The 288,358-nt window shown below is 43.8% G+C and overlaps 6 protein-coding genes and 1 long non-coding RNA gene across 23 annotated transcripts; 4 read left to right on the top strand and 3 right to left on the bottom strand.

Moving 5' to 3' along the window:
* Nucleotides 1-1,401: 1,401 nt before the first annotated feature.
* LOC118383491 (ras GTPase-activating protein 2-like) lies at nucleotides 1,402-45,540 on the bottom strand. 2 transcript variants are annotated; one of them, XM_035770026.2, is made up of 24 exons: nucleotides 45,094-45,507; nucleotides 41,740-41,863; nucleotides 37,849-37,952; nucleotides 37,622-37,716; nucleotides 34,315-34,391; nucleotides 24,714-24,797; nucleotides 24,500-24,572; nucleotides 24,163-24,239; nucleotides 23,321-23,422; nucleotides 21,350-21,500; nucleotides 20,749-20,897; nucleotides 20,529-20,643; nucleotides 20,273-20,347; nucleotides 20,015-20,138; nucleotides 19,138-19,244; nucleotides 16,984-17,070; nucleotides 16,462-16,539; nucleotides 16,206-16,279; nucleotides 12,982-13,085; nucleotides 8,830-8,912; nucleotides 8,235-8,443; nucleotides 6,765-6,868; nucleotides 6,205-6,382; nucleotides 1,402-6,080 (listed from the first exon to the last, which is right to left on the bottom strand). In XM_035770026.2, the coding sequence occupies exons 1-24, from the start codon at nucleotides 45,149-45,151 to the stop codon at nucleotides 6,050-6,052; spliced, it is 2,463 nt and encodes an 820-aa protein (XP_035625919.1). In that variant the 5' UTR covers nucleotides 45,152-45,507; the 3' UTR covers nucleotides 1,402-6,049. The 2 variants fall into 2 exon arrangements, with proteins under 2 accessions (XP_035625919.1, XP_035625967.2); XM_035770074.2 differs by lacking the exons at nucleotides 1,402-6,080; nucleotides 6,205-6,382; nucleotides 6,765-6,868; nucleotides 8,235-8,443; nucleotides 8,830-8,912 and adding an exon at nucleotides 8,967-12,765 and having other exon boundaries at nucleotides 45,094-45,540.
* A 9,145-nt stretch (nucleotides 45,541-54,685) lies between these two features.
* LOC118383274 (zinc finger and BTB domain-containing protein 38-like) lies at nucleotides 54,686-65,384 on the bottom strand. 2 transcript variants are annotated; one of them, XM_035769879.2, is made up of 2 exons: nucleotides 65,061-65,384; nucleotides 54,686-59,046 (listed from the first exon to the last, which is right to left on the bottom strand). In XM_035769879.2, exons 1-2 carry the CDS (start codon nucleotides 65,079-65,081, stop codon nucleotides 55,135-55,137), a joined length of 3,933 nt encoding a protein of 1,310 aa, XP_035625772.1. In that variant the 5' UTR covers nucleotides 65,082-65,384; the 3' UTR covers nucleotides 54,686-55,134. The 2 variants fall into 2 exon arrangements, with proteins under 2 accessions (XP_035625772.1, XP_035625822.1); XM_035769929.2 differs by lacking the exon at nucleotides 65,061-65,384 and adding an exon at nucleotides 62,863-63,094.
* Nucleotides 59,054-65,076, top strand: LOC118383896 (uncharacterized). Its single transcript, XR_004825766.2, has 2 exons — nucleotides 59,054-61,815; nucleotides 62,024-65,076. It is a non-coding gene; the product is annotated as an uncharacterized LOC118383896 (long non-coding RNA).
* Nucleotides 65,385-67,175: 1,791 nt separating the features above from the next.
* fbxo36a (F-box protein 36a) lies at nucleotides 67,176-68,856 on the bottom strand. Its single transcript, XM_035770161.1, has 4 exons — nucleotides 68,746-68,856; nucleotides 68,301-68,409; nucleotides 67,985-68,157; nucleotides 67,176-67,615 (listed from the first exon to the last, which is right to left on the bottom strand). The coding sequence occupies exons 1-4, from the start codon at nucleotides 68,839-68,841 to the stop codon at nucleotides 67,454-67,456; spliced, it is 540 nt and encodes a 179-aa protein (XP_035626054.1). The 5' UTR covers nucleotides 68,842-68,856; the 3' UTR covers nucleotides 67,176-67,453.
* Nucleotides 68,857-69,168: 312 nt separating this feature from the next.
* On the top strand, nucleotides 69,169-121,679 carry LOC118383788 (E3 ubiquitin-protein ligase TRIP12). 15 transcript variants are annotated; one of them, XM_052523434.1, is made up of 44 exons: nucleotides 69,202-69,326; nucleotides 72,656-72,715; nucleotides 72,849-72,943; nucleotides 76,533-76,679; nucleotides 77,140-77,265; nucleotides 77,512-78,308; nucleotides 80,322-80,427; nucleotides 90,888-91,039; nucleotides 91,842-91,925; nucleotides 92,535-92,630; nucleotides 92,975-93,126; nucleotides 93,221-93,256; nucleotides 93,499-93,594; nucleotides 93,872-93,964; nucleotides 98,618-98,779; nucleotides 98,894-98,962; nucleotides 99,084-99,249; nucleotides 99,456-99,573; nucleotides 99,742-99,898; nucleotides 100,119-100,272; nucleotides 101,677-101,905; nucleotides 102,038-102,156; nucleotides 102,469-102,673; nucleotides 102,793-102,893; nucleotides 105,369-105,543; nucleotides 106,273-106,414; nucleotides 106,675-106,866; nucleotides 108,979-109,130; nucleotides 109,340-109,497; nucleotides 110,617-110,690; nucleotides 110,809-111,008; nucleotides 111,251-111,378; nucleotides 113,789-113,940; nucleotides 114,402-114,544; nucleotides 117,103-117,259; nucleotides 117,474-117,572; nucleotides 117,809-117,923; nucleotides 118,209-118,363; nucleotides 118,652-118,816; nucleotides 119,196-119,360; nucleotides 119,446-119,559; nucleotides 119,670-119,764; nucleotides 119,850-119,953; nucleotides 120,272-121,679. In XM_052523434.1, the coding sequence occupies exons 4-44, from the start codon at nucleotides 76,582-76,584 to the stop codon at nucleotides 120,466-120,468; spliced, it is 6,198 nt and encodes a 2,065-aa protein (XP_052379394.1). In that variant the 5' UTR covers nucleotides 69,202-69,326; nucleotides 72,656-72,715; nucleotides 72,849-72,943; nucleotides 76,533-76,581; the 3' UTR covers nucleotides 120,469-121,679. The 15 variants fall into 15 exon arrangements, with proteins under 15 accessions (XP_052379437.1, XP_052379418.1, XP_052379403.1 ...); XM_052523439.1 differs by lacking the exon at nucleotides 72,849-72,943; XM_052523477.1 differs by lacking the exons at nucleotides 72,656-72,715; nucleotides 72,849-72,943 and having other exon boundaries at nucleotides 69,169-69,326; nucleotides 77,515-78,308; nucleotides 90,897-91,033.
* Nucleotides 121,680-126,999: 5,320 nt separating this feature from the next.
* LOC118383166 (delta and Notch-like epidermal growth factor-related receptor) lies at nucleotides 127,000-207,934 on the top strand. The gene is made up of 13 exons (XM_035769793.2): nucleotides 127,000-127,509; nucleotides 171,385-171,687; nucleotides 171,935-172,032; nucleotides 182,667-182,830; nucleotides 186,073-186,221; nucleotides 186,971-187,124; nucleotides 187,926-188,039; nucleotides 199,747-199,977; nucleotides 204,701-204,823; nucleotides 205,301-205,414; nucleotides 205,636-205,767; nucleotides 205,878-206,124; nucleotides 206,611-207,934. Exons 1-13 carry the CDS (start codon nucleotides 127,210-127,212, stop codon nucleotides 206,720-206,722), a joined length of 2,241 nt encoding a protein of 746 aa, XP_035625686.2. The 5' UTR covers nucleotides 127,000-127,209; the 3' UTR covers nucleotides 206,723-207,934.
* Nucleotides 207,935-211,202: 3,268 nt separating this feature from the next.
* Nucleotides 211,203-250,546, top strand: LOC118383052 (PTB-containing, cubilin and LRP1-interacting protein-like). Its single transcript, XM_035769709.1, has 3 exons — nucleotides 211,203-211,360; nucleotides 223,681-223,827; nucleotides 248,293-250,546. Exons 1-3 carry the CDS (start codon nucleotides 211,331-211,333, stop codon nucleotides 248,788-248,790), a joined length of 675 nt encoding a protein of 224 aa, XP_035625602.1. The 5' UTR covers nucleotides 211,203-211,330; the 3' UTR covers nucleotides 248,791-250,546.
* The last annotated feature ends 37,812 nt before the right edge of the window (nucleotides 250,547-288,358 follow it).

Raw genomic sequence — 288,358 nt, 5'->3', positions numbered from 1 at the left:
CGGTTGACAGAAAAAAGATGGCGTAGTAGAAATTCAAGTAACTTCCAAATCCACCTTAAGCCATGCTGTGGCATCTTAAAGAGATTTGTTTGACATCTTTTTGATATTACATGCTTCCTTTCATTTGAAAAGACTGGTATCAATCTGCAGGAGCAGGGTAGACTGTGTTAAGTGCAGATGGAAATTGAGAAGTCTCACGCTAGGTGCTCGACATCGAAGTAGCACATCAAAGCAATGTCAGACGATAGAGACAAAACAAATGAAGAATCTTAGCCAGCAAATGTTCTGAGTTAAATGACGACTTAATTTCAATCACAACATTGTTGTGTAAAGAGAATGGTCTGATGAAAGAATGGTATTTTGTCTTTACACTGACGAATGTATTAAGATGTACTTTTTGATCATGGATGTTATCAAAAGTTAGAGTCCAATATGTGCCTTCAGGAGAATGCAGCTGGTGCTCGAACATGGTAGCAGGGCTAAACAATAACATATAATATTGTGCACAGGTGCAGTCCTCGGATAGGACAGGGGAGGCGGGTTGTAACACTAATCCTCCTCTCTCGCACTTCTTTATGATCTCCAGCAGGGCTGTCCAAAGTGGGGCCTGCGGGCCAAACATGGCCCCGGACTAAATTAGATTTGGCTTGGGAGAGGATTGTTTGTTTTTGTCCCCCCCTCCACCCCCCAAGCCCAAACATTTGGGCACTGATTTATGCAAAGAAATTCTTGGGGAAGAGAGTTAAATCCAAGATGCCACAGATGTTCAAGTCCTTTGTATTGAGTAGATTCCACTGAAGTGGCATCAGAGGCAATTACTGGGAAGTAAAAAAAATAGTTTTATTGGTTTGTGGCTGATTAGTTGTTCCATGTGAAGTGCTGCCAATAGTAAAACCCTTTCCCAAACTGAATAAAACTGTTTATACATCTCAGAGTTGGCTGGGTGACTCCCCAGCTTTCAAACAATCTAATGAAAAGGATAGCAGGTTAGGATTTTTCATCATGAATCTTGTTCTGCAGTGGTCAGTAGCTGTCACAGTCAAATACATACAATCTGAACCCAAACCATAAACTACAACCAAAAAGCTCATTTTTTTCATGAATTTTGACAATATAGAATATTTTGACTTTGCAGCTGGCCCATCTAGCAGAAATCGCTCAGTTCTGCCTCCAGGACAATACTCATCCCATTAAACAGCAACCTGCTAAATAATATAGCCCCTTCTTGTGTACTCCCTCAAAGTCTTTATAGCTTGGTTCCAGATCTGTTTGTGCCATCTTACCAACTCCAAGTACCATAGGAAATGGTAAGGCGGCACAAAGAGATCTGGGACAAGGCTAATGTTTCTACTCTCCTCCGCCTTCCCTAGAGTTGACATTTAGTAGACCACACACCTGAAGTGAAAGGGTTGGCAACATTTTTATTGTAAATTATTTCAAACAAAAGACAAGAGATAAGATTTGAATTTCTGGTTGTGAAAAATAATCAAAAAATGTTTAAATAACAAAAGCAACAACAAAAATATGTACTCCAGTCCTGTATGCAATGATACGTTTACGGGTTTGAAATATGAAAACAACCGATTCTCTTTGCAGTGATTGATTTTAACATTCGAAAGATTGCTGATGTCATGGCGATTACTTCACAGATACTGTTCACATGAAGGCCTGTCGAGGGATCGACTGCTAACCATAACTCTTGACTTCCCATGTTATGTTAAATTATCCAACTTTTAAAATGACAGGGCCCTGTTGACTGGTAACAGTGTCACTTGTACCTATACTGTGATCAAAGCAACAAAACCCCTAGAACGTACAGTACCATTCCCATTTGACCAAGCCAACCTGTACATTGTACAATTGTCACCCCAAGTTCTCTTTGCGTGTGGGTGGGTTAGTAAGGCCACTGCACGTTTGGATTCACGGGTCTGAAAAAAGGTTCTGACAAAGTTAAAGACACATTATGATAAAACATCTGACTGTCAGAGGTGAGGTGAAGAGAAGATGCAGTGATTGAAAATTCCCTCATGATTGAAAAACGTTTTGAGATTAGTGAAAGAAAATCAATGAACCAACTCATGATGACATCTTTCCCTACACATTAGAATGACTAAGGACAAGAACCATGAGGCCTGAGAGCCTTTAGCAAAACCACTGACAAACAAAGTCAGGTGGGACCTAACCTGGGTCGCGTTCATTAGGCACCAAACGCAAGAAAACTGACTAAACAGGTAGAGGCTCCTTTTTTTCCCGTTGCAAAAAGTTTCCAATGCGTGCTCTAATGAACATGACCCTGGTGCTCCAGACAAAGTTAAACTCCGTAACGTTGCATAAGCTATAGACAGACTCCGCAGCACGCTACCATACATTAGACTCTGTGACATGAAGAAAAGCAGCAAGCTTCCTAGTACCACTGAAGACAAATAACAAGGTACCGTAACGCACCAACACAGATATGTTTTGCTGTGTTAAACATACATACAAAAAGGTACTCTAAAAAAAATATACTGTTAAATATACAGGACATGCATGATAGAAATGTACATATACAGGACATGCATGATAGAAATGTACATATACAGAACATGCATGATAGAAATGTACATATACAGAACATGCATGATAGAAATGTACATATACAGGACATGCATGATAGAAATGTACATATACAGGACATGCATGATAGAAATGTACATATACAGGACATGCATGATAGAAATGTACATATACAGGACATGCATGATAGAAATGTACATATACAGGACATGCATGATAGAAATGTACATATACAGAACATGCATGATAGAAATGTACATATACAGAACATGCATGATAGAAATGTACATATACAGGACATGCATGATAGAAATGTACATATACAGAACATGCATGATAGAAATTTACGACGGACCAAAGACAACTTCTGACAGGAAATATTTCCATAAGCCAAACAAAAATATCTGAAACATGGTTAACCCTGTACTAACTGTGTTACACGTTCCCTTCTTGTTGTTGATCCAAGCTCAAGTTTCTAGGCATCTGTTTTAACAAACGGTTGTTCCTACGAGTTAACAGATACCAATATAAAGAACGGTGCGACTGTGGACTAATGCTGCGTTCATAACTGTCGTTCATACGGGTTGACTGATAAAAATATAAAGAACGGAGCGACTAAGTGGACTAATGCTGCGTTCATAACTGTCGTTCATACGGGTTGACTGATAAAATATAAAGAACGGAGCGACTAAGTGGACTAATGCTGTGTTCATTACAAAATTCAACCTCCCTGATAAAAACGTTGATATTTACCACATATACGACTGGGAAGAAAATCCACTTTAAAAAACCAACTCGTATTTACACTGAAAAAAATAATTTAATGTGTTGGTCCCATGTTTCATGTGCTGAAATAAAATATCCCAGATATTTTTCTCAAATTTTCTACACGAATGTGTTTACATTCCTGTTAGTGGGCATTTCTTCTTTGCCAAGATAATCCATCCACCTGACATGTGTGGCATATCAACAAGCTGTTTAAAACAGCATGATCATTACACAGGTGCACCTTGTGCCGGGGACAATAAAAGGCCACTCTAAAATGTGCAGTTTTGTCACACAACACAATGCCATGGAGTGTGCAGTTGGCATGCTGACTGCAGGAATGTCCACTAGAGCTGTTGCTAGATAATTTAATGTTAATTTCTCTACCAAAACGTTGTTTTAGAGAATTTGGCAGTAAATCCAACCGGCCTCATAACCCCAAACCACGTGTAACCACGCCAGCCCAGGACCTCCACATCACGAGCCACACGGACAGCTGATGAAACTCTGTTTGCACAACCAAATCCTTTCTGCACAAACGGTCAGAAACCATCTCAAGGAAGCTCATCTGCGTGCTCGTCATCCTCACCAGGGTCTTGACCTGACTGCAGTGGGCAAATGCTTACCTTCGATGGCCACTGGCACACTGGAGAAGTGTGCTCTTCATGGCTGAATCCCGGTTTAACTGTACTGGGCAGACGGCAGACAGTGTGTATGAAATTATGTGAGCGGTTTACAGATGTCAACGTGTGACACATGGTAGCAGTGGGGTTATGGTTCCACAGGCAACAATCAACAGCCTGAACAACTATGCGAAGGAGATGTGTCACACTGCACAATGCAAATGTTGGTCACACCAGACACTGATTGGTTCTGATCAACACACCATTTTTTTTAAGGTATCTGTGACCAACAGATGCATATCTGTATTCCCAGTCATGTGAAATCCATAGATTAGGGCCTAATGAATTTATTTCAATTGACTGATTTCCTCATATGAACTGTAACTCAGTAGAATCTTTGAAAGTGTTGCATTTATGTTTTTGTTCAGTATACTATTGGGAAGCTCATCTATCATCCCTGAGCTCAGACTTCTCCCACATGCTGACCTGTCACCTACTAAGGAAATGACCTTGATAACAGCATTTTTGGCAGTTAAATGTAATAAAACATTATTTATAAAAATAAATCAATTTCTATGTTTTTTTGAACACTATCATTTGTTTACAAGCATGACAGCTGTACTTTTATTTTAAGGTTGACGCAACTTGTTGCACATTAGCCAATCAACGTTTCTCAACTAGTTCAAAGCACGTGAATGCATCCAACCGGTATTTACGACTTCAAAACGGGAAATTACCATCTTGGCTATGAACACAGCAATTGTCCTCAGTCTAAAAAACACACAAAACAATGAATGGGGTCTAACTAATATATGTGCGTTTGCCTGATTGTAGATCTATCCAATCACATTTGACTACCAGTTAATGTGGGCCAGTGATGAGGATCTAAGGGGCTAGATTGGCAAGTGAAGGGGGATTGTCTAGCTTGTTGTGATTGATTTGCAGTGACATCACTACATGGTTGACAGACATTTCTAGACTACCGACCACGGTCCCTCTGCATTTCCAGAGAACATTAGAACGTTACTCAATCAAATCGTCTAAATCGTTAAAAAGAGGAACAATGCAGTTACCAAAATGTACATGAACGAAATATATACTGTATTTCTCTCCATTTAAAAAAAGTCTATTCAAAATACATTTATACCCTTTTTTTCCAAGTCGACCTTACGATATTGTCGTCTTTGGTGTAAGAAAATTAGCTATTAAAATCTGCAGGCTATAAATGTTATTGTACAGGAATGGAAAGGAGAAGGTACTCGAGATCATTGAACTGATCGATATGGGGGTATACTGATACCACGTATCTAAAATGATGCCATCTGGAATATTCCAAATATGTAAAGTGCGTCGGCATTAGTCCCTAACTCGAGGATGCGAGAGATTGTTACACATACATCCATTAATAAAAATAAGGCAGATCGGTTTCATCCACTTAACTGTACTCTGAAACACCTACATTTGTTCAAAGCACAGAGGTGGATAGAGGAGGAAGAAAAGAGTAAAGTTAAGTGGACCCTTTGATAGAAAATGATAAACAAAGTCAGCTTGCTGTTTAGTCGTAAACGGACGTCAAACAGTGAAGCCCCAAGAGATTGTGAGAGCATCATCTTGATTGTTGATGATCAAGATTGAAAACATTTGAGTGAATAAAATGGAGTATTTTAGCAGCCTATTCACACACACAAACACACCAACTAATGATGTTGTATGGTCTTTGTGCAAATCAAGTAGAAGACGAGAGCAAGCACATATTCCTCTGATTAGAACAGTGGTGTGTGAGAAAGAGAAAAGGATGGAGACAGACGGGGAGAGCTAGAGAATAAAACTCAACCAAGGTTCTCCTCTTCTGAACCAATGAGAGCTTCTGACCAGGTTCAGTTGACACTTCGCTCTACTGGACCGTCCGTCCAGTCACACGTGGTGGAGGGGGAAGCGGGGGCAGAGCGCGACCATGGGGGTGTGGGTTCTTGGTCCTCGGGCACCGTTCTCAGTGCCAATCCCGACTGTGTCACTCTGGGGCTCCAGTGTAGAACTGATGTCAGGTGGCATACTGCCATTTGCTGGAATGACTGTCTCAGGCCAGACAGACCCACCTAGACTCGTTAGGATGTCTTCCCAACTATCGGATTCTCTCTAGAAAGACAAAGAGAAATATTTACGTGGCTGTCTATTCGTGTGTGTGTGTGGAAGTATAGACATATCCATGTATGTGTACAAGTGTGTGTGAGTATAGACATAGGCATGTGTGTATACTTACTGGCTGCCGTACTGCGCGGTGCCGCTGCGGGTGTCGTGCTCTCTCTGCAGCTCCTTCAGGATGTGTGAGATCTGCCGCACTGTGTGGAATGTCTCCTTGGAGTCCTGGATGGTGAACAGGGAGTAGTCGTCCTGCTCCCTCAGAGGACCCTGGTACACAGCGATGCTGGCACACGCATCTGACCACAGGAGACAATTACATAAGGTCATCATCACAGGCTATCACAGCAAACTACTGTTGCCAGATTCACACTAAAAAAGGGCCAAACAGAGCCAAGCCAATCAGAGCTGTACTGGGCTGGCCTCATTAGTCATACACAATAGTTGCTGGAACCGAGCTGGAAAGGACAATGTGAATAGAAAATATCCAAGCCAGCAGGGTACGGTTCAGGTGTGAATCAAGTATCAAAGTGTCATGCATGCTGCACAAGCACACATCGATGCAGAGAAAATGCACCATGCAATAAGCCACTATAGAAACAAACAATCTACTGTGATAAGAATACTTTTTATATTAATTAGTGTGAAAGTTGGGCGATAGACAGGTAGAATCACTCTTGCCTTCCATCTTCTGTAGTTTGGAGTAGCTGGAGGTGAAGAGGGAGAAGATTCTCTCCGTCTCGCGGTCACAGTCGATATCCAGCTGTAGGTTAGCCAGCAAGGTACTGGGAGGGGAGACAGGGTCATGTTTATTAAGCACCAATTAGAAAGAAACAGAAAACCGGGAATTATCCAATAACGCTACAGTGCTCCCTACTAAATAAGACTGATATAAGACTCTGGTGTCTGATACAAGTAGGCAGTGATTACGGTATGGTCAATTTCTTTGTTGAAGCAGCTGCTATCTCTTAGGAACTTGTGTTGATCTGAGAGGGAAGGATTAGCACCAGTACAAGAAATATGGCGAAAATGCCACCTGGTCGATCAGAGTGCAAGATAGAACTATGAACCATCTAAAAAGGTTCTATGCTCAACTCTTACTAAGTTCTATAAATTTGTCTTTGGGTGCTGTAGCCAAGGAGTAAATTTGACTTGACACACAAATAACATTATTCATAATTCACTCAGGATGATCTTAGTTTTTAGAAACATATTCCATTTTATTTATAAGAAAAGTGACTCCAAAATGACACACTACATTATTTACCATTCATTTCTATTGGGCATAACCAAAACAAAACAGCAAATGCTGTACAGTCAAACTTAATGTAGTCATTGCATGCTATGAATATGGGACCAAATACTTAAACCTTTTACTACACATAAGTGAATTTGTCCCAATACCTTTGGTCCTGTAAAATTGGGAGACTTTGTACACAAAGAGCTGTAATAGTGTCACGCCCTGACCTGAGTATTCTTTGTTCTCTTTATATATTTTGGTTAGGTCAGGGTGTGACATGGGTGATGTATGCGTTTTTGTACTGTCTAGGGTTTTTTATAGGTTTATGGGGTTGTTTACCATCTAGGTGTTTATGTTTGTCCATGGTTGCCTAGATTTGTTCTCAATTAAGAGGCAGCTGTTTATCGTTGTCTCTGATTGGGAACCATATTTAGGCAGCCATCTTCTTTAGGTATTTCGTGGGTTATTGTCTGCGATGTTGCATGTTTGCACTCAGTTTTGATAGCGGTCACGTTAGTCTTGTTATTTTGTTTGTTTGTTTGTTTAGTGTACTTCGTGTTTTTCGTCTTTCATTAAAAAGATGTATTCACGATCGTGACAAATACCCTCAAATTAAATCTGACAGTCTGCACTTTAACCTCATAGTTATTGTATCATTTCAAATCCAAAGTGCTGGAGTACAGAGCCAAAACAAGAAAAAACATGTCACTGTCCCAATACTTTTGGAGCTCAATGTATGCCTCTCTATTTATGCGTGGTGATACTTGGGAACAGATTTCCTCAATTAAAATCAATGAGGTCATTTCCTGGTGATTATACAACGTGTAATAAAATGTTATTGGGGAAGAGCTATTGGGGCGCCTTGATCTAGGGACTAGAGGTTGGTTTGAGATTCAGAGTTGAGTACTCACGGTGTGCAGGGTTTGCATCCCGGCTGGCTGTCGCTCAGGCTCCTGCAGCAGAGCCAGGCTCCGGCCAAGAAGGCCGAGGGGTGAAAGGTGCCCAGGCGGTCCGGGTTACAGCGGCTCACTTGGCTCAGCACCTCCACCCACTCACTGGCCTCCACGCAGTTCCCCGCCTGCACGTACAGCGGCTTCTCACTGTGGAGCACCTGGAACATCTAAAAAGGGAGAGGAGAGAGGAGCCGTCTAACACACATTACCTACATTATCTGACAGGCTGGGAATATGGTGTAAAATTAATTGCCCTTTGCACACAATTAAGATGTTATTTTATTTAGTAACATACACTCATAGGCCACATGTGTATCTGTTCAAATTCAATGCGTAAACTCAAAGAACTTCCCTCATAACTTACATAGGACCACAGGAGTTTCCTGATCTGTTGACCTGACCAGGAAAACCTCTGAGCCTTTGCATTAGCTTATAGTATAACTGTGCTTGACCGTTTACTGGTCAGGTAGGTGGCCAGGGAAAACTCCTGGCTCTAAACAGACCTCATGACTGTCTATTGTGACAGGCTGAGGGGGTCCCAAGTCCTGCTTACATTTTTGCGGTTAAAGGCACTTTCGTCCAGTTTCTCCACAGCCTGGATATTCTTCACAGGCATAATGCAGAGTGCCTCTTTCCCTTGGAAAACAAAAAGAAACGTAAATATATGCACACACACAAAATGTCTACATTGGGCTCTCTTACCCTTATATAAAAACAGGCTACTGTAACAAGTAACAAGGATAGTAGCTAGTCTCAACAACAGAAAGAATCCAGTCTCTGGATAAATGATATGGTAATATTCTTCAACTGTTAAAGAATAATCTGGAACCCACCCATGTCGTCTTGGTCAAGCTACATCACTAGGAGGAACATTGAGTTCTTACACCATGTGACCCGTACTACTAGAAGACGTGCAGCATTACACTTCGCACATACTCGTCCAACAAAAATACAAATCGAGAACATTCTTTTTACAGTCGATAGACCATTTCCAGCACCGTGTCTGACAAAAGCCCGGGCCAAAACACACAAATCATGCACAGTCATAAAAGCAGTCTCAGTATCAGCTCCTGCTATTGGTGTCTCTTCAGTCTCCACCTATCAGCTCACACTCCTTCCCTTCATCTAGCTGATAGAGTGAAGTGTCTGATCCACTGATGATACTTATCTGCACATATAACCCCCCCCCTTTTCTTTCACTCTCTCTTACATATGTGAATCAAGGTGCATTGGGTGTGTGTGATGAATTTTGCCATATCAATCTCTCATTTAAGAGGGAGTGCTTTTCTCTGCCTGCCACCTTCCTCTTCCTCCGCATTGCCAGTCCGACGGACCCCCCCGACGCATACCTCCAGCACCATCAGGTTCTCTGCATATCTCCTGCCTTCCAGTTCAGTGCTCACACACACACACACACTTCAGTTCATCTCCGGACAGCAGGCTACAAATCACTGAAGTTGTAAACAGAGATCTTCACTACTCTGGCTACGTTACTGCATTCTGGTACATTATTTATGTTGTTCCTCTCTGAGTCGTTCCAATATCCAACAGGAGTCCCAAATCTAGAGCAGAGCTAGACTCAATGAATTATCTAAATCCCAATTAGAAATGCACTTTATTACAATGTGATGTTCAATGTGCTGCATTGTTTCCAGTAGCATTATGTCTAGGCAATCAGATGCACATCTGAACATTCTGATCCATGGTTCTCTTCACAATTTTACTGAAATCTCCTGCCAATATGAAAAAATTAAATCATGCACACAAACTATTCTGAAAGTGAACCCAGACACACTTCAGCCGAGGGCAACACAACTAGGTTGCGTCCCAAATGTCCTTCTCCCTTCTATTACAAATTGAAACCCATATATATATATATTTTTTTTTTAAGTTATGAGACAGCACACACTCACCGCAACATGAGACTTAGTTCAAAACCTCCCAAATGCCTTTCAAACTTTTTTAGCACAGACTATTACTAACCCCCAAAACAGCACTACCAGAGCCCATGGTGCTTCAGCTGCACTGCCCAAACACAGTTGTCACTGTCAATTTAGAGTGACACCAATCTAGAGGCCCCATCTGTCTGCCTGTTCTGCTGTAACAGAGCCAGCATTGCGGTGGCAGGGCACAGCTCCAGAAACCACTCAAACACACACAGATGAACGTGCATGGGTAACAACATCTATGCTTATCTAAGGCATGTGGTTGTGGAGGAATGAGCAAATGTTGTGAGAGTATAGAATACAACCTACAATCTCCCAAACCTACACCCCCAATACCAAAACTTGATGAATTAACAGCAGGAAGTTGGATCCTTCACCAAACATGTATTTTCTGATTATCAAATAAATATAGTTTAAATTGCAGCTGTTTGCATGCCCTACATTTCTTTTCAAACCATGTTCTGAAGTGCATCCTCGGTCAATAAAATAATGGAGTTAAACCAAGCTAACTCCCTATGGAATTCAATATTGATGCATACGCTGACAGCAGGTTTTCCACATTCCAACAAAAACAAAATAAATGGATAATGAAATGTGGCAAGACTGACCGTTGACATGGCGGTAAAGGGGGGGCCTCCGGAGACCAATGGATCTAGACTGGATTCTTTCTTCAAAGAGTTCATGTGAGTTTACTTTGCTCCAAAGACTTGAGAAGGACTAGGAGAAGGAGTGGCTGGAGCTGTAGGGCCTGTTGCCCTGAGTCGAGGCCAGGATTTACATGAAACAAACTTTCAAAGATAAGAGTAGAACGACAGACACACAAACTAACATTCACAAACTGACACACATACAGCTGCAAGCAGATACGCACGTGTAGGCAGGCCCAACCCTCGACCTCACTTTTATCAACACTCAACAGCCTCCTGTGTGTTGCTCTCCACATCCTCCATTCTGTTAGCCTGCATACTAACACTAAATTCTGTCATTGAAGTAATTTGTGGTGACTAGGGGAATGAGGGGCATGGTACAAAAAGTAATAAGCAATTGGATCGTGTATGACCAAATCAGAGTACCAAAGTCAACGAAGAATGATCAAGCCTCTGCTTTACCCACATGTGTTCTGTGGGTAAAACATACTCAGATCCAGATTCATTGTGGAGAAAAAAAACTAACATCCGTGGGTGTGGCGTAGCATTTGGCCAAAGCAAGGAGTCTGGGTAGCCAGGCAACCATTCTATCACACCCCTGTTGTGGTAACATCATTTAGGTCTGATGATGTGATTGGAAGTTAACTGAACAGTAATGCTATTGGTCAACAGTCTCTATTTGAAGAATCTCAAATATATCTTGATTTGTTTAACTTTTTTGGTTACTACATGATTCCATGTGTTATTTCATAGTTTTGATGTCTTCGCTATTATTCTAAAATGTAGAAAATAGTCCAAATAAAGAAAAACTCTTGAATGAGTAGGTGTGTCCAAACTTGACTGGTACATATGATGAATATTACCTTCCACATACCTCCCTAGCCCCTTGACACGCACCAAAACTGACACAACAGAGTGGATGAGGAAATGAGCCTTGGTAATTGTTGAGAAGAGTGCTGAGGGAACATTCTTGGTGGAGCGTGCCATGGACCTGGGAGCAGCAGTAAATGAACGGAAGGTTGGATTTGGCTGGGGCCTGTTCCAAACAATTTACGTAACTGATTGAAAAACATTTCAACAATAATTAGAGTGGAGGGAAAAACAAAAACAGTGTTACACAAGACCGTCGGCTCCTTTATGCAAAGTCCAGGCTATCACACCATGTACAATATGGCTGGAAGCGTCTGGCTGCTATTGGCTTTCATAGGACTTAGAGATCAGAGAGGTCTGACAAAGTCTAAGCAGATCAGAAGACTTGACTTGGAATATGAAACAAATGAACCAGGCCTATATGAGCTTATTGCAGATCTCTGGCCATCAAGTTAGGTCTGATTACTAGGCTTGATTTCAACATGCCTTGTTGTCATTGGGGACAAAGCAGAGAGCTAGAGATGAAGTCCTCGGATTTGCTCAGCTTCAACTTCTGACAGTCAAGCCAAAAACCACAAAATGTGCCAACTAGAAGCCTATTTTCTGTGTAATTGTAGGGTCGTTTTTCATACCAGCATACTTTGACCTCAAATTTCGTGCATGGTACACAAAGTGCGAGCAGGTTGGCAGGTCTGGTGTATGCGCGATACTGCTATGGCAGCAGCCCCCAGCGTCTCATAGCCACCCTCTCTTCAAGAATTACAGGAGCCTGGCAGAGAAACCAGGAGCCTGGCTTGTGTGTGTGTGTGTGTGTGTGTGTGTGTGTGTGTGTGGCTGTGCTCCACTGAGGTGAGCTGAGGAGTAGAGTACAGGACACGCGCCAGGTACGCTCCACTATAATGACCAGGGTTCTCACTCTCCCTCCTCTTCTGCCGCTCTCTGGCTGGCTGTCATTATAATGAACAGAGCTTACTTCCTGCATTCCTCCCCCTCTCTGTGGGAGACCAGTGGCCCGTGGATATATACCTGTGGATAGAGCTCCATATATTCACCATCTCCCCTGGGAGATAAAAGCTAAGAGCCTTGTTCCAAACAGTGTTGCATGTCTAGAAAATCCACAATTTCAAAACAACTGGCTAACCTGGCCCATGGAGGGACCTGGTCCAACACTGCCCCCTATGGGCCACTCTGTGGTGGTGGCATGTGTGGTTGTGAATCTGTGTGAGTGTGTGCATGTCTCACCTCTGTGCTTGTGGTAGGAGAGCTCCCTGTTGGTCACTCTAAGCCACCTCTTCTTAAAGTTCTTGCCGATGCGTTTCCTTCCCTGGGACCGCTTCTGTACCTCCCTGTAGTAAAATAAATATAGACTTGACATTGACACAGTAAGTTTAACTTTACAGTAACACAACCCATTTTTATGTGTAGCTTTCTTTATGAATCAGAATTATATATCAAAGTCAATGATCCCTCTTAGTGACAAACCCCTCTGGTCAGCTCAAACTCAAGTCACCTAACTTTTTACATTAAAGATTTAGTCCTGGACTAAAATGCACTTTCAGTCCAGGAAACAGGCACAAAATCTTTACCCCACTAGCCAAAACCCTAATTAAATTGTATTTGTCACATGAGCCGAATACAACAGGTATAATACAACCTTACCATGAAGTGCTTACAAGCCATTAACCAGCAATGCAGTTAAGAAAATAGTTATGAAAATATTTACAAAAGTAACACAAATAACAATGAGGCTATATACAGGGGTCAAGGTTGCAGCAGTGTAAAAACAGGGGGGGGGGACCAAAAAAGCCGATACCGATTATAATCGGCCGATTTTTTTGCTATTTTTTATTTGTAATAATGACAGTTACAACAATACTGAATGAACACTTATTTTAACTTAATATAATATATCAATAAATCAATTTAGCCTCAAATAAATAATGAAACATGTTCAATTTGGTTTAAATAATGCAAAAACAAAGTGTTTGCGAAGAAAGTAAAAGTGCAATATGTGCCATGTAAGAAAGCTAACGTTTAAGTTTCTTGCTCAGAACATAAGAAAGCTGGTGGTTCCTTTTAACATGAGTCTTCAATATTCCCAGGTAAGAAGTTTTAGGTTGTAGTTATTATAGGACTATTTCTCTCTATACAATTTGTATTTCATATACCTTTGACTATTGGATGTTCTTATAGGCACTTTAGTATTGCCAGTGTAACAGTATAGCTTCTATCCCTCTCCTCGCCACTACCTAGGCTCGAACCAGGAACACATCGACAACAGCCACACTCAAAGCAGCGTTACCCATGTTGAGCAAGGGAAACAACTACTCCAAGTCTCAGAGCGAGTGACATTTGAAACGCTATTAGTGCGCACCCCGCTAACTAGCTAGCCATTTCACATCGGTTACACTAGCCTAATCTCGGGAGTTGATAGGCTTGAAGTCATAAACAGCGCAATGCTTGAAGCATTGCGAAGAGCTGCTGGCAAAAAAAACGCATGAGTGCGCTGTTTGAATGAATGCTTACGAGCCTGCTGGTGCCTACCATCGCTCAGACTGTTCAATCAAATCATAGACTTAATTATAACATAATAACACACATAAATACGAGCCTTAGGTCATTAATATGGTTGAATCCGGAAACGATCATCTCGAAAACAAAACACTTATTCTTTCAGTGAAATACGGATCCGTTCCGTATTTTATCTAACGGGTGGCATCCATAAGTCTAAATATTGCTGTTACATTGCACAACCTTCAACGTTAAGTCATAATTACGTAAAATTCTGGCAAATTAGTTCGCAATGAGCCAGGCGGCCCAAACTGTTGCATATACCCTGACTCTGCATGCAATGAACGCAAGGTAAGTGACAATTTCACCTGGTTAAAATTGCCTGTTAACCTTTCTTTTAGCTAAATATGCAGGTTTAAAAATATATACTTCTGTGTATTGATTTGAAGAAAGGCATTGATATTTATGGTTAGGTACACGTTGGAGCAACGACAGTCCTTTTTCGTGAATGCACACCGCATCGATTATATGCAACGCAGGACACGCTAGATAAACTTGTAATATCATCAACCATGTATAGATAACTAGTGATTATGATTGATTGATTGTTTTTTACAAGATAAGTTTAATGCTAGCTAGCAACTTACCTTGGCTTCTTACTGCATTTGCGTAACAGGCAGGCTCCTCGTGAGGCAGGTGGTTAGAGCATTGGACTAGATAACCATAAGGTTGGAAGATTGAATCCCCGAGCTGACATGGTAAAAATCTGTCATTCTGCCCCTGAACAAGGCAGTTAACCCACCGTTCCTAGGCAGTCATTGAAATTAAGAATGTGTTCTTAATTGACTTGCCTCGTTATATAAAGTTGTAAAAAAATAATTATATAATAAAATTTAAAAAAAGGCAAAATCGGAGTCCAAAATGACTGATTTCTGATTGTTATGAAAACTTGAAATCGGCCCTAATTAAATCGGTCGACCTCTAGTGTAGACCCTTGCCAGTTGGTCCACGCATGCTCCGAGTGCACATTCTGGTAATCCGTCTGGCCCCACGGCCTTGTGAATGTTGACCTGTTTAAAAAGTCTTGCTCACATCGGCTACGGAGAGCGTGATCACACAGTCGCCCGGAACAGCTGGTGCTCTCATGCATGCTTCAGTGTTGCTTGCCTCGAAGCAAGCATAAAAAAGGCATTTAGCTCGTCTGGTAGGCTCGTGCCACTGGGGAGCTCGCGGCTGGGTTTCCCTTTTTTAGTCTAATGGTTTACAAGCCCTGCCACATCAGACAAGTGTCAGAGCCGGTGTAGTAGGATTCAATCTTAGTCCTCTATTAATGCTTTGGCTGTTTGAGAGCTGTGCGGAATTTCTTATAAGCGACCAGATTAGTGTTCCACTCCTTGAAAGCGGCAGCTCTAACCTTTAGCTCGGTTCGGATGTTGCCTGTAATCCACAGCTTCTGGTTGGGATATGTACGTACGGTCGCTGTGGGGACGACATCGTCGATGCACTTATTGATGAAGCCGGTGACTGAGGTGGTATACTCCTCAATGTCATTGGATGAAACCCAGTCTGTGCGAGCAAAACAGTCCTGTAACGTAGCATCCATGTCATCTGAGAACGTCCGTATTGACCGAGTCACTGGTACATCCTGATTCCTGCTTACAAGCAAAAACTTTAGCAGGAGGACAGAATTATGGTCAGATTTGCCAAATGGAGGATGAGGGAGAGCACATCTCTGTGTGTGGAGTAAAGGTGGTCTGGAGTTTTTTTTTTTTTTCTTCCTCTGGTTGCACATGTGACATGCTGGTAGAAATGAGGTAAAAACAGATCTAAGTTCGCCTCCATTAAAGTCCCCGGCCACTAGGAGTGCCACTTCTGGATGAACATTCTTGCTTGCTTATGGCCTTATAGAGCTCGTTGAGTGTGGTCTTAGTGTCAGCTGGATGTGAGCCACTCACCCCTCTTTGAGAACCACAGAATCCTCCACTCCGCTGGACTCCTTGCTGACGTTGGAGGAGATCTCGTCTAGGAACTACACAAACACACAATGTTAGAGGGAAACACCATGCAAAATCAGCAATGCAAAAAAAAGCTAACATGGAAAACTGATTTACTAACATGTGGTTGGTAAAACCCTGAGTTTTGACACATGGTCTACAAAATCTAAATCTACAAAATATAATGTAATAGGAAGGTTCACAACCAACAACTCACCTTTTTTACTTTTCCAATACATTTGTCTTCTTGGAATGATTTGAAGAAATCGTACATGTAGGATTCTTTAAAACTAGACTAAAGACAAAAACACAGACAAAAAGTGTTACTTTTGTTCAGAGCAGACCTACAGACAACCCACGGGGCAAAAACTGGTTAAATCAACATTGAAATGATGTGGAAACAACACCCAAAAATCTATATGATGATGTTGAATCAACATGGAAAACGAATTGGATTTGCAAAAAGTCATCAATAAGGGCATTGTCTTTTTTGTTGTTGTCGACTTTTAACATAAATCCAATGACATGGTGAAATGTTTTGTTGATTTGACGTTGAATTCACATTAGTTGACAACTCAACCAAATGTTTATCCAAAATAGACCTTCAACTGATGTGCCCAGTGGGAATGAATGATATGATAGACATGTTGACTGACTGATAGACACACAAGGGAAGATTGATAAATTGATTGGTGGGCATGTTGACAGGCTGATAAGACAGACAAACATGAATACATACCAGTTTGTTTTTGGACAGGCTACCCCAGCTCCCCAGAGTCTGGATGGTCTTGGAGATTAGAGTGAGTGTTCGGGAGACCTCTAGGTCCTGACAGATGAGTGTACAAAAGACGTCAAATACCAGGGTCATGTTTTAAGGCACCGAACGGAATATTTTTTTATTTTTTTTAACGGGGTGGGACTAGCTGTGCTTGTCCAATAACTTATTGTCAATTACAAACACTCGTTCTCATTGCCATTTCAGAATGATTTTTGTCGTTGTGTTTATAAATCTATCTTTTGCGTGGCCTAATGAATATGACCGTTTATATCACAAAAATGTGTTTCCCAATGATGATTGATCTTGTTCAGCCTTTGTCATCTCTTATTATGGAACAGTTATTTTACTAACATAAATCATTTGACAAACATATCAAATTTGGGTAGCCTACACACCATTCTGCCATTTTGGAAATAAGTGAAATTCCAATGTACATGCATGTAATTACATCATTGCATGCAACATGTGCAGTATGTGTGTTGTATGATGTAGGCCTACAGTGAATGTACATTTCACATTTAAAGCCACTGCTACTTAGTTCTGCTGTGCTAAATGTCTTCTTTGCATGCTTTTTAGTCAGTCAGCCCTGGTTTCAAAGGAGTTTCAGTTTGCCACAGAATTCTCCCCGTTACGAAAGGGTCCAACTGCTCCCTTCAGCTCAATCTGAAGATGACCTTCTGGGAATGATAGAAGGTAAACCTCCATCTCCTCAGAGATCTAATAGTCTTCAGCAGCAACAACACTTCATACGCAACCACTGGCCAGCGGATTAGAGGAGGAGAGTAGTACCACACACACACACACCTCTGGTCCCTCACCGCACCATCCTAAATCGATTACAGATTCTCTAAACATCCTTTTTAAGGACCAATGAGCATGTACTTCTGGAGTAAATATCATTCACAGACTCTTACTGTATTTAAAATGGTCTGAAATGCTTTTAGCGATGCTCATGTTCAACCACAGATCCCTTAAGAGAACTTGGGTATGGGCTTACTGCAGTAATCTAAGTGAAAGGATAGTCCTGGGATTTTGCACAAAAAAAAATAGGCCTATCACCTGTAGGAACAAATTCTAACATTTAGGCTACAGGTACATTTACTAATAAATGACATGGTAAAATGCTAATCAGGCCAACACAGTAATATCATAGGCTACATGGGATTCATTAGAATAACTTGGCTAAAAATTCAGGAGAAGGCTAGACCTATTGCAACTTTATTATAAAACAGTTGACTGATCTTGATTTAGCCATTGTCGGTAACCTAGCCTACTTTTTATTTTACCTTTTACTTAACGACGCAAGTCAGTTAAGAACAAATTCTTACTTTCAATGACAGCCTAGGAACAACTGTCTGTTAACTGCCTGTTCAGGGTCAGAACGACAGAGTTGTACCTTGTCAGCTCGGGGATTTGAACTTGCAACCTTCCGGTTACTAGTCCAACGCTCTAACCACTTTACAAAGGTTTTCCCGGAATTCAATGTTTGTTTTTCTTTGTTGCTGCCGTGGTCACTGCTGGAGCGATTTGTTCATGGAAGAGTGTGATATTTAGGATGTTCTTTTGGGATGTTCAATTCTTTTTTTGTTGTAGAATGACTGAGGTCGTCACCTGTGATTTTTATTTTTAAAAGAACATCTTACTCAAATGCATGAAAAGGGATAGTGCAAGATTTTGGCAATGAAGCCCTTTTGCTACTTACCTAGAGTCAGATGAACTCATGGATACCATTTTTGTCTCTGTGTGCAGTTTGAAGGACGTTTAAGGTAGTTTCGCAAGCCATTGCTAACTAGCCATTGCTGCTAGCTGTTCCTATACCTAGCTGCTTCCAAAGACTTCAAGTCACTGTGCTAATGCTAGTTAGCAATTCAGTCACTGTGCTAATGCTAGTTAGCAAATGCTAACTTCAAACTACATGCAGACATAAAAATGGTATCCATGAAAATCTTGCACTAACTCTGGGTAAGTAGAAGAAATGCGAGGCGTCACTGCTAAATTAATATAGGGGAAGCACTTCACGTTTAAGTAGCTATACCATATCACTCCAGCGTAAACAAGGGATACCTCCGATGTGAAACAAGAGTAAAAAAAATATAGGCATATGGGCGTACTCACAGGATGGTGTGGGCGGAGCTGGAAGGTGTGTGGCGAGAGAACGGCGACGGCAAAGAAGCGCAGGAACACGAAGCTGCTGACCGCCGAATACTGGACATGAGGATCATCTGCAGGGGAGAGGAGGAAGGGAGAGAAGGAGACAGGTGAAGGAAAAAGAAAACCAAAGCTCGGCTTGCTCCCTGTCCTTATCCATTGACTGCTCAATGGTAAGAAAACAAGGATGTCGTTTATTGTTTTGGGTGAGCTATCCCTTTAAAAAGGTGCCAATTCGTATAAGCATGGTGGTTAATGAGAACATGACTTACACCAAGCTCCAACACTAGCTTTTACTTGAAGGGCCTCTGTCATACATACTACGGGACAACCTCCTGCACTTTAGTCAGGCTTCTGGCTCCACCTCATGGCGGACATGGTCTCTACAACATGCTGCTTACTGATGGACGATACTTAAAATCAGAGTCTTTTTTTTATATGAAGTAACTAGATAATACTTGGGAAAGACTGGCATAATATTTCTGTATCTAATCTATCATATTTTCTTTTGGATAGAGACCTGGACCAGTATACACAAATGCTTATAACAGGATCTACACGAGATCAACTCGATATTTGCGGTATGAAAACATCTCAGAAACATTTTTGTGGTTAGTGGACGTTCTCTCTAATGTGATGAGGCACAGTAAGTATCGATGAGAGAGCTGTGGCTGAGGAATAGGGTTACAAAACTCCAGAAACTTTCCCGGAAAGTTCGGCAAACCACCAAACAGTTTTTTTTAAACCCGGGAACTTTGGAAAGTTTTCTGGAATTTTGAAATCATGCTGAGGAGGTAGGATGAAGGTGAGTAGAGGATAAAGATGCGCGTGATGCCCTGCTCACCTGGGAACCGCTTGGAGGCCAGTTGACGCAGCGAGCGGAACACGTCACACATGAGCGGGGGACAGCTGGAGCTGGATTGGGTGATGGACGAGAACACCTTCTGAACGTACCCCTGCAGGTTCTCCTGGAGAGAGGACGGACACACACGTTGTGAACACACACACGTCGCTTATTAACACTTCATTCTGTATACCACCCCACCACTACACAATATACTGTTAGACAGCTTGCGATGCACTGGACAAATGTATACTGTACCTTGTTGACCTCAACGTTATCTCCCTCTTTCAGTTTGATCGGGTCAATCTCACAGGTTTTGTTTGATTCACAAATCTACAAAAGAAATTGAAGATGTTATGCTGAGTTTTGAATGCATTTTCAAACATGTTGTTCCTAGGTTAATGAGCTTTTATGATTTGGTTCATAGCACGGCTTACTTCTTAGGATCTGTGTTAATCTATGATATAATCAATTTGCTCACATCATTACCTAGGTAACATATGATGTACATTACCTCATCCAATACAGGCTTCAGGGTGACCGTCAAGTAGCTCCGCCCTACAATCTTCATCATGTCGTCGATGCAGCGTGTTGCCAGGGAGTTGCCACGGAAAATGGTGTTGGCCTCCCTAGACAGACAAGACCGGGTTCAGAGGTCAGCATACCTATTCACTTTATTGAGCACTACTTTTGTCCAGAACTCATAGGGCTGAGGAGAAGTGTGTACTACTCACTGAGTGTTCTCCAGCTCCAGGGCAGCGATGGCGGAGACGAAGGACACCAGGCGGCTGTGGTGGAGCAGCAGGCGGACCACGGGTAGCACCGCCTCATACCTCTCCCTGCAGATGTCCCCCAGAATGTGGGCCGCTGACGCCGAGATGGGCTGAGACGGAGAAGAGCGATAAATAGAGACAGAGATAAAGGCACCATACCGTGAGCGATGATTGGTCAGCCACTAATGGTTATTGTTTGACTGCAATTCCACATGTATACAGCCACCACAAATTACTGGCAACGGTGTGGAATACAATGTGGGGGCTGTGGGCGATGTTTGACCGATTGTCGGTCCTACGCGTCCTCTATTGTACACTCACAACTTTCTTCCTTTAAGGGAGACTGGAGATTTTGGCAATGATGCCCTTTATCTACTTCCCATTTTTATGTCCAGTATGACGGAAGTTAGAGGTAGTTTCGCGAGCCAAAGCTAACTAGCGTTAGTGCAATGCCTGGAAGTATCAACTAGCAATTCCTTTAAGTTCCTTAATGAGCATAATGTACCATTCAGACAGACAGACGGGAGCAGGTATGTGAATTAGACAGGTCTGAGGTTAGCACCTTGATGTCTGGGGACTTGAGCAGCAGCGTGCGGAGTGGTGTGTAGCAGGCGGATGGCAGCACATTGTCCTCGGTGTAGGTTACGTTGAGCCTCAGAGAGCCCAGGTCGTCTGTCTTGGACTTCCCGTTCCCTTTGGGCTGGAGGAGATACCTGTGGACCAGGGGTAAGACACCCAACAAAAACACACCCAGTCAGCTATACAGAGTGATGGCCAAATGACACATTTGTTTTTGACAGTGGTGAGTTGGGTTGCACATTTACCAGAATTTCACAACCCTAGTTGTGAGACGCAAATGATGCTCATTTCATATGTATAAACTGTATTCTAGTCAATGCCACTCCGACATTACTTATCCTAATATTTATACATTTCTTAATTCCATTATTTTACTTTTAGATGTGTGTATATTTTTGTGAATTGTTAGATACTACTGCACTGTTGGAGCTAGGAACACAAGCATTTCACTACACCCAGAATAACATCTGCTAAATATTTGTATAGTTGTGGGTCTGTATGTTACAGTGTGCATGTAACGATCATCTCTCCCTCTCTCTATACACTAGTCTCAAGGCCCTCATGGCAAACGCATAGATCAGTATCTGCATAATCCCTTATCACCTAGATGCGCGCACACACACTGTTTACAGAACGCCACCATCGTAGTGTTCAAAGCAGTCTGAGGACACAAAGGAAGGAACCGGTCAAAAGTTAACACAGATATAGAGTTGCTAGACTGGGGGACAGGATCTGGCACAGGTTAATCTCCAGGTGCTACACAGAATTGTTTATCATTTTGAAAACAGCTGTTTGAAACCATTGTTTAAAGCTGGTGGACCAAAACCGAAAGCAACTTTCGGTTTTGGTCTACCAGCTACAAAACAGCTGTAAAAACTATTTGTTGTGTTACAATTTAGACGGTACAATGATTCCCTACACTATTCAGTGCTTGTTTTCTCAGATAAACTGAAATTGAGCTAACAGTATCGAATTTTAGCAATCAGGAAATGACAGAGCGATTTCCACTAGATAAAAGTCAGAACAGTTTCCCCAGTTCGACAACAGATGCCGCTCCAGCAGGAGAAATCAATAGGCGCATTTTACAGCCAATCAGTGCTGAGGAGTATTTCTGTCTGTAATAAAGCGCTTTAATGCGGGAAAACTCGTTCTGATTGGCTGGGCCTATGTCCTCCAAGGCCCCCCCAGTCATGTGAAAGCCGTAGATTAGGGCCTAATGAATTTATTTCAATACGAATTTCCTTATATGAACTGTAACTAAGTCAAAGCTTTGAAATTGTTGCATTTATATTTTTGTTCAGATGAATAATGAATAAGACTATATGGGGGGGGGGACCTGATCCTAGATCAGAAATAATCTGGGTAGGAGTACTGCTGAGTATTGGCCCAGCTCTTGAACAGCCACCCTACAATGTGCAGATCTGATCTAGCATCCATGGATCTACGCGGAAAGAAACTCAGCACTGTGAGGGGTGTGACGTAGGAGCGTCGGATTCTGGTGGCTGATAAAACGAGGCGAGCAGCAGCGGAGTACGTAAGAGCCTCTGTGTTACGTCCCCGTATCTGTCCTTGTCATCTGCTAATCAGCCCATTCATGTCATATAGCTAGCTAGCGCTGCAGTCAGATTACATTCTTCAGGCTGGGATTAGAAGCAGCAACAGGCGTGTGGCTGCGTGCAGTGAGTGCACAACGTGTCCATGTGAGAGAAGCGTGTAAAAGTCACCCAATTAAGTGCGTATAAGGAATAGGGTGCCATTTAGGATGCAATCAGTGCGTTTGAGTGTGTCGTTAGAAGTGAGAGCTGTGGGCTCCTATGGGCACGCGAATGCTACATTCACCTTTGCATATTGGTGTGTCAGTACGTGAAATCTCCCAAGTTAGTGTGAGAAACCTGGCTCGGAAGCATCAGGAAGACAAATGTGCGAGGTGAACCTGCGATGCCACCGTTCTTACCAGGCCCTGTGAATGTGGTCATTTCGCAGAATCTTGACAGATACCCGCGTCTCCCCAAGGAAAACATCCTGCGCCAAATTCCCATTGTTCCACAAGTCAACTCTGCAGAGGAGCACAGAGAGAGATATTCCAATCACACATACTAATTGAATGTGATATTTGCAAATACACGTTAACTTTCATTTTATCTACAAATAAGGGACCAATGCCCCTTCCCTTTCCAAACATACCACTTCACCATTGGCTGACTGACACACACAGAAAACACAACCACAAAATACACTGAAGTGTTGGTCTTTACCTGTGTGAAGTATACAAATTGCAGTACACTTGAAAAATACACATGCGATTAAAATCACCTCAAATCCAAACCTGAAAGTCATGCATGCGTGTTTACCTCTCTGCCCAGCCTAGTCTTACCCCACTGTAAACCCAGTGAGCTGTGTCAGTCCGCTGTAAGTGATGCAAACAGAGACAACCCCCACAGATCCTTAACCACCATTTTTGCATTACACACTACACCTGTTGTGACAAACACAATTACAATCAAATCTGATTTAATTCAAAACACCCTGAAAACCCTCTCCCGACTACAGATGACAAGTCACTCCAGAGAGATGGAGGTATGGTGGTCTGTTTGCCAGTGTGGGGAAAAACCAACCCACAGATGTTCTGTCAAAGGTCAGAAGGAAAATGGAGGGAAAAAGAGAAGTAAAAGAAAGAAGAGAAGAGCGAACATAGCAGAAAGATGAGGGAAAAATAAGAGAAAATTGAAGGAAGAAAGAGGAAAGAAAACAAGAGGAATGAAAAGAAGAGGAAACAAGAAGAGCTGGCACACTCACTTGATCTCCAGCTTTTCAATGTCTTCCTCCTCTACTTGGAAATGAGACTTTTTTGTGTAACTGTTGGGCCTTGTGACCTGGGGACATCAACAAGACGGAATTTACATCAGTCTTCTCCAGCAAATAACTCATGAATTGTCAAAAAATCAGACAGACACCTAAGTCGCATTCATTAAGGAATGCAACGGAAAACAGTTGAAATGTTTTTGGAATGGAAAACTAATGTGAGCATTTCTTAATGGACAAGTCCTGGCTGTCCCTTCCTGTTTTAGTCAGTTTTCTTCAATTTGGAAGAAAACTGAGATGACATGAGCTGCCAGATGTAAATTACATTTACCTCAAAGTAAAAAGTTTCCTCAAACTGAGGGTCACTGGTCTTCTTTTTCACCTTCGTTTTCTTCTGGTCAAACCTAAGGAGACAGAAGAGTCAGAAATATACTCAAACCTTTCTCATGGGGGTCTATATGAAAGAATAAAAAATTAAATAATGCCTAAAATTGAAGTGAGCCTGTAATTATGTTCCACTGCAGAGGACGGTAGTCGAGTCTTACCTGGCAGGCCCAACGAGCGAGACCGTGGCATACGGGTCACAGTTCTGTCCACTGATCAGAGGCAAGCCCTGGCATTCTATTATCCTAGGGGAGACAAAAGCAACAGGAGATTGACATTAGTGTTTCTCAGATCAATTTAATGTGTTCTGACTATCTGACCTACCACTCACAATGTGCCACATAGATGACATATTCATGCTGCAAAAACTGTAAAACATGCACATGACATTTTTGTAGATTCATTAAAAAGGGAAATGTAACAATTTTTTACTTCCTATTCATCACCTCCAGCACCACCCCTAACCAACATGTGAAAATGGCACATTTCTATGTTATGAAGTAAAAAAAAAGATAGAGGAAGATACATTTCCCTTGCATTGTGTGATTTTAACCAATTATGAATAGTCATTACCTACTAATGATCTAATAAAAATCAGTTGAGGATGGCATTGGAAACACTTATCTTCCTCAATCTTTTTAACTACAAAACATAAACTTGCCATTTTCACTTAGAAATACATGACCAAAAGTATGTGGGCACCTGCTCATCCCAAAATCTGCTCATTCCAAAATCATGGGCATTAATATGGAGTTGGTCCACCCTTTGGTGCTATAACAGTCTCCACTCTTCTGGGAAGGCTTTCCTCCAGATGTTAGAACATTGCTGCAGGGACTTCCATTCAGCCCCACAAGAGCATTAGTGAGGTCGGGCACTGATTTTGGGCGATTAGGCCTGGCTCGCAGGCGCTGTTCCAATTCATCAAAAACGTGTTTGATGGGGTTGAGGTCAGGGCTCTGTGCAGGACAGTCAAGTTCTTCCACACCGATCGAGACAAATCATTTCTGTATGGACCTCGCTTTGTGCATGGGGGCATTGTCATGCTGAAACAGGAAAGGGCCTTCCCCAAACTGTTGCCACAAAGTTGGAAGCACAGAATATTGTATGCTGTAGCGTTAAGATTTCCCTTTACTGGAACTAAGGGGCCTAGCCCGGATCATGAAAGACAGCCCCAGACCATTATTCTTCCTCCACCAAACTTTACCGTTGGCACTATGCAGTCGGGCAGGTAGCGTTCTCCTTGCATTCGTCAAACCCAGATTGGTCCGTCGGACTGCCAGATGGTGAAGCGTGACTCATCACTCCAGAGAACGTGTTAAAACTGCTCCAGAGTTCAATGGCAGCGAGCTTTACACCACTTCAGCAAATGCTTGGCATTGAACATTAGGCTTGTGTGCGGCTGCTCGGTCATGGAAACCCATTTCATGATGCTCCCGACGACCAGTTCTTGTGCTGACGTTGCTTCCAGAGGCAGTTTGGAACTCGGTTGTGAGTGTTGCTACCGAGGACAGATTTTTACACGCTTCAGCACTCAGGGGTCCTGTTCTGTGAGCTTGTGTCGCCTACCACTTTGCAGCTGAGCCATTGTTGCTCCAAGACGTTTCCACTTCACAATAATAGCACTTACAGTTGACCATGGTAGCTCTAGCAGGGCAGAAATTTGACGAACTGACTTGTTGACAAGGTGGCATCCTATGACGGTGCCACGTTGAAAGTCACTGAGCTCTTCAGTACAGGTCACTCCACTGCCAATGTATGGAGATTGCATGGCTGTGTGCTCCATTATATACACCTGTCAGCAACATGTGTTGCTGAAATAGCCAAATCCACTAATTTGAAGGCGAGAGGACAAGTACATTAGTGTCTCTAGTTTGAGAAACAGGCACCTCACAAGTCCTCAACTGGCAGCTTCATTAAATAGTAACCGCAAAACACCAGTCAACATCAACAGTAAGTCCCTCTGTGTTCCTTTGCGCATCTTAATCTTTTCTTTTTATTGACCAGTCTGAAATATGGCTTCTTCTTTGGTACTCTGCCATGAAGGCCAGCATCCCAGAGTCACCTCTTCACTGTTGACGTTGAGACTGGTGTTTTGCGGGTACTATTTAATTAAGCTGCCAGTTGGGGACTTGAGGCATCTGTTTCTCAAACTAGACACTAATGAATTTGTCCTCTTGCTCAGTTGTGCCGCACTCTTTTTTTCTATTCTGGTTAGAGACAGTTTGCGCTGTTCTGTGAAGGGAGTAGTACACAGCGTTGTACAAGATCTTCAGTTTCTTGGCAACTTCTCACATGGAACAGCCTTCGTTTCTCAGAACAAGAATAGACTGAAGAGTTTCAGATGAAAGTGCATGGTTTCTGGTCACTTTGACCCTGTAACCGATCCCACAAATGCTGATGCTCCTGATGCTCTAAAGTTGTATTGCTTCTTTAAAAATCAGAACAGTTTTCAGCTGTGCTAACATAATTGCAAAAGGGTTTTCTAATGATCAATTAGCCTTTTAAAATTATAAACTTGGATTAGCTAACACAACGTGCCATTGGAACACAGGAGTGATGGTTGCTGATAATGGGTCTCTGTGCATCTATGTAGATATTCCATTAAAAATCAGCCATTTCCAGCTACATTAGTCATTTACAACATCTACACTGTATTTCGGATCAATTTGATGTTATTTTCATGGGGGAAAAAAAGGGCTTTTCTTTCAAAAACAAGGACATTCTAAATGACCTCGACCTTTGAACGGTGGTGTAAATATTCAGACCCTCTGCTTTGAGACTAGAAATCAGTGATGTAAAGTACCTAAGTGAAAATACTAAGTACTACTTAAATAGTTGTTTTGGGTCTGTACCTTACCATTTATTTTTGACTACTTTGACTTTACTACATTCCTAAAGAAAATAAATGTACTTTTTACCCCTTACATTTTACCCTCACACCCAAAAGTACTCCTGACATTTTTAATACTTGCAAGGACAGAAATAGTCTAATTCACTTATCAAGAGAACACCCCTGGTCTTCCCTATGGATCTGGCAGACTCACTAAACACAAATTATTTGTTTGTGAAATTTGTCTGAGTGTTGAACTGTGCCCCTGGCTCTCAAAAAAGTGTTGTCTGGTTTGCTTAATATAAGACATTTTAAATTATTTATACTTTTACTTTGATACTTAAGTATATTTCAAACCAAATACTTTTAGACTTTTACTCCAGTAGTATTTTACTGGATGAGTTTCACTTGAGGCATTAAAAAAAAAGAAAGTATGTTTACTTTTACTCAAGTATGAGTTTTGCAATCCCAGTTGACAGTGCATGTCAGAGCTAAAACCAAGCCATGAGTTCGAAGGAATTGTCCGTAGATGTCAGAGGTCCAAGACAGGATTGGGTCAAGGCACAGATCTGGGGAAGGGTACCATAAAATGTCTGCAGTATTGAAGGTCCCCCAAAACACAGTGGCTTACATTCTTAAATGGAAGTAGTTTGGAACCACCAAGACTCTTCCTAGAGCTGGCCGACCGGCCAAACTGAGCAATCGGGGGAGAAGGGCCTTGTTCAGAGAGGTGACCAAGAACCCGATGGTCACTCTGACAGAGCTCTAGAGTTCCTCTGTGGAGATGGGAGAACCTTCCAGAAGGACAACCATCTCTGCAACACTCCATCAATCAGGCCTTTATGGTAAAATGGCCAGGCAGAAGCCACACCACAGTAAAAAGACAATACAGCCCACTTGGAGTTTGCCAAAAGGCACCTCAAGACTCTCAGACCATGAGAAACAAAGTTCTGGTCTGATGAAACTAAGAACTCTGAATGCAAGTGTCACGTCCGGTGGAAACCTGGCACCATCCCTAGGGTGAAGCATGGTGGTGGCAGCATCATACTGTGGGGATGTTTTTCAGCAGCAGGGACTGGGAGACTAGTCAGGAGGATACGATGAACGGACCAAAGTAGAGAGATCCTGGATGATAACCTGCTCCAGAGCACTCAGGACCTCAGACTGGGGTGAAGGTTCACCTTCCAACATGACAACGTCCCTAAGCACACAGCCAGGACAACGCAGGAGTGGCTTCGGGACAAGTCTCTGAATGTCCTTGAGTGGCCCAGCCAGAGCCCGGACTTGAACCTGATCGAACATCTCTGAAGAGACTTGAAAAATAGCTGTGCAGCAATGCTCCCCATCCAACCTGACAGAGCTTGAGAGGATCCGCAGAGAAGAATGGGAGAAACTCCCCAAATACAGGTGTGCCAAGCTTGTAGCATCATACCCAAGAAGACTCAAGGCTGTTATAGCTGCCAAATGTGCTTCAACAAAGTCCAGAGTAAAAGGTCTGAATACTTATGTAAACGTGGTCAATTTATTTTTGATATTTTTTGTAAAAATGTCTAAAAACGTGTTTCTGCTTTACCGTTATGGGGTATTGTGAGTTATATTTATTTTTGTTACCTTTATTTATACAGGTTTTTTTTCTCATTGAGATAACATCTCTTTTCCAAGAGAGACCTGGTCCTGGACCTGTGTAGATTGATGGGGTAAACAAACCATTTAATTCATTTTAGAATAAGGCTGTAACGTAGCAAAATGTGGAAAGGGTCAAGGGGTCTAAATGCACTGTATATAGTGCATGTTGATGTTCTGGTGGTGCTGGAAATGTTAAGTTGTCAAGTAATTTTTTTATTTTAGTTTTAAAGTAAGGCTAGTACACTTTTACAACAAGTATCCAACTGACAAAACAAATCTCGATTGAGGGTAGCAGCACATCCTGACAAGGCAGGTCATATTTCCAGAATAAGGGCTAGGTAAACACTAGACAGGATGCAATGTAAATTAGTAGCACAGGACGCAACCAAAAGTGTGAATGAATGAACAAATGAATAACAAATTAGCCAACTGTCAGAGAAGAGACAGGCGGAAAGACAGGAAGTGTAGGCATGGTTTGTCTTGGGCATAGGGTGTCATGACAATATTCCCAAACCACTCACTCAGCCATGGGACTAATAAACAGCTTTCTATGATGCTGTAAGAATGACATCCCCATAGCCAAGTCAGTGCGTGTAGCAGTGACAGACAACAACAGTGCACAAAGTGACGCAAGTGTGTGTGCCTGTGTGTGTCCTCCCTAGGGTTGCAAAGGGAGGGTATATTACTGTAAACCCCGCCCCCAGACGCTCTTCGGAAGCTTGCAAACTATAAAAGGGAAGCACAGCCGCGAGCTTCCCAGTGACACAAGCTAAATTACTTCTATGCTCGCTTCTAGGCAAGTAACACTGAAGCATGCATGAGAGCATCAGCTGTTCGGGACAACTGTGTAATCACGCTCTCCGAAGCCGATGTGAGTAAGACCTTTAAACAGGTCAACATTCACAAGGCCGCAGGGCCACAGGAATTACCAGGACATGTACTCCGAACATGCGCTGACCAACTGGCAAATGTCTTCACTGACATTTTCAACCTTTCCCTCACAGAGTCTGTAATTCCAACATGCTTCAAGCAGACCACCATAGTGGTCTGTAGTTGTGGTTCTGTAGCTCAGTTGGTAGAGCATGGCGCTTGTAACGCCAGGGTAGTGGGTTCGATTCCCGGGACCACCCATACGTAGAATGTATGCACACATGACTGTAAGTCGCTTTGGATAAAAGCGTCTGCTAAATGGCATATATTATATTATTATTATAGTCCCTGTGCCCAAGAACATTAAGGTAACCTGCCTAAATGACTACCGACCCGTAGCACTCACGTCTGACCCATAGCACTCACGTCTGTAGCCATGAAATGCTTTGAAAGGCTGGTCATGGCTCACATTAACACTATCACAGAAACCCTAGACCCAATCTAATTTGCATACCGCCCCAACAGAGCCACATATGATGCAATCTCTATTGCACTCCACACTGCCCTTTCCCACATAGACAAAAGGAACACCTATGTGAGAATGCTATTCATTGAATACAGCTCAGCGTTCACCATAGTGCCCTCAAAGGTCATCACTAAGCTAAGGACCTTGGGACTAAATACCTCACTCTGCAACTGGATCCTGGACTTCCTGATGGGTCCTCAACACAGGGGCCCCTCAGAGGTGCGTGCTCAGTCCCCTCCTGTACTCCCTGTTCACCCATGACTGCATGGCCAGGCATGACTCCAACACCATCAAGTTTGCCGATGACAACAGTGGTAGGCCTGATCACCGACAACGATGAAACAGCCTATAGGGAGGTCAGAGACCTGACCGTATGGTGCCAGGACAACAACCTCTCCCTCAACGTGATCAAGACAAAGGAGATGATTGTGGACTACAGGAAAAGGAGGACCGAGCATTCCTCCATTCTCATCGACGGGGCTGTAGTGGAGCAGGTTGAGAGCTTCAAGTTCCTTGGTGTCCACATCAACAACAAACTATCATGGTCCAAACACACGAAGACAGTCGTGAAGAGTGCATGACAAAGACTATTCCCCCTCAGGTGACTGAAAAGATTTGGTATGGGTCCCCAGATCCTCAAATAGTTCTACTGCTGCATCATCGAGAGCATCCTGACCAGTTGCATCCCCGCCTGGTATGGCAACTCCTCAGCATCCGACCAGAAGGCGCTACAGAGGGTAGTGCGTACGTCCGAGTACGTCACTGGGGCCAAGCGTCCTGCCATCCAGGGCCTCTATACCAGTCGGTGTCAGATGAAGGCCCTAAAAATTATCAAAGACTGAAGCCACCCAAGTCATTGTATGTTCTCTCTGCTACCAGCAACTACCCCCAAGCCATAAGACTCCTGAACAGCTAATCAAAATGGCTACCCAAACCACATTTCAGGCTTCAAACAAAGATATAAAACTGTATTTTTTGTGAAGAATCAACAAGTGGGACACAATCATGAAGTGGAACGACATTTATTGGATATTTCAAACTTTTTTAACAAATCAAAAACTGAAAAATTGGGCGTGCAAAATTATTCAGCCCCCTTAAGTTAATACTTTGTAGCGCCACCTTTTTCTGCGATTACAGCTGTAAGTCGCTTGGGGTATGTCTCTATCAGTTTTGCACATCGAGAGACTGACATTTTTTCCCATTCCTCCTTGCAAAACAGCTCGAGCTCAGTGAGGTTGGATGGAGAGCATTTGTGAACAGCAGTTTTCAGTTCTTTCCACAGATTCTCGATTGGATTCAGGTCTGGACTTTGACTTGGTCATTCTAACACCTGGATATGTTTATTTTTTAACCATTTCATTGTAGATTTTGCTTTATGTTTTGGATCATTGTCTTGTTGGAAGACAAATCTCTGTCCTAGTCTCAGGTCTTTTGCAGACTCCATCAGGTTCTCTTCCAGAATGGTCCTGTATTTGGCTCCATCCATCTTCCCATCAATTTTAACCATCTTCCCTGTCTCTGCAGAAGAAAAGCAGGCCCAAACCATGATGCTGCCACCACCATGTTTGACAGTGGGTTCAGGGTGTTGCTTTTACGCCAAACATAACGTTTTGCATTGTTGCCAAAAAGTTCAATTTTGGTTTCATCTGACCAGAGCACCTTCTTCCACATGTTTGGTGTGTCTCCCAGGTGGCTTGTGGCAAACTTTAAACAACACTTTATATGGATATCTTTAAGAAATGGCTTTCTTCTTGCCACTCTTCCATATAGGCCAGATTTGTGCAATATACGACTGATTGTTGTCCTATGGACAGAGTCTCCCACCTCAACTGTAGATCTCTGCAGTTCATCCAGAGTGATCATGGGCTTCTTGGCTGCATCTCTGATCAGTCTTCTCCTTGTATGAGCTGAAAGTTTAGTTCTTGGTAGATTTGCAGTGGTCTGATACTCCTTCCATTTCAATATTATCGCTTGCACAGTGCTCCTTGGGATGTTTAAAGCTTGGGAAATATTTTTGTATCCAAATCCGGCTTTAAACTTCTTCACAACAGTATCTCGGACCTGCCTGGTGTGTTCCTTGTTCTTCATGATGCTCTCTGCGCTTTTAACGGACCTCTGAGACTATCACAGGTGCATTCATACGGAGACTTGATTACACACAGATGGATTGTATTTATCATCATTAGTAATTTAGGTCAACATTGGATCATTCAGAGATCCTCACTGAACTTCTGGAGAGAGTTTGCTGCACTGAAAGTAAAGGGGCTGAATAATTTTGCACACCCAATTTTTCAGTTTTTGATTTGTTAAAAAAAGTGTGAAATATCAAATAAATGTCGTTCCACTTCATGATTGTGTCCCACTTGTTGATTCTTCACAAAAATATACAGTTTTATATCTTTATGTTTGAAGCCTGAAATGTGGCATAAGGTCGCAAAGTTCAAGGGGGCCGAATACTTTCGCAAGGCACTGTACATATTACCCCGACTGGACCATGATAGCCCCTGCACATGGACTCTGTACCAGTACCCCCTGTATATAGCCTTGCTATTATTATTTTACTGCTGCTGTTTAATTAAATGTTACTATTATTTTAAATTTTAAGTTAACCAACAATGTTTTTTTTAACAAAGTGTTTAGGGCTTGTAAGTAAGCATTTCACTGTAATGTCTACACCGGTTGTATTCGGCGCATGTGACAAATAGAATTTGATTTGATCATTATGAGCTGTCCTCCCCTTCAACCTCCCCTGATTCAAAGGCACTTAAATGTTTAGTCTTGCCCATTCACCCTATGAATGGCACACATACACAATCCATGTCCCAATTGTCTCAAGGCTTAAAAAGCCTTCTTTAACTTGTCTCCTCCCCTTCATCTACACTGACTGAAGTGGATTTAACAAGTCACATCAATAAGGGACCATAGCTTTTACCTGGATTCACCTGGTCAGTCTGTCATGGAAAGAGCAGGTATTCTGAATGTTTTGTACACTCAGTGTACTTAACAGTGAATACTTAAAAATAAAAAGTTATTCAAGTATAAATTGCCCAAGTCACCATAGATTAACAGAAAATATGACAATTACCAAAGATACTGGTAACTTTGGTAAATGAGCGTTAGCTTTGCCACCCTAATCCTCCCACAGTGACAGGGCAGGGTAGAGGGCCATTAACAGTGAAGAGGTATCGATGACACACCGTGGTTTTGAGAAACCAGCGGCCACAGAGGTGGGAGCAGTGCTAGATCAGTTTCCTGTCGAGATGCCATCACTTCCTCCTCATTAACCTGCTCGCCGCGGTTTGAATGAGTGCCGACGAGCAACAACATCATCCACTGACTAACACTCACGAGATGACGATCTCTTGGAAATGCACAAACATACACGCAATGCCAAAGGAAGTGCTCAGGGACAGCACTACAGTAGGATGCACTGTCAAACTCCAACAGAGGAGACACAGGTTGTTTGTGAGAGCTGTGTGTGTGTGTGTGTGTGTGTGTGTGTGTGTGTGTGTGTGTGTGTCGACTGGAGGATGTTGAAAATGAACACAGCAGAGGTGAATTCCAGAGTAGGAGAAAACAGCTGCGGTAAGGGAACGGAAGAGAGGGTAAACCATGGTTGGGTCTCTGGGCTCTGGCTCCTTAGAGACTGTTGGTGCCTGACTAGGAGGCTTTATGGCGTTGGGTGATCTAGCCCAGACAAAGCCAGAAACAAAAGGCTGTATTGACAGCAAATAAGACTGCATAGAGAAAGTCCACATATGTTAATGTACTTGTGTTAAAGTCCTCCAATGCTTCTTGAGGTAGTAGGTGCCCCTAACCACAGATCTAGGATCAGATAATATTATCCCCCCATCCTAACCTTACCCACTAGGGAGAAGAAAACAATCTGACCTAGGATCAGTATACTCACCGGACCAGTAGTTGCTGGCACATGGAGCCGTTCTCTATGATCAGTTCATTCAGACGCATCTCCAGGTGGACCTTTCCCTAGGAGAAGAGACGTCACAATATCAGAGCATACTGAAAGTCAACAGGATTTTGTCAGTGTTTCTCTTATCAACATTGGTGATAAATGCCAGATCCTATGCAAATGAGTACTGTATGAAAACAAAAGGGGAAAAAAGTTGAGTAGGAGTGTCCCATTCCTTCATTCACTCTCAGAGGGAGAGGTACAGGTAGAGCACAGTATTTTGCAAATCAAAGTTACCAAATGAGTAAAATTCATCTATTATATGAATCTATTCACAAGACATTCTAAATAAGCCATGGCTGCTGTAACAAGGGGTATTACAAAAGAGAGGCCTGGTTCAAAGGTGTCCTCTCTGAACATACGTTTATAATTGACTTTCAGAGGTTAGGTTACATTCATAGTGCAGCCTACTCTATGAATGAGTTAAACATTCATTCTAAAGTGGTGGATATGAGTAAGGTCTTTGGCTGACTCCTAACCTCCCCAGTCTTTCTCTATGGTGGCTTCAGGTTAGTAGTGGTTGTGTGTGCATCAGGGTGTGTGATAAGCCACGGCTTGCTGTCATGTGAACCAACGCTCAGTCTTTATCAGGTCGGATGTGGTGAAGGCTGCTGCCTCGCCTTCGGAAGTGTCAGAAAGAGGCAGAAAGAACAAAAACAAGCAAAAAAATACCAGCGAGCACTCACTCTCCCCTCCGCAGTACATTACGAGTTGAGCTCAGATAGTGATTGTTGTCCCTTACGTGGTCGCTAATGGAAGATAAGCCTTGGCCAACATGGTGAGAATTACCCTGGCATGCCTGCTGGGCTGAGCTAATGTCACCAGGGTCATGTTTATCAGACACCAAACAAAGGAACTGTAACAGGGAAGAACTACCTGGACAAAGGTTTTGACACATGCCCTAATGAAAGCAACCGAAATCACTGCCACGCACCTTCAAAACATGTCTTGGCCTGTATTGTACTGTAATATCAGGTCCACGTACAAGTAGCCACTTGGCTCAGATCTAGGAACAGATTACCCTCCCCAAGCCCTAAACTTAAGCATTCGGCCAGGAAACCCAGAAACGGGGGACTTCTAAGAGGGCAACTTCAACATACTCCAATCTGTACCAACAACCGCACAGGAGATACCACCTCTAACTCACCGACTGCACTCAGTTGCTACATCAATTTCAACCCCTTTCTCCGAGAGAGAGAACACAAGCACACTGCAGTCCATCACTGATGTAACAAGACTTAGAACACCTACTTCGGAGTGAGTCACTGTAGCAAACACTCCTCATGATAGCCTAGACTAGGGCCACTCCGCTACAATTGTTTTCACATATGACAACTTTGTACAACGTGACAGTGGCAGGAGGTAACAACCTTGGGATTCTGCAGAGGGAGAAAGACCAGTTAGAGAGAGAGAGAGAGAGCGTAGAGAGAGAGAGGGAGAAAGACCAGTTAGAGAGAGAGAGAGAGAGAGAGAGAGAGAGAGAGAGAAAGACTAGTTAGAGAGAGAGAGAGTAGAGAGAGAGAGAGGGAGAAAGACCAGTGAGAGAGAGAGAGAGAGAGAGAGAGAGAGAAAGACCAGTTAGAGTAGAGAGAGAGAAAGACCAGTTAGAGAGAGAGAGAGAAAGACCAGTTAGAGTAGAGAGAGGGAGAAAGACCAGTTAGAGTAGAGAGAGAGAAAGACCAGTTAGAGTAGAGAGAGAGAAAGACCAGTTAGAGTAGAGAGAGAGAAAGACCAGTTAGAGAGAGAGAGAGAAAGACCAGTTAGAGAGAGAGAGTAGAGAGAGCTCAAGAGAAAAGTAAAGGAAGGGGTAGAGAGCAAATGAGAGAGAGTGAAAGAATGAGAGACAGGGGAGAGTGTGGGAGGATACACTTCCTTAGACACTGTAAAAGGAGCCCTTTGAACGGCGGGTTTGCAACAGTAAATTAAAAAAATAAAATGCTGTGCATTGTGAAATACCTAGAGAAGACGAGCACCGTGTTTACAGCGAGAAGAGCGAGACTGGAACCAGAAACATTAGGTTCTACCCGTGTCCATCTCCCCCACACATCTCTCTGAATGGGGAGCTTGTAAGCAGCATAGTTCATTTCAAATCAAATATCCTCTTTGTAGAGGATTTAGCCTAGCTAATATTGTCCTCGTCTGGTGTTGCCCAACTGACACTACGCCCACAGACACACACACAGCCAACTCGGCTCAGTGTCCTTCCGTTCTTCCTGGACTCAAGCGGTGTCTCTTGTTGGGGAGGCAGCCCTGGTCATCTTCAGAGTGAGTTACTGTAGAAAAACACTCCTCAGAATAGCCCAGACTAGGGCACCCGCTAGACATGAAATGCTACAACTGGAGTGAAATCGGGTTACATGGAACTGTCCTACACAGCCTAGTGATTGGGTAACATGTCTGCTGGCTTAGGTATGTTCAGGATGCTGTGGCAGTAGGACACAGGGTTATTTCAGCCAGTTCTCAGACAGATTTCAGTGTCCTAAAATCTTCTCATCACTCAAGATTTTTTTTTTTTATAAAAAAATAAAATCACCCCCGGGTTAATGACACGATTATGTAACCGTAGCTTTTCAGCCAGGGCAGACGCTTAAAGAGAGCATCAAATCAAGTCAATTTGAGTGTAAGACCAGCAAATGGATACACCTCAGACAGCGGAAGTAAGACCAGCAAAGTTACCAAGCCTCTCAGCCCAGTTACCAAGCCTCTCAGCCCAGTTACCAAGCCTCTCAGCCCAGTTACCAAGCCTCTCAGCCCAGTTACCAAGCCTCTCAGCCCAGTTACCAAGCCTCTCAGCCCAGTTACCAAGCCAGCCCAGTTACCAAGCCTCTCAGCCCAGTTACCAAGCCTCTCAGCCCAGTTACCAAGCCTCTCAGCCCAGTTACCAAGCCTCTCAGCCCAGTTACCAAGCCTCTCAGCCCAGTTACCAAGCCTCTCAGCCCAGTTACCAAGCCTCTCAGCCCAGTTACCAAGCCTCTCAGCCCAGTTACCAAGCCTCTCAGCCCAGTTACCAAGCCTCTCAGCATAGAGAGAATACAACAACAGGATGTGAGGAGGTGGTGTCTGCTACAGAGACAGTTGGACCAAGCCAAATGTCTGACTGGTGACTAACTACAATCAATAGCATTGGACACCCTTATGGCGGCTGAATGACCGCATACAAGAAGTAGCACAATGACTAGAAGATGAGCTTTTCTCCCCAAACCAACTGGGTACATAGAAAGATGTCTGAACACTGACTGACACCCACCTGGACTTCAGAGTTCGGGTCCACGGGCTGCAGGCCAAACCAGTGCTCCTTCCCACTGAATTTACACAGTTCCTCCTTCCGGATGGACACTTTCCCTGAAAACACACATGGACAGACAGAAGTCAACATACTTGGAAATCATCCAGCTGAAAGCATAGGGTAGCTGTGTGTGTGTGTGTGTATACATATACATATATACATATGAGTGTGTGTCAGTTCCTACTCACCGACAGGCAGGTCCCTTTGAAAAACACCCTTGGCGAATACGTAGAAGGACAAACACTGAAATGGTCGTGGGATCTCAAAGTAGAAGTCCTCGCCATAGAAAGGGCTGAAAAACAACCACACAGGAAGTCGTATTTGTGAAGAGCAAAACGCCATCTTTAGGCTACGTTCAGAGAACAGGCTGACCTCTGTGGAAAGGGAACATTTACTGAAAACTTTGTTGGCTTTTGATTGGAAAAGGTTTGACTGATTAGCCTGATCCTAGAACAATTTTTGCCAAACAACTTGTGACAAGGAGCTGGCAAGACAAACAGATCTGGGACCAGGCTACTTTTTGAAGGGACAGAAGACAACACACCGATGACAACACAAACCAAGGCCTTATGCATAGACTGTCCTCCATCAGCAATCATTAAACAGCAGGTGCTAAATATAGCCTAGCGCTGTGATGGCCAGGTCTCCTAGGACAGACTGACCAGCATACAAGTGGCTTGGAAGAGCAGGCCGAGGAAGAGTGTGCCAAGCAGCTGTACCATCCAGCTCTGACCGGGGTCATTTGTGTTCAGTAAAAGGCATGGGCCGACAGGAGAGAATGTTTTGAAAAGGAGCTGTTGCAACCTAACCTTGTCCAATTAGATTTATTTTTTAGATTGGGTCTCGCTATCAGTCCTGAGCCCAATCTCAACTGCTTAAATCCATTCTCTCCTCCCCATCAATTTCACAGATGGGAAAAGAGTTGCTAGGTGAAAACAATATGGTGGACAGAGTTACACAGTTACATACTTGCCAGTTATATTTTCCAAGACAATACATTTATGGTAATGTACCATAACTGCATAGTTACTAGCCTGTTACATAGTTATTATGCTACATTGTTACCTTGGTATGAGGCCTATTTTATGTAAAGAGAAGCCAGAATGGCTGTTAGCTGCACCATTATGCAGCCTTCTCAAAACAGTAGAAGCTAAGCAGGTTTAAGCGTGGCTAGCAGGTATATGACAGACTAGTATGAAAACAGGACAACTGACAGACATTTGTTCCATTATCTTAAAATCAAACAGTGCTAATAACACTTTGATCTGTTCATAAAAGCAGTGTTCAAGTAAGGCTACCCTCTATGCAGTATTGCATGGTTGGTGAAATGTTTTGCCTGTCATTTCCACAGTGAGGGTTTGGCAACACTTCCAGGCTGCAGACACCCACGCATCCTCCAGTTTGTGCACATAATCACATGGAATTACGCACTTGTAGCCTCCACACACTGGCTCACACACATACACAATACCTCCTCTTTCGATCACTCACACACTCCTCTTTCGATCTCCCATTCCCTCCCTCTCAGACAGAACACGGGTGTAAGCATTAGTCCAAACAGTTGGGTTTTTCAAAGAAAACAAGTTTCTATTGGACAAATTCAGGTAGGTAGGTCACTCCCAATTTCGCTTAGTTCAATTCCATTTAAGAAACGTTTGGCAACAGAATCGGCATAATGGATAAACCCTAGATTCAACAGAACACATCCTAACCTTAAAGAAAAATTCCACTCAAAATATTTTGGTATTTGCTTCATTAGTCCACTTTTGATACAGTTCCAAATGTTTTGCTTTTCAGCAATCAAGATATAGAACTTCCAAAATGCAGAAAGTATCGTTGTACAGTGCCTCTTGCTGTATTTTGAAAAGTTTTCTATAGTTTGAGTGGTATTTTCCTTTAACATCCCCATAAATAGAGTAATGTGGTATAGCCACAACACTACAATTGTTTTCACATGACAACTTTGTGCAACATGACAGTGGCAGGAGGAAACATCCTTGGGATTCTGCAGAGAGAGAGATTCTACAAGTCTTAAAGCCATATGAGAGGCCATGCATCGAGAGAGAGAGAGACAGACAGAGACAGAGACAGAGAGAGAGAGAGAGAATACACTTCCTTAGACACAGTAAAAGGAGCCCTTTGAACGGCGGGTTCGCAACAGTAGAGTAAAAAAAAAAAAAACTATCCGTTGTGAAATACCTAGAGAAGACGAGCAGCGTGTATTTACAGTGAGATGAACGAGGTTCTACCCATGTCCATCTCCCCCACACATCTCTCTGAATGGGGAGCTTGTAAGCAGCATAGTTAATTTCAAATCAAATATGGCTGCTCTCTTCGTAGACGACATAGCCTTGCTAATATTGTCCTCGTCTGGTGTTGCCCAACTGACACTACGCCCACACAAACAACTCAGTCCTTCTGTTCTTCCTGGACTCAAGCTGTGTCTCTAGTTGGGGAGGCAGTCCTGGTCATCTCCAGGTTACAATAAACATATAAGCTAAAGTGTTAAGTTTTCAATGGTGTTATAATGACACCACATCGATCGTGAAAAACATTTCAACATTAGGAGAGATGGTAAGGAAAGGATCCTGTTATTGGCCTGCATGATGACATCTGACACAAAATGATCAATGCAAAAAGATCTGGGCCCTGCAGGAAGAGGATGTTACACGTCAAATGATATCACCTCATGCCAGCAACCATGACAGTAGTGCAACATAGGCTAACATGACAAGAGCAACATCTTCACTGCCCTGTTCTTGCAGGGTGTGCTGGAAAGTATTCAGACCCTTTGACTTTTTCCACATTTTGTTACATTACAGCCTTATTCTAAAATTGATTCAATTCATTGTTTCTCATCAATCTACACACAGTACCCCATAATGACAAAACAAAAACAGTTTTTTAGAAATCTTTGCAAATGTATTAACATGTAAAAAACAGAAATACCTTATTTACATAAGTATTCAGACCATTTGCTATGAGACTCGAAATTGAGCTCTGTGTACCCTGTTTTCATTGAGATGTTTCTACAACTTGATTGGAGTCAACCTGTGGTAAATTCAATTGATTGGACATGATTTGGTAAGGCACACACACACACACACACACACACACACATACACCAGTCTATATAAGATCCCGGTTGACAGTGCATTGTCAGAGCAAAAACCAAGCAATGAAGTCGAAGGAATTGTCTGTAGAGCTCCGAGAAAGGATTATGTCGAGGCACAGATCTGGGAAAGGGTACCAAAACATTTCTGGGGCATTGAAGGTCCAAGAACAAAGTGGCCTCCATCATTCTTAAATGGCAGAAGTTTGGGACCACCAAGGCTCTTCCTTGAGCTGGCTGCCTGTCCAAACAGAGCAAACAAGGGAGAAGGGCCTTGGTCAGGGAGGTGACCAAAAGCCCGATGGTCACTCTGACAGAGCTCCAGAGGTCCTCTGTGGAGATGGGAGAACCTTCCAGAAGGACAACCATCTCTGCAGCACTTCACCAATCAAGCCTTTATGGTAGTCGCCAAGCGGAAGCCACTCCGCAGTGAAAGGCACATGACAGCCCGCTTGGAGTCTGCCAAAAAGCACCTAAAGGACTCAGACCATGACAAACAACATTCTCTGGTCTGATGAAACCAAGATTGAACTCTTTGGCCTGAATGCCAAGTGTCACATCTGGAAGAAACCTGGCCATCATGCTGTGGGGATGTTTTTCAGAGGCAGGGACTGGGAGACTAGTCAGGATCAAAGGAAAGATGAATGGAGCAAAGTACAGAGAGATTCTTGATGAAAACCTGCTCCAGAGCACTCAGGACCTCAGACTGGGGCGAAGGTTCACCTTCCAACAGGACAACATCCCTAAGCACACAGCGAAGACAACGCAGGAGTGGCTTCGGGACAAGTCTCTGATGATGGAGGGAGATTGTGGCCCAGTTGGTAGAGCATTGCCATAGCAACGCCAGGGTTGTGGGTTTGATCCCTGGGCGACCCATACGTAAAATGTATGCACACAGCTGTGTCGCTTTGGATAAAAGAATCTGCTAAATGGCATAGGCTATATAATACTACTAAATGGTTGTTACCTGAGGCTCTTGTCAAACACCTTGGTCCGGAACACCTCCTCCTGGTCCAGGCTGATGGTGCAGAAGGTGCAGAGGTCACGCTGTCGGTTGGGCCCCGAACAGGGACCCAGGTTCTTGCCTTCACCTGCAGGATATGGAGGAGAGGGTCAGAGGCAGGTGGGGCTAATGTGGAAAACAGACTTAAGACACCTTGGCAATTATGTCTATTTCTATCGACCTGCTGTTAATATGGTTGAGAATACTAAATGTGAACATTTAAAATCAGAGCTGTTCAATTCCGGTCCTGGAAGGCCTAAACACTTCTGGATTCTGTTTTTCTACCTGGTAGTTCATTGCACTCACCTGGTGTTCCAGGTCTGAAATAGTCCTTTATTAGGAGAGGATGAAAGTGGTTTTTATGTCTCTCCAGGACTGACATTGAACAGCCCTGATTTAAATAATAAAAAACACCCTAATGTTTCAACTGAAGTGTGTTCAGTTAGGACTTCTTTGAAGATTAATTTTTTTGATTTCGACAACTTCATGATGTGGCATGTAGAGGCCTAGTAATTGAATTTATGTATTCAGCCTGGATAAATGAGGATAGGGAACTCAGGACTCCCTGAGTGGACTAAAATGGATTGTGTGAGTGACAGTAAGCCTGGTTGGGGTGGCAAGGTGTGGGGCTCACAGGGTGGATGTGGCCTAAATTGAGAGTTGAGCATCACGTAAGATGTGGTCAAAGACACAGCACATCAACTTCCTCCCGGCTCTGACAGTGGAGTGCTGATTCACAAATGTGAAACAGCTCGGAAATCTCCAGCCAGGTAAACTGCTTGCACCTGGATCAACAGCACAGCAGCAAATGCCCTCTAAAATGGATATACTACAGCACCATAAGGACTGCACACTACCAGTAACAGAGCTCTGTGTTTACATCTGCTCTATAGAGCGCTACCAGGTTCCTGTTTGCATGAATTTACAATAAACACTGTACTTTCATTCAATTTCAAAAAGACTATGACATACAGTAATAAATAGTTTCACACATGACTAAATCAAAACAATATTAGCATGTCTCTCACAACTTTCACTGAGTCCAATGTGTGAAGCTGTGAACCACAAGATTATTCCGTGTGAAGTGGTTGACAGCAGTCTAAATTGGTCTGAGAGGTCGGGAGGGATATATAAGGGTGAGCAGACTTTAATGGGGAAAAGCCAGAGTCAGGGATCAGGCTCTTTAACAGGCTGTTAATATGTCTGATCCCAGAAAAGGGCTGTGAAAACCTATAGCAGAGCCCTGAGCTACCACTAAGCCCCGGTGAGCCCGACATGCAGGGGAGTTCAAGCCCTCGCTAACCTCAACGCCATCCTCACTAAAAAAAAAGCACTGGTCGCCGTGGAAATGGAGGCAAGAGGTCAAAGAGCAAACGCCACACTACTACAAACTTCTCTGTTTGTACTGAATAGACTACAACTTCCATTGACACTTTTTAGTTTAAGACAAACAGAAACCCCAAGAGGAAGAAGAAAGGTTTCGTAAGATGGCAAACAGTTTCTTACCAAGGGTAGTTCCTCAATTTTTTAAATCTTGCTTCCTGGGTGCTCATCAATGCATGGTAGTGAAACTTTCATTTGTTTTGCAGCAGTTGTCTGTGCACACGCGAGTGCATAATGCATTCATTTATGTTGCTTATATGCACACCTATGATGACTTTGTGCTGGTGTGCATGTCAACGTGTGTGCTTGTTTGTACATGCATGATAGCATCTGCAGAAGTGAGCATCAGAGCCAGAGAGAGGGGGAGGGGGGAGTAGTGGTACTGGTACAGTAGTCTATAACCAAGGGCTTGTCATGATACAGGTACTACGATTAGTCCTTTTTAAAATTGTCCAAGTGAAAACACTGATCAAATGAGGAGTCACATCTATCAGACCATTGAGATAACCTCAGATATGTTTGCAAAATTCGTACTTTACTAGACTTCCTGAAATCAAGACAGGTTTATGTACGCAATGCTAATTATGTTGTTTTCTCATTTTGCAGTAGATGGACAGTGTGAATGGTCTTGTTCTCTCTCACAGCCACCCTTACAAAGCTGACAGTATTGTATGTGTGCCAGTAACATTCCATCAAAAGATCCTGTTGCGGTACTGTGCTCATTCAAAACTAACAAACTGCCTGCATATAAAAGCCAGGTGCGTGTTTAGGAACTCAAGCAAATTCTTTTCAAATGGTCTTTGACAAAGTTACTTAAATATCTGCCTATAGGCTAGCTGTTAATCACAGATGCAAGTCATGAAATGACATCCTTTATAGAGGTTAATGATGGATGACCATTTGGAATTAAGTTTAGGACCTCAAGAAGTCTCTTAATTGCAACAAAAATGCATGCATCCGACATTCAAGTGAAACAATTTCAGTAATCCATCTGTCTTTATGATTTACTTTTTGCACAGAACTCAACGAAATTACCAAGGAACTTTTATTAATTCCATTGAAATGAATGTTATTTTCCTACTAAAAGAATAATGGACAAGGTTATTTGTGACCAAATATATCCTGAAAGTGTTTAAATTCCACTCGAAGTAATTTCTTAAAATTCTGGGTAAATTCATGTTTTTTTTCTTAGAAATATGAAAGCAACACAAACCAGCAATTAGCTAGTTAGCTAACCCTGCTGGAGAATAGTATAGTTTAAAATTCTAAAATGATTTATCAAGTGATGACTAATCTGGAATAAGTGTAATTTCGAAACTAGTTAGCTATTTCAACACAATTAACTTCAGCAGCTAACAAACACACGGAGACAACTTCCTGCCACGAGCGTTTCGCAAAATGAGAACAGAGACGCGAGGTAACTAACGTCAACTAGCTATGAATTACACATTCTGTTTCGATAGCTATCTAGGTAGGATACAAAACATGGAAACAAGTTATCTGTATAGGGAGTGGCAGTTTCACTGAAAGCACTGTACGTTTGCTAGTAATATAGACAGCTAGCGTAGCTACGTAGCTAACACTTATCTAGCCAGTTTATGTGTTTTGATGCGTGTGTATGGAGAGCTAGCCACTGACTGTACTAGCTAGCCCGTCTTTGCCTATGCTTTTGTCAGGAGCTGGCCTAGCTCTATTAAGGGTGACGTCGGATGAGGAACTGATTAAAATAAATAGCTACATTGCGATAGTGTTTTCTGCAAATATAAAACACGTTTGATAGAGGCCCGGGCAACATTCATTCACAACAATGTCTCATATCTTCATGAAGTGCCTGTGTTGATTGTACCGCGCCCCTTTTTTCCCCCACGTCGTTCACTTTGTTAGCCCCCCTCAATTGAAGAATGCTGATACAATAAGGACATTGTTCGCACTTACATATCTTTCCCCGCAGGCTTTGTAAAATCCGAATTCTCGTGTCGTCTTCTTCCGCCATGGTCCGACTTGACTGTGTATATGTCGCTACAGTAGTACATTCAACGCTTAGCTATCATATCCGTTTATGAATGCAAGCGAAGGGCCAACCTACTGCAGCGTCACTACGAGCGCTATTGGCCGTATGCTGACATTAGACGAGACTGGAGAGACTTGTGTGGAGAGACTTGTGTGAATAACCTTCACTGCACAGGCTCTCACAGTTGGTAAAACAAACGGAAGCTCTGTGCAGGATTTACAAAAAAATATATAAAAGATGAGAGGATGCTCCTCTTTCTCTCCTGTCTCTGATGCTAATATTTTGGTACCTGACCTTCAGACAGACAGCTTGCACAGACAATTTTAATTTCTATGCTCGCACTAGGAGCATTTCTTGATATTTTGTTATTTGAAAGTTTAAAATGTTCAGGCCTGCTGCTGATATAGTTTTGTATAATTGGATTGTTTTTTTCTCTCTCAGTAATACAGGGAACTGGCTATGTTCACTTCTCTCATCTCTTTCTTATTTCAAGGTAGTCACAGTTTGGATGGTGGATTGCTTATCCAAGACTATTCAGGACATTCACAGGGACAGAGGGAATACAGGTATGCACATCTGCCTGTCCAAGGCAAGCATAAATTAAGGTGCCTTGTGCCTGTCTATTCGGGTGCCAATCTTCTTTACACCACAGGAACAGCACCCTAGACCCAACCTTATACTAACTTTAGAAAACCATAGCCCCAGCCTTATCTTCACCCATTTTTTAAAAACTGTAACCCATGTCCTTATAACCCCTAACCCTAGCCCCAGTCCATCTTGACCTCAAAACCGAACCCTTGTGCCCACTTTATTGCAAGCCCATTTGAAAACCTTAATCCTGACCTTATTTCGATATGAGTGATTCCTCATGTAATTTGAACAAAAATACCATGATTTGAGGGATTTTCACGAAATGTAATCCATAGAAGCGTCCTTTTGGAGGAAGGATATTTGACATTTGTGTCCCTCTTAGAAGTGAAGTCCCCTGTTTAGAGGACCTCCGTGGTTCTGGTACTGGTTCCAACACATTTTTGCTTCTAAATCGATCTGTGGACACGGTATATTGAAATGGCTTGTATTGAGCGATAGTCCTGGTTTCCACAGACACAGTAGTATATTTTGTCTGCCTGTGTAACATAGGATTTTAAATCTGAAACAACTTGAAGCTGGGATGTCCCTTCTACCATTTAATTCGCTCTCCCGACTGTCCATCAACTCCTGGCTGAACCCTACATCAGATCCACTGACAAAGTGCACACCTGCAATCCTTACATCATAACGCAGCAGGAGAGAGGGGTTTCATCACAATAGCACATTCAAAGATAGATTTATAGCGATTAATCTAAAATAATTCATAGATTTTAAACAAATCTATTTCTGTTTGTCATAGATGGACAAATTTAATATGATATTAATAGAGCTCTATTTGACATTCACAGCGCTGGGGGCAAATGTTTTGATCAAGACTGACCTTTAGAAAATAAGCACATTCTCTAACCATAGAGATATGCATTTTACAGTTATAAGGAAGGTGACATATTATAGTAAGTGATTTTATCATTTGATTATAAAGCACATGTCATTTCAAGCTTTATTCATACAGTTTTGTTGAATAGGAAATATACATCAAATAAAATATTTCGTATCTTCCTCATATTTGTACTGTGTACTTGCACTTGTGTCCTCAAATGTGACTACACCTGAGCAATTTACAATACTTTTTACCAGAAAGGTGAGATTTGAACCTTTCTTGGATTATGACATATTACTAGTTATTGTTTATGGTCCTCTTATGATTAATAATTACATGTAGTTACTGTACATTTAAGAGGCTATTAGAGCGACTGAATGCACCGATTCCGCATGTGTTAATCTCTTGCTCATTAAGGAAAATTAGATTTCAGTCTTTTTTGGGGGTGTGGTTCGATGTGGTAGTTGCTGATGTTTGTCCCCCATGAGACCATAGCAACAAAACCAGTATCACTTCCTCAAAATAGTCCGAATGAATCTAAGATAACTCAAGACGTCTGTAATTTATTCTAAAGTTTTTATCTGGGAGGTTTTAATCGTGCAATTTTAGGTGTTTGGTGCTGTATTTATCAAGTAAAAAAATGGGCAACGTGTTGTCTTAATGTAAACAAAGTCCGATCCGTGGTCCTGCTGGGAAGTCTCTCACTGTCTGTGAGTTTTGCGGTAGGATTGGATAGAGTGCAATCCCGGCAAATGTGTATCCTGTGTTAGTGGGCAAGTGAGCATTGTCGAAATCAAAACCCTACGCTCAATTAAGTCATGACGAACTTACTTACAAGACTGACTACGCTGACTGATTACACTCAACGGAACGACTTGATTAGTGTAGTGTCAACAACACAGCCACTGCCAGCTAGCCTACTTCAGCAGTACTGTATCATTTTAATCATTTTAGTCAATAAGATTCTTGCTACGTAAGCTTAACTTTCTGAACATTCGAGACGTGTAGTCCACTTGTCTTTCCAATCTCCTTGCATTAGCGTAGCCTCTTCTGTAGCCTGTCAACTATGTGTCTGTCTATCCCTGTTCTCTCCTCTCTGCACAGACCATACAAACGCTCCACACCGCATGGCCGCGGCCACCCTAATCTGGTGGTCCCAGCGCGCACGACCCACGTGGAGTTCCAGGTCTCCGGTAGCCTCTGGAACTGCCGATCTGCGGCGAACAAGGCAGAGTTAATCTCAGCCTATGCCTCCCTCCAGTCCCTCGACTTCTTGGCACTGACGGAAACATGGATCACCACAGATAACACTGCTACTCCTACTGCTCTCTCCTCGTCCGCCCACGTGTTCTCGCACACCCCGAGAGCTTCTGGTCAGCGGGGTGGTGGCACCGGGATCCTCATCTCTCCCAAGTGGTCATTCTCTCTTTCTCCCTTACCCATCTGTCTATCGCCTCCTTTGAATTCCATGCTGTCACAGTTACCAGCCCTTTCAAGCTTAACATCCTTATCATTTATCGCCCTCCAGGTTCCCTCGGAGAGTTCATCAATGAGCTTGATGCCTTGATAAGCTCCTTTCCTGAGGACGGCTCACCTCTCACAGTTCTGGGCGACTTTAACCTCCCCACGTCTACCTTTGACTCATTCCTCTCTGCCTCCTTCTTTCCACTCCTCTCCTCTTTTGACCTCACCCTCTCACCTATCCCCCCTACTCACAAGGCAGGCAATACGCCGACCTCATCTTTACTAGATGCTGTTCTTCCACTAACCTCATTGCAACTCCTCCAAGTCTCCGACCACTACCTTGTATCCTTTTCCCTCTCGCTCTCATCCAACACTTCCCACACTGCCCCTACTGGATGGTATCGCGCCGTCCCAACCTTCGCTCTCTCCCCCGCTACTCTCTCCTCTTCCATCCTATCATCTCTTCCCTCTGCTCAAACCTTCTCCAACCTATCTCCTGATTCTGCCTCCTCAACCCTCCTCTCCTCCCTTTCTGCATCCTTTGACTCTCTATGTCCCCTATCCTCCAGGCCGGCTCGGTCCTCCCCTCCCGCTCCGTGGCTCGACGACTCATTGCGAGCTCACAGAACAGGGCTCCGGGCAGCCGAGCGGAAATGGAGGAAAACTCGCCTCCCTGCGGACCTGGCATCCTTTCACTCCCTCCTCTCCACATTTTCCTCCTCTGTCTCTGCTGCTAAAGCCACTTTCTACCACTCTAAATTCCAAGCATCTGCCTCTAACCCTAGGAAGCTCTTTGCCACCTTCTCCTCCCTCCTGAATCCTCCTCCCCTCCCCCTCCTCCCTCTCTGCAGATGACTTCGTCAACCATTTTGAAAAGAAGGTCGACGACATCCGATCCTCGTTTGCTAAGTCAAACGACACCGCTGGTTCTGCTCACACTGCCCTACCCTGTGCTCTGACCTCTTTCTCCCCTCTCTCTCCAGATGAAATCTCGTGTCTTGTGACGGCCGGCCGCCCAACAACCTGCCCGCTTGACCCTGTCCTCTCTTCTCCAGACCATTTCCGGAGACCTTCTCCCTTACCTCACCTCGCTCATCAACTCATCCCTGACCGCTGGCTACGTCCCTTCCGTCTTCAAGAGAGCGAGAGTTGCACCCCTTCTGAAAAAACCTACACTCGATCCCTCCGATGTCAACAACTACAGACCAGTATCCCTTCTTTCTTTTCTCTCCAAAACTCTTGAACGTGCCGTCCTTGGCCAGCTCTACCGCTATCTCTCTCAGAATGACCTTCTTGATCCAAATCAGTCAGGTTTCAAGACTAGTCATTCAACTGAGACTGCTCTTCTCTGCATCACGGAGGCGCTCCGCACTGCTAAAGCTAACTCTCTCCCTCTGCTCTCATCCTTCTAGACCTATCGGCTGCCTTCGATACTCCATCAGATCCTCCTCTCCACCCTCTCCGAGTTGGGCATCTCCGGCGCGGCCCTCGCTGGGTTGCGTCCTACCTGACAGGTCGCTCCTACCAGGTGGCGTGGCGAGAATCTGTCTCCTCACCACGCGCTCTCACCACTGGTGTCCCCCAGGGCTCTGTTCTAGGCCTTCTCCTATTCTCGCTATACAGCAAGTCACTTGGCTCTGTCATAACTTCACATGGTCTCTCTTATCATTGCTATGCAGACGACACACAATTAATCTTCTCCTTTCCCCTTCTGATGACCAGGTGGCGAATCGCATCTCTGCATGTCTGGCAGACATATCAGTGTGGATGACGGATCACCACCTCAAGCTGAACCTCGGCAAGACGGAGCTGCTCTTCCTCCCGGGAAGGACTGCCCGTTCCATGATCTCGCCATCACGGTTGACAACTCCATTGTGTCCTCCTCCCAGAGCGCTAAGAACCTTGGCGTGATCCTGGACAACACCCTGTCGTTCTCAACTAACATCAAGGCGGTGGCCCGTTCCTGTAGGTTCATGCTCTACAACATCCGCAGAGTACGACCCTGCCTCACACAGGAAGCGGCGCAGGTCCTAATCCAGGCACTTGTCATCTCCCGTCTGGATTACTGCAACTCGCTGTTGGCTGGGCTCCCTGCCTGTGCCATTAAACCCCTACAACTCATCCAGAACGCCGCAGCCCGTCTGGTGTTCAACCTTCCCAAGTTCTCTCACGTCACCCCGCTCCTCCGCTCTCTCCACTGGCTTCCAGTTGAAGCTCGCATCCGCTACAAGACCATGGTGCTTGCCTACGGAGCTGTGAGGGGAACGGCACCTCAGTACCTCCAGGCTCTGATCAGGCCCTACACCCAAACAAGGGCACTGCGTTCATCCACCTCTGGCCTGCTCGCCTCCCTACCACTGAGGAAGTACAGTTCCCGCTCAGCCCAGTCAAAACTGTTCGCTGCTCTGGCCCCCAATGGTGGAACAAACTCCCTCACGACGCCAGGACAGCGGAGTCAATCACCACCTTCCAGAGACACCTGAAACCCCACCTCTTTAAGGAATACCTAGGATAGGATAAGTAATCCTTCTCACCCCCCTAAAAGATTTAGATGCACTATTGTAAAGTGGCTGTTCCACTGGATGCCTTAAGGTGAATGCACCAATTTGTAAGTCGCTCTGGATAAGAGCGTCTGCTAAATGACTTAAATGTAAATGTAAATGACTATTACCAAGATTATCCTATTTACACCTTGTAGTCAATTTCGACACTGCAATACATTTTTTGGGACTAATGTTGATGCCACAGGCCTGTTTTCTATCAGAGAAGATTGCCTTCAGTTTTACTTCAAAGCATAATTGAGAAATAATTAAAGTTGGAACATTTGTGACATTTTGGCCTCACCCAGGCCTCCTTTAAGACTCCATAATGTTTCATCTGTAGGTGCTACAAAGCAAACATTTGTCATTTGAAGCTTTACCGCTTGCTCTGTAATATTAGTATTTTGATTTCAATAATAATTGTCTTCTATTACAGAGCAAGCGGTTTCATATGACAGCAATTTCTGCTTTGTAGCACCCACATATTAAACATTATGGAGTCTTAAAGGAGGCCTGGGTAAATGTCACATTCCAGGTTCAATGAATTATTTCTCAATTATGCTTTAAGATACAAATGTCAAGTATGTCAACAATCCTTCCACCAAAGGAACCTTATATAGACAACATTTTGTGGAAATCCCTCAAATCTGATCATCTTTTTGTTCTAGTTTTGTGAGGAATCACCCATATGGATGTTTTATCTGTGACCACTTACCTCATTGAAGGAAGTAGATTAGACGACCAGATGCTTGTCAGGAGAGGAGACCAGTGCGATTCAATTTGCCGTTTCTATAAACCAGATAAGTTGAATTGTCAAATATGTGTTATTCATCAATAACTATTTAGACTGTGTAGCTAGTTGTAAATAGTCAAACTCTCATGGCCTGTGACTCACAGCCACCTCAATGGTTTATCTTCATTAACACAGTCAACTTACTAATTGAAGGAGCAGAGAGTAGTAGTTAACGTTTATCCAGAAACTGGTAGCATTAGGTAACAAGGGGGTTGTGGAGGATTAAGGAAAGTACCGTAGTACCTAATAAACCTGTTACCAGATCAGAGCCAGTCCCAACTCCAGGGGCATGGAGAGAGGGGAACATCTGGATATTGTGTCATGTGGGCCAGACTCTAAAATGTTGAGGGATGATGGGAAAGGAATTAACTTCTCAGATTGGCTGACCCCGAGGCCACCAAGTGACTGTCCAACAGAGCACCAGAGTAAACAGACAGTCAGATTTACTAAGCATTTGCACTTTTGCAAAGTCTACACACTCTTCATTTACCAAAGGAAATACAACTGAGAAGTAAAGAGAGGTAAGAGGTAAAACATTTAACACAAAGGTAAAAAGAAGCATTCAGTAAAGAAAACGGTAAAAATATTTTATGACTTAGATTTGTTTTTATTTCTAATTGCCTTATGAAAGTAAGAGCTGCAGTGCAAGGACTTACCAATTATGGCCTCCTGTTATGGAGCCAGATAGCTGCCAAAAGGTTGAATGTATGTATAATTAAGATCGTAAGAAAATCCATAAGTAAATTGTTAGGATCAAAAGAAAAGCCATGTGTGAAACATGAAACCTAACCCTTAATAAATTAGATCTGTAAATGTACAAATTCTGTTACAACTATAAATTAACATTTATACGTTCAATTCTTACTTTAAGTCCCCCTTTACTCGGTTACAGATGTGTGTTATACGTACAAACATTTGTCAGGAATGTGGCATCTGCAAAGGACATGAACCGAACGTAGCTAGTCGAAGTTAGCTAGTCAATCAAGCAACTGTAGCCCAGACGTAGAGTTGCTTTGCAGCATCCGGTTTAATTTCCAAAATAAAAGTCTAAAGCTTGTTTAGAACGGCATTCGATAACGACGTTATACCAGTAGATGGCGTAGTATAGGCTTGGGCCTTCAGCAAATGACTTGTGTGAGAATGATACCACAAAGACACAGAAGAGCCTTGTCTAGAATAACCACCTGAGCTGCAAAATAGAAAGTAAATATGATTTGGGCTAAGCCTATTCCGCTATCTAAATATGCTGTGTTATTTAATGGCCTTATAATTGCATAATACATGTTTATAGCCATGTGGGGCTACTGTGGTGATCATTAACCTAATGAATCACACCTTTTCCACTATTTGGGGGCACAGACTGGAGGCCTTGTGCGAATTCCACTCTATGTAGGCTTGTTATAGCCATTTACGTTGCACAGTCCCATCACGCAGAGGCTATATCCATACAACAATAAATGAGACAAAACAAAATATTGATTAAGTCTTCGCCTATAACCTGTCCTGCGCGAAATAGCCAAGGCGTGCCAAATAGCCTATTTTTATTCCCAGATCTTTTTTCCCTATCAGCCACTGCATGTGCTTCTTCAACTATTTTGTTTAACATTTATTTAGAGGCCTGTGAGTTAGGGTCTCTTCTTAAAGGGAGGCCTATAATTAAAAACCGTTATAAAATTCAAATAGTTCTACAATTATTCCACAAGACACCAGTACCTAAAATTACATGGATGACATACTGACTGAATTAAGGTGAATGAAGTACGACTTAAATGTTCAAATATGTTGGAATTGAACATATGCTCTGGCTACTAGGCAAATAGGCCTATATTAGCGTATAATGACTATGGCTGCATGCCTCCAGAAGGGCATCTCCTGAGATTGAGGGGTGCTTTTCTGAAGGTGTATGATGCTGTGGTGCTGCATGGAGATAAACTGGGCAGCAGTGTTGTTATGGAGGGAAAAGCCTATAAGGAGACTATCTAAGACCACTGCAACAGAGTTATTGTAAAGTGTGGGAATAAGCTTATGCCAGACTCCGCCTACGTTTAACCTCTCCCTTGTTCATTTCAACGTCCATATGTCCATGACCAAATTCATATAAATCATGTCAAATTATAAACCCTTCCTACAGAATATGCTTTGGCAAGATTTTAAGTGATGAAATACATTTCATAACACCACTCCAGTGATCATAATTAATTAATAGATTCACCAAACAGCTATTATTATTCTGTGTTTCATTACTCCTGGTATATACTACTGGTTATGATTGCAGATGGAGCCCAGAGAATTGCATGGTGCAATATTGTATTAGTCATATGTTGATAAGGTGAATGCATGGGGATGTCCACGTCACCCAGAGATATGCCCATGCTGTAGAGATACACCGAGCGGACTGAAACTTCACTGTTGTAGGCTTAATACAGCTAGTGCTATCTAGACTTGCCCTGGCAAACAGATCCATTACATGAGCTACCTAAATGTGAACTCAACTGAGGAGTAATAGAGAATGGAGACTTTTAACTTGAAAACGTGCAGGATACCTCTTTCCTGTTTCCCCGACTTACTTACTTACTTTTTTTTTTATATACTGTGTTATACTTGTTCGTGTAGCACTTCTTACAATCCGTTGGGTGTAAAATAACATTTTTTTGGTGAGATGAAACTTCCAGAACTCTGAAAGATATTATTGTATGTCAGAATTACAACACGAGATTTGTTGAAGCCTAAAATGTTAGTCCATAATTAACATGGTATTTGTATGTTCACAGATGAAGTTTCACGCTTACGTTTCACGCATGGCTTTTCTTACGATCTGAACAATTTACGTCTGGATTTTGTCACGATACGTACATTCAACCTTTTGGTAGCTATCTGGCTCCATATTCTGTGTACTTATTTAATCCAACAATAGGAGGGTGTGTGTGTGCCATGCAATAATTAGTCCTCTTAATTCCAGAATGTCGCATAACAGCTCTTCTTGGCAATTCCAGACCGGTTGATTGTTTATTTATCTAAATAACCCAAGACACGTGAATATCAAAACAGGCATGTGTGCTCTCCTCTTGTCATGATCTACTTGTTCATGAATGAGTTATTCCCTCTGACACACAAACTGCATTTTGTCAACTTGTCAGTTTGTCAACTTTGTAACATGTCATGTATATTATTTTGAAAGACACACATGGGGATTCTCATTCATTTTGATGGTGCATGTGGTGCTGTCAGTGGTAATGACACTACCAAAGTGGTGGACAGACTTTATATGAATGGTAGCCTATAAAGTCAAACATTTGAATTATTATAAAGTGCAAATAACTATGCACAGTTAGCATATGTATAGAATATGGGCTGCACAATCATTATGAAATAGTCTCAAAAAGCAAGGAAAAAAGTACAAAAATAAATCCCCTTTTTTTAAAAAGATTTGTGTTATAAGAATGAAGAAAATGCAATTTACATAGATGTCAGTTAGGTCCTCATATTCAATATCTGCTGTTCATTGGCAACTTATTATATCTGTTTTCCAGACCCGGGTCAAAAACATAACAATCCAATTATGTTTTCAAAGTACTTGAGGTGCGCTTGATTTAGTTTGGGTCCATTATTTTGGGCAAACTAACCTATATCAAGCACAGCATATTGACATATGTATTTTACTGTTGGTCTGCAACTTACTGCATAGGCATATAGTCACTTAAAAGTATTTCCCTCCTGAATGATAAGTATTATCTTTGTTAAAAGGACTCCTCTTTACACTGTATGTACACTTCTCTGACTTGGGCAAGGAGCGAGTGGTTCCCCTAGTGACAGAATCTCTTTTCAGATGTGTAGAAGAAGACTGCCCATAGCTAGAAGAAGACTGCCCATAGCTAAAATGACTGTCTTCTCCTGGTGTGGTCAGAGGGGCCTTTTGACTGGGTGTCTCTCTGCCCATAAAGTCTACTTGCTTCTGCCTTTTGGAAGTGAGGCTTTTCTGATGTTGCCGTTTGTGTTCAAAGTGCTTTTTAGACTTTCTATACTGCTTTTCTGAAGGGGAAAGAGAAAAGGTGTCAGTGCAGGGGGGTGACATTGTAGTTTTCATGTTGGAGTTTCTCTCTTTCTGATAGTGTCCATCACTGTTTATTCTAAATGGATGTTCTTTTTTGGGCGCCACTGACATGTAGTCACCTGTGTCCTCCCATTCCTCATACTTAGGCTCTATCTTCTCTGTTGAGAACCTGCCTAGTGATCCCGCTGCCACTTTGCTCTCCTTGTCGATGCTATATTGATCCTCCCCTTCCTCTGTTTTGATGACAAGCTTTTTCAGATTTAGGCCTAAGTCCAAAGTTGCTGGCCGTTTTGGGACTGTGGGGTAGTCGTCGTTGCTGTACCCCTTTCCTGCTGTCTCCTTGTGTTTTTTTTCATGGCTCTTCTTGGTTGCAAGGTAGAGGAAGCGCTGGGGGCAGAAGGAGCAGCGATACCGCTTCTCTGTGCTGGAGCTGCGAGCACAGTTGTCAAAGCAGGAGCCATTTTCCATACAGCTCTTGCATATGTAATCCCTGTTGTCCTCAGTGGCCTCGCAGCTGGCACTGGAGGTTTCCCTGGGGGGACACTGCTTTGCGCAGGTCCGACAGAAAGTTGGGTGGCAGCCAATGACATGTGCTCTCAGACCCGATCCCGTTATGAAGGTGCTTGCACAGATGTCACAGGTGTACGTCGTCTTTGGGCTGGTGTTTCTGAGACGTTGTTTCAGCTCTGTACCCTCGCTGGAGATGCTCTCTTCAGCGCTTCTGCATCCTTTATCCACGTAGTCTTTTCTGGTCCTGGGCACTATTGAGGATGTCATGGAATAGCGTAGACAACGTATCTCTTTTCTGTGTTTGGATCTCAGTTTCTTACTCTTCTTCTTGGGTTTGTAAGAGTAATAGGGACGCCAGAGCTTGTCAGCTGTGTCACGGTCAGTGTGGTCATCGCATGGCTCTGGCTCTATGACAGAAGTGACCTCTGTCCTGAAGCGGAGGCTGGAGCTCTCCATGCTGCCCTCTGCAGGTCGGCCCTGGTCCCGACACCTCTCCTCTACCTGGCTCCCGCTGCTTATTTTCCTCTTCCTGGGGAACAGCTTGGAGCCCTTGATCCTCCGGCGAATGATGGCCTCGTTGCCAATTTTCACTGTGATCTGGCAGAGTGGCAGAACATGACCATCCACGGAGGGACCTGGACACGCAGGCGTGGCAATGTATGTTTCAGTTTCCCCCCCTGCAGTCTTGCTAGGTGCCAGGCTCTCAGCCCCTGGCATAAAAAGCTGACTGGTCATGGCTTCAATTTTCTGTGCTGCAGCTGAGAGCTCACATAGCCTGTTCAGAGAGCTGGGTGGGTTGATTTTTAGGAACGGTAGATTATGACTGTTGCCCTCCGGGTTCTTAAACCCTTGGAATGCGGCACCATCTCCATAGTCCAGTGCAGGGGACTCCCCACCTGCCTGCATTATGGCCAAGGGGGTAGTATAGCTATATGGAGGCCCATTATGTTCGGAGTGAGAGGCCTGTTTTCCTGGGTCTGCATCTTGGTCCACATCTTGGTCACAGGGCTGATCAAAACTGATGCGTGGCATTACTGATGCTACCACCTTTGGAGTGGCCATGAATGTCACAGGCATTGAGAATAAAGCAAAATCTTGCTTACCCATAGCGCCAACATCTTCAAATGGAAGGATGGGAGAGCTGCATCCCAGTGGGGCCTGCTCGCTGCCCTGCAGCTCATCTGAATAGGTCTGACTGTAAGTCTTGTACCGTCTCTTTCTAAACTTCATAGGCAGAAGCCTGTAGAGTTTGACGGGGTAAACGCTGCCCTTAAATCCACCATTTGCTGACTTCTTATTCACAGACAATCTGGGATGGATTCCGTGGAAGGCCTTCTGGTGGTTCTTTAGGATGTAGTAGGTCATGAAGGTCTCTAAGCAGAAGATGCACTGGTAGCGACGCTCACCTGTGTGCCAGATCTCGTGTTTGGTGCGATACTCGGCTAGGGCAAACACTTTATTGCAGTAGTGACAGGGGTACGCCCTCTGCCAGGAGTGCACATTCTCGTGGCGCTTCAGGCTGGAGATAGTCACATATGCCCGTTTACACACACTGCAGTTATAGACCCTCTGGCCTCCACTAGGTTTCACTAACCTATCTACAGCCTGCAGTGTTTTTGAGGTGGGGTTCATTTGGAGGCTGGTTGGAGGGAAAGGGTCAGGGAGTTCAGGAAGAGATAACTGGACATTAGTTACTGTATTGTCCATGCTCGGCATGCTGTCTGAATAATGGTCTGCTCCGTCCTCTTTGCCTTGGGGCTCGTGTTCAGGCGAGCCACTCTGTGCTTTCGGGCACACCGTCTCGTGGTTCCGCAACCGCTTCAAATGCATGAACTTCCTGCGACAAAACTTGCAAAACAAATGACTGACAAACCTTTTTTTGTGCATTTCTGTGTGTACTGTGAGAAGTGCTTTATTGGTGAATATCTCTGGACAGTGCTCACAGCCATAGATTGATATGCTATCTTCTGTGTGGGGTGAAAGTGGAGGTGGGTCCAGTTCCCTGTAGCCATTATCCATGGCTAGAGGCAGCTCATTGGCCCTGCTTGTATGCACATCTGTCTGTGGGTATAATGACGGGGGTGACGTTCCCACAGGTTGTACAGTGGGCTTAGTTAATGCCCGGCTGCTTCCAGTAGGATGCACAGGTTCAAGTGCTACAGCCAGTGTTGGAGGTGTGCTTTTATTCAAAGCGACTCGTAGTCTGTGTCGCTTTTTGAGTGGGCCACTATTCCTGTTGGTCAGTTGCCTTGATTGGGACTGTGTGGGTTTGGTGCCCTTCTTGTTGTCCTCCTGGTCGCCAGCCCTGTACTCAGGGTCCCTGGGTCCCTGGCTGATGACTGCGTAGGAATGCTCCGACAGCGCCTGCATGGGCTCATTGTCCACCGCGAGGGGGAAGGGGGCAGGGCAGCCCGCTGGGGTCTGTCCAAGGTCAGGTGACTGCCTCTTACCACTGTGCAGGTCTAGTGGGGTGAAGAGGTTATTCCCGGGACCCACCTCAGTGATAGAGAAAGCATTGGTGATCCGCGGGCCTCTTGCACTGTCTGGCTGATCTGGCCTGGAGGTCTTCTCCTTCGCTTTACGGGGCCCACGGGCCTTACTACGGCCTGTGGTCTTAACAGGGTTGGTTGAGGTCTGGATCTTTGGCCCACCTGAGTCCTGCCTGTCTTGTTCCACTAGTTTCTCTAAGAAGGGAATCCCCAGTCTTTTTCCAGCTGCCATCAGGCATCTAGTGTCCTCTGTGCTAGGTGATGATGTCACCTTTGAACAGTAGATGAGGTTGAGGATGCTGGCAAACACGTCAGACCTCAGGTCCATGAGCTCCAGCATCTGGCTGGAAGTCCACACCTCAGGGGAGGTGAAGGCGCTGCGGAAGTATCCGCTGCAGGCAGCCAGGATGTTCCGGTGGGCCCGGAACTTTACATCCTCCACCACGATGGTGACATCACAGAAGAGGCCCTGGGAGCGCTGCTCGTTGAGCCTGCTGAGGAGCGCCTGGGAATGGGAGCTGTCCACCAGGCCCTGGGTGCAGGGAGACGCCACCGTCATCTGCAGAGAGGACATAAAGGAAACAGGCATTCTAATTGGCTTGAAAACATTGATAGCCAATTGCTTATGCACATTGCTTATATTCACAATATGAACACATTCATTACATTTGTACCAACTGAGTCCAGTTGGTAGAGGATGGCGCTTGCAACGTCAGGGTTGTGGGCTCGATTCCCACAGGCGACAAGTATGCACTTACAGTAATACTGTAAGTCTCTCTGGATAAGAGTGTCTGCTAAATAACTAAAATGTAAAAAATATGAAATGACTTTCTGGAATATTAAAAGAAAAAACATGAAAGGGATGCACACATTTTCTTATGTGGAATTGGAAATCGTGTTATTTATTCTGCATTTTGATTCTTTCCATACAGAGATAGTCTAAGGAATATGATTTAAGTTACTTTGATGAAGCATGGGCTGGATTTGGCAGTAATGGCCGTATGGAAATCAAGTGGAATGTGTGTCAGTTTTATAGGAAAGCAATCCAGCTGTTCTTACTTTGTCACACTAGATGGCAGCAATGTTTAAGGAGATGATGCTGGCATGCTATACCTTGAAGAACTGTAGGCCATATGTTACTTGCCACAAGCCTATTCAAATAGATTAACCATAACACTATCTAGTTCTCATGAGAATATACTAATGTAATACTTCTGTAAAAAGTTACAACGGCACAAAGATGTCCTCTTGACATTACCCTTAGAAAATGTTCAGTGCTTTGAATAACCATTTGTACATGAAGAATTTAGAATGATTCTATTTTTAAAAAACGCCTGGAAATACACCTGGAAATAAGAGCACTCATCATTGTTTGAAAACCAATTGAATTCAACTCCTTGCTTACAGACACTATTATATTTTACATTTTGAATAATTGCCTCGATTGTGATAGATATTTCTATTTGTAACCTATTCCTGAAGACTTATTGCTTCCTGGAGACTTTTGTTGTTGACCAAGCTGATGAGGCACATTAGGCTACTTAATGCAGAATGACTACAGTCTGTAGGCTTAATAAACCCTGACTAAGCATGCACTAGTGAAGTGCCTGAAGCAAAATGACTTCCACCCAGTGATACAGCTGGTGGAGTGGAAACTACAGTGAGGGCAAACATGTTGTGATTCAGCCAGGATGTGGACTCGTTTAATCTACTTCAGTCAGTCGTTTAATGCCGTTCCAGGTGACCAGCCATGCCAGAGTCATCGCCCTTACTGGCTGGCAGGTACATCAGCATATTTCATACTGAGAAGCACACTGGGTTCAGGTTGATGGCAGTATATGAGATGGGGAAGATTGTCTCCCCTGACTCATTCGTCCTTTCTGCCCCTAGCATTAGTTAATTATCCGTAAGCACTGGAGGAATGTTTTGACCCACACACAGCTTAGTCACACAGGGATACTTAACCAACACTTTATAATCGAGACTGGGCAGCTGCACTGGGCTATAGAGCCACTGTAGAGGAACGACCACCATGTTGACTCCTGCTGAGACGATTTAGCTCTTTTTAGAGCAGAATTCAGTTGCTAATCCAGTCACTAATGCAGCTTACACAAAACGCCATCTGTTTCACTACATGCATCTATAGACATCTGTAGAGCATTCCCACTGGGCACACGCTCGTTGCTTCCACGTTGCTTCCACGTCATTTCAATGAACTTACATTGAACTAAATGTGGAATAGATGTTGAATTGACACCTGTGCACAGGGTGTTGTTTTATGTTTGTGTGTAATGGCAATAATATGCTGAGTCTTCCGATGCTGTTGCATGTGGGTCAATGGGATTTTCATGTCTCTTATCTTTCTGTCTAACCTAAGAGAAAATGTAAAGAGCACAGCACTTCCTGTGTGTTTCACCCAGGGGTGTGCCTATGTCACTGTGTGAACTGGTCTGAGGCAACGCAACACCTCTGTCAGACTCTCACACAGGATGATGCTTAGGTTACACGCAAAGGCAAATAGCTTCAAATAGCTTCTGCAGTTAACCTAAATGTAGCCTACTGGTATGAGCATTCTTTTTTACTTTCTGTTTGCATGACTTATTAACATGATTCTGCCTATATGCTGCTGATGCCTAGGCTATATAGTTCTATTTTTATGAGCATCCTGTGATTTTTGTCCCTGACTTCTATCCAAAGAGGTCTCTGGACACTTCTTTATTTTAAGATCAGCGTCACAACATACTTCCTAATACAAAATGTATTCTTTCCCTGTCAGACATCAACGATGTAACCCTGATGTCCGGCAGAGGTGCTTCGGACAGCATCACAGCTTTGCTTACAGAGAGAACAAGGCTATCTGATGGTATAGTTCGGCTCTGCAATTGTGGCATTGTTGTTATGCATATAGTACGACCGGTTATACATATGCGCTACAGAATGCTGTTACTGGAATTTTCCATGGCATGGTGGCCATTTTCTATTTTTTTTTTATCCTTGTTGTTGGTGAGCTGTTGGGGTAGGTTAAAATGGCTGCCCGTTTATGGGGTACCGTTTGTCCCTGCTCCAGATTGCCATTAGACCATGATGTTGAGATGAGACCCCTTCTTCTTAACAAAAAGATCACTTTCCATATACCCTCGGTTGAATACTTCCCGAGGGGCATTCCTATTGCACCCAGTTGCTTGTTCACCTACATTACACCTACGTGTGTTTTAATATCATTGAAAATGTTCTCATTTTCAGGTCTGTTTCAACTGACTGTCCTAAGCATTACGTGCTACATATTACTCAGAAGAGGCAGGGAAGAATGAATAACCTAACGACAGAGGTTAGGTTTACATAATTGCACAGCAAAAAAACATACATTCAGCCCCAGGCCATAAACACTTTAATTTGACTTAACATGTCTGTATTGAAACATAAAAATATGTAGTTTTTTTTGTAACTTAACTTATTAAAGTGATCACGCATCCTTGTTTGAAAAAAATATATAATCATCTTAATAAAATACAGATTTTTGCTAATGTTTTCTCTAGGTGCCATGATTACAATATGGCTGGCAGCAGACCGAGAGAAGAGAAGCCTGCCGTATCGCTGGGAAACAGCCTCCTGCCTCCCCGTCTGACAGGCCTCTGTTGTCACGGCAACATGCTGTGGCGCAGCGCATATTAGGATTCAGATTCAGATGGATGGCGGGGCAGGCGGGCGACTGCATTAGCTGTCTGGGGATTTGGTTTGGTCCTTCCTCACAGAGAGCCCTGCCTGTCTGCGAGCCCCAGCACTGCAGATCTCTCATGCTCCAACGCCACCGCAATGGAGGCTTTCCGCCCTTTGTTTCCACTCTGGATATGTGTCGGTCGGTGTGTGTGAGAGTCTGCAGCAGAAATGCAGCAGTCCGAAGGACTTTCTCTCTCTTCCGCTTACGGCAAGCGATGTGCTTCAGCCTTGATGCTGATTTCCCCTGGTTTGTGCCGCTTTCCATGCATTTTCATCTGGAAATTGCCTGCATGTCTGCCGGTTTCAGTTGATTATTTTCAATAAGGGCTGATATGACCAATTCTCTCATCTTGATGTGGTTTACTCTGTTCACATATTGAGCGGAAATGTTGAATTAGTCAAAGGATGTCTCTTTGCCACACCCTAGTTCACTGTGCCTTAGAATATCATTCGATGTGCATTTCAAAACCTGAAAAATGTAAATCCCCTAATTGCTGTGAACCACAAGGCGAGAAAAAAACAGTCTCGAATGCAAGCTAGTCTAGTCAAACAAAGAGCGAAAATGTCATAGCAGAACCCACACTCAAGCCACCCCGTGCAATATGTGTATTTCTGTTAAAAAGCAGTTGTAGATTGGGTGGAAACGTGCAGAACATACCTTTGCGAATCAGAGAAAATGACACAGAAGGCGAACAGCTGACACAGAAAAATAACAGCCAAAAACATTACAGTGTCCCCTCTACTGTACAGAAGAATTTAAAAAAAACTTTGAAAGGAAGGCGAAAGTATACACTTTTTTTCTAGACTTGTCGCTGCCCAGTGGTGCCGTTAGAGGCAGAGCTTTCGCTGTTGTCTTTCTTGCCTCTCCCTCTCACTCCCTCCCTCTCTCTTTCTACGCTGCTCACTCCAGCTCCAACGTCCACGTCCTTTGCCTCTCCCTAGGTCCTGGTCGAGTACGCCGCTCTCTCCTCTTCCACCCAGTCCTGTCCTGGCTTGCCCCAGCTCTCAGACCATTGACCACAGGATTCCCACATGAACGTTTAAAAATAGCTAGATTGGACTATGGGTCTGTCTGCTGCCTCTCTGCTGCCTGGGCAACTTGAGTCCAGCGGCATCTACTCTGCAGTCGCCAAGCAGGAAACGGCAACTTTATTAAGCATGGCTGAGGACGGTAAGACAGAGCGGCTCAGTGCTACATCACACACCCCTACGCCGTGCTGCACAGATCAGAGAAAACACCTAGGCTGCACGCCTGCTAGCGCGGTTACAGCGATACAACTTCAACCATACTACAAAGCGCACCCACAATCACATTTCTGCTCGACCTCCACACTGACACCATTCATACTGTATCTTACAGGGAAGCTGGATCTGTAGCTCACTTTCAAACACGACACATCACACTCGCCATCTGTCTCATGCCTATGCACACAGGCGCTTTCTCTTTGTGCTACCGTGCACACTCAAACCCTCTCTCGCTCTTTGTCAGCACGTCTGTGTACATTGCAGTGCATTGCCTCATGAACACAATTAGCCTGCTATGCTCTTGTTTGTATATAGCAGCATGATCAATGAGATATCGGTGACTACATATAGCTTATTTATCTCGCCTGCATCTGTGCACTTTCAAAGTTAGAAAAAAGGATTGAGGAGAGAGCTGGAGGAGAGGAGGACAGTGGGTTTGTCTTTGTAGAGGCTGCTGATGGATGGGAACACAGAGGGATGCCTCAGCACTGCAGAGTGCAGGGGGGAGGGGCTAAACCAGGCAGGCAGGGCACTGCTATCCCCGCCAGCTGCTGTAGACGCAGACAGCCGTTTTACACGTATGAAGACTGAGGTTTTATCACAAGTGTTTTTGAATTTGCATAACGTGTCTCCGCTTTCTTTCTGGGCTTAGGGATACAGCTTGTGCACCCGAATGTGAAAACCATGCACATTTTATATTTGACTTAGGTGTCAGAACAGATTGGCCTCATGAAACAAATGGGAGACATTCGCTGTGCACATCCTACCAGTGTTAGTTCAGTTTATCATGACAATCCCCGTGCCTCTGTCCCCTTCTGCTCTCTGTGCTTTCTCTGTCTGCTCAGCCGTCTGCCAGCTATTTCTGGTGCAGGCCTACCCGGCTTAATTGTTGTCGTTACCTGAGTGCAATCAAGGCCCCTGTCTGCTTGCGTTGGCCTGGGGAAGCAGTTCACCAGCCTGGTACCACGCCAGCCCTCACACTTCTGTAAGCCGCTACACTTTGGCATGACCTTGTTGCTATGGCAACCGTCTAAGAAAACAGTGCTACCTTAAAAACACGGTGTTATGGAGCATTAAAGGTTGCAAACCTTACAGGGCCTGGGAGGGAGCCTCGTAAAACCAGAGGAAATATGATTTGCCATGTTTGGGTGGCCATTATCATGTCTCCATATTGCAATTTCTATTTATCTCAGTTTTTTCCCTCTGGTGTCTTTCCGTTCTCTTCCTCCATGCCTGCTATGTATGGTTAATGGTCTTGCCTGCTTCCTCACCCTTTTCCTGTATTCGTAGTCTTGCCTGCACAAATCGATTTCCACTGGTACACTGCAGACGAACACGACATCCCAAAACAAATAAGCCTAGCTCTCCTTTACCCTCCATGCTCTTTGTTCTTTACAGTTTTGAGAACTGCAAATGAAGTGTCTGCAGTACCTACCGTTTGTCTTGCTCACCACAACCCCTATCCCACATTATTTTAGTACTTCAAATGTTTTGCAAACTAAGAGTACAGAAAGAGCAGTTGAAATTTGAACAAATCATTTGGACAAATTATATTGCTATGAACACAGATGTATTATTTGTGGAAGTTGGAGAAATAAAAAAGGATCTAACCTGCTGATTCATTGTTGCCATTTTCTGTGACGAATTCTTCTTCCACTCTTGAATAATTGCTTGGAGACTTCCCTGTCAGACAGATCACATATCAACAATGTTTGATGTGACTTTACCGTTTACTTTTCACATTTCATCTAGTTTTAATAGAAATTGTGTAGATGTTTTCCTTTATTCTGACATCCTCGATTTGTTTGGCACACCAATCCATTAAATGCATTACAGCTGGGATATTTTCAAAACCACAACAAAAGAAGGCATGCCTTTACTGCCTCAGTCAGTCTGTAGCCACTTGCTGGGGCGTAGACTAGAGGAACATTGATCGTCAGGGAAACCGAGCCCAGCTGGGGCCTAGACTAGAGGAACATTGATCGGCAGGGTAACAGAGCCCATAGCGCAAGCCTGACTAGGCCTTGTTCTCTCTCTCAAAACACACACACCATGCGTACATAAACACTGATCCTCATTACTGTTGCGCTGGCACATCCAACTCACACTTGCTCAGTAGCCGACCAACATTTTTCCTCCCGGATGGTCCTACATGCCCGTTCGCTGTCGCTATGGAAGTGAGCAGTCCTTCTGTGGAGTGTGTGTGTGTGTGTGTGTGTGTGTGTGTGTGTGTGTGTGTGTGTGTGTGTGTGTGTGTGTGTGGGAAGGAGAGCTCTAGCTAGCCAGCTCCAGACCCGCTCTCTCTGGGCCTAGTCATGGAATTTACCTTCAAACTTCTCTGTTAACTGGTGGCTGGCTGCCGGTGTGTGTCTGGGCCCAGCCTGGGCACACAGATTCTGTCTCCAGTCCTCTCCTGAGACGCTGCCCGTCTGGAGGCCGATGAGGCCCTGATACTGCTGCGTCACTCCTGCTGCATCACTGACCCACAAAGAAGAGGGGTTGGGTGGTGGGAATGTGTTGCAAGGGATAAACGAAAGAGGGTGAGCTCTGCCTGAACACTCAAATAGAGAGTGAGGCTTCCGGGCTGGTTGGCTGTCGCAGGCCTAGCCACTGGTATTCAGGAAGTAGAGCCGGAGACCGATCTCTTATTGTTACGTAATGAATATTTTTTCCCCCCAGACCCAGCTGAGGAGGCGGTGTTTAGCGACTGACTCAGGCTAATAATAGAGCTCAGTACCATTCAGGGCTGTGTGTGTGTGTGTGTGTGTGTGTGTGTGTGTGTGTGAGGTTGACTGATCCATTTCTCTCCCCGAGGTGAGGTATTTGGACAGTTGGTTGATTGAATGATTGAGTGGTCCATTTTTACAACTTAGACAGTTTTTTTTAATGCATGTATTGTTTCAAAACTTGTCTCCTTTGTGATGTTGCAATGTAGAGATGTATTTTTATCAATAAACATGTTCTCTGTTTTACATTACTCTCCCCTTATAATGTGAAGGGTGAGAATTAGTTATTTTATTTAAATAAATTAAGTGGGGTTAATGGCACATCTTACTGACTTATACTACTAAAAAATAATTACAAATCCCCAGACAATCTTACCTTGCAGTCAGAGGGTTCACACCTTTTTCTGTGACACATGCTAAGTAGGCCTACCTTCGATGACATTCAAACTCATGCCAGTGTGGTTACAGTTCAACAGTAACGATTACATTTGTCTGACTGGTAGCAGTTGTTTTGCACACGTGACCTTTGTTTTATTCAATCCACCTCCTGACGTAAGGATCTGCACATCTCTGCCACTTTGCTCCCTCTGCTGGCTATAGGGTTTTTATCAGACACCCCTCCTCACACAGCTCCTTCAGTACAGCTGGTTTTCAGCAGAGGGTGGTAAGAATGCCAAATTGTTTCTCTCAAACAGGAAATTCATCTCCAGCATTATCTCTGACCCATGATCTCATAAGTAGCTGAATCTGTTTTAGGCCTACTCTTTATTATAACAGGCATGCATGTAACAATATGTTTAATACAATTGAAAACACCATACCAATTTGTGTTCTTACTGTTATTGAGCGTGATCATGATTGGACACTACCAAGTATAATTTCAACTGAAGAACATCATCCACAGTCACACCCAAAGAGTAGCATACTGATATAACTTGTGTTTGGCAAATAAACTCTCATTTAATAAACACATCAACAATTCCTTTGCAACATGCATTAATTCAGTAATATTATGGCTTTATTTGTAAATAGTGCATACAACATACTGGATTAGAAATCAAATGCAATAAAAGAAACCAACTTTTGGCACTTATTGTTTTTGCAGAGAGAATTTAAAAAGTCCTGAAATACACATTCACGTAACATAGATCAATCGATTAGTGCATTTTAAACACAGAGACAACACACTATACAAATAAATAACTCTTGTGCTACTGGCAGAAAAAGTAACATTTCCTCAAATCTTTATTATGAGAGGAGTAACACTGTGTTAAGTGTCTAGCTACCTCCCTGTGCATACTCCTGGTGCTCTTTGGTGTTGAAGAAGGCAAAGAATATCTTCCTCCAGCCCATGGCGTTGGCTAAGGCCTCCATGTCAGGTGTGAGCTCATCACAGCGACCCCTCACAGTCTGTTCCCAGAACTCTGGCGAGTTGCAGAGCTGGGATAACCCATTCCGTATTGAAATACAACACACACACACAGACAGACAGAGAAACACTAGCTCACTAACTAAACCTAGATTATATTTTCCTGACCGTGTTGTAGCCTAACTAGGGCCCTGAGGTTTTCCTTGTCCGTTCAAAAAACTCAGGGCCCTTAATGAAATAATGTGCATATGAAAGACGTGCTTTTGCAAATTATTTGGCTACACACTATGCACTGGTTTCCTGGACACATATTACACCTAGTCCTGGATTTAAAAGCAATTTCAATGGAAATTCTCCTTAGATTACACTTTTTAGTCCAGGAGTAGATTACATTTGTATCTGGGAAACTGGCCCTTTGGGTTTTTAAAGCCCAGGCTCACCTTGTGGAACCTCTTTGTGGTCTGTGCCAGCTGTGCTACGTCTTTCAGTTCCAGGAAGGCCAGGATTTGGAGCAGTAGGTCATTGGGCAGGCGCTCCAGGTAGTCAAAGTTCCCTTGGCACAGTGCTTGGGTGTACTGTAGGATCTGCTGGCCAAACACCACACCTACCTGTTCTAGAGATGGGTAGTACACACCTACTCAGGGCAGTGCACTTTTCAAGACCCCCAACAGAACCATGTGCATCTACACCAAAACAAATAGAGTAGGTGATGTAGGCTTAATATTTTATGGCAGAGACTTGTAATGGAAACCTTACGCTGCATGCGGGCATCATGCAAAAAGTCATCGTGGGTCATCTTATTTTCTCCAGGTGCAGCTCCCTTGAATTCAATCCGCAAAGAAATCTTCCACGATCTCCATATCACCTGAAGATAAATTAAAAAATACATAGGCCTGTTATACAACTCAGTTCTCTCAAATCATCAGAGCCTTGTATTTACGCTATATTCAAAGCATGTTGAAACAGAAAAGTTACTTGCAGAAACTGATGTCTGATACATGAGATTGATATGTAGCACTTTAAAGTACAATCATGTCAATGGAGAGCAACACTACCAAATCCAGTGCTGTCTACCATGCCTGCTGTGCTAATGTGTAGCCTTTATCCACAGCCACAGTCCAGCATTGTGCACTTTAACTGTTTTTAACTCCCTGCAATCCGAAGATACATATCAGATGGATGATCAAATATAATAATTTACCTCAGTTTTAGTGACAGTGAGCTGAAAAAAATCTTTTGTCGGAGGGGGACCCTGACCATTTATTTCAAACACTTTCTTCCCAAGTAGAGACGCCATTTTAGACGCCAAATAGTTACCATGACAACAGAGATAACTGCAAAATATTTTGTGATAATGAGAGCGATTATGTTCGCAATTGTATACATTGAGGGATTGCTAATAATTTAAGTATATAAATAAAATAATGATCAACCCACAATGTCATGTATATTTTCGAGAAACAGTTGTTGGATTAGGGGGTCACGACCCAGCGGATTAATATTTCGCAGCTTTCCTACTGTGGGATATATAATTTTAAATTCTCTAAACACAACTGTAGACAATATTACATACGTGCGCTAAATTGTTATTGGATACATGCATTTATTTGGATCAGGTTCTGTTCAGTGTCGACTTTAACAACTCGAAAGTAGTTCCTAGCGGAAGAATGGGGCACTTTAGAGCGGAGGTATATTGCAGTTGCAGGTCCCTCAGCTGATGTGAAGGCTGAGAGAGTGAAGCTGGTGCACTGTCTGTTACAACTACAACACTGGAACAAATAGGTAATAACATAATATATATAACGTTCAGTGGCATCTTATTCAATAGTTTGAGGGGCTCATTGAGCGTTTAAGACTGAAATACTTGTGAGGAATGGAGAATCCGTCTCGCGAAAAAAATATGGTTTCCAATTGTCATCTCGAATCCTGTTCCTGCTTTCCTGTTTTTTTGTGTCTGTGTGTGATGCAAGCAGCAAAGAAGGTTCAGAGGCCATTTCGTTTTGCAACTTGTTTTGCCATAAATATACATTAGGTAGCTAGCGATACAAAATAAGCTCGCTAACCAAACAACAACTATTGAATTGGAAATAGCATAAGGTTAGCCTGTCGGCGAAACAAACATTTTAGCTAGTTAGTTGACTACCAGCTAGCTAGCGTTAGCTAGCTCGCTATCTAGCTAACGTTAGCAATTATCTTAGCGAAATGCTTTCAGTTAGCGACATTTGTTAGCCGGTTAACACTCACTTTAGCTACATAACCCGAATCATATCGGGGTAAGGTCAACATGTAACGTTAGCTACCTAGCTAATATAAAAAGCGGCTAATTAACGTTAGCTGCCTACCACCTCTTAAAGCTTACGTGTAATTTAATATTGCGTTCCCCGTTAATAAATATAACGGTAACTATGTTTGTTTGCCAACACTGTTAGCCAGTCAGCCAGCTAACGTTTATATAGCTAGGTAACATCAAGTCTGGCTAAAGAGAACTAAGCAACCAACTAAACTTAACAATGCTAAGTAGCAGTAAGAAACGTTAGCTATCCTAGCCAAATGGGAAGCTAATTAAGTAAACGTTTGTCTAGCTAGCTATCTCAGGTAGCTAACGTTACTTTGTTAAATCTTGCGTTTATTACACGTCGACAGCTGTTATATTACTGAGGCGATACAATAATTATCAACTAGCCAGCGAACTATCGTTAACTATTTAGCTAGATTATGGAAACGTTAGTTTTGTATTTAGTTACTGTTTGCTAGTTAACGATAACATATTGGATAATGCCGTGTGAATGTCGTTGGATGAAGTTCCGACATTCCCTTTGAATACACTATTGCATTAGCGTAGCTATCCTGTCCTAACAAGAAAGCTAGCTAGCTAAAGGTTAGCAAGCTTGTTAGCTAGTACAGCTGAATCCTCTGGTGCGAAGTTAATAATAGTCCGACCGATGCTGTCATTTTCGATGGAAAGCTCGGGTAATTGTTATTTAGAGGACATTTGCCATTCCATTTGAGGTGGTTTCCATGAAAAAGGTTTTATTTAGCTACACACTATTGTGCTGTTGTCTTGATAACGTTCGTTGAACGTTTTTACCACAACAGACCACCGACTACGCATTTTCATGCCACATAGCTAACGTTACATTCATACATAGCTAGCTAATATGTTATTTGCGGACTAGTCCGCATTTTTATATGAATAACCAGACATCTTAGCTAAGTGTAACGCGATAACGTTTGAATCTGAAAGGTACCATACTAGGCTCTTTGTCTATTGCTAGCTAGCTAACGTTACTGTCAAATTGAAATTCTGGGGCCCGGTTTGCTAACCACCTAGCTGGTGCTAACTACGTCAGATGAAGGCCTCTTTGTAAAACGAGATATAAATAAATTATTGTAGGCTAATAAAAGCTGGTTATAATGAAAGCTATTATAGTAACCCAAGTAGTGAAATGTAGATTGTACAGGACGACAGTGGAACATGGTAAAACATCAATTGTCAGAGTCGGGACGAATAAATAAACAAAGACTAGGATGTACAGTCAGAGAAGGCCTGGCTAAAATGGCCTTGCAAGCTTGCCAATTGTTCTTATTTTGTTATCAATATCGCAGTTCATTGGGTCTTAACATGAGTGATGGCATGAAGAATATGTAGCTAGTTTATCAGATTTTAAATGTTTTAACACGTGCATCATAATGAACTCCCTAAATAAATGTTCAAATTACACCTTTGAGTCCATTCGACTCTTAACATGAGCGTTTTTGCAATGGGTAATTAAAGATAATACATTTTCATCATGATAATCTGATCATACATATCGGACTAATATTGACTTAAACTCGCGTGTTTATTATAGCGTAGTTACTGTAACGTTACAAGGTGAAGGCCCTTTACTGTTATGTAGCATTGGATTTTGACTTGCTGTATTTTGAGTGCTAGGCCTGAAATATTCATTTGTCTTTGTGCCATATTTCACTGGATATTACTGAAGTGGATTTGCACAGGGACTTGAGTGATTCATTGATGGTGATATATTGCTCAAAGAAATGCATAGCAAATTAATGGAAGAAATTTAGATTTCTTTACAAATCAGCTTGTTTGTTTACCTACCAATTTACTGTGTTGACTCTAGGGCTGGGAATTGCCACGGACCTCACAATATGATATTATCACGATACTTAGGCACTGATATGATATGTATTTCGACTAACAATTATATCTGTTGTGATTCGATACTGAGCTTTTATTGCGATTTGATCTTCCCAAAAAATTGGTCACTATGTCTTCTGCAGACTGACAAGAGATGCACGAGAACGGGTTTTGGTCACTGATGGAAATAAGTGTTGGTGTGGGTTTTTGGTGTGGGTACAGCAAACAAGCACTAAAATAATGCAATATATAATTTGTCCTGCATATTTTTTTTGTACATCAATTAAACAAGTCAGCTTTTAAATTATTTCACTACAGCCTATTTGTTTGATAAAATATAAATGCAACATCCAACAATTTAAAATATTCTACTAAGTTACAGTTCATTTAAGGAAATCTGTCAATAGAAATAAATTCACCAGGCCCTAATCTACGGATTTCACGTGAAGGGTCTTTACCTTTTAGAAAAATGTATAGGTGTGGATCAGAAAACCAGTCCGAATGTGGTGTGACCACCACTTGCCTCATGCAGCGCGACACATCTCCTTGGCATAGAATTGATCAGACTGTTGATTGCGGAATGTTGTCCCACTCCTCTTCAATGGCTGTGCAAAGTTGCTGCATATTGGCAGGAACTGGTTTGGTATATGTTGATCCAGAGCATCCCAAACGTGCTCAGTGGGTGAAATGTCTGAGTATGCAGGCCATGGAAGAACTGGGACATTTTCAGTATACAGGAATTGTGTACAGATCCTTGCGACATGAATGGCACGACAATGGGCCTCGGGATCTCGTCACGGTATCTCTGTGCATTGAAATTGCCATTGATAAAATGCAGTTTGTTGTCCTTATCTTATGCCTGCCCATACCATAATCCCACCACTACAATGGGGCAATCTGTTCACAATGTTGACATCAGCAAACCGCTCACCCACACGATGACACGTCTGCCATCTGCCTTGTACAGTTGAAACCGGGATTAATCCATGAAGAGCACCCATCTCCAGCATGCCAGGGGCCATCAAAGGTGAGCATTTGACCACTGAAGTCAGTTACAATGCCGAACCACTGTCATGTCAATACCCCGGTGAGGATGACGAGCACACCGATCTTCCCTAAGACAGTTTGTGCAGAAATTCTTCTGTTGTGCAAACCCACAGTTTCATCAGCTGTCCGCTGGACTCCGACGTACCCACAGGTGAAGAAGTCGGATGTGGCGGTCCTGGGCTGGCGTGGTTACATGTCGTCTGCAGTTGTGAGGCCAATTGAACTTACTGCCAAATTCTCTGAAACTGCATTGGAGGTGGTTTATTGGTGGCCAATTGTGCTCTCCCTCAACTTGAGACATCTGTGGCATTGTGTTGTCTGTCAACTGAATATTTTTGTGACTTTATATATATATATATATTATTTGCAAAGGAGAAATGCTCACTAACAGGGATGTAAACTAATTTGTGCACTGAGACACTTTTTGTGCATATGGAACATTTCTGGGATCTTTTGATTTCAGCTCATGAAACATGGGATTAACACTTAGATGTTGCCTTTATATTTCTGTTCACTATAAGAATATGGAATCTCGAAGTTGCCAGTTGCAGAAACAAAGGGTATTTTTTTTGTGTGTGTGTGCACATAATCATCATAGACCATATCATCTTCATTTGGAAGTGCATTATTGAATGTCAGCCATAATATAAGACATTGTCTTGTGCCCTGATTTTTACTTGACATAGACCCTATTTCCAATGTGATTGTCTCCCTTTCCTTCCAATTAGGACTTTTACTCAAGGCTGTTAAATTCCTCTGTAATATGTTTCGGTAGCAGTAGGCCTACATTGCATTGTCAAAATAAAGGTTAAATAAATTCATCTGGGAACTCCGCTAACCTGTTACTTTCAGCCTCTTTGGCATTCTCACTTCAATTATGTCTGTTAGAAGACAAATGGGAATATCTAGTTATCCAAATATATCATTTGGTGAATTTCTTAATTTCAAACTGCAACATTTATCTTATGAAATCTAGCGTTTTTTAAAAATGCTATTCCGGAATTGAGTCTTGCGCAACGAAGAACACGCCATTGGTACAATAATATCAAGGTTGGAGAGAACTGTCAGTTATCCTACCCATGATTTGAATTCGTGGCCTGTACGATATCACAATCATTCTCCAATATAACTTGGCTGTAGATGCGCATGCATCGATTTTGTTACTGAACAACCCACGCATCTTCGGGGCACACAAAAGTCAACTCCAAAGGATTATTGATGTGAAATGTATATTTATATATTTTTTATTTAACCTTTATTTAACTAGGCAAGTCCAGCTAAGGACATTCTTATTTACAATGACTGCCTAGTCTCAATGTTTATTTGAAAACATAAATACATCTTTATTATTATTATTTTTTAGCTATCTAGTGAATTTTAGCCATATTATCATAGAGGTCAAATAAGTCCAAATAATACATGCTATCAAGTAGAGGTCGACCAATATTAATTAGGGCCGATTTCAAGTTTTCATAACAATCGATAATCGGCATTTTTGGATGCCGATTTACATTGCAATCCACAAGGAGACTGCGTGGCAAGCTGACCACCTTGTTACGTGAGTGAAGCAAGGAGCAAAGGTAAGTTGCTAGCTAGCATTAAACTTACCTTATTTAAAAAAAATCAATCTTCACATAACTAGTGATTAACTACACATGGTTGATATTTACTAGTTTAACTAGCTTGTCCTGTGTTGCATATAATCAATGCGGTGTCTGTTAATTTATCATCGAATCACAGCCTACTTCGCCAAACGGGTGACGATTTAACAAAAGCACATTTGCGAAAAAAGCACAATCGTAGCACCATGTACTTAACCATAAACACCAATGCCTTTATTAAAATCAATGCACAGGTATATATTTTTAAACCTGCATATTTAGTTAAAATAGATTAATGTTAGCAGGCATTATTAGCTGAAAGAATACACTTTTCGTTTTCGAAATGATTGTTTCCGGATTTGACCATATTAATGACCCAAGGCTCGTATTTCTGTGTGTTTTATTATATTATAATTACGTCTATGATTTGATATTTGATAGAGTAGTCTGACTGAGCGGTGGTAGGCAGCACCAGGCTCGTAATCATTAATTCAAACTGCACTTGCCTGCATTTGCCAGCAGCTCTTCGCAATGCTTGAAGCACAGCGCTGTTTATGACTTCAGGGATAGAAGCTATACTGTTACACTGGCAATACTAAAGTGCCTATAAGAACATCCAATCGTCAAAGGCATGTGAAATACAAATGGTATAGAGAGAGAGAGAGTCCTATAATAACTACAACCTTAAACTTCTTAGCCCGGAATGTAAAAGGAACAACCCGCTTTCGTATGTTCTTAGTAAGGAACTTAAACGTGGGCTTTTTTTACATGGCACATATTGCACTTTTACTTCAGTTTTTTTGCATTATTTAAACCAAATTGAACATGTTTCATTATTTATTTGAGACTAAATTAATTTTATGTATTATATTTTAAAATAAGTGTTCATTGTTCATTCACCATTGTTGTAATTGTCATTATTACAAATATATACAAATTGGCCAATTTTTATTTATTTTTAAATCGATATCGTGTTTTTGTTTGCTCCTCCAATATTCGGTATCAGCATAATTGGTTGACCTCTACTATTAAGACACTACTATCTGACACAACTAGCTGAAACAAACCACCTACATTTCCCAACATGGCACATTCTTGCTATTGAAAGATCAGATAGCTAGAGACAATTGTAAAACACAGCCTTTGCCCCATAGATGCACAATTTCATGACCCTGTCAGGCAACAAGTCCTCAGCTGGTTTAGCTGGTCATATTCATCACTGCAGCGGGGGAGGGCGAAAGTATGCTTATTTTGTGTAATGGTATATGCACCCACTCCATTGTGTATTGTTATCCCTGTATTTCATGACCCTACTCCCCAACACACCAACCCCACTTTAGTTGAGAATGCAAATGGTGGCAGTAGGTGCATGGAACACCCTCGAAGTTGGTTCTCCGAAGACTCTGTATGCTTTCTTCAGTGATTGGCTATGACACGCAGACTCTTAGTAATGGGTTACCCCCGGTGACCTGGAGACGATGTAGACGAAGGACAATTAGTGGCTGTTCTCTCTGTTGTAATTTATACTGAACAAAACTATAAATGCACAAGCTTGTTGGGCATTATTTCAGCTCATGAAACCTGAGACCAGCACTTTACATGTTGTTTTATATTTTTGTTCAGTGTAGGTCTCTTCATGTTCCTAGGATAATACTTAGCCTAGATGTGTTGGCTTATGTGATCTTGTGATTTTTAACGCTATCTGTGTAGTTTAGTTTTTTGTGGACAGTCATTTTGGGCCTGTCGTCATTGTCTCTGTTTGGATCAATCCGCCCTCTATATTTGGGCTGATTAGATTTCAGAGCTGTATGAAGCCGTGTGATGCGTTTTGGCTTGAGGCTCATTGATCTCGCGGGCTGCCCTGTGCTGCCTCCAAACAAATGGTCATGTGTAACATGAGTAATATGATTTTCCACTAATTGGTCTTTTGACCAATCACATTAAATATTTTTCTGATCTGATTGATTGAAAAAAAGTTGGGCTGCCTGTAAACGCAGCCAATGTAGTTTTGAGAGTGATAATGTGGGGTTGAGGGGCAATTATTTTTATTTTTTTCAAACTGCAGCATTGATTGCATCAACAGCCACCACCAACACATGTTAATTGTTTTTTTTACTTGGTTTTGGAACATGTCACTCACATCCTGATGTCTCACCCATGATCTGATGTTTTTCTTTTCTCTCCTCCTCGGTCTAGTGAATGGTAGTGTCTAGAAAGGGTATGTCCCTTCAGGAGAGAGGTGCCAATGTCCAACCGGCCTAATTCCAATCCAGGGGGGTCACTGCGCCGTTCACAGAGGAACACTGCTGCGGCCCAGCCACAAGACCATACAGTCACGGGAAGGTAAGCCACCCAGCACATTTTAATATCTTTCTCGTTTGTGTTATGTATTGAGGTCTGCTTGTACATGTGAGGGAATGCTTGAAGCTGTTCTCTACTGTATAGTCTTCTCTACTTTTCTCAAAATGGCTGCCATTATTCCTGTTCACCATTGATATTAGAACTTTAATACGGGTCTAAACCTTATCAGAGCTGGCGCTGATAACGTTCATTCTGTTTCAAAATATTTCTTAAGCTTTTCCAATGTGTTTAAGTGAAAGGAAAAGCTTTGTGGGGTATTTTATATTAATCTACCAGTACACCTGCATTTAGGTTGTTTTTGCACAGTGTTGTACAGAGGCATTCCTTGGAGCAGTACAGGATGGGTGAACAATGATAGGGGAATAACTAAGTATTTTATTCATGGTATGGAGTGATCACGCAAAACCCACACTCACTTGCTCTTTAATTCCCAACCTTACAGGTTGCAGTCAGAGCAGGTAAAACATAAAACAAATTCCCCTCCTGAAAGTAGAAGACCTAAATCTAAGGCTTCCAAAGCCGCACCCAGCTCAGCCTCTGGCCAGTCCAGGGGGCACAGCTCAAGAAGGTACCCCTCCTCTCTCCTTAGCACTCACTGTGTGTTTGTGGGGTCTGCTTTTGACAATTAAGACTATTGCGCTTAAATAAAAATGTGTTTTCAATATGGTTTGTTTTATATCTATTTCGCCCTTGGCTATTCACTCTAGGCCTAAATTAATTGAATGGAAGCATTGTACTTGATCGCTTTGTCTTTCCAGTTTAGAAACTGTGCTAAAAGGTTCTCTCTTTTTCCTCTCCTCCATCGTCCTGGCAGTAGCAGTCTGTCACTGTCTGTGGCTTCATTTGTGCTGCAAGACGACCCAGACGCCGCAGGGACATCCGAGCGAGAGCCAACAGGCCACCAATCCAAGAGTGAAGGCACCACCCGAGGGTTGAAGAGAAGTTCTGCACCTGATCTCAACAACTCCTACACCCCCACCCCAGCCAAGAAGTCCAAATCCCACCCTCCACCCAGAGACCATACCACTGAGTCCAAGAAAGGCCCTGCCAAGTCCTCCAAGAAGAGACCCCTGGCTCCAGAGCTGCCCACGCCCACAAGCCGCGGCCAGAGCAGCAAGAGCGGGGCCTCTGGGGCCTCACCAACCCAGAAACGGAAGAAGGCTGACTCCCTCCCCGGTCTGAGCAGCACTGCTGGGTCCCTCCCCAACCGTACCGACGGCAGATCTGCAAAACCCACCAAGCTGGCGTCGAAATCGGCCGCCTCAGCCAAAGCTGGGTGTAGCACCGTGACTGACTCCTCCTCTTCTGCCTCCACCTCTTCCTCCTCCTCCACCGGCCCAAACAGTGCCACCTCCACGCAGGGCGCCAGGCTCAAGCAGGGCAAAGACCAGAACAAGGCACGTCGCTCCCGCTCCGCCTCCAGCCCTTCCCCGCGCCGAAGCACCCGCGACAGGGAGCAGGCCAAAGCTGCAGTCTCGTCCAAGTTTGAGTGGGCCTCCCGCTTCAGTCCCAAAGTCAACCTGCCAAAGCCCAAATTGTCCCTACCTGGCTCCTCCAAGCCCGAGACCTCCTCCAAACCTGGGCCCTCAGGACTACAAGCCAAACTAGCAAGTGAGTCTGTCCCTCCCTCTCCTCATACCTGTGCACCGTTTCAACTTCAACCAAAGGGGGAGTTGGGTTTGGGGTGCTCATATTTGTAATGGTCAGCCAGCCAGGGTCAAAGCATTGCTGCCTTAGGAGGGTTTGGCATGGTGCTCTGTAGGGGCTCTGGTAGAGGTTACTTTTCGGGATTAAATGTCACAGGGACAGGACCCCTGTTGCGGCGTCAGTTACAGAAACTCACTCTGCACTGGGACCTGCTGCTGCTGCCGGGGTGACTGCTTCTCACGCCAGGCACAATCCACTCCACCACACACATACACTCCAAGCGGGGATTAACCCTGCTCAGACAGTCAGTGCTCATAAACATGCACGGACATAACCTTGCGGATAAACTCCCACAGACACAAGTGTAACTGATATAGGCAGTCCCAATTGTCGTCTTTGTTCCCTTTTGGCCCTAACCCTTCAATGTTTAGTGTCTGGATTAGCATCACAGGGTAGTGACTCGGCTGGTGGCTCAACTGTAGCCTGTTGGACTGTGGCACAAATTGATATTTTGTAAAGGAAGGACACTGATTAACTACAGCACCTCAAGTGTTGGGTGGGTGGTAAGGGCTAGCTATTGTGCTCGGAGGCATTTAAAATACTTTTGCTTTCAGATCAGACACAATCAGCCCTGAGGTTACGGAGGTCACACCACAGCGACGCGCTGTGGGAGTTTTAGTGTAGGATGGTCAGACCGCTGCTGTGGTGTGTTTTGAAGTGAATGACTGCATGGCTCCAAATGTCCAAAGTCTCATACAGTTTGAGTTTAAAGCTCATAGGTGGGTTAGGGGGGAGGTGTCACGAATGTAGTGCATGCGGGCGAGTGGAAGATGATCAGTGATTCAGCGGTGGGTCAATGTGTTCTGGGTTGGGAATCTAAGATGGTAACCGAGGCTAGGCACGCTGCCACAGGGCCCAGCTCCAAACATGTGCCTGCTCTGAGAGGCCCTGACCAGACTGCCCTGCCTGCCTGCCGGTTGACTAGCAAGCGTCAGGTTCTCACTGGGGAGGGGAGCAGAGAGTGATTCACACACTTTTATTAAGTAGGGAGGGGCACAGATTGTCACTTCTAGTGCACGCTGTCACACACACACTCAACATCTATTCTCAGTCTCTGTGGAGTCTGCTGCTATGATGGTGAGTAAGCCAGAATACATGGTGGAGTACGAGATGTAGCTGTGATGGCGCGCAACAGGCTTTCTGCTGTAGCAACAATATAGTGCCATTTGGATTCTTCTGTTGGGGAACTGGTGGTGTTACTTGGGTTAATTAGTGAGGGGTGTGTGTGGTTGCGTTTGTGACTACTTGTCTGCTGACAGCCCCTGTATTGTATGTGTGTTAGGAAAAGGTCAGTCATATCTTTGCACTCTGTGTTGGGACCCTCAGGTTTAGCATGAAGGTTGTTCTGTTCTAGGTCTGTACTAGTGAGAGAGAGGCTATTTATACTCTCCCAGCGTCTGTGGCACTGGGCTCTCGACTGAGAAACACCAGAGCTGTCAGTGTATGACTGTGCTCCCTGGGTGGCTCTTACTGTTATTAGTGACTGGTGCCGACCCCCTCTGAACCAGACCTTGCTTTTGACCGTTATGTCACGTGTCAACCACTAACTACTACTGTATTTAGCCAAGGTGGCTGGCTTCAGTTAACCAGTTTTGGGGTAAAAAACAACTGTAGGTATTAAACTGAAATTCCAGTTTATCTACTGGGGAAAACACTGGTTATTAATGTCCAAACCGTTCAGGTTGGTTGGAATATCTAAGCCACCAGTTGGTTAGTAATGGTTGTAGACAAACCTAACATTATAGAAAGGTGCGTCTGCGTAGCTTAATCATTTGCAAACAAATAATTCCTTTTAACTGATGGATAAACTGGTTAACCTGATAGCGCAATCGAACACCTCTAGTGGCCCACTATCACTGTGAGTTATCCTCTTTTGCCTTGGCTGTTTAGTCATTGGCTCCTTGTTTCTCTCATCAGGTTTGAGGAAGTCCACTAAGAAGCGCAGCGAGTCTCCTCCAGCAGAGCTCCCCAGCTTTCGGCGGAGCACACGGCAGAAGACCACGGGCTCCTGCGCCAGCACCAGGTACTACAACCTCACACTGCTCTCAATGTCATCTCTCAAATTCTTCAGTCTAAAGACCCAAGTCAATTGTAGTCGGTTGTATTTCGGTGTCCACAAAAAGTATTTAACAATACATCCAATATTTTATGGAAGTAGGTGGCTTCCTTGGCAATACCTAATGAAATTGTCCCTGAGATGTCAATGTTTCAGTGCATTACGGAAGTGTGTTGTCAGTCATAACATGTTTAAAAGGGAAAATCCACTCAGGACATGAAACACCTGTCAATTTGGCTATAGTCTATGTTCTATGAGTGGGTAAAATAACTAATTTCACCATGTCAAGTTTGATTTAACTTCTGTCTGTGAAATCATGTTGTAATGCATTATCATAAGGTTCTCATCAGTGCAAATGTGAAATGCGTTATTCCCCAACGCTTTTAAAACAATTACCTGCGCTCCAGATCGCACAATGCATGTTTCTCCGCTCCCTCCCCGCCTTTGCCCATGTCGTTGGGAAAGCGTAGATTCGGTAAGGAATCTATGGAATTCGACCAAACCATAGAAATTCTATGTAAACACCACACGCGCGTACTTCCCTGGGGGAAAGATTCAGAATCTCCTTATTGCTGCCCTTTAGAATTAGCCTACTTTTAGGCTTCTTTTGTATTTTACACTGTTGGGGTAAAAATTGGAGTATAATACTTGAGTGGATGTCAACACAAATACATGTTAATGTCATCACCAATCAACTGCATCACAATTAAAACGTCTTCAACTACCACCACCAATTGTATATGGCTAGCTATGCTACCAACTTATACAAATGGGAGTTAGCATTTAGCAGACATTTTTCCAAATCTGAAAATTCGGACTGTGTTGTGAGCCAAATCACAATTCCTGACATTTAATCCTAGTAAAAATTCCCTGTTTTTAGGTCAGTTAGGGTCACCACTTTATTTTAAGAATGTGAAATGTCAGAATAATAGTGATTTCTTTCTTTCAGCACATTCCCAGTGGGTCAGAAGTTTACGTACACTCAATTAGTATTTGGTAGCATTGCCAACTTCTTATGGCTTGCGGAACCCCTCGACAACATTTCGCTGAAAGGGCAGCACGTGAAATTCCAAAATATTTTTTAGAAATATATAACTTTCATACATTCACAAGTGCAATACACCAAATTATAGAAACTTCTTGTTAATCTACCCATCGTGTCCGATTTCAAAAAGGCTTTACAGCGAAAGCACAAATGATTGTAAGGTCAGAGCCTAGTCACAAACACACACAGCCAGTTTCCAGCCAAAGAGAGTCACAAAAAGCATAAATAGAGGAAATTAATCACTAACCTTTGATCTTCATCAGATGACACTCATAGGACTTCATGTTACACAATACATGTATGTTTTGTTCGATGAAGTGCATATTTATATTCAAAAATCTGTTTACATTGCCGCGTTGCGTTACGTTCCGTAATGTTTTGCTTCCAAAAACATCCGGTGATTTTGCAGAGAGCAACATCAATTTACAGTAATAGTCATCATAAACTTTAATATAAGATACAAGTGTAATACACAGAATTAGAGATATACTTCTCAATGCAACCAATGTGTTAGATTTAAAAAAATAAAAAAAAAATCTTCGGAAAAAGCAAACCATGCAATGATCTGAGTACGGCGCTCCGACAACAAACCAAGCTATACAGATATCCACCATGTTGGAGTCAACAGAAGTCAGAAATAGCATTATAAATATTCACTTACCTTTGATCTTCATCAGAATGCACTCCCAGGAATCCCTGTTCCACAAATGTTTGTTTTGTTCGATAAAGTCCATTTATGTCCAAATACCTCCTTTTGTTAGCATATTCAGGTCACAAATCCAAACTCTCTATGCGTGGGCAGGTCCAGAAGAAAAGGCATATTACAGTTCGTAGAAACATGTCAAACGATGTATAGAATCAATCTTTAGGATGTTTTTATCATACATCTTCAATAATGTTCCAACCGGAGAATTCCTTTGTCTTCAGAAATGCAATGGAACGCAAGCTAACTCTCACGTGAACGCGTTACCAGCTCATGCCACTCGGACAGACCACTGACTTATTCAGCTCCCATTCCCCCCTCCTTCACAGTAGAAGCATCAAAAAAGGTTCTAAACTTGACACCTAGTGGAAGCCTTACGAAGTGCAATTTGACCCCATAGACACTGTATATTCGATAGGCAAAGAGTTGAAAAACTACAAACCTCAGATTTCCCACTTCCTGGTTGGATTTTTCTCAGGTTTTCGCCTGCCATATGAGTTCTGTTATACTCAGACATTCACAATACTACTAATAATATGCATATATTAGCATCTGGGACAGCAGGCAGTTTCCGCTGGGCATGCTTTTCATCCAAATGTGAAAATGCTGCCCCCTATCCCAAACAGTTAAATTGTTTAACTTGGGTCAAATGTTTCAGGTGACCCTCCACCAGCTTCCCTCAATAAGGGTTTTGTGATGGCCACTCCAATACCTTGACTTTGTTGTCCTTAAGACATTTTGCGACAACTTTAAGTATGTTTGGGGTCATTGTCCATTTGGAAGACCCATTTGCGACCAAGCTTTAACTTCCTGACTGAGGTCTTGAGATGTTGCTTCAATATATCCACATAATTGTCCTTCCCCATGATGCCTTCTGTTTTGTGAAGTGCACCAACCCCTCCTGCAGCAAAACACCCCGACATGATGCTGCAGTTGCATACCATAGTCTTGCTTTTTTATGGTGTTTTTGGAGCAGTGGCTTCTTCCTTGCTGAGTGGCCTTTCAGGTTATGTCGATATAGGACTCGTTTTACCTGTGGATATAGTTACTTTTGTATCCGTTTCCTCCAGCATCTTCACATGGTCCTTTGCCGTTGTTCTGGGATTAATTTGTACTTTTTGCACCAAAGTACATTCATCTCTTCCTGAGTGTTATGATGGCTACATGGCCCCATGGTGTTTATACTTGCATACCATTGATTGTACAGATGAACGTGGTACCTTCAGGCATTTGGAAATTGCTCCCAAGGATGAACCAAACTTGTGGAGGTCCACAATTATTTGGGGGGGGGTCTTGGCTGATTTCTTTAGATTGTCCCATGATGTCAAGCAAGAGGCACTGAGTTTGAAGGTAGGCCTTGAAATACATCCACAGGTACACCTCCAATTGACTCAAATTATGTCGATTAGCTTATCAGAAGCTTCTTAAGCCATGACATTACCTGGAATTTTCCAAGCTGTTTAACTTCTTGGTGACTGGACAGTATTTTCACGTCCGGATGAAATGCATGCCCAAATTCAACTGCCTGCTACTCATCCCCAGAATATAAGATATGCATATTATAGATTATATAACTTTGGATAGAAAACACTGAAGTTTCTAAAACTGTTTGAATCATATCTGTGAGTATAACTGAACTTATGAAGCAGGCGAAACCCTGTTCCTACTGCTTCCACTGGATGTCACCAGTCTTTAGAAATTATAATATATAATAATATAATAATAATAATATTGGTTTTTGAAATTGGTTGAGGTTTTTCCTTTGTGTAATGAAGAATTAACCCTGTCCAAAACGAGGTTCACTTCAAGTGTACTGTTAGAGGCGCGTGTCCAGAAAGGTAGCGTCAGTTTGTTTTCTTCCTGTATTGAACACAGATCATCCCGTCTTCAATGTTATCGATTATTTACTTTAAAAAATACCTAAAGTTGTATTACAAAAGTAGTTTGAAATGTTTTGGCAACGTTTACAGGTAACCTTTGAGATATTTTGTCGTTGCGCAAGTTGAAACCGTTTTTTTTTGTTGATCAAACGTGCCAAATAAATTGGCATTTTGGATATATATGGATGGAATTAATCGAACAAAAGGACCATTTGGGATGTTTATGGGACATATTGGCGTGCCAACAGAAGAAGCTCGTCAAAGGGAAGGCATGATTTATATTTTTTATTTCTGCGTTTCGTTTCGCGCCTGTAGGGTTGAAATGTTTTCTCTTTTGTTTAATATGGTGCTATCCTCAGATGACAGCATCGTTTGCTTTCACGGAAAAGCCTTTTTGAAATCTGACATGTTGGCTGGATTCCAACATGTGTCGCTTTAATTTGGTATCTTACATGTATGATTTCAGGAAAGTTAGATTTTTATAGGAATTTATTTGAATTTGGCACTTTGCATTTTCTCTGGCTTTTGGCCAAGTGAGACTCTACCGTCCCACATATCCCAGAGAAGTTGTCATTGAGGTCTGGGCGTTGACCAGGCCATTTTAAGACATTTAAATGTTTCCCCTTAAACCCCCCTGAATTTTGCTTTAGCAATATGCAACCAGATTCCTTTTCCTATGGCTTCCCCATGGTGTGAACGTGAACAGTTATGCATGTTAAAGTTTTTTTTTTTTTTTTTTTTTGGGGGGGGGGGTCTTATTTCTTGTTTCACAATATTATTTTGCATCTTCAGTGGTAGCCCCCCCCAAAAAATCAATTTATTTTCCAGGTTGTAAGGCAACAAAATAAAGAAAATGTCAAGGGGGTGAATACTTTCGCAAGCAACTGTATATGGGTATGTGCTGTTGCATAGCAACTTCAACCCCCCCTCAAGGCAGACGATCTGCAGGTTGAACATGGTAAGAGTGCCGTTTGTTAAATTTACAGCTGGCTAGCTACTTCACATGATAATATTAGCTTTGGTATTATCGTGTGTAGCTACATTTGCTAGCTAGCTACATAGCCAGCCAAGAGAGAGCGTTGCATTGTTGATTTTGTAGTCGACTTGCGCTGCAACAAATTTCGACAACATTTTTCACATGTTGCTACCAACCTTAATGACAAAATGAAAAATGTAATCGCCGAAAACAGAATTCTCACATTATTCGTGCTATTTAACACTAACTCATAGGAACTTGTGGTTTTGGGTGGATTATTCCTTCAAATTAAATGTCCAGTGTTTCCAGATTTCTAACAAATATTTCAAAAAAATACACATTGGTAGTTTTCCTTCCAAAACCCCACCTTTTGGAATGAAGTTTATTTTTTTTCACAATTTCTGTGGTCACATAAGATGAGTCGACAACATTGTTTTGGTATGCGTTAACAGAATATATCACTTTTTAATGTATAAAAATGTATATTTTCCCCTGGACTGTTACGCAATTCAGGAACGTAAACATGTTTGTTGTGGTTACCTACATGTCTGCTCGCGTGTATTTGAACATTAGGGCTGCATGTTTTGGGGAATATTCAGTGGTGGAAGCTTTCCATGGGAATTAATGGAAATATATGCACATGAATATTAATTCCATTTAAATGTGTTTTTTTTTTTATTGGACATTGACCATATCACATGGAGACAAACATAAGGTAAAAAGTTCATCATAAGTAGACATAATTGCAAATTATGAAATCCCTCCAATTGAAATGTAAAAAACAATTTAGTTACAAATTTAACTTTAACCTGTCTGGCACCAGTGGGACGGTAGCGTCCCACCTCGACAACAGCAAGTGAAATTGCAGGGTGCCAAATTCAAAACAACAGAAATCCCATAATTAAAATTCCTCAAACATAAAAGTATTATACACCATTTTAAAGATAAACTTATTGTAAATACAACCACATCTTGATTTCGAAAAGGGTTGTTTGGTCATGGCCTAGTCACGGAAACCCATACAGCCATTTTCCAGCCAAGGAGATGGCTCACAAAAGTCAGAAATAACAGTTTAAATTAATCACTTACCTTTGATCTTCATCAGATGGCACTCACAGGACTTCATGTTACACAATAAATGTGTGTTTTGTTCGATAAAGTTCATCTTTGTCCAAAAACCTAATTTGAAATTGGTGCGTTATGTTCAGAAATGCATTGTCTAAAACAAACATCCGGTGAAAGTGCAGAGAGCCACATCAAATTACAGAAATACTCATCATAAACATTGATTAAAGATACAAGTGTTAATCGTTTGATTTAAAGAAACTTCTCCTTAACCTCTAGCGTCGAGCAATCCCGTATCCAGGAGCGTAATCATAGCCTCAAGCTCATTACCATAACGCAACGTTTCCTATTCATGAAATGAAATAAATATATTGAAACACAAGCTTAGCCTTTTGTTAACAACACTGTCATCTCAGATTTTCAAAATATAATATAATAATAATAATATATGCCATTTAGCAGACGCTTTTATCCAAAGCGACTTACATATGCTTTAACCAAAGCTACACAAGCATTTGTGTAAGAGTATTGATAGCCTAGCATTAAGCCTAGCATTCAGCAGGCAACATTTTTACAAAAACAAGAAAAGCATTCAAATAAAATCATTTACCTTTGAAGAACTTCGGATGTTTTCAATGACGAGATTCTCAGATGGCAAATGTTAATTTTTTCCAAAAAGATTATTTGTGGAAGAGAAATAGCTCCGTTTTGTTCACGTTTGGCTAAGAAAAATAAATGTAAAATGCAGTCACTTACAACGCCAAACTTTTTTCCAAATTAGCTCCATAATATAGCTCCATAATATAGACAGAAACGTTGTTTAGAATCAATCATCAATGTGTTTTTCACATATCTATTCAATAATCTATCAGTGGTGGCAGCTGGCTTATCAGAAGAAAACGGAAAAATAATGCAGTTGGAGATTACACAATAATTGCGATGGAGGACACCAAGGGACCACCTCTTAAATGTAGTCAATCTTCCAATGATATGCCTACAAATGCGTCACAATGCTGCGGACACCTTGGGGAAAACGTGGAAAAGGTAAGCTGACTCCTAGCTCCTCCACAGCCATATAAGGAGTCATTGCCATGAGGCGTCTTCAAAAAATGCGGCACTTCCTGATTGTATTTTTATCTGGGTTTTTTCTGTAATATCAGTTCTGTGGCACTCACAGACAATATCTTTGCAGTTTTGGGAACGTCAGTTTTATTTCCAAAGCTGTCAATTATATGCATAGTCGAGCATCTTTTTGTGACAAAATATCTTGTTTAAAACTGGAACGTTTTTCATCCAAAAATTAAAAGAGCGCCCCCTATATCGAAGAAGTTAATGCAACCGCTGTCAGATTTCAAAAAGACTTTACGGCGAAAGCGCACTTTGCGATTATGTTAGGTCAGCGCCTAGCCACAGAACCATACAGCCATTTTCCAACCAAGGAGAGGTCACAAAAGTCAGAAATAGCATTAAAATTAATCAGTAATCCAAAGGCACAATGTGTGCTCACAACATCCAGACGAACAGTTTTAAAATGTACAATAAAAGTTTGTAGAAACATGTCAAACAGGTTGTTTTTGTTATAAATGATCAACATTTCAATCGGACAAAAGCTTCGTCGATAGAAAAGGAGAAACGAGAAAGGCGTGCTCCCGATCACGCACTTGGCTCATGTCTGGAAATTTCCACTGTCCACTCATCGAACAAGTTTTTCAGAGTAAAAGCCTGAAACAATGCCTAAAGACTGGCCACATGTAGAGGAAGCCATAGTGAACTGGGTCCTAAGTCTTTGTAAGGGTAGACAGCCTTTCAAAATAATAGTACTTCCTGGTTGGATTTTCCTCAGGTTTTCGCAGGTTTTTGCCATATCAGTTCTGTTATACTCAGACATTATTTTAACAGTTTTGAAAACTTGAGTGGTTTCTATCCAAATCTACTAATTATATGCATATCCCCTCCTTATGGGCCTGACTAACAAACAGGCAGTTTAATTTGGGCAGGCTTTTCATCCGGAGCTGAAAATACTGCCCCTACCCAAGAGAGGTTTATTAAGAGTTGACTCTTCAAGTGGGATGATTTCAAAGAATAACAACAGGGGAATATTGAGTGATCCCCAATGATCCATCGCATCTCCCAAAAATCTTTTCAACATATCTGTGGAATGGTAGTCTAGAAACTAAAGCTTTGGTTGTCTTCCTCTCAGGCTTCCATGTCTTCTCCCTGGACCTCAATGTCCACTTCTTAAACATCAGACTCTGAGGACTCTTCTTCACTGTCACTTTCCAACCTGGTTGAGGATGGCTTGTTGTCAGGCTCATAAAGTCTTAAATTTCCCCGGATGGCCACCAATTTTTCAACCCTTGTATTGGTCAGCCTGGTGTGTGTGTGTGTGTGTGTGTGTTGTGTGTTCCTAGACAAGGACCAGTTGCGCTCTGAAGTGGCTGATGTTGGTTGGATTTGGAGGTTGATGGAGGCAACGGGGGAAGAGCCTCAGATCCACAAAGTTCCTTCCATCAGGTGGCTGAGATGTTGGCACGACTGCCATATTGCATCTCCATCCCAAAGCCCTTGCTTGGATGTGTACTTCGCCAGACTGTCAAAAAACCTTGACCTCATCTAGGCCAAGGTGGCGAGACATGGTAGTGATGACACCATAGGTCTTGTTGATCTTTGCACCAGACAGGATGCTCTTGCCAGCATACTTGGGGTCCAACATGTATGTTGAGGTGTGTATGGGCTTCGGGCAGAAGTCTTCACGCTTTTTGATGCATTTCAGAACTGCAGTTTCCTCTGCCTGGAGCAACCGTGAAGTGGGCAGGACAGTACGGATTTCTTCTCTTACATCTACAAGCAGAGTCTGAACATCAGACAGGATGGCATTATCTCCCTCAATCTGTGCAATGGCTACTGCTATAGGTTTCAGGAGTTTTGGGCTGCTTACCACTCTCTCCCAAAATACATAATCCAGGAGGATCCTCTTGATGGGGCTGTCCATATCGGCAGACTGTGTATATACAGCCATTTCTGGGAGAGACTCCTTCCCCTCCAGGAGACTGACAAACATGACAACACCACCCCAATGCGTGTGGCTGGGCCAGCTTCAATGTAGTGTTCTTATTCTTCTCACTTTGCTTGGTGAGGTAGATTGCTGCTTTAACTTGATGACCCTTCACATACCTAACCATTTCCTTGACTCTCTTGTAGTCTATCCATTGTTTTCAGCGCAATGATGTCCTTGAGGAGCAGATTCAATGCATGAGCAGCAGAGCCAATCGGTGTGATGTGAGGGTAGGACTCCTCCACTTTAGACCAAGCAGCCTTCATGTTTGCAGCATTGTCTGTCACCAGTGCAAATACATTCTGTGGTCCAAGGTCATAGATGACTGCCTTCAGCTCATCTGCAATGTAGAGACCTGTGTGTCTGTTGTCCCTTGTGTCTAGGCTCTTGTATAATACTGGTTGAGGGGTGGCGATTATGTAGTTTTTGTCCTGGCCCAACAACATTCGATCACCCGTCAGAGATGATTGCAATAGTCTGCTTTCTCTATGGTTTTCTTGAACTCTGTTGAACTCTGCATCCAGCAAATGAGTAGATGCTGGGTGAAGAGCATTCAGAAATCTCTTCCAATACACATTGCCTGCGAGCATCAGAGGCTAACCAGTTGCAAACACAGCTTGAGCAAGACATTCATCAGCATTTCTCGGACTACGTTCCCGCATTCAGTCAAAAACCAAATTCTGATTCCAGGATGGCCATGAGCTGTTGCTATCTATAAGGTGTCTGATTCATCATTTTCACCTCAAATAGAAGTAGAGGACAGAGTGAGCATTGAGGGAACTTTATGCACTTGGCCAAATAATTCTGCATCTTTGTTGCATTCTTCACATATGATTTGGCACAGTATTTGCAAATGTACACACATTTTCCTTCTACATTAGCTGCAGTGAAATGTCTCCACACATCAGATAGCATTTTCCTTGTAAAGATGAGAAAAAAATGAGAGAAATACAATTCTATGTACAGATAAAAAGTTTAGCAGTTATATTAAACAACTTCTTTGTAAGGTGTTTTAAAATGAAACATTTGTTAGCAGGCTCACGCAAGCTAAAACCCACATGGTAGCAAAAACTAACTAGCAGAAATTGTTAAGTTAGAAATAATTTAAGCACACTTTGCTGTAGGTTACTATTTACTAGCTAACAAAAAATCATGTCATATAAAATATATTGACCCCACACCCAGTATTGTAATCAAAACTTACCAGAAAGCATGTCATTGGCTCAGACAGTGTAGTAGTGTGGCTCAATAGCATCTCATTGGTGTGCAAGATCTTGAGAATCAGCTGTACATGTGATGGAAGAATGCACTGTGCATGCAGAGGGTTGCAATTCCATTGAATTGGGGGATAGTTTAACCAAAATATGCCACACAACCTAGAATTGCCTTGTGTATCCCACATAGAAGGTTCACTGTTGTAAGCTAACTATTATTCTTTTTTAAATGAATTTAAGCAAAATTCCCGGGCTTAACTTCCCATTGGAATTTTTCCGGGGAAATTTTCCAGAATTTATTGGAAAATTTCCAACCCTTTGCAACTCTAGTAAACTTATGTTCACATTGTGAAAGAGCAAGTGTGAGTCAGTGGTTCCTTATGACCAGGAATGTCATTTGTGTGCTGTTTTGTTTGACCGTGGGCTCTGTGATCTAGTTGTTTGCTGCGCCGTCACTCACTGTCCCCCTCTGCCTTTTTCTCCCCCCTGTCTGTGCAGTCGGCGAGGCTCAGGCCTGGGCAAGCGCGGGGCAGCCGACGCTCGCCGACAAGAGAAGATGGCCGACTCGGACAACAACCAGGACGGGGCCAACTCCTCGGCCGCCCGCACTGACGAGGCCCCGCAGGGGGCTTCAGGTACAGGTACCTACTGCTGCTAGGGCACAGAGTTTTTTTTCCTTCTCAGCTCGTATGGTCAGGCAAAACTCAGTGGTACACGACCTGCTTGTGGTAGCAGAGATTCTCTCCCCATGGCCCTTTCGTGGCTCAAAACATTTGGACTATCCAAAGAATTTCTGGTATGTGTTTGGTTTAAACGCATAGGAGCCAGCCAAAGCTTGGTGTAGCCTCTGCTTGGTTTGTGTGCATCTATAGATCATTGCCTATTACTAGCCCTGCCTGGGTTTGTATAACCCTTTAAATCAAATCAATTTTTATTGGTCACATACACATGGTTAGCAGATTGCGAGTGTAGCGAAATGCTTGTGCTTATGTTTTTGACAGTGCAGCAATATCTAGTAGTCTAACAATTCCACAGCTACCTATTACACACATCTAAGTAAAGGAATGGAATAATAATATATAAATATATGGATGAGGATTGAGCAGCGTAGACAAGATGCAATAATGGTATAATTTACAGTATATGCATATGAGATGAGTAATGTAAGATATGTAAACATTATCAAAGTAGCATTTTAAGTGACTAGTGATCCATTTGTTAAAGTGGCCAGTGATTTCAAGTCTGTGGGCAGCAGCGCCTCTGTTAGTGATGGCTGTTTAACACTATGATGGCCTTGATATAGAAGCTGTTATTCTGTCTCTCGGTCCCAGCATTGAGGCACCTGTACTGACCTGGCCTACCTTATGAGAGAAATCGGTTGTCATTCTGATAATGAAAATAGTGGTGTAACAGTTCTTTTTTTTTCTCTCTCTCTCTCTCCAGCTTCTAGTTCAGTGGCCGGAGCTGTAGGGATGACCACATCCGGTGAGAGTGAGTCCGATGACTCTGAAATGGGCAGACTCCAAGGTATGATGATCACAGCTTTCCTTAGATACAGGTTCCAGGGGCCTCCTGAGTGGCGCAGTATTTTAAGGTACTGCATCGCAGTTGCTAGCTGTGCCACTAGAGCCTGTTTCAAGTTCAGGCTCTGTCGCAGCTGGCCGCGACCGGGAGACCCATGGGGCGGGGCACAATTGGCCCAGCGTCTTCCGGGTTAGGGGAGGGTTTGGACAGCAGGGATAGCCTTGTCCAATCGCGCTCTAGCACCTCCTGTGGCGGGCCGGACACATGCACGCTCACCAGGTGTACAGTGTTTCTTCCGACACATTGGTGTGGCTGATTTCCCGGGTTAAGCAGGCATTGTGTCAACAAGCAGTGTAGCTTGGTTGGGTCGTGTTTCGGAGGACGCATGGCTCTCGACCTTCACCTCTCCCAAGTCCGTACGGGAGTTAGTCTTGTCTCCCTGCAACTACCATGAATTTTGGGAGAAAAGGGGGTGGAAGTTTAAAAAAACATACATGCACACATACACAAATTGATACAGGTTCCAATGTTCCTGTCTAAGTTCCCTGTCAGGCCCTGTTGGTGTTGCTGGGTCTTTGGTTGTTGTCTAACCTGGCTGTTTTCTCCTCACAGCCCTGTTGGAGGCCAGGGGTCTACCCCCACACCTCTTTGGGCCCCTGGGACCCCGTATGTCCCAGCTGTTTCACAGAACCATAGGCAGTGGAGCCAGTAAGTACTACACTTTGTCTGTGTCCAGAATGCATTTAATTACCACTTAACTGTGAGCAAGATGTTTATATTCTCAGGGGAGGTGTTGAGTTCACTTATGTCTCTTTATTCTTCTAACCTGCTATTGACTCAACTGTAATCCAAGTGTATGCTCACTGCAATCCTGGCAGGTCCCATGTTAAAACAGTTTCTCAGAGGAGTGCTGATCTAGGTTCTGATCCCCTCTCCATATAATCTTATTCAGTTTGATCTTAAAGGCTAAACTGATCCTATATCAGCACGTGAATACTGGCCCTGCTGTTCAGTCTCTACTCTGACCTGCTTTATCCCTCTTCTCCTCCCAGGCTCCAAAGCTCAGCAGCTGCTGCAGGGCCTGCAGGCCACCGGTGACGAGTCCCAGCAGCTCCAGGCCGCCATCGAGATGTGCCAGCTGCTGGTGATGGGCAACGAGGAGACGCTAGGAGGCTTCCCTGTGAAGAGCGTGGTGCCCGCTCTGGTGAGTCACTCAATTATTTGTCCACCTTTTTGTCTTAAGTCATTTTACACGGTCTTGATTTGATTGGAGTCTCTTATTCCCCTCTTCCTCACAGATCACATTGTTGCAGATGGAGCATAATTTTGACATTGTGAGTATCCTGAGCTTCTATCTTTGGGGGGGCAGTGATATTTGGTTTTCACCATGGCATTAGGCCTACATTGCAGGTGCTGAAATGTTTTGCAAAGAATGTGCAAACACTGCACCCTGTCTCCTAGTTATATTTGATTGCAAAAAACTATACCTGAGCAGTGTTAACTGTGGTTCCAGCCAACATGGTTGCTTTGTGGTTATTCTTGTGAAAACTGTATCTTAACCCGTGACTCTGCTCAGATGAACCACGCCTCCCGTGCTCTCACTTACATGATGGAGGCGCTGCCTCGGTCCTCTGCTGTGGTCGTGGACGCCATCCCTGTCTTCCTGGAAAAGGTAGGATGAGCCCCTCTGCTCAGGTTCAGTAGGCACTAAACACACGCTTTGAAACTGAAACATTCTCATTAAATTTGAAGTACTACCTAGTCCTTTGAAAACATGTCCCACCAATTCATGCCTTCTGAATGCACCCCAAGTATTTCTAACCCACACGTTGTTCTTCTCTTGTCTTCCATTTCTGTCATTCTCTCATGTCCTTGTTCCGTCTTCATTCAAATGCGGTCATAAACCGGTGGTGGCTATGCTAATGGATCTCTCTCCTCTTTGCCTGCAGCTTCAGGTGATCCAATTCATTGATGTGGCGGAGCAGGCCCTGACTGCCTTGGAGATGTTGTCAAGGCGTCACAGCAAAGCCATCCTGCAGGCTGTAAGTGTTTCTCCCTCTGTCTCCCACCTGTGGCTCAGCTCTGCCTCTCTCATGTCATCTCTGCTCCCTACCCGGGTCTCATTGGCTCACCTTAAAATAAGTTAACGGTGGTGGCTGTAAGATAGCTGTGCAACATGTTTTCCGTTAGCCGGAAATAGACAGTTTTTGTGGGGGGGGGTCGATAAATCAAACTGTTGCCGGTCAAAAAGACCTGGAGTAAAGAAATCCCCTTGCAAAATAATGCTTTTTATTTATTAATTGAAATATCAGTCGATTGAAATACAGTTGACTGTTATGCTTTTCAGTCTAAAGGTTAATTAAATATTTGTTATTGTTAAATTGGCCTGGTCTATTAGTCATGCATCTTGTTTATCCAACACAACTATCACCGCGTACAGTCTATTTTGAGCAGGATTTCACCTGCAGCTCCTCAGCTGGTTGCTGCTGGAATAAAACAAGCTTTTATAAACCCTATTTGCAACAATTCTAAATGCAATCGCGTGTTAACAGTTTTGGTGCACGATTTTAAAACGAGCTGTTTTTATTAACTTGTAATTGAAGCGCACCTCCCATTCACCATTCAAGTGCAGGCAACAGACTATCAGCTCTTCACATACAGTGGGGCAAAAAAGTATTTAGTCAGCCACCAATTGTGCAAGTTCTCCCACTTAAAAAGATGAGAGAGGCCTGTAATTTTCATCATAGGTACACTTCAACTATGACAGACAAAATGAGAAAAAAAAACCAGAAAATGACATTGTAGGATTTTTAATGAATTTATATGCAAATTATGGTGGAAAATAAGTATTTGGTCAATAACAAAAGTTTCTCAATACTTTGTTAGATACCCTTTGTTGGCAATGACAGAGGTGAAGACTTACAGAAAACGTTTGACAAGGTTTTCACACACTGTTGCTGGTATTTTGGCCCATTCCTCCATGCAGATCTCCTCTAGAGCAGTGATGTTTTGGGGCTGTTGCTGGGCAACACGGACTTTCAACTCCCTCCAAAGATTTTCTATGGGGTTGAGATCTGGACACTTGCTAGGCCACTCCAGGACCTTGAAAGGCTTCTTACGAAGCCACTCCTTCGTTGCCCGGGCGGTATGTTTGGGATCATTGTCATGCTGAAAGACCCAGCCACGTTTCATCTTCAATGCCCTTGCTGATGGAAGGAGGTTTTCACTCAAAATCTCACGATACATGGCCCCATTCTTTCTTTCCTTTACACGGATCAGTTGTCCTGGTCCCTTTGCAGAAAAACAGCCCCAAAGCATGATGTTTCCACACCATGCTTCACAGTAGGTATGGTGTTCTTTGGATGCAACTCAGCATTCTTTGTCCTCCAAACACGACGAGTTGAGTTTTTACCAAAAAGTTATATTTTGGTTTCATCTGACCATATGACATTCTTCCGATCTTCTTCTGGATCATCCAAATGCTCTCTAGCAAACTTCAGATGGTCCTGGACATGTACTGGCTTAAGCAGGGATACACGTCTGGCACTGCAGGATTTGAGTCCCTGGCGGCGTAGTGTGTTACTGATGGTAGGCTTTGTTACTTTGGTCCCAGCTCTCTGCAGGTCATTCACTAGGTCCCCCCCATGTGGTTCTGGGATTTTTTGCTCACCGTTCTTGTGATCATTTTGACCCCACGGGGTGAGATCTTGCGTAGAGCCCCGGTTCGAGGGAGATTATCAGTGGTCTTGTATGTCTTCCATTTCCTAATAATTGCTCCCACAGTTTATTTCTTCACACCAAGCTGCTTACCTATTGCAGATTCAGTCTTCCCAGCCTGGTGCAGGTCTACAATTTTGTTTCTGGTGTCCTTTGACAGCTCTTTGGTCTTGGCCATAGTGGAGTTTGGAGTGTGACTGTTTGAGGTGCTCAACCAACGTAAGTAGAGGTGCAACCTAAAAATCATTGGACAGGAAAGGGCACAATGCTCGCTCACCATAAAAATAAAAACATTTTTTAAGAGAAGGTTAAAAGATTGATGTTTCGGCCTTCAATGGCATGCATTAACAGGAATGTATGTAACCAAATGACAGGGATTGACGGTACATTTACCATCTCATTCCAAAATCATGGCATTAATATGGTGTTGATTTCCCCCTTTGCTCCATCTTTGGATTACCCCTCTAAGATTTTCATCTGTCCCATATGGAACTGCTATCAACGGTGCTGGTTAGAATGGTGTTTTCCCGTGAATTGTATTTTGGCAAATGTTTGAAAACCTATTGGCTGCTTTATTACATGAGTTGCATGTTCTGTTAATATGTATTACCATAATGTAAATTAGATATGTCATTCTGCCCTGATGGGTTATCCACCCAATGCATAGGGGTTTAGTAAATTCTCAAATGGACGTTTAATTAAAATCATCCCGGTCACATTGTCCGGTGCCAGATCTTAATTTAACAGAAACCCTGTTGTGCAGTGATGCATAAATGTAGTAATTTAAATGTTCTGTATAGGGATGGAAAGATTAACGGAAGCCATTTTGATTTCAACAATTTGGTCAGAGATCCCTCAGTGTTGAAGGCCAACTCAGTACACAGTACTGAGACAGTACCTCCAGGCTCTGATCAGGCCCTACACCCAAACAAGGGCACTGCGTTCATCCACCTCTGGCCTGCTCGCCTCCCTACCACTGAGGAAGTACAGTTCCCGCTCAGCCCAGTCAAAACTGTTCGCTGCTCTGGCCCCCCAATGGTGGAACAAACTCCCTCACGACGCCAGGACAGCGGAGTCAATCACCACCTTCCGGAGACACCTGAAACCCCACCTCTTTAAGGAATACCTAGGATAGGATAAAGTAATCCTTCTCACCCCCCCCCCCCCTAAAAGATTTAGATGCACTATTGTAAAGTGGCTGTTCCACTGGATGTCATAAGGTGAATGCACCAATTTGTAAGTCGCTCTGGATAAGAGTGTCTGCTAAATGACTTAAATGTAATGTAAATGTAACTCTGTGTCTGTATGAATAAGAATATCGCTTTACCCTAGGGTAGGGGGCAGCATTCGGAATTTTGGATGAAAAGCGTGCCCAAATTAAATTGCCTGCTACTCAAACCCAGAAGCTAGGATATGCATATAATTTGGATGGAAAAGCCAGTGAAAGTGCAGGGTGCCAAATTCAAACGGCAATCTCAATTAAAATTCCTCAAACATACATGTATTATACACCATTTTAAAGAAACTTCTTGTAAATCCAACCACAGTGTCCGCTTTCGAAAAGGCTTTACGACGAAAGCATACCATGCGATTATGTTAGGTCAGCACCTAGTCACAGAAAAACGCAGCCATTTTTCCAGGCAAAGAGAGGAGTCACAAAAAGCAGAAATAGATCAAATGAATCACTAACCTTTGATCTTCATCAGATGACTCATAGGACTTCATGTTACACAATACATGTATGTTTTGTTCAATAGAGTTCATATTTATAGCCAAAAATCTGTTTACATTGGCGCGTTATGTTCAGTAATGTTTTGCTTCCAAAACATCCGGTGATTTTGCATTAGAGCCTCAATTTACAGAAATATTCATCATACATGTTAATGGAAATACCAGTGTTATACATGGAATCTCCTTAATGCAACTGCTGTCAGATCTCAAAAAAGCTTTACTGAAAAAGCACACCATGCAATAATCTGAGTATAGCGCTCAGACACCAAAACAAGTCCTACAGATACCTGCCATGTCGTGGAGTCAACAGAAGTCAGAAATGGCATTAGAAATATTCACTTACCTTTGATCTTTATCAGAATGCACTCCCAAGAATCACAGTTCCACAATAAATGTTTGTTTTGTTCGATAAAGTCCATCATTTATGTCCAAATAACCAAATAGCTCCTTTTGTTAGCGCATTTAGTTCACAAATCCAAATTCATGAGGCGCAGGCATACTTAGTCCAGACAAAGTCCAAAAAGTTGTATTACAGTTCGTAGAAACATGTCAAACGATGTATAGAATCAATCTTTAGGATGTTTTTAACAAATCTTCAATAATATTCCAACTGGACAATTCCTTTGTCTTTAGAAATTAAAAGGAATGCAGCTAGCTCTCACTGCTGCGCGCATGACTTAGCTCATGGCATTCTGCTAGACACCTGACTTAAACAGCTCTTATTCTCCCCCCTTCACAGTAGAAGCCTGAAACAAGGTTGTAAAGATTGTTGACATCTAGTGGAAGCCTTTTGAAGTGCAATCGGACCAAATTTCCACTGTATATTGGATAGGCAAAGACTTAACCTACAAACCTGAGATTTCCCACTTCCTGGTTGGATTTTCTCAGGTTTTTGCCTGCCATATGATTTCTGTTATACTCAGACATAATTCAAACAGTTTTAGAAACTTCAGTGTTTTCTATCCAAATACACATATTATTAGTATTATTATATCTTAGCTTCTGGGCCTGAGTAGCAGGCAGTTTACTCTGGGCACCTTATTCATCCAAAATATACTCAATACTGCCCCCCATCCATAAGAAATTAAACGGAGTAGAATGAAAGCCATTTTTGTATTCACACATTTTGTGGGACCCCCTTCCTCCCTCCTGTCTCACTTTATTTTGTAAGATCTAAATCTGTCCCCATATGTGCCATCTTTCCCTATCATTGTGTATAACTGTGGTGTGTTTCTTGTGTCATGCAGGGTGGCCTGGCTGACTGTCTGCTGTACCTGGAGTTCTTTAGCATCAACGCCCAGAGGAACGCCCTGGCCATTGCCGCCAACTGCTGCCAGAGCATCACCCCTGACGAGTTCCACTTTGTCTCTGACTCTCTGCCACTGCTGACCCAGAGACTCACACACCAGGTACACACACGTTCACCTTTTACATGCTCTATGTTGCAGGTGAGGTTGGTGTTGTCTGTGGCATGTTACCAACTTACGCGTCAGTTGTCTAATGTGGTTACCCCCCACGTACAGGATAAGAAATCTGTCGAAAGCACTTGTCTCTGTTTTGCCAGACTGGTGGATAACTTTCAACACGAGGAGGTGAGTGAGGCGGTTCTACTTGACACATTTCTATGGCTCTAACATTTCTCACCCTCCCGAGCAGACCCATGATGTCATCACAATGACTGACCCTTGACCTCTGTATGGCCATTGTCCACAGAACCTGCTGCAGCAGGTGGCTTCACGTGACCTGCTGACCAACATCCAACAGCTGCTGGTGGTCACCCCGCCTGTGCTCAGCTCGGGCATGTTCATCATGGTGGTGCGCATGTTCTCCCTCATGTGCTCCAACTGCCCCTGTCTGGCCGTGCAGCTCATGAAGCAGAGTGAGTGGCTCACAGACCGACACACACGCTTTCTATCTGTGCGTATTTACCCTTCTCACTTGAATAAAGCCTAACAATGCAGCTTACAAAATCTTGGAAGTGAAATGTATAATGGCAGTCTAAATGCCTCCACGGCTAAAGTCCTTGACTGTGTCTAAGCTAGTTGCCTGTGGAAAGAGTGAACTAAGGACGTTGTCTTTGTTCAGATATTGCAGAGACTCTGCGCTTCCTTCTTTGCGGCGCGGCCAACGGTAGCTGTCAGGAGCAGATTGACCTGGTGCCCCGGAGCCCACAGGAGCTCTATGAACTCACCTCACTCATCTGGTAAGGGAAACCCCTCTGCTGCTGCTTTCAGCGTTACAACAACCTTTTCTGCCCCAATGGTGGACGTACATAAAGATGGCGGCCTCCATGCACTCACCACATGCCTTGTTTGCGATGTTTACTGATGCACTTTGCTAACTGTCTTTTTGTTATCTCCCCCACCACCAGCGAGCTGATGCCCTGCCTTCCTAGAGAGGGCATCTTTGCTGTGGACCTCATGCTGAAGAAGGGCAGTGCCCAGGCCACAGAGGGGGCCATCTGGCAGTGGAGGGACGACCGGGGCCTGTGGCACCCCTACAACCGTATCGACAGTCGCATCATTGAGGTAAAGAACAGACACGCTGCTCCGCTCCATTATTAGGGACTTTCTTTTCGTCCAGACTTGGGGCCCAGAGTTTCTCTTCAGGTTGTCTGGGAAAACTCTTGGCCCTACCTATACTACAACAAAGTAGACCTTCTTCATATGTTGTGAGCTGTGTGAATCCCCTGTGTAGCCCAGTGTTACACTAACGTCTGGGGGTGTCTGGTTCTCTCTTCCTCTCCAGACGGCCCACCAGAACGGAGAGGACGAGATCAGCCTGTCCACCCTGGGCCGCGTCTACACTATTGACTTCAACTCTATGCAGCAGATAAACGAGGACACTGGCACTGCACGGGGTATCCAGAGGAAACCCAACCCCTTAGCCAACCCCACTACTGGTGAGAGACACTCCACCCTTCTTTCTAGTGACAGACTATCCCCAAACTGGTGTCAGTTGTATGCGTCTCGTGTCAGTTGATGTAGTATAATGCCCTGATTGGTTCTGAGACTAGCTCTATTCACCTAAATGTATAGCTTGGTCCCTGCCCCAAGTTATTGGTTCTTTGAACAAAGTAGTCCCATTGAGGAAAGATGACCTCTTTCCCAATGGAGAAATGCTCATGAGAGGCAGCTCTTAACTTCTTGACGCACCCATCCCGTTAGCGGGATCATTTTCATCAACACCCGCTGAATTGCAGCGCGCCAAATTCAAATTAAATTACTAAACATATTTCATTTTCATGAAATCACAAGTGCAATATAGCAAAACACAGCTTACACCCGGCGTGTCAGATTTCAGTACCGCTTTTCGGCGAAAGCATAACAAGCATTTATTTAAGAACATCTCTCTCAGTAGACAAAATATTACAAACACCTAGCGGCCAAGTAGATTGGTCACGAATGTCAGAAAAGCAATAGATTAAATCGCTTACCTTTGATTATCTTCAGATGTCTTCCCTCACGAGACTCCCAGTTACACAATAAATGTTCCTTTTGTTATTTTTTTTATATCCAAAATACCTCCATTTGTTTGGCGCGTTATGTTCAGAAATCCACAGGCTCGAGCGGTCACGACATCGCAGATGAAAATTGCAAATGGTATACGTAATGTCCACAGAAACCTGTCAAACTTTTTTTATAATCAATCCTCAGGTTGTTTTTAAAATATATAATCGATAATATATCAACCGGGACTGTCGTTTTTTCAATAGGAGAGGGATAGACAATGGCTGCCCCACTCTGTTGCGCAAGCAAAACTCATGTGAAAACCCAGCTATCCACTGACACGATGTCATCTTTCTCGCTCATTTTCAAAATAAAAGCCTGAAACTATGTCTTAAGACTGTTGACACCTTGAGGAAGCGATAGGAAAAGGAATCTGGTTGATATCCCTTTAAATGGAGGGAAGGCAGGCTATGGACCATGGAGCTTTCAAAATAGAAGCCACTTCCTGGTTTGATATTCATCAGGTTTTTGCCTGCAATATCAGTTCTGTTATACTCACAGACAATATTTTGACAGTTTTGGAAACTTTAGTGTTTTCTATCCTAATCTGACAATTATATGCATATTCTAGTTTCTGGGCCTGAGAAATAGGCAGTTTCAAATGGGTACGTTTTTTAGCCAAAAATGAAAATCCTGCCCCCTACACTCAAGAAGTTAAAGCATCTCTTTGTAAACTTTTGTGAAATTGAACAGGCTACTTTGTTTTTATTCTGCACTAGCTGATGGAATCCAATTTCTCCTTTTGAGTCAAAAAAACTATAAAATCTTACCTGAGTGTTCTTCTGCCTGTCCCCCAGGGGGTCACCAGGAGGTGAGACGGGAGGATGCACGGGCCCAGCTGATGAAGGAGGACCCTGAGCTGGCCAAGTGCTTCATCAAGACCCTGTTCGGGGTGCTGTACGAGGTGTACAGCTCGTCGGCCGGCCCAGCCGTCAGACATAAGTGCCTCCGAGCCATCCTCAGGATCATCTTCTTCGCCGATGCCGAGCTCCTCAAGGATGTGCTGAGAAACCACGCTGTGTCCAGGTGAACTTTTGCTCTCAACCTTGGGGTGCTCTTGAGTCAAGATGTCTGCCTCCATGGACAGAAAGCAATAGCCAATACAGCATGTGTCTTTACACTACACCTGAACCTCAGTATTTATCTTTTTTCTCCCAGTCACATTGCCTCCATGCTGTCCAGCCAAGACCTGAAGATTGTAGTTGGCTCTCTGCAGATGGCCGAGATCCTCATGCAGAAGCTGCCCGACGTATTCAGTGTCTTCTTCAGAAGAGAAGGTAATGGATCCTGTCTGTGTCTCCTCCCCAGAGGAGCTGACCTGTAATGATCTAAAACACCCAGCTGAAACACAGCTCTTTTCTAGCACCAGGAGAGGACCTGTTATGATGGATCCTCAACTGCTATTTGAGCTTCAATGTATTTTAGAAAAGTCAGAAAATTGATGTCACACTGTAATGTACCTTGTCATGGACCACAGAAAGCTGTTTATCCAGCTAAATGTCAGATTTCCCCTGATTTATTGAATCACAATTCAGAGAATCGGGGTAAAGAGGATTTTCAATGTATACCATCTGCCCTCCCCTCTCCAGGTGTTATGCACCAGGTGAAGAACCTGGCTGAGTCAGAGGCCTTCCTTACCAGTCCCCCAAAGGCATGCACCAGCGGCACAGCTAGCCTGTGTACCACCACCATCAGCACTGCGACCACTACGGCGGCCTCCAACGCCACCCCAGACCTGGGCTCGCCTAGCTTCCAGCATAGCATGGACGACTCACTAGACCTCAGTCCACAGGGGTGAGAGCACGAGTACTAAATACATGTGAATGTGCACGTATGATGGGCCAGATATATCACAAAGAAGTAAACTCTCATTCTTCTTCATAGAACAACATTAATCTGCCCCTCTCTCCTAGGCGGTTAAGTGATGTGCTGAAGAGAAAACGTCTGCCTAAGAGAGGGCCCAGAAGGCCCAAGTACTCTCCTCCCAGGGATGACGACAAAGTAGACAATCAGGGTAATTGTTGTTATTGGAACTCTCCTACAGTCTTTAAGACCGGCTGCAAATGGTTCTCACAGGTGACACTAAAGCTAAGTGTCAATTATACATTTGTAGCACTAAAGGTAAAAGTATGTGGACACCTGAATCTCTCATTCTACAATCATGGGGATTAATGTGGAGATGGTCCCCCCCTTTGCTCCTATAACAGCCTCCGCTCTTTTAGGAAGGCGTCCCGCTAGATGTTGGAACATAGCTGGGGGGACTAGCTTCCATTCAGCAACGAGCATTGGTGAGGTCGAGCGCTGATGTTGGCCGATTAGGCCTGGCTCACATTAAGCGTTCCAATTCATCCCAAAGGTGTTTGATGGGGTAGAGGTCAGGGCTCTGTGCAGGCCGGTCAAGTATTAACCTGTATGGACCTCGCTTTGTGCATGGGGGCATTTTCATGCTGGAACAGGAAAGGGCCTTCCACAAAGTTGGAGGAACAGAATCGTCAAGAATGTCATTGTATGCCGTAGCGTTAAGTTTTCTATTTACTGAAACTAAGGGGCCTAGCCCGTACCAGGAAAAACAAGCCCCAGACCATTTCCTCCTCCACCAAGCTTTACAATTGGCACTAGGCATTGGGGCAGGTAGTGTTCTCCTTGCATCCGCCAAACCCAGATTGGTCCGTCGCCCTGCCAGATGCTAAAGTGGGATTCATCACTCCAGAGAACGCATTTCCACTACTCCTGAGTCCAATGGCGGCGAGCTTTACGCCACTCCAGCCGACGCTTGGCATAGGGCATTGTGATCTTAGGCTTCTGTGCGGCTGCTCGGCCATGGAAACCCATTTCATGAAGCTCCCGACGAACACTTCTTGTGCTGACATTGCTTCCAAAAACCGTTTGCAACTGAGGACAGACTATTTTTACGCGCTTCAGCACTCGACGGGCCATTTTGTGAGCTTGCGTGGCCTACCACTTCGCAGCTGAGCTGTTGTTACTCCTAGACATTTACACTTTACAATAATAGCACTTACAGTTGACTGGGGCAGCTCTAGCAGGGCAGAAGTTTGACGAGTTAACGGTGCCACGTTGAAAGTTTCTGAGCTCTTCATTAAGGACAATCTACTGCCAATGTTTGTCTATGGAGATTGCAAGGCTCTGTGCTCAATTTTATACACCTGTTAGCAACGGCTATGGCTGAAATGGCCAAATCCACTAATTTGAAGGGGTGTCCACATACTTTCTTTTGTAATATATAGTGTTTGTACTGAACCCAAATATAAACACAACATGTAAAGTGTTGATCCCGTGTTTCATGAGTTGAAATAAAAGATCACAGAAAAAATAAAAAGCTTATTTCTCTCAAATTGAGCACAAATTTGTTTACATCCCTGTTCGTGAACATTTGTCCTTTGCCAAGATAATTCATCCACCTGACAAGTGTGGCATATCAAGGAGCTGATTAAACAGCATGATCATTACACAGGTGGACCTTGTGCTGGGGACAATAAACGGCCACTCTAAAATGTGCAGTTGTCACAACATAATACCACAGCTGTTTTGAGGGAGTGTGCAATTAGCATGCTGACTACAGGAATGTCCACCAGAGCTGTGTCTAGAGAATTTCGTATTCATTTCTCTACCATAAGCCACCTCGTTTTAGAGACTGGCAGTACATCCAACCAGCCTTGCAACTGCAGACCACGTGTAACCACACCAGCCCATGACTTCCACATCCGGCTTCTTCACCTGCAGAATCGTCTGAGGGGCTGCTGAGGAGTATTTCAGTCTGTAATAAAGCCCTTTTGTGGGGAGCAACGCATTCTGATTGGCTGTCTGTGGCCCTATGCCCTCCTAAGCCCACCCATTGCTGCACCCTTGCCCAGCATGTGAAATTCAAAGATTATGGCCCAATGAATTTATTTCAATTGACTCATTTCCTTTATATGAACTGTAACTTGGTGAAATAGTTGCACTTTGTGTTAATTTTTGTTTAGTAATATAAACGTGTAGGCTTTTTACTATGACATTGTTTTGCGTTCATTCAAATCAACATACAGTGGTGAATTTTGTTATCTGCAGCCAGTCGCTACTCTGGCGTGACTGTTCATTACTAAGTGCAAGAGCAACTCGACATGTGGCATCTTTGGTCTCCATGCTTCTTTGTGCCTGGACTCCTGGTATATCTGTCGAGACAGACATTTATGCAGAATGCAAACTGACTCCTTGTGATTTTCTTCACCCAAAATAAATAAATGCATCGTGACTAGACTCTGTCTATTTCTAACTACTGTAGCAGCATTTCACAAACTTGGTCCTGGCCACCCCAAGGGGTGCATGTTTTGTTTTTTGCGCTACACAGCGGATTCATATAATCAACTATTCATCAAGCTTTAATTATTTGAATCAGCTGTCTAGTGCTAGGGCAAATACCAGGACCCAGTTTGGGAAACGCTGAACTATAGGGTATCATCCTGTGACTAACCTTTTCCTGTTTCTACAGCCAAGAGTCCTACCACTACTCAGTCCCCCAAATCCTCCTTCTTGGCCAGTCTGAACCCCAAGACCTGGGGCAAGCTGGGCGCCCAGACCAACAGCACCAACTCTGAGCCCTCTCGCACGGCCGGGGTGAGCGGCATGGCACGCGCCCCTCCCAAGGACTCAGTCTCCAACAACAGGTAAGACGAAGACTAATGTTGTGGTGGTGATGACAAGTGTTGCTTTTATAGCAGTTTTGGTAGTACTGATGATATAGTTGGTAATTGTGGCGATTATAATAGTTGTGTTGGTGATTATTATTAGCTCACTCAGAATGTTATTAGGGCTGCGTTCATTCTGAAAAATTCTGTGACACGTTCATTTAAACGGATACGGTGTTCTGAAAGATCAGTTGAAAATCGTGGAGGGGTTGGGTTGTGCAAATATGAGGATTCAAAATGCACCGCTGCCCTTTTAAATTAGTCACTCATTGCTTCAAGCTACACCCCACCACACAGAGCAAACGTACTTCAGTCTGTTCAAAAACATTGAACATTTTGGGGAAGGTGTCTTTCAGTAAAAACTGTCACACAATGTAGCTAGGCAAGTGTTCAATCCAGGGGTGTCAAACCAATTTTGCCCTGCATTCGGCATTCCCCGAGGTCCTGAGAGCCGCACTTAAAATTGCATGGGTTCGCGGGCCGGATTTGGCACTTGGCCGTATGTTTGGCACCCCTGGTTTAATTGATCGTGCTTTCAATTCCTCCTGGATCCAAGCTCTCTCCCCTCGGACAACCTCCTCCAATGGTTTTTGAGAGGGACTTACGAAATTAAGGACTGGAGGAAACGATGATTTGACAGCTAGTAATATCTTCAGACAACCTTGGTGGTGGTGATGATAATGATAGGCCCCCCCTCCCCCCACACAGGGACAAGATCAAGGCTTGGATCAAAGAGCAGGCCTGTAAGTTTGTGGCCCGCTACTTCAACACTGAAAAAATTGATGGCAGCAACCCTGCACTGAATGTACTCCAGAGACTCTGCACCGCCACGGAACAGCTCAGCCTGCAGGTACTGTACTCCACAATAGTCTCCTGTGTTGTAGTTTTGCGCACTTTGACAGTAAATACATACTCATTAGTTGACATTTTGGAGTCTGCTTTGCCGACCCTGTTCGCTAATACTAATTTGCAAAAACAGTTTGTTTTGCTGTGCAGTTTTGATAGTACCCTGTACCATCTACACTGCTAGCTAATGACAAGGTAATTAAGGTACGGTAGTGAGTGACTTGGGATATGAAGATAACATTCTTGACTGTTGTCACCCCCCAGATGGACGGTGGTGTGGAGTGCCTCGTGGAGATCTGCAGCATCGTGTCAGAGTCGGACGTGTCGTCGTTCGAGATCCAGCATAGCGGCCTGGTCAAGCAGCTGCTGCTCTACCTGACCTCCAGCAGTGACCGTGACCTGGTCAGCCGTGACATTCGCCTCAAGAGGTTCCTGCACGTCTTCTACGGCTGCCCGGTAAGTCTGTGTTCGGCTGGGCAGATGCACAGAACTTGAATAAGATTCTATTTCTCTGGTCAGAAGTTCGTCTTTCGCCAGATGAAGACTTTCATCCTTTCTCAGTATCCAGTGACTGACAAGGGAGCCAACTCCAGTCTTTTAGTCCATGTAGACAGACACTGGAGCTCAAGGCCCTAGTTATTGGCTATATAACTCATGGCTCTAAATACAGTATTAAGGCAGTATAAGGGTTTGCGCTCAGGCTAGAATGAATGGCGGCTGGTGTGTAGGAGTAAATATAACTAGACTTCAAAAGGTACTCACTCAACAACGCCCCGCCCTCTTGAGTTTTGTGACCTACTTGAGTATTGCATCTATTGCTTATTATATTGTTATGTAGCCTAGACCAGTGTTTCCCAGCTCGGGTCCTCAAGTACCCACAACCGCACACATTTTTGTTGTAGCCCCGGACAAAAACACCTGATTCAACTCATTAATGGCTTGATTATTAGTTGACAAGTTGAGTCGGGTGTTTTTCTCCGAGGCTACAACAATCATGTTGGAGGGACTGGAGTTGGGGAAACACTGGCCTAGACGTTGTCTTTTCTTTATTTTATTGTGAGACGTTTAAATTGTCCCCAAAAGATATATTTGTCTTCTACATATTCCCTGTTATTATACATTGACTTCCTATTCACCATTATCAAAATTAACTATAGCTGCTTGCTCCAGTTACTCACAGCAGGTGTCTTAAGTACATGTCTCCTTCATTTGTTTGTACAGCACAGATGAAGGCTGAAGCGTATGCTCCTTTTTTATTTATACCCAACAAAAATATAAAGGCAACATGCTATAATTTCAAAGATTTTACTGAGTTACAGTTCATATAAGGAAATCATTCAATTGAAATCCATTCATAAGGCATTATCTATGGATTTCACATGACCGGGAATACAGATATGCGTCTGTTGGTCACAGATACCTTAAAAAAAAAAAGTAGTGGAGTGGATCACAACCCAGTGACCACCGTTTTCCTCACGCAGCGCAACACATCTCCTTCGCATATAGGTGATCAGGCTGTGGAATGCTGTCCCACTCCTCTTCACTGGCTGTCTGAAGTTGCTGGATATTGTCGGGAACTGGAACATATTGTCGTACACTTCGATCCAGGGCATCCCCAAACATGCTCAGTGGGTGACATGTCTGAGTTTGCAGGCCGTGGGAGAACTGGGACATTTTCAGCTTACAGGAATTGTGTACAGATCCTTCCGACATGGGGCTGTGCATTATCAGGCTGAAACATAAGGTGATGGCGGCGGATGAGTGGCACAATAATGGGCCTCAGTATCTCGTCACGGTAACCGCTCGCCCACACAACGCCATACACGTGGTCTGCGGTTATGAGACCGGTTGGACATACTGCCAAATTCTCTAAAACAATGTTGGAGGTGGCTTATGGTAGAGAAATGAAGGTTCATTTCTCAGACAATAGCTCTGGTGGACGTTCCTGCAGTCAGAATGCCAATTGCACTCCCTTAACTTCAGTGGCATTGTGTTGTGATAAAACGGCACATTTATTTTGTGGCCTTTTAGTTTCCCCAGCACAAGGTGCACCTGTGTATTGGCTGTGCTGTTTAATTGGCTCCTTGATATGCCATACCTGTCAGGTGGATGGATTATCTTGGCAAAGGAGAAATTGTCTCAACAGGGATGTAAACAAATTTGTGCTCAAAAATTAGATCTTTATGTATGGATTTTAAAGAATTTGAATTTCTTTCAAGCATGGATCACATTAAATTATTAGTTATTTTTGTGTCTCGGCCTCCTTGGGTTTTTCCTTTTCATGGTTTAGTACCAGAAACATGTGAACTCTAAACACAGCCAACACAATTGACTGCTAAACCATGCTTTTGTCAGCTGTTTTTTTGTTGTTGTTTTTTACAACGGTGGAGTTCAACAATGGTTATAGCTGCTAGGAAACAAATGGAATAGAACTGAGGAACTACCTAAACTTAAACCAATAATAAATGCTTATTTTCATTTTCTATTGCAAAATATGTTTATACGGTGTGCCGTAATGAATGCGACGCATGTTTTGAAGCGTGTCCCTGCTGCGTTTTGCCCTTCCAGATCCCGGGGATGGAACCGGCAGGCCGCCTGGAGCCGTCTGAGAACGGACCCCTGCTGTCACTGGTGCACAAGATGAACAACTGCCTAAGCCAGATGGAGCAGTTTCCTGTCAAGGTGCACGACTTCCCCAGTGGCAACGGCAATGGGAGCAGGTTAGTTTATTTACCTTGTCCCAGCTCTTCCTTCAATTTCTTCCTTTTGTTCCACAAACATTCTATTTTTAATGTCAGTCATTCACTTGTCCATTTATTGTGTGATGCCAATTGGCCCTATTGAAGTCTATATGGGTATAGGTGAAGGGGACTTGCCAGTATTCACCTCTGTATCATTGTGATTATGTGTGTGTGTGTGTCTCCTTCAGAGGGTCTCAGGCCCTGAAGTTCTTCAACACACACCAACTCAAGTGTCAGCTGCAGAGGCACCCGGACTGTACCAATGTGAAGCAGTGGAAGGGGGGCCCGGTGAAGATTGATCCCCTGGCCTTGGTACAGGCAATTGAACGTTACCTGGTTGTCCGAGGTAAGCACTGGGAACTCTCACTTTTGCATTGAGTTACTGACTCAACTTCTTATGGTATAGGGGACGCTTGCGTCCCACTTGGCCAAAAGCCAGGGAAAATGCAGCGCGGCAAATTCAAATAAAATTATAAAATCAGACTTTCATTAAATCACACATGTAAGATACTAAATTAAAGCTACAAATTGTGAGTGTAGCTCGTTGTGAGTCCAGCCAACATGTCAGATTTTAAAAAGATTTTTAGGCGAAAGCATAAGAAGCTATTATCTGATGATAGCACAACAGTAAACAAAGAGTAGCATATTTCAACCCTGCAGACGCTACACAAAACGCATAAATAAACCAGAAAAAAACAGCTTCCCAATTGCGCAACGTCACTACAAAATATCTGAAAAGTTGCCTGTAAACTTTGCCAAAACATTTCAAACTGCTTTTGTAATACAACTAGGTATTTTTAAACGTTAATAATCGATCAAATTGAAGACGGTTCTATCTGTTTTCAATAGAGGACGAGAGGAAACTAACGCTACTTTTTAAGTCTTGCGCAACTCTCAACAGTGTTACCCATTTCCTAGATGGCTGTACTTCTTCATTGCACAAAGGAATAACCTCAACCAAATTCCAAAGACTGGTGACATCCAGTGGAAGCGGTAAGAACTGAAAACAAGTGCCTAAGAAATATCATTTCCCAATGAGACTGAACAGACAGACCTAAAAAAAAAAAACTGAATGGTTAGTCGTCAGGGTTTTGCCTGCTACATAAGTTCTGTTATACTCACAGACGTAATTCAAACAGTTTTAGAAACTTCAGTGTTTTCTATCCAAATCTGCTAATAATATGCATATCTTATATTCTTGGCATGAGTAGCAGGAAGTTGAAATTGGGCATGCTATTTATCCAAAAGTGAAAATGCTGCCCCCTATACCTTAAGTTAAGCCCTTTCACTCCGTGAGGACAGGTCACCCACAAATGATCTTCACCCAGCTGGTCCGCTTTCTCAAGTTCCTTCCCAGAGTATTTCTGTTCTTCCTTTTCTGTTGGCAGAATAGAATGTTTCCTTACATTGCTGACATTAATGGGTAACATGCTGACGTGCTCAATGGGACTTTTTATCTCTAAAGGTTACGGACGAATCAGAGAGGAGGATGAAGACAGTGACGATGATGGTTCAGACGATGAAATTGACGAATCGCTGGTACGTGGCTACAATGTCCTTGCAAAATACTCTCAATATTGGATGATAACTCTCCCCCACCCACCCATAACTTATTCTGTTACCTCCAACCCTAACTTGACCGTCTATCCTGGTATAGGCGGCCCAGTTCCTGAACTCTGGCAGCGTGCGCCACCGGCTACAATTCTACATCGGCGACCACCTGCTGCCCTACAACATGACGGTGTACCAGGCAGTGCGGCAGTTCAGCCTGCAGTCCGAGGAGGAGAGAGAGTCCACGGACGACGAGGCCAACCCGCTCGGGCGGGCTGGCATCTGGACCAAAACCCACACCATATGGTATCCCCTTTTATGCTGGATGGCCACTCACACCAGTCTCTATAGGCTGGACTGGTTAACAAACATAAAGGACTGATTTTTGTATTGGGTGGCTGTTAGACTTGTGCAGTGTAGCCACCTTCCCGGTGATGCGTCACACACACAGGTCTATAGGCGGCTGAGTTGGTGAACGAATGCAACTAACTGACATGGTGATGTAGTCACTTTCCCCGTGATGATTTACACACTCTCTATCCCATCAGGTATAAGCCAGTGAGGGATGATGAGGATGGTACTAAGGATGCGGTGGGAGGTAAGAGGGGCCGGGCACAGACCGCCCCCACCAAGACCTCACCCCGCAACGCTAAGAAACAGGACGAACTGTGGCACGGTAGGAACCACCACCCCTTCTGGGCCTAGACTGGTGGGGTGGGTGTCTGTTGTCTACTGGCCTGGAGACTGAGAAGGACCAGTTCTGCTTGTTTATTTTGTAGTGGAACTCTAAAGTACTATTTACCCTGGGGAAGAAGTAATTTTTTTAAACTGCATTGTTGGTTAGGGACTCGCAAGTAAGAATTTCACTGTAAGGTCTGTTATATTCAGCATTTCACTAAGGTCTACTACACCTGTTGTATTCAGCACATGTGACTAATAAGATTTGATCTGACCTGCTTCTCCTGCTTGAAACAAGTTAATGGACCTTTCGCAAAGCCCTGCCCCACCTTGGTACTGTTGCAACCTTGGTCAACGTTTTCACGAGAAGCCCAATTCCCCTTTCAAACCACTGGAGAAAACCCCTCACAATCATCTCACTGTTTTTAATCCTTAAGTCTCTATTGACGCACCCATGCGTGAATCTAAGTAACATCATTTAAAAATCTGTCAGTTTTTAAGCTAGATGTTTTTTGCCATGGGCCGCGTCTCAATCCACCACGTCTGTCTATGTCGACCTTCTGGATCTGCGGTGGCCGATCTACAGCGGTGCTTGTCAGACCATGAGATATCCCAAAAATTGGTCTTCTCACAAAAAACATCTGTAGAGGAAAGATGTTCTCCGTTTCCACAAGTGTCATGGTAACCCATACAAATGTATGGAGGTATTTTTATGGCAAATAAAGTAAGGGGTTAAATGTCCCAATAACCACATTTTCCTGAGCGTTCTTATCTCCTAGATATAGGAGAGACACTTCAAAACGTCTTGACAACTTTTTTTGGGGGGGGGCAATTTGTGAATGTTATTCAATGCGTTTCTATGGTCTCTAGTAGTAAAGGCCAGATTCAATATTATATATATATATATATATATATATATATATATATATTACATTTTTTTATACTTCAAGTGTTACCAAAATTGAATATCTAAATGTGATCCTTGCTATAACCATTCCATATGTTAGCATAGTAGAACCCACCCACCCCCAACGGCTTAGACTTTTAGAGGTTAATGCACAATGAAATGAGAGTCTACTCCTTGCTAATGGGGAGACTCTTTGCAATGTTGTGGTCATTACACGGAACCTGTCAAATTAGGTTTGTAGTATGGCTAGCCACCGGATGGCTCTGAATGCACTGTCCGTGTTGTACAATTTGGTAAACACTTTTGGTGCTATCAAATCGTTTGCTAATAACTACAGCAGATGAGCACTATATTTCTAATATAGCCAATTTATGTAGCTAACATGCATAACCATTTATATTAACCCTATACGTAACATTGTCTTTAAACACCTGGTAGAGTGTCTGTGCGCAATGAAAATATTAAAGGAAAACACTATATTCAAGAAGAGATCCCCCATAAACACTTTTGGTCCTATATAGTTTTGATCTGCGCAATTACACTGTCAGAGATGGGTGCAAAAAAGATGATTCACTTCTGCTCTTTCGAATGGTCTCGTACGTTTCTAACAATACAACCACAGTATAATTTTGGATTTGAGAAACACTTCCAACAAGCTCTAGTTCATGTATCATAGTTGAATGTGCCCTGGTGCACAATTATTTAGGCAATATTTGTATTTTTTTATTTAACCAGGCAAGTCAGTTAAGAACAATTTCTTATTTACAATGACAGCCTTCTCCGGCCAAACCCGGACGACGCTGGGTCAATTGTGAGCCGCCCTATGGGACTCCCAAACATGGCTGTATGTGATACAGCCCGGGTTCGAACCAGGCACTAAAGTGACGCCTCTTGCACTGAGATACAGTGGCTTAGACTGCTGCGCCACTCGGGAGCCCAATTACATTTTTTTTTTTATATATACTCTTTTTGCCATAGCCATCCATGGCTTCTAAGTGTTTGAAACGTGAGCTTGTCCGAGGTGTCTGTCTACGCTTGCTATCCATCAGCATGCCCAAAATTCTGGGGCAAGGCTTATTGAATGATTAATTGACTTTTTTTTTACCATCAATGAATGTGACCTGAGATGACCTGTTAACACAAACCCACAGATATTGGCTGTTTAATCAATTAATCAAATTTATTTTTTACATCAGCAGTTGTCCCAAAGTGCTTTTGCGCCAACCCCAGGGCCAAAGGGCTTTCAGTCTCAAATGTCAGCCTTTTCTCTACACCGTATTACTTTGAAAGTAGTGCACGCCATAGATCTGACCATTCTATCACCTACACCAAATCTGACCATTCATGTCCTTATCTCATACTGAACATTTTACCATGTCAGTTTAGTTAATACATATCTGGGCGTCATTACATTCATTGGGCACAAAACGTAAGAAAATGACTGAAACAGGAAGGGTGCACTAATGAATATGAACCCGACCTGCTGTCTTTCCCCTCCCAGACGGCGTGTGTCCCAGCGTGGCCAGCCCCTTGGAGATGTACCTCATGTCGGAGCCCCCGGAGAGCATCACCTTCGACGACCCGTCTCTGGATGTCAACCTGCTGCTGAGGGTGCTGCACTCCATTAGTAGTTACTGGTTCTACCTGTACGACGTGAGTAGCCTGTCCTATCCTCCCTCCACCCCGCAGATACTGGCTCAAACTTCACTAACTGACAAACATACTGGTCGAATCCCACATAGCACCCTGTAACCTTTTGTAGTGCGCTACTTTTGACCAGGTCCAAGAGTAGTCCACCATGTAGGGAACAAATTGCCATTTGGGACACAATCCTGTAGGTCTGCCTCCAACAGATTCCACTGTCTATCATACATGATCTACTTAATGCTAAATATGTCTTTGTTGTCTTTGTGGGCTTATAGGGGGTCAAACACAAGTGTACCATCACTATAACTGTCTGCTAGCTAGACAGCCCTCTTAGTGCACACAGTTGCCCCAAAATAACTGTCTCTTCAAACAATACCTAGCAGCCTGTGTCTGTCTCCCTTTGCATCAGAGGGGCAGAGGCACTGCGTTGTTGTAGTTCCAGTCGGCTGAGGGTGTTGTTTTTTCAGAATGCTGTGTCTAAGGAGATCATCCCCACCAGTGAGTTCATCAACAGTAAGCTGACAGCCAAGGCCAACCGACAGCTGCAGGACCCTCTGGTCATCATGACCGGCAACATCCCCACCTGGCTCACAGAGCTTGGGAAGACCTGGTAACTCATCAGACTACTTTCCAGCTCATAACACCTACTGAGTCAGAACACAAAGAAAGCTGCCTAGCTTTTGAATACTAGGCATTACTGGCCTAGTATTCAGTCATGCAATGTCCTCAAACTGCATGTCTAGACCAGGCTTGGGGACAATTTCAAATCAGGAAGTAAATTCCAATTTTCTCTTATAGGCACAAGATTAACCCCCACATAAGGGTGTGTGTGTGTGTGTGTGTGTGTGTGTGTGTGTGTGTGTGTGTGTGTGTACACGCACTCACTAGTTTATTAGGTATTACACACCTTCCCTGACTTTTACGATTGAAAGATGGCATTGAGTCACATGGCTACTAATGGAGATAATCCAGACCCCTGGCACCCTCTGTGGCAATGCATTCAGCTAAATGTTTATTATTATTATTATTATTATTCAGACCCCTTGACTTTTTACACATTTTAAGTTTTCAGACCCTTTGCTATTAGACTCGAAATTGAGCTCCAGTGTGTCCTGTTTACAATCTTCCTTGATATTTGTACAACTTGATTTGGAGTGCTAAATTCAATTGATTGGACATGATTTGGAAAGGCACACACCTGTCTATATAAGGTCCCACATTTGACAGTGCACGTCTGAGCAAAAACCAAGCCATGAGATCGAAGGAATTGTCTGTAGAGCTCCGAGACAGGATTATGTCTAGGCTTACATCTGGGAAGGGTTCCAAAAGATTTCTACAACATTGAAGGGCCCCGAGAACACAGTGCCCTCCTTCCATTTAAGAATGATGAAGTTTGGAACCACCAAGTCTATTCCTAGAGCTGGCCGGCCGGCCAAACTGAGCAATCAGGGGAGAATGGCCTAAGTCAGGGAGGTGACCAAGAACCCAGTGGTCACTGACAGCACTTCAGAGTTTCTCTGTGAGGATGGGAGAACCTTCCAGAAGGATAACATCTCTGAAGTACTCCACCAGTCAGGCCTTTATGGTAGAGTGGCCAGATGGAAGCCACTCCTCAGTAAAATGCACATGACAGCCTGGAACCAAAAGGCACCTGAAAGACTGTCAGACCATGAGAATCAAAATTCTCTTTTTTTATGAAACCAAGATTCAACTCTTTGACCTGAATGTCTGGAGGAAATCTGGCAACATCCCTACAATGAAGCATGATGGTGGCAGCATCGTGTGGATGTTTTTCAGCAACAGGGACTGGGAGACTAGTCAGGATCGAGGGAAAGATGAACGGAGCAAAGTACAGAGATCCTTGATGAAAACCTGCTCCAGAGTGCTCAGACTGGGGTGAAAGTTCACCTTCCTACAGGACATCGACAAGTCTCTGAATGTTCTTGAGTGGCCCAGCCAGAGCCCGGACTTGAACCCGATTGAACATCCCTGGAGATGTAATATTTCAGTTCGTAATTTTTAATACATTTGCTAAAATTGTTAAGCCTGTTTTTGCTTTGTCATTATGGGGTATTGTGTGAAGATTGAAGGGAAAAAATGATTTAATCAATTTTAGAATAAGGCTGTAACATAACAAATGTGGGAAAAGTCAAGGGGTCTGAGTACTTTCCGCGTGCACTGTATGTAAAGAAGGCATCGAGGCTTTCAGTTACGTTTCGGTTGAACGTTATAATGGTCAAAACGAGTGACCTAAGCGACTGACCTGTGCCGATCTAATATCTCAAACTCCCGCACTCCTCTGCTTTTCACACACACGTCAGTGTCTAGGGTTTACTGAGAATGGTGCGACAAAAAAAAAACATTGTCAGTGGCATTCCTGTGGGCGAAAACCTGTTGCGAGACGTAGAAGGAGGAGGGAAAGAATCTTGCAAACAGGCGGGCCACGAACAGACCAATAACGGCGCAGAACTGCATCTCACAATGCACAACTCGTAGATCCTTGTCACGGATGGGCTATTGCAGCAGACGACCACACCAGGATCCACTCCTATCTGCAAAAAATGAGAAGCGGCTCCAGTGGCCATGCGATCATCAACACTGGACAATTGAGGAGTGGAATAACATGTAACATGACAGCAAGTTCAGTTTTCTTGAGTGGCCTGTGCAGTCCCCTGACCTCAATCCAATTTAGGATGAGATGGAACGGGCTGAGCGCAGCATGAATGTATCGCCATCCAATCTGCTGTAACTGCATGATGCTATCACATCAGCATGGACCAACATCTCTGTAGAACGTTTCACCTTGTAGAATGCCCCACAGAATTCAGGCAGTTTTGCAGGCTATGGGTGGTCCGACCCAGTACTACACTGAATAAAAAATATAACGGCAACATGCAGTAATTTCAAAGAGTTATAATTCATATAAGGAAATCGGTCAACTGAGAAATGCATTAGTCCCTAATCTATTGATTTCACATGACTGGGAATACAGATGCAACCGTTTTTGTTTTAAAAATGTATTTTCAGTTTATGAACATGAGACCAACACTGTTGCGTTGTTTATTTTTGTTCAGTATAGATGGGTGTACCTAATAAACTGTGTGTGTATGTGTATATATATGCCATGTATTTTGACCAACTATTTAATTCACTCTCCCTCCTCCCCAGTCCCTTCTTCTTCCCGTTCGACACACGGCAGATGCTCTTCTATGTAACAGCGTTTGACCGTGACCGGGCCATGCAGCGCCTCCTCGACACCAACCCCGAGATCAACCAATCAGATTCTCAGGACAGCCGCGTGGCGCCCCGCCTCGACAGGAAAAAGGTGTTGAAAATGTTAGAATGATGTTGGTGTAATGTCACAATCGGCTCAATGCATGCATTTCAAATGCCTTTCTGGAATAGGTTCAAGTATAGCCAAGAAGAGTGGATGTCCCAATTACAATTATCCAGCCAGTTCATCTGCTTTTTGTATCCTGCCGACTCCTGTTGGTCTTGTCACTAACTCTTCCTTTCTGCTCGTCCCCCTCGGTCTCCAGCGAACGATAAACCGTGAGGAGCTGCTGAAGCAGGCGGAGTCAGTGATGCAGGACCTCGGAAGCTCCAGAGCCATGCTGGAGATCCAGTATGAGAACGAGGTACAGTATACGCATTCACACCCTCATTACAGAGCACTTCAATCACCTTCATTTTTAGTTTGTCCCTCTCATAAAAAGTAAGATACCGCGTCGTTTGGGGCATTACATTTTGAACATGACCCTGGACTTATTGGATAGAAGCTCATCTCTTTCTTTCTCTCCCTCCCTCTTTTCCTTTTCTCTCTCCTCTTACTCGGCCTCGCTCTCTCCCTTCTTCCCCCCTATCCTTCTGTCAGGTGGGCACAGGGCTGGGTCCCACCCTGGAGTTCTACGCCCTGGTCTCCCAGGAGCTGCAGAGGGCTGACCTTGGGCTGTGGAGGGGTGAGGAGGTCACCCTGTCCAACCCCAAAGGTAACTTTCTACTCCAACCCTGTGGGGAATAGATTTGTCTCTAAATAAGAGCTCCTAAAAATGTTTTAGTAGTGATTTCTGTAACAAATAAACTACTGTACAGAAATGTGATTTATTTTAGATATAAAGGCTCTCCTACAATTTTCCAAAATGCGCCTAGGTGGCAACTGTTTAGTCACATCTTGCTGAGATATGGGCTCCTGAAGAGGGCACCCACATTGGAACATCTCTTCCTCTCCCTAAATCTCCTCTCTTCTCCACCATCTTGATTTTTCTGTCTCCCAGGAAGCCAAGAAGGGACCAAGTACATGTTCAGCTCCCGAGGGCTGTTTGCCGTTCCCTTCGGCAGGACAACCAAACCGGCGCACATCGCCAAAATCAAGATGAAGTTCCGCTTCCTGGGCAAGCTGATGGCCAAGGCCATAATGGACTTCAGACTGGTAAACCGTACTACTTTGTTGTACCTTGGACCAGTCTCTGTAGTCTCCAATGCCAATGCTTCTAGACCTTCTATTTAGTCCTTTTGGAGTGGTTTTTACACTTGCATTACTTGACTTAAGCCCCGTTTGCTGGGTTTGCAGGAATAAAGTTGGGTGATGTATCTCTCCTCTTCTACAGCCCTCATACATGCTTTCACCTTTCAAGCAGAGTTTTACGTTCACCAGAACCTCTCAGTGGGGAGCCCTCTGCTGAACTAACACCTCTGTCTCCTCTCCACTCCCTCCCAGCTGGACCTGCCCCTGGGGCTGCCCTTCTACAAGTGGATGCTGCGGCACGAGACATCCATCAGCTCCCACGACCTGGTCAACATCGACCCGGGTGTGGCAAAGTCCATCCAGCACCTGGAGGATATAATCCGCCAGAAGAAGAGGCTGGAGCAGGACCTCTCCCAGGTCAGTTCCCGATATACACAATCTCCCCAGCTAACCTCAGTCATTACAATTTGTCTTTGAAAATGAGAACTTGGACGGTTTAACAGAGGTCTTTCTCAGAGATGGCGTTCATAGTGGTAGCTATAGTATGGCTAGATTTACACTTCACTAGACATCCCCTCTGTGACTCCTCACCACGCACTGAGCAAAGGGCTTCGCAGTCCGCACATAAGTTCATGCGTGTCAGAATTTGCAGCTTTGCTCAAGTGTCAGTGATGTTTTGCTAGCCTAACTTCTGAGTTCAACCAGCATGGCCCCTCCCTATCAGATTGCCGAAGCTCCTCCATGTTACGTTCCCCATATTAATAAAAGGCCTGTTTCCTCCATGTGTATCTCCTAGACAAGGGAGACCCTGCAGCAAGCTCTGGAGAGTCTCAACATGAACGGCTGCTCTGTGGAGGACCTGGGCCTGGACTTCACCCTGCCTGGTTTCCCCAACATTGAGCTGAAGAAGGGGGGCAAGGATGTCCCTGTCACCATCTACAACCTGGAGGAGTACCTCAGGGTGGGTAGCTCGGTACACACACACAGGGCTCCTACATATAGACTCTCCACACACCACCTGACCGTTGGTCCTCTTCTCTCTACAGCTGGTGGTCTACTGGACGATGAACGAAGGCGTGTCCCGGCAGTTTGAGTCTTTCAGGGAAGGGTTCGAGTCGGTCTTCCCCCTGCATCACTTGCAGTATTTCTACCCTGAAGAGGTGAGTCCCGCTTATCGCTAATCTCAAGAAACAATGATTTATTTCACTGTTCTGTTTGTCTTCAGGGTGTCACGTTGCTAACCCCTCTATGCTCTCCCATCCACCTGTAGTTGGATCAGCTGCTTTGTGGCAGCAAGTCCGAGACCTGGGACGTCAAGACCCTGATGGAGTGCTGTCGTCCCGACCACGGCTACACGCATGACAGGTCAGCGACCAGACCTACATTGAGTGTAATGTTTAGGACTTGCCAGAGTGCAGTGGTTTGATGTGTTGTCTGTTTCTCTCCACAGTCGTGCTGTTGGGTTCCTGTTTGATGTGCTCAGTAGTTTTGACGCAGAGCAGCAGAGACTCTTCCTGCAGTTTGTCACAGGAAGCCCCAGGCTGCCTGTTGGAGGTGAGTGGTCAGGGATACCTACACACACTCACTCACCATACACACTTGAAGAATTGTTGTGCCTCGAAGATGCGTGGGTCCCGTTCTCTGACTTTGTGGCTTGAACAAGCCCATACTTTGGGTGACATGTTTTCTGACTGCGGAGCATTTTAACTTAAACTGCAGTCATGTCGTGCCCTCGTGCACTTAGTAAAGAAATAGGCACCATAGACCTCAAGAACAGAGAATGGGACGAGGCAAAAGGCATATTAAGTATGTCGAAATCCAACCATGGCTCTGTTTTGATCTGATTCTGAGCATGCAACCTCTCTCCTCCAGGTTTCCGTAGTCTGAACCCGCCGCTGACCATTGTGCGGAAGACTTTTGAGTCAACGGAGAACCCGGACGACTTCCTGCCCTCGGTAATGACCTGCGTCAACTACCTGAAGCTGCCCGACTACTCCAGCATCGAGATCATGCGCAAGAAACTGTTGATTGCGGCCCGAGAGGGCCAGCAGTCCTTCCACCTGTCCTGATCTCGCGGTCTCTCCCATTCAAAATGCCTTCTACAGCAAACCGACCTAATCATGACTTCCTTCTAGTTTTTCTTTTTGTAATCACCTACATCAAGGCAAAATGTGTACAGCCTTCTTGTTAGAGAACGCAGCTTGCAGAAATTAAAAAAGGACTTGATATATATTTGCTGCCCCTGTCTCTCCTACAAAGGCGTTACATGACTCGCAGAACAAAAAATAAATAAAACTGCGAAAAAATTATATCAGTAGTTGAGTAATGTTTAAAAAGAAAAAAATGTGGGTGACATTTTAAATGCATTGCTGTGTGATATTTAAAGGGATGTTTCTTCTCCAGAGTGGTGAATGACATCACTGTGGTGGGGAGGGGAGGTCCATTGAGCAAGCTAGGTTCACTTTAGCTCCAAAGATAATTTGTACAGAAAAATTTGCAGACTTTGCTCATTCTACACATTTGATAGAATAGCTCTTTGTTCTCGTGTCTCCTTTCCCCTTCAGTTTGTCTGTTTGCATTCTGTTCTCGTGTATTATACGGCCCCAATTTGTTGCAATTTGGTTCTGCTTTTCCCCCTCTGTGTGTTTTTGCTTATACATTTTTTTGGAAACGAGAGTTGCAGTTGGTTGACTGCGGGGTAGTGATAAGAGCGTAGTACCTACTCTTTATTTTTTTTTCCTAAATTGAAATTGTTTTTCTGGCCTACAATTACAGAGCTTCAGCTCAAACGTTATAAGAGTTATCCAATGTGTTGGACTTTCATTTTTGCCCTCACTTTGATGGAGTAGTAGTGTGTCTCAGCTGGACCCTGAGGGAGTGCCCTCTGGGAAGACTGATTGGCTGGGCCTTGCGCCGAACCGCCACCCCCAATCCCTGTTGTAGCTGAGAGCACACATTTGGCTGGACTCATTTCATGGCCAGATAGCATTTCAAGTTCATTTATGGAATAAGAGTTTATATGCAGTTTGACGCCCGGTTTGAGGTGGATGTCTGCTTTACCTTTTTTTAATTTTCTAATTTTTTTTCTTGCTGTAGTTTATTTTTTGGCTGCTGGCTTGGAACAAACCGTGGTGTGCACCTGCAGTCTGTGGCCAGGGGAGGGCCCCACTCTGCTCTCCTGGCCTAATCGTTCATGTGCTGGTTTCTAAGATCTGCAATAATTTACTGCATCAGGTTCATGTTTTTACCTGAACATAAAATAAAGTAACTGTTTGACTCATCTGTGTTGTCTTTATTTAATCCATCCTCCTGTTTGTTTTTATCCTCCATCCTGTGGTTTTGACTGATGGGTATAATCCTAGAGGTGATCAATGGGAGTAGGAGTTGCTTGATTCATAACATATCTGATTATATGAGCAGGTGAATACCACAGACCCTACCAATTTAGATGCCATGGTTTATTAAGAGTAGTACTAGAAGGATTGATGTTTCTGTGACTGGTGGACAAAGCCCTTATGTATCAACTGCGTGGATGAAGTAAACACCACAATTTACATTGAAAGGACCGAGTCATTCTAAAGAACTCATCCCCCCTTTTTTTTTAAATTTTTTTTTAGAACCATTGTTAATGTTCTGAGAGGGATATGGATTTGGTCATGACAATTGAGATATACAGTATAGTTTGGTGGCACTTATATTTGTCCTATTTATATATGTAAAATGTTATACTAATAGTGTGAAATGGAAATGCGTTTTTTGTTATCTCAACTTTCCCTGAGACACCCTCAGAGTAGGGTCACGGCCAGGGAGATGCTAGGGGACAGGCAGAGAGGTGGTCTTGAATGTCACCTCTGGAGGAATTTATTTTCCTTTCCTACCCAAGGAGGCTGTTTAACATCTTCCCTTATAAAAAAGGATTGCAGTCAGCGTGCAGAACACTGTTGCATAACTGGGGCGGCAGGTAGACTAGTGGTCAGAGCGTTGGGACAGTAACCGAAAGGCTGCTGGATCGTTCTGCCCCTGAACAAGGCCGTTAACCCACTGTTCCCCGGTAGGCCCTCATTGTCTAGGAATTTGTTCTTAACTGAAAGGTAACAAATAAAATAACTAGGTAGAGCGCAGTATGCTGCAAATATTGCATCCAACCTTGGTTAGCGCGCACTGCCCCGGCCCGCCACGTGAGTCGCTGGTGCGCGATGAGACAAGGACATCCCCACCGGCCAAGCCCTCCCTAACCCGGACGACGCTAGGCTAATTGTGCGTCGCCCCACGGTCCTCCCAGTCGGTTACTGCAGTACAGCGCCCTTAACCACTGCGCCACCCGGGAGGCCTACATTGTAGGATTTTTAATGAATTTATTTGCAAATTATGGTGTTGGCAATGACAGAGGTCAAATGTTTTCTGTAAGTCTTCACAAGGTTTTCACACACTGTTGCTGGTATTTTGGCCTATTCCTCCATGCAGATCTCCTCTAGAGCAGTGATGCTTTGGGGCTGTTGCTGGGCAACACGGACTTTCAACTCCCTCCAAAGATTTTCTATGGGGTTGATATCTGGACACTTGCTAGGCCACTCCAGGACCTTGAAATGCTGTTTACGAAGCCACTACCTCGTTGCCCGGGCAGTGTTTTTGGGATCATTGTCATGCTGAAAGACCCAACTACGTTTCATCTTCAATGCCCTTGCTGATGGAAGGAGGTTTTCACTCAAAATCTCACGATACATGGCCCCATTCACTCTTTCCTTGACAAAGATCAAGTCGTCCTGGTCCCTTTGCAGAAAAACAGCCCCAAAGCATGATGTTTCCACCCCCATGCTTCACAGTAGGTATGGTGTTCTTTGGATGCAACTCAGCATTCTTTGTCCTCCAAACACGACAAGTTGAGTTTTTACCAAAATGTTCTATTTTGGTTTCATCTGACCATATGACATTCTTTCAATCTTCTTCTGGATCATCCAAATGCTCTCTAGCAAACTTCAGACGGCCCTGGACATGTACTGGCTTAAGCAGGGGGACACGTCTGGCACTGCAGGATTTGAGTCCCTGGCGGTGTAGTGTGTTACTGATGGTAGGCTTTGTTACTTTGGTCCCAGCTCTCTGCAGGTCATTCACTAGGTCCCCCCTTGTGGTTCTGGGATTTTTGCTCACCGTTCTTGTGATCATTTTGACCCCACGTGGTGAGATCTTGCGTGGAGCCCCAGATCGAGGGAGGTTATCAGTGGTCTTGTATGTCTTCCATTTCCTGATAATTGCTCCCACAGTTGATTTCTTCAAACCAAGCTGCTTACCTATTGCAGATTCAGTCTTCCCAGCCTGGTGCAGGTCTACAATTTTGTTTCTGGTGTCCTTTGACAGCTCTTTGGTCTTGGCCATAGTGGAGTTTGGAGTGTGACTGTTTGAGGTTGTGGACAGGTGTCTTTTATACTGATAACAAGTTCAAACAGGTGCCATTAATACAGGTAACGAGTGGAGGACAGAGGAGCCTCTTAAAGAAGAAGTTACAGCTCTGTGAGAGCCAGAAACCTTGCTTGTTTGTAGGTGACCAAATACTTATTTTCCACCATAATATGCTAATTCGTTAAAAATCCTACAATGTGATTTTCTGGATTTTTTTTCTCATTTTGTCTGTCATAGTTGAAGTGTACCTATGATGTAAATTACAGGCCTCTCATCTTTTTAAGTGGGAGAACTTGCACAATTGGTGGCTGACTAAATACTTTTTTGCCCCACTGTATATACAGGGGGGTTACCTGTTCAGAGTCGATGTGCGGGGGCACCGGTTAATTGAGGTAAAATGTACTTGCAGATAGTTATGGGTAACCATTTGATTAGATGTTCAGGAGTCTTATGGCTTGGGGGTAGAAGCTGTTTAGACCTAGAATTGGCACTCCAGTACTACTTGCCGTACGGTAGCAGAGAGAACAGTCTATGACTAGGTCGGCTGGAGTCTGACAATTTTTAGGGCCTTCCTCTGACACCGCCTGGTATAGAGGTCCTGGAGGGCACGAAGCTTGGCCCCAGTGATGTACTGGACCGTACGCACTACCCTCTGTAGTGCCTTGCGGTCGGGGTTGAGCAGTTGCCATACCAGTCAGTGATGTAACCAGACAGGATGCTCTCGATGGTGCACCTTTTGAGGATCTGAGGACCCATGCCAAATCTTTTCAGTCTCCTGAGGGGTAATAGGTTTTGTTGTGCCCTCTTCACAACTGTCTTGGTGTGCTTGGACCATGTTAGTTTGTTGGTGATATGGACACCAAGGAACTTGAAGCTCTCAACCTGCTCCACTGCAGCCCCGTCGATTAGAATGGGGACATGCTCGGTCCTCCTTTTCCTGTAGTCCACAATCAACTCCTTAGTCTTGGTTATGTTGAGGGATAGGTTGTTATTCTGGCACCACCCGGCCAGGTCTCTGAACTCCTCCCTATAGGCTGTTTCGTCGTTGTCGGTGATCAGGCCTACCACTGTTGTGTCATCGGCACTTAATGATGGTGTTGGAGTCATGCCTGGCCATGCAGGCATGAGTGAACAGAGAGTACAGGAGGAGACTGAGCACGCACCACTGAGGGTCCCCCGTGTTGAGGATCACCATGGTGAATGTGTTGTTACCTACCCTTACCACCTGGGGGTAGCCCGTCAGGAAATCCAGGATCCAGTTGCAGAGGGAGGTGTTTAGTCCCAGGGTCCTTAGCTTATGCCAAATGATGTCACTGAATTGCCAAAGCATGCTTTAAAAAAGAACCAAACTCTTTCAGATTTTGTAAATGTGTATCCTTGTACTCCCGCCTGTAATTTCACTGATTTCATGCACATGCATATTGCACACCCCATCTACATCCTACTTAGGCCCAGTGGATATGTATTGTGTGTGAGGGGCCGAGTCCAGTCAGCTAGCAGATAAGTTGGCTTCAGCACAGTACCTGGCTCTCTGTGAGATGAGTAAAGTGGTTGAGCTGACAGATTTACTGGCCTGTGTAAAGACTCATTATGGAAATGGGAGAGTTGGGACTCGGGTGGGCTGACGGTCTATTAACGACCACCGTACTTTATATCGACCACACTGCATGGTCACATGACATGGCGACGGAGTCACTTTCTGAGGTAGCTGCCTGCAAAGGCTTTTTACTTACCGAAATTAAGGTCATGAATCATACCAACCTTATGAGATTCAATTCAGGTAGATTAAATTCAGGTAGAGGGAATATTTATTGTACTTCCTAAATGGCACCCTATTCCCTACATAGCGCACAACTTTTGACCAGAGCCCATAGGCCACTATAAGTAGTAGGAGGGTGCCATTTGGGACACAATCTTAGTCTTTGGGGAACGGTTCAGTTAGGCTTCTAAAACTCCCGAAAACTCCTGATTGAGAAAATTCTCATAACCTGTCTGTTATATTTATTATGCAAATGTATTTATTTAGATTCTTGTCACTTGCTAAGGTTTTATTACTCCATGAAGAGTAGAGCCATTCATAGGCAGAGTTTGGTGGATGAGCATGGTGAGAGGTACAGTAGTTCATGAACTGACCTCTGGGCTCATCTTTGAAGGTGATGGAGAGACAAGAGTCACAGACATTACAGCTATAATGACTGTCAAGTGTTCAGGTACCTAGGGATCGCCATGGGAACGAACTGGTTGCTGAGTAATTGAGAGTATTTGAAGAGAGGGGGTATTGTTTGGATTTTTGCTCTGATTACTTTTTTCAGTACACATTTTTTATTTTCCTTTTTCATACAATACAAAACGGAAACATTCAAAAGACAACATACAGACGAACACAAACATCAACGACATCACACCTGCTCAGACCCACCTGTTCTCACCCCTATCTCCAGTGCCTGCACTACTCTCCGCCACACGTCCTCAAATTGAGTTCCTCTTTGTCGCCCACGCTCTTTCAATATTTAGATAATGAAGCATATGATTTTTCCATTGTCTTAACGATGGAGGATTGGTTGATTCCCAGTTTTTAAGTATCAGATTTTTCAGGATAATTGACAAGAGTATCGTTCAACCCGACGGATATCTCACTGCACCCTCATGTGATGTCTTGAAATATGCAGACAGACAGATTAAAAGCACATTTACATTGTAATACTTCTGACCAGCCAACTTTCTAACTCCGCCCATAACTTTTGGACTTTATAGCATTAGCAGAATGCATGGATTATTGAGTCATTGTTAGTTTTACTTTTAAAACACGACTGTTGCTGTGCTGTAGAGTTTGTGAATTGTCTCTTGTATAATACTGGATTAAGGGAACATTTTCATTAAGTGTCATTTCGTTTTTTAGTGCTTTGAAAAGCACATACTTTGCAACATTCCAAATGTGAATTGTGACCAGATTTATTTAGCTGAAACTTTGGGGTCAAACTAGTAGAAATGGGCATGCCAGGTCCAAGGAGAGGGTATGAATGATGACACTGTGTGTGTGCGTGCTTCCATGTGCATGTGTGCTCGCAGCTGTGTGTTTGTACGTGTGCGGCTATGTGTGCGTGCAGGAGATAGGGCGAGAGAGAGACTGTCGTCATCTGTCGTCACAATGAATCAGAGCGATGGCGGGAGCTTGCCCCCTCCTCAGTCTCCTCGCCAGCCAGTCAGCTCGCTTGCTCAGTCGCAGTGCACACAGCCAGTCTACAGCATCCCTACCAGCCTGCCTCTCACACTCACACACTCTCCATTCAGCTCCCTCATCCACAAACACAGATAGCAGAGCGACCAGCAGCTTACTCACTGAGCCAGAGCTAAGAGGAACAGAGAGCGCAGAGAGGGAGTGACAAATAAGGTTTATACGTACATAAGAGAAGATGAGGATGCCTGTGGCCGCGCAGCGCCCCCTCTACCTCCTCCTGCTTCTGCTGAGTGCTGGGGGTGGGGGTTTCTCCTCCCCCCTTGATCTGGAGCCCCCTGTTCCGGAGGCGGCTGCCCCGGCTGAGGCTGACCCCACCCAGGCCACTCCCCTGCCTGACCCCTGTGAGGGACGGCCCTGTCTCAACGGAGGTGCCTGCTCGGCCCAACCCTCCGACCCAGAGAAAGAGGACACTCTGCCCAATACCTGGGCTTACAGCTGCACCTGCACCTCCGGCTTCTCCGGACGCAACTGTGAGGTGAGCCTGACCCACCTGCCTGTGTCTGTCTGTCTCTGTCTGATATTATCCTGCTTGGTTCTATTATATTTGGACTGTTGATATCGATACAACATAATCTGCACTTCTCTTTCTGTCTTCTCCCTTGACGATGGTTTTTAATGGCAGCATGTGCTGTGAGCGAGATGTGAAGAGGAGTGTTGCGTTGCTGTGGCAACAGGAGTAGAGAAGAGTAGCGGAGTAGGAGACAACCAAGCGTCACAGGCTGAGCAGGATTATCATTGAGTTGTTCATAGTTAGAGGCATGTCGTTCATCAGCCTGAAAACTGACGGTGTCAATGAAATACATTGAAATACAATATTCTGTGTATTTGTGTGTGTGTGTTTGGTTCACAAAGATAGTAAAACAAGGAAAGTTCTGACATTTGACTGTTCGACACAAGGAGAAAGTCAATTTTAGGCTTAAGGGTTAAGTTTAGGGTTAGGCTTAGGGGTTTGGGGTTAAGGTTAGGGTTATGTTAAGGGTTAGGTTTAGCGTTAGGTTTAGCGTTAGGTTTAAGGTTAGGGGTTAAGGAAAATAGGATTTTGAATGAGAATCAATTCTTTGGTCCCCACAAGGATAGTAAAACAAACATGTGTGTCTTAGGGTGTGTGTGTGTGTGTGTGTGTGTGTGTGTGTGTGTGTGTGTGTGTGTGTGTGTGCGTGCGTGCGTGCGTGCGTGCGTGCGTGCGTGCGTGCGTGCGTGCGTGCGTGCGTGCGTGCGTGCGTGCGTGCGTGCGTGCGTGCGTGTATGGCCTACAACTACTGGCATTGATTGGGCCATTTATTCTATTATAGAGAACTGTTATCAATAAATGTGATCTCCTACGATTGGTATAGTTGTCATTCAATAACCATTGAATTTTGTGACGATTCCTCACATCAGCGAGAAAATAACTTGACCAGTTATTCAAACAACTTTACCATCTTTGCCAGTGGTAGAGGTGATGCGCTTGAATAAATGACACGTGTGACGACACGTCTGAGTGGATGCCCTGAATGGTTGGGCTTTTTTCCTATGGAAAAGTCCAATGTCCTTGCTTCACATACCACTTGTCAGAATGACCTAAATAGCAGAATGTGTTTAGCATTTCAATCCTACCTAACCCAGTTCTGTGTAGTATTCCTCAAGGAAACTTAGCCTCAGAGTTGACTCAACTATTCACTGCATGTAGTGAATACTGCGGGAGTTACAGTAGCAATAGGACTCATTCTCGTGTAAGAGAGTGCATCCACAAACGACAAACAGCAGCCAGCATCATTGTATCTCATAACCAAACTACCAAGGTGACTCAGGGACCTTATTACTGCCTCCTTGGCTGTCCTTGTTTCCTACTCCTGGAATAGAAATGGAGAGGGCATCAGCTGCCGTTTGTTACTGTCACAACCACTCCGCTCCTCCACGCCACAGGCCCGCCACTGCCTGCCTATGAGAGCAACTCTTTGGGGAGTAATTGATTTTTCTTTTCCTGTCCCATTCATCCCCTCTTTCTCCATGGCAACTTGAGTAGCAGTCAATAGGGATTCGGTAAGCGACGGGACACACTGGCTTTGCATCCTTCCTCCGTGCATCAGACTCGCACCACAGATGGAACTGGGGAGCGAGAGAGAGAGAGAGAGAGAGAGAGAGAGAGAGAGAAGAGAAAGAGATGATTGACAATAAGAAACTGTGAGGGAATCAGTCAAACATCCCACCCTAAAGGAATCGTTTGTCAAGAGCTCAAGAGTTTAGGAGACTAAATCCGTGCTGGAGAGTAGGAGAAGAAGGTGAGATTTGATCTCGGAGGATGTGCCATTGATCGATAGTGTCAGAGTCAGTTATGGGCTTCCGAGTGGCGCAGTGGTCTAAGGCACTGCATCTCAGTGCAAGAGGCGTCACTACAGTCTCTGGTTTGAATCCAGGCTGTATCACATCCGGCTGTGATTGGGTGTCCCATAGGGCGGCCACAATTGGCCCAGCATCATCCGGGTTTGGCTGGGCTTGGCAGTCATTGTAAATAAGAATTTGTTCTTAACTGACTTGCCTAGTTAAATATATATATATATTTAAACCATCATGTCTCATCCTGAACTGGTTCAGATGGGAGTTATGGAAAGACTGGGTATCTAATCTAATCTAGATAAACCATTCCATTTTCACAAATCAAGCACAGAGAAGCTGTGCTGGGCTGGCCAGGATATGCATACACCATAGTTGCTGGGGAATCGTACTGGAAAGGACAATGTTTTAAATAAGAGCCAGCCCAGTATAGTTCAGGTCGGCCATATAGTGTGAATCAAGTGTTCAGTAGTTGTTTGTTTACCTGAACCTCTACCCACTCTAGTCTGTACTTATAGCTATAACCTGGTCCAATAGGGTTTGCTCCTTGTTGCCAGGTGAGATTTCTCCTGCTTGTGTATCCGTAAGTTATTTGCCCATGAGTCTCCAGGGCCATGGCTTATTCATTAATGAAAGACTGGTTGTGCTCTGATAGATGTGCTAAGATCCTCTACAATCAGGTTGTGTGTCAGTATCAGGGACTCTGTAGAGTGTATCACTCCCTAAAGACGAGCACACAAGCAGCTCTTATTGGATTGTTCAGCCTTTCAGCATTATGAGACACTGAATAGTGTATTGTTGAGCTGGGTACACTTAATCTCATTGCCCCAGCATTTCGTGTTTACCATTACAAAGTATACCTCTCTATGAGTATTTTTGTGTTTACCATTACAAAGTATACCTCTCTATGAGGTCACTCACTTCCAATGATTCCTAGCGAGGATTTTCTTTGAGCTCTGCACTTTTCTGAAGATTGTGTGGAGGCTTATCATTAATGGAAGCTGTTTGAGCTGGTTCCAGTGGCAGGTGGCTCTATTTACCCACAACCACTAGTTAAGGGTGTTGTGTATCACAGCTCTGAATGTTTTCTGAATCTCGAAGTTGAGAGGAGTTTGTGCACCCTACATTCTTAGAAAAAAGGGTTCCAAAAACAGTTCTTTGGCTGTCCACAAAGGATAACCTTTTTTTTGGTTCCAGGTTGAACCCTTTTGTGTTCCATGTAGAACCCTCTGTGGAAAGGGTTTCATATCGAACCCAAAAGGGTTCTACCTGGAACCAAAAACCATTCTTCAATTGATTCTCCTATGGGGACAGCCGAATAACCCTTTAGGTTATAGATAGCACCCTCCCAGCACCCATAACGGCTCCCTGCTGCTCCTCAGTCCCCCTCACTACCGGGGGGTCACTCAGTCCCCCTCAGTCCCCTCTCCTATGCACAGGGTCCTGCAGAATACTAACATGTGGGATACTAGGAGAAGGGACTGTCCATAGTGAGTGGTGGTTGTGATCTGCTTGTACAGAGTCTCTGGGCTGCTGCAGATACAGAGCTACGGCATATTTTCTAGCGTTTCAGCGCCATCCGGTTAAGGAGAGCTCAAGATGCATCGCCACACAGCCCTTTGGTCTCGGTCTGAGCTGCTTTGATATCCCCTGCTTGTTAGGGAAGCAGAAAGATAGAAGCCACAAGGAATATGGTAATACCCACACAGCTTTTTATCCCAAAACTGCAGAGGGAGTACTCATGACAGCATTTACAGGATCATTGCAGTATCGTCGAGAGACTGTGGCACAGGGAATGTATGGTGTTGTGTTTTGGGAGACGGCGTCATCTTTATCATCAGATCATAATGTTTTGATTGGAATTGATGTTGTTTTATTCCAGTGCTGACAAGCCAGATAAGACTGCTTGCGGTCTGAGAGTTAATCAGCAGGTTGAACAGGAGATGGTCATGCTCACTCTCTCCCCCTGCTAGTCAACTGTGGTCTGTGTGCGTGCTTGTGTGTAAAGGTTGGATGTGTGGAGAGTCAGTGCTAAAGGAGTCAGTATGCTTCAGCTTGGCTGGCACCTAGCCGAAGTCGGCTTGGTGAACCGAACAAGAGTGATCGCACACTCCCTTAAAATACCTTTGCTTGGAAAACCAGAGACGCCGTAGCCAGTATACACTAGTCAGAATTAATCTAAGATAACTCAAGAAATCTGTCATTCATTTTGACGTTTTTGCCGAGTATATCTTAGTCGCGCAATTTTACATCTAACGAATATGTTTGGTGCAGTATTACTCAATGAAGAAATGTTCATGAAAACAAGCCGTCTCTCTTTGAATGACATTGAAGAATCCCTACTGTAGACCAATCACTGACGAAGGGGCGAAGACTTCGTATACCGACTTCGTATACCGACTTTGGCTATCGACTTGGTAACCAACTTCGTATACCGACTTCTGCTTGCCTCTAGAATAAATGTTGTGTGCCCGAACAGCCCAAAGAAAACTTACCAAAGTCCAAAACGAACAGAAACGTCACAAAATGTCACCATAATATTTGCACAAACTCTTCCAACCTGCTTCAGCTGGGAAGCATGTGGACACCTTAGGGGGCTGAGCACGCATCTATGGGGGGACCCCGTGTTGAGGGTCAGCGTGGTGGAAATGTTGTTACCTACCCTCACCACCTGGGGTCTGCCCGTCAGGAAGTATAGGATCCAGTTGCAGAGGGAGATTTCAGACCCAGGGCCCTGAGCTTAATGACAGTATTCCTCTTATCCAGGTGGGATGGGGCAGAGTGCTGCGCAATGGCGATTGCATCACCCATGGATCTCTTTGGGTGGTATGCAAATTGTAGTGGGTCCACGGTGTCAGGTAAGGTTGATCTATACAGTCCTAGTATCCCCCTGAACATTAGCAGCAGGGAGTATGAGTCCTACTGTCTGCAAGGCAGACAGCTGCAGACTGACAGTTCTGGACTGAAACACCTCATTCTGCAGCCCTGCAGCTCTGCAGACGGTCTCCTCCTGTCACTCACCCATTTGTCCTACAAGAAATAGAACAGCAGCATGGAACATTCTAGACTACAGCACCCCTTGGGTATTCTACTCTCCTTGTCTCGCTCTCTACATTTTCTTCCTTTCATTTCCTCTCTCCCTCTTGCCCTCTTTATCTGAGTTTTATCTCACTCTGAAGTATCTTATCCCCTCTTTTTTTCTCTCAGCCTTTGTTTGTTCGGTTTGGCATATAGAAGCTCGTATTTTAGTGAGTCATTTCTCTATACATCCTGGTAGCGAATGTGCAGATCAGAAAGAAATATGTTGTTAATGCTAATTTTGAAAAACTCCCGAAATATACATACCAACAATGCAGTATCGGTCACCGAATACAATGAATGACCTTTTTTTAGCCATCATCAATCATCAATAAATTCATATTCAGTGTGATGTCCTCTCAATCTGATGTTGCCCATATTTCTCTGAAGAGAGCGCTCACTCTGCCAATTGCCTTGCTCATTTCCACATCACACATCACCTGCCCTTTTGATCTTGAGGAAACGTTGTGGCTGAGAGAGGTCTATGCATATAGATATGGCCAATATGGCCTTCATTGCCAACCTTAATAGGCTCTGTGATGTTGTGCTACAATAAACCAAATCTAACCTGGCAACCTCACAACCCATCCCAATATGACCTGGTTGCCAGACTATTATTCAATGACAAACGTTAGGGAATTTGGCTAAAAGCTCCAGCTGATCTGGAACTCAGACACCACCCTTTCTGATCTCATCCTATATTGGTGCTGTTGTCAGGTCAATGTCAGTCCGGGTGCGGGATGGAGGAGGACTGAAGAGAAGATGACTCTTTTTGTCTGTTGTCACAGGACACAGAGATGTGTCTTTTTGCTCTGTCCTAGATAGAGAAAGGCTCTTTTGCCTGGTGTGTTTAGGTTTCTGCTCTGTCTGTCCTAAGCGCTATTTATATCCTCTACGGCCCTAAGCTTTGCGTCACAAGGCTGGGGGTAAAACGCATGCTGCTCTTACTTAGCAAGTACTCACCCTTTACCCTCTGTCCATCATGGTCATTAGTATACATGCCTCCTAATAATCATCAGTCATATTGTGTTTACCTGTGTGTGTGTGTGTGTGTGTGTGCGTGCGTGCGTGCGTGCGTGCGGGCGTGCGGGCGTGCATGCGGAGACTGATACCACCAGCGAGTGTGTGTCATCCTCACCTGTACTTTTGCCCTTCGTTCATCCCGGGGAGGGTGTCTCTTAGCAACAGTGCAGCCAAATCTGCCTGCCGTCTCCACTGAGTTATAGCTTACACACACAGAAACATAGACAGGCATGCAGACACACACACACACACAGATCTGAGCTGATGACAGTTTATCAGTCAACATAACAGCATTTAATGAGGCGGTGTGGGATGATACCCAGTCTGTTCTGTGTATTGGAGTACGTCCTGAACAGCTTTGCTGAGTCCCTGAGACACTAAATGGGGGCTTAATCTAAAGGAGGCCTGTTGTTTTACCTCAAATACCAAACACTCCATCTGCGGTGTCGATGGCAGACGATGAAAGAGGCCCCGTGAGGAGACCGACACTAATATATATGCCATGTAGCAGACGTTTCTATCCAAAATGGCTTACAGTCGTACGTGCCTACATTTTACAGGCCCTGGGAATTGAACTCACAACCCTGACGTTGCTAATGCCATGCGCTACCAACTGAGCCATACAGGATCACAAGGACAAGCAGGCCGACATATACACAACAAAAATTGGAACGGCACTGTTGTTCATCTGAAGTTCTTTATCTGATTGGTGTATCCTCCAAAATGACACGTTCATCCAACCTATTCTATTGAATTAGTCTGAAATGAAATAATGAACTTGACAGATCAATGTGATCTCTCTCAGAAGAGTTGGAGAAGTGGCCTGTTGGCGGTGTGGCCTTCAGTTTGTTCTTTTTGGCCACCAGTATGTGGTGGCAGAATTTGCGTTGAGCCATTGTAGCTTCTCAAGGGACATGTTCTGCGTTGGACTGTGATGTCATGCCTTTCATAGACTCCTGGTATGTCTGCACCCTAACACAAGGCCATTGTGTCCCGGAACTGTTGCTCGTATAAAATAACCGTTGTGTAAACAATATGATTGTATTATTACCTCCAACTACATAAGTGTCACCATTTATTCTTTGCGTTCTTCCCTGTGAAGTCAGAGATAGATCTCCCCTGCAGCTGCTTGAGTCAATATCTTACTATTATATCATTATATAGTCTCTGCCTTCATCTTTGGATCGAGTTTTCAACAAGAGACAGTGAATGTCATTCCAGGTAATGTGATCTGTTTTGGTATTCTTTTTCATGATTATATGTTCCCTGCCAGCACTGAATCTTAAATGATATCTGCATAAATACTGTGATCCTGAAGAGCCTGGGAAGGTTTCAACTGATGAGCTGGTCAACATTTGGCTACAATGTTGTAACCAGTTAATATGAAAGTCTTGTGTAAAGAAGGTGTTTGGAGTCATTATTTCATGTTATGGAACAAACTTAATATCTTGATTAACAGGAAATGGATTTCTATATGGAACTCTATGAACTCAAATACCTCATGTAGAAAGTGTTCAATACTTGGAATACTATTGGAGGTATTGTATCGAATCTTTTCCATATGTATTACATTCCCTAAATCCCATAGCCACATTTCAAAGGTAGGTACAGTCTCCAATACTCCTAAATTGCTAAATTAGCCTTTTGGCTAATAGAGTACAAAGAGAGACAACCTTCCCCTCCTGGTTATTCCCATCAACTGTACCAAACAGAGCGATCAATGGGTCTGGGGCTAGAACTCCATTGAAGGCATTAGATACGTTTAAAAAAATGAGAGCGCAGTAAGCATGGAACTTAGGACATGTCCAGAATAAGTGGGTCAACGTCCCCTCATCCTGCTTGCACCTCTCACACAGTGGTGAGGTGTCCGGGAATATTTTATTCAGTTTTACTTTTGAGTAATGTAACCTGTGTATCACCTTAAACTGTACAGGGTTGTGTCTGGCATTCACTGAACTGTGATTTATATTCATGATAGCTTGTTCCCAGTCCTCATCTGAGATTTCTGAACCAAGTTATTGTTCTCAAGCCCTTTTAATCATGTCTGTGGATACCTCTATGTGGGCCTGTCGAACATCATACAGTCTAGAGACCGACCCTTTTGAATGGGGTTTGACAAGGATCAAGATATCTAATGTAGGATTATTTGGCTTAATGCCACACTGTGGGATATGTGTCCTTAAGAAATTCCTGATTTGGAGGTATCTGAAAAAAATGTGTTGTTGACATGTTAAACTTACCCTGTAATTGTTGAAATGAAGCTAACTGACCATCAATGTATAAATGACCAATTGTTGTGAGCCCCTTCTCCCTCCACTGTGAAAACACCACATCATCCAATGCAGGGTTGAAAGCATTATTCAGGCATGTTGGGCTGTCATGTATACAGTGGGTATGTTAAGAAAATACCTAATCTGTTTCCAGATCCTAAGAGTGTGACAAATGACTGGATTAGCGTCATAAGTGGCTTTTTTCCCACACATGATGGACTATTAACAAGTGCAGGGAGTGAGGAACGTTGACAGGAGACCTGCTCAATCAAAAGCCATGCAGGCATATCCTTCTGTCTCATCGCAGGTAAGCTTTCCCTCCAGAAAGACACAATGTTCAGATTAGCAGCCCAATAATACAGTTTAAAGTGAGGAAGGCCAAAGCCCCCCTCTATCTTGTACTTGCATAAATGCTTCTTTGAAATTCTGGCTGCCTTGTTACCCCATAAAAATGGAATTACTATTGAATCCAGTATCTTAAAATAGCTTTGTGGTATGAAATTGCATAGACATTGGAAGAGGTAAAGAAACCTGGGTAGGACAACCGTTTTAATAGTGTTTATACAACCAACCAGAGAGAGAGGCAGTTTTCCAAAAATCTATATTTTGTTTAAGCTGATAAATGTTCATGTCCCAATTCGCTTTCAATAGCTGATCAAGGTCTCGTGTCACTACAATTCCAAGGCTTGTGAACTTGTTCATCACTGTTCTAAATGGAGTAGATTGCAGAAATTGCATATCCACAGGCCATGATATCGGCATCAATTCGCTTTTTTGACAGTTTATCTTGTAGCCAGAGAAGGAGCAGAATGTATTTATCAAGTTAAGCATTTTTTAATATCCTGCGGATCCTGCGGATCTGTTACTATTTTACCCTTCTTGACTTTTATTTTGTGAATAGCTCCAGATGCCTGTACATGCCATAGCTGTCTTGTTAATAATTTATATGGTATGTCACCCAGTTAAAAATAACTTTGTTGCGTTCTAGAAAGTAAAGAGCCCACCCGTTTGGAGAGGATGGTATTGTATTCATATTTCAACGTTGTGATCTTCTCAAGGACTGCAATCGAGGAATTCGTCCCAAAAACTTTCTCTTGTTCCCCTAACTCTCTTTCAATTTCTATCAGCCTAGTATTGGCGCGTTTCTTCCTCTCCGATGTGTAAGAAGTAACGTAACCTCTAATCACAGTCTTTAGAAATTCCCAAGGAAAAGGGCTTCTTCAAATACTGACAAAAGTCTCAGGTATGGTCTAAGTCGCCGACCTGTAGACATCTTGTGGAGTTTCAGCACCATGGACAGGAGAGTGGTCCGTAATTAGAATAGGGTGATAGGTAACCGATGCAGCTGCTGAAATTACTTTGGAGTCCAACAGAAAATAGTCAATTCTGGAATATGATTTATGAACTGACGAAAATAAAGAATAATCCCTATCTGTTGGGTGTGTCAGTCTCCAAATATCGGCAATGTTAATTAAGGTTTGTCATCAATGTATTTAGACAGACACTGGGCATTTGATTGTTGAAGTGACCTTGATAGCTGTTTATCTAAAAGAGGATCTAACGTACAGTTAATGTCCCCTCCAACAATAACACTTGCATCCGAGATATTTGGTATGGCCTTAAATACCCTTTCAAAAAATAATGGATCATCGAAGTTGGGTCCATATAAATTGACCAAGGTTACTGGTTTCGAATTCAGTGTACCAGCCACAATAATATACCGACCATTAGGATCTGAAATCGAGGATGAGTAAACAAAATGAATATTTTTCCTTGCTACCCCTCTCGCTTTTGCATCATAGTTAGACTGGTATATCTGACCAATCCAGCCGACTCGTAGCTTGGCTTGAGCGAAGCGTTTAATATGAGTTTCTTGAAGAAGCACTATGTCAGCGCCCAGTGATTTAAGATGAGAAAAAAACCTTAGCTCGTTTCACGATATGCCCTAAACCATTACAGTTCCAGCTGACTATCTTTATTCTACCAGGTCTACTCTGTGCTCTGTCACTATGTGGCATTTCTTATTTTAGAGCAAATTGTTGCTGTCATACAAAGCCCCAAAGACAAACGTCCCGCAGTGCCAGAGCTTGTCATGCCACCTGTATTAATAAACGTCAACATAAAATACAGACCCCCTCCCCCTCCCGTCCCTCCTCCCGTCCCTTTACTGAGTGACTTCCCCAAACAAAGCACTCCTTGACTAACACACAAACCGTAGGGTGTCTAGACCTACAGCTTCAACTAACTCGTCATCTATAGATGCTCCGCATATAAACAAATATTAAATAACACTTAACTCTCACGTTAGGGGGTGAAGTGGCGCTAAAACATGATAGGCTAAACAATGCTATATAAGCCATAACATCTCACCCATCATATAAGTCTCAATTTCTGATCTTCTGATCGAAAAGACATAGGCAGGAAATTCAAACACATTCCTGGCCTGTATTTGGTCATTTAGCCGGTTGACACGGCCGTTCGGTATCCTCAGCCAGGGAGCCGTTCGGTATCCTCAGCCAGGGAGCCGTTCGGTATCCTCAGCCAGGGAGCCGTTCGGTATCCTCAGCCAGGGAGCTTTTGCTTGACAAGAACAGATTAGCCTCATTTAGCCTCCCTGGTCTGGGGATAGTGCAGCCGTACAATGAATGGCATTGGTGGCGCGCCCCTGTCCGGCTTCGTTGCCTGTGATCTGTGTGCGCGGTCGATCAGGATGGCCGTTGTGAAGTGTTCACTCCCCTGCAATGACTGTATCAGCCCCCGAGACAAATGTGAAAAAATTCAAGGGGTCTGAATACTTTCCGAAGGCACTGTATAAACACTGAGTGTTCAAAACACCATGAACACCTGCTCTTTCCATGCTCTTTCCATGTAGATAAAGGGGAGAGACAGGTAAAATAAGGATTTTTAAGCCTTGAGACAATTGAGACATGGATTGTGTATGTGTGCCATTTGTGCCATTTGGGATATAGTAAAAAAAACTATTACGCATTCCTGCACCTGTCTCCTGAATCATTGTTACCAACATGACACAAGCTAAGGCTTAACAGGGCTCTTTTGTGGTATTTTTACTGTCTGTCTGTCAGGCAGCAGGGAGGAGTAGGTATATAGGTCAGAGTGAACAGGCATCTCATATATCAATCATTATGGTGTATGAAATAGATCTTCACCCAGGCCAGCTGTGATGGGCTCTCCTCCATTTAGCAGAGGAGCTCTGGGAGCGAGTGACTGGGCATAACCGTGTGTCGACTGTGTGTGGATGTTACATACTGATTAACTGTAGCAAACAGAAACGAGCAAGACATAAAAAGTAATTGTCTGCTCGTCTGCTCAAATGCGCACACACACACACACACACGCGCGCACGCACACACACACACACACACACACACACACACACACACACACACACACACACACACACACACACACACACACACACACACACACACACACACACACACACACACACACACACACACACACACACACACACACACACACACACACACACACACACACACACACACACACACACACACACACACTTCATCCCAGTCAAAATAGGTTTATTCCAGCTTTTGCTATTCAGCTATCCCCAGTACAGTGTGCCTAAAGAGACAGCCAGGTAATGATCTGTGAGGTCACCACACTATGCCCAGAGAGACACGTCAGACTCTGGTATAAATAGACCACTGCTGACAGCCCACCCCTAAACTCCTCATCTCCTAATTCTCTTCCTCTGTTCTCTCTTCCTCGCCCCCTCTTCTCCCTCTGCCTCTCTCTTACTCTGTTATCTCTCTCTTTTGTTCTCTCTCTCGTTCTCTCTCTGTACTCTCAATTATTGCTCTTGCTGTCTACCTCTTTCATCCTCTCCCATCTCTCTTTCTCTCTTTCTTTCTTGCACAACCTTGCTCCCTTTCTCTCTCCTTCCCCATAAGTATACCTCTTGATCCCCTCTTTTGGCTGGTAATATACATGTGGGTTGATTGGGTGGGATTGTGACCTCATTTGTGGTGATCTATTGGAGGAGTAAGGGATCTTTACATAAGAATGTCTTACAGTATACGTGTTATTTCTAACGAGGGTTGATTTATCATGCACATGATGTCTTTTTAGTCGTGGTGATGAAACTCTAGAGCACGACAATTGAGGAAAGAGGGGAAGAGATCAAGTGAGATTGGAAACGAGGAGGGAAGAAGGGAGACAGGACATTACAGTTTTTTCCAATTGCTAATATGCATTGGTCAAAACTGAAGTCACATTGTCGAAACTCTTCACACAGTCAGTGAAACAGTGTATGTGGACCAAACTGTGAATTATTTTTCATTACTTTCACACAAAATGCATTCAATGACCACATCCTCTGAAATCCATGAACTATTTTCTCATCCATACTCCACCACCTGCAAAAACTATATATTTGCAGCACGTTTTCAAATGCAACACACTGTTTCCAAAACTGTTAAAAACACATTCAAAACAGAATGATGGCAAATGTCGTGCATTTCTGCAGTAACTAGTTTGAAACATTTTCCAGATTTTGTTGCCTTACAACCTGGAATTAAAATGGATTTTTGGGGGGTTTGTATCATTTGATTTACACAACATGCCTACCACTTTGAAGATGCAAAATATTTTTTCTTGTGAAACAAACAAGAAATAAGACAAAAAAAAACTAAACATTTGAGTGTGCATAACTATTCACCCCCCAAAGTCAATACTTTGTAGAGCCACCTTTGCAGCAATTACAGCTGCAAGTCTCTTGGGGTATGTCTTTATAAGCTTGGTACATCTAGCCACTTGGGTTTTTGCCTATTCTTCAAGACAAAACTGCTCCAACATCTTCAAGTTGGATGTGTTCTGCTGGTGTACAGCAATCATTAAGTCATACCACATATTCTCAATTGGATTGAGGTTTGTGCTTTGACTAGGCCATTCCAAGACATTTAAATGTTTCCTCTTAAACCACTCAAGTGTTGCTTTAGCAGTATGCTTAGGGTCATTGTCCTGCTGGAAGGTGAACCTCCATCCCAGTCTCACATCTCCTGAAGGCTGAAACAGGTTTCCCTCAAGAATTTCCCTGTATTTAGCCCTATCCATCATTCCTTCAATTCTGACCAGTTTCCCAGTCCCTGCCGATGAAAAACATACCCACAGCATGATGCTGCCACCCCCATGCTTCACTGTGGGGATGATATTCTTGGGGTGATGAGAAGTGTTGGATTTGTGTCAGACATAGCGTTTTCCTTAATGGCCAAAAAGCTAAATTTTTGTCTCATCTGACTATAGTACCTTCTTCCATATGTTTGGGGAGTCTACCACATGCCTTATGGCGAACACCAAACGTGTTTGCTTATTTTTTCTTTAAGCAAGGGCTTTTTTTCTGGCCACTCCTCCGTAAAGCCCAGCTTTGTGGAGTATAAGGCTTAAAGTGGTACAGATACTCCAATCTCCGCTGTGGAGCTTTGCAGATCCTTCAGGGTTATCTTTGGTCTCTTTGTTGCCTCTCTGATTAATGCCCTCCTTGCCTGGTCTATGAGTTTTGGCGGGCCGCCCTCTCTTGGCAGGTTTGTTGTGGTGCCATATTCTTTTCATTTTTGAATAATGGATTTATTGGTGCTCTGTGGGATGTTCAAAGTTTCACATATTTCTTTATAACTCAACCCTGTACTTCTCCACAACTTTGTCCCTGACCTGTTTGGAGAGCTCCTTGGTCTTCATGGTGCCGCTTGCTTGGTGGTTCCCTTTGCTTAGTGGTGTTGCAGACTCTGGGGCCTTTCAGATCAGGTGTATATATACTAAGACCATGTGACACTTAGATTGTACACAGGTGGACTTTATTTAACTAATTATGTGACTTCTGAAGGTAATTGGTCACACCAGATCTTATTTAGGGGCTTCATAGCAAAGGGGGTGAATACATACGCTCACACCACTTTTCATTTCACTTCACCAATTTGTACTATTTTCTGTATGTCCATTCCATGAAATCCAAATAAAAATCAATTTAAAGTAGTAATGCAACAAAATAGGAAAAACACCAAGTTGGATGAATACTTTTGCAAGGCACTGTATAGAACATCTCAGCAGAATATTTAATCATTCTTTTTAGTCTTGTTACCAAACAGACAAAAGAGGACGGCTTCGGAATGATTTAGTTTGGAAACATGGACCAAGGAAGAAAGGTTGGTGAGGAAAGAAGAGTGAGAACGCATGGAGGACAAAGGAGAGGAAGACCAAGAGCAGTGGTCTCTGATGAGATAAGGGCCACAATTATTGACCCTGTTGTAAACCATGGGCTCTCTTTGAGAGAGGCCGGTTTAAGGGTGCAACCAAATCTGCAGCGTTCAACAGTTGTATCAATAGTACGAATCTTCTGGCAAAACAACAGGTGAGATGTGCATCCTTCAATGATAATTTAACTACATAATACAGTACAATACAGTATGTTCACATTTTTACATGTACTGACATTTTGAAATATATTGACTGTTTTGTGTATTTCAGTAGGATCCAAAGGTTGCCTCCCACTGGAGGGAGAAGCAGAATATTATCAGATGTGTGTCACGTTCTGACCATAGTTCTGTTATTTTAATATTTGTTTTAGTATGGTCAGGGCGTGAGTTGGGGTGGGCAGTCTATGTTTGTTTTTCTATGTTGGTTTTTGTGTTCGGCCTAGTATGGTTCTCAATCAGAGGCAGGTGTCGTTAGTTGTCTCTGATTGAGAATCATACTTAGGTAGCCTGGGTTTCACTTTTGGTTTGTGGGTGTTTGTCTTTCTATGTCAGTGTTTGTCACCACACTGGACTGTTTAGTTCATTTCACGTTTATTGTTTTGTATTTCGTAGTGTTCAGTTTATGTTTTAAAATAAACATTATGGACACTTACCACGCTGCGTTTTGGGCCTCTGATGCTTCTCCTCCTCAGAAGAGGAAGACGATATTCTTTACAATACGCAGGAAATTGCCATTGTTGACATGGTAATTGGCAACGATGCAATAAAACTGCTGGAAATCCGGGACAGAGTGCTGGCAGACATCACTTTTGGGAATGTGAATACGGTTAGAACAACGACAGTTACCAGATTCCTAGAGAAACATTAAATAAGGATGAAGCAGTTGTACACTGCACCCATTGAGAGAAACGGTGAACGTGTGAAAGAACTCCGGTATCAATATGTCTGTTCAATAACCAAACAGGTACATACACAGCTATGCATAATGTAAAGTACTGTAAAACTGTGGATTTACTGTATTTTAGAGAGTAATGGAGATGGAAGCCAGGCAAACTGCACGTACATTCATCTTTGAGGATGAAGCTGGATTCAACCTGGCAAAAACACGCCGCAGGGAAGGAAATGTGATTGGACAGAGAAGAACCGTGGATGCCCTAGGCCAGAGAGGAGCTAACATCACAATGTGTGCAGCACTGTTCAATGATGGTTTGCTGTTACACAAACCACTCACCTACAATACAGAGAAGCTCATTTTTATCTGGATGACCTGCATAATCAACTTCTGCCAGAGGAGGAGAGAGGGGCAAGAAACTCCCCTACCTTCGTTGTTGTGTGGGATAATGTGGCATTCCACCACTCTGCTGCAGTCAGACTGGTTTGCTGCACATCCCAGGATGTCAGTCCTATTCCTGCCTCCATACTCCCCCTTCCTAAACCACATAGAGTAGTTTTTCTCTGCGTGGAGGTGGAAGGTTTATGACCACCATCCACATGACCAGATGTCCTTACTGGATTCCATGAATGCGGAGTGTGGAGACACTTCTCCTGAAGACTGCCAGGGTGTGGAGACACTTCTCTTGAAGACTGGCAGGTTGTGGAGACACTTCTCCTGAAGACTGCCAGGGTGTGGAGACACTTCTCCTGAAGACTGCCAGGGTGTGGAGACACTTCTCCTGAAGACTGCCAGGGTGTGGAGACACTTCTCTTGAAGACTGGCAGGTTGTGGAGACATTTCTCCTGAAGACTGCCAGGGTGTGGAGACACTTCTCCTGAAGACTGCCAGGGTTGGATTAGACATTCCAGAAGATACTTTCCAAGATGCATCGCCAGAGAAGATGTAAGATGTGATGTTGATGAGAACTTGTGGCCAAATGCAGGAGAGAGAGAGAACTAGAACCCTCACAGTACTGTACAGTATGAGTGATTATACTATACATGTTGATGAGAACTAGAACCCTCACAGTACTGCACAGTACGAGTGATTATACTCTACATGTTGATGAGAACTAGAACCCTCACAGTACTGCACAGTATTAGTGATTATACTCTACATGTTAATGAGAACTAGAACCCTCACAGTACTGTACAGTATGAGTGATTATACTATACATGTTGATGAGAACTAGAACCCTCACATTACTGTACAGTATGAGTGATTATACTCTACATGTTGATGAGAACTAGAACCCTCACAGTACTGCACAGTATTAGTGATTATACTATACATGTTGATGAGAACTAGAACCCTCACATTACTGTACAGTATGAGTGATTATACTCTACATGTTGATGAGAACTAGAACCCTCACAGTACTGCACAGTATTAGTGATTATACTCTACATGTTGATGAGAACTAGAACCCTCACAGTACTGTACAGTATGAGTGATTATACTCTACATGTTGATGAGAACTAGAACCCTCACAGTACTGCACAGTATTAGTGATTATACTCTACATGTTAATGAGAACTAGAACCCTCACAGTACTGTACAGTATTAGTGATTATACTCTACATGTTGATGAGAACTAGAACCCTCACAGTACTGCACAGTATTAGTGATTATACTCTACATGTTAATGAGAACTAGAATCCTCACAGTACTGTACAGTATTAGTGATTATACTCTACATGTTGATGAGAACTAGAACCCTCACATTACCGTACAGTATGAGTGATTATACTATACATGTTGATGAGAACTAGAACCCTCACAGTACTGTACAGTATGAGTGATTATACTCTACATGTTGATGAGAACTAGAATCCTCACAGTACTGTACAGTATGAGTGATTATACTCTACATGTTGATGAGAACTAGAACCCTCACAGTACTGTACAGTATGAGTGATTATACTCTACATGTTGATGAGAACTAGAATCCTCACAGTACTGTACAGTATGAGTGATTATACTCTACATGTTGATGAGAACTAGAACCCTCACAGTACTGTACAGTATGAGTGATTATACTCTACATGTTGATGAGAACTAGAATCCTCACAGTACTGTACAGTATGAGTGATTATACTCTACATGTTGATGAGAACTAGAACCCTCACAGTACTGTACAGTATGAGTGATTATACTCTACATGTTGATGAGAACTAGAATCCTCACAGTACTGTACAGTATGAGTGATTATACTCTACATGTTGATGAGAACTAGAACCCTCACAGTACTGTACAGTATGAGTGATTATACTCTACATGTTGATGAGAACTAGAATCCTCACAGTACTGTACAGTATGAGTGATTATACTCTACATGTTGATGAGAACTAGAACCCTCACAGTACTGTACAGTATGAGTGATTATACTCTACATGTTGATGAGAACTAGAATCCTCACAGTACTGTACAGTATGAGTGATTATACTCTACATGTTGATGAGAACTAGAATCCTCACAGTACTGTACCCTAATGGTGATTATACTATACATGTTGATGAGAACTAGAATCCTCACAGTACTGTACCCTAATGGTGATTATACTCTACATGTTGATGATGTTTTTATGTAATTATTATTGCAGCCCTGGAATTTCCGGAATTCGTTTTTTCTTTGAACTTTGAACTACTATAGATATACAAAGATATAGAACAAAGAAAAGGCTATTGAAGGAAATTGCTGAATTTCTCATTCATTCTTGTTACATATACCTTAGTACAGTCAATAAAGTGAAAAGGTGTTGTTCTTTTTCTATAATGAAATACTGATTTATGTGAAATCATTCAAACTTCAAAGAGAAGAGTTCCTCATTTATGTAACGCTCCATGTTAGTGTTTTTTAGATCAGTGTGGTATGAGTGACAATGTATGCTTTCTGAGTGAGAATTGTTAACAGTGTTCTGGTCGAACAAGCTTATTTTGAGACATGAAGTGTTTTGGTGGTTTGAGTGAGTTTTGGAGGTGAGATGAACTGTTTGGCCAAGATGCATGTTGGTAATGCAGACCGTGTGAAGAGTTTTGAAGAAGTGGCTTCAGTATTGACCGATGCTTGCTAGCAATTGAAAAAAACTGTAATGCAACAAGACTGATGTTTACCCCAGTGTTTGAAGGTGTTTCTGTGATTTCCATGGATCCGATTTTTAAGTGCGTCCTTTGATGCCACAGACCAGATCATGTGCAGAAATAGAGAACATTAAAAACTAGTTTGTGTCCGCACGCTTTCCAGCTGTTCAGGGAGCCTGATAGGCTGCCCCATAGGGCTCTGGTCAAAGGTAGTGCACAATATAGGGTATAGTTTGCCATTTGGTACACACCCTATGTCTTCCATGATTGTAAGTTGTTAGTCCTTGGCCAGCTCTCCCGCTATCTCTCTCAGAATGACCTTCTTGATCCAAATCAGTCAGGTTTCAAGACTAGTCATTCAACTGAGACTGCTCTTCTCTGTATCACGGAGGCGCTCCGCACTGCTAAAGCTAACTCTCTCTCCTCTGCTCTCATCCTTCTAGACCTATCGGCTGCCTTCGATACTGTGAACCATCAGATCCTCCTCTCCACCCTCTCCGAGTTGGGCATCTCCGGCGCGGCCCACGCTTGGATTGCATCCTACCTGACAGGTCGCTCCTACCAGGTGGCGTGGCGAGAATCTGTCTCCTCACCACGCGCTCTCACCACTGGTGTCCCCCAGGGCTCTGTTCTAGGCCCTCTCCTATTCTCGCTATACACCAAGTCACTTGGCTCTGTCATAACCTCACATGGTCTCTCCTATCATTGCTATGCAGACGACACACAATTAATCTTCTCCTTTCCCCCTTCTGATGACCAGGTGGCGAATCGCATCTCTGCATGTCTGGCAGACATATCAGTGTGGATGACGGATCACCACCTCAAGCTGAACCTCGGCAAGACGGAGCTGCTCTTCCTCCCGGGGAAGGACTGCCCGTTCCATGATCTCGCCATCACGGTTGACAACTCCACTGTGTCCTCCTCCCAGAGCGCTAAGAACCTTGGCGTGATCCTGGACAACACCCTGTCGTTCTCAACTAACATCAAGGCGGTGGCCCGTTCCTGTAGGTTCATGCTCTACAACATCCGCAGAGTACGACCCTGCCTCACACAGGAAGCGGCGCAGGTCCTAATCCAGGCACGTGTCATCTCCCGTCTGGATTACTGCAACTCGCTGTTGGCTGGGCTCCCTGCCTGTGCCATTAAACCCCTACAACTCATCCAGAACGCCGCAGCCCGTCTGGTGTTCAACCTTCCCAAATTCTCTCACGTCACCCCGCTCCTCCGCTCTCTCCACTGGCTTCCAGTTGAAGCTCGCATCCGCTACAAGACCATGGTGCTTGCCTACGGAGCTGTGAGGGGAAAGGCACCTCAGTACCTCCAGGCTCTGATCAGGCCCTACACCCAAACAAGGGCACTGCGTTCATCCACCTCTGGCCTGCTCGCCTCCCTACCACTGAGGAAGTACAGTTCCCGCTCAGCCCAGTCAAAACTGTTCGCTGCTCTGGCCCCCCAGTGGTGGAACAAACTCCCTCACGACGCCAGGACAGCGGAGTCAATCACCACCTTCCGGAGACACCTGAAACCCCACCTCTTTAAGGAATACCTAGGATAGGATAAAGTAATCCTTCTCACCCCCCCCCCCCTTAAAATATTTAGATGCACTATTGTAAAGTGGCTGTTCCACTGGATGTCATAAGGTGAATGCACCAATTTGTAAGTCGCTCTGGATAAGAGCGTCTGCTAAATGACTTAAATGTCATGTAAATGTAAGTTCTGTTGTGGTAACCAGGTTATAACAAGGTGAGAGAGATGTCTCTACTCGCACAATAGAAGCAAACAATTAAATTGATAGAACCTACAATATGTCTTCAATATTAAAGCTGATCCACTCCCTCCTGGTCTACACATTTTTTCTAATCGGGTCATGTGGCTGGGACAAACTCCTGGCCCTATGAGTATTCACTATCCCTCCACCCAGATTGGGTCTGATGTAGCAGCCTTACAGCATGGTCGTTGGTAGTGTAGTTGTCATCTCTCTGGGTGGGTTCTCCTCAGGATTTGAGATTCTATTTCGGGAATGTACTTTTCTACTTGTTCTCATAGATCATAGACTCTGACAGGTGTCAGTCTCTGTCAATCACCCGGACAAAGACAGACTCTGATGGAGTCTGAAATGATCATGATCGCAGATCGCAGACTCACGAAGGTTGACAGGAATCTTTGCCAAAAAGACTTGTTTCTCTGTTCATTTGAACTATGTCTATGTAAAGTGGAATGGCTGTCCATTACTATGATGATTGCTTTCACTAGAGAATGTATGTCTGAGATTCAGATGGGACACGATGTTGGCTGTGTCAATGCAATGTCCGAAAGACATAATAAAGGAACTTGAGTTTCGGTCAGTTGATCTTTGGTCTAGACCTTCATGACCCAAAAAGCACCAATGTTCAGGCTTTGTCACGTTCTTTCAAAATCGAACCCAGAAGCAGACCAGGACAAGGAGAGTAGGAAGAAGGTGAGTATTTATTTACAAGTGAATGTGAATGGGCAGATATATCCAGGTGGCGTAGCGGGCAGCGGTGGTGAGTTGACGGGAGTAAATAGGTGGATCCAATGGGGTAGCGGAATCCTCCGACGACCAGGCGGGAATGGGGTAAATGATCCGGGTGAGTAACTGAAGACAGAACAAACGGAGGTAAGTTTAAGGCAAGCAATACGTACAAAACAACAAAACAAATTCTATCCAACTTGAGGCTGATACTATGGCACAACATACTGTTCATGGCTAACGATCCGGCAGGGAATGGATGTCAGGTCCGGGCTTATGCAGAGGAGAGATGATGATCAGGACCAGGTGTGCAGATAGCTGATGGGATACAGGTGCAGGTAATCAGAACTCCCAACTGGCCACATTGCCCGGCAACCAGACAGGGTGCGTTCCAGGACACCGGAAAAAACACTCCAGGACAGAACACAGGCAAAAAACAGACTCAGGAAACGGGATTCGTGACAGGCTTATTGTGTGTGTGTGTGTGTATATGTGTGTGTGTGTGTGTGTGTGTGCCTGCGTGCATCATTAGTGGTATATTGACCTGCCTTATTTCACATCGCTCTACTCCCTAAGTCTATCGGAGACAAGATCCAGGTTTGTCGCTAATGAGTAGTTTAACACTCCCTCCTCTGCGTTCCACCTGAAGTCTCTAATAAATCACATCTCCAGTCCGGTCTGGTCTGGATTCTGGAACACTGGCTCTAATAGAAGCAGCTGCTGGACCTCCACCTGGAACGTTTTGGAACGTTCTCTCAATATTCCCTTCCAAAGTCTTCTCACATTTGAGAACATGTGACTGATGCGGTTAGAATCCAGGACTCCTGCACACCCACAATAATGTTTTACCCTGCTAAACCAAAGCTTATGACATGCTCTCTAAAAAAACATGCTACAGAGGAGAGTATGATGAACTGCATGATGGGAAACACTGAGTCTAACATACACTATGACGAAGGACATGTTGTTCTTCTGGTGCCATACACGTACTGTAGCTGTTGTGTACTGTAATGTAGCCTCTACCGTAGCCTGTACTGTAGCCTCTAACCTGTATTGTAGCCGGTTCAGTTTTTTTTAAACCTGCTTCATGAGATGACATCATCCAGAAAGTATCTTTGTCCCCGGTTTGCTAATCCTCCATCCCTGACAGTCTATTATTGAGTCCTTTCCCCCCTCTTTATTTAAGGGAATCCTGTTCATTCTCTGGGTCACTATCCCAATTACACTTATCTGACAGAACAGCTTCATTATTGTGTGTTTGTTTATTTGTGTGAGCAAGATTGTGCCGTGTGACTGACTGACGAGCGAATTTGAGCTGCCTCCATTTCCTAATTATGCTCCATCCCAAAGCAGCCAAAAGGAGAGAATCAACAGATTGGTGTGAAGGGAGTTATCAGATTCCACCATGTTTTGCGGGGGAAGACAGGGAGGAGGAGGAGGAGGGGGAGGAAGGGATGGCGAGTGAGAGCTCTAATGAAGATGGGATAAAATAGCAGTAGTGTGAAGGTGGCAGGGGAGTGCTAGCAGCTCCCGTGTTGTACTGAATAAAGGATACATTCATTGGAGAGCATGCTGTGTGATTACTGGCCATATGGGACCAGTGTTGATGACCGAAAAAATAAAATCACATTTTATTGGTAACATACACATATTTAGCAGATGTTATTGCGGGTGTATCGAAATGCTTGTGTTCCCAGCTCCAACAGTGCAGAAGTATCTAACCATTTACAACAATACACACATCAGCCTCCTGGATAACAGAAGTGAGTGCTACAGTGCATGATTGTAACTCCTAGAGCTCTGTGATGAATGGTGTATCAGCTCTGTCAATATGAACAGTGAACGCTGGAAGAAGAGTAGATTGGTTCTATCGAGTTGGGTTGTTGTGATGAGAGGCTGTGAAGGGGGTGCCTAACTGGAGACTCTCTCCAGCGTGGACTGTTACTCATTTGTCCATGGCACACCATCACTAGGAGTTACAGTGCAATCGGAAAGTATTCAGACCCCTTTACTTTTTTTTACAGCCTTATTTAAAAATGTATTAAATCAATGTTTTTCCTCATAATTCTACACATAATACCCTATAATGAAAAAGCAAAAACAGGTTTTAGAAATGTTTGCAAATGTATAAATCTTTTTAAAATGAAATACCTTATTTACATAAGTATTCAGACCCTTTACTACGAGCCTCGAAATTGCATTGATGTTTCTACAACTTGATTGGAGTCCACCTGTGGTAAATTTAATTGATTGGACATGATTTAGAAAGGCACAAACCTGTCTATATAAGGTCCCACAGTTGACAGTGCATGTTAGAGCAAATAACAAGCCATGAGGTCGAAGGAATTGTCAGTAGAGCTCCAATACAGGATTGTGTCGAGGCACAGATCTGGGCAAGGGTACCACAACATTTCTGCAGCATTAAGGTCCCCAAGAACACAGTGGCCTCCATCATTCTTAAATCAAAGAAGTTTGAACCACCCAGACTCTATTTAGAGCTGGCCACCCGGCCAAACTGAGCAATCGGGGGAGAAGGGCCTTGGTGACGGAGGTGACCAAGAACCCGATGGTCACTCTGACAGAGCTCCAGAGTTCCTCTGTGGAGATGGGAGAACCTTCCAGAAGGACAACCATCTCTGCAGCACTGCACAAATCAGGCCTTTATGGTAGAGTGGCCAGACGGAAGACACTCCTCAATAAAAGGCATATGACAGCCTGCTTGGTTTGCCAAAATGCACCTAAATGAGAAAAGATTCTCTGGTCTGATGAAACCAAGATTGAACTTTTTGTCCTGAATTCCAGGCATCACGTCTGGAGGAAACCTGGCACCATCCCTAGGGTGAAGCATGGTGGTGGCAGCATCATGCTGTGGGGATGTTTTTCAGCATCATGGACTAGGTGACTAGTCAGGTTCGAAAGAAAGATGAACGGAGCAAAGTACAGAGAGATCCTTGATAAAAACCTGCTCCAGAGCGCCCAGGACATCAGACTGGGGCGAAGGTTCACCTTCCAACAGGAAAACAACCCTAAGCACACAGCCAAGACAACACAGGAGTGGTTTCAGGGACTTTGAATGTCCTTGAGTGGCCCAGCCAGAGCACGGAATTGATGCTCCCCATCCAACCTGACAGAGCTCAAGAGGATATTGTAGAGGAGGAAGAAAGAGAGGGAAATTATTGGCATTACTTTAAGCTATCGTATAAGTATGAGTTTTGAAGGAGTACGATACCAACTTTCAGAAGCAGTGATTGAGCATGTTTCAAAGTGGAACCAGGAGATTTATTTGGGGGAGAATAGCTCACATTCTCAACAGCTGTCGCTTTACGGCTGATAGAACTATCAGAGAGACAGCCAACTAACTCTCGCTGTCAGTGCCTGGGCAGGCACACACAAACAATAACATCCTCTCTGGCGTGGACAATGCGTCTGTGTCCCTGAGGCCCTGTCTGGTGAAACTTTTATATGACAGTTTCATGTCTTTCTGAGTTATGCTAATAGATGCTAATGTCCTGGGCTCCTCCTCAACAGGAGGATTGTCAGCAGCACCAGGAGACATTCAGGAAAAACATCTATTAGCGGTGCCTCAGAGATCAGACAATTTGTCTGGGATTTGAAGAGTAATTTCAGTGTGACGTGATGGAGCTGGCTGTCTATCAAGGGTTGTCGTTCTTTGTGGAAAACGACCCTCGGATACGTGTGTGTACTCTTACTACTTTACTGTGCTCTCTCTCTCTGTCTAGGATACGTGTGTGTACTCTTACTACTTTACTGTGCTCTCTCTCTGTCTAGGATACGTGTGTGTACTCTTACTACTTCACTGTGCTCTCTCTCTCTGTCTAGGATACGTGTGTGTACTCTTACTACTTTACTGTGCTCTCTCTCTGTCTAGGATACGTGTGTGTACTCTTACTACTTTAATGTGCTCTCTCTCTGTCTGGGATACGTGTGTGTACTCTTACTACTTTACTGTGCTCTCTCTCTCTGTCTAGGATACGTGTGTGTACTCTTACTACTTTACTGTGCTCTCTCTCTCTGTCTGGGATACGTGTGTGTACTCTTACTACTTTACTGTGCTCTCTCTCTCTGTCTAGGATACGTGTGTGTACTCTTACTACTTTACTGTGCACTCTCTCTCTCTGTCTAGGATCTGTCTCTTACTACTTTACTGTGCTCTCTCTCTGTCTGGGATACGTGTGTGTACTCTTACTGTGCTCTCTCTCTCTGTCTAGGATACGTGTGTGTACTCTTACTACTTTACTGTGCTCTCTCTCTCTGTCTGGGATACGTGTGTGTACTCTTACTACTTTACTGTGCTCTCTCTCTCTGTCTAGGATACGTGTGTGTACTCTTACTACTTTACTGTGCACTCTCTCTCTCTGTCTATCTGTCTCTGTCTGTCTCTCTATCTGTCTCTGTCTGTCTCTCTGTCTCTGTCTGTCTATCTGTCTCTGCATCTGTCTCTGTCTGTATCTGTCTATCTGTCTGTCCCTATCTCTGTCTATCTGTCTATCTGTCTGTATCTATCTATGTCTATCTATCTGTCTGTCTGTCTGTCTTTCTCTGTCTGTCTCTTGCTCGCTCTGTCTCATGTACACACACACACACACACACACACACACACACACACACACACACACACACACACACACACACACACACACACACACACAATGGTTTTTGCACCAAGGCTAATTTCTTTCAAGTTACGTAGCTACTGTAGCTATGGCAACACGGATATGTCGTTATAAAATGGTTTCAAAATCATTTCAGACATCATGTTGAACGACCATATTGGCTTCACAGATTATCAGATAATAATCATGTTCAAGACAGAATGCTCTTTGTTTGAAAAAAATATTCTTCCAGTATTGCCAGAACTTTACAAGCCTATGGTTGGGGCATTGAGTTGTGTTTGCGTGCTTGCAAGTATGTTTTCATATTTGTCACTAAGGCATAGGCTTGCCTTACATCTTCCTAAACATCTTCCATCTTCCTTAGTGTGGTGAACTAGTTTGCCACTAAACCGCCCCCGCCGGCTGCCCCTGCAGCCTCACCCACGTCACATATGACTCAGCCATAAACATTGACAGGCTGATAAACTGGATAAATGGGCCAGGCCCAATTATCAACCTTTACAGGCCTGCTGATCTCACTGGCCATGCTCCAGGCCCACTGTTACACCTCTGTCCAATGTGGTGGCCCCGTGTGGTGCTAGTCTCAGACCTGAATAAACTTGGCCAGGTGTTGTAGCACCAGGACTAACTGAGAGTTCCTCCAGGTCTTGCTATAATGGTGCCAGAGGAGATGGCTGCCGTTTTACGATCCCCTAACCAATTGTGCAATTTTATGTCTTTATATACCGCCCCAACAGATCCAGAGATGATGCAATATCTATTGCACTCCACACTGCCCTTACAGTGGTAGGCCTGATCACAGGCAGCGATGAGACAGCCTATAGGGAGGTCAGAGACCTGGCCGTGTGGTGCCAGGACAACAACCTCTCCCTCAACGTGACCAAGATAAAGGAGATGATTGTGGACTACAGTTGCACCATCGAGAGCATCCTGACTGGTTGCATCACTGCCTGGTATGGCAACTGGTCAGCCTCTAACCACAAGGCACTACAGAAGGTAGTGCGTACGATCCAGTATATCACTGGGATCAAGCTTCCTGCCATCCAGGACTTCTATACCAGGTGGTATCAGAGGAAGGTCCTAAAAATTGTCAAAGACTCCAGCCACCCCAGTCATGGACTGTTCTCACTGCTAACGCACGGCAAGCAGTGCCGCAGTGCCAAGTCTAGGTCGAAAATACTTTTTGACAGCTTTCACCCCCAAGCCATAAGACTCCTGAACAGCTAATCAAAGGGCTACCCAGACCCCACTTTTACGCTGCTGCTACTCTCTGTTTATTATCTATGCATAGTCACTTTAACTCTACCTACATATTACCTCAATTACTTCGACTAACCAGTGCCCCCGCACATTGACTCTGAACCGGTACCCGCTGATGTAGCCTCGCTATTGTTATCTTACTGCTGCTCTCTAATTACTTGTAACTTTTATTTTGTATTTTTTTACTTATCTATTTTTTAGTTAACACTTATTTTTCCTAAAACTGCATTGTTGGTTAGGGGCTTGTAAGTAAGCATTTCACTGTAAAGTCTACACTGGTCGTAATCAGCGCATGTGACAAATAACATTTTATTTGATTATCAAATTAGACCAATCCTGACTCCATATATTGTACATTAAAACTTTATTACCGTTATACCCTACACACGTTCACTTTCATTTATCTCTATGCCATCTATAATTCAGTATGTTTTACTGCATGAATAAATCACCCAGTAAGAGTGAGCGTGCTCATTCTGTTTGCCGTGGTAGTTCTGCTTGGAGACAGCTCTGTCGCTTCTACTCCGGAGCAATGCCATTATAAATTGTGTGTGTGTGTATGTGTGTGAGGGGCTGGAGAATGGCCAGTATCTCATCCCACTTCTTCCACCACCTCAAATTGATGATGCCAGTTGCTTAATGGAGCACTATCTTCTTTCAATAGTATTGATCCTTATTCGCTTCAATGAGCAAGTTGATCATTTCTACTTGTGAAGCAATACATTTTTGCTCCACAATATCTTTAGATCTTTGTTGTTCGTGGCCCATGTACAGTTGATGTCGGAAGTTAACATACACTTAGGTTTTTTTATTTATTAAAAAAAAATGTATTTCACCTTTATTTAACCAGGTAGGCAAGTTGAGAACAAGTTCTCATTTGCAACTGCGACCTGGCCAAGATAAAGCATAGCAGTGTGAGCAGACAACACAGAGTTACACATGGAGTAAACAATTAACAAGTCAATAACACAATAGTCTACAGTGCCTTGCGAAAGTATTCGGCCCCCTTGAACTTTGCGACCTTTTGCCACATTTCAGGCTTCAAACATAAAGATATAAAACTGTATTTTTTTGTGAAGAATCAACAACAAGTGGGACACAATCATGAAGTGGAACGACATTTATTGGATATTTCAAACTTTTTTAACAAATCAAAAACGGAAAAATTGGGCGTGCAAAATTATTCAGCCCTTTTACTTTCAGTGCAGCAAACTCTCTCCAGAAGTTCAGTGAGGATCTCTGAATGATCCAATGTTGACCTAAATGACTAATGATGATAAATATAATCCACCTGTGTGTAATCAAGTCTCCGTATAAATGCACCTGCACTGTGATAGTCTCCGTTAAAAGCGCAAAGAGCATCATGAAGAACAAGGAACACACCAGGCAGGTCCGAGATACTGTTGTGAAGAAGTTTAAAGCCGGATTTGGATACAAAAAGATTTCCCAAGCTTTAAACATCCCAAGGAGCACTGTACAAGCGATAATATTGAAATGGAAGGAGTATCAGACCACTGCAAATCTACCAAGACCTGTCCGTCCCTCTAAACTTTCAGCTCATACAAGGAGAAGACTGATCAGAGATGCAGCCAAGAGGCCCATGATCACTCTGGATGAACTGCAGAGATCTACAGCTGAGGTGGGAGACTCTGTCCATAGGACAACAATCAGTCGTATATTGCACAAATCTGGCCTATATGGAAGAGTGGCAAGAAGAAAGCCATTTCTTAAAGATATTCATAAAAAGTGTTGTTTAAAGTTTGCCACAAGCCACCTGGGAGACACACCAAACATGTGGAAGAAGGTGCTCTGGTTAGATGAAACCAAAATTGAACTTTTTGGCAACAATGCAAAACGTTATGTTTGGTGTAAAAGCAACACAGCTCATCACCCTGAACACACCATTCCCACTGTCAAACATGATAGTGGCAGCATCATGGTTTGGGCCTGCTTTTCTTCAGCAGGGACAGGGAAGATGGTTAAAATTGATGGGAAGATGGATGGAGCCAAATACAGGACCATTCTGGAAGAATACCTGATGGAGTCTGCAAAAGAGCTGAGACTGGGACGGAGATTTGTCTTCCAACAAGACAATGATCCAAAACATAAAGCAAAATCTACAATGGAATGGTTAAAAAATAAACATATCCAGGTGTTAGAATGGCCAAGTCAAAGTCCAGACCTGAATCCAATCGAGAATCTGTGGAAAGAACTGAAAACTGCTGTCAGTCATTAAAACCCGTTTTTCAACCACTCCACAAATTTCTTTTTAAGAAACTATAGCTTTGGCAAGTCAGTTAGGACATTTTTTCAAACTATTGTTTACATACAGATTATTTCATTTATAATTCAGAAGTTTACATACACTAAGTTGACTGTGCCTTTAAACAGCTTGGAAAATTCCAGAAAATGATGTCATGGCTTTAGAAGCTTCTGATAGGCTAATTGACATAATTTGAGTCAATTGGAGGTCTACCTGTGGATGTATTTCAAGGCCTACCTTGAAACAATAGTACGCAAGTATAAAAGTGCAAATCTCAGAACAATAGCAAAGGACCCTGTGAAGATGCTGGAAACAGGTACAAAGGTATCTATATCCACAGTAAAACGAGTCCTATATCAATATAACCTGAAAGGCCGCTCAGCAAGGAAGAAGCCACTGCTCTAAAACCGCCATAAAAAAGCCAGACTACGGTTTGCAACTGAACATGGGGACAAAATGTTTACTTTTTGGAGAAATGTCCTCTGTTCTGATGAAACAAAAATAGAACTGTTTGGCCATAATGGCCATCGTTATGTTTGGAGGAAAAAGGGGGATGCTTGCAAGCCAAAGACCACCATCCCAACCTTGAAGCACGGGCTGCTAGCAACATGTTGTGGGGTGCTTTGCTGCAGGAGGGACTGGTGTACTTCACAAAACAGATGGCATCATGAGGAGGACAATTATGTGGATATATGGAAGCAACATCAAGACATCAGTCAGGAAGTTAAAGCTTGGTCACAAATGGGTCTTCCAAATGGACAATGACCCCAAGCATACTTCCAGAGTTGTGGCAAAATGGCTTAAGTACAACACAATCAAGGTATTAGAGTGGCCATCACAAAACCCTGACCTCAATCCTATAGAATATTTGTGGGCAGATCTGAAAAAGCGTGTGCGAGCAAGGAGGCCTACAAACTTGACTCAGTTACATCAGCTCTGTCAGGAGGAATGGGCCAAAATTCACCCAACTTATTGTGGGAAGCTTGTGGAAGGATACCCGAAACGTTTGACCCAAGTTAAATTATTTAAAGGTAATGCTACCAAATACTAATTGAGTGTATATAAACTTCTGACCTACTGGGAATGTGATGAAAGAAATAAAAGCTGAAATAAATCATTCTCGCTCCTATTATTCTGACATTTCACATTCTTAAAATAAAGTGGTGATCCTAACTGACCTAAGACAGTGAATTTTTACTAGGATTAAATGTCAGGAATTGTGAAAAACTGAGTTTAAATGTATTTCACTAAGGTGTATGTAAACTTCCGACTTCAACTGTAGTTCCAGTGCTTGTTGCGTATGTTGGTTGTTATTGTTCTGTGCCTCTGTGAGCTATTAGATGTGATATTTCACACTGTTAACCCTGTCCCTGTATAGGCAGTAGTTGCTTATCAAGAGAAGTAGGCGAGCCAATTGCACCAACAGCTTTACCATTCATACATCCAGAGAAACTGATGCTAGTAGGTTTGGTGTTTGATATATGATGGTTCCGTAGGCAACAGTTTTTGTGACACGTTTCTATGCTATGTTGATACTGTGTTGTGTGTGGTGCCCTTAGTAATGTTAGCCTGCATACTGTATCTAGAGGGAGTGTGGTGCTTGCCATCAGAGAGACAGTTTTCCTAGTGTGTCTTGGATGCGGTGGCTAGGTCTGTGGGCTGTGCTACAGCTGTGTGATCAGATCAGCAGTCCCTCTGAGGGGTTGTGGAGTGGGCTGTTGGGCCACTGTGCTCTTCCTCTGTAGTGCTGTAAGTGTGTTTGATAGAGCCTCATGAGAAAACACTTGAGAGAGTTTAGTGCTAATGAGCTGTGAGTCAGTCATAGGGAGAGCAGGGCTGTTAATGACGCTCACACACACACACACACACACACACACACACACACACACACACACACACACACACACACACACACACACACACACACACACACACACACACACACACACACACACACACACACACACACACACACACACACACACACACACACACACACACACACACAAACACACAGAAACTTGGGGATTCTACATGAGTATCATCAGCATGCTGTTCACACACACTCTTTCCTTTGCTAATAGGAACGGAGTGACACACACATTTGAACTGTGTGGCTGCCTGGGGTGGCAGATATATGGTGGTTTTAAGATTATGTGGTGGGAAGCAAGATTATTGACTCATGTAAGAACCGTCTGTCACACTAAACAAAGGCAAGGGTCGTATTCATTAAGGTCACACTGTGACAAAACTTTTTGCCACGGAAACCTTGTTTCTCCTTGTTTCAGTCTGTTTTCCATTAGGTGCCTAATGAACAGGGTTGGGTAGGTTAATTTGTCAATGTAATCTGTTACAGTTGCTAGTTACCTGTCCAAAATTGTAATCAGTAACTTAACTTTTGGACAACCCAAACTCAGTAACGTAATAACACTATTTTTAGATTACTTTTCCCTTAAAATACTTTGGGATCGGTGTCCCGACCACGGGACGGTTGAGCTAACGTAGGCTAATGCGATTAGCATGAGGTTGTAAGTAACAAGAAAATTTACATAGACATATGTGATATTGGCAGAAAGATTAACAATAATTTAAGATAACTGCATTGTCCAATTTACAGTTTAGGCTATTACAGTGAAACAATACCATGTTATTGTTTTCATCCACCTCTGGCCTGCTCGCCTCCCTACCACTGAGGAGAGTTCCCGCAGCCCAGTCAAAACTTTTGAACATGAAAAGTTATTAATAAACAAATTAGGCCTTCTCACATTTGGCACTATTGTAAAGTGGCTGTTCCAGTCTTGATACAACATTTTGAACAGAAATGCAATGGTTCATTGGATCAGTTAAAAAATGTGCACATACACTGCTGCCATCTAGTTGCTAAAATCTAACTTGCACTTGGGTTGGAATAGTACATTATGGCCTTTCTCATACATTTAACCAGATTGAAACGTATAGAAAATATCTGCAGAATATGTAATCATTCCAATTTCATCTGAAAGCCAACCCAAGTGTCCTGTTTTTAGTCTCGTTACCAAACAGACAAAAGAGGACGACTTCGGCATGATTTAGTTTGGAAACATGAACCAAGGAAGAAAGGTTGGTGAGGAAAGAAGAGTGGCAGGGAGAGGGAGAACGCATGGAGGACAAAGGAGAGGAAGACCAAGAGCGGTGGTCTCTGATGAGATAAGGGCCACAATTATTGACCCTGTTGTAAACCATGGTCTCTCTTTGAGAGAGGCCGGTTTAAGGGTGCAACCAAATCTGCAGCGTTCAACAGTTGTATCAATAGTACGAATTGGCAAAACAACAGGTGAGATGTGCATCCTTCAATGATAATTTAACTACATAATACAGTACAATACAGTATGTTCACATTTTTACATGTACTGACATTTTGAAATATATTGACTGTTTTGTGTATTTCAGTAGGATCCAAAGGTTGCCTCCCACTGGAGGGAGAAGCAGAATATTATCAGATGCGCAGGAAATTGCCATTGTTGACATGGTAATTGGTAAAACTGCGGGAAATTCAGGACAGAGTGCTGGCAGACATTATCACTTTTGGGAATGTGAATACGGTTAGAACAACGACAGTTACCAGATTCCTAGAGAAACATTAAATAAGGATGAAGCAGTTGTACACTGCACCCTTTGAGAGAAACGGTGAACGTGTGAAAGAACTCCGGTATCAATATGTCTGTTCAATAACCAAACAGGTACATACACAGCTATGCATAATGTAAAGTACTGTAAAACTGTGGATTTACTGTATTTTAGAGAGTAATGGAGATGGAAGCCAGGCAAACTGCACGTACATTCATTTTTGAGGATGAAGCTGGATTCAACCTGGCAAAAACACGCCGCAGGGAAAGAAATGTGATTGGACAGAGAGGAACCGTGGATGTCCTAGGCCAGAGAGGAGCTAACATCACAATGTGTGCAGCACTGTTCAATGAATGAAATGCAGGAGAGTGAGAACAAGAACCCTCAATGTACTATACAGTAATGATGATTATACTGTACATGTTGATGAGAACAAGAACTCTCACAGTACTGTACAGTAATGATGATTATACTATACATGTTGATGAGAACTAGAACCCTCACAGTACTGTACAGTATGAGTGATTATACTATACATGTTGATGAGAACTAGAACCCTCACAGTACTGTACAGTAATGATGATTATACTATACATGTTGATGAGAACTAGAACCCTCACAGTACTGTACAGTATGAGTGATTATACTCTACATTTTACATTTACATTTAAGTCATTTAGAGAACTAGAACGCTCTTATCCAGAGCGACTTACAAATTGGTGCATTACCTTATGACATCCAGTGGAACAGCCACTTTACAATAGTGCATCTAAATCTTTTAGGGGGGAGAAGGATTACTTATCCTATCCTAGGTATTCCTTAAAGAGAACTAGAACCCTGGGGTTTCAGGTGTCTCCGGAAGGTGGTGATTGATACGCTGTCCTGGCGTCGTGAGGATTATACTATACATGTTTGTTCCACCATTGGGGGCCAGAGTACAGTAATGATGAACAGTTTTGACTGGGCTGAGCGGGAACTGTACTTCCTCAGTGGTAGGGATGCAGTAGGCCAGAGGTGGATGAAACGAACCCTCAGTGCCCTTGTTTGGGTGTAGGGCCTGATCAGAGCCTGGAGGTACTGAGGTGAACCGTTCCCCTCACAGCTCCGTAGGCAAGCACCATGGTCTTGTAGCGGATTGAGAGAACTGGAAGCCAGTGGAGTAGAGTAATGGAGGATTATACTATACATGTTGTGAGAACTAGAACCCTGGGAAGGTAACACCAGACGGGCTGATTGGATGAGTTGTAGGGGTTTAATGGCACAGGCAGGGAGCCCAGCCAACAGCAGTACAGTAATCAGACGGGAGATGACAAGTGCCTGGATTAGGACCTGCGCATGTTCCTGTGTGAGAGGGTCGTACTAGATGTTGTAGAGCATGAACCTACAGGAACGGGCCACCGCCTTGATGTTAGTTGAGAACGACAGGGTGTTGTCCAGGATCACGCCAAGGTTCTTAGCGCTCTGGGAGGAGGACACAATGGAGTTGTCAGAACGTGATGGCGAGATCATGGAACGGGCAGTCCTTCCCCGGGAGGAAGAGCAGCTCCGTCTTGCCGAGGTTCAGCTTGAGGTGGTGATCCGTCATCCACACTGATATGTCTGCCAGACATGCAGAGATGCCCTCACAGTACCTGGTCATCAGAAGGGGGAAAGGAGAAGATTAATTGTGTGTGTCTGCATAGCAATGATAGGAGAGACCATGTGAGGTTATGACAGAGCCAAGTGACTTGGTGTATAGCGAGAATAGGAGAGGGCCTAGAACAGAGCCCTGGGGGACACCAGTGGTGATTATACGCATGGTGATGAGACAGATTCTCGCCAGCCACCTGGTACAGAGCGACCTGTCAGGTAGGACGCAATCTATGGGCCGCGCCGGAGATGCCCAACTCGGAGAGGGTGGAGAGGAGGATGATCTGATGGTTCACAGTATCGAAGGCAGCCGATAGGTCTAGAAGGATGAGAGCAGAGGAGAGAGTTAGATTTAGCAGTGCGGAGCACCTCCGTGATGCAGAGAAGAGCAGTCTCAGTTGAATGACTAGTCTTGAAACCTGACTGATTTGGATCAAGAAGGTCATTCTGAGAGAGATAGCGGTAGAGCTGCCCAAGGACTAGCACGTTCAAGAGTTTTGGAGAGAAAAGAAAGAAGGGATACTGGTCTGTGTTGATGACAACGGAGGGACCCTACAGGTTTTTACAGAAGGGGTGCAATACTATCTCTTGAGGACGGAAGGGACGTAGCCAGTACTGTCAGGGATGAGTTGATGAGCATGTGAGGTAAGGGAGGACCCTCCGGAAATGGTCTGGAGAAGAGAGGAGGATAGGGTCATACAGGTTGTTGGGCGAACCGGCCGTCACGAGACGTACGAGATTTCATCTGGAGAGAGAGGGAGAAAGAGGTCAGAGCACAGGGTAGGGCAGTGTGAGCAGAACCAGCGGTGTCGTTTGACTTAGCAAACGAGGATCGGATGTCGTGACCTTCTTTTCAAAATGGTTGATGAAGTCATCTGCAGAGAGGGAGGAGGGGGGAGGGGGAGGAGGATTCAGGAGGGAGGAGAAGGTGGCAAAGAGCTTCCTAGGGTTAGAGGCAGATGCTTGGAATTTAGAACCCTAGAAAGTGGCTTTAGCAGCAGAGACAGAGGAGGAAAATGTAGAGAGGAGGGAGTGAAAGGATGCCAGGTCCGCAGGGAATGGCGATTTTACTCCATTTCCGATGGCTGCCCGGAGCCCTGTTCTGTGAGCTCGCAATGAGTCGTCGAGCCACGGAGCGGGAGGGGACCGATGGCCTGGAGGATAGGGGACATAGAGAGTCAAAGGATGCAGAAAGGGAGGAGAGGAGGGTTGAGGAGGCAGAATCAGGAGATAGGTTGGAGAAGGTTTGAGCAGAGGGAAGAGATGATAGGATGGAAGAGGAGAGAGTAGCGGGGGAGATGAGCGAAGGTTGGGACGGCGCGATACCATCCGAGTAGGGGCAGTGTGGGAAGTGTTGGATGAGAGCAGAGGAGAACTAGGATACAAGGTAGTGGTCGGAGACTTGGAGGGGAGTTGCAATGGGGTTGAGTGGAAGAACAGCATCTAGTAAAGATGAGGTCGAGCGTATTGCCTGCCTTGTGAGTAGGGGGAAGGTGAGAGGGTGAGGTCAAAAGAGGAGAGGAGTGGAAAGAAGGAGGGAGAGAGGAATGAGTCAAAGGTAGACGTGGGGAGGTTAAAGTCGCCCAGAACTGTGAGAGGTGAGTGATCCTCAGGAAAGGAGCTTATCAAGGCATCAAGCTCATTGATGAACTCTCCGAGGGAACCTGGAGGGCGATAAATGATAAGGATGTTAAGTTGAAAGGGCTGGTAACTGTGACAGCATGGAATTCAAGGGAGGCGATAGACAGATGGGTAAGGGGAGAAAGAGAGAATGACCACTTGGGAGAGATGAGGATCCCGGTGCCACCACCCCGCTGACCAGAAGCTCTCGGGGTGTGCGAGAACACGTGGGCGGACGAGGAGAGAGCAGTAGGAGTAGCAGTGTTATCTGTATCCATGTTGATGAGTGCCAGAACCCTCGAGGGACTGGAGGGAGGCATAGGCTGAGATGAACTCTGCATGTTGATGAGAACTAGAACCCTCACAGTACTGTACAGTAATGATGATTATACTACACATGTTGATGAGAACTAGAACCCTCACAGTACTGTACACTAATGATGATTATACTATACATGTTGATGAGAACTAGAACCCTCACAGTACTGTGCACTAATGATGATTATACTATACATGTTGATGAGAACTAGAACCCTCACAGTACTGGACAGTATGAGTGATTATACTATACATGTTGATGAGAACTAGAACCTTCACAGTACTGTACAGTATGAGTGATTATACTATACATGTTGATGAGAACTAGAACCTTCACAGTACTGTACCTCACAGTACTGTACACTAATGATGATTATACTATACATGTTGATGAGAACTAGAACCCTCACAGTACTGTACAGTATGAGTGATTATACTCTACATGTTGATGAGAACTAGAACCCTCACAGTACTGTACAGTAATGATGATTATACTATACATGTTGATGAGAACTTGAACCCTCACAGTACTGTACACTAATGATGATTATACTATACATGTTGATGAGAACTAGAACCCTCACAGTACTGGGCAGTATGAGTGATTATACTCTACATGTTGATGAGAACTAGAACCCTCACAGTACTGTACTGTAATGATGATTATACTATACATGTTGATGAGAACTAGAACCCTCACAGTACTGTACAGTATGAGTGATTATACTCTACATGTTGATGAGAACTAGAACCCTCACAGTACTGTACAGTATGAGTGATTATACTATACATGTTGATGAGAACTTGAACCCTCACAGTACTGTACAGTATGAGTGATTATACTGTACATGTTGATGAGAACTAGAACCCTCACAGTACTGTACAGTAATGATGATTATACTATACATGTTGATGAGAACTCGAACCCTCACAGTACTGTACTGTAATGATGATTATACTATACATGTTGATGAGAACTAGAACCCTCACAGTACTGTACAGTAATGATGATTATACTATACATGTTGATGAGAACTAGAACCCTCACAGTACTGTACAGTAATTATGATTATACTACACATGTTGATGAGAACTAGAACCCTCACAGTACTGTACAGTATGAGTGATTATACTCTACATGGTGATGAGAACTAGAATCCTTACAGTACTGTACAGTATGAGTGATTATACTCTACATGTTGATGAGAACTAGAACCCTCACAGTACTGTACCCTAATGGTGATTATACTATACATGTTGATGAGAACTAGAACCCTCACAGTACTGTCCTGTAATGATGATTATACTATACATGTTGATGAGAAGTAGAACCCTCACAGTACTGTACAGTAATGATGATTATACTATACATGTTGATGAGAACAGAACCCTCACAGTACTGTACAGTATGAGTGATTATACTATACATGTTGATGAGAACTAGAACCTTCACAGTACTGTACACTAATGATGATTATACTACACATGTTGATGAGAACTAGAACCCTCACAGTACTGTACAGTATGAGTGATTATACTATACATGTTGATGAGAACTAGAACCCTCACAGTACTGTACCCTAATGGTGATTATACTATACATGTTGATGAGAACTAGAACCCTCACAGTACTGTACAGTATGAGTGATTATACTCTACATGTTGATGAGAACTAGAATTCTCACAGTACTGGACAGTATGAGTGATTATACTCTACATGTTGATGAGAACTAGAACCCTCACAGTACTGTACAGTATGAGTGATTATACTATACATGTTGATGAGAACTAGAACCCTCACAGTACTGTACAGTGTTATACTATACATGTGAGTGATTATACTATACATGTTGATGAGAACTAGAACCCTCACAGTACTGTACAGTGTGAGTGATTATACTATACATGTTGATGAGAACTAGAACCCTCACAATACTGTACACTAATGGTGATTATACTATACATGTTGATGAGAACTAGAACCCTCACAATACTGTACCCTAATGGTGATTATACTATACATGTTGATGAGAACTAGAACCCTCACAGTACTGTACAGTATGAGTGATTATACTAGACATGTTGATGAGAACTAGAACCCTCACAGTACTGTACAGTATGAGTGATTATACTATACATGTTGATGAGAACTAGAACCCTCACAGTACTGTACAGTAATGATGATTATACTATACATGTTGATGAGAACTAGAACCCTCACAGTACTGTACACTAATGATGATTATACTACACATGTTGATGAGAACTAGAACCCTCACAGTACTGTACAGTATGAGTGATTATACTCTACATGTTGATGAGAACTAGAATTCTCACAGTACTGTACAGTATGAGTGATTATACTATACATGTTGATGAGAACTAGAACCCTCACAGTACTGTACACTAATGATGATTATACTATACATGTTGATGAGAACTAGAACCCTCACAGTACTGTACACTAATGGTGATTATACTATACATGTTGATGAGAACTAGAACCCTCACAGTACTGTACCCTAATGGTGATTATACTATACATGTTGATGAGAACTAGAACCCTCACAGTACTGTACCCTAATGGTGATTATACTATACATGTTGATGAGAACTAGAACCCTCACAGTACTGTACCCTAATGGTGATTATACTATACATGTTGATGAGAACTAGAACCCTCACAGTACTGTACACTAATGATGATTATACTACACATGTTGATGAGAACTAGAACCCTCACAGTACTGTACAGTATGAGTGATTATACTATACATGTTGATGAGAACTAGAACCCTCACAGTACTGTACAGTAATGATGATTATACTATACATACATGTTGATGAGAACTAGAACCCTCACAGTACTGTACACTAATGATGATTATACTATACATGTTGATGAGAACTAGAACCCTCACAGTACTGTACAGTATGAGTGATTATACTCTACATGTTGATGAGAACTAGAACCCTCACAGTACTGTACAGTAATGAGTGATTATACTATACATGTTGATGAGAACTAGAACCCTCACAGTACTGTACACTAATGATGATTATACTATACATGTTGATGAGAACTAGAACCCTAACAGTACTGTACACTAATGGTGATTATACTATACATGTTGATGAGAACTAGAACCCTCACAGTACTGTACACTAATGGTGATTATACTATACATGTTGATGAGAACTAGAACCCTCACAGTACTGTACCCTAATGGTGATTATACTATACATGTTGATGAGAACTAGAACCCTCACAGTACTGTACCCTAATGGTGATTATACTATACATGTTGATGAGAACTAGAACCCTCACAGTACTGTACAGTATGAGTGATTATACTCTACATGTTGATGAGAACTAGAACCCTCACAGTACTGTACACTAATGATGATTATACTATACATGTTGATGAGAACTAGAACCCTCACAGTACTGTACACTAATGATGATTATACTATACATGTTGGTGAGAACTAGAACCCTCACAGTACTGTACAGTAATGATGATTATACTATACATGTTGATGAGAACTAGAACCCTCACAGTACTGTACACTAATGGTGATTAGACTATACATGTTGATGAGAACTAGAACCCTCACAGTACTGTACAGTATGAGTGATTATACTCTACATGTTGATGAGAACTAGAACCCTCACAGTACTGTACTGTAATGATGATTATACTATACATGTTGATGAGAACTAGAACCCTCACAGTACTGTACACTAATGATGATTATACTATACATGTTGATGAGAACTAGAACCCTCACAGTACTGTACAGTATGAGTGATTATACTCTACATGTTGATGAGAACTAGAACCCTCACAGTACTGTACACTAATGATGATTATACTATACATGTTGATGAGAACTAGAACCCTCACAGTACTGTACACTAATGATGATTATACTATACATGTTGATGAGAACTAGAACCCTCACAGTACTGTACAGTAATGATGATTATACTATACATGTTGATGAGAACTAGAACCCTCACAGTACTGTACACTAATGGTGATTATACTATACATGTTGATGAGAACTAGAACCCTCACAGTACTGTACAGTAATGATGATTATACTATACATGTTGATGAGAACTAGAACCCTCACAGTACTGTACAGTAATGATGATTATACTATACATGTTGATGAGAACTAGAACCCTCACAGTACTGTACACTAATGATGATTATACTATACATGTTGATGAGAACTAGAACCCTCACAGTACTGTACAGTAATGATGATTATACTATACATGTTGATGAGAACTAGAACCCTCACAGTACTGTACAGTAATGATGATTATACTATACATGTTGATGAGAACTAGAACCCTCACAGTACTGTACAGTAATGATGATTATACTATACATGTTGATGAGAACTAGAACCCTCACAGTACTGTACAGTAATGATTATTATACTATACATGTTGATGAGAACTAGAACCCTCACAGTACTGTACAGTAATGATTATTATACTATACATGTTGATGAGAACTAGAACCCTCACAGTACTGTACAGTAATGATTATTATACTATACATGTTGATGAGAACTAGAACCCTCACAGTACTGTACTGTAATGATGAGTATACATGTTTTTATGTAATTATTATTGCAGCCCTGGAGTTTCTGGAATTCGTTCTACTTTCTATTTTTCACAATTAAATTACTATATGCGAAGATATAGAAAATAGAAAGGCTATTGAAGCACATTTCTGATTCATTCTTGTTACATATACTTTAGTACAGTCAAAGTCAAAAGGTGTTATTCTTATTCTGTAAAGAAATACTGATTTATGTGAAATCATTCAAACTTCAAAGAGAAGAGTTCCTCATTTATGTAATGCTCCATGTTAGTGTTTTTTAGATCAGTGTGGTATGAGTGACAATGTATGCTTTCTGAGTGAGAATTGTTAACAGTGTTCTGGTCGAACAAGCTTATTTTGAGACATGAAGTGTTTTGGTGGTTTGAGTGAGTTTTGGAGGTGAGATGAACTGTTTGGCCAAGATGCATGTTGGTAATGCAGACCGTGTGAAGAGTTTTGAAGAAGTGGCTTCAGTGTTGACCGATGCTTGCTAGCAATTGAAGAAAACTGTAAGTGATATCCGTATCGCCGTAGACTACACCACTGCTGTCATCCTTACCTCCAAGCTTTTATTACAAGTTGGATCCTCTTTGGATACCGACAGCAGGTACTTTTGGCAGACATTGCTTGGACTGTAGCCTACAGCAGCCTTTTCCCGCGATCCATCAAACACGTTTGCTGTTTCGTCATCGTGGTCTCTGATTTGTGGTCAGACTCGCTCAGGTGGAACAAACTTAAAAACGTGCGCCTTCCTTCAATTCTGATTCGAATGTCATTGAGAAAACAGAAGTGTCAAGGATTTTTTTTTTCTCTCGCAACCATCTTTCTGAATGTAAAAGTCATCTGTCTTTTCAAAAGTATCTTAATCTGATTACAATAATGTTTGCTGGTAACGTAACAGATTACAGGTATCGTTTTTATTTTTTGGTGTAATCTGTTACTCCACCACCCCTGCTAATGAATATGACCAACGTGTCCTGGACTGGAGTCAACATGGCTTAGCTTCAGCTTCTCTCACCTTCAAATGCTTTTGTCAGAGCTTTTTTTTTTTATCTCTTCAGACCTTTTTTATTCTCTCTCCAAATATGGTGAATTATTAATGGAATAAATAAAGCAGCATGAAAGAGAGGCTGTCCTGGTCCAGTCAAGTCATGTGTGTACGTGAGGAACCTGGAGCCTCCGGTGATTGAGTATTTGTTTGTGACTGCATTAATGTGTCTTTTGTTGTGGCCTTTACATACAACAACAAAGCTAGAATGTGAGAAGTGGACATATTGGCAACAGGCTTTAGCAAGTAGAGATGGTGAAAAGCAAAGAAGACAGGATGACCCAACAATATACACGTCAGCTACTACAGCGACTGAAATGACTGGCAGTTAGTTTTAGAGTGGGTGGCAAGGAATAAGTTAGCCCTAAATATTTCTAAAACTAAAAGCATTTTATTTGGGACAAAACACTCACTAAAACCTACACCTCAACTAAATCTTGTAATAAATCATGTGGAAATTGAGCAAGTTGAGATGGCTAAACTGCTTGGAATTACCCTGGATTGTAAACTGTCATGGTCAAAACATGTTGATACATTAGTAGCTAAGATGGAGAGAAGTCTGTCCATAATAAAGCGCTGCTCTGCCTTTTTAACAACACTATCAACAAGACAGGTTCCACAGGCACTAGTTTTGTCACACCTTGACTACTGTTCAGTCGTGTGGTCAGGTGCCACAATGGACTTAGGAAAATTGCAATTGGCTCAGAACAGGGCAGCATGGCTGGCCCTTGGATGTACACAGAGAGCTAATATTAATAATATGCATGTCAATCTCTCCTGGCTCAAAGTGGAGGAGACTTCATCATTACTTTTATTTATGAGAGGTATTGACATGTTGAATGCACCGAGCTATCAGTCGAAACTACTGGCACACAGCTCGGACACCCATTCATACCCCACAAGAGGTCTCTTGACAGTCCCCAAGTCCAGAACAGTCTATGGGACCAGTCAAATTTGATTTAAGAAACAGCAGGGACTGTGAAGCAACATACACACACACACACACACACACACACACACACACACACACACACACACACACACACACACACACACACACACACACACACACACACACACACACACACACACAGACACACACACACACATATATTAGGCCAACACTCTAACCACTAGGCTACCCTGCCGCCCCATATGCACTATACACACACACACACACACACACACACACACACACACACACACACACACACACACACACACACACACTAGCCCAACACTATAGCCACTAGGCTACCCTGCCGCCCCATATGCACTATACACACACATACACATGGATTCAGTACTGTAGATATGTGGTTGTGGTGGAGTAGGGGCCTGAGGGCACACAGTGTGTTGTGAAATCTGTGAATGTATTGTAATGTTTTAGAATGGAAGAGTAGCTGCTACCTTGGCAGCTACTACCAACCCATAATAAATACAAATAGAAGAAAGTGAGATTTGAGAGTTTAGGCTGATAGTTCCGCCCCTTGTGAACTAGTTTAGACTGAGTCCATTATTATTATTATTATTATTACATTATATAAATATAGAACTGCAGTATAACACTTTCTGCTACTGTTGGTTTTGCAGCCTGAGCAGGAAAAGTTGTAATAAACATCCAGGTGTTAATAATGGACAAAGGGAGAATCCTCTGAGCCAATGGTGTTGGCCGTTACAGAATAGTGAGGATACAGGCTGTTTCAAATGACACCCTATTCCCCATGTAGTGTACTACTTTTTTTAACCAGATGTAGTGGTTGTAAAGGGTGTAGTTAGTGGACAGTAAGGAGCTCTGGACAAAAGGACTATGGAGGAAAAGTGGTCATTTGTGATGCATCCATAATATACAGAGGTTTATGTACAACAAATATTGAGTCTGAAATGTTCAGTCATTTTCCCTCTCCTCTTTGTGTTGTCAGTTTTTCACAGACCCCTGTGCCAGCAGCCCCTGTTTCCATGGCAACTGTAGCCGCAGTGGTGAGGGCGAGGCTTACACCTGCGAGTGCAGCGAGGGGTACAAGGGGGAGAAGTGTGAGCAAGCCACCGTGGACCTGCTGCCTGTCTCCAATTGGGACCCTGCCACACCCGCCATGCCCACAACCGCCCCTCAGCCCTCCCAGCCAACCATGGTGTCCACTACAACGCAGGCCCCTCCCACGCTACAGCCGTGGCAGCCTAAGGCTGGACAGAGACTCTTGGTGGTGCAGTGGGAGAAAGAACAGGTCAGAGATGAATGCTACATGTACTCTATTAGTCACAACAGGCCAGCTGATCAGCTAGCTAGGTTCAGAGTTCACATAACTTCTTTATTTGTCCTATAAAAGAATGACATTTAGCCTCTTGTGTGTATTTTCATGTGTATGTTTGTATGTGTGTGTGTGTGTGTTTCTGTGATTGTGTATGTGTCTCTGTGTGTCCGTGCATGTGTGTGTGTGTGTGTGTGTGTGTGTGTGTGTGTTCCTGTTGCAGGTGACAGAGGGACTGCATTGTGTGAGTCCTGAGCTGTGTGAGCTGACCTCTGGAACTCTGACTCTCTCTCTAGAGGTGCCCGAGGAGACTGCTATTAAGTAAGAGTACTGGTACCTTCTTGTGTGTGAGTGCGTGTCTCTGTGTGTGTATATATACGTGTTTGTGTGTGTGTGTGTTTACATAGTGCTCTCCCTCTCTCCCCTGTGTGCTCCAAATCTCCCTTTCCCTCTCTTCCTCTCTCCCCTGTTTTCCTAACCTCTTCATCTCTCCCCTACTTATCCTAACTTCTTCCTCTCTCCCCTGTTTATCCTAACCTCTTCCTCTCTCCCCTGTTTATCCTAATCTCTTCCTCTCTCCCCTGTTTATCCTAACCTCTCCTTCTCTCTCCTGTTTATCCTAACCTCTCCCTCTCTCTCCTGTTTATCCTAACCTCTCCCTCTCTCTCCTGTTTATCCTAACATCTCCCTCTCTCCTGTTTATCCTAACCTCTCCCTCTCTCTCCTGTTTATCCTAACCTCTCCTTCTCTCTCCTGTTTATCCTAACCTCTCCCTCTCTCTCCTGTTTATCCTAACCTCTCCCTCTCTCTCCTGTTTATCCTAACCTCTCCCTCCCTCTCCTGTTTATCCTAACCTCTCCCTCTCTCTCCTGTTTATCCTAACCTCTCCCTCTCTCTCCTGTTTATCCTAACCTCTCCCTCTCTCTCCTGTTTATCCTAACCTCTCCCTCTCTCTCCTGTTTATCCTAACCTCTCCCTCTCTCCCCTGTTTATCCTAACCTCTCCTTCTCTCCCCTGTTTATCCTAACCTCTCCCTCTCTCTCCTGTTTATCCTAACCTCTTCATCTCTCCTGTTTATCCTAACCTCTCCCTCTCTCTCCTGTTTATCCTAACCTCTCCCTCTCTCCCCTGTTTATCCTAACCTCTCCCTCTCTCTCCTGTTTATCCTAACCTCTCCCTCTCTCTCCTGTTTATCCTAACCTCTCCCTCTCTCTCCTGTTTATCCTAACCTCTCTCTCCCTCCCCTGTTCATCCTAACCTCTCCCTCTCTCCTGTTTATCCTAACCTCTCCCTCTCTCTCCTGTTTATCCTAACCTCTCCCTCTCTCTCCTGTTTATCCTAACCTCTCCCTCTCTCTCCTGTTTATCCTAACCTCTCCCTCTCTCTCCTGTTTATCCTAACCTCTCCCTCTCTCTCCTGTTTATCCTAACCTCTCCCTCTCTCTCCTGTTTATCCTAACCTCTCCCTCTCTCTCCTGTTTATCCTAACCTCTCCCTCCCTCTCCTGTTTATCCTAACCTCTCCCTCTCTCTCCTGTTTATCCTAACCTCTCCCTCTCTCTCCTGTTTATCCTAACCTCTCCCTCTCTCTCCTGTTTATCCTAACCTCTCTCTCCTCCTGTTTATCCTAACCTCTCCCTCTCTCTCCTGTTTATCCTAACCTCTCCCTCTCTCTCCTGTTTATCCTAACCTCTCCCTCTCTCTCCTGTTTATCCTAACCTCTCCCTCTCTCTCCTGTTTATCCTAACCTCTCCCTCTCTCTCCTGTTTATCCTAACCTCTCCCTCTCTCCTGTTTATCCTAACCTCTCCCTCTCTCTCCTGTTTATCCTAACCTCTCCCTCTCTCTCCTGTTTATCCTAACCTCTCCCTCTCTCTCCTGTTTATCCTAACCTCTCCTTCTCTCTCCTGTTTATCCTAACCTCTCCCTCTCTCCCCTGTTTATCCTAACCTCTCCCTCTCTCTCCTGTTTATCCTAACCTCTCCCTCTCTCTCCTGTTTATCCTAACCTCTCCCTCTCTCCTGTTTATCCTAACCTCTCCTCTCTCTCCTGTTTATCCTAACCTCTCCTCTCCCTGTTTATCATAACCTCTCCCTCTCTCCCCTGTTTATCCTAACCTCTCCCTCTCTCCCCTGTTTATCCTAACCTCTCCTTCTCTCTCCTGTTTATCCTAACCTCTCCCTCTCTCTCCTGTTTATCCTAACCTCTCCCTCTCTCCCTCTCTCCCCTGTTTATCCTAACCTCTCCCTCTCTCTCCTGTTTATCCTAACCTCTCCCTCCCTCTCCTGTTTATCCTAACCTCTCCCTCTCTCTCCTGTTTATCCTAACCTCTCCCTCTCTCTCCTGTTTATCCTAACCTCTCCCTCTCTCTCCTGTTTATCCTAACCTCTCCTTCTCTCTCCTGTTTATCCTAACCTCTCCCTCCCCTGTTTATCATAACCTCTCCCTCTCTCCCCTGTTTATCCTAACCTCTCCCTCTCTCTCCTGTTTATCCTAAACTCTCCTTCTCTCTCCTGTTTATCCTAACCTCTCTCTCTCTCCCCCTGTTTATCATAACCTCTCCCTCTCTCCCTGTTTATCCTAACCTCTCCTCTCTCCCTCTCTCTCCTGTTTATCCTAACCTCTCCCTCTCTCCCTCTCTCCCCTGTTTATCCTAACCTCTCCCTCTCTCTCCTGTTTATCCTAACCTCTCCCTCCCTCCCCTGTTTATCATAACCTCTCCCTCTCTCCCCTGTTTATCCTAACCTCTCCCTCTCTCTCCTGTTTATCCTAACCTCTCCCTCTCTCTCCTGTTTATCCTAACCTCTCCCTCTCTCCCCTGTTTATCCTAACCTCTCCCTCTCTCTCCTGTTTATCCTAACCTCTCCCTCCCTCCCCTGTTTATCCTAACCTCTCCCTCTCTCCCCTGTTTATCCTAACCTCTCCCTCTCTCTCCCTGTTTATCCTAACCTCTCCCTCTCTCTCCTGTTTATCCTAACCTCTCCCTCTCTCCCCTGTTTATCATAACCTCTCCCTCTCTCCCCTGTTTATCCTAACCTCTCCCTCTCTCTCCTGTTTATCCTAACCTCTCCCTCTCTCCCCTGTTTATCCTAACCTCTCCTTCTCTCTCCTGTTTATCCTAACCTCTCCCTCCCTCCCCTGTTTATCATAACCTCTCCCTCTCTCCCCTGTTTATCCTAACCTCTCCCTCTCTCTCCTGTTTATCCTAACCTCTCCCTCTCTCTCCTGTTTATCCTAACCTCTCCCTCTCTCCCTGTTTATCCTAACCTCTCCCTCCCTCCCCTGTTTATCCTAACCTCTCCCTCTCTCTCCTGTTTATCCTAACCTCTCCCTCTCTCTCCTGTTTATCCTAACCTCTCCCTCTCTCTCCTGTTTATCCTAACCTCTCCCTCTCTCTCCTGTTTATCCTAACCTCTCCCTCTCTCTCCTGTTTATCCTAACCTCTCCCTCTCTCTCCTGTTTATCCTAACCTCTCCCTCTCTCTCCTGTTTATCCTAACCTCTCCCTCCCTCCCCTGTTTATCATAACCTCTCCCTCTCTCTCCTGTTTATCCTAACCTCTCCCTCTCTCTCCTGTTTATCCTAACCTCTCCCTCTCTCTCCTGTTTATCCTAACCTCTCCCTCTCTCCCCTGTTTATCCTAACCTCTCCCTCTCTCTCCTGTTTATCCTAACCTCTCCCTCTCTCTCCTGTTTATCCTAACCTCTCCCTCTCTCCCTCTCTCCCCTGTTTATCCTAACCTCACCCTCTCTCTCCTGTTTATCCTAACCTCTCCCTCTCTCTCCTGTTTATCCTAACCTCTCCCTCCCTCTCCTGTTTATCATAACCTCTCCCTCTCTCTCCTGTTTATCCTAACCTCTCCCTCTCTCTCCTGTTTATCATAACCTCTCCCTCTCTCCCCTGTTTATCCTAACCTCTCCCTCTCTCTCCTGTTTATCATAACCTCTCCCTCTCTCTCCTGTTTATCCAAACCTCTCCCTCTCTCCCTCTCTCCCCTGTTTATCCTAACCTCTCCCTCTCTCTCCTGTTTATCCTAACCTCTCCCTCTCTCTCCTGTTTATCATAACCTCTCCCTCCCTCCCCTGTTTATCATAACCTCTCCCTCTCTCCCCTGTTTATCCTAACCTCTCCCTCTCTCTCCTGTTTATCCTAACCTCTCCCTCTCTCCTCTGTTTATCCTAACCTCTCCTTCTCTCTCCTGTTTATCTTAAGCTCTCCCTCTCTCTCCTGTTTATCCTAACCTCTCCCTCTCTCTCCTGTTTATCCTAACCTCTCCCTCTCTCTCCTGTTTATCCTAAGCTCTCCCTCTCTCTCCTGTTTATCCTAAGCTCTCCCTCTCTCTCCTGTTTATCCTAACCTCTCCCTCTCTCTCTTGTTCATCCTAACCTCTCCCTCCCTCCCCTGTTTATCCTAACCTCTCTCTCCCTCCCCTGTTTATCCTAACCTCTCCCTCTCTCTCCTGTTTATCCTAACCTCTCCCTCCCTCTCCTGTTTATCCTAACCTCTCCCTCTCTCTCCTGTTTATCCTAACCTCTCCCTCTCTCTCCTGTTTATCCTAACCTCTCCCTCTCTCCTGTTTATCCTAACCTCTCCCTCTCTCTCCTGTTTATCCTAACCTCTCCCTCTCTCTCCTGTTTATCCTAACCTCTCCCTCTCTCTCTTGTTCATCCTAACCTCTCCCTCCCTCCCCTGTTTATCCTAACCTCTCTCTCCCTCCCCTGTTTATCCTAACCTCTCCCTCTCTCTCCTGTTTATCCTAACCTCTCCCTCTCTCCCCTGTTTATCCTAACCTCTCCTTCTCTCTCCTGTTTATCCTAACCTCTCCCTCTCTCTCCTGTTTATCCTAACCTCTCCCTCTCTCCCCTGTTTATCCTAACCTCTCCCTCTCTCTCCTGTTTATCCTAACCTCTCCCTCTCTCTCCTGTTTATCCTAACCTCTCCCTCTCTCTCCTGTTTATCCTAACCTCTCCCTCTCTCTCCTGTTTATCCTAACCTCTCCTTCTCTCTCCTGTTTATCCTAACCTCTCCCTCTCTCTCCTGTTTATCCTAACCTCTCCCTCCCTCCCCTGTTTATCCTAACCTCTCCCTCCCTCCCAAGTGAACTGTAGTTCTGCATAAAACCACACTGGAGACTGCACTACATCTGTCTTCCCTTGAGATCATTGTCTTATGATTATCGTGCTGTGTCATTTACATGGAACTTGCAGTCTTTCATTATTTAGTCAGCAACCCGATGGTAGAAAATGACCTCCATTGTGTTGTCCAAGTATAGTGCCTGACTGAAATGTGTTCTGATTTAAGCAAGCATCCTAAATGTATTTTATTGGTCATGCAAAGTGGTAGGTGTCCATTTATAGTGTGTCTATATGAATGATGGGGGAGTGGAGACATTAGAGGTCTTTATCAGCACAACAGTGTCTGCTATTGGTTGCATGCAAATATAGTGTTTGTGTTGTGTTGGTGTGCTGTCTAATTACTGATGGCGCCTGCGCTTGTGCAAGCTCACATGCAGACACACACACGCAGACACAAACTGAAAGTGACATCAATTTAGGAATGCTAATGAGAACGAGGCTGAATGGAAGATGGCTACAGAGAGAGAGAAAGAGAGAGAGAGAGAGATGAGATTGCTTCTTTACTTACTTCAAATTGTAGTCGTACATACACAGCTTACAGCATGTATATAAGGTACAGTGAAATGCTTGCGTGCTATAGCTCTTTCAACAATGCAGCACAATAATCACTATCAATAATAAAAAAGTATAATAAAAAAGAACAAGTTGTCAGGTCTTTGCAGGGAGTCAGCTAGAGGTTGCTGTTCAGCAGGCTGATGGCCTGGTGGTAGAAGCTGTCTCGGAGCCTGTTGGTTCGAGAACCGATGCTTCGATACTGCTTGCCAGATTGTAACAGAGTGAACAGTCCATTGCTCGGATAACGAGGAGTCCTTGGTGATCTTCCAGGCCTTACTCTGATACTGCCTGGTGTAAATGTAATGGATGTCAGAGAGCTCGCCCCCCAGTGATTTATCGAGCCGTCCGCACCGCCCTCTATAGAGCCTTGCGGTTGAAGGCAGTGCAGTTGCAATACCAGGCGGTGATACAGCCGGTTAAGATTCTCTCGATGGTGCAGCTGTGGAACTTCTTGAGGATCTGAGGGCCCATGCGAAATTTCTTCAGCCACCTGAGGTTGAAGAGGCACTGTTGCACCTTCTCCAGCCCGGTGTCGGTGTGATTGGTCCATTTCAGGTCCTCTGTGATGTGCACACCGAGGAACTGGAAATGGTGAACCTCTCAGCTGCAGCCCCATCAATATTTCTTTAAACAAATTAAATGTGATTTTTGAAGTTTGTTTTTTCATCAATGAGGACCCCCAAGAATTTCGTAGATTGAACGTGGGATAATCGATTTCCTAATAGAAAATGTAGAATCACGAGCATGTAAAAGCTTTTGAATCATTCAAATTGGGCTGTCAAAGGATTTAACTAATGAATCGAGTTAATGGCATTAGTTAATCGCGATTTGCTCATGTGTGGCCCTAAATAAATATTTCTCCATTTAAAAAGCAGTGCAGAGTTACAGGAATATTATGCTTTGATTGTAAGGGACGGAAACACAAAATGATCTACATCAGAATGTTTAAATAGCATTTTCACCATAAACAACACAAAATGATCTACATCAGAATGTTTAAATAGCATTTTCACCATAAACAACACAAAATGATCTACATCAGAATGTTTAAATAGCATTTTCACCATAAACAACACAAAATGATCTACGTCAGAATGTTTAAATAGCATTTTCACCATAAACAACACAAAATGATCTACGTCAGAATGTTTAAATAGCATTTTCACCATAAACAACACAAAATGATCTACGTCAGAATGTTTAAATAGCATTTTCACCATAAACAACACAAAATGATCTACGTCAGAATGTTTAAATAGCATTTTCACCATAAACAACACAAAATGATCTACGTCAGAATGTTTAAATAGCATTTTCACCATAAACAACACAAAATGATCTACGTCAGAATGTTTAAATAGCATTTTCACCATAAACAACACAAAATGATCTACGTCAGAATGTTTAAATAGCATTTTCACCATAAACAACACAAAATGATCTACGTCAGAATGTTTAAATAGCATTTTCACCATAAACAACACAAAATGATCTACGTCAGAATGTTTAAATAGCATTTTCACCATAAACAACACAAAATGATCTACGTCAGAATGTTTAAATAGCATTTTCACCATAAACAACACAAAATGATCTACGTCAGAATGTTTAAATAGCATTTTCACCATAAACAACACAAAATGATCTACGTCAGAATGTTTAAATAGCATTTTCACCATAAACAACACAAAATGATCTACGTCAGAATGTTTAAATAGCATTTTCACCATAAACAACACAAAAGTCACTGTAACATACAGCTATTAATGCTCCCAATGTTTAAGTAGGCCTACTCCCTCTTATCAATGTTTAAGTAGGCATACTCCCTCTTATCAATGTTTAAGTAGGCCTACGCCCTCTTATCAATGTTTAAGTAGGCCTACTCCCTCTTATCAATGTTTAAGTAGGCCTACTCCCTCTTATCAATGTTTAAGTAGGCCTACTCCCTCTTATCAATGTTTAAGTAGGCCTACTCCCTGTTATCAATGTTTAAGTAGGCCTACTCCCTCTTATCAATGTTTAAGTAGGCCTACTCCCTCTTATCAATGTTTAAGTAGGCCTACTCCCTCTTATCAATGTTTAAGTAGGCCTACTCCCTCTTATCAATGTTTAAGTAGGCCTACTCCCTCTTATCAATGTTTAAGTAGGCCTACTCCCTGTTATCAATGTTTAAGTAGGCCTACGCCCTCTTATCAATGTTTAAGTAGGCCTACTCCCTCTTATCAATGTTTAAGTAGGCCTACTCCCTGTTATCAATGTTTAAGTAGGTCTACTCCCTCTTATCAATGTTCTTGAAGTTTACACTTGCGCAGAGCACACACACGCGCTATTTTAGAATGGCCCACGACATGCACACGAATCCACGGCAGAAAGAAAAAATATAACTCTGGTAATATCGGGCATAACTTTTACATATTCTGGCTAGAGGCACACAAGTCTTCAGCTATTTTAATGCACAAGCATTGACTGTAGCTGTGTTCCATGTTGTGTTCTGTGCTTAAAAGGGTCTGTTCTTGGGTCTGTTCTTGGGTCTGTTCTTGGGTCTGTTCTTGGGTCTGTTCTTGGGTCTGTTCTTGGGTCTGTTCTTGGGTCTGTTCTTGAACCTTTCCATGCGGTGAAAAAATGGAGACATGATTTACGGTGTAAACGATAAACAGGCTGCGCATAACTTTGACAGCCCTAATTTTAAGACACCTTATTTGCTTTAAACCAGTCGTCTAAATTTGTTTTATTACGAATTCATTTTAACGATCAATTTCTGACCATCTTTATCAGACAGAAAGATGTTGATGTCATCAGCAAACAATATAACGTGTACAATCAATCAAAACTGACATTAACATACATTTAAAACGCTATGGACCAAGGATCAAACCTTGAGGAACTCCACAGGGCATGTTCTTGAACTCCGATACTGCGCTGTTCCACGAAACAAACTGTTTCCTATAAACCAAGTAGCTCCTAAACCAGTTCGAGATCTCTATTTCGAAGCCCATAAGTTTGTAATTTATGCAACAACAAAAAAATTGTCAGCAGTATCGAAGGCTTTAGAAAGGTCAATGCTTTCCTATTTACTTATGTGTGTGTGTTTTATTTATCTTTGAGTGACTTAGCCAGTGGGAGGAGTCTGGGAGTGTAGCTGGTCTTGTGTTGAGTTAGAGTGCATCTGCTTTGCTGACACTCTCTGTCTGTGCAGAGAGACTCTCTCTTCAAGTAATTGGCCCAAAGTCAGATGAGTAATGGCCCTTGACCACATCAGTCATAACTCTACTCCCTGGCCTCCGGGGCTGTACAGTCACCACAGTGAGCAGTATAGTACCCCCCACTGAGACAGACAGGAACAGGCATTACTCATGTCCACCATCCCATCCTACTAGCACAGGGTTTTGTGTGTTTTATAAAAACGTATACAGTCCCTTCAGAAGGTATTCATACCCCTTGACTCATTTCCCATTTTGTTGGGTTCTCACGCATCTAAACACAATATTCCATAATGACAAAGTGAAAGCAGATTTATTGAAATTGAAATACAGAAATATCTACTTTACATAAGTATTCACGCCCCTGAGTCGATACTTCACACCCCTGAGTTAATACTTTGCTGGCGATAACAGCTTTGAGTAATTTTTGGGTATGTTTGTATCAGCTTTGCACATCTGTATTTGTGGATTTTCCCCCATTCTTCCTTGCAGATTTTCTCAAGCTCTGTTAAGTTAGATGGGGAGTAGCGTTGAACAGCATTTCTCACAGATTTCTAGGCTTTGACTCAAGGACTTTCACATTCTTGATCTAAAGCCATTCCAGCATTGCTTTGGCTGTATGCTTGGGGTCTAATCTTCGCCCCCAGTCCAAGGTTGTTTGCACTCTGAAGCAGGTTTTCATCAAGGATCTGCTTGTATTTGGCTCCATTATTTGTTCTCTCTATCCTTACCAGTCTCCCAGCCTCTGCCACTAAAAAGCAACCCTATAGAATGATGCCGCCACCACCATGTTTCACGGTAGGAATGGTGTTATATGGGTGCTGAGCTGTGCCTGGTTTTCTCCAGACATACCGCTTTGCATTCAGGCCAAAGAGTTCCATTTTTGTCACATCAGACCACAGAATAATTTGCCTTATGATCACAGAGTTGTTCACATGTGTTTTTGCAAACTCCAGGTGTATTATGTGGCTTCTGTCTGGCCACTCTCCCATAAAGCCCAGATTGTTGAAGTGCTGTAGAGACTGTTGTCCTTCTAGCAGGTTCTCCCATCACAGCCAAGGAACTCTGTAGATCTGTTAGAGTGGTCATTGGGTCCTTCTTGCTCAGTTGCTCGGTTGCTCAGTTTGGATGGAGAGCCAGCTCGAGGCAGAGTCTGGGTAGTTTCACATTTTTTCAATTTCCCAATGATGGAGACCACGGTGCTCAACACTCTTGAAATTGTTTCCCAGATATATGCCTCATCACAATTCTAGCTCGGAGATCTACGGACAGTTCATTGGACTTCATGTTATAGTTTCTGCTCTGACATGCACTGTCAACTGTGGACCCTACTATAGGCGTGTATGTTTCGTTCTAAATCATGTCCAAACAATTGAATTGGCCACAGGTGGACTCCATGTCAAGGATGAACAAATAAATTGGATGCACCTAAGTTCAATTTGGAGTGAATAATTATTTAAGTTAGATATTTCTGTATATAATTTTTTTTAAATCAATTTGCTCAAATGTTTAAAAAAACATGTTTTCTCTTTGTCATGATGGGGTGTGTAGATGAGTGTGAATTTTTGTAATTGTATTATTTTTTAAATATTCTGGCTGTAACAACAAGATGTGGAATAAATCAAGGGGTATGAATACTTTCTGAAAGCACTGTAGCAGGCTGGTAACAAAAGTGTTTGGCTCAGACTCTCTTTCTCTCTTACACTCTCTATCCCCCCTCCCCTCTCCCCTCCCCTCTCCCCTCTCTCTTACACTCTCTATCCCCCCTCCCCTCTCCCCTCTCTCTCCCTCTCTATCCCCCTCCCCTCTCCCCTCCCCTCTCCCCTCTCTCTCCCTCCCTCTCTCTTACACTCTCTATCCCCCCTCCCCTCTCCCCTCTCTCTCCCTCCCTCTCTCTTACACTCTCTATCCCCCTCTCCCCTCTCCTCTCCCCCTCCCTCTCTCTTACACTCTCTATCCCCCCTCCCCTCTCCCCTCTCTCTCCCTCTCTATCCCCCCTCCCGTCTCCCCTCTCTCTCCCTCTCTATCCCCCTCCCCTCTCCCCTCTCTCTTGCTCCCTCTCTCTTCAGGATTGTGGTGAATGTGAGTGGCGCTCCCGTCCTGTGGCGTGTTGACAAGGATGGCTTCCAGAATTCCTCCTTGGTGGAGGGGACCATCATGTGGTTCCAGCAGGTCTCAGATGGACTGGTTGTCCCTGACCACTTCCTCCCCCTGGGACACAACTACTTCCTCAGTAAGTAGGAAGCACTTCTACAACTACAATAATACTGCTACAAAAAAACGATATGGATTCGGGAGGTGGGGGGGTGGGAAACATGGTTTCCGGGTGGGGAGGGAGGATGCGGGCGGGTAGACGTGGAGGAGGGGTGGTTTGGGTTATCTTTGCATGCATTTCCTTGATAGTGTTTGCACCTGTACCCCCCAAAACAAAATATATATATATACTTAACTAAATTAAAAGTTGGTCACAAACAAAAAAAATAGTATGGAGGAAGGAACTTTCTCCTGTTATTCTCTCCTCCTGTCCATCTTGTGGGAAACCTAGACACATGTAGCAAGCACTTGTTTACCTACCACTGGTGCGTATGTTTTATGGTAAGAGGTTACAATCTCCTAAGAAATGAATCCAGTAGCACATCTGATGGTGTAGTGCATAAGACACAATTACTTCCTCAGTAAGGCCCCTCCTCCATCTCAATTGACTTACTTATGTAATCTTATTGGTTCCCATGTGGAACAGAAGGCTTTCTGCCACTTCAATACAACTGTTAAAAACCATATGGAGGAATAAAGGTTACTCTATTCTGTCTGTCCATTTGGTAGTAAACATATATTCATATGTGTTATGGCACTATCACTTCCATATTTCCAAACCTGTCATTGGTGCATACTGTATTTTGGGTTAGAGATGACTATCTTCAACTCCAAGGGAATGGATCCTTGCATAGCACATCTAGTGATAAAAGTGCATATAATACATATTTATACGTAGAACATACGTGTAGTTTATTGGTGTAAGGTACCTCAAAGTCAGAGCCATGAATAAGATAGTATGATATTCCATCATGTCTTCAATTTTACCATTCTCATTCTCTGCTGTGTTCCGAGTTGTCTGGATCAGTAATTTGCATGAAATGTCAATCAAGAACACAATTTCCATAAAAAGTATGATAATGGCTCATTTGTATGGGGGTGGCGCACATAAACACTTGGCTCTGGAATTCAATTTTGTTATCTTTCTGCATATTTTATGGCTAAGTCTTTCTATTTTCAATGAGGAATGTTACATTAACGTACACCCTGAGGGTTCGGTAGATCCCAGCAGGTGTGGTGTCATAATTGGTGTCGTACCCTTGAGTGAATTTTCTACTTGACCCCTGTGCGTGACCTCCATAACAACACAGCTTTGTCATGTCTCAGTTTGTCTGTCCACTGACCTTGTGCTGGCTGAAGACACTCCGCCTGAGATCCTGCGGCTCTGTCTGAGGAGATCGTGTTTGTGGGGGGGCAACATCAAGAGAGAGGGGGGAAGAGAGATAGAGGGAGAGTGAGGGATGGGAGAGAGGAGAGGAAGGGGAGAGAGAATTAAAGAGAGAGAAAGAGTTGTTTTTCTGTCATCGTGTTTGGCGGTTTACCACTCTGGATAATAAATGAGTCACGTCCTTGAGAGCAAGACTGCTGTGGAGCTGTGTTTATGTCTGCTTGTTGTAATCTGCCTCACATGTAAAAACATGCACTACACACGCACACGTGCACACACCTTCCCACACGTGCACACGCGTTCCCACTCGTGCACATGCGTTCCCACTCGTGCACACACGTTCCCACTCGTGCATGGATGCATGTATGTACATGAGACAGATGGTGTGAATGAAATACTGATGTTGGCATACAGAGTGGAATGTAAAATATACATATACAGTGAGGGAAAACAGTATTTGATCCCCTGATAATTTTGTACGTTTGCCCACTGACAAAGAAATGATCCGTCTATAATTTTAATGGTGGTTTATTTGAACAGTGAGAGACAGAATAACAACAACAAAATCCAGAAAAATGCATGTCAAAAAGGTTATACATTGATTTGCATTTTAATGAGGGAAACAAGTATTTGACCCCTCTGCAAAACATGACTTAGTACTTGGTGGCAAAACCCTTGTTGGCAATCACAGAGGTCAGACGTTTCTTGTAGTTGGCCAGCAGGTTTGCACACATCTCAGGAGGGATTTTGTCCCACTCCTCTTTGCAGATCTTCTCCAAGTCATTAAGGTTTCGAGGCTGACGTTTGGCAACTCGAACCTTCAGCTCCTTCCACAGATTTTCTATGGGATTAAGGTCTGGAGACTGGCTAAGCCACTCCAGGTCCTTCATGTGTTTCTTCTTGAGCCACTCCTTTGTTGCCTTGGCCGTGGGTTTTGGGTCTTTGTCATGCTGGAATACCCATCCACGACCCATTTTCAATGCCCTGGCTGAGGGAAGGAGGTTCTCACCCAAGATTTGACGGTACATGGCCCCGTCCATCGTCCCTTTGATGCGGTGAAGTTGTCCTTTTTACAGTGTGCGTGTTTAATGCTACGTTTAGACAGGCAGCTCAATTCAGATTTTTTTCGCACTAATTGCTCTTTTGACCAATCAGTCCACCTCTGAAAAAGATCTGATGTGAAAAGATCTGATGTGATAAGATCTGATGTGAAAAGATCTGATGTGAAAAGATCTGATGTGATTGGTCAAAAGAACAATTAGTGAAAAAAATATCAGAATTGGGCTGCCTGTCTAAATGCAGCATGTGTGTGACTGCATGGGAGTGCTGCATACAAGAAGAGCAGTGACTGTGCATTTGTGAGCTTGTGTTGTGAGGAACAAACGTCACTGGGCTGATCTAACCAGAAAATGGCGAGGTGTTAGGGGACCAGCTTGTACAGACTCCTGATTGGCTGCAGGGCTTTGCTGTGGCAATGACTTATCCTGGCTGTGCTCACGCCTTATTGCCTCAGAGCAGGTTCATAACGATGACTGTTAATCTTCACTTTGAGTCTATTTTAAAATGGATGCTTCTGTTTTGATTCATATTTGCTCACATGGCCTTTTCTTCAACATTTCTCTAATAGTTGGTCGCCGAGGAATCCATTTTTCTTTTGCAGTGGCAGCTAGAGGTGTCTTATCCAGGCAATGATCCATATGCAACCCCTCCTAGAACATTTGTCAAACGTAAGGTGTTCTGGTCAATGTTGCGCACAATGATGTTCATCTTCTGTTAGTTTAAACATAATCTTCTTTGCAAGGAACCATCACTTCTCTCTGCACCTAGCCTCTGTACCTAAGTCCTTGTCGACCCCTCACCCCCAACCACCACTTTCTCTCTAGTTAAATAGGCAGTTTGTTCAATATTGCTCACATGTAGTCAGCCTTTTCATATTTATCAAGGTGAATCAGCTAGGACCTTAGAATAACTGTTTTTTCTCTCTCCCGTTGTAGGTGTGTTGCGCATGGGCGCCCCCAGTGGCTCGGAGGTCACCCTGCGTCTCAATCTGACAGTGAAGGCCAGCAGCTGTGTGGAGCCTGGCAGCCGCTTCAGCGACCCACAATGCTCTGGGAAGGGGAAGTGCATCACTCAGCCCTCTGTGGTAAGAGGTCAGGGATCAGATATGTGATGTCAGCTGCCCTTGAGTTGGTGAATCAGTCCCTTGTCTTTGGGCTTGATCCTGCGAACAATATTTCAAGGCTTAAAATGTCACTTTCAATATTCAGAAAGCAGGTTTTCCCCTCAATATACTAGAAGGTAACTGCTGTAATTCAGCAGAATATTGTAAGATTGCGATACTATTGTCTTGATGATACACTATGCGGTAACATAGCAACAGGAGACTGAGAGGAGAAAAAGATAAGCAAGACAGAATAAAGACCATGCCTTATTGCCAGAAAGGTATTGTGGGATGGAGACAGAGTTCTTAAGTCCTGCATCTCTACTACTCCCTGGGGCCCCCCCTCTCGCTAGGTCCCTAGGGGCGTCACTGTTAGCACACTGATCACTGCTGCACAGAGGAGTAGAGAGAGGAAATGGAGAGAACCAAGGTGAAGATTGAGAGAAAAGATAAGAGAAGAGAGGAAGGGAGGGAGAGGAGAGAGGAGACGCGTGATAGGCTGAGGTCCTGCTAACTTGTTCCCTCCCCCCTACAGGTGCATTGTTACAGGGTGATTTAGCACACCACACTATGGGGAGCTGGGAGGAAAAGGGCATCGGTGGGGTGTACAGGACTAACAATAGAGAATCGCAGAGCCCCATGTAGCCCCAGTATCCAGAACCATCCCAGTGATGTATAAAGTGTTTTGAGTCAGTATGTGACAGTGACCCCGTGTCCCCTCTGACCTCTAGAGCACCTTCTTCTGTGAGTGTGAGGATGGTTACTCTGGGATATTCTGTGAGGAGTTTGATGCCTGCCGCCTCAGGCCCTGCCAGAACTACGCCATCTGTAGTGACTTGAGGCAGGGGGACGAGGGCCGTAACTTCACTTGTATCTGCCCTCCAGGTAACTACTGTGTGTGTGTGTGTGTGTGTGTGTGTCTGTCTGTCTCTACATGCGTATGAGCGTGCATCACAGCAGCCTGCTGAGGGGAGAATGGCTCATAATAATGGCCGGAACGGTGCAAATGGAATGGCATCAAACGCTTGCAAATCAAAAGTGTTTGATGTGTTTGACACCATTCCACCGAGCCCACTCTGACCCAACCCCATGTGGAATGCATGCCTGCGTGTGTGTGTGAGTGTCTCCAAACGAAATAGGGAATGCAGAGAAGAATACAACCTTTCAACTTATCAACTAGATATATTTGGGGCCCGGGCCAGTGAGTGCATTTCTGATCTACTTGACAGGTTAATTACCTTGTTATAGAATCAGAGGCTGTTGTTGATGGCCAGCCACATCTTATTAGAGAAGGGTGATTACAGGACTGTGGTGGTATGTCTGTCTGCCTGACAGACTGAGGGCAGTGGGTTCTCACAGGCTCATCCAGAGCAATATGGAGGCCGCACTACATGATTGATGTTAATTGGCTTGATGGGCAGTAAGACTGGAGGTAATTGGCTAGATGCAGGACTTGTTGACTTGTTATTGGTAGAGTGAGGGTTCTGTTTTGAATTGACCTAATGAGTTAATGAAGATAGACAGTCATGGGGAAGTGTGAGACGTCGGGTGACCGGTGTGAAATGTGTGTGTGTGATGCATCCGTGCATGCTTGTTATAGTGGTAGTTGAATGGTTTGCATGGTTGGCTCCTGTGTGTGTTCAGGTTTAATGCTATGTGACCCTGTGTTTCGTCTGTGTGCTACAGGGTTCCAGGGTGATCTTTGCCAGTTGCAGGTGGACCACTGCCTGTCTCAGCCCTGCAGAAACGGGGCTACCTGCTCCAGCAGCCTGGCAGGACCCAGGTGCTACTGCCCTGAGGGTAGGTACTTTATCATAGGTCTGCCCTGAGGGTAGGTACTTTATCATAGGTCTGCCCTGAGGGTAGGTACTTTATCATAGGTCTGCCCTGAGGGTAGGTACTTTATCATAGGTCTGCCCTGAGGGTAGGTACTTTATCATAGGTCTGCCCTGAGGGTAGGTACTTTATCATAGGTCTGCCCTGAGGGTAGATACTTTATCATAGGTCTGCCCTGAGGGTAGGTACTTTATCATAGGTCTGCCCTGAGGGTAGATACTTTATCATAGGTCTGCCCTGAGGGTAGATACTTTATCATAGGTCTGCCCTGAGGGTAGGTACTTTATCATAGGTCTGCCCTGAGGGTAGGTACTTTATCATAGGTCTGCCCTGAGGGTAGGTACTTTATCATAGGTCTGCCCTGAGGGTAGATACTTTATCATAGGTCTGCCCTGAGGGTAGGTACTTTATCATAGGTCTGCCCTGAGGGTAGGTACTTTATCATAGGTCTGCCCTGAGGGTAGGTACTTTATCATAGGTCTGCCCTGAGGGTAGATACTTTATCATAGGTCTGCCCTGAGGGTAGGTACTTTATCATAGGTCTGCCTTGAGGGTAGGTACTTTATCATAGGTCTGCCCTGAGGGTAGGTACTTTATCACAGGTCTGCCCTGAGGGTAGATATCATAGGTCTGCCCTGAGGGTAGATACTTTATCATAGGTCTGCCCTGAGGGTAGGTACTTTATCATAGGTCTGCCCTGAGGGTAGGTACTTTATCATAGGTCTGCCCTGAGGGTAGATACTTTATCATAGGTCTGCCCTGAGGGTAGGTACTTTATCATAGGTCTGCCCTGAGGGTAGGTACTTTATCATAGGTCTGCCCTGAGGGTAGGTAATTTATCATAGGTCTGCCCTGAGGGTAGGTACTTTATCATAGGTCTGCCTTGAGGGTAGGTACTTTATCATAGGTCTTCCCTGAGGGTAGGTACTTTATCATAGGTCTGCCCTGAGGGTAGGTACTTTATCATAGGTCTGCCCTGAGGGTAGGTACTTTATCATAGGTCTGCCCTGAGGGTAGGTACTTTATCATAGGTCGTTCCTGAGGGTAGGTACTTTATCATAGGTCTGCCCTGAGGGTAGGTACTTTATCATAGGTCTGCCCTGAGGGTAGGTACTTTATCATAGGTCTGCCCTGAGGGTAGATACTTTATCATAGGTCTGCCCTGAGGGTAGGTACTTTATCATAGGTCTTCCCTGAGGGTAGGTACTTTATCATAGGTCTGCCCTGAGGGTAGGTACTTTATCATAGGTCTGCCCTGAGGGTAGATACTTTATCATAGGTCTGCCCTGAGGGTAGGTACTTTATCATAGGTCTGCCCTGAGGGTAGATACTTTATCATAGGTCTGCCCTGAGGGTAGGTACTTTATCATAGGTCTGCCCTGAGGGTAGGTACTTTATCATAGGTCTGCCCTGAGGGTAGGTACTTTATCATAGGTCTGCCCTGAGGGTAGGTACTTTATCATAGGTCTGCCCTGAGGGTAGGTACTTTATCATAGGTCTGCCCTGAGGGTAGGTACTTTATCATAGGTCTGCCCTGAGGGTAGGTACTTTATCATAGGTCTGCCTTGAGGGTAGGTACTTTATCATAGGTCTTCCCTGAGGGTAGGTACTTTATCATAGGTCTGCCCTGAGGGTAGGTACTTTATCATAGGTCTGCCCTGAGGGTAGGTACTTTATCATAGGTCTGCCCTGAGGGTAGGTACTTTATCATAGGTCTGCCCTGAGGGTAGGTACTTTATCATAGGTCTGCCCTGAGGGTAGGTACTTTATCATAGGTCTGCCCTGAGGGTAGGTACTTTATCATTAGTCTGCCCTGAGGGTAGGTACTTTATAATAGGTCTGCCCTGAGGGTAGATACTTTATCATAGGTCTGCCCTGAGGGTAGGTACTTTATCATAGGTCTGCCCTGAGGGTAGATACTTTATCATAGGTCTGCCCTGAGGGTAGGTACTTTATCATAGGTCTGCCCTGAGGGTAGATACTTTATCATAGGTCTGCCCTGAGGGTAGGTACTTTATCATAGGTCTGCCCTGAGGGTAGGTACTTTATCATAGGTCTGCCCTGAGGGTAGGTACTTTATCATAGGTCTGCCCTGAGGGTAGGTACTTTATCATAGGTCTGCCCTGAGGGTAGGTACTTTATCATAGGTCTGCCCTGAGGGTAGATACTTTATCATAGGTCTGCCCTGAGGGTAGATACTTTATCATAGGTCTGCCCTGAGGGTAGGTACTTTATCATAGGTCTGCCCTGAGGGTAGGTACTTTATCATAGGTCTGCCCTGAGGGTAGATACTTTATCATAGGTCTGCCCTGAGGGTAGGTACTTTATCATAGGTCTGCCCTGAGGGTAGGTACTTTATCATAGGTCTGCCCTGAGGGTAGGTACTTTATCATAGGTCTGCCCTGAGGGTAGATACTTTATCATAGGTCTGCCCTGAGGGTAGATACTTTATCATAGGTCTGCCCTGAGGGTAGGTACTTTATCATAGGTCTGCCCTGAGGGTAGATACTTTATCATAGGTCTGCCCTGAGGGTAGATACTTTATCATAGGTCTGCCCTGAGGGTAGGTACTTTATCATAGGTCTGCCCTGAGGGTAGATACTTTATCATAGGTCTGCCCTGAGGGTAGGTACTTTATCATAGGTCTGCCCTGAGGGTAGGTACTTTATCATAGGTCTGCCCTGAGGGTAGATACTTTATCATAGGTCTGCCCTGAGGGTAGATACTTTATCATAGGTCTGCCCTGAGGGTAGGTACTTTATCATAGGTCTGCCCTGAGGGTAGGTACTTTATCATAGGTCTGCCCTGAGGGTAGGTACTTTATCATAGGTCTGCCCTGAGGGTAGGTACTTTATCATAGGTCTGCCCTGAGGGTAGGTACTTTATCATAGGTCTGCCCTGAGGGTAGGTACTTTATCATAGGTCTGCCCTGAGGGTAGGTACTTTATCATAGGTCTGCCCTGAGGGTAGATACTTTATCATAGGTCTGCCCTGAGGGTAGGTACTTTATCATAGGTCTGCCCTGAGGGTAGGTACTTTATCATAGGTCTGCCCTGAGGGTAGGTACTTTATCATAGGTCTGCCCTGAGGGTACCCCAGTACCAATAGCACAGCAATGCTCTGAGTGCAGAACAACTCTTGCCATAACATAACATGTACAGATCCACAGCAATGCACAATAGCAAGGATGTACTGCACAATACCACGTTGTTAATCCATTTTATTTTCAGATCCCCATTAGCTGGTTGTGTGTGTGTTGGACTGTCCTGGTTCTAGGCGTGTGTCTGGTGTTCTTGTGTACGTGCGTGGTGTGTATATGCGTCAGTGTGTGTGCGTGTGAGTCTGAATGTGTGTGTGAGGCTATCATGGTAGCGTTTCTGTGTCTGCTCTCTGTTTATCTGTGCCAGCCCGTTGCTTAATTTAAGCCTTCCTCCGCTAGTCTAATTAGACCTCCTGGCCCTAACGACCTGCTCTCAGCCCCACATGGGAAATCTACGCTAGCCCGCTAAAACTAAATTCTGCCAAACACAGCACTCCTAGATAAGGGCATGCCAATCCACGCTTTTATGTACACACACACACACACACACACACACACACACACACACACACACACACACACACACACACACACACACACACACACACACACACACACACACACACACACACACACACACACACACACACACACACACCCATGGAAAACCATCCTGGAACAATCCTCTTCGAACAGATCAACAGAACAACAGAGGTAGAAATGTACAACCTGATCCAGAAAATATAGTACATTGCAGGTACAATTCCCTGCGGTCACTGAGTTCTGATTCACAGCCCTGCTAGCAACGCAACTCGGATTAAATTATTAATTTTACACTGTTGGACGAGCGCCAATGCCGACCAGAATATTTTATCCATCCACAGCAGCTTTTTTACTTTGGTTGTTTTCACAGAGAGATCGTGGTTATGGTGCAACAATGGGGGCGGAAACTGCTTCAGCACTTTTTAATTAGTACGACAAGGAGTTGTGTGTGTGTGTGCGCGCGCGCGCGTGCGTGTGTGTGTGTGTGTGTGTGTGTGTGTGTGTGTGTGTGTGTGTGTGTGTGTGTGTGTGTGTGTGTGTGTGTGTGTGTGTGTGTGTGTGTGTGTGTGTGTGTGTGTGTGTGTGTGTGAGAGAGGGGGAGCGCCTCAAAATCTTTAGCAGGTTCGTTAGGTAATCCTGCCGTTTGAAGCCTTTCTACTGGATTTCAAGGCAATTAGCCAATCACATTCTCCAGTGAGCATGTGACTGCAGGTCAACACAATCAGCCAGTGAAGGGTGGTGAGGAGGCACCTCTCACCTCTACCTCTGTTTATACACAACACACTGGGAGTGGGAGCAGACAGCTCCACACTGCAGACTCATGTCCACCTGATTCCCATTCAGTCGTGAGAGTAAAGACGTAAAGAATGTGTTCGGGTTCACGGTTGTTGTTGTTTTCTTGTTGTTTTCTTGCAGGTGAATGTGAGGGCAAAAGTACAGTACCAGTCTAAAGTTTGGACACACCTACTCATTCAAGGGTTTTTCTTAATTTTTTATATTTTCTACATTGTAGAACAACAGTGAAGACATCAAAACTATGAAATAACACACATGGATTCATGTAGTAGCCAAAAAAGTGTTATAAAATATATTTGCATTGGTTTATTCTTCAAAGTAGCCATCCTTTGACTTGATGACAGCTTTCTTTGCACACTCTTGGCATTCTCACATATGCTGAGCACATGCTGGCTGCTTTTCCTTCACTCTGCGGTTCAACTCCTCACAAACCATCTCAATTGGGTTGAGGTCAGGTGATTGTGGAGGCAAGATCATCTGATGTAGCACTCCATCACTCTCCTTTTAGTCAAATAGCCCTTACAAAGCCTGGAGGTGTGTTGGGCCATTGTCCTGTTGAAACACAAATGATATTCCCACTAAGTGCAAACCAAGTGTGCCTTGAATTCTAAATAAATCACCAACAGTGTCACCAGCAAAGCACCCACACACCAACACACCTCCTCCATGCTTCACGGTGTGAACTACACATGCAGAGATCATCCATTCACCTACTCTGCGTTTCACAAAGACATGGCGGTTGGAACCAAACATCTCAAATTTGGACTCATCAGACCAAAGGACAGATTTCCAGTGGACTAATGTCCATTGCTCATGTTTCTGGGCCCAAGCAAGTCTCTTCTTCTTATTGCTGTCCTTTAGTAATGGTTTCTTTGCAGCAAATCGACCATGAAGGCCTGATTCACACTGTATCCTCTAAACAGTTGATGTTGAGATGTGTCTGTTACTTGAACTCTGTGAAACATTTGTTTGGGATGCAATTTCTGAGGCTGGTAACTCTAATGAACTTATCCTCTGCAGCAGAAGTAACTCTGGGTCTTCCTTTCCTGTGGCGGTCCCTATGAGAGGACTTGGTCTTTTACCTAATAGGGCTATCTTCTGTATACCACCCCTACCTTGTCACAACAACTGATTGGCTCAAACTCATTAAGAAGGAAAGAAATTCCACAAATTCACTTTTAACAAGGCACACCTGTTAATTGAAATGCATTCCAGGTGACTACCTCATGAGAGAATGCCAAGAGTGTGCAAAGTTGTCATCAAGGAAAATGGTGGCTACTTTGATGAATCTCAAATATAAAATATATTTTGATATATTTAGCACTTTTTCTGTTACTACATGATTCCATATATGTTATTTCATAGTTTTGATGTCTTCACTGTTATTCTAAAACTGTTGAAACTGGTACTGTATCACTGGTACTGTATATCATAGTATTCTACAAAGCAGGATTATGGAGTTAATGTCACGCCTGCTCCCGCTCCCCCTCTCTGGCACTCGAGGATGCCAGGATGCCCATGATTACGTACACCTGTCACCATCATTACCATCATTACACGCATCAGAGCTACATTGGACTACATTGAATGCATCACTTTATTGATTGTCTCCTCTATATCTGTCTATTCCTCAGTTAGATCCCCGTGTCAGCATTAATGTCGTTATGTTTCCCCTGTCCAGACGCTGTCCGTGTTTTGTTTCATATCTGTTATTTATTAAATATTCACTCCCTGTACTTGCTTTTCGTCTCCCAGCGTCTGTCCTCACAGAACACTGAACACCAATATTGGAAGCATCAGGGAGATTTTTTGTTTTTGGTTTGGTTGGAGGAACCGAGGATGCCTCAGCTGGCTCGTCAGGCTTCCATGCCTTAGCTGGCTCAGGTGTTCGTTGGATACTGTCAGCCAGCTCATCAGGCTCCCACGCCTCAGCAGGCTCGTTCGGCTCCCATGCCTCAGCCGGCTCGTCGGGCTCCCACGCCTCAGTCGGCTCGTCGGGCTCCCACACCTCAGCAGGCTCGTTCGGCTCCCATGCCTCAGCAGGCTCGTCCGGCTCCCATGCCTCAGCAGGCTCGTCCGGCTCCCATGCCTCAGTCGGCTCGTCCGGCTCCCACGCCTCAGCTGGCTCGCCGGGCTCCCACGCCTCAGCCGGCTCGTCGGGCTCCCACACCTCAGCCGGCTCGTCTGACTCCCACTCCTCAGTGCTTCATTGGACTCACCTGGACTCCATTACTTTATTGATTGCCTCCTCTATATCTGTCTATTCCTCAGTTTGATCCCCTTGTCAGCATTAATGTCGTTATGTTTCCCCTGTCCAGACGCTGTCCGTGTTTTGTTTCAAGTCTATTATTTATTAAATATTCACTCCCTGTACTTGTTTCTCGTCCCCCAGCATATGTCCTCGCAGTTAGCCAGTTAGCTTATTTAAATATTCGGATATAACTTTTTATTATGGTCTAATTATGGTCTAATTAATTTAACAAATGAATAGACATATCTAAGACATATCTAAGATTTAGATGCAAGTGGCTGTTCCACTGGATGTCATAAGGTGTATGCACCAATTTGTAAGTCGCTCTGGATAAGAGCGTCTGCTAAATGACTTAAATGTAATGTAAATGTAAGTTTAGCTTTTTTATTTAATTATAAAATCAATTGTTTTTTCTGGTTGCTTATCAAAGTTAGCTGGCTAACTCATTTATCCTGCTTTGTAGCATACCCCTCAGTGCTAGGTACAGAGAAGTTGTGTTGTATGGCATTTCCTTGTATAACACACAGCAGAAGCAGTGTCTTCCATGAGGAAAACACACTCTCTTGTACTGTTTTTTCTTTACCCTTTTACCTTTCCTTTCGGACTAGACTGTCTCTCTTCTTTATTTGGAGAAGAAGTGACAAGTATATTTACTCTTGCTCCTCTCTTTTAACTATCCCTGGAGACACATGAAGTGAAGAGCTTTCATAAGAATTTGGTTTCTTTTTTAAAAACCTCTCTGGGATATGTGGGACGTCCCACCTGGCCAAAAGCCGGGGAAAATGCAGAGCGCCAAATTCAAATAAATGACTATAAAAATCAAACTTTCATTAAATCACACTTGCAAGATACCAAATTAAAGCTACACTTGTTGTGAATCAAGATTTCAAAAAGGCTTTTTGGCGAAAGAAAACAATGCTATTATCTGAGGATAGCACTATAGTAAACAAAGAGAGATACCATATTTCAACCCTGCAGGCACGACATAAAATGCAGAAATAAAAATATAATTCATGCCTTACCTTTGACGAGCTTCTTTTGTTGGCACTCCAATATGTCCCATAAACATCACAAATGGTCCCTTTGTTCGATTAATTCCGTCAATATATATCCAAAATGTCCATATATTTGGCGCGTTTGATCCAGAAAAACACCGGTTCTAACTTGCTCAACGTGACTACAAAATATCTCAAAAGTTACCTGTAAACTTTGCCAAAACATTTCAAACTACTTTTGTAATACAACTTTAGGTATTTTTTTAACGTAAATAATCAATAAAATTGAAGACGGGATGATCTGTGTTCAATACAGGAGGAAAACAAACTGAAGCTTTCTGGACACGCGCCTCTAACAGTACACTTCAAGTGACCCTCGTTCAAGATGGCCATACTTCTTCATTACACAAAGGAATAACCTCAACCAATTTCTAAAGACTGTTGACATCCTGTGGAAGCGATAGGGACTGCAAGAAGGTCCCTTAGAAATCTGGATTCCCAATAAAAACCCATTGAAAAGAGTGACCTCAAAATTTTTTTTTTTTTACCTCTGGGTTTCGCCTGGTAAATAGGTTCTGTTATACTCACAGACATGATACAAACAGTTTTAGAAACTTCAGAGTGTTTTCTATCCAAATCTACTAATAATATGCATATTTTATATTCTGGGGATGAGTAGCAGGCAGTTGAATATGGGCATGCATTTCATCCGGACGTGAAAATACTGCACCCTGTCATCAAGAAGTTAAAGCATTCTCCCAATGTGCACAAGCAGCCATGCACGCACGCACGCACGCACGCACGCACGCACACACACACACACACACACACACACACACACACACACACACACACACACACACACACACACACACACACACACACACACACACACACACACACACACACACACACACACACACACACACACACACACACACACACACACACACACACACACACAGAGAAAAAACTATTTCTGTCAGCTATTCCCAGTGTTGTATAACTGCCTACCCACACACACATAAATCAGACCAAGTTTATTTAGCACAGATCCTCTCGGCGGAAGTTATCACGCTGTGCATAAAACAAAGTGATGGATGACAGCAGATGACAACAATAGCAGAGGATATTACAGCTTATGATCACCAAATGCCACTGCTGAATGCAAATAGCTGCGTTTTTTCCTGTCTATGAGCAGGTGAATAGCATTACCACAGCAGTATCATAAACATGACACAAGTCCGGTTATTAGGTGTCATGTCCATTCATGACCCCTCATGTCAGATGACATACTGCCTACGAGCCCTTGTCAAAAGTAGTGCACTTAATAGGAAACCAATAAGATCTCCAAGTTTTACCAATTTGACTTCAGATTCAGACTTTAATCGACATTTCTCCAAATGTCAAATTTATAAAACAAGGGTTGGGATAGGGTTAAAACATTACATTTAGGCATTCATTACGAATCATTAAGTTACGGGTTAAAGTCTGATGTCCTCAGGACATGAACAGATGTCAAAAGTCAATCTTGAGCGATTTTCCTGAAGGAATATGGGTACAATTTCAGACACAGCCAGAGCCTCTAGAGGTTGTTCCCAGCAGTCCTCCTAGCTCTGTGTCTGTCCTCTGAGGTCTCTCTCTCTCAGCTCTGGGACTGGCACTGTCTCCAGTGGGGAACAGGAGGGGTGGGAGTGCTATATTTAGACTCCTAACTCGCTCTACAGTATTGGCAAGTAGAAGCGGTACGGCAGCTCTGCAAAAACTGTTTTCTTCTCATATCAGAGCTCCGCTGGGAATCTGGTTAAGTGTGGAGGCTTGGTAAAGTGCGAGTGGTGGTGATGGTGGGGGGTTCGGTGCACGTGTGTGCGTGCATGTGTGCAAATGCATGCACTCGCATGCGTGTGTGTGTCTTTACCATGCCTGCTGACCCCTACCCTCTATGTCATAGTGAATTATGAGCTTGATCATTTGTCAGCATGAGTTGTCAGCATGATCCGAGAGAGAGAGAGAGAGAGAGAGAGAGAGAGAGAGGGAGAGAGAGAGAGAGACAAAGACAAAGACAAAGACAAAGATAGGGAGAGAGAATGACAGAGAGCAGAAAGAAAGAGGAAGAAGGAAAGAAAATGAGAGAGAGAGAGAGAGAGATGGGGTCCTGATGCTCAGACACCCAGCCAGTCTCCCTGACAACACTGCCCAAGGCAAATGCACACACACACACACAGCAGGGTGTCAGATTTTCCTCCCTCCTATCTTCTTCACATTCTCCTCTTTGGCACCTTGACCTCTCTCTTGTCTTTACCTCTCGTCATGTCTCATTTTCTACAACATCTGAGATTATGTGCGGTTGTGTGTCTATGTGTGAGGGGGGGGACCAACCAGATGGAACCAAATCAAAGTATGACAACTGAATGTTGCTTCTACATTGATACATTTTGATCACTTGGTCCCCTCCCTCATGTCAAACACTTGGATTCAGGAGGCGGGATTAATAAGGGAAAAGTGGGACTCTCATTTTATACACCAATGCCAACAAGTCATTTCATTCAAATTTGTAGCACTTCTATCCCCCAAATGATTATGGGTAATAAAAGGCTATTTGACATGGGATCTTTTTGTTCAGGACCTTTAAGCCCTTCCTCTATCCCCACCTATAACTCCCTAGCAAGCCGTGATCCTGCTCGATGGTAGTAGGCACTCACGTTGCCCCTAGTGACTGGTATGGAAGGCATCTCCCAACGTCTTTGAGACCTGGAAAAACATCTAATATTACAGCCTATCTGGTGTGACCTGGCAGCTCCACTCCCACTAGCCTCCTACATGAGCAAATACATGTTGCTCTTATGAGAAATACTGATCAATACTGGGTCACCCTCAATCAAACCTCCATTTTGTCACACCTTCTGCAATCACTGCCTCCATCTCTGCCACACTCAAGGTGCCACCCTTGCCTCTTCCCTCCTCACCTCTCTCCACCTTGACCTTCTGTCCTCCCTCCTTCCTCAGGAGAATGGTTCCATCACAAGCTGTTTTTTTTGGGATCGTTGCCATGGTAGCGCAGAGAGGAGACTGTAGTTTATTGTGATAGGACTGTGCGTGTGTGTACGTGTGAGTGTGTGTGAGCGTGTGTGAGCATGTGCATGCCTCTGTGAGTGTGTTTGTGTCAGCCTATGGGTGTGTGTTGGCCTGTGTGTGTGTGTGTGTGCGTGTTACACAGTCAATATAACCTGGGAACATGTTGATTGCGTCAGTGTGTGTATTTCATCGGGCTAATGAAGAGAGGCTTTCAGGGTCTGCTGATTCATGTATTCAGATGCATGGAGGACTCTATATCACCCAGATTGATGGACATGTACTATTTCACTGTCAGTGCAGAGAGGGAGGAATAATCTACTGGAGTCAGTGGGTTCTGTGTGGGTCTTCTTTCTTTCTTTCTTTCTCATAAATTATGCATGTACAGTATGAACTACACATTGACACATCCAACCCATAGCAGGAGGTTTAAAACAAATGTGCTGGAGCATGTCTTTAAGTATGGGCTTTCTGGCTTGGGTTAAATAACAGTGCCTGTTTGTTTGTTTGTATGTGTTTGTGTGTGGGCGGGGAATGGGGGACGGGGCATGGGTTTGTGTGTGTGTGTGTAGACAAAACAGACGCTGTAGGCTACATCCCAGTGAGTCCACAGACCCACCTCAACACCCACAATGCGGTTCTTCACAAGCCCAGAACCCCCGAACCCTACAGCATTCTCTCTCTCTCTCTCTCTCTCTCTCTCTCTCTCTCTCTCTCTCTCTCTCTCTCTCTCTCTCTCTCTCTCTCTCTCTCTCTTTCTTTCTTTCTTTCTTTCTTTCTCTCTCTCTCTCTCTCTCTCTCTCTCTCTCTCTCTCTCTCTCTCTCTCGGGGGCTTTCATTTTCCTTCCTTCATCCTCTCTTTTTGTGCTGTCATTCTCTCGCCCTATCTTTGTCTTTGTCTTTCTCTTTGTCTCACTCTCTCTCTTTTTCTCTCCTCTCTCTCTCACTCTCTTGTACTCCCTTCATCTTTCTCAGGGTATCAGGGCAGTATGTGTGAACAGAGGGTGGACCCATGTGCCTCCAGCCCCTGCCACAACAACGGGAGCTGCTTCCCCCAGGGTCCCGGCCTGGGCTTTGGCTGCAGCTGTGCTGCCGGCTTCACCGGCCCAACCTGTGCCCAGCTGGTGGACTTCTGTGCCCTCAACCCCTGTGCCCATGGGATCTGCCGCAGTGTGGGCACCAGCTACAGATGTCTGTGTGTCCCAGGTGAGCCATTAAATAACAGTGCCTGTTTAAATGGGGGTTATTCTCTATCTGATCAACCTTCAATTATCCACACCGTAGATAAGCTCTAAGACTATCTAACAGATTGATGGTGGTTGATCCTCTCCACCTGCCCATTGGACTGAGGCCGGTACGTGGATGTCAGGCTGACCGTGCCCCCAGCTTCTCCATAAAGGCTTTCCATACCCGCAACGTGAATTGGGGACCAAGGTTGCAAACGATGTCCTCCGGAAGACCGTAGTGCCGAAAGACCTGCTGGAATAGTGTCTCCGTGACCTGGGGAGTGCTAGGCAGACCAGAGAGAGGCATAAAACGTAAGGATTTAGAGAATCTGTCAACAACCATAATAAGTGGTAAAACCATCAGAAAGGTGGAGATCAGTTCCGAAGTCTACGGACAGAGAGCGGTAGGTAGACCAGAGAGAGGGATAAAATGGCAGGATTTAGAGAATCTGTCAAAAACAACCATAATAGTGGTAAAACCTTCAGAAAGGGGGAGATCAGTCACGAAGTCTATGGAGAGATGTGACCAAGGCCGCTGAGATAAGGGGAATTAGTTTCCCTGCTGGAGCGTCCCGGGGAGATTTGGATTGGCCACATACAGAGCAAGAGTTGACATGTTGGGCGACATCCTGCGCCAATACTTGTCGGAAAGGAATTGGATGGTGCGGATGATACGGGCTCGGGAGAGACGAAGGTTGAAAGTCTTGTGTCCTCCGATACACAACCCAACCAAGCTGCTTCTTAACACAATGCGCATCCAACCCTTAAGCCAGCCGCACCAATGTGTTGGAGGAAACACCATGCACCTGTCAACCTTGGTTAGTGGCACACCACAGGAGTCGCTGGTGTGTGATGAGACAAGGATATCCCTACCGGCCAAACCCTCCCTAACGACGCTAGGCCAATTGTGCGTCGCCCCACGGACCTCCCGGTCGTGACCGGTTACGACAGAGCCTGGGCGCGAACCCAGAGTCTCTGGTGGCACAGCTGGCACTGCAGTACAGCGCCCTTAACCACTGCCCCACCCGGGAGGCCCCAGGTAGTGATTCTTATCCTCGACCAGGATATGGTGGGGTTATGACGTTGGAGTCATGGGAGGCCGAGGATGACTTTGTGTACGGATGGGGTGATGATGAGGAATGCTTTCCTGGCATATGGGTCCCACGGTGAGGGTGAGTGGTGCTGTGATGTGCGTAATTGTGTCCCAATGGTCACGTATCCAGGGCTTGAACCGGAAAAGGAGAGGAGAGCAGGTACAAAGTTATGGTCCGGGAGGAGGCAAGGGCCTGGTTGATGAAGTTCCCTGCGGCACCAGAGTCCACTAGAGCTGTAGAGACAACACTTGAGGGACAGCCAGTCAGTGAAATGGGAACCAGAAAGCGTTTGGCGGAAAATTATGATGATGAAATACTCATGCCGACCCTGGGAGATGGAGGATCACGGGGCCGCCCCTCTGCTCTAGTGGACCCCGGGTTCGGATGCACCGGACAACACTGAAGCTGGTGCCCATCCTGGACTGCAATAGGGACAGAGCCCCAGGTGTCTCCGGCGACGCCTCTCTGCCACGGAGAGGTGTATGGCCCCTACCTCCATGGGTTCAGGCTCTGCCTCAGGACAGCCAAAGGAGGGAGGTGAATGCGAGGTGGGCACCGGCGCTCCCAAAGATTGCCACCCTGACAAGCCAACTCCGTCCGGACCTCTTCACGCAGTCCTCTCCAGAATAGAGTGTGGAGCACCGGCTCATTCCATCCGCTGGAGGCTGCAACAGTCTGAAAGGTGAAGGTGTACTCCGCAGCGATCTGGGCACCCTGCTGGAGTTGGTGAAGTCACTCACCTCCCTCTCTGCCCTCTGGAGGATGGTTGAAGACCGCTCTGAACAGAGCCATGAACCTCTCATCGGAACCCAGCTCCTCCTCTCCTCTCTGCAACCTTGGATCTCTCGGTCGTGGTTGCTCCCATCTGATAGGCGAAATAGAGGGAGCACTGGAGTAGGAGTACCGTCAATACTTCTCCAGAAGGGACAGTAGGGCATCACTGACCTGGGAGGACTGAGCTCAGTAGGCTGGGGGACTGGCTCACTGTGACCACCCGCGGTAGGAGGCCTTCTGATAGGGGGTATTGAGAGCCTCACTGGGTGTGTCGAGGCGGTAGATAACGCGTAGGTCCTCCTCCATGGCCATACCCAGTTGCGTCAGCTGGTTTGTGGTGTTGGTGGAGTAGATGACCCTGTTCCTTGACCGTCTGGAAGATGGTTTGATCCTCTGCTGCTTCCATGTTGCGAGGTAGTATTCTGTAACTAAATACGCCGGGAGTCAGGAAGCAGGTGCAGAAGGTGAGTTTAATAATGAAACAATGCTGATGAACAGAAAATGAGAAGCGTACAGAACGTGAGAGAAAACAATACTATCTAGTGACTGCTGTCTACTGAGGGCTAAATAAATGGGGAGTAATCAAGGAGATAATGATGACCAGGTGTGAGTAATGATTGTTGCCAGGGCCGGTGGTTAGTAGACCAGCGACATCGAGGGCTGGAGAGAAGGAGCGGGAGTAGGCGTGACAAATCCATTTTAGAATACGGCTGTAAAGTAACAAAATGTGTAAAAAGTGAAGGGGTCTGAATACTTTCCGAATGCATTGTGCAACATCATAAGTTAGCATTGTTACTACTCATCATTCCACAACCCATTCCCCACCCCAGTGATATCATTGATTACGACACACACTGGGTAACGCATGACTGACGTGTCATTACAGGCTCATTGATCATGCCACTGGTTTTTATGGCTCCATGCTCAGATTAATGGTGTGGAATGATGACAAATCATTATCCCTTATTCAGCGTGGTAACCAAACCTGGGTTCAAATTGTATTTGAAATAATTTAAATGACTTTAGCTGGGCTTGATTGAGCTTGCTTGGTACAAGGGAACCAATAGGATAGTTGCAAAATTGCAAACCCTGCCCATTTGGCAGGCTAAAACAAATGGTAGTAATATTGGAAAGATTTAAAAACAGTATCTGAACCCTGGTCTGGGTGTGACTGCAGGGCCCTATCAGTAGAACCATCAACACAGTCTGTCCTAGAGCTCCCTTTATATATCTTTCCGTCTTTCAGTTTTCATTTTGATTTAATTTGCAATCTTAGTGAGATACACTCCAAATTAGTAATGGCCGGTTTTTACTTTTTCACCATTTTAGATCACTTCACTTAAAATCGTTCTTTTGGGGATCACACTGTCCACTCTATTGTCCTCCTGACAGTATATTCACACATAATAGAATATCTCTTTTCACCTTTCACTCTAACATATTTTCTGTTATTCTCCATTGCTCATCATCTCTTTCTCTCTTTGGCTTTCTGTCCCGCTCTCTTTGTCTCTCTTTCCTCACCTCATTTCCCTCTCCCCCTCCTCTGTCATCTGGTTGCCATGGCGATATATTTTTATTAGGATCTCTTTTTATTAGGTGAAACAGTTGCGTTCCACTTCCTTCCAGACCATTGTCTGTCTGCAACCGTTGTCTGACTACACAAGTTGGGCAGATGATGTCTTCCAATCACACATTTCCATTCTTTCAGCCACCATCTAATGGGAATGATGTGATTGGTGATTTGCAATCAGCATTCCAGCATTCAAGACGCTTAACTCTCCACACCCAGACTCCACACACACACATAGACATGCGTATGTTCATGCACACACACACATGCAAGAAGGCACACACACAAGCAACCAAAACACAGACACACACAAACACAGACAGACAGACAGACACACATCAGACTCGCTCATGGAAATAATTGACCTTTTCTCCTGTTCATCAATATGCCAGCTGGTGTCTGTGTCCTCTACAAGGAGAGGAGGCTGTGAAGGAGCTCATATATACTCTAGTAGTGGATCCCAGGCTTCCTGTATCCATATCAGACAGAGGAGAGTCAGACGAGCCAGAGGAAATCGGTCTGGGAGTCTGGGAAAGGCACTTGACATTTCACTGGCTTTTTATGAGAACCTCTGGGAATTATCAAGGCTTACTTTGTATGTAAATGTTTCCTCTCATTGTAAACGACAAACACATGCACTCACAAGCAGACAGCCAGACACACACACACAGCCCGACACACACTCACACACACATTACACATACAGACATGTCTATACTCAGTACGGTAGCTTCTGCTTGTAAGCTCTAAAGAAAGAACACAATGTCCTATGTCAACTCTGAGATTCTGTCAATCACTGTGTTCTGATCTTGGGCTCATACTGCTTCTCTTTTATGGGGAAAAACAACAAGACCCACTGTTCTCAGTCCCAGTGCAAACCTGCCACCCAGTGGCAACTGGAGTGTACTGCATTTAATAGACCACCAACAGTCACGGCTGAATCATGCCTGTATCGATGAAACCATAGAATTACATCCAGAGTTGATTTAATAGGATGTCTGTGGATGTAACATCCACAAGGTTTTGCCATAGTCATGTAGGGAAACAAATGCATTGACTCGTTCCGTCTAAGTGATAATCTCTATATAGAAATAAAGGCACATTGAACCACTTTTATCTCACCCTTTAAAAACATCTCTTAAAAAAGGAGGAGTGTTTCACCGTGATCGTCTTGGTAGTGATATCTAAACTTAATCATTACTTGAACCGTCATCTAATATTATGATCAAAGACAGTGTCTGTTTGTGTGTCTCCCTCTCTCCCAGGGTACCATGGTCTGTACTGTGAGGAGGAATACAACGAGTGTTTGTCAGCCCCCTGCCAGAACTACGCTACCTGCAGAGACCTCATCAACGCTTACGAATGTGTCTGCACTCCCCAGTATGAAGGTAGGGGTGTGTGTGTGTGTGTGACTGACAACTCAACGGGGACATTTTTAAGTATGTTATCCTGGGGTGGGCTTGTGTGATGATGCTGATACTGCAATATGTATGCTAATTCAATGAGTTTCTACAACCTGTATTACAAATGTATTCATATAAGGGATTGTATGTTGTCTACAGTATGTGTTTTTGTAGCGAGTTAGAGTGCTGAGTTGGTGTAAACTGTTATATGTAGAGCAAACCTGGATTCAAATACTATTTGTAATCATGTCAGATACTTATGCTGTGCTTGATTGAGCTTGTCTGTTGCAATGGAACCAATAGAAAAGTCCCAAATGTACAAACACAGCCCCCCTGGCACTCCAGACAGGCTAAAGCTAACGCTTAAAGTGTTTGAAATATTTTTAATGGTATTTGAACCCAGGTCTATAGAGAGTACTGTGAGTGCGTCATAATGGGTCATATGTGTGTGTACCTGTGCAGGCAGACACTGTGAGATCTACAGGGATCCTTGTCTGAAGGCTCACTGTCAGAACGGAGGACGCTGTGATAGTGTGGGCCTGAACGCCACCTGTGTCTGCCCAACTGGTTACCTGGGTGAGGATTTCAACTCTGCACTGTATGTGTGTGTGTGTGTGTATGTGTGTGTGTGTGTATACACATCTGTCACCCAGTCTATCATAATGGGCCTTGGTGACACAGGTGGGAGTAGGCTGTTCTGACTAGGGAGCAAACCCCCTCTGATCACTTTGAAAATATACCTGTACCTGCTGTTCCAGTTAAACATAACCCTCCCCCCACGCTATCGGTTCTCTCAGGGGAGGACTGTGAGGTTGATGTCAACGAGTGTGAGAGCAACCCCTGTCATCACGGTGGAACCTGCATCGACCAATCAAATGCCTACACCTGCCACTGCCCCCCAGGCTGGATAGGGGCCAGCTGTGAGATACGTAAGTACATTACCCAGAATCCCCTGTTTGAATGAGTTAATTATGATATATGATTGCATGTATATGCCTTTTTTAGGTTATTCAAAACAATCTGTCTGTCTCTCTCTCAGACTTGCAGTGGAAGACGGCCCACCCTGAGGACACCCTGACCAACATGCCACGTCACTCCCTCTACATTATCATCGGTGCCCTGTGCGTGGCCTTCGTCCTCATGCTCATCATCCTCATCGTGGGCATCTGCCGCATCAGCCGCATCGAGTACCAGGGCTCATCTCGCCATGCCTACCAGGAGTTCTACAACTGCCGCAGCATCGACAGCGAGTTCAGCAACGCCATCGCCTCCATCCGCCACGCCAGGTGAGACGGCACAATGTTCGCTCACTCTAAGAATACAAGTGCCCCAACATTGTTAACATTTAATGTATTCATTTGATTCAGCCATTACAAACACCTCCTGTTATAGATTTACTGTTCACCTGGAGATAAAGGCCCATTCAAGTTTCAAGTTTCAAGTTTTTAATGTCAGTGAAATGCCATTCTTGCAAACTCTAAACCCAAGAATACAATAATCAATAACAATGTAATACTAGAAAAAACACGAGATAAAGGCCAGTTCCGGTAGATTTGTGGGGAAATGTATAATACCTCTCTTACAACGCCATATTCCTATTACTCTGTTTGTAACATGCAACATCTTCTTTCTAACATTACACTCCCCTGCCACCTGTATGTCATTCTCAACCTAGCAACTCTACACTTGAAACATTAGGAACTTCCTTGCGTGTAGCTAGCTGTCCTACCTGAAGTGATGTTCCATGTATGTGTTTTCTTCCCCTCTCTCAGATTTGGGAAGAAGTCCCGGCCAGCCATGTACGACGCCGCACCCATCACCTACGAGGACTACAGCCCTGACGACAAGCCCCTGGTCACTTTGATCAAAACAAAAGATTTGTAGAAAACACAGAGGCAGCACACCCACCCACACACAGTATCACGCATCACCTGTTCACACACACAACTAACTGGACATGTTCGGATGTGCACCAATACACACAAATTCAGTCAATGTAAACCATTTAGTATTTCTTTACATAAACATTGAAAAAATAAATGTGGACGAAACAATAGTCCTGCGGGAAGAAAAATACAAATCTATTTTACAGTTGGAATATCCATAAAGCTACTGTAGCATAAGATCGCACCTTGCATTATGCTACTTCTCTCCAGTAGAATGTGACTACATTACCCAGGATGCCATTGGGGTCCTAAAGGGGGCGGTTCCTGACATCCCCCACCAACCCATGAGCTCAGTTTAAAGTGTAGATTCAGCAGAGGCTGCTGATAGGAGTTCTTACAGGTGTGGTAGAAATAGGTGCACTTGTCATAGTGCAGTACGATATATATATATATATCTTTCTATATAAAAAAATCTGCAGTAGGTTGCCTTACTTGATGCATGGGTAGATTTGATGGTTTCTGCATAATTTTGAAACCCTCCGTACATTGTGATTGATTTACTGTATCTTTACCAGGTTTGTGCCAAAATCGTCTCCTTCTTCAGGCAACAACGTGTGGTAGAAGTAGAACAGACGTAAAAACCACTATGGGGGAAGCTTTAAAACAGTGTTTAAAAAAAACAAACATTGGTTGTCATGTTTTTGTTATTTACAAGTTCTGTACAAGTAAAGAAGGAGAAATAATTGTAGTCACAGTGTTGTATGGTTTCCCTATATGAGGACAGTGTTTTTCGCAGGAGTGGTCGGAGTAGCCAATGGGCGGGTCTTGTGTGGATGACTGACAGGTGGGGAGGGCGGGTCTTGTGTGGATGATTGACAGGTGGGGGTCAGCTGGTGAGTCTGCTCCAGTAACATGTGCTTCTGTGTCCCAGGTATAGGTGTCTCTCTCTGTCTGTGTGTGGTTGTGTTGTTCCACTCAGGGTCAACCCCTGGGTGCATTGGTTTTGGGGCGCCGGATGGGCGGAACATTTTAGACCATTCCATTGGTTCTTTAGCGTAATCTCTGCCCACCCAGAGCACCGAGTGAGCTCTCCACTTCACTGATGTTTAGCCAAATAGGATCATTGTCCTTTTTTAAAAAGAGAAGAACCACATGATTATTATCTATGTTCAATGATGTAACAATAAAGGTTGAAGTGAACACAAACCCAGCTGGTGTCTCGTGTGAGTTCCGTGGTGTTTGTTCTTATCATGACACCAGAGGTCTATTTATGTCTAGGAAAACATTTGCCTCACAGGGTTCTGTTGACTCAATGGAAATGTACTATGACAAGACTTGGTCACTGTAATACACGTATTTAAACATGCATTTAATATGTAAAACCTCAGCTCACTGACGCACTCATCCCGTCACGCCAGCTCGAGCATTGGGCAGCAACAAAGGATCGCCACTTCCTGCGGTCTTTGGCCATCTTCTCCGCGGTGCTCCAGCTCTACTGGTGTCTACTGTTCATTGTTCTCCATGTTGTCTTGGGCCTCCCTTTCTTCTGTGTGTCTTCTGGAGTCCAATGGACAGCTAACCTTGGAATGGAATTTGCATATCTTCTTAGAACATGTCCAGTCCAGCTCCAGCAGCATCTTTTGAGTTTTGTGACCAAAATCTTAGCAATTAGATCTGCCCTTGAACTGGGAAAATAATACTGAAGTCGCAAAGATGATTTATCACGACATGACAACTGGATTTGGATAACCTCCAAAGCACAAGACTAAGTACTCTTTTTGGACAAAGTACAAGACTAAGTACTATTTTTGGACAAAGCACAAGACTAAGTACTATTTTTTGGACAAAGCACAAGACTAAGTACTCTTTTTGGACAAAGCACAAGACTAAGTACTCTTTTTGGACAAAGCACAAGGCTAAGTACTCTTTTTGGACAAAGCACAAGACTAAGTACTCTTTTTGGACAAAGCACAAGGCTAAGTACTCTTTTTGGACAAAGCACAAGACTAAGTACTCTTTTTGTACAAAGCACAAGACTAAGTACTATTTTTGGACAAAGCACAAGACTAAGTACTCTTTTTGGACAAAGCACAAGGCTAAGTACTCTTTTTGGACAAAGCACAAGGCTAAGTGCTCTTTTTGGACAAAGCACAAGGCTAAGTACTCTTTTTGGACAAAGTACAAGACTAAGTACTATTTTTGGACAAAGCACAAGACTAAGTACTCTTTTTGGACAAAGCACAAGACTAAGTACTCTTTTTGTACAAAGCACAAGACTAAGTACTATTTTTGGACAAAGCACAAGACTAAGTACTCTTTTTGGACAAAGCACAAGACTAAGTACTCTTTTTGGACAAAGCACAAGGCTAAGTGCTCTTTTTGGACAAAGCACAAGGCTAAGTACTCTTTTTGGACAAAGCACAAGACTAAGTACTCTTTTTGGACAAAGCACAAGGCTAAGTACTCTTTTTGGACAAAGCACAAGACTAAGTACTCTTTTTGGACAAAGCACAAGGCTAAGTACTCTTTTTGGACAAAGCACAAGACTAAGTACTCTTTTTGGACAAAGCACAAGGCTAAGTACTCTTTTTGTACAAAGCACAAGACTAAGTACTCTTTTTGTACAAAGCACAAGACTAAGTACTATTTTTGGACAAAGCACAAGACTAAGTACTCTTTTTGGACAAAGCACAAGACTAAGTACTATTTTTGTACAAAGCACAAGACTAAGTACTATTTTTGGACAAAGCACAAGACTAAGTACTCTTTTTGGACAAAGCACAAGACTAAGTACTCTTTTTGTACAAAGCACAAGACTAAGTGCTCTTTTTGTACAAAGCACAAGACTAAGTACTCTTTTTGGACAAAGCACAAGACTAAGTACTCTTTTTGGACAAAGCACAAGGCTAAGTGCTCTTTTTGGACAAAGCACAAGACTAAGTACTCTTTTTGGACAAAGCACAAGACTAAGTACTCTTTTTGGACAAAGCACAAGACTAAGTACTCTTTGGACAAAGCACACGACTAACTACTATTTTTGGACAAAGCACAAGACTAAGTACTCTTTTTGGACAAAGCACAAGACTAAGTACTATTTTTGGACAAAGCACAAGACTAAGTGCTCTTTTTGTACAAAGCACAAGGCTAAGTACTCTTTTTGGACAAAGCACAAGGCTAAGTACTCTTTTTGGACAAAGCAATCATGCTTAATTTAAAAAAAAAAAGGCCGGGTATTTGAAGAATCAACATATAATACCCACAAGAGACTATTTCAGTTCTACTATTTACTCAATCGTCCAATCAAAATTAATTTAAGAACATTTGTGTTTGAAATACTAAGACCTCACCTCACTTAGACTAGTGCTTTGAAAACCAACTCAAAATGATATCATATCAATATTGTGCATTTCACAACTCCTGAGAACCTTATCAATCTTATCAACTGAAGAAAAGACTGGTAAAAACCAGAGGTTTTGTCAGCACTGGCGTTATCTATCAAAAGACACAACGGACACTATATGACCTCAACAACACTGGCCAGACAGTTTTCAGGATTAGCTCAACACCCACTACAATAGGACAATGGGCAACATGTTTCCACTAATAGACACTCTCTCCATGCCTTGTTTCTCCAGACAACATGCCAGCAGTGGGAAATACATATGTTGTTAGCCCTGTGTGGCCTTGGTGACTTCCTGCTTGATCCAGATGTTCCTAGAGTAAACATCTGTAAATACAGGCTAGCTGTGGTGTTGTCTCGACACTCGCCGCACCTAAAAACACACACACGGACACACACACACACAAATACACCCAGGGCCACACACACACACACGCACGCACGCACACACACACACACACACACACACACACACACACACACACACACACACACACACACACACACACACACACACACACACACACACACACACACACACACACACACACACACACACACTGAGTGGAGATGAGAGGAACCAGTGGTTATTGATGAATTTCACCCTACACTGCAGTCTGAGTGGGGGACTTTCGTTGACCTCTACCCCCTTTCCCCTTTCCATGACCTCCAGGGTCATGGGCACTGTTTGGCCTCCGTAGGGATCCATTGGTGGGCATAGCTCCTATAAACTGATTCATGGCTAGATCTGATGGAGCCATTTCACTGGAGCCAGAAGGCTGGAATGTAGAAGTGCGCCATCAACCATCAAAACCATGACCGTTTGGGCAAACCATAACAGGACACAGCAATTAGTAAACCAAGCTGTGGAGTAACACTGACCAAAAATGTATGTGAGCCTTTAATATGCAGTCAGTGGAATTATTTAGCGAAATTCCAGCAGGATAGTTTGTTTCTGTTCTCTGTGTTCTCTGGCTTGCAATAAGGGCTCGTCCTTTCGTTACTTGCTGCTGTCGCTACCGCCCCCTGCAGACCAGTCTCGGAACTGCTCGCAGGCGGAGCTTCATCACGCTTCATTGGAATTCACTGTCTGTTTCTCCAGATTGCAGAAGAGGAGAAGCAAGCACCCAGAACGAGCAGATGTGAGCTGGACTACACAGAGAATAACCAGCTTCAGTAGAGACGAAAACCTTTGATTATACTAAAATGTGGCAGCCAGCGACAGAGCGATTGCAGGTATGGATTGATTAGTATTCCAGACCAGCGCATTTTTAGGGATATTACTGTCTGTCTGTCAGATGTTTAACGGTATGAAAACCCATCGTGCATATTAGCCTGATCTCTGTGTTTTTTTTGTTGCTCAGATGCAAAACAGTCTTCTTCGGATGTGTTGTGTGTTTCAGTCCTATCATTGCAGAAGTGATTGTTTTATTACGCAGGTGGCCGCCTGCGCGATGGTATGCTCTTTTCTCTGAATTCAAACCCTCTCTCGTGTTGCCTCCTCCCCGGAGTAGCCCCATTACCCAACTAGTTCTAGGCTACGTTGTATCGCGTTCATACACGTTACGCAAGCCTGCTAGGTTACAGTGTAAACTATAGGTTTATCAGACTACTGGAACTCAGCTTGAATTATGGCCTTCCCTTTTTCATCATGATAAACCATTCTGAGAATGTGCTATATTGTGTAACATCTACTTGCTGGACCCCATTTCTGTCAATCTGTTTTTTTAGTTTGAGTAATGTTGCAGAGGCCATGGATCACCCTATAATAGGGATCATCAACTAGATTCAGACGCTGGCCTTGAGCGGAGGGTCAGGGGGCCAGAACCGCTTTACCACTCTGGAGCGACTCATCAATTTATACACAATACCTCATAATGGCAAAGCGAAAACCGTTTATAAAAATTGAATGTACACAAATATATATCAAGAAACAGAAATACCTTTATACATAAGCACAGCTGATTTTAGCATGTAAATCTTGGTGGGGCAAAAAAAAACTAAAAGTGGAATGCATGCCAGCAAAGCACTAAACAATACATTAATTGCACTTTAACGGTGACAAATGGTGCCCACAAACTGTTAGGGCTGCTACACCTGGCTATCAGTGGAGTCTTGTCTGGCAGCGAAACAGTTCGTTCAGCCTCATTTACTGCCTTTAAAAAAACATAGCTGATATGGTTGACTTGCTTAAGCAAATGTGGTTTCTAATGACAATTGAGATGTACAAACTGTGGCATAAGGGGACAACAAGCGGATAAGAGGCAATCCGTAGTTTTGATTAATACCCGAACCGAGCTAGGATGGACGTTAGTCAATATAACTTTTGAAATGTACAGCGACAGAATTCAGAACATGGGCTGGTGTACAGGGAGAGCACTGTTAGAACAAGTCAGAACCATAGGATGAATAAAGGGGGCATATAAGCAGACAATGAAGGCTCCTACAATATTTGACGATTACATTTCTCTAAAACAGGTTATAGGCTACAGTAAAACAGTCAGAACAGTAGGCAAAATCAATAGGGGTAAATATACCAAATTATTAGGGTGAGGCACATGGGCTACTAACATTTTACTCCACAACATACACTTAGTATTACTTTCTTAGCTACAGTATACATATCTCCCTGGCATATTACATAATTTATGAAGCTGCATACAATACATTTTTGGACTCACATTGTTGTGCTCGGCTAATCTTGCTTCTACACCTGCATTGCTTGCTGTTTGGGTTTTCAGGCTGGGTTTCTGTACAGCACTTTGTGACATCAGATGACGTAAGAAGGGCTTTATAAATACATTTGATTGACTTGAATAGAAAGGTTGTACGGCGGTCCTCCAAGTTAACAGTTGTTTTGACTGCGGCACAAATCATGGTTCATTGATAGCACGGCCAATGTTGACATTTTCTCATTTTAAATTTGGAAAAGAGCACCTTAATCCCAGATGTGGGGCCACACAGCCACTGTCAGTGATTCATTCCAAACCACTCGTTGAATATGCGATTTCCAACTTGTTGTGTAATGTTTATGTCCAATTGCTGATGAGCACCGATACGTTTTATCTATAATTTGTCTTCATATGACAAGAATTAAAAAGGATTTTCCAGTAGATTGTCGACTTGATTCATGATGATGACTGCTAGCTAAGATTGTGAAAGTATGATGTTGACATGATCAGTCCAATCAAAGCTACTGTACATATAAAGGGATTTGATGTCATTTTATCTGTGGCCAATGACCTTTAGCCTTCTTGGATGGGCACTTCTTCTATGGCAGCAGCCAAGGGGCTAGAATTTTCAAGGTCTGCTCTTGTAAGGTCCCGCAGTTGACAGTGCATGTCAGAGCAAAAACCAAGCCAAGTGGTTGAAGGAATTGTCCGTATAGCTCCGAGACAGGATTGTGTTGAGGCACAGATCTGTGGAAGGGTACCAAAATATTTCTGCAGCATTAAGGTCTCCAAGAACATATTGGCCTCCATCATTCTTAAATGGAAGAAGTTTGGAACCACCAAGACTCTTCCTAGAGCTGGCCGCCTAGCCAAACTGAGCAATCAAGGTAGAAGGGCCAGGGTTAGAAAGGTGACCAAGAACCCGATGGTCTCTCTGGCAGAGCTCCAGAGTTTCTCTGTGAAGATGGGAGAACCTTCCAGAAGGACAACCATCTCTGCAGCACTCCACCAATCAGGCCTTTATGGTAGAGTGGCCAGACAAAGCCACTCCTCAGTAAAAGGCACATGACAGCTCGCTTTGTGTTTGCCAAAAGGCACCTAAAGGACACTCAGACCATGAGAAACAAGATTCTCTGGTCTGATGAAACCAAGATTCAACTCTTGGCCTGAATTCAGAGCATTACGGTTGGAGTAAACCTGGCAACAGTCATCACCTGGCCAATAGCATTCCTACGGTGAAGCGTGGTGTTGGTGGCAGCATCATGCTATGGGGATGTTTTTCAGCGGCAGGGACTGGGAGACTACTCAGGATCGAGGGGAAATATGAACAGAGCAAAGTACAGAGAGATCCTTGATGAAAACCTGCTCCAGAGTGCTCAGGACCTCAGACTGGGGTGAAGGTTCACCTTCCAACAGGACAACAACCCTTGAGTGGCCCAGCCAGAGTTGTACTTGAACCCGATAAAACATGTCTGGAGAGAGATGAAAATATCTGTGCAGCGACGCTCCCCTTCCAACCTGACTGAGCTTGAGAGGCTATGCTTAGAAGATTGGGAGAAACACTCCAAATACAGGTGTGTCAAGCTTGTAGCGTCAAGAAGACTTGAGGCTGTAATCACTTCCAAAGGGGTTTCAACAAAGTACTGAGTAAAGGGTCTAAACACTTATGTAAATGTGATATTTCAGTTTAATCCATTTTAGAATAAGGCTATAACGTAACAGATTGTGGAAAAAGTGAAGGGGCCTGAATACTTTCCGAATGTGCTGTATTGGTCTATTATGCGTGGGAATACTTTGGAACAGATTTCCCAAATTAAAGTCACTTGGACCTGACTTGCTGGCGTTTTTACCGTCTTATATGTCCAACAATAAAAATAAAAAATTATAAAAAATACAACTTTTTTGGGGGGGGGATCAGAACTTGGGGGCCAAATATTATAATATTCAGCCTGCAGGCCGTCAGTTGGGGAACCCTGCCTTTATAGTAGTCTAGTCCCACAGAGCAAACCGAGGTGTCATTAATTACTGCAATTCAAGTAATTACCACGGATTCTCTGACCTGTTTGGAAGTGGTGGAAAAAATGGTTTAATGGCACGTATTTTGATCTTTAGGGGCGAGCCGTTCACTGAGACTGGCTTCACGTCTCTAATGCTATCCAGATGTTGCGTGGACTACTTTGCCAAATGAACTTGCACAATCCCCCTCACAGTGCTTGCCCTGGCATCAAGAAGATTGAATCTCGTAGTAAACTTGGGTGAATAGTTTTAAGTGATACTATCTACATATTTTACAACTCCACGCCTTGAAATACTACCACTTTAAGAGGTGAATGTTTATCACATTGTAATTGAGTAATTACACCTTACACCAGCCACCAGACCAGAAAGGACCAATTTATTCCCATCACAGGTTCTGATATACATAAGGACCTATACACATAATCTCCATACTTCTGCACAATTATGTTTGCCTACATTAATGTACAGACTGTTTAAAACATGATTTCATCCTCATAGGGGCCTCTGAAGTGCTAACCCTCTTAAGCTTTTGGTCACAATGCCGGCGTAATGTGACAAAAGTGCCCATTCAAGTATTTCTCAAAACTATTTTTGGAGGCTCAGGTTGGTTTCTCAGATTCAGTCTGGCCTTCCCTGATCTGTTCATTGCAGCCTAGAGGTACTAACAGCGTGGCCTGGCCTTCATGTGTTCTGGTGCTGATCTCCATACTCCATATGCTGGGTTGACTGACGGAGCCAGTCCCAGCCTACTGATCCCAGATTGGTGTGCCTCAGCTCTCCATACCACGGCCCTGTGATCAATCACGTCCCTGGGGGAAAGTGCTGAAATGACGTATGGTTCTGAGGGAGAGCCATTTATCACATGGTCATGGGGCTGTTCCAGCTCGCTGCTTAGCTGCCTGCACACTCATTTCCCATGTCATGTGACTCCCATGGATGGAATACCAGGCGGAATGGCAGTTAACTGTGCCTCTAACGATGCTTAGTTGTCGTTTACTTCTTTATCTGAATGATATTAAGAGACACAGTAAGAAAGAAGATTCTGGTAAAAAGGAGGCCTAGTTAGTGACGGCCATTTTTGGTTCTCTCAGCTACTTGCCACTGTACTGTTGCCATGGTGATGCTTGATCGCTTGCTGCTGCACTGATCAGTCACTCTAATCCCTTTGACTATGTTGATGTCCTTTATTCCTGTTCTGGAACAATCCTGTTCTAGTAGAGTTACGTCATGTATCCTATACATCCGATAATGTTGTATTTGGCTGTTTTTTCTCATCGTTACCATGGTATCCTCCTTCCTTTTCTTCCTTCTCTCTTCTGTTGCCATGGTAACGTTCAGTGTCTTGCTGCATTTTCTCATCTCATGTCAGAGCAGGAAGAAGAGCTATGAGCCAATGTTAGAGCAGACACATTTTCAGGCTGGTATTAAGAATCTACTATATGTGTCAGACGGAGAGAGGGATGATGGAAACATTAACAACATGACATCGTGTTTGTGTCTACAAAATGGCCTCCGTGGTACCAACAGCTTAAAATGTTGAGACATATTTGTGTCCAATGTTAGTTTTCTATTTTGCCACAAAGGATGTATCATGCAGCATTGTCTACTTCCTTTTCTACTTCCCCCATCCTCCCATTCCTCACGTAACATGTCCCCCTGAAGAATCAGTTTCAAGAGCGCTCTCTCTCCCTGGCATCGCTTAGATTTTCAACCGATTTCACAATGTTTGCCGTCCCGGTCTCTGCACACACACACACACTTCCCTCACAACCATCTACCAATTTATATATGTTTCTCTTACTCAGCACCCAGTGCTTTCATAGTTGACATTTTCTACATGGACTACATTCCCATTTCTTTGATATGGGAAACTGGCTGAGCAGACAAAACATCCTATCCTGACACTGCAGAAATGTGTTCAGCCTCCGGGCCTGTTTGAGGTCACTCATGGTCAGAAGCACCGTTAGGTCTGTCTTCTGGGCCTGCTGTGGTGAAGGCTGGGTTGGTCATTTTTTTTTGGGGGGGGTGAAACCGTATTTGCGCGTCTAACTTTCTCACTCATCATTATTCACGATTCATTCTAGATGATCCGTAATCATGGTAGCATCCACATTCATGTAGAAGTGTTTAGAATCATATTCCATTCTTATTTACAATAAAAGTGACTCCAAAATGACAATGCATTATGACACAAAATGTACATGTGGGGACTGGTTAACTGGGGTCATTTGCGTCAGAAAGGTGACAATGTTTTTTACGGCCAGCCGGAGATACAGCCACCACCAGCTGGGGTCTGCGGTTGGCTTCTGTCAATATCCACCTCCCACAACACCGTTTACCGACCAATCAGAGCAACGACAGCCCACCTCCCACAGAACCAAGCCACCAATCAGGGCGCAGGACCTCCCACGGTCCTCTCTGGATTTAGCCCTCTCAGATGCTTGTGAAATGCAGTGGTTCTACTCATAAACTGGTCCCGGATCAGAGGCGGAGGCCGTTAACAGTCTGGCAGGACCAGGGTGATACGGCTGGCTCGTACTATGCTGAGGGAGAGGTAGAGGGGTCCCACTTGTGGTTCGGGAGCCAACCACTGGATGGGTAGGTGGCTTCCTGACTACCTGCCCTCCACTGCTCCGTCTGTGTTTTTAATGCCTCAGTCAGACCGCAGATGGAGTAAGAATGTTTGTGTGTGTGTGTGTAGTAGTGAGTTGTGTGTGTCGTTGTGTGTGTGTTTGTCAGAGTGAGTTGAGAGGCCAAGGCTGATGTTGGTTTATGTGAGCGTCTAGCCAGCCAGCCAGCCAGAGAGAGAGAGCTGGTCTGATAGCAGTCTGAGTTCAGGTTGAGATGGCCCACTGTCTCACCCTGACGCCAACACACACCAGCCCTGCTCTCAAACATCTGTTAGTCTGCTCCACTCTGCTCTTTCATCTTCTGTGTGTGTGTGTGTGTGTGTGTGTGTGTGTGTGTGTGTGTGTGTGTGTGTGTCTTTGTTTGTATCCAGTAGAACATTTTGGGGTCAGTTCTATTGAATGCTATATGTGGATGTTACAGACTAGTATTTGCAATGGTGTACTGTATATCAGTCCGTTTATGTGTTTGAATAAGGTGCTATGTATGCATGTTTCTATGACTAGGCTTGGGCGGTATCCAGATTGTCATACCAAATTATCGACCTTGTAACATTCTGGGATTTTCGGTCATACTGGTACTGAACACAAGGGCCACTATTTTCAAACCCCACTGAGGCCCTGAGATCTGAAGCTTGGCAATGCTAACAAGTACATGCAAAATGCACAACTGCAGAACATTTAGCACAATTTTAAAAGTTAACTTAATAGTTATATCTATCTGGCAAACATTTAGTTGTGAATTCAATACTGTAAGTAGATCACCTGGCGCGTGCTGCATAACGGTGAGAGACCCACAAGGCTCCGGTCTCTCGTTGTTGCAAACAAACACCATGTGACTGGAGAGTGGAAGCTTCATAATGAAACATGATCTGACCGGAGAAATGACCAACACAATATTTATCTCCTAACGTATTGCACATGCTCACTGCAGGTTTTTACTTAAAAAGTAGCTACAACACTTTCAATAAGTCCTTTTGACCGTCCTGTGCCTGTTTCCAAATATCCCGGTGTACGGTATAACGGCCAAGCCTATGTATGACCCCTATGTTCTGTGTCTCAGCCGTTTTCAGTGGGTCGTTGTACTGTGGCTTATGCTATGATTGACCTGAGAGCCTGTCTACTCCAACAGGAGGCTCCCTGAGGGCTGGGAGTGTACCATACCATCTATGACCTGCAAACTACACACACACACACAATCACACGGTCGAAGCGCGCTCACACACACACAAACACACACACACACGTACGTGCATACACACGCTTGTGTGCACAGACACGTATCACTGTTGACACGCGCAAATACGCGCACACACTCCCGAGGCAATCTAGGTCTACCTGAACGTTGTTTGGTGTTGGTCAATGTAATCTTGTCATGTAAGGCCTAAAAATGGAACAGTGTGTACATTCTGTAATTTCATGCTTTTACTTTGTGGTGTGTGAGTGCGTTAGTTTGACTTTTTTCAACAACAAGCAGGTTTTTTCCCCCCTGTATCAGCAGACTGCCCAAGGATTTCAATGGCAGAAAAATCCCTCTACCGTCTCTCCTCTGATCTCTCACAGAGCTATAGAATCCCCCTTCTCTCACTCCAGGATGGTCACTTCCAAACAGTGTAAAATTTCTACTCCCCTCAATTTTCAAATGCTCTCTCAATCCATAACATTCAGTCAAAAGTTATTTTGGAAAAGTCACGTGCTTCGCTCATGCGTGAAATGTATACCATTTTACAAGTAAAATCTCGGGGCTGTTATTGAGAATGTGGCATACCTTTTTTTTTTAAACACAGAGTATGAAATGCATCTAAAGATTTCAGTGAATGGGCTAGATGAGGAGCAGACTGTACAGACAGCCGTGCGTGCGTGTGACCGACCGGTATTGGGTATCCGAGGAGCATATCAATATCAATTCCTTGGATCCAGAATCAGACACTCATCCCCAACCCAAATAGAATGTACAATATTCGTAACTCGATGAGGCATTTTTTTTTATTCAGAGGAATAATAAAATAAGGAAAATACAGTGAAAATATTATGAATAGAATTCCAGTTTTATTCCTCGCGGTGCCAGTGTGAGTCCCCCGCCTTCCGACCCGGGCTGACCACAGGAATGTGGAGCACTGTCAGGAAGCCATAAAGTTCTGACGCGGAGGTCAGTGAGCGTTTACGCACATGTGGCTTTAGTTTCAAAACTGCCTCTCCTCCACTTCTCTTTTACTCTGCTCTTCTTTTCTCCTGTTTTTCTCTCCTCATCATCTTTCCTCCTCGTCTGGTCCACAGGTGGAGTTTGGGTTGTATGATGGAGATGTAGGAGGATGGGTTGTATGATGGAGATGTAGTGGGGTAATGTAGGAGGATGAGTTGTATGATGGAGATGTAGTGGGGGTAATGTAGGAGGATGGGTTGTGTGATGGAGATGTAGTGGGGTAATGTTGTATGATGGAGATGTAGTGGGGTAATGTAGGAGGATGAGTTGTATGATGGAGATGTAGTGGGGGTAATGTAGGAGGATGGGTTGTGTGATGGAGATGTAGGAGGATGGGTTGTATGATGGAGATGTAGTGGGGGTAATGTAGGAGGATGGGTTGTGTGATGGAGATGTAGGAGGATGGGTTGTATGATGGAGATGTAGTGGGGTAACGTAGGAGGATGGGTTGTATGATGGAGATGTAGTGGGGTAATGTAGGAGGATGGGTTGTATGATGGAGATGTAGTGGGGTAATGTAGGAGGATGGGTTGTGTGATGGAGATGTAGGAGGATGGGTTGTATGATGGAGATGTAGTGGGGTAATGTAGGAGGATGGGTTGTATGATGGAGATGTAGTGGGGTAACGTAGGAGGATGGGTTGTGTGATGGAGATGTAGTGGGGTAACGTAGGAGGATGGGTTGTATGATGGAGATGTAGTGGGGGTAATGTAGGAGGATGGGTTGTGTGATGGAGATGTAGGAGGATGGGTTGTATGATGGAGATGTAGTGGGGTAACGTAGGAGGATGGGTTGTATGATGGAGATGTAGTGGGGTAACGTAGGAGGATGGGTTGTATGATGGAGATGTAGGAGGATGGGTTGTATGATGGAGATGTAGTGGGGTAACGTAGGAGGATGGGTTGTGTGATGGAGATGTAGTGGGGTAACGTAGGAGGATGGGTTGTGTGATGGAGATGTAGTGGGGTAACGTAGGAGGATGGGTTGTATGATGGAGATGTAGTGGGGGTAATGTAGGAGGATGGGTTGTGTGATGGAGATGTAGGAGGATGGGTTGTATGATGGAGATGTAGTGGGGTAACGTAGGAGGATGGGTTGTGTGATGGAGATGTAGTGGGGTAACGTAGGAGGATGGGTTGTATGATGGAGATGTAGTGGGGGTAATGTAGGAGGATGGGTTGTGTGATGGAGATGTAGGAGGATGGGTTGTATGATGGAGATGTAGTGGGGTAACGTAGGAGGATGGGTTGTATGATGGAGATGTAGTGGGGTAACGTAGGAGGATGGGTTGTATGATGGAGATGTAGGAGGATGGGTTGTGTGATGGAGATGTAGGAGGATGGGTTGTATGATGGAGATGTAGTGGGGTAACGTAGGAGGATGGGTTGTATGATGGAGATGTAGTGGGGTAACGTAGGAGGATGGGTTGTATGATGGAGATGTAGGAGGATGGGTTGTATGATGGAGATGTAGTGGGGTAACGTAGGAGGATGGGTTGTGTGATGGAGATGTAGTGGGGTAACGTAGGAGGATGGGTTGTGTGATGGAGATGTAGTGGGGTAACGTAGGAGGATGGGTTGTATGATGGAGATGTAGTGGGGGTAATGTAGGAGGATGGGTTGTGTGATGGAGATGTAGGAGGATGGGTTGTATGATGGAGATGTAGTGGGGTAACGTAGGAGGATGGGTTGTGTGATGGAGATGTAGTGGGGTAACGTAGGAGGATGGGTTGTATGATGGAGATGTAGTGGGGGTAATGTAGGAGGATGGGTTGTGTGATGGAGATGTAGGAGGATGGGTTGTATGATGGAGATGTAGTGGGGTAACGTAGGAGGATGGTTGTATGATGGAGATGTAGTGGGGTAACGTAGGAGGATGGGTTGTATGATGGAGATGTAGGAGGATGGGTTGTGTGATGGAGATGTAGGAGGATGGGTTGTATGATGGAGATGTAGTGGGGTAACGTAGGAGGATGGGTTGTATGATGGAGATGTAGTGGGGTAATGTAGGAGGATGGGTTGTATGATGGAGATGTAGTGGGGTAATGTAGGAGGATGAGTTGTATGATGGAGATGTAGTGGGGGTAATGTAGGAGGATGGGTTGTGTGATGGAGATGTAGGAGGATGGGTTGTATGATGGAGATGTAGTGGGGGTAATGTAGGAGGATGGGTTGTGTGATGGAGATGTAGGAGGATGGAGATGTAGGAGGATGGGTTGTATGATGGAGATGTAGTGGGGGTAATGTAGGAGGATGGGTTGTGTGATGGAGATGTAGGAGGATGGAGATGTAGGAGGATGGGTTGTATGATGGCGATGTAGTGGGGTAACGTAGGAGGATGGGTTGTATGATGGAGATGTAGTGGGGTAATGTTGTATGATGGAGATGTAGTGGGGTAATGTTGTATGATGGAGATGTAGTGGGGTAATGTAGGAGGATGGGTTGTATGATTGAGATGTAGTGGGGTAACGTAGGAGGATGGGTTGTATGATGGAGATGTAGTGGGGTAATGTAGGAGGATGGGTTGTATGATGGAGATGTAGTGGGGTAATGTAGGAGGATGAGTTGTATGATGGAGATGTAGTGGGGGTAATGTAGGAGGATGGGTTGTGTGATGGAGATGTAGGAGGATGGGTTGTATGATGGAGATGTAGTGGGGGTAATGTAGGAGGATGGGTTGTGTGATGGAGATGTAGGAGGATGGGTTGTATGATGGAGATGTAGTGGGGTAACGTAGGAGGATGGGTTGTATGATGGAGATGTAGTGGGGTAATGTAGGAGGATGGGTTGTATGATGGAGATGTAGTGGGGTAATGTAGGAGGATGGGTTGTATGATGGAGATGTAGTGGGGGTAATGTAGGAGGATGGGTTGTGTGATGGAGATGTAGGAGGATGGGTTGTATGATGGAGATGTAGTGGGGTAACGTAGGAGGATGGGTTGTATGATGGAGATGTAGTGGGGTAATGTATGATGGAGATGTAGTGGGGTAATGTTGTATGATGGAGATGTAGTGGGGTAATGTAGGAGGATGGGTTGTATGATTGAGATGTAGTGGGGGTAATGTAGGAGGATGGGTTGTAACTGTAGCACTACTGGTGCTTGTTTTTAGATGGGGGGTGTCACAGTGGCTTTACTCTGGTTTGGGGTGACAATCCCTCCTCTCCTTCAGCTGAAATGTGGACAACAGATGAGGGACCTTCTCACTCTCTATTTCTCTGTTTCTCACTCTCTGCGTGTGAAGTGTCCATCAGAACAGGACATGAGAGCCTTGCCGCCTCGTCTCAAACTGGAATCTGGGGTTTTGTAAGGCCGACCAGAACCATATGTTCTGGTCTCTGGCCCACAGAGGCAGGGAATGGGATTGTGGAATTTCTGGTTTCCTTGAAAAGCCTAAACAAAACCGAGCAGGCTAATGAAATCATGACTCGCACAACTTCAGCAGAATAGAAAGTACTTGTGGGAACTAAGAATGTGATCTATTAATCTAAAATGGTATTCATCAATAACATATTAGTGTCATGCGTTTCTTGTATTACTACAAGAGTGTTTTATACTATATAGTGCTATACTATTAACCTGTAACAGCTCCCCATATGCTCCTTCAGTCAGTCTCTCTGTCAGTCTACCATTCTCTGTCAGATGCTTGCTAGCTTGTGTTTAGGTCCCAATTTGACGTGCTACTTTGTGATTTTATCATTTGTGAATTTTTTTTTATCTTTCTGTGTTGCTCTGTGTCCACAAATGTTGATGGATGGATCGATAGATTAATGTAAGGCTGGATGGACAGACAGACAGACGGGTGGGTGGGTGGATGGATGGGATGGATGGATAGATTTAATGTAAGGGTGGATGGACAGACGGGTGTGTGGGTGGGTGGGTGTGTGGGTAGATGGGTGGGTGGATGGGATGGATGGATAGATTTTAATGTAAGGCTGGATGGACAGACGGGTAGGTGGGTGGGTGGGTGGATGGATGGGCATATTGATTGATTTCTTGATTGGTTGATTGATTGACCATTACTTTATCTCCCCCAGCACTTCCAGACGATGCTGAAGACCAAGCTGAACGTTCTGACACTGAGGAAGGAGCCGTTGCCCACAGTGATATTCCATGAGCCGGAGGCCATCGAGTTGTGCTCTACCACGCCGCTCATGAAGAAAAGCACCCATAACGGCTACAAGGTACACACACACACACGCACACGCACACACACACTCTGTTATGTGTGTTTCATTGTTGTGTATCACTGGTGAGAACAATTGGCTTGTGTTAGTACTGTAATCCTGGCACATATTGTAGGTGTGTGTTATGGGCACACGTCTTCTATCAGTGTGTGTGTTTGCCTAGCTGTGATAACTGTCTAATTTAGATGTTTATCCTGCGAGCTGCCTGAGTCTAAGTCTATTCTCTGTGTTCAACCTAAAACAAACATAAACAGTCCTGCAGGTTGAAAAAGCAGGAGAGAAACATGTTCTGTTATTACAGACAACACTTCCCTGTGTGTGCACAGGGGGGAACCCAGGAGACTGGGGTAGGGGCACAGGGTGTTATGTTGGCTGGAACTAAGGCAACTTCCAGTTGTGTGGGTGAGATGGTGGGAGATGTTTGGCAGGCTTGTTAAGGCTTTCACATCAGCTCATTTGGAAAAGGCTTTGAATATAAACACACACCAAACCACTGGCTCACTTATGATCTAACTCATTCAATCACAACACACAACACAGACGACCAAAAGACAACTTGACGTTCCACAATGGACAATGAAGCGCTATTCATGTTGAGTGACTGGCTATGTGCCAGTAGAAGTGGCTATGCTATGTGCCAGTAGACGTGGCTATGCTATGTGCCAGTAGAAGTGGCTATGCTATGTGCCAGTAGATGTGGCTATGCTATGTGCCAGTAGAAGTGGCTATGCTATGTGCCAGTAGATGTGGCTATGCTATGTGCCAGTAGAAGTGGCTATGCTATGTGCCAGTAGAAGTGGCTATGCTATGTGCCAGTAGAAGTGGCTATGCTATGTGCCAGTAGAAGTGGCTATGCTATGTGCCAGTAGAAGTGGCTGTGCTATGTGCCAGTAGAAGTGGCTGTGCTATGTGCCAGTAGAAGTGGCTGTGCTTTGTGCCAGTAGAAGTGGCTATGCTATGTGCCAGTAGATGTGGCTATGCTATGTGCCAGTAGATGTGGCTATGCTATGTGCCAGTAGATGTGGCTATGCTATGTGCCAGTAGATGTGGCTCTGCTATGTGCCAGTAGATGTGGCTCTGCTATGTGCCAGTAGAAGTGGCTCTGCTATGTGCCAGTAGAAGTGGCTCTGCTATGTGCCAGTAGAAGTGGCTCTGCTATGTGCCAGTAGAAGTGGCTCTGCTATGTGCCAGTAGAAGTGGCTCTGCTATGTGCCAGTAGAAGTGGCTCTGCTATGTGCCAGTAGAAGGAACTGGCCAGGTTGTACCTTTTTAAGAGGGTTGCACATGGAGATCACATGACTGACTGATTAGAATAGCAGACACTATTTAGTGCAGAGGTGCTGATCTCGTTCAGAACAGGACTTGTTCCAGAACACCTGCGAAAATGTTCTGCTGAAACCCAACCAGCCATCCAGTATAACCTTCTGGCAGGACAGAAGAGAACAGTGGGGCTTTTGGTCTTTAGGTCTGGGGCTCAGCACAGCCAATGGGAAACTGACAGTCTCCATCCCAAATTGTCCCTGTTACCTAAGTAGTGCACTATAAAGGAAACAGGGTGCCATTTGGGATGCAACCACTGACTGGGGTTTTGGTCTCCAGTTGGTGTTGCGGTGCCAGGCTAGCCTAGCCCTTGGTGTTTGTGCATGCCTGTATTTTTCCCAGACTTCTGTCCTCTGCTGAACTGTGAGGTTGAAGCTGATTAGTTGGAGCTCCTCAGTGGACCTCACTGTCCCGTGTGAATTAGTAAGGTCTCAATCTGCCCACAGTCTGTAGTACACACGCATGCACAGACACACAGTCCCTTTTCCCTCCCTTTTCCTCTCGCCTCAGACGTCTTTTCAAGGTAGCTTTGAGAGAGCTTGGTTTAGTTTCCATGGACACCACTACATCTATTTATCAGGGAATGCCAGCTACAAAAGAAGGTGATTATTTTTTAAAACTTATTTACTTACTCACCCTGGCTCTATGCCGTTCCAGGGCTTTCAATTTATGTAGGAAAGCAGAGTCGAGTAGAGCCGATTTCCACACCTACAGAAGTAGGGCTTTTTAGAGGGGTGGGGATTTGAATACTAACAGCTACATCAGAGGGGTGTGTGTGTGCTGATCATTTTCTCATGGCTCTCTTGTCCCTCTGCAGAAGACATATGGTGAGCAATAGGTTTGGAACATCGAAATACAATAAAATCACAGTATCGAATTGCAATAAATATAGAATTGTGAGAATCGCAATGCATATCATATCGATACCTAAGTATCGTGATAATATCTTATCGTGAAGTCCCTGCCAATTCTCAGCCCTAGCCTCCACCCACTCACCCCAACCCGAATACCACTATCCCCCTGCCAATGCTAACGGCTGCTGGGATGGAAAGCTATTTCTCAATGTTCCTCTCTCTCCCAACCCACAGCCTCTCTCTGTCTGGAGACTCTGTGTGTCTGAAGGGATCAGTTTGAGCAAGATGACGTACACAATTGCTAATCTTGATCACATAGGCCTATGTATTTCGGCCTTAGTTAAGGTGATTTGTAGATCAGTGATTTGGCACAGACACTTCTCTGCTCTCCCAACCCCAGAGCCTTGGATAGGAATAAGCAATATGGAGGACTTCTTACTAGCCTGTCAGAGGGCAAGGTGGAGTTATTACCATATTGCTTATACCTGTACAATCGTCTCAGATCTCAATAAGTTCCCAGGGTGGTACAGTGTTGATTTGGGATTGGGCCTCTCTTTGCCCTACCCTGCTCTCTCTACAACCCAGATCCCAATCCCTGCCATGGAGTCCATAGCTGTGGTCCACACGCATTCCAACCACTTTCAATCACTCCCCTGTCACTCTATCAATACTGGTAGGAACCACCTTGACTCAGAGCAGCTGCAGAGGGGCATCAGTGTGTTACTTACCTTCACGGAGGCATCTAAGCTTTCACAGTCTTTGTGTGTGTGTGTGTGTGTGTGTGTGTGTGTACTTGGTGGCTCTGAGTTCAACAGCTCCTCCAGGTAAAGAAGCAGGGAGAGGAAAAGGAAAGCTCCTTATTTCAGCTTCTGTAAAAAGCTTGGGAGGGAGCTGAGTTTTCCATTCAGGATTCCCAGTTTTGAGACAGAACACAGACCAAACAAAGCACCATACAAACACCCCCTGTGAGTGTGTGTGTGTGTGACTTGGATGTGATCCAGAAAGCGAGAGCTAATCGCCTGGCTCTGGTTTGAATCTCTTTGATTATATAACGACCCGGCTGCGGAGGGCAGCAGCGGCACATCGTTTCCATGGAGACAAAGCTAAGGCCAGGTGTGCACGTGTGCTCTGAGGATCTGGGTACTCTGCTGCTCACCATCCTGGCTCGTCAGCTACTGGCTCCAGCCTTAGCACTGTTTACACTAGCCCTCCCTTCCCCTACCTTAAGGACTTTTGTTTAATTGGTTAGTTGACCACATTGGTCAAAGACGCCATGGAAAACACTGGTGTCACAGTGGGGTCTGTCTGACAGGATGGTGTCTGTTACACCATCAGGCCCTCTCATCAGGCCCTCTCATCAGGCCCTCTCATCAGGCCCTCTCATCAGGCCCTCTCATCAGGCCCTCTCATCAGGCCCTCTCATCAGGCCCTCTTATCTGCCCTCTACTTCTCCCATTGTCATCCATGTCTCAGCCTTGCTGAACAGACAGTTGATCTTAGGACTAAACGTTTAGCATTCTCTCTGTGGCTTATATTCATGGCTGCCAAGGGAAGCCAGGCTTCCCCAAAAAGTGAACCCCCACCCAATTTGTTTACATCATTTTCCTTAAGTTTGTATCTCAACGGACAAAGAATCCAAGTGAGTGAAACAGCGTCCCTGTAGAAAATAGTCCAAATAAAGAAAAACTCTTGAACGAGTAGGTGTGTCCAAACTTTTGACTGGTACTGGATATACATTTGCAGTACACTGAACAAAAATATAAACACAACGTGTAAAGTGTTTCTGGTTTTCTGATTCACGCCCCTACCTTTTGTTTTATAGTATCTGTGACCAACAGATGCATATCTGTATTCCCAGTCATGTGAAACCCATACATAAGGGCCTAATGAATTTATTTCAATTGACTGATTTCCTCATATGAACTGTAACTCAGTAAAATCTTTGAAATTGTTAGATGTTGTGTTTTTAATATTTTTTTCGTTCAGTATACATTTTAATTTATTTTGTTTCGGGCAACGGTAATTTTACTCTGACAAATTGGGTTCATGGACATTTTTGAAAAGTTTGAGAGCACCTCTTCCCTGGAGACTTTGATCAACTTGAGATGTAATAATAGACCAGGATAATGGTATTCTCTTTGCAGACAGACCCGGGGAGGGGAAGGAGGATTTTTGTCTGTTTTCAGTTGTTTTTGAGAACAGTGATTTAGAACCATCTGGGCCAGTCGGGAGCTGTGTACTATGTGGGACAGAATCCCTCGAGCTCTGGGAAATTCTTCTCTGGTCCCGGTCCTGTCGCTGTATATTACATTAGCTCTATTTCACTGTGTGATTCTAAGAAAAAGGATTCAATACATATTTTCAAGCTTTAGAAGGTTCATTGTGTGTTTAGAGTGCGTGTTTGTGTTCGACAGATAGGGAGAGTAAAAACGAGAGAGAAGCGAGTGGGAGATCATAGATCATGTGTCTGTCAGTGAGGCCTTTGTTTTGCTTTGTACTTTATATTCTAATGTACAATGCCTTCAGAAAGTATCCAGACTTCTTCCACATTTTGTTACGTTACAGCCTTATTCTGAAATTGATTAAATATTCCCCCCTCATATCTACACAAATTTTGGCTAATTTATCTATTCTAAAGAATGAAAAACAGAAATATCACATTTACATAAGTATTCAGACCCTTTACTCAATACTTTGAAGCCTCTTTGGAAGTGATTACAGTCTCAAGTCTTCTTGGGTATGACGCTACATGCTTGGCACACCTGTATTTGGGGAGTTTCTAACATTCTTCTCTGCAGATCCCCTCAAGCTCTGTCAAGTTGGATGAAGAGCGTTGCTGCACAGCTATTTTCGGATCTCTCCAGAGATGTTTGATCGGGTTCAAGTCCGGGTTCTGGCTGGGCCAATCGAGGGTATTCAGAGACTTGTCCCAAATCCTCTATTGCGTTGTCTTGGCTGTCTGCTTAGGGTCGTTGTCCTGTGTGCCCCAGTCTGAGGTCCTGAGCGCTCTGGAGCAGGTTTTCATCAAGGATCTCTCTGTACTTTGCTCCGTTCATCTTTGCCTCGGTCTTGACTAGACTCACAGGCCCTGCCTCTGGAAAAACACCCCACAGCATGATGGTTCCAACACCATGCTTCACCATAGGGATGGTGCCAGGTTTCCTCCAGACGTGACACTTGGCATTCAGGCCAAAGAGTTGAATCTTGGTTTCATCAAACCTCATGGTTTGAGAGTATTTAGGAGCCTTTTGGCAAACTCTAAGCGGGCTGTCATATGTTTTTTTCTGAGGAGTGGTTTCCGTCTGGCCACTCTACCATAAAGGCCTGATTGGTGAAGTGGTGCAGAGGTGGCTGTCCTTCTGGTAGGTTCTCCCATCTCCACAGAAGAACTGTAGAGCTCTGTCAGAGTGACCATCAGTTCTTGGTCACCTCCCTGTCCAATGCCCTTCTCCTCTGATTGCTCAGTTTGGCTTGGCGGCCAGCTCTAGGAAGAGTCTTGGTGATTCCAAACTTCTTCCATTTAAGAATGATGGAGGCCACTGTGTTCTTGGGGACCTTCAATGCTGCAGACTTTTTAATTTTATTTAATCCATTTTAGAATAAGGCTGTAACGTGCAAAATGTCAAGTGGTATGAATACTTTCGAAGTCACAAAGTGTGTGAGATGGTGTGTATGTTTGTGTAAGGCAGATGTCTGCTTTAAATGAACTACTTTCTATTGGCAGTGATGATCTCAGCCAGGGCTTCCCTCAGATTGGTCCCTTTGATATAAAACTCTGGTTTGCCCTTTATATACTTCCCCACAGTCAGATTATGTGTCTGCGTCCAGAATGAAGTTAGAGGTAGTTTCGCCAGCCAATGCTAACTGGCGTCAGCACAATGACTGGGAGTCTATAGTATCTGCTAACATGCTAACATGCGCTAGTTAGCAACTTTCTCCAAACTGCATGCAGAGACATACAAATGGTATCCACGAGTTCATCTGACTCTGGGGAAGTAAATAAAGGGCCTCATGTAAAAAAATCTTGAAGTATCCCTTTAATAAACCAATAGAAAAGTCCCAAAACATTAAAACCTGCCTATTTGGCACTCCAGGCAGACTCAAGCAAATGCTCAAAGTATCTGTGAACCCAAGTCTGACCACAAGTCCAGCTTTTCAGCATTATAATCCTATTTATCCTCACCATCTCTCTTCCTGTCTCTGCTTGCATTTCACAACATCACTTAACTTAATTTTAGAGAAGTGTTAGAACAAAGCATTTCTGTATTTTTGTCCATGAAAAGAACAATACAAATGTTGAATGTGAGAAGTGGATATAAAAACAGGAGTTTATGAAGGAAGGGAGATGTTGAGGGGTGAGTGCAGTACAACACACAGTCTTCAACACAGATAGTGGATAGAATCTCACAGAAAGCCACAGGACCCCAGTCCATCAGATAGCTTAGGTGCTGGCAAAATGGCTGCCTATACCTTCATCACACTAAAAACTAAGGCTGGAAGTGATTAGATCTGACTGTGAGCTCATGATGTGCTCTTTCTGGTAGCATGGTTAAGCTAGTTTAAAGCTAGAATGTTAGCTTACCCTCAAGCCATGCTATGCATACCACCGTGCATCCCACTGCTGGCTTGCTTCTGAAGCCAAGCAGGGTTGGTCCTGGTTGGGAGACCAGGACTGCTGGAGGGCCAGTAGGAGGCACCCTTTCCTCTGGTCTAAATATTCCAATGCCCCTGGGCAATTAATATATATTTTTAACCTTTCATTTAACTAGGCAATTCAGTTAAGAACAAATTCTTATTTACAATGGCGGCCCACCGCGGAACAGTGGGTTAATTGCCTTGTTCAGGGGCAGAACAACAGACGTTATACCTTGTCAGCTCAGGAATTCGACCCAGCAACCTTTCAGTTACTGGCCCAGTGCTCGAACCTCTAGTCTACCTGCCGCCCCACGATGACTGGGGACATTGCCCTGTGTAGGATGCTGTCTTTCGGATGGGACGTTAAACAGGTGTCCTGACTCTGGTCACTAAAGATCCCATGGCACTTATTGTAAGAGTAGGGGGGTTAACCCTGGTATCCTGGATAAATTTCCAATCTGGCTGTCCTACCATCATGGTCACCTAATCATCCCCAGCTTACAATTGGCTCATTCATCCCCCTCCTATCCCCTGTAACTATTCCCCAGGTCATTGCTGTAAATGAGAATGTGTTCTCAGTCAACTTACCTGGTAAAATAAGGGTTAAATAAATACATGTTGGCATATTACTCGGCTCATTTTTGTTGAGAGAGAGGTCTGGTGGCAGGAATTCTGGGGGTGTGAAGGACCCCATTGTGAGTCTGTGGACACACTGGGATGTAGCCAACAGCATCTGTTTTGTCTACACACACACACAAACCCGTCTCCCCCGTCCACACACACAAACAAACAGGCACTGTTATTCAACACAAGCCAGCAAGCTCATACTTAAAAACACTTAAGACTCCTGAACAGCTAATCATATGGCTACCCGGACTATTTGAATTGACCCATTTTTACCTACACTACCGTTAAAACAACATCAAGTTGATCAGAAATACAGTGTAGACAATGACTATTGTAGCTGGAAATGGCAGATTTTATTTTTTGAATGGAATATCTGTGTAGGCGTATAGAGGCCCATTATCAGCAACGACCACTCCTGTGTTCCAATGGCGCGTTGTTAGCTTATCCAAGTCTAGCATTTTAAAAGGCTAATTGAGCATTAGAAAACCCTTTTGCAAATATGTTAGCACAGCGGAAAACTGTTGTCCTGATTACAGGCTCAACATAACCAGAAACAAATAACTTCCTTCTGAGAAATGAAGGCTATTCCATGCAAGAAATTTCCAAGAAACTGAAGATCTCATACAACGCTGTGCACTACTCCCTTCACAGAACATCGCAAACTGGCTCTATCTGGAATAGAAAGAGGAGTGGGAGGCCCCGGTGCGCAACTGAGCAAGAGGACTAGTTTGAGAAACAGATGCCTCACAAGTCCTCAACTGGCAGCTTCATTAAAGACACCAGGCTTAACGTCAACAGTGAAGAGGTGACTCCGGGATGCTGGCCTTCTAGGCAGAGTTCCTCTGTCCAGTGTCTGTGTTCTTTTGACCATCTTAATCATTTCTTTTTATTAGCCAGTCTGAAATATGGCTTTTTCTTTGTAACGCTGCCTAGAAGGTCAGCATCCCGGAGTCGCCTCTTCCTGTCTTAACTGCACTGTTGGCTAAGGGCTTGTAAGTAAACATTTCACTGTAAGGTTTTACACCTGTTGCATTCAGCATTTCACTGTAAGGTTTACACCTGTTGTATTTGGCGCATGTGACAAATAACATTTGATTTGATGCTTCTGTACTTTGACGACTAGTAAGTATTTTTTAAACCTCCTGTTTCGGGCTGGATGTATCAATGTGTAGTTCTCACATGCATAATCTATTAGCAGAATCACTTACCTCAATTAGCTAGCCATGAAATCCCCAGTTTGAAAGCAACGGTTTTCTGAAAGTTGTGCAGCGCTGTTTTCCCTACATTTACTCCCCACGTTGACCAGCCCCTAGAAATTTGAGTTTCACTGAGCTCCAGTCCCTCACCGTTTGAGTGACAACTAGCAAGACGCACAAACAGTAGAGCAAGAGAGAGAGAGAGCAGTGACGTGGTGCACATATCCCTACTGGATCGTGGAAATGTATCATGGCGCCGGAGAAGATGGCTGACGTTTTACGTGCTCCTAACCACCTTTGTTTTTTTTGTTCGTATTTTTTGCATTGTTTGTAACTAAAAAAGAAACGTATTCTGTACATAATGTTGCTGCTACCGTCTCTTATGACCCAAAATAATTTTGGACTTCAGAACAGCAATTACTCTCCACGAACTGGCAGAAGCTTTTTTTTCCTTTAACGAGTCCGACGTAAAGGATATACTGCTTTCCCGGGAACAGGCCCAAATCCCCGTCATTTGCATGAAGAGAAGACGGAGAAAAACAGGACAGTGGTCGGGCTGCCTTCTGAGAATTCGTAGGCGATCGAATGAACCCCCAGTGCCTTCCGTTCTACTAGCTTACATGCAATCATTGGAAAATCAAATCGATGACCTACGGGGAAGATTAAACTACCAACGGGACATTAAAAACTGTAAAATGTTATGCTTCATGGAGTCGCGGCTGAACGACGACATTATCAACATACAGCTGGATGGTTATACGCTGTATCGGCAGGATAGAACAGTGGTGTCTGGTAAGACAAGTCGGGGCGGACTATGTATATTTGTAAACAACAGCTGGTGCACGATATCTAAGGAAGTCTCAAGGTTTTGTATCTCATGTTATGCTGTAGACCATACTATCTACCCAGAGAGTTTATCTGTATTTTTCATAGCTGTCTACATACCACCACAGACCGATGCTGGCACTAAGACCGCAGTCAATGAGCTGTATTCCGCCATAAGCAAACAGGAAAAGGCTCATCCAGAGGCTGTGCTCCTAGTGGCTGGGGACTTTAATGCAGGGAAACTTACATTTGTTAAATGTGCAACCAGAGGGGATAAAATCTCTAGACCACCTTTACTCCACACACAGAGACGTGTACAAAGCTCTCCTCACCCTTCATTTGGCAAATCTGACCATAATTCTATCCTCCTGATTCCTGCTTACAAGCAAAAATTAAAGCAGGAAGCACCAGTGACTCGGTCAATAAAAAAGTGGTCAGATGAAGCAGATGCTAAGCTACGGGACTGTTTTGCTAGCACAGACTGGAATATATTCCGGGATTCTTCCGATGGCATTAAGGAGTACACCACATCAGTCACTGGCTTCATCAACAAGTGCATTGACGACGTCGTCCCCACAGTGACCGTACGTGCATGCCATGGATTACAGGCAACATCTGCACTGAGCTAAAAGGTAGAGCTGCCACTTTCAAGGAGCGGGACTCTAACCCGGAAGCTTATAAGAAATCCCACTATGCCCTCCGATGAACCATCAAACAGGCAAAGTGTCAATACAGGACTAAGATCGAATCGTACTATACCAACAGGTTTTAAGCAGACCCCCATAGTGCCTGTGCCCAAGAACACTAAGGTAACCTGCCTAAATGACTACTGATCCGTAGCACTCACGTCTGAAGTGCTTTGAAAGGTTGGTCATGGCTCACAACAACATTATCCCAGAAACCCTAGACCCACTCCAATTTGCATACCGCCCTAACAGATCCACAGATGATGCAATCTCTATTCCACTCCACACTGCCCTTTCCCACCTGGACAAAAGGAACACATATGTAAGAATGCTCTTCATTGACTACCGCTCAGTGTTCAACACCATAGTGCCCTCAAAGCTCATCACTAAGCTAAGGACCATGGGACTAAACCCCTCCCTTTGCAACTGGATCCTGGACATCCTGACGGGCCGCCCCCGGGCGGTAATGGTAGGTAACAATACATCCGCCATGCTGATCCTCAACACAGGGGCCCCTCAGGGTTACATGCTTAGTCCCCTCCTGTACTCCCTGTTCACACATGACTGCATGGCCAGGCACGACTCCAACACCATTTAGTTTGCCGATAACACAACAGTGGTAGGCCTGATCACCGACAACAACGAGACAGCCTATAGGGAGGAGGTCAGAGACCTGGCTGGGTGGTGCCAGGACAACAACCTCTCCCTCAACACGATCAAGACAAAGGAGATGATTGTGGACGTCAGGAAAAGGACGACCGAGCATGCCCCCATTCTCATCGACTGTGCTGCAATGGAGCAGGTTGAGAGCTTCAAGTTCCTTGGTGTCCACATCACCAACAAACTAACATGGTCCAAGCACACCATGAGAGTTGTGAAGAGGGCACGACAAAACTGAAAAGATTTGGAAGAATTTCACTAAGGTCTACACCTGTTTTTATTTGGCGCAAGTGACCAATAAACTTAGATTTGATTTGTGATGTAACACGCAATTTTCTGGGACCACTTTTAGCTTGTGGGTGCTACTTTCAGAACAATTGGCTAAAAAGTATACAAAAGTACTGTAGAATATCTTTAAACAAACTCCCACACTTTCACGTGCAGCTCTGTCACTAGCCAGCTGTACTGGCTGACTCAGTAAGTGGAGAAGAATGTTTTAACAACCGCCTCAGGAATGCGAAATTCTCCAGGAGTTCTTTGGTAGTAATGTAAGGGGAGGCCTACAGATAGGGACCTCTGTCGAGAAAAGGTGCAAGTACTACACCCCCACCCCCACCCCCTATTCCTTATATAACACTTTACTCTAGGCCATAGCTTTGAGTGTGTTCTGTAGGGAATAGGGAGACATTTTGGACACAGTTACAATGATTGTATCCCACATAAGACCAGTATGACCCAGAACATTTTCAAAAACCTACAATGCCAATACAGGAAAGGCTTTCTCCTAAACCAGGGCTGTCGTGGCGTGTTTTGGTTTTATAGACATGGTTCCCTCTCTCTGTCAGTCAGAGGTGGTTGGTTGCACCTCAATTGGGGAGGATGGGCTCGTGGTAGTGACTGGAACAGAATAAATGGACTGTTATCAAATACATCAAACACGTGGTTTCCATTTGTTTGATTCCATGCGTTCCGTTCCAGCCATTATTATATGCCCTCCCAGTCCTCAGAATGGTATGTGAGTTAGTTCAGAATTGGTTTAATTAGAAGTGTTCCCAACAACAAGTACCTGAACATCAGGCCTTTCCTAAAACTGCACTTCTCCAGCTGGACTCGGGTCCTTCGCACTTTCTCATCTCATCTTTCTCTTCTCTTCTCCTCTGTTCTCTCCTCTGATACACAAATCAGCTGTGCATCTCCATTCAGTAAACAGTCAGTAAACAGTCTGGGATAGAGAGGGAGAGGTACAGATGAGGGGGGTAATACAGCTCCTGGATGTGTCCTGCTGCTGCACACGCACTCACTCACAGACAGACTGACAGAGAGACAGACAGCTCCCTCTGCCCCCCCCACACCTTCCCTCTGTCTGGGCTGAGAGGAGAGAAGGAGCCAGGATGTTCCTGTCAGTGTCTGTCTCCCTGTTGGGTTTAGGAAAGCTGATCTGCGGATGTTTGCTCTTGACTCCCTGGCCTCTCTGTCTGCCTCTATCTCTCTGTCACCACCTCTTTTCTCCCTCCTTCTCACCTCAAGCTGGTCTCTACACCTGTGTTGATCACTCATAATGTGCTGTGTTCAGGGGATCAGTTAGATCTTTTTCTGGTGATTCAAGGGGAAGAAATGGCAGATTATTTCACAAAGAATCATCTGCACAAACATTCTGTGCTCTCTTGGCAGTCGTGTGTGTGTGTGTGTGTGTGTGTGTGTGTGTGTGTGTGTGTGTGTGTGTGTGAGAGACCGGAAGATACTGATTAAAAATGAGACAGAGAGTGGAGATTGTCAGGAGAGACTGAGAGCGAGACAGAGAGAATCCTCCATAATCCCAGTGCTGGTAATTGCGGCCACATGTTTATCCACACAAAGCACAGTGTTTAGCCATGTCCTCTCTCTCGGAGTGTCTGTCTCAAAGCACAACTCTGCAGTCCTAACCAACTACAGCAAAGTAATGTGTCTTGTTTAACTAGTAGGAATCATGCGTAAAGTGGGGAGAACAAGTATTTGATACACTACCGATTTTGCAGGTTTTCCTACTTACAAAGCATAGGTACACTTCAACTGTGAGAGACGGAATCTAAAACAAAAATTCAGAAAATCACATTGTATGATTTTTAAGTAATTAATTTGCATTTTATTGCATGACATAAGTATTTGATACATCAGAAAAGCAGAACTTAAAATTTGGTACAGAAACCTTTGTTTGCAATTACAGAGATCATACGTTTCCTGTAGTTCTTGACTGCAGCAGGGATTTTGGCCCACTCCTCCATACAGACCTTCTCCAGATCCTTAAGGTTTCGGGGCTGTCGCTGGGCAATACGGATTTTCAGCTCCCTCCAAATATTTTATTTTGGGTTCAGGTCTGGAGACTGGCTAGGCCACTCCAGGACCTTGAGATGCTTCTTATGGAGCCACTCTTTAGTTGCCATTGGCTGTGTGTTTTGGGTCGTTGTGATGCTGGAAGACCCAGCCACAACCCATCTTCAATGCTCTTACTGAGGGAAGGAGGTTGTTGGCCAAGATCTCGCGATACATGGCCCCATCCATCCTCCCCTCAATACGATGCAGTCGTCCTGTCCCCTTTGCAGAAAAGCATCCCCAAAGAATGGTGTTTCCACCTCCATGCTTCACGGTTGGGATGGTGTTATTGGGGCTGTACTCATCCTTCTTCTTCTTCCTCCAAACACGGCGAGTGGAGTTTAGACCAAAAAGCTCTATTTTTGTCTCATTCAACCACAAGACCTAATCCCATTCCTCCTCTGGATCACCCAGATGGTCATTGGCAAACTTCAGACTGGCATGGACATGCGCTGGCTTGAGCAGGGGGACCTTATGTGCGCTGCAGGATTTTAATCTATGACTGTGGTCCCAACTCTCTTCAGGACATTGACCAGGTCCTGCCGTGTAGTTCTGGGCTGATCCCTCACCTTCCCCATGAGGTGAGATCTTGCATGGAGCCCCAGACCGAGGGTGATTGACCGTCATCTTGAACTTCTTCCATTTTCTAATAATTGTGCCAACAGTTGTTGCCTTCTCACCAAGCTGCTTGCCTATTGTCCTGTAGCCCATCCCAGCCTTGTGCAGGTCTACAATTTTATCCCTGATGTCCTTACACAGCTCTCTGGTCTTGGCCATTGTGGAGAGGTTGGAGTCTGTTTGATTTAGTGTGTGGACAGGTGTCTTTTATACAGGTAATGAGTTCAAACAGGTGCAGTTAATACAGGTAATGAGTGGAGAACAGGAGGGCTTCTTAAAGAAAAACTAACAGGTCTGTGAGAGCTGCAATTCTTACTGGTTGGTAGGTGATCAAATACTTATGTCATGCAATAAAATGCAAATTAATTACTTAAAAATCATACAATGTGATTTTTTTTTGTTTGTTTTCGATTCCGTCTCTCACAGTTGAAGGGTACCTATGATAAAAATTACAGACCTCTACATGCTTTGTAAGTAGGAAAACCTGCAAAATCGGCAGTGTATCAAATACTTGTTCTCCCCACTGTATATTCAGTACCTTTCAGTCCCCTAACCTAACCACTGATACAGGGTCAGATATTATTTTAACCCCCTAAATGTTAAGATTAGGATTGGAGGTAGGCCAATCTGATTTTAGATCTGAACCCATCTCCCCCAACCAATCAGTAATCTATGGCTTGTCCCAACTGACTCCCCTATCTTGTACAATGCAACCTTTGACTCTTCTACTTTACTATTCTGTTCCCCTTATCAGTCACCCACATAACTGCTGCCTACACTATCACTCCACAGCTCCCTCCTCTCTTCACAGTCCCCTCTTCATATCAATGCTTTAACTCTGTTATAGCCACCAACCCACTGTTCTTTCTAGCCTGCCTGCTTGCCTGCCTGCGAGTGATCCACTCTTGCTCTCTGGCATTCCTCTGCCTCGGGCCCTCAAGACTTTGGCTTTCCCTGGTCTTTTTTTCTGGTCTGTGTGTTCAGAATGTTCAGATGGAACCAATATGCTGCCTTCATCAGGATCAGCGCTTGGCACTGTTAGAAATTAGCTATGGAGGGGAGGAGGGAGGGGAGGCTGGCTGGGGGAAACACATGAGAGGAATCTGTGCAGACTGTAGAGCTATGTAGAGCCCAGGCTGCATGATTTAGGCCCCCTGGCCACCAGTCAGACTGTGAGGCCTGCAGCACACAAACGGGGACTGAGATGAGTTATCATCAGCTCGTCAAAGATGAAACACGCGATATACACACACACACACACACACACACACAGATCATCATATCATTACACTTGAGGAGGTGTCAATCCCTCTAGCAGACAGACTGACAAGCCCGGACCCCTTGTCTCTGACACCCCCGCTGGGTCGTCACAGACACACACAGCGATAGGGTTGAGCACCACGTCAGCAAGTTTGTGTGTCAAACACTTTTCTTAAAGGTAGAGCGGTCTGAAAAGGGAATGTAAACACAATGCTGCCACTGTCTGTCCGTCTGTCCATCAGGCTTGGGCGGAATCCAGACTGTCATACCTTCATACAGACCTTGTGACATTCCGGGATATTCGGTAATATCGGCACTGAACACAAGGGCCACTATTTTTAAACCCCACTGAGCCACTGTAATCCAAAGGTTAGCGATGCTAACAAGTACATGTAAAATCCCACAGAGAATGCTAACTAAATGCTAGCGACCATATTTTATACAATTTCTGACAAACTATTTGCAGGAAAGACATCCCAGCTCAGAAAATAAATATTAGACAGCAAGGCTCTTGGTCCAGGAGGGGATTCTCTGCCGTTACCAAGCGAAGCTTGATTTTGGAAGAAGCTAGCCACTTAGCTAGATACAGTTGCTAAATAGCTACTAAATTAGCAAACCAAATGCACAACTGCAGAGCATTTAGCACATTTTAGAATGTAAACTTAATGGTTATAAGATGCAGTGCCTTCGGAAAGTATTCAGACCCCTTGACCTTTCCCACATTTTGTTAAGTTATAGACTTATTCTAAAATGGACTAAAATCCTCAGTAATCTACACACAATACCTAATAATGACAAAGCAAAACAAGTGTTTTATACATTTTTGCAAATGTATTAAAAATGGGGGAAAAAGATTCTCTGGTCTGATGAAAACAAGATTCAACTCTTTGGCCTGAATGACAAGCGTCACGTCTGGAGTAAACCTGGCACCATCACTACGGTGAAGCATGGTGGTGGCAGCATCATGCTACGGGGATGTTTTTTGGTGACGGACTGGGAGACTAGTCAGGATCAAGGCAAAGATGAACGGAGAAAAGTACAGAGAGATCCTTGATGAAAACCTGAAGCGTTCCGACTGGGGCGACGGTTCGCCTTTCAACAGGACAACGACTCTAAGCACACAACCAAGACAACGCAGGAGTGGCTTTGGGACAAGTCTCTGAATGTCCTTGAGTGGCCCAACCAGAGCCTGGACTTGAATCCGAGATCGAAGATCTCTGAAGAGACTTGAAAATAGCTGTGCAGCAATGCTCCCCATCCAACCTGACAGAGCTTGAGAAGATCTGCAGAGAAGAATGGGAGAAACTCTCCAAATACAGGTGTGCCAAGCTTCATACCTAAGAAGGCTCAATGCTGTAATCGCTGCCAAAGATGCTTCAACAAAGTACTGAGTAAAGTGTCTGAAATTTTTGTTTTTTTCTTTTAATTACCAAAATTTCTAAATCTGTTGCTTTTTTTAGTAAAGGGTATTGTGTGTAGATTGATGAGGAAAAACATATATTTTATACATTTTAGAATAAAGCTGTAACGTAACAAAATGTGTAAAAAAGTAAAGGGGTCTAAATACTTTCCGAAGGCACTATATCTAGCTGGCATTTTAGTTGTGAATTCCATGCTGTAATTAGATCACCTGGTACATGCTGCACAACAGTGTGTGACTCAGCTGGTAAACCAACACCACGTGACTGGAGACTACTATCTGACAGTTGTAATGATAGAACGTCGTCTTTATCTCCTAATTTATTGAACAAGTTGACTGGAGGTATTTACTTAAAAAGGTAGCTACAAATATTCAAAAGTGTTAAAAGTTTAAATACTATTGACCGTTTTGAAAATCCTCCCATGGCTATTTCCAAATATCCCTATATACCGCCCAAGTCTGTGTGTGTGTCTGTGTGTGTCTGTCTGATACGCCATGGTATATAACTAACTGTCTGTATGATTAATAGACTAGACTCATGTGAAACCCCCACCTGCTTTTTGGTGTTTGCCTGTGAGATTCCGTTGAACACTGGCGTGTGTGCATGCGTATGTGAGTGCATGTGAGTGCATGTGAGTGCATGTGAGTGCGTGTGTGTGAGTGCGTGTGTGTGAGTGCGTGTGTGTGCGTGTGTGTGTGCGTGTGTGTGAGTGCGTGTGTGAGTGCGTGTGTGAGTGCGTGTGTGTGAGTGCGTGTGTGTGAGTGCGTGTGTGTGAGTGCGTGTGTGTGAGTGAGTGCGTGTGCGTGTGCGCGTGTGCGTGTGTGTGAGTGCGTGTGTGTGAGTGCGTGTGTGTGAGTGCGTGTGTGTGAGTGCGTGTGTGTGAGTGCGTGTGTGTGAGTGCGTGTGCGTGTGCGTGTGCGTGTGCGTGTGCGTGTGCGTGTGTGTGTGTGTGTGTGTGTGTGTGTGTGTCCAAATATACAGGAAGGTATCAGACCCACCTTCAGATGGGCTGGGCTTACACACACACACACACACACACAGTCTTGTACAACTAACCTTGTGGGGACACACAATTCAGTTCCATTCAAAATCTAATTTTCCCTAACCTGTACCCTAACATGAAAGCCTAAGCTTAATCCTAAACCTAACTCTAGTTCCTAAAACGAACCCTAACAAAATGTACCCAGTTGGTCAAATGTTTGTTTGTTTTGCTATTCTTGTGGGGACTTCTGGTCCCTACAAGTATAGTTAAACACGTCCACACACACACACACACACTACTCCAACATTCCAGTTTCCCAGATGAGGACTGTCACCCCCCCCATTCTTTCATCCCAGTAAATCATCAGAGGAGAGGAGGCATTTCCTCCTGTCTTCAAATGTTTACAGCAGACATGAACACAGGCTGCTGTAATGTTGACATGGTGAGGTCACAAATGCACAGTGAGATGAGTAAAATGACCGCAGTCTCTGACTGACACACACACACACACACACACACACACACACACTCCTCCATGCTGATAATATAGCCCTGGGACAAACCCACCGGTGCAAACTTCACATAAAGAACAGTCACAGGTAAGTACTGTATCTTATCTTAGCCTGGGTCCAGTCTATTGCTGCAGACAACTTGTCCTTCTCAGGTATGACCACTACAAGGAAGTAGGCTTAAGAAGAAACAGACTGGCACCCAGGCTAATTTAATCTATATAGGATTATCTAAGCCCAGTTCCTCTCTTCCTGTGTATAGTTGTCCCGCTCTACAGTCTCTAAGGGTATTTTTACACTTTCAGTCCCTTTTAGAAAATTTGATGAACTCTGTATGGTTCACTTCTTATTATTTTTACCCCCAGTGTTAACACTCCAAAGGAACCCTCAAAAGAGCCCCTGAAGCGAACCCGAACTGAGACCATCTCCAGAGGTGCTCTGAGTTCGGTTCACTTGAAATCCGCAGCCCGGTTCCCTTTTTCTAGGACAATGTGAAGGCAAAGCTCCCCAGGTTCGCTTGTCATTGTTCCCCTACCACACACTAGACTACTGCAACACCGTCTCCCTTGCCATAAACCTTCACATTGGTGCCATAAAAGAGAGAAGATTATGTCCAGGTTCAAAATCAAAATGTGTGCTGTTTTTGGATATTGATTAGCGATTGTCAAGGACGCATAGATATTCCAAAATGTGTGGAGTTTTTAGTTCAGATTATTTGTTTGCAATATGTGATCTATAGGCTAAGAGAGCTTCATTAGCTGTGTATTGATTGTGGTGTTTGAATAGTGAGAAGACAATATATTTGGTGACATCGCAACATCTATTCCAGTTCTTAAAGGGGCAGTAGCCTACCTTGTAGAATGTTATTATTACCGCATGATTTATTCTGCAGTTATTCTATTACCAACTGGAGGTATATCTAGCTATCTGACAACGCGTTCAGATTGAATGGCTTGTCCTGCACTTTTGTAAAAACCCAGAGTACATGTTGGAAAAAGATCTAGCTTCCTTTCTAAACATAGCAATGTGAATGCACAGAGGACTCGGTCCACAAAATAGGTGACGTGAACTGTCAAGAGTTGAGTCCTCATTCAAAGGCAACGGCAGTATGAATAAAAAAGGGAAAACACCCTGATAGGGTCTCTGGGAAAAGGCAGATCTTATCTGTCTGAATGTCTTCTCCTGACTGAGCCTCCGCGACAAGTACAAGGAGATTAGTATAGCTCTACATCCTCACTGCACTGATTCCAGCCTACCCCAATCTACCTACCTACCCCATTCCCTCCATGCCCCTTTCCCTCCATGCCCCCCTCGGTCGTGTTAGAGCAAACATGTTTAGTCTGTGTGATATTACAAAGACCAAAGAGAATTGCTGTCAATGAGGGGCTTTGAGGACAGAAATACTGCAGAGCCCAGTGAGTGAGACTGAGGAGTGAGGGACTCTTTGTGGACTGCCAGCCAGCCAGCCTCGGAGGAAGAGAGGCGGCCTCTGTTCCCCTGTAGCAACCCCAAACACCTCCCACGTGTGTGTGCGTGTGCGTACGTGCGTGTGCATACGCACGTGTATGGTGAGGTGTGCTCACTGGTCACCCAGTACAACCGGTAGGCCAGGGGTCTCTAGAATGGGCCAGTTGTCCCTGCTGACCCCTAGCCACTCCCAATGCTGCCTGACACAGAGCAGAGTAAGACCAGCCTTACATGGGGAAAGATGGGGCAGCAGAGGACAGTGTGAGAGTGGATAGTGTCAGAGAATTGAGTTGCTTTGTGCAGTCTAATAGTAAGATGTCTATATATCCAGTACATAGGTCCATCCACAGGCCATCATTACCAGCCTGCACTCAACTACTAAGCAGATCTAAAACAAACTCTATAACCTCTATACAAAATAGAAAAAGAAAATAAATCACTCAAAAGATCATAAGAACTAATTATTGCTCATTTTATACGTTATCTCCACTGTAAATATCCTGGTGGGTGGATGTCAGTTGGCTGAGAGTACGGTGTCAGTGTGGTCGGCTTGCTTAACCGCCTGGCCTCTGGGGGTGGTCCAGAGGTTTTCACCATGATGGATCTGCTGGAGAACCGTCAGGGGAGAAACGTTGCGGTTGCCCCCAGATGACAGCCATACTGCCTGAGACTAAGGCTGCAGCAGCTGGATCTAGTGACTAGGATTCTCTCTGTACTCTCGTTTTCTCTCTCTGTTCATCTCTCTATTTCTGTCTCTCTCTTGCTTGCCTGTTCTCAATTTTTTTCTGTCCTCTTTTTCTCCGTTTCACTTGTCTCCCTCTCTCCGTTTCACTTGTCTCCCTCTCTCCGTTTCACTTGTCTCCCTCTCTCCGTTTCACTTGCTCTGTCTCCCTCTCTCCGTTTCACTTGTCTCCCTCTCTCCGTTTCACTTGTCTCCCTCTCTCCGTTTCACTTGCTGTCTCCCTCTCTCCGTTTCACTTGCTGCCTCCCTCTCTCCGTTTCACTTGCTGCCTCCCTCTCTCCGTTTCACTTGCTGCCTGCCTCTCTCCGTTTCACTTGCTCTGTCTCCCTCTCTCCTTTTCACTTGCTCTGTCTCCCTCGCTCCGTTTCACTTGCTGTCTCCCTCGCTCCGTTTCACTTGCTGTCTCCCTCGCTCCGTTTCACTTGCTCTGTCTCCCTCGCTCCGTTTCACTTGCTGTCTCCCTCGCTCCGTTTCACTTGCTCTGTCTCCCTCGCTCCGTTTCACTTGCTCTGTCTCCCTCGCTCCGTTTCACTTGCTCTGTCTCCCTCGCTCCGTTTCACTTGCTCTGTCTCCCTCGCTCCGTTTCACTTGCTCTGTCTCCCTCGCTCTGTTTCACTTGCTCTGTCTCCCTCGCTCTGTTTCACTTGCTGTCTCCCTCTCTCTGTTTCACTTGCTGTCTCCCTCTCTCTGTTTCACTTGCTGTCTCCCTCTCTCTGTTTCACTTGCTGTCTCCCTCTCTCTGTTTCACTTGCTGTCTCCCTCTCTCTGTTTCACTTGCTGTCTCCCTCTCTCCGTTTCACTTGCTGTCTCCCTCTCTCCGTTTCACTTGCTGTCTCCCTCTCTCCGTTTCACTTGCTGTCTCCCTCTCTCCGTTTCACTTGTCTCCCTCTCTCCGTTTCACTTGTCTCCCTCTCTCCGTTTCACTTGTCTCCCTCTCTCCGTTTCACTTGCTGTCTCCCTCTCTCAGTTTCACTTGCTGTCTCCCTCTCTCAGTTTCACTTGCTGTCTCCCTCTCTCCGTTTCACTTGCTGTCTCCCTCTCTCCGTTTCACTTGCTGTCTCCCTCTCTCCGTTTCACTTGCTGTCTCCCTCTCTCCGTTTCACTTGCTGTCTCCCTCTCTCCGTTTCACTTGTCTCCCTCTCTCCGTTTCACTTGCTCTGTCTCCCTCTCTCCGTTTCACTTGTCTCCCTCTCTCCGTTTCACTTGTCTCCCTCTCTCCGTTTCACTTGCTGTCTCCCTCTCTCCGTTTCACTTGCTGTCTCCCTCTCTCCGTTTCACTTGTCTCCCTCTCTCCGTTTCACTTGCTGTCTCCCTCTCTCCGTTTCACTTGTCTCCCTCTCTCCGTTTCACTTGTCTCCCTCTCTCCGTTTCACTTGCTGTCTCCCTCTCTCCGTTTCACTTGCTGTCTCCCTCTCTCCGTTTCACTTGCTGTCTCCCTCTCTCCGTTTCACTTGCTGTCTCCCTCTCTCCGTTTCACTTGCTGTCTCCCTCTCTCCGTTTCACTTGCTGTCTCCCTCTCTCCGTTTCACTTGCTGTCTCCCTCTCTCCGTTTCACTTGCTGTCTCCCTCTCTCCGTTTCACTTGCTGTCTCCCTCTCTCCGTTTCACTTGCTGTCTCCCTCTCTCCGTTTCACTTGCTGTCTCCCTCTCTCCGTTTCACTTGCTGTCTCCCTCTCTCCGTTTCACTTGCTGTCTCCCTCTCTCCGTTTCACTTGCTGTCTCCCTCTCTCCGTTTCACTTGCTGTCTCCCTCTCTCCGTTTCACTTGCTGTCTCCCTCTCTCCGTTTCACTTGCTGTCTCCCTCTCTCCGTTTCACTTGCTGTCTCCCTCTCTCCGTTTCACTTGCTGTCTCCCTCTCTCCGTTTCACTTGCTGTCTCCCTCTCTCCGTTTCACTTGCTGCCTCCCTCTCTCCGTTTCACTTGCTGCCTCCCTCTCTCCGTTTCACTTGCTGCCTCCCTCTCTCCGTTTCACTTGCTCTGTCTCCCTCTCTCCTTTTCACTTGCTCTGTCTCCCTCGCTCCGTTTCACTTGCTGTCTCCCTCGCTCCGTTTCACTTGCTGTCTCCCTCTCTCCGTTTCACTTGCTGTCTCCCTCTCTCCGTTTCACTTGCTCTGTCTCCCTCTCTCCGTTTCACTTGCTCTGTCTCCCTCTCTCCGTTTCACTTGCTCTGTCTCCCTCGCTCTGTTTCACTTGCTCTGTCTCCCTCGCTCTGTTTCACTTGCTGTCTCCCTCGCTCTGTTTCACTTGCTGTCTCCCTCGCTCCGTTTCACTTGCTGTCTCCCTCGCTCCGTTTCACTTGCTGTCTCCCTCGCTCCGTTTCACTTGCTCTGTCTCCCTCGCTCCGTTTCACTTGCTCTGTCTCCTTCCCACCCCTCCCTCTTAGCCCCTTCCCCTCTCTCCATCGCTACAGAGTGGTTCAGTTGGTCATGGTAGTCAGGACTGTGGATGTAAAGGGATCTTGGTCTGCCTTGGCTCTGGCTGTGGTTTCTCCATTGGCGTGGCTCTCTGTGGTGTGATGTGGTGCGGACTAGTGTTTCTCACACCAGCCAGCCAGCCTGAAGACTGTTCTCTGTTCTCCCAGGCTTCACCACTACAGGGTTGTAATAGTTTGTGGATGGAATGACTGGAACCGAGAGAGAAAAAAGTGTCCAAATGGGAAGGAGGGAGGGATGGATTGAGAGGGAGACCGAGGCCAGATATAGTCCTTGTGGTCACAGGCTAAACAAAACTTCCAGACGGAAGAAAAAAATGTTCCTTTTTTTTTCTTGCTGGTCTCCTCCGCATTTCCTGTTTGTCAATATTTCATTGATACTGTTGCATGTCTGTGTGTCCCTGTCCTTGACATATTATCAGATAGCACTGTATCTTTCAGGGTTGTGTTTTTTGTGTACAGTATGTGTATTTCGTGTCTTCACGTTTGTGTCTCTTCATGATATACCGTTTTGCCAGCTTGGTCTAGTGTCCAGAGATGTACGATGCATACTGATGTCACATGTTATGCTTCATCTTTTAAAGAAGCACTCCAGCTATTTTTCCTGTTGAAAAACAATATCCGGAGGGAGAGAGGGAAAGAGACAAATGGAAAGTGGTGTTGGGGGGGGGGGAACATACAACATTATAAAATCCTTGTACACAAACAACAAGTGTGCGGTTGGTCACAACTGTTTCAATTTAAAGAATCTTGCAGGCATCCGGCCTCACCCTACTAGAATCTGAAGTCAAATGTCTACTGTTTGCTGATGATCTGGTGCTTCTGTCCCCAACCAAGGAGGGCCTACAGCAGCACCTAGATATTCTGTCAGACTTGGGCCCTGACAGTAAATCTCTGTAAGACCACAAATACAAATTGCATCTAGACACTGTTGCCCTAGAGCACACAAAAAACTATACATACCTAAACATCAGCATCACCTTTAACTTCCACAAAGCTGTGAACGATCTGAGAGAACAGGCAAGAAGGGACATACAAATTAGGATCTGGCTAAACATGCTTGAATCAGTTATAGAATCCATTGCCCTTTATGGTTGTGAGTCCTGGGGTCCGCTCACCAACCAAATTGAGACCCTGCATGCAGAATTCTGCAAAAATATCTCAGTGTACAACGTAAAATACCAAATAATGTATGCAGATCAGAATTAGGCCGATACCCGCTAATTATCAAAATCCAGAAAAGACCGGTTAAATTCTACAACCACCTAAAAGGAAGCGATTCCCAAACCTTCCTTAACAAAGCCATCACCTACAGAGAAATTAACTTCGAGAAGAGCCCTCAAAGCACCCCATAGAGCCCCAGGACAGCAACACAATTAGAACCAATGTGTTTGACACACATTTCTCTCAGATTACACAGACCCACAAAGAATTTGGGAACCTATCCAATTTCGATAAACTCCCATATCTATTGGGTGAAATACCACAGTGTGCAACACAGCAGCAAGATTTGTGACCTCTTGCCACAAGAAAAGGGCAACCAGTTAAGGACAAACACCATTGTAACACCCATATTTGTTTATTTATTTTCCCTTTTGTGCTTTAACTATTTGCACATTGTTACAACACTTTATATAGACATAATGACATTTGAAATGTCTCTATTTCGGAACTTGTGAGTGTAATATTTACTGTTCACGCTTTAAAAAAAAATCAATTTCACTTGCTTTGGCAATGTAAACATGCTTCCCATGCCAATAAAGCCCATGACCTTATCATTGATAACCCTGCACTCTTACCAGTTGAGGCACATAGTTTTGTACCACTAAATGCTGTTAGATGTTTAATGTCTTTCTCTCTCTCTCTGTGTTCTCTCCACAGGTGACATACCTTGGCAAGGTGACCATCTCAGGGACCCAGTTCCTGTCGGGCTGCACAGAGTCGGCAGTGGTGGGCCTGTGGGACCGTCGTGCACTGGCCCAGGAAGAGCACCTCCTTGCCAACTCCCTCCTGGAGATCCGCCCCTTCCAGGTGCGCCTGCACCACCTGGACGGGCGCGGCGAGGCCTCGGTGACCATGGACACGTACCAGGTGGCGCGCATCGCCTACTGTACGGCGGACCACTGCACGAGCCCCAATGTGTTCGCCTGGATCTACCGGGAGATCAATGACGACCTGACCTTCCAGATGGACTGCCACGCCGTGGAGTGTGAGAGCAAGCTGGAGGCCAAGAAGTTGGCCCACTCCATGATGGACGCCTTCCGCAAGACCTTCCACAGTATGCGCAGCGATGGACGCATCCACAAGAGCGGCTCCTCGGACGAGTTCGCCACCGACGACTCCGCTCCAGATGACTCCACCCCCGAGGAGGACGGCTGAGCACCAGGGTTACCCCCCCCCCTCCCCCGGTCACAAGCCCGTGAGGGGAGGTGCACAGGGGCAACCGGAGCACTCTCTCTACTCTCTGTCTCTCTCTCTCTCTCACTCTTCTCTGGTTTAAGGAAAAAACATGGAACTAAAACTGACCACAGACTGAAGGATGACGAGGATGTAGTTTTAAAAAGGGGGAAAGGAACAACTTGAGACCATATGGGGAAGTGAAACTTAACTAGTGCTGCCTCTTTGGATAAATCGGTCCTCAAACATTTGGATAGCCATTGACGCGCCTGATCTGCCCATAAGAGATCAGGGAATAATGGTTATAAGACAGTTACATTCCCATCCGACGCTGCAGTCTTCTCCGTCCGTCTGTCTGCGATGTGCAGAGAAAATCTGCCTCTTTACAACCACCTCTCGCCCCACCCCGTCCCGGCCCAATCAAAAGCCCAGATCACTTCCTAAAAATCCAGATCACTGCCTCCCGTTCTGATTTTTTAACAACAGCACTATGGAGTTGAGAGTTATGCCTGTAGCACTGTTAAATGTGTGGTTTCAAAAAGAAAGCCTTGACTAATATATGTGTGGAAGGTTGCCGGGAGGAGGGAGGTCCTGACATATTTATTAGGCTACGAGAGCGTCATCCCTTATCAATCACATTTACTTCCTGTTTTGAAGCATACCAAAAGTGAGTCTTTTAGCTGTGTCTTCTTTGTTGACTTTGTGCCTCACTTCTCACACACCAAGGCTCGTCTCTTAGTCCCGCAGTCCCAAATGTTGTGTGTGTGTGTGTGTGTAGTCGTCGTGCATGTGCATGTGTGTGTGAGGAATGTGTGATCTAAGAAAAAGGGTTGTCAGGAGAGAGAGCATGACCAATAATGGCCTAGTAATCCAACTAGAAGTGTAAAACGTTTCACAGCCGTCCATAAAGAATGCCTGAAGCCTCTTGGCCTGTGCTGAATGTATTATAGGTATGTTGTGCTGCAAGCTCCCTACACCTTTTAGTTACTTCGGTTTTTTTTTAGTACATTTCTTCTACATTGTTATATGTGGATTAGGTGCAGTTTAGCAAGGGCCGTTTTCTGTACAGACACCTTAAGGTAACGATTATGTCTCGTGGGCTGGATGCGTGTTGAGTCCATGAACAGACACACACACACAGCTCAGTTTCACTGTGCTGTCGAAGGGTAAGAGCGGCCATTTTGGGGCAACTGGAAGCCCCCATGACACAAGAGCCCCACCCCACCCCCCTTTCTAACAAGACTCTTTTGAATGGACTGGATGCTGGTACTCACAGTGGGGTGGGTCATGTATTTTGTCTGTTGTGTCTAAAGCCAATTTTTATTAAGATGGCTCTGGTCAGTACGTACATATATAAACATTGTATTTGAAACTCATTCAATAAGCTTATGTAAATACACAAATGAAGTATCCGTTTCCAAATATTACAGCATTAAATGTTGATAGCTATTTTAAATAAACAGCGGGAACATCAAAGACAGCACCAGTGTTATAAAGTCAATTGTGAATATGTAGAGTTCCATAGAAGTGGCTGTCAACAGGGTGTGTGAGCCCAGCGGCTTGACATGCCAGGATGACAGGAGGAGAGAATGTTTATAAGGCTGTAGATTACTGTGTCATGTCTTGTCTGAAGGCTCAGATGTGCTTTAAATGTCTGGAAATGTTACCGTAAGTGTTTTCTATACAGTATTTGCAAAGATAAAGAAACAATCACATATAAACTATTTACCAAGACTGACTGGTGATGCCTAAGTGTCTTTTTTTTTTGTTTGTTACGAAAACGTTCATATTGATTCGAGTTGGCTGTTTTGCCTTCATGACAAATGTTTCTCACAGTACTAGGAATTGTACATGTGAGTGAATATCAACGGCTGTGCATGTATTAGGTTTGTGTACACATACAATATTACGGCCAGAGATTTGCTCCAATCCTACCAATCATTTTGTCTCCATTTCTTACATTCATAGACCGCAAAGCTCTTTCCATTGTTGTGGGGCTCATTCCCTTCAAACACCAGGAATGTGTGGCAGCCATTTTGGTGGCCACATCCGTCTCAAGGTATTTCCATAACGCGGGTGCTTATACCGTTTGCTATCATCACAGAGTTTCTAAACCCAGAGGTGCAACATGACAAGACTTTCTGGGAATGCTTGCAAAGCAGCCCAGGCCGGGGTTTGGGTTTGAGAAGTGAGAAAGGATTTCTTAGTTCGTCTAAAGGCACAACCTTGTAAAAGTGACAAACTTGACATGTTTTGATTTTCGTCACAAGCAGCTTTAAAATGAAGGAATGCCTTTGATTTGACAGCCTGCACCTGCGCAGTTCGGTGCGAGACGACCGTTGGACCCGATGACGTTTCTCCGCATGAGCTTAGCTAGCCAACGTTGCCATGACATCACCGACAAGCACGATCAGGGATTTCTATTGGAGAAGCAGTTTCTGCCTACCTTCATACTGTACTGTATTTGCTATCATTTTGCTGCTCAAAAACTGCAGAGAATCGAGAGCAAAATGGATGCTGGAAACAGTCTGAATGACTGCTGAATGGGAACACTGCCTCCTTCTGGAAGGTAGAGGAACACCTTCCTCACTTTCCCATTCCGATAAAAGAGCATACCCCACATAGGGAATATATTTGGATAACTTATATTATTGGTTTATTATTTATGAGAAGTGTGCGGTAATGACCATCCTTGGCCCTGTATCGCAACTTGCAAATTGACTAATTCTGTCTGTCCGTCTGTCTGTCTGCATATACTTAATGAGTGGACAGTTACATAGTCATTGTATGCTTTTCTGTCTTGGTTGAGGAGCCAACCTGAATCTTTCAAGGTGCTCCACCATTGTGTCCCAGAGATGTGTTGAGTGTTCTCCTGCGCTCCAATATTCCTCCATGTTTCACCCAGTTCTGGGAGTATAGAACGTCGATGCCGGGGGCCCAGAATGAGGCCACCCCTGCCAGGGCCTGCCTGCCTGCTTCTTCCAACGAGGTGTCAGTCAGCCATTCAATACCACTCTGTTCCTTCTCCAGCTGGCTGCCGTCCACTGGGTCCCCACACCGCCTAGCTACCCACCCAGCACCAGCAAACTTGGGGTCCGGTCCTGGGGAACACCCAGCTCTCTGATCTGCTCCCCTCTCCCTAATTTATCTTTTTCATTTTTGTTTCTCTCTCTCATACCAGATGGCCACCTCACTTCACGCTCCTAGGAGGTATCAAATTGATGTCTCCATTTCAGTTACAATTCCTGTGAGTAAAGTATGTGCAATGATTGACTTGGGACTGCTGTGAATGTCTGCTCTAAAACAGAATAAATACAATTGTTACATTTGAGGTGGGACTTGTGAAGAGCAGATTACAATCCGATGTGCACTTTAAACTGTGTGGAGTGGACAGTGAATAGTTATGAGGACCCATTTTGACGTTTACGTGTGCTCTATATAACTATTTGCTCTTCAAGACATTCACTAATACCAAGTGTCTGCATAAAACTGTGATCACTTTGAAGTGGAGATTTTGTTTGGATATATACACAGTGTACTAAACATTAAGAACACCTTCCTAAAAAATGAGTCGCACCACCTGCTTTTGCCCTCAGAGAAGCCTACATTTGTTGGCGTGATCCTGGACAACACCCTGTCGTTCTCAACTAACATCAAGGCGGTGGCCCGTTCCTGTAGGTTCATGCTCTACAACATCCGCAGAGTACGACCCTGCCTCACACAGGAAGCGGCGCAGGTCCTAATCCAGGCACTTGTCATCTCCCGTCTGGATTACTGCAACTCACTGTTGGCTGGGCTCCCTGCCTGTGCCATTAAACCCCTACAACTCATCCAGAACGCCGCAGCCCGTCTGGTGTTCAACCTTCCCAAGTTCTCTCACGTCATCCCGCTCCTCCGCTCTCTCCACTGGCTTCCAGTTGAAGCTCGCATCCGCTACAAGACCATGGTGCTTGCCTACGGAGCTGTGAGGGGAACGGCACCTCAGTACCTCCAGGCTCTGATCAGGCCATACACCCAAACAAGGGCACTGCGTTCATCCACCTCTGGCCTGCTCGCCTCCCTACCACTGAGGAAGTACAGTTCCCGCTCAGCCCAGTCAAAACTGTTCGCTGCTCTGGCCCCCAATGGTGGAACAAACTCCTCACGACGCCAGGACAGCGGAGTCAATCACCACCTTCCGGAGACACCTGAAACCCCGCCTCTTTAAGGAATACCTAGGATAGGATAAAGTAATCATTCTCACCCCCCCCTTAAAAGATTTAGATGCACTATTGTAAAGTGGCTGTTCCACTGGATGTCTTAAGGTGAATGCACCAATTTGTAAGTCGCTCTGGATAAGAGCGTCTGCTAAATGACTTAAATGTAATGTAAATGTTGGGGCATGGACTCTACAAGGTGTCAAGCGTTCCACAATGATACTGGCCCATTTTGACTCCAATTTTTCCCACAGTTGTGTCACATCGGTTGGATGTCCTTTGGGTGGTGGACTATTCTTGATACACATGAGAAACTGTTGAGCAAGAAAAACCCAGTAGCGTTGCAGTTCTTGACACAAACCGGTGCACCTGGCACCTACTACCACACCCGGTTCAAAAGCACTTCAAAACTTCTGTCTTCCCATTGATCCTCTCAAGGTGTTTCAAGGATTAATAATCCTTCTTTACTCTGTCTTCTCCCCTTCATCTACACTGAGTTAAGTGTATTTAACGATTGACATCAATAAGGGATCATAGCTTTCACCTGGATTCACCTGGTCATAGAAAGAGCAGCTATTCTTAATGTTTTGTATCAGTGTAAAGATGTTGATTAAAGGTACCATTAGATGGAAGTGTGTGTGTGTGTGTGTGTGTGTGTGTGTGTGAGATAGAGGTACGTTTATTAAACGTGATGCCTACTGAACCTACATTTCCAAGTCCTGTCTCATCGTGCTCTCAGATCACACAAAATGTCTGAGAATCTCATCCATGAAAAACAGGGAATGTTGGGAAGAAGCTCAGAGAAGAGCGTGCCATGGCAATGATTGATCCCAGAAGTGTGTGTGTGTGTGTGAGAGAATGAGAAAGCAAGGTAAGTTTAGTAAACCTGATGTCTTTTCCAGAACAGAGGGGATACAAGGTCACTGTGACTTACAGAATGTTTCAGTCATGTCTAAGCTCTTCATCCCTCACGTCTGATTGGCTCATAAGTCAGTCATATGATTTAGATCCTGACCATAAGGAAAGATGGAGTGTCTGAGTGGAGGAGGCCGGTGCCTATCACAACCTTAGGATCCCAGATTCTCTCATCCCTGGAAGTTAAGCCACCAGGATTTCCAGCACACCACTATCCTCATTGTGCTCTCAGAACACAGGAAATGTCTGAGAATCTCATCCATGAAAACAGGGATGTCGGGAAGAAGCTCAGAGCAGAGCGTGCCATGGAAATGATTGGTGTGTGTGTAACCCCAGGAGAGTGGAATGGAATACATTACTTTCAGGGTGATTCAATGTATAAATGTTCTTTGAGATTTGCAGAGTCCTGCGGGCCCACACCGGCATCTTGCTCACAGATGCTAAGAGGAGAGTTGGGCAACACTGCAGAACACAACATACACATGCTGACTGGACTACACAAACCGCCTGGAAAGAGAACAGCAGACCAACAAGCAAAGCAGACACACACACACACACACACAAACACACACACACACGTGCGCACACATACCGTGTCAAGAAAAAGTATGTGAACCCTTTGTAATTACTTGGATTTCAGCATAAATTGGTCATACAATTTTATCTGATCTTCATCTAAATCACAATAGACAGAGTCTGTTTAAACTAATAAAGCACAAACAATTATGCTTTTTCAGGTCTTTATTGAACACAGCGCGGTAACATCCACAGTGCAGGGTGGAACAAGTAAGTGAACCCTTGGATTTAATAACTGGTTAACCCTCCTTTGCAGCAATAACCTTCAAACAAACAGTTTCTGTTCAGTTTTTCTGCACAATGGTCAGGAGGTATTTTGGAACATTTGTCTTTACAAAACTGTTTCAGTTCAGCAGTATTCTTAGGATGTCTGGTGTGAACTGCTCTCTTGAGGTCATGCCACAGCATCTCAATCGGGTTGAGGTCAGGACTTTGACTGAGCCATTCCAGAAGGCGTATTTTCTTCTGAAGCCATTCTGTTGTTGATTTACTTCTGGGTTTTGGGTCGTTGTCCTGTTGCATCACCCAACTTCTGTTGAGGTTCAATTGCCGGACAGATAGCCTTACATTCTCCCGAAAAATGTCTTGATAAACTTGGGAATTTATTTTTCTGTCGACGACAGGAAGCTGACCAGTCCCTGAGGCAGCAAAGCAGCCCCAAACCATGACGCTTCCTTCACCATACTTTACAGTTGGGATGAGGTTTTGATGTTGGTGTGCTGGGCATTTTTTTTCTCCACACACAGTGTTGTGTGTTCCTTCCTTCCAAACAACTCAACTTTAGTTTCATCTATCCACAGAATATTTTGTCAGTAGCGCTGTGGAACATCCAGGTACTCTTTTGCGAACTTCAGACGTGCCACAATGGGTTTTTTTGGACATCAGTGGACACTTCCGTGGTGTCCTCCCATGAACACCATTATTGTTTAGTGTTTTACGTATTGTGTACTTGTCTATAGAGATGTTAGCATGTTCCAGAGATTTCTTTAAATCTTCAACTGACAGTCTAGGGTTCTTAACCTCATTGAGCATTCTGCGCTGCGCAGGACGGCCACTCCTAGGGAGAGTAGCAATGGTGCTAAACTTTCTCCATTTATAGACAATTTGTCTTACAGTGGACTGACGAACATCAAGGTTTTTAGAGATACTTTATAACCCTTTCCAGTTTTATGCAAGTCAACAATTCTTAATCTTAGGTCTTCTGAGTCCTCTTTTGTTCGAGGCATGGTTCACATCAGTGTTTTTTATAGGACAAAGCAGCTCTAACCAACATCTTCGATCAGTGATTGGACTCCAGGTTAGTTGACTCCTGACTCCAATTATTTTTTGGAGAAGTCATTAGCCTATGAGTTCACTTACCTTTTTCCCAACCTACACTGTGAATGTTTAAATTATGTATTCAATATAGATAAGAAAAATACAATAATGTGTGTTATTAGTTGAAGAACACAGTGTTTGTCTATTGTTGTTTTTGTCTGTTGTTGTGATCAAATCTTAGGACCAATCTATGATGAAATCCAGGTAATTCCAAAGGGTTCACATACTTTTTTCTTGCCACTGAATATTTTTTTATTTAACCAGGTAGGTAGGCAGTTGAGAACAAGTTTGCATTTACAACTGTGACCTGGCCAAGATAAAGCAATGCAGTGTGACACAAACAAATAACCGAGTTAAACAAATGCACAGTCAATAACACAATAAAAAATCTATGTACAGTGTGGGCAAATGTAGAAGATTAAGGAGGTAAGGCAATAAACAGGCCATAGAGGCAAAATAATTACAATTTAGCATTAACACTGGGGTGATAGACGTGCAGAAGATGATGTGCAAGTAAAGATACTGGGGTGCAAAAAAGAGAGGATAAATAACAATATGGGGATGAGGTAGTTAGGTTGCTATTTATAGATTGGCTGTGTACAGGTACAGTGATCGGTAAGCTGCTCTGACACCTGATGCTTAAGGTTAGAGAGGGAGATATAATTCTCCAGCTTCAGTGATTTTTGCAATTCGTTCCAGTCATTGACAGCAGAAAACTGGAAGGAAAGGCGACCAAAGGAAGTGTTGGCTTTGGGGATGACCAGTGAAATATCTGCTGGAGCACGTGATACAAGTGGGTGTTGCTATGGTGACCAGTGAGCCGAGATAAGGCGGGGATTTACCTAGCAAAGACTTATAGATGACCTGGAGCCACTGTGTTTGGCGACAAATTGTAGTGAGTGCCAGCCAACGAGAGCATACAGGTCACAGTGGTGGGTAGTATATGTGGCTTTGGTGACTAAACAGATTGTGATAGACTACATCCAGTTTTCTGAGTAGTGTTGGAGGCTATTTTGTAAATGACCTAAGTCAAGAATGTGTAGGATAGTTTTACAAGGGTATTTTTGGCAACATGAGTGAAGGAGGCTTTGTTGCGAAATAGGAAGCCGATTCTGGATTTAATTTTGGATTGGAGATGCTTAATGTGAGTCTGGAAGGAGAGTTTACAGTCGAACCAGACACCTAGGTATTTGTAGTTGTCCACATAGTCAGAACCGTCCAGCGAATTGATGCTAGTCGGGGGGGTGGGTGTGGGCAACAAATGGTTAAAAGCTGCGCCACTCGCAGGCTCCCGAGTGGCGCTGCGGTCTAAGGCACTGCATCTCAAGAGGTGTCACTACAGTCCCTGGTTCAAATCCAGGCTGTATCATATCCGGCCGTGATTGGGAATCCCGTAGGGCGGCACACAATTGGCCCAGCGTTGACCGGGTTTGGCTGGGGTAGGTCATCATTGTAAATAAGAATTTGTTCTTAACTGACTTTCCTCGTAAAATAAAGGATAAATTAAAATAAAATGTTGTTTTACTAGCATTTAAAAGCAGTTGGAGGCCACAGAAGGAGTGTTGTATGGCATTGGAGGTTTGTTAACACGGTATCCAAAGAAGGGCCAGATGTATACAGAATGGTGTCGTCTTCGTAGAAGTGGATCAAAGAATCACCAGCAGCAAGGGCGACATCATTGACATATACAGAGAAAAGAGTCGGTCCAAGAATTGAACACTGTGGCACCCCCATAGAGACTGCCAGAGGTCCGGACAACAGGCCCTCCGATATGACACACTGAACTAGTTGATGAACCAGGCGAGGCAGTCATTTGAGAAACCAAGGATGTTGAGTTTGCCGATAAGAATGCAGTGATCGACAGAGTCGAAAGCCTTGGCCAGGTCGATGAAGACGGCTGCACAGTACTGTCTTTTATCGATGGCGGTTATGATATCGTTTAGGACCTTGAGCGTGGCTGAGGTGCACCCACGACCAGCTCGGAAACAAGATTGCATAATGGAGAAGGTTCGGTGGGATTCCAAATGTCAGGGATCTGTTTGTTAACTTGGCTTTCGAAGATTTTAGAAAGGTGGAGCTATCATGTTGGAGTGAACAGCTGTGTGAGAGAGGCTCCTGCAACTTTTTTTGCGAAACTATCTAACTTAACCTACTTTATGGCACTTTTTACAACAACGGTCTCTTTCTAATACAATATTGTAACTTTCTATGTGAAAATGCCAAATAATAAGCAACCAAAGGACAATAAATCCACATCGGAGGCCCGCTCCCCACCAAACAACGAGACGGACATGGTAGAAGGCACAAGCAACAACGTGACACTTACAGAACTTACCTCGGCTCTGGGAGAACTACTGGCTACTATTGCTGAACTGGACACTGAAATCGAGAGCATCATTTGAACGGTCGCTTCGCAGGGCCAGAGACCTGCTGTTTTCAACTCTCTAGGGACAGCAGGAGCGGTAGAGATACTCTCAATGATTAGCTATGAAAAGCCAACTGACATTTACTCCTGAGGTGCTGACCTGTTACACCCTCGACAACTACTGTGATTATTAATATTTGACCATGCTGGTCATTTCTGAACATTTGAACATCTTGGCCATGTTCTGTTATCTCCACCAGGCACAGCCAAAAGACGACTGGCCACCCCTCATAGCCTGGTTCCTCTCTAGGTTTCATCCTACGTTTTGGCCTTACTTGGGAGTTTCCCCTAACCACCGTGCTTCTACACCTTCATTGCTTGCTGTTTGGGGTTTTAGGCTGGGTTTCTGTACAGCACTTTGAGATATCAGCTGGTGGAAGAAGGGTTATATAAATACATTTGATTTGATTTGGACCGTGCACATCGCGCTCTTGTCCCAGTGCCTGGTCCGGGCCAACGTCCTCACCCAGTAATCATCTGTTGTCACAGTTTCAAGACCAAGGATCTTATCCTGCGCAAGGATCGAATGAGGGGTAACATGTTCCGTGTCTATGAGGATTATGCGCCCGATATGGCAAAGCATTGCGCCGGCTACAGAGATGTCATGACCAAACTCTACAAACTCCATCTCTGCCCAGCCTTGCTCTTCCCTGCAAGACTCAGAATTACCCCTCCTTCCGGTGAGAAGATTTGACTCTCCTTTTTGGACGCGGAGAAGTTTACCCGGGAATATACAGGTTAGAGCGCCTTGTGTGTTATGGACTGCTCATGAAACCTTATTAAACTGTCTCAGCAAGGACTACCATACATGTAAGACGCTGAGCCGACCAATGGAGCGCGATCAGAGCTCTCATTTAATGTTAATTTGACTTTCATTCCGGTTGGACGACTGGGTGGCCTTCCAGGTTTGATCACTTTCGGATGGGTATATATATACTTATATTCCCCCATTTTTGTTTTGTATAGTTTTTTTTTCTTCCAATTCTTCCATTCTTATTGCCATACCATTAACGTATTGCTTGCAGGGGACTGGGGGTGATGGTTGTATTTGTTGTTATATTTTATTACTGGGCAGCTAACCTCCGCATTGTTATGTTTCTGCTGGATGACGCACTTCCATCATCCAGCTGGCTTAGTATGGAGCGTGAGGAGTGTCACCCCTTCTCTATTGGTGCTGTGATTCTGTCGCCTGCCAATCTGGAGATGTCACTTTATCGTAACAATCCTATTATACATAGCACAGTCCGAATCTGGAAGAAAATCAAAGTCCACTTTGAGCTTAGACCAATGTCATTCATGCTCCCTGTCGCCAGGAATCCCTCCTTTGCCCCCTCTAACCTTGATAACACCATTGAGCAATGGGGAGTGCTAGGGATAAATACCATAGGTGATCTATATATAGAAAGGACCTTTGCTTCCTTTTAGTTGCTGAGGGAAATTTATAATCTTCCCAGAAGTAACTTTTTCAGATACCTACAAATTAGAGACTATGTTAGAAAACTCCTCCCAACATTTGGGAATGCCAAACCTTCCAAGTTTGACGGATGCATAAAAATATGCCCCACCTCAGATAAACTGATATCGCGTCTATATGATGCTTTTCAATCTGTTAGCACACCTTCTACAAATGCCATTAAGGCAAAATGGGAGGAAGAACTAGGGACTGACATTTCTGTGGCAGACTGGGAAGAGAGCTTGGAGTATATCCACACCTGCTCCATTAACACCAGACATCGACTCATACAATTCAAGGTATTACACAGATTACACTATTCCAAAACTAAACTGCATAGGATATTTCCTGATACATCCCCTACATGTGATAAATGTCAGGCTGCGCAGGGTACACTACTCCACTGCTTTGCCCTATGCTCTGGCTTGCATGGTTATTGGTGTGGAATTTAAGGATCCTCTCTGAAGTTCTGGAGACTTCAATAGACCCAGACCCACTTCTGATAATCCTGGGAGTATCTGAGTCCCTAAACGGATTAATCAACCCCCAAAAACAACTCATCTCTTAGTCTCATTTCGGCAAAAAAATGTATCTTGTTGTTTTGGAAAAGGAGGGAAGCTCCTTCTACCAAATTATGTCTCAGTGAATTGGCAAACAGTGTACACTTAGAAATAATTAGATATATTCTGAACAATAAATTATCAACATTTGATCAAATCTGGCAGCCTTTCCTCTCTTGGACCAGTCGTCGCTGTGAATTTGGACATTTTAACGCACTCTCAATTGTAATATTTGAATCTACCTTTAGGCAGCATGTGCTTGCCCCACCACCCGAGCAGTTGGGAGGGGAATAGGGGGGAATACCTTCTATCTGTCCTTGTTCTGTATGTCTTGTTTTGTAATATTTGTTTTGTACCCAGAACTCTGGGTCTTGTTGTTTTCTGTCTGCTCTTTTATGTTTAGATAAGAATTGCATACTTGTCTTTTATACCAATACACCATTCTTGTGCGTGTTCAATAAAAAAATATTTGAACAAGAAGATTTTAGAAAGGCAGGGCAAGATGGATGTAGGTTTATAACAGTTTGGGTCTAGAGTGTCTCCCCCTTTGAAAAGGGGGATGACCGCGGCAGCTTTCCAATCTTTGGGGATCTCAGACGATACAAAACAGAGGTTGAACAGGCACACACACTCACACACAAACAGATTCATAATATACTAAAACCTCCCTCTCACTCAAAACACACCCAGTCAATGAAAATGCCCTTTCCAACAATGTTTAAGTTTGTACTGTATCCTGTGTTCCTCCAGAACATTAAACGTAAGGCTTTGTTGACCAATGTCCTCACTGTCATCAAAATAAATGGAAGGTTTATCATGAGCTACAAGTTGATGGTGCTGTATTGAGGTTTATTATGATTCTTATGGATGTGCAGTTAGACTGGTAGTGGAATCTATGCACTGGCAGTGGGCTTCATGATCCAGCTGATCTTACATCAGTTTCTATTTCTATGAAAAACGTGTCAATTGGCAAAGCAGAAGTCTATTATACACCACTTGGTGTAATCAGAGTCAAGCTCTTGGAAAGGACTGGTAAACGTGTACTCAATGTTACCTACTGCGGATGACAGGTAAACACAAGGACTGTATGTTCTCTCTATCTTATATCAACACATTATAAAAGGTGCTTGTAAAATTGCAGTGAGTAATTCCCTGTTGTGGCCATTCATTTCCATTTACTGCAATAGATCTGCCTCTGTTAACATTGGAGTCACTAATTGGATGCTACTGCACATTCATTTCCTCAAGAGGGCACTGTAGTTTTTCAAATGAACAGTCTTCAAATGCCAGGGTGATGCAGTTGTGTTGTTTTCTAGAAAAAAACCCATAAATGGTGTTATTGGCTTGTTTTATGTTCAAAGTGAAAGATTATCTTGTTAAAAAAACATGTCTGGTGTGGGACAACTTCTTAACAGTCTAAAACTTGAACACTGTCAACCATTGATTTTTTCTTTTTTCTAGGCTATTGACTCTGCTGGTTTATACAAGTGAAGGAGGATTTTGTTTGGAAATATATATGTCTGAGTCTGGACAGCTTCTGAGAAGTAATCAAAACTTGAGGACTCTCTCCGAATCAAACTGACACATCTTTCTATTGGCTCTGCATGCTAGTTCATTAACATACAACAGGACAGCAAGGTAGCATGAGCAGAGACATCTCACTCACTACCTTTCTGGTGTATATACAGTCAATGAACTAAGCAGACCAGAACCAGCTGCTAATGCTTTAGTGACTATGGGAGAGACTCCTTAAGCAGACCTGATCTGTGACCATTTTTTTTCAATGGTAAATGACCTGAGTGGGACATCTTTATTTATCCACCATCATTGGCAGGAGTGCTTTTTCCTCAGTGATCTTCTGGGAGGAGATCCAGGGATCCCAGATGGTTTCCTCCTCTCCCCACAGATGGACCTACACACATGATACCCCCAGTTGGTTCCTCATGTCAAAATAAAAGTTGTTGCTTGTTTGTGCACAGATGGCGCACGTTCAGGACTTTTATTTTGACACGAGGAAAGCAGATAGGAAGTGTGTCTACAACAGACCCACATTTGGAAAGTGTTTAATAATAAGTTTCTTAGGAAATCTTGACTCAAATTCCATCCCTATATAAGAACCAACCACACAGACAATTGGTAGAGTAAGCCCCAATATAATTTTATTCAACATTTTTTACAGACAAGGGATGTTTAGGTTTTCGTATGTATACTGAACAAAAATATAAACACAACATGTTTGGTCCCATGCTTCATGAGCTTAAATAAAAGATTGCAGAAATGTTGCATATGCACAAAAAGCTTATTTCTATCATGTTTTGTGCACAAATGTGTTTAAATCCCTGTTAGTGAGGATTTCTCCTTTGCCAAGATAATCCATCCACCTGACAGGTGTGACATCAAGAGACATATCATATAAAAAGCATGATCATTACGCAGGTGCACCTTGTGCTGGGGAAAATAAATGGCCACTCTGAAGTGTGCGGTTTTGTCCCACAGCACAATGCCAAAGATGTCTCAAGTTGAGGGAGGGTGCAATTGGCATGATGATTACAGAGCTGTTGCCAGAAAATGTTAATTTTTCTACCATAAGCCACCTCCAACGTCATTTTAGAGAATTTAGCAGAACCGTCCAACTGGCCTCACAACAGCAGACTACGTTTAACTATGCCAGCCCAGGATCTCCACATATAGTTTCTTCACCTGCGGGATCTTCTACATTTACATTTTCTGAGGGGTCCTGGCTCCCCAGTGGGTCGGCCTCAGGCCCAACCATGGCTGCGCCCCTGCCCAGTCATGTGAAATCCATAGATTTTTAGCTTAATTAATTTATTTCAATTGAGTGATTTCCTTCTATAAACTGTAACTCGGTAAAATATTTGAAATTGTTATATTTCTATTTAGTTTAATAATGTGTGGCCCTGCTGTCCAGGAATTGGTTAGATGGACTATGGATGAGGGAGCGAGGGTAGAACCTAGAAACGACTGTGAAGGTTAGCTATGAGCATCCGATGATCTGGTTATGTCTGGTTAGGGCTCCAGCCAGTAATCTCTAAACGATCACCTGGTAGGCCTACTACCATTGGTACCGGATAGGCAGAATTGATTGAGCCTTTCTTTTAAGTCAAAGTAGTCATTTAACAAAACCGGTCTTAGCCAGGTGAGGTCATACAGTCAACAAGCCCTAGCCCATGTGGGTTGGGTGCACACACCACAGTAATATACATTGCTAGGGGTCAGGTCAGAACACAGGCCAGCTTCTCAGCATCCTAAAGAAGACCAATTGAAGTCGGCTGTGTTCAATTATGCTTAGCCCTCCTTGACTCCGCCTTCCAAGGGAAATGAATTGAACCAGCAAGCAGGAACATTTACAAGCTCCTTGGCCCTGACATTTCGCATGGGCCTTTTAGACAGAAAAAGATGATCAGCAGATACCATGTGAGCCAGTTTGCTTAGGATCTCGCTGGAGCTCAGGGCTGAGAGATAGACTCTCAAAGCCAAAAGTAGAACAGCAGAGCAGTGGAGCCCATATGGTGGAGACCCAATCTGTTCCAGACTGGTCTCAGATAGGGTCTTATCAGAGCATCAAAGATTGAAAGGCTGTGTTTGTCCACCCATTGCTGACCGCAGAGCCTTAATCCCAGACAGTAGCTCTACTGAAAAAAAAAATGGAAATGGCCCGTGATTCATCTGTGATAGGATCTCGCTCGCTAATCCATAGTTTTAATACGTTTGGCCCCTTACAAACTCCTTATCAAGAAATTCAAGATTAGACTAGAGGAAAGAGCTCTAGATTTGTCCTTAGAGGGTATTTTAGTGTTATGGCCTGTTTTTGTTTGTAGTTCAGTCACCTGCTAGAAACTATTTTCAAAGCCTTTCCCCATACGGGATTTTGTATTTTATTTCAATACATTTAACGTCACAAAAAAAATCTGCTCAAATGCATGTAATGCCTGACAATATTCCAGAAATGCATGGCTAAACCATCTAGTCTAAAGGGTGGGCAAAGTGGTTCCTAATCCGGCTTCGTAAACCCTCAAGTTGATCTGGGTGCCCCCACTGAAATATAATTATCATTTTAAAAGAAAATTCACAATGATTCAATTTCAGCTAGAGATGTTTTTTTTTGCATTGTATGTGTCTCAATCCTCCACATCCTTCTATGTTGTTGAAGAACAACCTGGCCTTAGTGGCCATGCACTCTTACAATCTCCACCCAGCACAGCCAGAAGAGGACTGGCCACCCCTCAGAGCCTGGTTCCTCTCTAGGTCTCTTCCTAGCCACCGTGCTTCTGCATTGCTGGCTGTTTGGGGTTTTAAGCTGGGTCTCTGTATGAATCTCTTTATGTAAAAAGGGCTTTATAAATACATGTGATTGTGAAAGGTGACAGTGCTAGAGCGGTGTTTGTCAGACCATGACATCCCTGAAAATGTAAAGTAATGAACTGTCATTTCTCTTTGCTTATTTGAGCTGGTCTTTAACCAAATAAGGCTAGTGCCATGAATACCACCCCTACCTTGTCACAACACAACTGATTGTCTCAAACGCATTAAGACGTTCCACAAATTAACTTTGAACAAGGCACACCTATTAATTGAAATGCATTCCAGGTGACTACCTCATGAAGCTGGTTGAGAGAATGCCAAGAGTGTGCAAAGCTTTCAAGGCAAAGGGTGGCTACTTTGAAGAATGTCAAATATATTTTGCTATGTTTAACACTTTTTTGGTTACTACATGATTCCATATGTGTTATTGCATAGTTTTGATGTCTTCACTATTATTCTACAATGTAGAAAATAGTACAAATAAAAACCCTTGAATGAGTAGGTGTGTCCAAACTTTTGACTGGTACAATAGGAGACTGTTCAGTGCCAAAAACAAGGGGTTAAATACGTGTATAAAAAAAAAAAGAAGTATCCTGATCTTTGTTATATCTCTCAGATATAGGACGGACACTTCAGAACAAACTTCCTTTGGATTTTTTGGTGACTGTTGTGCCATGTAGTGAATCTCTTATTCAATGCATTTGAATAACAAGTATCCTAGCGGTTAAGAGTGTTGGGCCAGTAACCAAAAGGTTGCTGGTCTGAATCCCCGAGCAGACTAAGTAAAAAAAAATCTGTTTGTGCCCTTGATCAGGGACTTAACTTTAATTGCTCCTGTCGTTCACTCTGGATAAGAATGTCTGCAAAATGATTAAAATGTAAATATTCTTGAGCTAATAGCTGTAAGGCCACATCATTTATGAATATATTTTTGTTGATACTTGAAGGGGTCTTACAATTCTAGATCAAATAGTAAAATCATCCTTGGTCTGACCTTAAAACAATTCCATATAGCTCCCAACCCCCGGCTTCGACTTGTGAAATAAATGAATCAAATGATAAATTATTTTTTACGTATTGATCACTACATCAATGTTAATGTGTTCTGTGTTTAAAAGGTTAAGCTTGTATACTTCCACATCTGAATTATTAATGAGAATGACAATGTGCATTTAATACTAAAGTGTCATTGTTAAGACAGTCACCACTTTGTAACAATACGATTAGCCTATTTTTTATTTACCATACATTCACTAAAATATATTTCTTACAAATTAATTTCAATGCATGTTGAAGATCATACACAGGGGATTCAAAAAGTCAACAGTACAGGCAGGGAAAAGGCTAGTAACGCCGTACGGGAGATCAGGCAATAGGTTGATAACAGGAAATCCGATAGGCTAAAGTACATGCAGGAAATAGGGAAAAGGCATCATTAGTGAGGCATGCAAGAACTATCATACACGGGAGGAGACAATTACAGCAAAACCAGAGCTCCGATTAGAAGTGTGTCACAAAACAAACAATACGTCACAATGATGGGGTGCAAAGAACTGAACTAAATAGTGTGTGATAATGACATACAGGTGTGTGAACAGGTGATCAGTATTCAGGTGATTGGGATCTGGAGAGTGAGTTGTGTTCAGGGCATCTATGTGTTTGAGAGTGTGAGTTGGAAGCAGAAGTTACAGCCTTAACATTATTTACTGTCTTACAAAAGTCATTATGAATTGTGTTTTGTTGACAATGCAACCAACTATCAACGTTTAAAGGAGATATATCTACTGCTTGGATAGGTCCATATGAGCCACTGACTTAATCCTATTCTTTAACTTTTATATTTGGTTGAGATGGAGACAAATCCAACATATCATTTGTTAACTTGTCTACAAGTTAATATGCTATTTGCCATATTGGAAAAGTGATATTGACTTGTGTTTGGTTGTCAGCGCAACCAAATATCAACTTACGAAGGAGACATATCTTCTGATTGGATAGCTCCATCTGTGCCACTGAGCCTGGTTTTAATTCCAGTTTGTCTACAAATGAATAATTGATATGTTAGATTCATGTCTCCATTTCAACTAGAAATGTAAGTTAAAGAACAGGACTAAATCAAATCATACGTTAAATGAACTTTGAATCCTTTGATTTGACTTAATCCTATTCTTTAACTTTGATTTTTGGTTGAGATCGAGACGTGAATCCAATATATTTATTATTAACTCCATTTGTAATCAACCAAAGCTTGAAACGCTAGGCCTATATGTATTGTCTATTTGTAGTTGAATCCTGGGCTGAATTTAAACAGCAGCTGTTGATGACATCCCAAATGCTGTATAGGCCTATATATAGCATCACTGATGATACATGATTGCTAAAGTATGGTCACATTTCATTTGCTCTGTTGAACCTATCCTTTGGAATGACATCGATGGCAACAGTGAATCTATTAAGTGAAGATTTCTCAACAATTATTCTCACGATAGACCATGGGTAATACTCAGTGACTCTGGACGGGAGACCGAAGGGGTAGCTGTAGATTAGGGGTGGGAGCAACAAAAACATTTGAACTTATCATGAATTGCAGCAGTTCCTTGCAGGTCTGTGTACCCGGAGATACATTTTTTACGTCATAGAGTGCATTTTGTGCCCTTCTACACATTTTGCCAGGGGGTGGAGAGAAAAATGGTCTGTTTTACAGCTAATTTCCTGCCATTCTACACATTTTGCCATAGGGCGGAGGGAAATGTTTGCAGTTTTTAATGTCATATCAAAATCAATGGGGCCCCCCAGCCGATAATTTGACCACGATAACAAGTTTAGTGGATATTACATTGAAGAGCTGACGTATCAAAGGTACCAATTCAACTAATTTTATACGAGGTTTGTCTATGTTGAAATTGCATAACCACCATGACATAATCCTGTGGAATTTCATTTTTTATCCTCAAAGTAACAGTCAACATTGATGACTTTCTTCAAATCCAATGTATTTTCCACATAGATTACACGTCACAATACGTTGACAAATGACATTGAAACAACCTTGATTTGTGATCAGTGGGAGGAGTCAAACCTTTGAAGGTAAGATGGAAACCAAGTGGGAAGAAAGAGCCATATGGGCATAAAAATATCTGTACACGAGTAAAGAATGAAAGATTAAGGAAAGAAATGAAAGACTGCAGTCAATTGACATTTAACTCGCTTCATGTCAGAGCTCACTGGAGTCCGACTCAGTGAGTTTAAATCAGTGTCACTCCAGCTTCAATGGGAATGGGGCAGTGAGTCATAGCTGGATCTTATTGAGTGGCCATGTGATGGTGGAGGAAGTGTCTGAACCTAGCGTGTGAGGATGATGACAGAAGATCCAGAATTATTATACGACGACAGGATGTTTGTTTATAAATATATTCATATGTTACATAAAGCAAGCTAGTTGTTGGCACAGTGCGGCACTTTATATGGACACCTTTGTTTATTTGTTGTTCGTCTGTGTTGTAGAACATCAACATACTGTATGTTGTCCTGTCAACATGTGTCTCCTCCTTTTGTTATATTTATTTTATTTAACTAGGCAAGTCAGTATTTACAATGACGGCCTACCAAGAGACCTCCTGCGGGGATGGGGGCGGGGACTAAATATATATATATATATATGACAACACGCACATCACGACAAGAGAGACGACACTACATGAAGAGAGACCTATAAGACAACAACATAGCAAGGCAGCAACACATGACAACACAGCATGGTTGTAGGTTTGGAGTTTTATTTGGAGTGAAGGTTATGTTGTTTAGGGTAGCATCCTGTATATGTCCCTGGCCCCAAAAAATAGAAGTTTGTCTAACTCTAAATCGATCTATTTTTTAAAAAACATGCTAAAACACCTGCTCCCTCTCTCCCTGTCTCTTTTCAATATCTGTCCTATATGTGTCATTTTCTTGCTCACGCAATGACAGTTGATATTGTGCTCTGTTGTCATGCGCTGTAATAGGTTGATTTGCACCACTGCATTTTGCTCTAAGCACAGTTGTGTTAGTACTTGAGGAGCACAGGAGTGAAATAATTATATTATTGTTATATTTATCATGGCTAAGTAGAGTATTGACTAATCTCATTGGTTGAATCACATGTATGGAGGACAGGAAGAGAGAGATGGGGGAGACAGGCTGTATCCTGACAATAATAATCTTTGTGTGTCAAGTAGTGTATGTGTGTGTCCACAGAGACAGCTGACACGTCACATTGGGGGCCACATGGGCCCCTAAAGGGTTGTAGCTGCAACCAAAAGGGTTCTATCTGGAACCAAAAAGTGTTCTTCAAAGAATTATCCTATGAGGTCAGCCGAAGAACTCTTTATGGTTTTAGATACCACCTTTTTTTTCTAAAAGTGTAGTCTAGCACACCCCATACAAACTTATACGAATTCCACACACAGCATAGACCAGATTTTTTTACCATCACATCAAGCAGTATATCATACACACAATAGTACATGCATACGACTACTGTACAGTTCCACAATTTAATTATTTTCTCAGAGTATTTTCCTGTATAGGCTATGGGTGGCACTTTTGAGTTGGGTGTGTTGGACAACCAGTGTGGCTTTTTAATTAGATGATGTCCTTGGGATTGACTTCCCATGTCACAGCTTGCATCTCAATGTATTTATGAACCTATTCTTGACAAGAACATAGAGAATAAGGCACTTGAGCAACTTTTCTATGGATAATTTAAGACACCCAAGACAAATGTCTCATCAAACAGCAACGTTATTTTCATACTCGGTGGTAATGAGGTTGTAGTAGAGTGGTGGTGCGATTTAAAGCGGCTAGTTAGTAACTAAAGGCTATAGCTTCCTATCTAGTGTATGCTAAGACATGCTAACTGCTAGCTAATGCTACATTCATAACCAAGTGGGAAGTCATATATACCAGTTGGACCAGTGGTGGTCAGTGGCGTTTGAGATGAGGGAGGAGGATTTATTTTTTCATGAGCATGGCCGTATTTCTATTACAGCATGTTGGATGACTGTCATTCATATTCAGTTCACTCAGTTCAATGTAACAGCAATAGGTTTAGGCTACTACATGATACTCTAATTTTCCCTATGCCCATCATAGTTTGATCGTTGAACAGTTTTGAACAAGCTGGTTAAGATAAAACCAAGGCAAAGGGTGGCTACGTTTTGGTTACTACATGATTCCATATGTATTATTTTGTAGTTTTGAGGTCTTCACTACTATTCTACAATGTAGAAAATAGTACAAATAATGAAAACCCCTATAATGAGTAGATGTGTCCAAACTTTTGACTGGTACTGTATACATAGTATTTACTGTACACATACTGTATGTATATTTGTCTCTGTATCTCTAAGGCTTCAAGGAATAGATCAGGATCCCCATTAGCCAACACCAATGGCGACAGCTAGTCTTACTGGGGTCCGACATATAACAAAAATTACATTAGACAAAAAAACGTTACAATTTACATACATTTAAAAACATGAACACGCACAGTAGTGTGTGTGCGTGTACATCTATATCTATCAGTTACACATTCATTGTCAGCACATACACACAACAAGTCAGTCACATGAGGAGAGGAGTTGTGCTGTGAGGTGTTGCTTTATTTGTTTTTTGAAACCAGGTTTGCTGTTCACTTGCTCTATATGAGATGGAAGGGCGTCCATGCACTCTGTATAATACTGTACATTTCCTTGAATTTGTTCTGGACCTGGGGACTGTGAAAAGACCCCTGATGGCATGTCTGGTGGGGTAAGTGTGTGTGTCAGTGCTGTGTGGATGTTCACTATGCAAACAATTAGGTATTTCCAACACATTAATGTTTCTTATAAAAACAAAAAGTGCCGCAGTCAGTTTCTCCTCAACTCTTAGCCAAGAGAGACTGGCATGCATAGTATTAATATTAGCCTCCTGATTAGCCCTCTAGGGGCCCCCGAGTTGTGCAGCGGTCTAAGGCACTCTGTGCATCTCTGCATCTCTGTGCTAGAGGCATCACTACAGACCCTGGTTCAATACCAGGCTGTATCACAATCGGCCATGATTGGGAATCCCATAGGGCGGCACACAATTGGCCCAGCATCGTCCAGGTTAGGGTTTGGCTGGGGTAGGCCGTCATTGTAAATAAGAATTTGTTCTTAATTAACTGACTTGCCCAGTTAATTAAAGGTAAATTACAATGAAGAGCAAGACATGCCACTCTCTTCTGGACCAGCTGCATCCTAACTAGGTCTTTCTTTGTAGCACTCAAATTGGACAGTTTTATCTCAATCTCTTCATTCAAAGACTCAATCATTCACACTCTTAATGACAGTTGTGGCTGCTTTGCATGATGTATTGTTTTCTCTACCTTCTTTCCCTTCATGCTGTTGTCTGTGCCCAATGATGTTTGTTCCATGTTTTGTGCTGCTACCATGTTGTGTTGCTACCATGTTGTTGTCATGCTGTGATGCTACCATGCTGTGTTGTCATGTGTTGCTGCCTTGCTATGTTGTTGTCTAGTGTTGTGTTGTCTCTCTTGTCGTGATGTGTGTTTTGTCCTATATATATATATTTATTTTTAATCCCAGCCCCCATCCCCGCAGGAGGCCTTTTAGTAGGCTGTCATTATAAATAAGAATTTGTTCTTAACTGACTTGCCTAGTGAAATAAAAGGTTAAATAAATTAAAGAAGGGGACACGTGTTGACAGGACAACATTCAGTAATAAAAAAAATAAAAAAAGAGAGGACTACTTACACCGTGTTGGAAAGGGATCACAGCAGTGATTGAATGAGGGTATGAGGCATGAGTTGAGGTGTTCAGAGGCTTGACCAGTGCAGGACAGGATTTTACTGGGAAGACAAAAAACAACAACCCAAGACACCAGTTAGACAAAAGAGCTAAGAATGAGTTAGTCCAAGCAAGGAGTAAAATCTCTGATGTGTAATAATGTGATTGTGTTTGTGATTGACTCTACATACAGTAATGAGAGAAAATTGATAGGGGTTCTCACAGTGCTTGGAAGGAAAACATTCAATGTGCCAGTGGATGAGCGGACACATGAGATGTCATGGCTTCAGTTCATGTCAGGAGAAAGTTGACAATGGTAGTGGAGTGGAGTAGTCATCACCTCTTAATCAGGGAACAGGAGGGGACTTAGCTGTAAATACAAATAGCAGATACAGTGTACATTCCATTACAGCCGCGCCATCGTAGGTTTGGACGAGTTTCTCTAAAGTCAAACTCAGACTGCGCATCTCGCCCACTTGACACATCAAAGTAGCTCAAGAAAAGTTCCTGAATAACGGCCTGATCATCCACATACCTGACGATAACTGACAACTGCAAGCAGACTGGTGGCACCATATACCCCAGAGCGGTGGGGCAGTTTTTACCTCCTGGGGCCTGGAGTTTTTCCTTATATGTTAACCTAACTAGGAAAACTCTGGACCCTATAAGGTATGACAGTGATTAACCAGTTGTAAAAAGGTTTTATATGAGCTATGCTGGGAACAGTTTTTCCTAGTCAAGTCACATGGTTTTTAAAAACTCCTGGGGGGTGAACCATAGACAATAGAACTCACAGAGCTGAGCTTGCTTTATGCATGTTTGCATCACCCATGTGGTCATAGTCATCGTCTCCATACTAGAACACTGTAGACCTTCCCAAAGAAATGACTCACATCTGCTATCACTATTATGTTGATTGATTCATTCCAGGTAATCATTTTGGATTAAAAACGTATAGGCAGCCTAGCCAGCCCAATTTTGATTATAATCAAAATTTGATCACATTCACATTTTCTCCTGACACACAACGTTACATTAGTTTACCCTGACCAGATGGACAGGGCGCATAGGCTGTATGCAGCTGCTCTTAATAGTAGCCTACAGTTGATCAGATGGGAAAATTGTCTCGTTTTCATCCCATACATCATGTCAGATCTTTTATGTTTAGGTGTGGCCTAGGCTGCTGCAACATTTATGTCAAGTGTTTTTGCTTGTGTCTGTCCAGAGTGATTGTGTTATCATCTTTGCTAAATAAATCCCAGGGGAAAGTGCAAAGCCTACTTGAGCGCCTGCGAATAAAATGTGCTCAACCTATCTCTTTAATCTAACTTTTAATGGGTGATGCGATGGAAGCTATCAAATCACTCTGAATTGGTTTCAACATCCCAGAAAAGCTGTTCAGCATGTAAAGAATCTTAATGTGCAATTACAGGCGGCTTGATGATAGGCTCCCTGTTAATCAGCAAAACATTTGATACCAGTTGGTGTTGAATGCCCTCACCTTTTCAGGCTTTTTCATGAAACTGATCTCAGGCAGAGGTCAACCCTCGCTTTTAATTTAGCACTTTTTCCGTATACCCTAGAGAATGAAAGAGGTTCCTCAACAAAAAGTCCACAACATTTCCGGCAGTGTTGGCCATTCTACCATTCTAGTGGAGAAAATTGCGCAAGTGAGCTACTGAAGTTAGCAAGGCAAATTTAAATAAATTGCATTAACTAGACACAAAAATAAAGTTCTATATCCAAGAAAACAATGTATAATATACCTCCTCCATCTCCTGTAATATAAAAAAATGAATTTGAATAGAATAATAGAATAATGTCCCAAAACTGTTCAACTATCACTCTTAATCTCTATCCAACAATGTCACCAAGCTTCTCAACACATAGAACCCCCATAATGCTCTGTGGCACAATCCCAATACAACACACTAGGTTAATTATCTGATCCTACATCTATGATTGGATGGACAACATGTCAGTTCATACTGCAAAAGCTTTGATTGGTTGGAGGATGTCCTCTGGAATTGGTCATAATTACCATGTATGTCTATGGAAGGGGGTGAGGCCTACCAGCCTCTTAGGTTTTTATATTGAAGTCAATGTAGCCAGAGGAGGATGGAAGCTAACTGTCCTCCGGCTATACCATGGTGCTAGCCCAGACAGTGCTAACCAATTATTTGGTGACATATGAATATATTTAGTATATTTTTATCTTAAAAGGATCCTTTTTTTGACATTTCGCTATTTTTATTTGTGTCTTTTCTGGAGTGCACATCACTGGAGTGCAGTGTCTTATAAGGAGCATTGGTGGCAAATCTGATGGCTGAATGGTAAAGAACATCTAGCCGCTCGAGAGCACCCTTACCTGCCGATCAATAAATTACGTCTCCATAATTGAGAAGTGTGTGGGGCCTAGGATCGAGCCTTGGGGGACAGCCTTGGTGACAGGCAGTGGCTGAGACAGCAGATGTTCTGACTTTATACACTGCACTCTTTGAGAGAGGTAGTTAGCAAACCAGGCCAAAGACCCCTCAGAGACACCAATACTCCTTAAAGCATGAGGGGAAGAAAACGACCCATTGATATAGGTGGACTAATGCCAGTTTTACTGCTTCTTTAACCAGTACAACATTTGTCAGCTGTGCTAACATAATTGCAAAAGGGTTTTCTAATGATCAATTAGCCTTTTAAAATGATAAACTTGGATTAGCTAACACAACGTGCCATTGGAACACAGGAGTTATGGTTGTTGTTAATGGGCCTCTTTACGCCTATGTAGATATTCCATTAAAAAAAATCTGCCATTTCCAGCTACAATAGTCATTTACAACATTAACAATGTCTACACTGTATTTCTGATCAATTTGATTTATTTTAATGGACAAACAAATGTTTTTCTTTCAAAAACAAGGACATTTCTAAGTGACCCCAAACTTTTGAATGGTAGTGTATATACTATATATATACTATGTATTCTATACTACTGTATCTCAATCTATGCCACTCTTATATTGCTTGTCCATATATTTATATATTCTTCACTTACATGTGTGTATTAGGTATTTGTTGAGAAATGGTTAGATATTACTTGTTAGATATGCTTCACTGTCGGAACTAGAAGCACAAGCATTTCGCTATACCCGCAATAACATCTGCTAAAAGTCTGTTGTTAATTTGTTTAAAGAAAAGTAGGATTGTATTTGGTCAAACACCATTTTTTTCCAACAGTTTGCTAAGAGCTAGCAGCAAGCTGATAGGTCTGCTGTTAGAACCAGTAAAGGCCGCTTTACCACTCACCCTTGAGGTAGCGGAATGACTTTGGCTTCCCTCCAGGCCTGAGGACAAAGATTTTCTTCTAAACTCAGACTAAAGATATGGCAGAATGGAGTGGTTATAAAGTCAGCTACCATCCTCAGTATCTCTCCATCTAAGTTGTCAATGCCAAGAGGTTTGTCATTATTGATTGATAACAACAACAAAAAATCCACCTCTCCCAAACTAATTTTACAAAATTCAAACTTGCAATGCTTTTCTTTCATTATTAGTTTTTTATACATGACTCACTACACTGTTCATTGTTGGCATTTCCTGCATAAGTTTGCCCACTTTTCCAACAAAGTAATAATTAAAATAATTGGAAACATCAAAAGGCTTTTGTGATGAATGAGCCATCCGATTCAATGAAAGAAGAAGATGAATTTGTGTTTCTGCCCATAATTTCATTTAAAATACTCAAGTTTTTATATAATTAATCTTGGCTTCATAATACAATTTCTTCTTTTTGTTGAGTTTAGTCACATCATTTCTCAATTTTTCAGTAAGTCAGCCAGTCAGTGCAGCTAGACTTATTAGCTAATCCTTTTGCTCCATCTCTTTCAACCATACAGTTTTCAATTCCTCATCAATCCATGGAGCCTTAACAGTTTCTTAACACGTGCATGTTTACCAATAATTGAAAGAAACAATTTCATAAATTCATCAAGTGTAGCATCTGGATGCTCCTTATTAATCACATCAGACCAACAAATATGTTGCAAAAAAAGTATGATTTCTTATATACTATTTTAGGCCTTTATTTTGGAACTTTGGCTTTCCTGGATATAGCCACTAAATTGTGAACGAAGGATAAAGAGAAAAGGTTAAAAAAAATATTCTGGTGATTAAGGGAAAACATGCTGTATGGACTGGTTAAAGGGCTGGTACATAAACAACAAGAACGTGTTGTTGAAATGTTCATACCAATAGTCGATTGTAAAACAAAGCAATTCATTGCAAAAATCTGGATAAATGGTTCTCATAACTTGCGACACTCTAAAACAAAAAAATAATTGTCTTTTAACATAGAAATGATAAGAATGACATATTCTCAGAGGAAGTTGTGCCCCCTGGTGGAGAGTTGTACATACCGACGCTGTGGTTCTGGAGGAGTTCTGCGTGTACAGAACCAGATTGGCCCATTGCTCTACTCCCACCCTCTCAGCGTTCAGGCTTCAGCCTGAAGCCTCTGCTCCAATTATCTCAGTGGGCCGTGCTAGCTGACAGGGACTGTACCTTCCGGCTGTCTCCCTCTGCTCCTTTCCCCTTCACTGGGCCAGCTCCACCCCCCGGGCCAAGATGCTCACATTCACACTAATCAGTGCACAAGCGTAAAAAAATAAAATAAAGTTTTCAGAATAATCAGCTAAATATAGCCCAGAGTTACATGAATGCCCTCTTGCCCTCACGCTTCACGCCTACCACTCTGAACAAGAGAGGAATTAACATTCTTTTTTTGTTGTTGATTTTATTGGGAACCCCATTAGCCGATGCAATGGCGACAGATAGTCTTCCTCGGGTCCGACATATAATGAAAAGGACATTACTGAAAAAAATACTTTACAATTTTAAAAAACATTAACATTACAGAGACTTACTACATATGCCTTAACTAGGACGGGCAAGACATACGGCTCTGTTCTGGTTCAGCTGCAGATTTTGTTGGTCTTCTTTGCAGCACTTGACCGCTCTTCCCAGTTGCTCCTCGCTCAACCGATACCAGTCCCCTGAGTCGTCTAATCCTTCTTTCTCATCAGTGCTGGTGTCAAAGGTCACCAGCTCATCTCTGATGCTGGTGTAAAAACCTCACATCTATGGGCTTAGTGAGAAACAGCAAACAACCTAGACTGGAGAGAGAAGATATAGAACTGTCCCTTACACCCAGGCTTATGTCCTCTAGACAAGGAGGGAGATGACAGAGGGGAAGTCTAAAGCACGTTTAGATAAAGACCTGTCCAGACTTAGAACATGGAATAAGCTCTAGAAGCTCTACTAGGATCAAACAGAGTCCTTTAGGTGCCTTTTGGCAAACTCCAAGCGGGCAGCCATGTGCCTTTTACTGAGGAGTGGCTTCCATCTGGCCACTCTACCATAAAGGCCTGATTGGTGGAGTGCTGCAGAGATGGTAGTCCTTCTGTAGCTCTGTCAGAGTGACCATGGGGATCTTGGTCACCTCCCTGACCAAGGCCCTTCTCCCACCATTGCTCAGTTTAGTCGGGCGGCCACCTCTAGGTTATAGAGTCTTGGTGGTTCTAAACTTCTTCCATTTAAGAATGAATGAGGCCACTGTGTTCTTGGGGAACTTCAATGCTGCAGAAATGTTTTTGTACCCTTCCCCAGATCTGTGCCTCGACACTATCCTGTCTCAGAGCTCTACGGACAAGTCCTTCGACCTCATGGCATGATTTTTGCTCTAACATAAACTGTCAACTGTGGGAACTTATATAGACAGGTGTGTGCCTTTCCAAATCATGTCAAATCAAGTAAATTTACCACAGGTGGACTCCAATCAAGTTGTAGAAACATCTCAAGGATGATCACTGAAAACAGGATGCACCTGAGCTCACATTCCAAGTCTCATAACAACCCTCTGAAGGTATTTCTGTTTTGCATTTGCAATAAATTCGCTAAAGATTTTAGGGTGTGAATACTTTCCGAATGCACTGAAAATATATTTTTAAGTCATTCTCGTTTCCAATTTTGGTGACTGTCACCTTAATGAAGGGTTTGTTAAATTAATTAAAGTTACAGATTAGATTAAGTGATTTTTGGTAGTTATATTGGTGCCTGGTCTGTTGTGGTGGGAGACCATGCACTATATTCCACAGAAGGAAGCAAGAACATCCTTGAAAGAAGTGGAGAAAACCGCACCACACTGAGTCTACTGGAAGAAGTCAGTGTAAGACATAAGCTCCCCATGGAATAAAAGGGTTGAACTTGTCGATTCCACATGTAACCCTTTCACTGGGCTCGAATTCGACTCACGATATTATCTTAGAATATCTGAACAGCATGGGATATTAGGTGAGAAGGACATCTCTAATAAGAATCCCTATTGTAAACTATCTAGGGTGATGACAACTAAGGGATTCACTTCAGATAGAATGATTATAGATTTTTGTTATTATAAACCCAGCAACAAAAAAAATAATGTCCCTTTTTCAGGACCCTGTCTTTCAAAGATAATTTGTAAAAATCCAAATAACTTCACAGATCTTCATTGTAAAGGGTTTAAACACTATTTCCCATGCTTGTTCAATGAACCATAAACAATTAATGAACATGCACAAGTGGAACGGTCGTTAAGACACTAACAGCTTACAGACTGTAGACAATTAAAGGTCACAGTTATGAAAACGTAGGACTTTAAAGAGGCCTTTCTACTGACGCTGAAAAACACCAAAAGAAAGATGCCCAGAGTCCCTGCTCATCTGTGTAAATGTGCCTTAGGCATGCAGCAAGGAGGCATGAGGACTGGTGATGTGGTCAGGGCAATACGTGGCAATGTCTGTACTGTGAGAGGCCTAAGACAGTGCAAAAGAGAGACATGATGGACAGTTGATCATCATTGCAGTGGCAGACCACGTGTAACAACACCTGCACAGGATCAGTACATCCGAACATCACACCTGCGGGACAGGTACAGGATTGCAACAACAACTGCCTGAGTTACACCAGGAACGCACAATCCCTCTATCAGTGCTCAGACTGTCCGCAATAGGCTGAGAGAGGCTGGACTGAGGGCTTGTAGAATTGCTGTAAGGCAGGTTCTCACCAGACATCACCGGGAACAACGTCGCCTATGGCCACAAACCCACCGTCGCTGGACCAGACAGGACTGGCAAAAAAGTGCTCTTCACTGACGAGTCGCATTTTTGCATCACCAGGGGTGATGGTCGGATTCGCGTTTATCATCGAAGGAATGAGCGTTACACCGAGGCCTGTACTCTGGAGCGGGATTCATTTGGAGGTGGAAGGTCCGTCATGGTCTGGGGCAGTGTGTCACAGCATTATCGGACTGAGTTTGTTGTCATTGCAGGCAATCTCAACGCTGTGCATTACAGGGAAGACATCCTCCTCCCTCATGTGGTACCCTTCCTGCAGGCTCATCCTGACATGACCCTCCAGCATGACAATGCCACCATCCATTCTGCTCGTTCTGTGGGTGATTTCCTGCAAGACAGGAATGTCTTGGCCATCGAAGAGCCCGGATCTCAATCCCATTGAGCATGTCTGAGACCTGTTGGATTGGAGGGTGAGGGCTTGGGCCATTCCCCCCAGAAATGTCGGAACTTGCAGGTGCCTTGGTGGAAGAGTGGGGTAACATCTCACAGCAAGAAATGGCAAATCTGGTGCAGTCCATGAGGAGGAGATGCACTGCAGTACTTAATGCAGCTGGTGGCCACACCAGTTACTGACTGTTACTTTTGACCCCCTCTTTCTTCAGGGACACATTATTCCATTTCTGTTAGTCACATGTCTGTGGAACTTGTTCAGTTTATGTTTCAGTTGTTGAATCTTGTTATGTTCATATAAATATTTACACATGTTAAGTTTGCTGAAAACAAAAGCAGTTGACAGTGAGAGGAAGTTTATTTTTTTGCTGAGTTTATAAGGATATGCTTTGCCATGCATTTAAATGAAACAGTAAATGATTCCACCAATGCAACAGACATAAGGTTCAAGATAAAAAATTATCACATTTTCAATGTACCACATCAAAATAACAAAAAATAATAAACCTCAATGAGTCATTCACAACCCTTGTCCAAATTACTGGCAAGCTTGCTTAAACCTGTTGGCGTGTGTTGGAGCCTAAAAAAAAATATATGACACACATTAAGTCCCGAAGCACCCCACCGTTGTGGTCACTCACTACTGGTAGATATTTCCTCAGCGGTTCCGTGCAGGAGTCCTCACAAGATCCACAGCTATCAATGCAGTCAGTAAACCTTAGCATAACAGATATCCAATGGAAACAGGAACTCTTCCACAAGCAATTCTTTCCAGGTCTCGCACGATGCTAGGCTAACCTCGAGGCTGTCAAATACCTCCACAATGCGATGTTAGCTTCACTCTCTACAAAGTCTTTCTTAACTAAATAATAATAACTATTAACCAGGTCAACTCTCCAATTGGCCTCAGCTTAACAAGCCACCTTATTGGTCAAAACTTAAATGCAAACCACTTGTACATTAAAGAAATATTCTTCAAAAGAAATGCATTAACGACATTACAATTCAGGATCAATTCGATCACCTTTTAAATCTAATACCAATTCATTAGCTAAAGCTAAAACTGGCGAGTGTAGAGAGTATAGACATATTGTTATCCACTTCGGCACCAACGATGTTAGGATGAAACAGTCAGAGATCACCAAGCGCAACATAGCTTCAGCGTGTAAATCAGCTAGAAAGATGTGTCGGCATCGAGTAATTGCCTCAGGCCCCCTCCCAGTTAGGGGGAGTGATGAGCTCTACAGCAGTCTCACAACTCAATCGCTGGTTGAAAACTGTTTTCCACCCCTCCCAAAAGATAGAATTTGTAGATAATTGGCCCTCTTTCTGGGACTCACCCACAAACAGGACCAAGCCTGACCTGCTGAGGAGTGATGGACTCCATCCTAGCTGGAGGGGTGCTCTCATCTTATCTACCAACATAGACAGGGCTCTAACTCCTCTAGCTCCACAGTGAAATAGGGTGCATGCCAGGCAGCAGGCTGTTAGCCAGCCTGCCAGCATAGTGGAGTCTGCCACGAGCACAGTCAGTGTAGTCAGCTCCTTTATCCCCATTGAGACCGTGTCTGTGCCTCAACCTAGGTTGGGCAAAACTAAACATGGCGGTGTTCGCCTTAGTAATCTCACTAGGATAAAGACCTCCTCCATTCCTGTCATTATTGAAAGAGATCATGATACCTCACATCTCAAAATAGGGCTACTAAATGTTAGATCCCTTACTTCAAAGGCAATGATAGTCAATGAACTAATCACTGATCATAATCTTGATGTGATTGGCCTGACTGAAACATGGCTTAAGCCTGATGAATTTACTGTGTTAAATGAGGCCTCACCTCCTGACTACACTAGTGACCATATCCCCCGTGCATCCCGCAAAGGCGGAGGTGTTGCTAACATTTACGATAGCAAATTTCAATTTACAAAAAAAATGGCGTTTTCATCTTTTGAGCTTCTAGTCACGAAATCTATGCAGCCTACTCAATCACTTTTTATAGATACTGTTTACAGGCCTCCTGGGCCATATACAGCATTCCTCATTGAGTTCCCTGAATTCCTATTGGACCTTGTAGTCATAGCAGATAATATTCTAATCTTTGGTGACTTTAATATTCACATGGAAAAGTCCACAGACCCACTCCAAAAGGCTTTCGGAGCTATCATCGACTCAGTGGGTTTTGTCCAACATGTCTCTGGACCCACTCACTGTCACAGTCATACTCTTGGACCTAGTTTTGTCCCATGGAATAAATGTTGTGGATCTTAATGTTTTTCCTCATAATCCTGGACTATCGGACCACCATTTTATTACGTTTGCAATTGTAACAAATAATCTGCTCAGACCCCAACCAAGGAACATCAAAAGTCATGCTATAAATTCACAGACAACACAAAGATTCCTTGATGTCCTTCCAGATTCCCTCGGGCTACTCAAGGATGCCAGAGGACAAAAATCAGTTAACCGCCTAACTGAGGAACTCAATTTAACCTTGCGCAATACCCTAGATGCAGTTACACCCCTAAAAACTTAAAACATTTCTCATAAGAAACTAGCTCCCTGGTACACAGAAAATACCCGAGCTCTGAAGCAAGCTTCCAGAAAATTGGAACGGAAATGGCGCCACACCAAACTGGATGTCCTCCGGCTAGCTTGGAAAGACAGTGCAGTATCGAAGAGCCCTTACTGCTGCTCGATAATCCTTAATTGAAGATAATAAGAACAATCCGAAATCAGAACAATCCTATCGGCCTATATCGAATCTTCTATTCCTCTCAAAATTTTTAGAAAAGGCTGTTGCGCAGCAACTGAGACTGCACTTGTGAAGGTGATAAATTACCTTTTAATGGCATCAGATCGAGGCTCTGCATCTGTTCTCGTGCTCCTAGACCTTAGTGCTGCTCTTGATACCATCGATCACCACATTCTTTTGGAGAGATTGGAAACCCAAATTGGTCTACACGGACAAGTTCTGGCCTGGTTTAGATCTTATCTGTCGGAAAGATATCAGTTTGTCTCTGTGAATGGTTTGTCCTCTGACAAATCAACTGTAAATTTCGGTGTTCCTCAAGGTTCCGTTTTAGGACCACTATTGCTTTCACTATATATTTTACCTCTTGGGGATGTCATTCGAAAACATAATGTTAACTTTCACTGCTATGCAGATGACACACAGCTGCCCATTTCAATGAAACATGGTGAAGCCCCAAAATTGCCCTCGCTAGAAGCATGTGTTTCAGACATAAGGAAGTGGATGGCTGCAAACTTTCTACTTTTAAACTCAGACAAAACAGAGATGCTTGTTCTAGGTCCCAGGAAACAAAAAGATCTTCTGTTGAATCTGACAATTTATCTTAATGGTTGTACAGTCGTCTCAAATAAAACTGTGAAGGACCTCGGCGTTACTCTGGACCCTGATCTCTCTTTTGAAGAACATATCAAGACTGTTTTAAGGACAGCTTTTTTCCATATACGTAACGTTGCAAAAATCAGAAACTTTCTGTCCAAAAATGATGCAGAAAAATTAATCCATGCTTTTTTCACTTCTAGGTTAGACTACTGCAATGCTCTACTTTGCGGCTACCCGGATAAAGCACTAAATAAACTTCAGTTAGTGCTAAATACGGCTGCTGGAATCCTGACTAGAACCAAAAAATTTGATCATATTACTCCAGTGCTAGCCTCCCTACACTGGCTTCCTGTCAAGGCAAGGGCTGATTTCAAGGTTTTACTGTTAACCTACAAAGCATTACATGGGCTTGCTCCTACCTATCTCTTTGATTTGGTCCTGCCGTACATACCTACACGTACGCTACGGTCACAAGACGCAGGCCTCCTAATTGTCCCTAGAATTTCTAAGCAAACAGCTGGAGACAGGGCTTTCTCCTACAGAGCTCCATTTTTATGGAATGGTCTGGCTACCCATGTGAGAGACGCAAACTTGGTCTCAGTCTTTAAGTCTTTACTGAAGACTCATCTCTTCAGCGGGTCATATGATTGAGTGTAGACTGGCCCAGGAGTGTGAAGGTTAACGGAAAGGCTCTGGAGCAACGAACCGCCCTTGCTGTCTCTGCCTGGCCGGTTCCCCTCTTTCCACTGGGATTCTCTGCCTCTAATCCTATTACAGGGGTTGAGTCACTGGCTTACTAGGGCTCTTTCACACCGTCCCTAGGAGGGGTGCGTCACTTGAGTGGGTTGAGTCACTGATGTGATCTTCCAGTCTGGGTTGGCGCCCCCCCCCCCCTTGGGTTGTGCCGTGGCGGAGATCTTTGTGGGCTATACTCGGCCTTGTCTCAGGATGCTAAGTTGGTGGTTGAAGATATCCCTCTAGTGGTGGGGGGCTGTGCTTGGCAAAGTGGGTGGGGTTATATCCTTCCTGTTTGTCCCTGTCCGGGGGATGTCCTCGGATGGGGCCACAGTGTCTCCTGACCCCTCCTGTCTCAGCCTCCAGTATTTATGCTGTAGTTGTTTATCTGTCGGGGGGCCAGGGTCAGTTTGTTATATCTGGAGTACTTCTCTTGTCCTATCCAGTGTCCTGTGTGAATTTAAGTATGCTCTCTCTAATTCTCTCTTTCTCTCTTTCTTTCTCTCTATCGGAGGACCTGAGCCCTAGGACCATGCCTCAGGACGACCTGACATGATGACTCCTTGCGGTCCCCAGTCCACCTGGCCGTGCTGCTGCTCCAGTTTCAACTGTTCTGCCTGTGATTCTTATTATTTGACCATGCTGGTAATTTATGAACATTTGAACATTTTGGCCATGTTCTGTTATAATCTGCACCCGGCACAGCCAGAAGAGGGCTGGCCACCCCACATAGCCTGGTTCCTCTCAAGGTTTCTTCCTAGGTTTTGGCCTTTCTAGGGAGTTTTTCCTAGCCACCGTGCTTCTACACCTGCATTGCTTGCTGTTTGGGGTTTTAGGCTGGGTTTCTGTACAGAACTTTGAGATATCAGCTGATGTACAAAGGGCTATACAAATACATTTGATTTGATTTGAATACACTCTATACCTGGTTTTAACAAGGGTATTACACACAGAACATCACACTCGGCCTCATGTTGCAAGGTCACCTTCCTGGTAAACCTTTTACTGTTTGCCTTTAGTGGAGCCTCAAAGTGGCTTCTCCATTAACTCGCAGTGATGTCTATGTCTCAGAGGGTGTGATGCATAATTTTTTGGTGCTGAGTATAGGAGCAGACAGGTCGAGAACACTTAAGGCCATCGTCAAGGTCAAAAGTAGCACACTGCGCTACAGCTGATTTGCCCTCAGAAGTACATGGTGGACTGTGGTCTGTGATGCTCTATTTGCTTTGGTCAGCAGACAGAGCTGTGTTGTCTCTTATACAGACTGTCTGTATGTACACCACACACACATTCAAGCACGCAAGGGGTGATGAATGCCATAAGTGAACCATTGTATGTGTGAATACGTGAACATGTGATTTAAAAAAATATATGACCATTCAACCCAGTTTATTTATAACAATATGATGCATAAATATCAGATTAATTCAGTTCCAAATAGTTTTGCTCATGGAATTGAATCCACAGTATAATAGCAATATACTGTAATAGCCACTGTGCTAACAGTTTACCAGCTGTCAAGGTGGGGGTTTTAATGCCTGTATGTAAACACAACTGTAACGTGTACGTTAAGAATCGGGAAGCAAGTACAAGGATAGCGTAGTTGCGTACAGACATGGAACACAAGAACAGAAACAATAACGCTTCAGGAAAGAACCAAAGGGAGTGACAGATATAGGGGAGGTAATCAGGAAGGTGATGGAGTCCAGGTGAGTCTCATGTGGCGCAGGTGCGCGTAACAATGGTGACAGGTGTGCGTAATAAATAGTAAACTGGTGACACTGAGCGCCAGAGAGGGGTAGCGGCAGTAGACGTGACAACACATTAACCACCTTGTACCATTGTTCATTGGGTCTACATTAATTAGGTTACATGTAAAAAAGTTAATGACCTGTCAAATCTGTCATGTTAGGCTGTAAAGCAGGAACATATAGCTAAATTAAATCAGATTTGTAAATTGAAACATGTTTGAATCTTTCTCATTCTTGGTGTACACTTATTTAGACACAAATACTCTTCTTACATTCTTATTTATCATTGTCCAGAGCATGATAGTCTATGTCTTGCATTGAACAGTTATATAACATTTTATACTGCTTGGTAAGAAACCTGATACCAGTTTGGTAAGAGAACACATACACACACACACACACACACACACACACACACACACACACACACACACACACACACACACACACACACACACACACACACACACACACACACACACACACACACACACACACACACCACACCACACCACACCACACCACACCACAAAATGGTGATAATGAAAATACAAATAAAGTGTGTGTGTTTTTATCTATTGAACAGTGAGAGATCACGAATCAATTGTAAAACGTAATCAGTGCATGTGTAAACTGTGTCCACAAATCCACTCATGGCCTATCCACAAACAGTAAGAATTATAGCTGGCTAACACCTGCCCCGAGGTGCTGTTCATTCAATCGTGTTGGCCGCGGCCTTTAGAAAACATTTTCATTTGTATTTTAAAGCCTACCTTCCTCATTTTCGCCATAGTTTGGTCAAGTTTGCTTTCTCTACCACGCATCCTTGATAATTTAAGTAATGACCTCTGATGCCCTTTATTTCAATGCATTATGTAGGTTGATTTGCCATTGCATTTGTCAACATCAGTGGTGTATAGGTGAGGACGGAGTCAAGCGCAGGAAACAGAACTGAGTAAAAATAACGTACTTTGCTCTGGAACAATAAACAGTTCAATAAATCCACGTAGGGATAACAAACCCTAATGCACAAGACTAACTCATAACAGGAACAATCACGCACAAAACAAAATGAGAACCATAATGAGAAATAATCAAGACATAACAAATGGAAAAAGAAATGTGGATCGGTGGCAGCTAGAACGCGGTGACGACGACCACCGAACGCCGCCCGAACAAGGTGAGGCACCAACTTCGGAGGAAGTCGTCATCTGCTTAGAGTGCCCATTGCTTTGTTTTTCATGATGGTATTTGATTTATCAAGCAAAAATGTCATTTTTTGATGAATTCTTTTCAGTCATTTCGACTGTTGATATGGAAAATTAGTTCAAATCTAACTTTTTCATTATCTGTATGTAATAATATTTCACATACAGTTGAAGTCGGACATTTACATACACTTAGGTTGGAGTCAACCACTCCATAACTTTCTATAGCTATACTATACTATACTATAGCTTTGGCAAGTCGGTTAGGACATCTACTTTGTGCATGATACAAGTCATTTATCCAACAATTGTTTACAGACAGATTATTTCACTTATAATTCACTGCATCACAATTCCAGTGGGTCAGAAGTTTACATACACTAAGTTGATTGTGCCTTTAAACAGCTTGGAAAATTCCAGAAAATGATGTCATGTCTTTAGAAGCTTCTGTTAGGCTAACTGACATCATTTGAGTCAATTGGAGGTGTACCTGTGGATGTATTTCAAGGCCTACCTTCAAGCTCAGTGCTTCTTTGCTTAACATCATGGGAAAATCAAAAGAAATCAGCCAAGACCTCAGAAAAAAATTGTAGATCACCACAAGTCTGGTTCATCCTTGGGAGCAATTTCCAACGACTGAAGGTATCACGTTCATCTGTACAAACAATAGTACGCAAATATAAACACCATGGGACCAAGCAGCCGTCATACCACTCAGGAAGGAGACACGTTCTGTCTCCTAGTGATGAACGTACTTTGGTGCGAAAAGTGCGAATCAATCCCAGAACAACAGCAAGGGACCCTGTGAAGATCATGGAGGCGAACAGGTACAAAAGTATCTATATCCACAGTAAAACAAGTCCTATATCGACATAACCTGGAAGGCCATTCAGTAAGGAGGAAGCCACTGCTCCAAAACCACCATTAAAAAAACAGACTACGGTTTGCAACTGCACATGGGGACAAAGATTGTCCTCTGGTCGGATGAAACAAAAATAGAACTGTTTGGCCATAATGACCATTGTTATGTTTGGAGGAAAAAGGGGGAGGCTTGCAACCCGAAGAACACCATCCCAACCATGAAGCACGGGGGTGACAGCATCATGTTGTGAGGGTGCTTTGCTGCAGGAGGGACCGGTGCACTTCACAAAATAGATGGCATCATGAGGAGGACAATTATGTGGATATATTGAAGCAACATCTCAAGACATCAGTCAGGAAGTTAAAGCTTGGTTGCAAATGGGTCTTACAAATGGACAATGACTCCAAGCATACTTCCAAAGTTGTGTCAAAATGGCGTAAGTACAACAAAGTCAAGGTATTGGAGTGGCCATCACAAAGCCCTGACCTCAAAAAAATTGTGTGCGAGCAAGGAGGCCTACAAACCTGACTCGGTTACATCAACTCTGTCAGAAAGAATGGGTCAAAATTCACCCAACTTATTATAGGAAGCTTGTGGAAGGCTACCCGAAACATTTGACCCAAGTTAAAGAATTTAAAGGCAATGCTGCCAAATACTAATTGAGTGTATGTAAACTTCTGACCCACTGGGAATGTGATGAAAGAAATAAAAGCTGAAATAAATCATTGTCAATATTATTATTCTGACATGTCACATTCTTTAAAATAAAGTGGTGATCCTAACTGACCTAAGACAGGGAATTGTTACTAGGATTAAATTACAGGAATTGTGCGAAACTGAGTTTAAATGTATTTGGCTAAGGTGTACGTAAACTTCCGACTTCAACTGTAATAATATTATTATGCGTGTGCGTGTGTGCGTCTTTGCGAGGGCGGCGTGCGGTGTACTGGAAGAACGGCCTACTTTCCTTATTTTCGCCATAGTTTGAACATGTTGAATGTACGTGTCAAAATGCTTGCTCTTTCCTGCAGTCAAATGACCTAGTGGCCTCATGGGTGGAATGTTATTCATCTTTTCCATAATTTCATAATTGATCAAAATTGTTTTTAAAAATCGGGTGTTTCTATGTCAAATGATTTTGTTATATTTCAATACATCTGTGATATATATAAAGTGTAATATTGGTATGCAAACAAAAAATGTCATACATGTCAACTCTATATCTGACATGGTACAGGTGTCTTCTTTTTTTAAGCACATAACCACGTGTGTGAGGTGTATACTTTTGTTTCAAAGTAGATTTGTTTAAAACTACCAAGAAACACTGATTTAGCCCACTGCAGTAAAAGGTTAACTAGCTAGATTCACTGCAATATCCAATAGGTCTCAATTGTGACCACTAAGATATTTGAATTTACCATGAGCATCATGGTTTACATTTATTGAAAATGTAAAATCTAACATTTGAATGTTACAATTTCATTTTTCAGACTTCTGGTGCCAAATTCGTTTTCAAAGGTACACCA

Source organism: Oncorhynchus keta, chromosome 1 (genome assembly GCF_023373465.1).
Source record: "Oncorhynchus keta strain PuntledgeMale-10-30-2019 chromosome 1, Oket_V2, whole genome shotgun sequence".
NCBI classification, from domain to species: Eukaryota; Metazoa; Chordata; class Actinopteri; order Salmoniformes; family Salmonidae; genus Oncorhynchus; species Oncorhynchus keta.
The sequence above is the reverse complement of the archived record's forward strand: the minus strand, read 5'-3'. Positions and strand labels throughout refer to the sequence as shown.

Bases quoted from the DNA above. Each gene is read 5' to 3' on its own strand.
- LOC118383491 (XM_035770026.2), bottom strand. From the start codon at position 45,151: ATGGCGGAAGAAGACGACACGAGAATTCGGATTTTACAAAGCCTGCGG. The intron at 37,953-41,739 runs GTAACAACCATT...GTTGTTTTTCAG, and splicing joins GTGTTTGACAAGAGCCTCAG to CCCTTTCTATGGCGAGGACT. The intron at 6,081-6,204 runs GTAAGTATACAC...TTGTCTTTCTAG, and splicing joins ACCGCGCAGTACGGCAGCCA to AGAGAATCCGATAGTTGGGA.
- LOC118383274 (XM_035769879.2), bottom strand. From the start codon at position 65,081: ATGGCAACAATGAATCAGCAG. The intron at 59,047-65,060 runs GTTAGATCCTTT...TCCTCTCTGCAG, and splicing joins TGGCAACAATGAATCAGCAG to ATGACGGTGGCGTCTCCCTG.
- fbxo36a (XM_035770161.1), bottom strand. From the start codon at position 68,841: ATGGCGTCTCTACTTGGGAAGAAAGTGTTTGAAATAAATGGTCAGGGT. The intron at 68,158-68,300 runs GTAAGGTTTCCA...ACCCATCTCTAG, and splicing joins GCATGATGCCCGCATGCAGC to AACAGGTAGGTGTGGTGTTT. The intron at 67,616-67,984 runs GTGAGCCTGGGC...GGGTTATCCCAG, and splicing joins CCACAAAGAGGTTCCACAAG to CTCTGCAACTCGCCAGAGTT.
- LOC118383788 (XM_052523431.1), top strand. From the start codon at position 76,582: ATGTCCAACCGGCCTAATTCCAATCCAGGGGGGTCACTGCGCCGTTCA. The intron at 99,574-99,741 runs GTAAGGGAAACC...CCCCACCACCAG, and splicing joins GAACTCACCTCACTCATCTG to CGAGCTGATGCCCTGCCTTC. The intron at 113,941-114,401 runs GTGAGTAGCCTG...TTGTTTTTTCAG, and splicing joins ACTGGTTCTACCTGTACGAC to AATGCTGTGTCTAAGGAGAT.
- LOC118383166 (XM_035769793.2), top strand. From the start codon at position 127,210: ATGAGGATGCCTGTGGCCGCGCAGCGCCCCCTCTACCTCCTCCTGCTT. The intron at 171,688-171,934 runs GTCAGAGATGAA...TTCCTGTTGCAG, and splicing joins TGCAGTGGGAGAAAGAACAG to GTGACAGAGGGACTGCATTG. The intron at 186,222-186,970 runs GTAAGAGGTCAG...TCTGACCTCTAG, and splicing joins GCATCACTCAGCCCTCTGTG to AGCACCTTCTTCTGTGAGTG.
- LOC118383052 (XM_035769709.1), top strand. From the start codon at position 211,331: ATGTGGCAGCCAGCGACAGAGCGATTGCAG. The intron at 211,361-223,680 runs GTATGGATTGAT...TATCTCCCCCAG, and splicing joins CAGCGACAGAGCGATTGCAG to CACTTCCAGACGATGCTGAA. The intron at 223,828-248,292 runs GTACACACACAC...TTCTCTCCACAG, and splicing joins GCACCCATAACGGCTACAAG to GTGACATACCTTGGCAAGGT.